This window comes from Colletotrichum tamarilloi (assembly GCF_030869305.1).
Source record: "Colletotrichum tamarilloi strain Tom-12 chromosome Unknown Scaffold_11.1, whole genome shotgun sequence".
Lineage (NCBI taxonomy): Eukaryota > Fungi > Ascomycota > Sordariomycetes > Glomerellales > Glomerellaceae > Colletotrichum > Colletotrichum tamarilloi.
Genome location: NW_026849394.1, coordinates 272848 through 532626, shown reverse-complemented (window position 1 = coordinate 532626; position 259779 = coordinate 272848). Strand labels below are relative to the sequence as shown.

The window sequence follows — 259779 nt, the reverse complement described above, 5'->3', positions numbered from 1 at the left end:
TTTTATTATTATAAATTAGTAAGGTATCTTATTATATAAAAGAGACAACTTTTTAATATTATATAGGATAAGAGATTCGTATTAAGTAACTTTATAAAAATAAATAAAAAAAGAGGTAATTTTTAAATATTATATAGAATTAAGTAATCGTAGCCCTTTATTATTTATAAAAAGTCGACGTTTATTATATTAAACTATATTAATTAATAAAACTACTTAAGTAACTAGTTTTTTATTATTATTTTAGGTAGCTTTTTTATTAAATAATTTTTCTATAACTAGCCCGTAATTAGAAATTAACTAGCTAAATTAGTAAAAAAAAATACTTACGTAATAGTTATTTACTTAATTAATTAGTATAATAAACGAGCTTAATAATATAATATAAAAAAGTACTACTCCCCCGATAGAGCAATCCGCCGGGGCCGTACTATATATTACGTATTAGGGAAAACTAGGTATATTACGCTCCATACCTAACTACTAATCAAAATAGCTCCCAACCTTCCGCTACGTAAAGTCCTCCTAAGTTCCAGCCGCCTATAGGGCAAGCTTTACCCACTCTAACGCGCATAGGACCTCCTAATACTAGCCCGCGTAAGTAACTAAGTCTAGTATAATCTATTCTTTTATATAAGTATTATCGTTACCCGGGGGGTCCCGTAAGAGCTATTTAAAGCGCTAGCTTATTACCCTAACCCTATATACCTCCGGCCCGTTTATTATAACTATTATAACTAAGCTAGTATTAATATACTAGATCCTAATATCCGTACTAGCCTAGCTATCTACGGCGCTTATAATATTACCTAGCTAAATTCCGCACCCCCAAAAAGTATTTTACCACTTCTTAAGCGTACTTACGTTAGCTATAATAGCTATAGCGTCGAGCTAGCCGAGGGCGCCTAGCCCGAAAAGGGCAGACTTATCGACGGGCATCTTTAAGTAGTAGTTTGTATATTAATAGGTTTGTTTAGTAGATTTATTTAGTAGATTTATTTAGTGAATTTATTTAATAGATTTATTTAGTAGATTTATTTAGTTTAAATAGAGAGCAGCTTTAGGCGATATTAGAAGTAATAAGGATAAAAAGAATCTTTACGAGCTCTAGTATAAATAATAGATATTAGCTTATTTAGCCCTTTTTTTAGAAACCTCTACGTTACTATTAAAGTTTAGAACCTCTATGGTTAAAAAAGGCCGCCTCTAACTATTGTAGCTAACTATTACGGCCGATTATTATAACTAACTATTACGGCCGACCTCTACTATTAACTTTTTTAGCCGGCGCTACCGCGTAACAAAGAGGGCAGCTTACCTATCCCGAATTAAATAGCGGTTTTCGTATCAAAATTACTATATTACGTTAAGCGCGTACTTAGGATATATTACGCGTATTATATAATTAAAAAGTATACTATATCGTATAATTTCTCTTAAAAGCGTAATCCCGTTAAGGTCGATCTTTTATACCTATAAAGCTAGAAAAAAAACTACTATATAAAAAAGTACTACGTAATTAAAAAAAGGGATTTCTAAACGTAAATATTCTTAATAAGTATAATAAGAACTTATATAGGAGTTATTAAATTAAGAGATTTATAATATACGAAAAGGCTTAATATTATAAGGATTTTATAAATATAACCTCGGAGCTTATAATTTAAATAATCTTTTTATAACCCCCTTAACTACTCTCTAAATATTATTTAAAAATATAATATAAAGGACGGTTTAATAAAAAAGGAGGAGATTTAGAAGTTTTAATAATATCGAGTTAAGAATATTACGGATTTTAGAAATTAATTTAAAAAAAAGGCGGCTATTTTAAAATAGTCTTACGACTTTTTATTAAAGTTATAATTAGTTTAAAAAAAGGCTAAAAAAATACGGCTCTAAGGGGAAAAAAAAAGAATTTTTTAAAGGGTTATTAAGGAGCTCTTTTTTTATACTAAGCTCTTAATATAAAATTATTAGTTTTAAAAAATTAACTAAGTAATAAAAAAGATTATTAATAAGTAATAATTACTTAATAATAATTAAACTACGAAAAAAATTACTTAAAAAATATAAAATAGGGTACTAAGAAGCTATAAAAAAAAAACCTCTAAGGTAATTAACCTTACTTAGTATAAGTAACGAAGTAATAAGTATTTTTAATAAGTTTTTTAAGTTTTTAATTTTATAAAAAAGAGAGCTTAATTTTATTAACTATACTTAATAACCTATTTAGTTCTTAATAGCTTATTTAGCTCTTTTATAAGACGCTTAGTATTTATTTTTAACTATTTTTTTTAAAATATTACTTTAAAAGAGGTAAGTTAAAAAAGGAAGTAATTTAGAAATTATAAAGAGTACGAGGCTTAGGAGGTTAGAAATATAAAGAATAATAGAAATTAGTAATTAATAAAAATCCCGAGACTAATTATTACGTTTTTTTATAATAATATAAACGTCTATTATTATTATTAAAAAAGGAGCTACTAAAACCTATTTTTTTATATTAAATAAAAAAAAGAATTTTAATAAGTATAATAACTAGTAATTTAAAAAGGTAATAATAATTACTAAAAATAATAAAAACGAGAGTAGTAATAAGATAGTAAAAAGAAATAGGAATTACTTAGACCTTAATAAATTCGTTAAATAATAAAAGTACGGATTTATTATAACTAGCGCGCGGATTAAATATATCCTTATTAAAATTAAATATATTAATAATTACTAATACGGGTATAAGTTAAAATACGACCCTTAGTAAGTTAAGGTAAGAAAAAAGAGGAAGAAACCCGATCCTAAATAAAATCTTAATCCCTTATAAATAAATAAATATTAACCTAAATTATTAAGGGACGTAAATATATAGGATTGCGGATTAGCTTAATAATAAGTAAATTAACGTAGTATTAATCTATTTAACTAAGGTTTATAAGAAAAAGGGGCTATAAAGGTAACTCTTATTTTATAAAATTATAAATAATCTTAGTTATTAATTAAATAAATAGTTCGTAAGTATAAGCTTAAGAATCGTAAAAGTACTTAATAAATTCTTTTATATAGTGGTTTTTTTTTCTAGCTTTATAAATATAAAAAATCGACTTTAACGGGATTACGCTTTTAAAAGAAATTATATAATATAGTATACTTTTTAACTATATAATATGCGTAATATATCCTAAGTACGTACTTAATATAATATAATAATTTTAATATAAAAACCGCTATTTAATTCGGGATAGGTAAGTTACCCTTTACGTAATAGCGCTAGCTAAAAAAGTCGATAGTAGAAGTTAGCTATAATAGTTAATTATAATAATTAGCTATAATAGTCGGCCGTAATAGTTAGAGGCGGCCCTTAACCGCAAAGGTTCTAAATTTTAATAGTAACGTAGAGGTTTTTAGAAAAAGGGCTAAATAGGCTAATATCTATTACTTATACTAGAGCTCGTAAAAATTCTTTTTATCCTTATCGCTTCTAATATTACCTAAAGCTACTCTCTATTTAAACTAAATAAATTTACTAAATAAATCTACTAAATAAATTTATTAAATAAATCTACTAAACAAATTTACTAAATAAACCTATTAATATATAAACTACTACCTCGATAAAAACCTACTCTACTCTTAGTATATAGTTAGTAATTAGTGGGCTAGAACTCTTTAAAAATGCCCGTTGATAAGTCTACCCCTTTTGGGCTAGGCGCCCTCGGCTAGCTCGACGCTATAGCTATCGTAGCTAATATAAGTACGCTTAAGAAGTAGCGAAGTACCTTCTGGGGGTGCGGAATTTAGCTAGGTAATATTATAAATACTATAAATAGCTAGGCTAGTACGGATACTAAGATCTAGTATATCGATATTAGCCTAGCTATAATAACTATAATAAACGGGCTAGAGGTATATAAAGTTAGGGTAATAAGCTAGCGCCTTAAATAGCTCTTATGGGACCCCCCGGGTAACGATAATACCTATATAAAAAAATAAATTATACTAAACCTAGCTACTTACGCGGGCTAGTACTAGGAGGTCTTATATACGTTAAAGTAAGTAAAGCTCGCCCTATAAGTAGCTAGAACTTAGGAGGACTATAGCGGAAGGTTAAGAGTTAATAAAAGGGAGATAATAGTCGAGTCGGTTAACTATTTTAATTAGTAATTAGGTATAGAGCGCAATATACCCAGTTTTCCCTAATACGTAATACACAGTACGGCCCTAGCGGATTACTCTATCGGGGGGATAAATTCTTTTATAAGTAAGGGGTATTATTAGCGTAATTATAATTATAAGAACTATATAAAATCTTAATAATAACAATTATAAAAGAGGAATTCGTATTATAAAACTAGGTATAGGTTAATAAAGTATATAATCGCTTTAACGAATTTAAAAAAAAATAAACGACCTAGATTTCCTTTTTATAATTATTAATAATAATCTATTATTATAAAAGGATATATAGAGGTAAAATATAATATTAAACGTATAATAATTAATAATTCTACCTATTTCGATTTATAATTCGTTACTATTATTAATATAAAATTTAGTACTAATTAATTAAAAAGAAAAGAAATAAACGACCCGAAGTTATTAATAATACGTAGTAATATAAGGATCGTATATAAATATTAAAAATATAATAATAAATACGAGGTAATTTATAAATTTTAAAAAGATCTTTTTAAAAAAAAAATTATATTCTAAGAGGAAGTACGAGGTTTTATAAATAACCTTAACGATATTTTATAATTACTATAAAAAAGTCAGGATTAAGAAATACTAATATTATTTAGTAATTAATATTATACTTATTAATAAGGCTTTTAATTATTATTATAAAATAATACATAACCTCGATTAAAACGACTTTTTTAATATTATTAACATAATCTAAAGCCGCTTCGAGACTTATAATAAGAATTTAAAGCTCCTATCTAAGCTATAAGTAATTTCTTTTATATTTATAACTAGAATAATAAAAAGAAAATTATAAATAAAAATTTTAAAAGAGCTTATCGATCGAATTAATAAGCTAGTAAAAACCTAGCTAAATAAGGGGACTAATAAGTAAAAAGTCGGATATTTTTATATTATAGTTTAGTACGTACTAAAAATAAAAATAACTTTATACTAAGTGCTTAAAAACTATAAAATACTCTATTTAAGGCTAAGATTTAGCTTTAATATTAAAATAAAAATACTATACTAAACCTATTTCTAAATATATAACGGCCCTTATTAATAGTATTAAATCGACTAGATATATAATAAAAAAAAAAAAAAAACTAAGTACGGTAATTAGTAATAAAAAGGCCTAGATTTATTAAATAAATAAAGATTTAACTCGTAAATAGGGTAATAAAAAAAATAATACTTTATTTATAAAAAAAATAGATATTAATTAAATAATTACTCTAAAAAAGAGTATATTAAATTATATAAATAATATAAAAAGTTAAGAGTAGTAAATAGTAAAACTAGCCCTTATTAGTTTAGTTAATTCCTTATTATATATAAGGGTAGATCTGGGGGTACGGAACTTAGTAATAGTAGTTAAAATAGTAGCCTAAAGTATTTGCCCCCCCTAGGAAATTTAAAAAATAAAGAAAATCTCGCCCCCTATACTAACGAATTAGATTATAATAAAATTAATAATATTAACTACTTATTTTTTATACTATTAGTTTTTAGAGAATATACGAGGCTAAATAAATAAAAAGTAATAAAAGCTCTTAATAAGTAAGCTTTTATTTATAAATAATAAGAGAAGGTCCCTTAAATAATAAATATAAAAGTAGATAAAAGGACGAATTTAATAACGTAAAATTCTATTTTCTTAATATTTAAAGAGAAAATAGTACCTTTATTAATATTAAAATAGAAAGATAGTACTAAGTAATTCTAAGAGTAGCTAAAAGGGTCCTTTTTATACTACTTAGATTATTTAAATACTAAGCTTATATAAGTATTTTATATAAGCAAAAGGTACGGCCTAAATAAGTTTTACAAGATTATCCTAAATACTAAGGTATTATAATAGTTAATAAAAAGAAAGGGGTAATTCTAAATACTATAAAAAATCGTATTAATAATACTTAATATATTAATAATAGGTATTATAAAAATTAGTTTTAGTTTAGGTAAGGAAATCGTCGCCCTGGGTATAGTAAAAGTAAAAACGTATTTTAGAATAATAACTTTCTATATTTTACTTATTAATACCCTATTTCTTTTATATTTAAAAAATATAAATTAAATAAGTATTATATTTAATAATACGAAGAATAAAATTTTTAGTAATAAGTACTTTAAAATAGTTAAATAACGATAAGGGTATACGTTTATAAAGCTTACTAACGATACGAAGTTGATTAATTACTTAATAAAAAATAAGCTTAAATAATTATATTAAAGATTCGGGTACCTATCGGTTACGAAGCTATATAATTTCTTAAAATAATTAAGTAATAAAAATATCGAAATAAGGGCACTAAAATAGTTAATAAAAGTATATTATTAATACTAAATAAATACGTAAAGCTTATATAAATTTAAATTTAAATTACGTAATAAGCTTAACTTTAATTAAGAAATCGTCGTCAATATTTTTTATTTAAATAGTTAACCGGTCCTATATATAATTAACGAGGCTATATTATTTTAAATAGGGTAATTTTTTTAGGATTTATAAATAAAAATAGTATAAGTAGCCCTACGAAAAAGCTAGATCGATATATATTAAGGACCGCTAAATAATATTAAAACCGACGCTAATACGAGTTTTAAATTAATAAAATTTAAAAAAAATATAATAATATATAGTATATAACTAAAAATCGTACTTATAAAAGCGTACTATAATATTAAAAAAAATAAAAAAAGTATATTAATAATTAAAAAGGGCGTTTAGGATTATTAAAAAAGAAAATCCCGATTTTACTAACGATAAATACCTCTAAATAGTACTTAAATACTATAACGATATTATAAGACCTAACGGTCTTATACTAATATTATTAATATTTAGAGTATACTTAAAGACGACTTTAGCCTCGTTATTATTACTAAATATAAGCTAACGAGCTTAAGTAATTAAAAAGTAATATAAGCATTATACAAAATAAGTATAAAAAAGTAAGTTAACGAAGTAATTATTATATATAATAGGCCTAATATAAGGGCTAATTTAAATATATTCCTAAATTTAAATATATAAGTTTAATATAAAATTACTTAGTAATAGGCTAGGCTATATAAATTAATTTTTATTAACGAGTACTCTTATATAGTTACGAGAGATCGTAACTAGTTATTTAAAATATTAATTATTATAATTAGACTATATTATATAAATCCTATTAAAGTAATTTTTAGTTTATAAAAAGAAAAAGAGCTAGGGGAAACTATATAACTAACTATAGAAGTATAGGAAATTATCCTTAATAAAATCGTTATAGTAATATTAATAAACGATAAGGAAAAAGAAATTATTAAAAAGGTATTAATATTACTAATAAGATATTATAAAAAACTATAATAGTAAGCCCTAACGTAGTAATTTATTATTAATAATGAGGTAATTAATACCTTTTATATAATAAAAAAGAAAGCCGATTTTAAGTTAGTAATTAAACTATATAAAGAAAGTATTATTATAATTACTAAAAAGCTATATAAAGGATTAGATCTTATTAAAATAAATACTTTACGTAATTAAGGGGTTTATTAATTTATCCTCTATAACCCTAAGAAATATAAAAGTCTTTATATATTTAAATTACGAATAGTACGTAAAATTAAAGAAAAAGGAATACCCTAACCGTATGAGAAATCTAGGTATATAATTTAGGGATACAGTAACGTTAAAAAAGTAATATTACTTACCTAATTATTTATAATATAGCGCTATAGCTAACGATTAATAATAATACTAATAATATTGCTATAAAAAAAAAGATACGAAATTTAGAGCCGTAATATTACTTAGGCCTATACTTAATTAGCTATAGGGCTTATAAAAAAAATCCTAGCTTACTTATTAAAAGAAATAGCTAGTAAGTACTTAGAAAGTATAATTATTAAAGTACTTAAACTACTATATAAGCTTATAAAATTAGGTACTTATTAATAAACTATATACTACGATTTTTATATTAATTAATTATTAATAATTATATTTACGTACGACCCGTACTTACTAATCTCTAAGTAAAAAGGTAAATAATTTAGAATTATTAAAATATAAACTAATAATATATTAGGCCTATTTAATATTAATTTTATAAAAAAAGAGGATAAGGAGCTTTAAAAAGCGGGCTTCGTAATAAAGCTAAAAAAGGTCCTTACGATAAATAACTTATTAGCGTTTAATAATAGAATTTTTATAATTAAAAGGGAAACCGTTATTTTTTAATAAAAGGGGTAAAATAAGAAAATTATTTTTATTAATCTAAATGTAATTAATATTAAAAAGTAATATAAAACTAAGCTTATATGAGGGGTATATATTACGAATATATATTAACTCGAGGTAATTTTTAATTATATTAAAATAGTATAAGTTATAAAACTAAACGAATAAAACGTCGAAGTATTTAATAAGCGGTTTAAGTAATAATAAACGAATTTTAATTAAGGCCTCGTTTATTACTTAATTAACCTCGCTATTAATAAACTCTACGTCTTCGTTAATAAGTTATTTATAAATAATAACGACCTTATTTTATAATTAGGGTATATTATTATCTTAGCTAACGAGAGTATAAATAAGAGCGAATTTATTATATATAATAATATAATTTACTACTTATTAATTAAAAATAAGTAAATAATAAGAAGTATCTTAGTATTAAAAGTTTATAGTATAGTTAATAACGTTAACTTTATTTACGTAATTTTAACGATATTAAGGAGGATTATTAATTAATTTAACTTTTTATTAATCCTAACGGTCGTTTATATTAATTCTTATTTACTATATAAATACTTTATTAAATTAAGAACGACGAAGGAAAAAAAGCTTATAATTAATATTATAACTTTTAAGTAATTATATAAAAGACGTAAGATCTTTAAAATATATTAGATTAATAGGGACAATAACTTTATTAACGCTTTTATAAAAGTAGTATTTAATAAGGGGTTAGAGTAATTCGTAAATAATAAAAAAGTTAACATACGAATAGAGGAATAAGTTATATAAAAAAAATAAAAAAAAGGGGGAAAAAGAGACGACTTAGTAAACGGGCTTAAGGTCGAATTATATTTCTAACTATAATAAATAAATTAATAAAAAAAAAAGAAAGTTAGTATTAAATTAGAAATCTAATTTAACTATAGTATATAACTAATTACGTAAGGGCTAATTAGGGGCCCTATTTATGATTATCGTAGCTAGCCTAACTTATAATTAGAACCTCTTTTTTATACTTATATAAAAATTTATATAGTTTAATTAATCTCTTCGTTAACCTACGGTTCGAACTAACTACCTTATAATAGGGATACTAATAATAGCTAATAAAGTACCCTTTTTAATAATAATCTCTAGCTTAGAATATATAGCTTTTAACTATTCTAATTTTTCTAGGCTATTTAGAGCCTATTTTAGTATATTAGGCTCTAGAAATAGGGTAATATTCTAAGTAAAATCTTTATATTTAGATTTTTTTTTCTCAAATAATTTAGGAATTAATACCTCTATTTTAGTAGGTATTTCCTAAATTTCTTCGATTTTATTAAAATTTTTAGAATATAAAGGAGGATTTACGCTTTCTACCCCCTCTATTTTATTATTTTGAATAAATCGAATATGCGAAGTTCGTAATAATCGAGATCGAAAAGGATTAAAAGGGCAATATATAATATATATATTATTACCTTCTTTTCCTAAATATATACTATTTTAATTATAAGTATATATTTTATTTAAAGTAATTCGCTTTTAAATAGGGTAATAAATAAGTACCCTAGAGCCGATTTTTCTTAAATTAGATAAATCTGGCTTATTATTTCTTTTTAAAAAGAAATAGTCGAGAAAAGCCTCTATAGGGGTCTTTTCTAGGCGTATATTAGCGGTAAAATTAACTAATTTAGTTAATTCTTTTAAAATTACGTCTTATAAATATAGGGGTAATTTTTCCGCTAATAAAATAGTTCTAGCTTTTTCGATAAGGGCCCTATTAATCCTTTTGGCTATATTATTTTGCTCGGGCGTATAGGGCGTCGAAGGCTCTAAAATAATACCTTTTTTGTTAATATAAGGTAATAATTCCCCTATATTAAATTCCGTACTATTATCTAAGCGTATATACTTAGGGTAGGAATTAAACTAGTTAAAATAAAATTCTAGTTTGTTTTTGAGAATATTAATTATATTCTCTTTGGTTTTTAAGAATTCGATATTTCGAAAACTAATAAAATTATTTATAAACGGAATAGCGTAATTATTTCTATTAATAGTAGTAGGGGTAATTTTAACTATATTAATACAGACCCTTTTTAGTGGAAATAATACCTAATTCTAGTTAATTTTAGGTTGTTACTTAGTTAACTTAGTTATAGTATAGCTCGGGCAATTTAGGTCTTTTTCTTTTAATTTATTTAAAAGAATTCCCTTAGTTATTTTTACAGTTTTTAATAAATAAGAGTAAGAAGGATAACTTAATTTTTCGTGCCATTCCTAGGTAATTGTATAGGCCTGATTATTTAAATTTTTAGATAAATAATTAGTATTTTTCTTTATATTACTATTATTAATAGTAATATTATAAAGAGAATTTTGAATGGATTCTAAAATATTTTTTAAATCTAAATACTGATTTTTAGGGTCTAAATTGTTTTGTTAGTACCCTATAGGTCTTTGATTTTTCCAAGTAATATTTAGGAAAAATCCATGCTTTTTAAAGTCTAAATAAGTAAATATATTACCCTCAGAATCCACTAAATAATTCTTTTTAATATATCTACTATTTTTATAGTACAATATACCTAAAAAGATATTAAGTGGGAATTCTAGAATATATAAAGTATTTTTTAACTTTATAAGTATAATTTTACTCCGTAAATAGATAGGTAAAATTAAGTCCCTAATACCTTGTGGGTATATTGGGCCAGCTCTAGTTCGAATAGGGGGTAAATTATCCCTATTATCGTAATTTTTAAATAAATCTATACTATTAGTAATATAGACTATAGAACCCGTATTATATAGCTACTTTTTAGTACTATTTATACCCATATTAGTCGAATTATTAGTATTTTCTTTCGAAAGGTCTAAATTGTCATTTAGAGTCGAGTTGGGTAATATATAAGGGAGAAAAGGTTGATAATTTCTATTAAGTAGGTCTATAGTATAGTAGTCGGAACTACTAACTATATAATTCCTTAATTATAAGGGCTAAGGGTTTAAATCTCTATGTAGGCGTTAGTTTTTTATAAAAAAGTTGGGCTGGTTTCGGGGCTGGTTTCGGGGTTGGTTTGGTTTAGGTTAATATAAGGGATTATTCGTAGGCTTATTTAGGTAATTTAAGGGCTTATTTAAGTAGTTTAGGTTGGTATTTAGGTTAGTATTTAGGTTGGTATTTTGTTTATAATAAGTCTTAGACTTATTATACTTATTTCGAGAGTATTTATTACTCTTAATAATATTATTAAACATAGGAATATCAATTTCTCTCCTATTTTCGTTTAATATATCTATAATAAGAGCTTCTAAAGTAGGGGGCTCTTTAAGTTTTAAATTAGACCTTTAACGATTAGCCCAAATCGGAAAGATATTAGTTAGGGCTAATATAAAGACCGTTTTTTAGTTAATATCCTTAATAATAGCTCCTACGCTTTTTAATTTAGAAATATAGCTTTTAAATAAGCTAATAAACTTATTTAAACTATTAAAATGCTCTAATTTAATAATATAGAATTCGAGGTATAATTATTAACGTAAAACTAGTCCTATACTCTTATAAGAAGCTTTAAGGGTATTTAGAGCCTCTTTTAGATTAATTTAATCAAAAATAAGTAAAAGAGGCTCAGGTTGAATATTTTACTTTATTAATAATAAGGATTGGGTTTTTTGCTCTTCAAAAATATTTTCATATTCATTTTCAACTTCGAAATAGGTATTTAATTTCAAAAGTCGAAGATAAATATAAAGAGTAGAAAACTAAGTAGTCTAATTTTGACTACTTTTTAGGCGTTAATTTTTAAGCATAAGGTAGCCTGTAATTACTTTAATAATATCCGCTATTATATATATTTTATAATATATATAATATAAATATATATTAGTATTATTCTTAGTATAAATAAGCTTATTTTAAGCTTAGAATTTAAGCTTATTTTTAAGCTTGAAAATAGACTTATTTTAAGTCTAAAAATATATATAAGAGAAAGTCTATTTTGATTTCTTTTTTTTATAAATAAATATTTAATAAAAGTAAGTATATAGTATAAAAAAGGCTTATACTTCGTCTGCCTTTTTATATATATAAATTCTTTATTAAATATAAAGGTCGATTTCGAATTTTTAAATTCGAAAAAGTGATTTTAGGCGGAGTAAAGAATCTCGATATATAAATATATATATATCGGATAAAAGCATATACCTAAATGATAATAGGTATAATATAGGTAAATAAAAATATAAGAGCTCGGATAAGTAAATAATATTTACTTAAGTAAATAAAACCTTAGTTATATAATAACTAGGCTCATAACCTCTAGTACGTATAGCTTTAACGAGGTAATACGGGATATTTTAATAAAAAAATATAAAAAGTAAATATTTATATAGAAATAAAAATATATGAATATAGGGGAAATAAGCGTATATAAAAGAGGTTTTTTAGTAAAGAGAGTAATATAGTTAAATTACTATATAAGAAGTTACTTACTTAACAAAAGGTCTAAGTAAGTAAATATATACCTATATATAAGTATAAAAGCCTCCTACTAGAATATTCTATTACTTATTAATTATAATATAATTAATAAGCGTATACGTAAGTAAATGCATAATCGTAATACGTAATTCCGTCTCGAGAGAATTCTAGCTTATTTAGTTACTTTCTAGCACTTTCCATTGCTCACGTAAGCTTATATAAGTAGTATTGCTTATATAATCAATACCTATAATAATCTATAGAAATCGTAGATTATTATAGTATATAGCTTGCTTACGTAATATTAATAATAAGGCGAATAATAAGGTAAATAAAGTTACCTTCGTAACACTTAATAACTTCTAGCTATATAATTACTTATTTTATAAATATTATTTATTATAAGTAATTTAGGATTCTTTTTTTATATTTTAATATACTATATATATAACTAAAATATATTATTAATCTTGCCCGTTACGGGGCTACAGTAAATTACTAAAAATACTATATTGTTATTTATATTAAGTTTTTATAAAAAGATCTATATAGAGGAAAGTAAGCCGTACTTTTTTTACTAGAGCTTTTTTTAGGTATTTATAACGTCCTATTATTTAACGAGGATATTTATATTATTACGTATTTAAGTAGTAATATAAGTAGAGGTAAGTTTTTTAATTACCAATAATAACTTTACTTTTATACTAACTACCTCTTTACTAGGGTCCTACTAGCTTAGCTTATAGAAAACCTAGCTCGATAAGTATAATTCTATTGTTAATAATTCGTAGTTATGCTTATTATATATTATACTTACCCTATACCTATCCTATAGGTTAGGGTATTAGTATATATAAGCCCTCTACGGGTAGCCCGTTTTTAATATTATCGTTTATTACTACTTAGTTATTAATAACTATAATTAATTACTATACTTATATATAAGATCTAAGCGTAATAAGGAGCCATTTTGCCGCTTTTTTAACTTTAGCTTATTTATTTTATACTTAAAGTCTCGTTAGTATAGTCGGACCCTTATAAAGAGGCTATTAATTAAATTATTTATTAGATTTATTAAAAAAAGCTTAAGGGAAATATAAAAGGGTAAGAATTAAGTAACTAAATCTATATAAAAGTATAAATATATAGTTAATAAAAAAGTAATATAATAATTATATAATTGCGTTACCTAGGTTAATATTAGGTCTACTTAATTAATAAAATTAGCTAGAGCTACTTGGTGTGGCGGCTACCTACTTCTTCTACTAATTCCTCGAACGAGCCTAGTATGGGTGCGGGATACCCAACGTGTAGGTGCGGAACATACATACTCCATCTCAAGGCTTGGCCAAAACCGGATGCAATGAAGGAAACTCTACGACTTGAAAGAATCATCTTACATCAATGATCAGGGCAAACCTGATATTGTGGTTGCCAGCCGTGCGTTGCAATATAGAATAATGGAACCAACCTCAGCAACCCGCCCGGCTCTCATTCGACATTATTCGGCTGCCTAGATAGCGGGGCCTCGGATGAGGACGTATCTCGGCTGCTGCGTCCAAACTTGGCTAGATTCAAGCCGGGCACATTGAGCAATTGTCCAATGGGGAGCAGCAGCGTGATGAGCACCCTTAAGCTTAATCCCCATTTCAAGATTCTCAATTATGCAACGACTTCACCGACGGAGCGTTCCTTTGGGAAAGCAAGTAGAGAGAGAAGGCGGGAGGGGAGGGGGGATGACGGAGCTGGTTTGTCTCTTCATCAGGGAAGAGCAGGTGTTATTGGGATTGAAGTTGTTGCGTCCTTCTGCTTTGCGCGTTTGCGTGTAAGTTTGGCCGGAAAACACTTCCTCAGATTACCGTCGAGGAAAGAAATGGGATCGAATTTACCTTACCTCAACATCAGACGACTGGAAAAAAAGTGAAATACGGGACGATGTCACCCTCGAACCCATGGGGCCATCTATATAGTCTTACACCCCCATCTGGGCCAATATTATAGCCACCGGTCAGCATTTATACCTATTTAGGGATCCTATATATTAGTACGGTACTTATGGAGACGGACTTTACTTAAATCAGAATAAATTCTATAAAATAAATATACTTTTAATTAGTAATAAATTACTTATTAGAATTAGTACCTAATACTTTTATTATTTTGCTTAATTACGAGCTATAGTTAATGAGGTATTAAATATACTAGTTACTTTAACTACTCTTTAAGTATTACTTTTTATACTACTTAAATAGTAGCTCGTAATTACTTAGGCTTAAGTAATTATAAATCGTAGTATAATTCTACTTAATTTTTTATTTAGAACTATATATTCTTTATTAAGTTAAGGTTGGGAATATATATTAATTAACGTAATATTAGTATTCTAAGTATTTTTAAAATAAAACGGGTCTATTTAGCCTTATAAACTAGGGTATTATTGTATTAAAATAGGCTTAAATAGTACTCTTAGAAAAAGGTAATAATTATTAATAATATTTAGAAAAAGTACTTCGTATATTAATTCCTCTCTATTCCTTTTTTTAAATAAAACCTGGGCCCTTAATTCTATTAGTAAAAACCCCTTAAAATATTTAGCTATATAATTTTGTTTATATAAGAGTAAAAGAGGCTAGGTCCTTTATATTATATATTATTACTTATTATTTCTATATAGGGTCCGTAATTACTTAAGTTTTATTTAAAAAAATTATATTTTTTTAATCCTCGGGCCGCGGTTATAATTAGAAGTATATCTAAGTAAAATTAATTTATTATTATTTATTAACCTTAGTCCGATAGATTTAGTATAGTTAAATAGCCTAGTAGTAGCTTAGGGACTATAGGGTAATTATAATAGTATATTATTTATAAACTAAGAGATTAAGAAATAGAAATAGTAATAAGTTTAGCTATAAGATCTTTCTATATAAATCGTTAAATAAGAGCTATTTTTATAAATAAGCTTTTTATAATATACGAATTACTAGTTTATAGTACTTATTTTTCTATAGTATAAGTAGCTAAGATTTTATATAAGCTATTTAAACTTAGTAATATATATATAATATAACTTTTATAATTTACTTATATATTTAATTAAAGTACTTATAAAAGGCGCGGATCTTAATTTTTTAATTTTTTATAAGCTCTTTTATATATAATTTTATAAGTATAGAGAGTAAAATAATATTACTTATAGCTAGCCTATGAGTAGTAATAGTTATTAAAAATATAATTAATAAAGTAAAAATAGGTAGCAAAAGTAATAGAATTAACGAAGTAGAAATAAGTATAATTAATAAAGTAAAAATAGGTATAATTAATAAAGTAAAAGTAGGTAAAAGTAATATAATTAGGCCCGTAATTAAGGCTATAATTAAGGCTATAATTATAAAATTTATAGTAATTTAATAAGCGGGAAGGTATAGGATATTAGTATTAAGTAGGGATATTAGCTTTTATTTTTAAAGTACTACTTCTGAGTTTAGTTATAGAAAACGGGTAAAGAAAATAGAATTAGTACCTTGTGTAGGTAGATGGGGTATGTGACCTAACTACCCTGTTAATTCACTGCGCTAACATATGGGATCCCTGAACAGGTGTAGATCAGGGCCAAGAAGTGTCTGTCTTCTTCGCCCTTTCAGTATGCGAGGAGCCCAGGATCGCGCCAATCGGCTTCCGCACTGATGCTTAATTGACGCAGAGCCCGTCGTCCTTTGCTGTATTTGGGTGATTCGTACCGACGTTTTCGCTCGTCGATGGCACGCTCCCTTGGCCCTGCATCCTTTCAACTAGCTGCCTGGAGGGAGGGGTGGGGGCCACTTTATATCGATATTGTTCCCGCTTCGTACTGGGATTCACACCCCCGGATCCTGATATAAGTCAGATTTGAAATGTATATAACAACCTCTGCACTTCCTTCCTTTGGAAGACAGAGAGAGTGTCTGCTACCCGTAGGAACGCGTCAAATCAAGAACTCCAAGTCCGACCCTCGAGTTCCTCCCATCGGGCAACACAAAAATGGTCTCGTCACGACAACTCGCACTCCTTGCCGGAGCCCCGGCCGGCATCCTCGCCCTCGCCGCGCCGCTGCTTCCCCGCGCCGTGGACTACAGCAAGTGGAAGCCCGGCATCAGCTTCCAGATCGTCCTCCACCACCCCATCTTGGCTGGGAGCACGGCAGACATCGTCTCCGCCAACGCCGACGTCTGGGACATTGACCTGCAGCACGCCGTCGACTACCCCAACATCATTCCCACTCTCAAGGTGAGACGGCGTGCCTACCTACCTACCTTAGACTCAGTACGAGTCACCACGCAGACATGCTAACCAACACACACCACAAAAAGTCGGCGGGAAAGATTGTCATGTGCTACTTCAACGGCGGCGCCCTCCAAGACTGGGACGAAGACCTCGACGCCTTCCCCTCCGCCGTCATCGGCTCGCCCCTGAACCCGCCCTACACAGACGAGCGCTACCTCAACATCAAAGACGCCCGCGTCGTGGCCCTCATGAAGGCCCGCCTCGAACGCGCCGCCTCCATCGGCTGCGACGCCGTCGACCCGGACAACATCGACGCCTGGGCCGAAGACGGCGACGACCCGACGGGTTTCAACCTCCAACCGTCCGATTATGCAACGTACATCTCCGCGCTGGCGGCCCACGCGCACACGCTCGACACCACGGCCGGCTCTGGAAGGAAGCTGCTGCTGGGGCAGAAGAATGCGCCGACGATTGCGCCGCAGCTTGCGTCCGTGGCGGATTTCGCGGTGCTCGAGACGTGTCTAGGGACGAGGACGTCGGACGAGGTTGAGCCGTTTTGCGCGGATTTCCAGCCGTACATCGCGGCGGGTAAGCCCGTTTTCCAGATCGAGTACCCGACGAGCGTGCGGGACGACGACTCCATCAGCCAGGTTGATTACAACTACTTTTGCGTCAACAAGAATGGCAACGAGGGGTTCAGCGAGGTGCTGAAGCACGCGAGCGAGCAGGTTGATGGGTGGGGCCAGTTCTGCGGGCTAGGGCTTACGGGGGGTAGGTTTGAGACGCCTACTGTTGATGAGGGGGATGATGAGGAGTAAAAGAGGGAGGTTTCGTGTGAGAGATGTTCATCGAGGGACACACCGAATCGTGATGACTATGGACATGACTTCAATTCTTGTACTTATAGCTTATATCCAGTAGAACATGTACATGCGGGTAACGATATTTCATACAGATCAAAGGACGAAAAGATTCCGCAACTCCATGCAGGCCATGAAACAGAAGCAAACAACCAACGCGAGAATGCCATGTCAGAAAGCCAAAGTAAATTCCAGGGAAAGCCTCTCTCTCTCTCTCTCTCTCTCTCTCGAACAGCCCTTAGTTGTGGAGTTGAACAGAAGCCTCGGCCTCCTGCTCCAGCATCTTACGCTTCAACCCTCTCGCTTTCAGCGCCACGTATCCGACCAGCGCAATACCGACGGCGAGGCCGGCCGAGAGCAGAATGACGTTGACGGGAACGGGATCACCGCCAAACGTCTGGTGGAACAGGACGTCCAGCCCGGACTGCAAAAAGTTGAAGAGGCCCGACAGGCAGATGATGGTGCCGTACACGGTGCCAAACGTCTCAAAGCCAAATACCTTCGCGCTGTAATCGGACACGGCGGTGTAGTAAAAGGGGCGGTAGAGCACAAAGAGGCAGACCTGGATGTAGGCGGCGCCCATGTTGTCGAGGACGCCCAGCACGCCAATGGTGGTGGCGATGGTGACGAGCGCGGTCAGGACGGTGACGGTGCTGGTGTGGTCAAGGAGGACGCCAATAAAGGGAATGGAGAGGATGCCGCCCACGGGCAGGGCGACGTCGAAGAAGTTGTTGATCTCGATGGCCTTGCCCACATCACCAAAGATGACTTCATACTGCGCCCGGATGGTGGCGACAAAGTAGTTGATGCGGAGCATCTGGATGACGGTGAAGAGGCAGATGAGGATGAACCACGGCGAAGCGATCTGACGCAGGGCCGAGCGGTTATGCATCACGCCCCAGACGCCCGAAATCTCGTTCTTGTTCTCCTGGCGAATCTGCTTGTCTACCTTCTGAGTACCCAGCAACTGCTCCACATCGGCCACGACAGACTCGCGGTGTCGGCGCTCCTCGCGCAGAAGAGCCGTGTTCTCGTCAATCTGGTCGTCGTACGGGTCCGGGTCGGATTCGTTCGCGGCCGCGGTCTCCTCTTGCAACTCGACCAGTTCTCCCACTGTCTTGTATGACTGCTTAGGCATCAACGCGAATTGAACGACAACAATGAAGACCGGAACGATCAAGTACACCTTGAAAAACTTCTCATGACCAAAGGTACCCTCGGATGCTTGGAAGATTAGGCGGTAGACCAGGAACAAGGCGCTAGAGGCGTCAAAAGCACCAGTCATGAGTGCGAGAATGAAGCCCGAGTGCTTTGGGAACGCATTGGACAGTTGGAAGGACGAGATGTAAGTGAATGGACCACCCAAAGCAAGGCAGAGGTATCCAATCAGAAAACCGTCAAAGGGAAGTGTCTTGGCATAAGCCATCAGAATTGAACCAATGATCAAGAACACACTTCCGACGAGTCCACAGACGCGCGGACCGGCGTGGTCAAGTAGGGCGCCAACAGGCAAAGCCGCGATATTGGTACCGACCGCTGCCACGGTAAACATGAGATTGAGATGAATCTCAACACACGTATCGTCGGGAGTTGATTTGGTCTCGTCGGTGGAACAGACGTCGCTGTAAGCACCCTCTCGTTTGAGCACCGGCTTCAATGCCGCAAAACCAAAGGCGATACCCGCTGCAAAGAGGCAGTAGATTACGGCGATGGTGACTTGAACTACGGCAAATGGTCAGTACATGTTTCCGTGTGACAGTACATGGTATCATGGCGCCGGGCACTTATTTGACGGCAGGTGACGGGCCTATTGGTAAGACGAGCGACGTACGAATTCTTTTCCATTGCGGAACTTCAAAAGCGCCAACGGCCAGCACGGTATCAGGCTTGCTCGCTGCAGGGTCCCATTCGTCGGGAAGAGGGTTGAACGTGAGACGTCCCGCCCTTATACTTGAAGCATCGCTGCCGCGTCTCGATCCCTGGGCTTGGGGCAGGAATTGGAACGTTTCCACCGAGGCCACACGGCTCAAAGACATGGTGGCTGATCAGTTGGTCGATGTTTCTTCTTGAGTGAGTTGCCAGCGAGTAATTTGAGAACGAGAGCCAGTGGCCAATAAAATATTCAACAAGCAACTGTTAAAGAAAACAGCCACCGAGAAATAGGTTCGAGGAGGAAGTCGAGCTGAGGTTAAGAGGTGGAGCCGAGCTTGAGATAGCTAGCCCAGCGAGCTCTGGTTCGCCAATGACAATCCGTCGATAGGCAGAGAGGTTGGCGAGACTCGATCGAATGGGGTAAGGCAAGGTAGGATAGAACAAGATACCACTGCAGGGCGGAATTTTTCAGATTTTTCAGTCGAGATAAGGCTCTTTATCTGTCGGATCGAGAACCAAGGCTTTGCTGCATGTCCTGCAGAAATTTCTGACGTAGTGTAGTGTAGGTAGTCAGTCTTTGGTGTTTCCCCCCCATTCAACCGGAATCGCGGGGCACACCGTACAATGATGGATTGACGACAACCCCAGAGCTATGGAAGGGACGGCAGCACTCTCGCAGTCGTTCACCGGAAATTGGAACTAGGACAGTATAGGAGAATATTGTAAAGACGAGACAATGAGTAAGAGAAATCGACAAGGTAAGGATATTTGGAAATTTAAATTATGCTCGAAGGAATTGTAGGAAGGGTGTCGAGGTTAATGTAGAGAAAATCTCCAACAGACAAGTGATCAGGTGGCGATGCGGGGAAGCGCCGATTGGGCGGTAGGAGGGGTTCGAGGTTGCCAATGGAAGAACACAGGCAGAGAACACGCGGATGAATGGGATGCAGTTGGGCTTGGTTCACAGGGAAAGAGCCAGTGTTTTTTGGAGCAAGGCATCATGGGCAAGCACGGCAAGGTAGGGGAGGCGGGGGCAGAGTGGACAATATGTAAAAGAATAACGTAGAAAAGGCCCTTTGCCTCCTCCTACCTGCCTCGGTCTGCAAGTCTTGCCCAGCCGTTGTTACGCTGTTTCCACCAAAGACGACCGCATGCATGGAGGAGAGAATGGAAATCGGATGAAGGAATTGAACCGTCATGTGGCCCTCCTTCTCCGGTGGGCACCACATACCGTCCCCGATCTGCCGCCGTGAGCCGAACGGTATGGGCCCGGCCGCTCGGGGAATGGGAGCGACGGAATGGGGTCAATGATTTAAGAAGCCACCCCACACGATGGATCATGTCAGATTTGATGGGCAATTTTGTATGCGAGCTGTCACCTGAAGCTTAAGCTGATTGCAACTGGTGTTTATGAGACCCGTTGAGAAACAATTTCGGCCAACGCATGCCGTTGCAAGAGAGGACAGAAAACGTTCACAAAATGGCGTAGATGGAATCGGAAGGAAATCCTCTTGGTCCTTGATGCATTATTCTGTGATTCTTGTTACTGACCTAGGTAGTAGTTGGAGATGACATTCGCCGAAACCCCCAGATCAGCGCCAATTTACATAATAAAACGACTTAGCCACCTCTGTCGACACCATCTCCGCATCACCCTCTAACCCAATCGAAGCCAGTCAGCAACGGTGCCAGAGTCAGCGGTAAGACCGGTTACAACATTAAATTAGAAATTATCGCCTTGCACCATTGTGCATCAATCGTACAAATATAAATCAATTGTTCTGCGATACCATCGTCGATGTGCTTCAAGTCAGGACCACAGTACACAACGTGGGCTTGATCAAGACTTCAAAACCCCCGTCTGATTGTCTGCTTCAACCACTGTGACGGCCCGGAGACGATATGCCCACGACTGCTATCCCACCGCATGCGGTCAGGGCACCCCCGATCTGACGGCCTCCGGCCCGAACGGCAGGGAAGAGGGCGGCGGCGGATGTGAGGCTGCACGTCTGCCGACGTCTGCCCCTGGACCCCCGAGGCCCAACTTCGCCGTGATCTATCCCGATGACTTTGTCTTTTACGGATGCTGGACCAACCTTGGTTGGCGAGCGCAAGGTAGAGTAGTCGTGAGCAGTAAAATTAAAAACTAACGTTGCGTCGGCAATACACGAAGCGGCTATAAGGGTACCCCCAACGCCCGCGGGCTACGCTCGTCATGAGACCACCCGCGAAAACAATACAGGCACGGTAGCAAGGCAAACAGCGATAGACAAAGAAAACGATGCGTCATGGTGACAATGTGCCGGCGAGGGCTGCCGTTCAAACTCTGCCCTTCTCCAAATCTTCCCGTCCATTCTTATGCAAACTACCCGAGTCGAGTATCCACCATCTCTAACCCCCTACTAACTATTTCCTGTTGTAGTCTGTTTTTGCGGCAAAACGTCGGCACCCAACCGCGAAAGAAAACACCTCATAAAGGTAATCGTAAGGCATCGTCGCAGATCGTGGCTCGAGTTGACATGGGCCGAATTCGCCGATAGAAAGGAGATGTCTGTCTCGGCTTGTCGTGATTCCTGGGTAGTTCCAGTTGCGCCCTCAGGCTGTTGAACTCGTCCTCTATCCATCGCTCCAACTTTTCCTCTCCAAACGTCTCCACAGCATGAAAATTATGCACACAAATTAGAAAAAGGCCATCAAAGATCGTAAGCGGACGTGTCGTGCCGATCCGTCGATACTCTAGAGGTATTCACGAGAAACAAAAGCAAAAACATCCACGCCAGGTAACTGCTGGTCATGGGCTCTTCACTTGTAGAATCTGATGATGGCCTTTGCGCTGCCGGAAATGGCCGTCTGGGAATTGCGTGTTAGTCAAGGGACGATGTCCATGCGCCAAAGTAGGTAAACTTACAGTACAGCCAGTGCCACCTCCGGTGTAGGAGCCGCCAACAAGCGCACACTTGCTGTTAGCACCCGTGATTTCAATGTTGAAATCAAGCTGGGCAGTCGATGTTGGTGCGTTGTTGAAGATGGAGATGTAGGTGTTGCCATCGGTGCTCTTGCCAACACCAATGTTAACGGGAGCCCAGTTACCAGCTCCAAGAGGGTCCTTGGAGCTCTTCCAGACGCAGGCATCCTCGACACCGTAGCCGAGCTTGTTGACGTAGTACTGGGCGGTGGTAGGGCTGTCGTTCCAGACGTAGTAGTCGGCGGAGGCGGGGTTGGTGAGAGCCAATTGCTGGCCAGGCTGGGGAACAGTGGCGATGACCATGGACTCGGTACCGGGGTAGTCGGTACGGCAGACGCAGGAGATGTCGTCGAGGTCGTTCTGGATGAAAACGCCGCCGGCTCCCTGTTCGCAGAGGGTCTTCTTGGTAGGGCGGGATAGCTCGAGGTAGCCATCGGCGTTGCAGTAAAGTCCACCAATAGACTGCTTGGTCGAGCCCTGAGCGGTGGGCCATTGGGTCTTCTGGTAGCCAACGGGGCAAGAGTAGGAACAGAAGGAGTTCTTGGAGCAGCCGCCGTCAGAGGCAACGGCAGTCTCGATGAATGAGATAGCGGCGTCACCGACGCTGTAGTTGGGGGTTCTCTGGATGCCAGTCCAGCCGTTGGTGCCGAGATAGCCGACGGCAACGGCGCCGTAGTCGGAGGGGAACTGGGAGCAAGGAATGGTGCCGCTGGGAAACTCGGCGGTCAGGCCCTTGCCTCCGGAGCTGCTGGAGCCTCCGCTCGAGGCCTTGGTGGAAGCGGGCGCCTGAGTAGAGGTGGAGGAAGGCGTCGGGGTCGGGGTGGGGGTAGGAGTCGGGGTCGGGGTAGGCGTCGGGGTGGACGAGGTGGAAGACTTCGCAACCTTGGCCTCGAAGAACTGGGCGTCCTTAGAAGTGGAAGCCACGGGGGCCTTGGAGGTCGAGGCCGACGGCAGAGGGGTCGAGGAGGGGGTGGTCTCGCCGACGACAACGAACAGGCCATCGGCGATGCCCTTCTTGGCCTCCTCTTCACTAATAGGCTTTCCTCCCAATTCGTAGGCGACCACAGTCGGGCCGGACTCGTACACGACGACAACGTCGCGCTGGTCGAGAGCGGTATCCCTCTTGACGTGGCGGTGACGGTGGTTGTGGGGTTGAGCAACAACACCGGCGGCGAGGGATGCCGCAATGGCGAGGTTAACGATGGACCTCATATTGTCGATTGATGTTGATATTCTAGAGTACGTGTTAGCGCAACTTGAACCTCAATTGCGTTGGAGGGTACACAAAAGGCGCTTCATAGGGGGGCGGTGAGACGCTGTATCAGCAGACAATGAATGAGCTTGAAAATGGCAAAAACAACAACTACAACATCAACGATGCAGTTGGTGCTTTGTTCATCGCTTTCAATGCCGCGCGCAAGGTGGTGGTATTTCCTCTTGCGATACTGTGTTGCGCGTTTTGCCCCGAATCGCTTTCGTGTAGACCCCTAATTGGGAGGCGTTTTCCCCCGTCACAACCACTCACTCACCCTTTTCTCGCGAGTAGTGCAGTCAGAATCGAGAATCGTTTCGATGTATGGCGTGCCTTGTCGGTGTTGATAGTGATCGAAACGGAGAAAATCGTACTAGGTGATTACAGGATAACGAGTGTTGGCTGATTCGGATTCAAAAGAGTGTAAGTGAGAGCGAACTCTCTAGTTGGGAATCAACGCGGTGAACGAGAATGAAGAGCTCGATGACCAGGAGAAACTGAGAAGAGGGAGAAAGAGAGGGTGAAGTGGAGGAAAACAGGGTAAAGAGGCCATGTCGTGGATCCCTTGGGAAATTAGGAAGACCAGGCGCGGCAGGTACGCCAGGTACAAAGCCGTACCCGGGCCTCCAAGACCATACCCAGGGCCCCCCCAAGCCTATCCAAGACCACCCCCCAGGCACTATTATCAGAAACAAGACCAGACGATCCCGCCCGCGGGCTGCAGGTACAGACACACGCTTACGAGGGCACCCGCCGTACCTCGCAGCAAAGCGGTGCATCTGCCCCAGAAGGGGAAGGAAAGGGGGTTATCTGCCTGGATTGGACTAGCGGCAAATTAGAATTAGTGGTTCGTTGGATCCATTTATTTTTACGTTGACATTCACAAGCACCCAGACCGGGCCCTGACCTGTACCTGTACCTGGACCTGGACCTGGACCTGGACCTGGGCCTTGACCTGCGCTCTCGCTTCGCGTTCAATTGCTGTTATTACTCCGTACACAGAAAGGCCAGGTACGGATACCGTACTTCCATTGGGTGCTTGGCTGATTGCTCCTTCCATCTTGAACTCGCTGCTTCTCACCTGCCCGCGGGATCCCATAGTTCCTTCCCAGCCACGAGCCCACGACCGACTTGAGTGGACTCTGGAGGAACACAGAGAGGGAGGACCACAAGGTGCTGCATGCGAAGCCTGGGGACACATGCACATGCGCATAGCGGACCCAGAAGGCGCAAATCCCCCTCTTTTTGGCATGTCTGCATTGTGTCGTACGAGGAAAGTGGAAGGCGCCTGCAGCCAACAGGCGTGGCCCCCTTCCTCCTTCTTGGGTTCCTTCCTGGCCAAAAGACCCAGAAAGCAGCTGGTAATGGTCGGAAATCCGGGTCCAAGGCATGGGAAGCATATTGCCTTCATTTGCCATTTTCATCATCCATGGGCCAACTTGTCCAAGAAGAACGGCACATCTTCATGGATGCACTTGTACTTTGTGCCTTCATCCTGGCGCAGCGCCCAAAAACACATACCAAAAATCAACCCAGCTGTGGCACTCTCCCACGAGGCACTTTCAGGGACGTCCCGGTCACACTGCTTGACGCTCCCGCCGCGGCATCGACTTTCGTCTTCCACACAGCTGTCGTCCCATCATTTCTTTATCTGTATCATTCTTTTTCTGCTCGCCTCAGGCAAAACCAGTTCGTCCCATCGGGCGTCCATCCTATGCTTCTGGGCAGAAAATAAAAAGCAACGTCAGAAACCAAATTGACGACGGTACCTGTAGGAAACAACCGCAGCGCACATATACGACCCGACGGGATCTAATGCGAGACAAACCAACTGGCGAAACAAGCCATCACCGCCAACCATAGCCGTTGCGTGTCAAGCCACCGCCTTGTCCGCATTTTCCTCTCCCCCCTTTTTCTTCCAGAGTCCGCCTCTGTATCCGTATTCTCGCTGCACAATTGGACGAATGGATCATATCATCCCCGGACAAAGATGTTGTAGCGCTGCGGAAATATTCGTCGTCACCCCAGCTCCAACTCGACAAGCCCGGTCAGCCGAATGACGATCACCGCTGCCATTGCATGCGACAGTTGAACGGATTATTCCTACGGAGTACAAAGACACTACGCATACAATCCCAGTCAGAACCCTGTCCCCTGATACAACACAGCCAGCCTGTCGCCGTGTCAATTGACGGCTCGATTTTCCCTCTTGGTCTTTGTCGACGACTCTGGCCCTCACCCAGTCGAATCAGATTGCCTTGGCACAATTAAAGAACCATGCATAGGTAAACCAATCCCTGCCCCCACTAACCATGGGCTGGCTTTTGGCAGCTTTGCTCAATTTCGACACTGCGAGGCAATTAACCGTCTGTCAAGCGCCTTTCCCGAAAGTGTCGACGACGTTATTTCCACTCGCCAGCCTGGTCAATTGGTCTCATTTGTTTTTATCGATTCGTCGCTATCGTTGTCGTCGCCCTTGGCTGTCGTCGTCGTCACCTCACATCTCAATTCGCTGAAGTGGGAATGGGATAACATCTGGCACCAGTAACTAGCCTTTTCCCATTGAACCATGGTCCTCCCCCCTATTGTTTGGGTCTTCTCCAGACCCCAAAAGCCAGTCTCCAACCATTCATTGTTGATTTCGGCTGTCCTTGGCACCGTGCTGCAGCCACCGTGCGCTACTACGATTGACATCAAGCGCTCATACGAGATTCGGCTGTAAGCGACGTTACACGGTTACTATTGACAATCGCCGTAGAGATGGATCACGGGTGGCGGGTGACGGAGGTTATTGCAACCCCAGTTACCCCTATTGTCTATTGGATTTCCGGTACAGATACGCACTCAAGGAGTAGGAAGAGCTTTGAAGTCTGGAGTCCAGCAAGCGCCACTGGCCAAGGGTCGAGAACAGATTCACGATGAACCCTTCTTGCGCACGTACGGAGTACATGTCCATGTCAACTGAAATCTGGAGAATCCTTGACCGGCTGATGCATAGCTATCCTGAGCGGGAAAAGCCAACCTTCAGTTCAAGATGGCTCATGAGGAATATGTCATCGGTCTACCAAAGGCTAATGTATACGAAGCTTCGCTACAGAATTCCGCCTGAAATGCGCGATACAGTAGCTCAGTTAGCCCCCGCCACCGGTGCTACGTGGGCTTCTTTGTGAGGATTTGGCAAATCTCTCTAGCAACCAAATCTTATTCACAACCACGACGGCCAAAGTGCCAGATGCCATTCATCTTACAGGCTTCCGCTAGAACAAACGAAAGGGGAATCGAGAAATTTCGGCTTCTCGTCGGGCTGTGGCTCATCTCCTCCCCAGGTTCCCAAGAAGACCGTACCTAACTACTTTCTCAACAACAAAACCATGGGCCGAAAGATCAACGACAAAGAGCTAACTGGTCGCGATCCACGCCAATGGCTTCAATAGCGTTGCACATCGTCCATTATCCACCGGTCGCCAATTAGTAACGACGAACGCTCGTACTTGGCCCGACACTACCTTCAAATATCCATCACTTGCAACTACTGCGGTTGCCAAGACGAAGGGACAACAAAAACATGGAGATCCAACCAAGCTTCGATCGTACCTACCTACCTAGGTACGGATACAGCGCGTGCTCGCTCAATCACGACCCTTCAAAGGCGTCATGCCTCTGGCCACTCACACCACCTACGAGGTATTCGTACTACGTACAGATATTCCTACAGGCCATGAACATTTACCTGCTGGGCCGTGCCATTTGCTTCGTCTCATTTCGGCCATGACGTCCACAAATCCACACCACAATTTCGGAAGTTACGATCGATCTGCGCTAGAGCGAAAAGCAATGGCTGCGCAGCCACCATCTTCCCACCTGAAACGTTGAAACATCGACAGCCTTCTGGGTCCAGGCCTGTACGATTTATCGGTCTTCACGAGAGGTGCAGGGAGAGGCCCTTCTCTCAAGGACCCAAACCCAAAGGCCTTTTACGAGGAGAGTCATGTCACGAGCCCTGCTGGCTGCTGCACGAAAGACCCTCCCCCTCATCGGCTCGAGAGTGCCGTGGGTTATACTTATTCGTACCTTACCTGGGGCTTGCGTAAGTGGTCGGCATCGACGATAATCTTGTTCGATTAATAGTCCCCCACTTCACGCCGGAATAGTACGATATACTCAAGTGAAAGTCACCCAATTGGTGGTCGAACTCGCGTCACTGGAAAATTACACCCACCAAACCTCGTACTGTGGAATTCGTGATTTTGAACATCACCGAGGCCCTCGTCCGCAACATCAAAGAAATCTGTCATGGCGCCTGCTTCCAGAACGAGAGATTCCTGGCGGGCGTACGTTCCATGCCAGCAGAACGACGCGACTTTGATCAAAACAACGCCAACTCACCCACGAGACTCATACGCCTGATTTACACATGTGTTACAAAAACACGCTATCTGACGATGCATTCCAGACTTGACGTTGGTTTGGTTATCAATCCCACGGTCAAGTGCTGCTCTTAGCTCTGGCCCACGCCTTCACGGCTTCTAGAGCCTCACGGGACGGGACCGCCGTTGTTTTGACCAGAGACATTGGTCAGAAACAGGGGGGACGATTGATAGTCAGGCACAGGAATGGCTAATGGCGGCACTTGAATTAATCAACTTATCTTTTCGTTGAAGTTATACCTCTTGATTGACGGGAGCTGTCGAGGCACGGCACCATCAATCGCATATCGCAGTCGTCTCGATTCTTCCTGATGCAAGCTTTTGCGCCCTTTCCGTCTGGCAAGCTCGACTGCGATCCAGGCGCAACACGACTCGTGTTGCATAGCAAACACGACGTGGGCATAGCGTAGATGGTCGGTCGGTCACCAAAGCGTCCCGAACAGGCTACCTAAATTGTCTCACTATTTGACCACCAGCTGGGCCATTGTTGACAAATTTTGTTACGGAGGGGCGAGCATTCCAGCGACTACCGGCAACACTTGGTCGGCGGCGGCAGCAAGCCGGCGTTGGATGTTGATTGTGCAGAAATGGCTACCGCCATGGCGCAACCGTTGAGCCCAGCGCAAGTGCGTACCGTGTCGACGGGATTGTTTGAACAAGAACCCATGCCTGGTCGTATGCAACCTCTTCCACTCTTAGGATGCTCAAGAAGAGGGGTTAGGCTCTACACTTCTTTTGATTATCACGATCCAGGGCGGGGGAGGGAAGCGGTTGTCTCTTTTCCCCTCTCCCTTTCCCACCCCTTCACAGCTGATGGATATCCCTTGGGTATCCGTTTGTATCTTCCTTTTTTTCTAATGGTGTCTCTGCGGTATGCTTGGCGAGAAAGGCTTTGCGCGCTGTTTTCAAGATGGTCAAAGAGCAACAAAACTCTGCATCCCTCCCTCTCTCGACTTGGAGCTTACAAGTTCACCTTCACTTACATTCGCAGCGAGGCACACGGCTCTTTCTGTGCCTTTCGCTTGGCTCGATTCGGCTTCTTGGCATGAATTATCATCACCTCTCATCTCATGAGTAACCTACATACCTGCATATATCTGAGCCAAAGAGGGAAGCGGCAATGTGTGTGTCCACCCAGGTTGTCTTCCGTGTCACGTTGAAACCCCATCGTGAGTCGAGTATCCCTTGCATGTAGGCCCTTGCAAGTTGCAACGACTTGTCGCATAGCAGGTGATGCTACAGTCTGAGGAGGGATCGAGATTGATTATTGTCGTTTGTCTGGGACAGAGCAAGTTGAGCACCGTGACCAGAAACGGCTCCCAAGGGTGAAATGAAATAGAATTCAAAGATTCGATGGCCCTGATGTCTAAAAGGCATTGAAATTCCGATATTCTGTCTCCTCAAGGAAGACCTAGAGCCTCGAGGCTAGACTTTCTGCAACGACCGCTATAATACATGAGAGGGAAAAGCCGATATCAGGATCCTCAGTGTGAAAAACTACCAGAATGAAGAAGGAAAAATCCGTCGCGGAAAATCCTGGGACATGGCCATAGACTGGTCCCATGGTCCAACGACGGACCAACTCAAAACTTTTTTTCATATCGAGGTCCACCGTGCACATCTACCAGTGCCCTGAATAAAACGCCTTCCCCCGGGACGAAACGGGTCGTCCTGCTAACTGATGGGTCAGAGAGGCAGAAACATGGGTGTGATAAACGAGAGATGAGAAATCAAGACGCCGACAATGAGTGAAAAACGCCAATTTGTCCTCCTGCTGCCGCTGCATGAGGTATCCTCTTGCCCGCTCCCCACCAGAAACATTTCGTCGTTGTTACATAGGTGATAGGTTGCGCCGACGGCTGAAGAACATGCCGTCGTTTGTACCTGCGTGTGCTGCATTATACTTTGACTTCCGTCGCTTCATCACCACGGGCCTCCAGCTGTTTCTTGAGACCCGTGACTTCGCTCGTGAGAAGTCCAATCTGCGCCTGCTTCGCGCTCTCTGCCTTTTCAAAAGCCGTGACCTTATCCGACAGCTGTTTTACCTTGTCTTCGAGGCTCTGGATGTACGCCCAGACACCCGGGTCCGTGGCGAACATGTTGCCGCCATTCTCAGCCCCACTTCCTGGCTGCGTTCCGCTGGAACCACGAGCATGGGCGGCTCCGGCAGGAGCCGCGCCGGCCTGTGATGCCGGAGCAACGAAGGCTGGAGAATAGTATCAGCGTGTGATCAAATTACAGGCGCAAATCTCAAAAGGCACAACTCACCTGGTGAAGTGTTCCTGTCAGAAGGCCTGCGGCCATATTGGTGCTGCTGGAACTGTTGCGTCAGACTTGGCGATCGTTGTCTCGCAATGTTGTTTGTATCATGCCCGGGGCTCAATGGCTTCGGGCTCTCCGTCATGCCACTTTGTGAGTAGACAGAAGCGCCACTTACGGGCACAGAAGACACGCTCGTATTCGGCGTGTGAGCACCAGCAATGCTGTTAGGCATGCTTGGGGACGTGGTCGAGGTTGCTGTACCACGGTCAACATTGGGCGGATAGAGCCCGCCGGTCCCGGGTCGTGGACCTGCTGGTGGGTATGTACGCGAATGAGCGCTATATCCATCGATGCTACCCGGTCCACCTGCGATATGCTGTGCCTTGATGCTTGGCAGGCTCAGGCGCCTCTCCTCTTCCGTTAAGTCTTCTTCGTTGGCATACACTATGCCGGCCATTGAATCATCGCCATCATGCATACTCGGCCCGTCCAAGTCATCGGTCTGGTCGAAACTGCCCATACTGGAGCGGCGGCCCGCACAACCACCCGCACCCTTGCTGTGCCGAGCGAGTGCGTCGCCCCGGGCAAACTTCCGATCGCACTTCGGACATATGTGGGGTTTCTCGCCCGTGTGCAATTTGCTATGACGCTTCAAATCGTGGAGGCGTCGGAAGCGCATGTTACACTCCTGACATATATACGGCTTTTCCTGGCTGTGAGTGAGCAGATGGCTCTTGAGGTTGTGGTGACGCGTAAACTCCGTCTCGCAAAACGGGCACTTGTGCTTCTTGCCGGATTGAGTCGGAGAATCGTGGCCGGGCGACGGCATAGGAAAGCTCATGCCGCGCGCCGGTGGAGCGGGCATCATGGCGGCGGCTTGGAGCGAACCCGGATATGAAAGTGATCCGGGCGTGTTCTTCTCATCGTGAACCGGGGCCGGGTGCGGCGGCTGAGGCTGATGCTGTGGCTGTTGAGATTGTTCGCTCAACTTGGGATCAACTTCCATTGGGCCTGGACTGGCCGTCACTAAAGCGCCTGCAATACTAGCTGCGCTCACTGCGCTTTGTGGGCTGATCTCGGCAGGTTCTGCGGGCGCATTGCTAACTTGGGGGATTGACACCGGTTCGGGCGCCTTGGTGGTGACCTCCATGGCAGCCGTTGGAGCTTGGGGTGCTTCATCGGGTCGACTCATGGCGGCAACACTACCGGCCAGTACGGAAAGCACCGAGTGGCCTGGGTTGTCGCTTGAGGCGGGTGGATTTAGGCGCTGTTCGCGTTTGCGTTCCTCTTCGAGAGCTTCGAGCGCCGCGGCGGCTGTCAATGGTGTCGGTGAGCGTCTTGACGATGCCAAGCCGAAACGAGCGGACTTCGTGGGGGAGGGATAGTCGATAGAGGGAGGGATAGGAGGAACGGCGCCTTCGACGATAGGGTCGACAACAGACGTGGGCGAAGTAGGAGTAGACTCGCGCGCCCTCTTGAGCGATTTGGTGCGAGCAGGATCTCCCCCAAACGCAAAAGTGTCTGATGCGACCGGCGTCGTCGCTGCCAGGAGGGGGGCTTCGGTCGCAATGGGACCGTTATCCGAGGCCATGAGCGGGCGAAAGCATCAAGCGATTAATTGGAGGGTTTGAATTGGAAAAGAAAGCTCCGATGCGACCGCGTCGTCGAGGTTGTTGATGGTCAACGACAAGTCATGGGAGCTTCGAATCGTTCAGCCACACGTGGCGGTTCTTGTTCGTGGACGACCCCGAATTTGACGGGACGAGCGGACGAGTCGCGGTGGAATGTGGCGGAACCGATTTGGGCGGGATTGAATAATGGCTAACGCAAGCCGGTCTCGATGGCGAGTATTTCGTTGGAAATTGAATTTGTTACGCGCGCAAACCAGTGGCGGGGTGGAAATCTGGCTGGCGGTAGCGATGTTGAAGAAGAGGGAAAAGAGAACTGAATTCCAAGTGTGGCAGAAGCTGGAGGAAAAGGGAAGGGTGGAGGGCGGGTGCAGCAAGATAGAGTAAGGCAAATGGTCAGAAAGTTGAGTGAGAGAGGTGTGACGGCGTCTGCGAATGAGGGCGAGTTGGGGCTTGCGGTTTCTGCCACAACAGACGGCGGGCGGCGGGTGCGGGAGGTACGGACACACACTGGGGCGGCCGCACACGCTACTTTCCTTCCTTACCACCTGAGGTGAGGAACGACAGAGGTATCCGTACTCCGTACCTGCCTGCCTGCCGAGCTTAGGTAAGCTTTCGTGAGACGAGGTAGGTAGGTACCTACCTACTTACATGCCTCTCTCCTCCTGCCTAAGGTGACCAACCAGGACATGGAAGGTCAGGCAGGCCGCTCGCTGCCCGCAGGCGCACGGAAAGGCGGTTCGTTCTCGGTTGCGGCAGCGCGGCAGTGTTGGAGGACAACTGACAGGACGACGGGAGGAGGGAACTGGAACTCTGAACATGATCCATCCCGACTGGTGTAGTTGTTGTCGCCAATGCTGCTGCTTGCATCTAACTACTTACCTGAGTTTGGGGAAGGCAGTCACGCCGTTATCCCAGAAGCCCAACAACCAAGTCCCTTCCCTTTTCCTAGGTATCTCGCGTGTGCCTCCCCCCGGATATCTTTACGTAGCATGGCGATGGGTACCTACCTCCCCGTACCACCGTCATGGTACCCGTCGGAGTTGACCAAAGTATGGAATACTTTGTAGCTGAATATCGAGGAACGGTGTACTCGATACATTGCCCACCCACCTCAACTTCTCTCAGGCGGCGGACATACATCTCAAGCCACACCCATGCGCGCGCGCACATACACACACTGTTTCTCACTCGTCCCCTCCCTAACTCCGTCTTGGCATTTTCTGAATTACGCCACGCCCTGTGAATGCATATTTGAACTATCTCGATACTTGCGGCTTGTTGAGCGCCACACTACGGAGTGATGGAATCAATATCGGGTCAAGGAAAATAAAAACATGCCTCACTCTTGCTCTCAGCTCTAGTCGTCATAACAAGTGTGACATGCCGAAGAGCGAGGTTCCACGCTGAATGGTCGTCGGTCCATAAGGTAGTGTACAGAGTAAGGTATTGGAATTGTGAATGCGACGGAGTCGGGTTCCGGGGACCAGGCTGGATGACGAGGGAGAGGGAGAGAAATGGAAGGGAAGGAAACCTGAGAGAATGGAGCCCGAAAGCAAGGGCCTTTCAGCCCCCGCGGTGGCTGTGCAAGAAAATCAAGAGCCCCATCCCATCCATGCCCCAGCCTCCCAGTGCCGTCAGGGACACACGCGAGTGGCTAAAAAGATAATCTCCGTCTCCACTCAGATCCACTCAGTGGCTTCTCATAGGTTCTCGGCCAGGGAACATCAGGTCCCGGTTCCAATTTTCACCTCGTAAACCGACGTGGCTTTGCAACCGCACTACCGACAGGCCAAGTCACCGATACTTGTTTCTCTCGTTCCACTATTGTCGCTCGCCCTGCTTACGGCTGCAGTCTCCAGGTGCCCTTCACTTGGTTCCTCCACGCGCATCGCCCCTCTCTCTTCTTTTCCCCCGCAGCAGGCATACTGGGAGACTGCTACGCGGTTCAGCGGACAGTAGGAGTGCCCGTGGCTGAATACCTGCCGAGGAACCTACCTGTGTCTACCTTACCTGACCGAGAGCTCTCCGATTACAAACGCCTCGCATCACGCTTGCTACTCTACACGCGCAAACTCCGCACACCTGGCCGGGAGTACCTTGATTGTACCTGAACATTCCCTCACCTCAGGGTTTGGGATCGACTCCCTCAAGCATGAAGCTAATGATAACGGGATCGATCGTTTCTGCCGATTTGCTCTTAGCATCACTCGTTTTTCAATTGTTGAGCCGCAATGTGGTCGGTCGCCCCTCAACGCGCTGCAGAGAACCAACGGAGAGGGCATGGCACCAGGCGGACCGCACGACGGGTGGACGGGAGAGTGCATGCACTTCAATCAACACATCGTTGCCAGGCACCCGCCATGATGCCTATCTTCTTCCAACCCACCGGAGCCTCGCCTGGCTGTGACCCAGTGCCTTGCTCTGCTTGCCTTGTCCAGTCCCGAGGCCGCCTGGACTGAGGCTGAGGCTTCTTTGGTGGACGACTAGCATCCACCGCACAGGTTTCGCTTACAAGTTCTAAGGGATACGGCGGAAAAGGCGGCGTTCTCCTTTGTACCATCGCCGGCTATTCCTTCGGCGGTACAGAGATCATGGAACGATCTCGATAATCACCTCTGCTCAGGAACCGGAATCCCGCGGCCTTGGTTGCCAACTTTCTGCCCAGGCAAAACAACAAACATACGGACAGGTAGGCAAGGAGCGAGTCAGTCATCGGCCAATGAAGGGATAGAGACGACTCCGTCGCAAACCACCAACGGCGACGCCTTGGGTATTACATACTTCAGCTTTGGTCAGCTATTAACCCGTGACGAATCACCTCGGAGCCAGGTCCGTCCCTATTCGGCCATCAATTCTCTAGCTCCCCATACTAGTGCCTATTTTGTAACCCCTGGAGCTCGCGAGGCACCTGAACTGGGAATCATTTGGGTGGCACTTCATACAGGCGATGCTACCCAAATGTGGCTGAACCATCCAAACAGACACAAAATCGACAAAGCAGACATGACCGACGATGCCGCGGAGCATTTCCTACGGCAACCAAAGTCGCATCCAACGTTCCGCACCTTCGATCCCGCGATCACTCACTGTCGAACCATGAGATCATTGGCCTAATCTATCCCTCACCTTCGCCGCCAAACCCTACATTACCACGCGGTAATGCCCCTTCTCGCTCTCTTGTTGGATCGTGTTCCTTATGACGACGACGTCCAGGCCCCGCGATGTGTTAGGCAAGCAGCAAATCCCACACCAGCACGTCGTGGGAAGAGAGAAGCCGCCGTAGTTTTACGCAAGCCTCTTGCGACTCTAATTCGTCATTTTCCGCTGCTACTCGCCCTTCTTCAATCTTCCTCAGCCTCTGGTATGATGACCGTGAGCTCTCCGCTGACTGATGGCCCCCGAGACGCTGTGTCAGCTGAGCCACGGCCTAGCCAGAGCTCATTTCGTCCCCTGCCTGTCAACACCCATTGGCCGCTGTCACTTTGCGCCGCTGATCCCTCGCTGCTCAGGACCTTGACGGGACAGCACCACTCACCTGAGCCCTTCCGAGTACAGGGCCTGGCTCTTTACCATGCTCATCGTCATCAATCGCCTGGCTCGATGGCGCGGGGCACCCTGTTGCGGGGACAACAGCATCCGTGATGATGCGCACCTCGATGCGCCAACCGCTGTGCCAGTTTCGATCAAGATGCCACGAGTTAGACTGCTAGGCAATCATCATCGCGAACGCCATTGCCTTGACTTGCCTGCCGTGCCAGCTTGCCACATCGTTGACACTCTCGTGTTGATCATGGTCGCAGCCCGCAATCTTCAGCTGAGGTACTCCAGCCTCGCCACATTTCATGCTTACATGGGGAAAGCAGCCTATTCAAAAGCTGACTACGTCATCTTTCACGGAGGTGTTCCTGTCACGAACAAGAGCCGCGCGACCTGGCCAACGACAGGATGACTGGATACCTTTGGCAATCCAATGACGGCAGTTGAATGCCCTGCTGAGCGAATCCAGTCGCCTGACTTCAAGATAGACTAGTCCCGATTCCGCACTTTCTGCGGTGAGGCTGGCTGAGGCCTTAGCGGTTCAGCAATGTGTCTCGGCAGGTCGCAAGTATGTGAAATGGCTTTGTGATTTTGAGAATTGTCTAATTCCTCTGCCTGCTGTTCATCGCTTCATTCTGTTGTAATTTCTGGCTGTGTCCCTGCCTCTGAGGATGCCCGTCATAGAGTCGCCGCACTTTGCTGAAGCGCAGAGTCTACTCTAAATCTTGGGTTGAGACAGCTAGGTAGGCTGAAAAGAACACCTGGTGTGCGGACTTGCATCCTGGTAAAGAAGGTGGAAATACCTCCAGGGTAGCAGTGGCGGATAAGAGAGCCGCTCAAGGTTAGTTACAACCTAAGTTCGTATTGTAGCCGACTCAATTGCCACCCACCTAGGTTGGTGAGACTTGACTTGCCTGGAAGTCAAGCTATTGCTCATGTCGAGTGAGTTCCTACCTTTGATTGTGAGTCTACGCATAAGGGAGAAGTGAGCATCGGCCTGCGCTCCCTTCTGGAGCTGCCTCGTTGGAAGAAGTGCTTAGGCTCTTACACTTCTGCTGGGAGTGCCCGTCCCATCACCTTTATTGCACGTTTCGCGAGAAGATGGCGAAGAAGGTGTGCAAAGTAGCCTCAACGGCACTGAAGCCTCTTCAATACATTCATGGAAGCCCTGTGTGCCTCTCAGGTTCCGGAAGGGATCGCAGCCTAGCATCAACATCTGTATGAATTCTGGACAAGAGCAGAACCCAGTCGCGGCGGACTTGGAACATGGCGAGATGTTATCTCTGGTAAACTAGGAAGGCTTTCTGGGTAAATGACGTGCGTGCGTGGCTTGCGTAGTCACAATGTCTGAGTTGGCCGCCGAAGTCATGTTCGACAAAAGTTACAATTTTAACTTGACGTGTGCTCAAGTAGTTGAACGGAAACATTTGTCAACGTAGATGCCCTTGGTTAAAGTAATGATTTTAAAAATCAATCCTGGTATTTGAGCCCTGAGCAAGTGTACTCAGTCCACGGGAATTACTTTACTATTTTAAATATACTACTCTGCAAATTCTACAAGGCTACCTCGACTTCAGGCTTTCGTTTCGAGTCGAATGTGGAAGCCCTATTGCCAGGCCAGGGTAACTTGACAGTATAGCGCTTGAGAAAGACTTGAGTATGATTTGCCAGTTGCTGAAAGTCCTTGATAGGCTGCCCCAAGTGGTGCATCTATCAGTTATTCCAGTCAGACATCTTGCCAAATGATGGGCTAACTTTGTCGATGGGGTCTTCGCTTTGTTGCGTTGTTGTGAAAACAAGAGGACTCTAGAAACTTTTCCTGGAAATAAGTACATTTTCCAAGGTCATAGTTCCACACAAGGTTCATAAGACCTGTTCCGCCGTGACGGTCATATGTGAGAAGTATTTTGTGCCCTCAACAGTGTCATCACGAGTAAGTACGAGAACTTCGATGTCTTACAATCCCTTACCATACTTGTTCACAGAATACTCTCTTTTGCTTGTGTACTCTGATGGTTGGCCATTAACATCTGCCTAAACAACGTTTGAGCTTTCAAGCAGTTGTGCAAAGCATTATCTTCCTACAACTTGGACCAGACTCACATCAATAAGTAAGGCATAGAGCGCTTGTCTGGACGCGCCACTGAGTGGAGTTATCAGTGAAACACAGACTGAGCAACTGCCGTAACTGCTGTCTACGGATTCGACGAAGAACAGGCGGAGGCAAATGGACACATAGCAGGCGAAGGACTTCAATCGGCATATGCCAGGCTCGTTGAGTTTTAAGGTGCCAACTTGCAGATTCTTTACAATCCACTTGTTGTGCTGGAGGATATTGCTGACTTGCTCTATTGCCATGCTATATCGGCCACGATACCGATGACGAGTCCACCTGTGCCTCCTTGACCAGACTGCTGGGAATGGGAGGGAGGGCTAACCGCAACTTCGTGTGGATGGGCCTCAACATCAAGTCATCTACACAGAGTCGACGTTTCTGTGATACTTCATTGCGAGCTGGCCTTTACCCTCACTCTCTCCCTGCCTCCCTCCCCCTCCAGCCCTCACATACACTGGGTTGTCAACTCCACTCCGCTCTATCAGCTAGATTCTCTCAGCCCAAACTCAAGTCTACTCGCCCTAATCGAGAGGTCATGCCATGAGAGTATAGAACAAAAAGCACCTCAGGTTTGGACTCAAGTGTACCGAGGTGGATGATACCAAAGTGGGCAAGAGACCTTGATATTCTCTCTACAAGCACGGAATCGCTCCCCGCCACAGGGAGGGGCACCAGAGGAAGACTGGGTACTAGATTTAGGTGACAACATATTCGTCTCACAGTAAGATAGACGGCAAGTGATAAGAATTATAACGATAAGTTTCAATTAATTTCCCAACCCAATGCGAGTGTACTGTTCTTTCCCCCGTATATCTCATGGAGCTATGCCATCCTTGACCGTTTACCACCCCCTATGGCGCTCTATCATGATGTTCCCATCTCGTTTCCCATGTTTTTGTTTCAATCGTCAAGTCATTAAAAGTCTTCTCATCGTACAAGTACACGTCGTTCAACGTTCAAACATTCATCAGACATCGCCCCTTCCTTTTGTTGAGTCCTCGCCACCTTCCCGTGAGGCGGTGTTCTTCGTGCTCTTCTTGTCTACCATTATTCATAATATCCATGCATTCAGTGGGCGTGCGCAACTATAGCCACGTAGGTGTCGTCTGGGATTCTTTCTATGATCCACAGCGTACGCTCAATTACCTTATCGGCTTGCAGCGAAGGGAATGAACGCAGCAGCTTATTAGGGCTGATAGATTGTTAGCATGTACAACTCAAGTCTAGAGGACGCGGAAAACATACCTCGGAGAGCTCATGAGCTGATCCCGCATGCCCATCAGCTGGGCTACAATACAGAGAATATTCAGATGGGGCCCGTAGGCGAAGAGAAAGTCCCACAATCTGAGGACTTCGGGAAGCGGAGGCGTACAGGCACATAGCGTCAGAACCGAGGGGAAAGCGTAGATCTCAGCCGTGAGACCTTTGGAGTGCAAGTAGCCGCTTAACTTCGAGTCGACCGTGGCAAGGACCTTGTCAACCAGCGCCAGACCCTTGTGTACGCCGTCCATAGCGCCGCGGATGTAGCCGGGGCATTCGCGCGTGAGGAGTGTGTAGAACGCGATGAAGGCCTCGGATTCGCTCCTTGCTGCGTATAGAAAAGGCGCGGCCAGCACGTTCATTCCTTGCACGTATGTTCCGGGCTCCGCAGCATGGCTGGATTCGGAGCCTTCTGTGGTCAAGGTGAGGGCCCTGGCACGGTTTCTGGCACCCGGCGAAAAAGCGGGATCTTGCGAGTACGCTGTGGCTGTCGACGTCGATGTCGAGCTGTCCTGCGATATGGAGCTTCTTCCAGTGCTGGGCCGCTCCCTGCGCTGCTCCTCCCGCACATCGTGTAGACGCCAGGCCACGGCGTTGAGGAGGCGAATCAGGCTGGCCTCGCTCACACGTCGCCTGAACAAAGGATCAGTCGTAAGGGTTCGAAAGGTATCGTTGCGAATCTTGGAGTAGGCTGGGGAGGCTCCGCGGTGAATTAGGCCCAAGTAGTCATCGGTCGGGAGAACGGGAGTATCTAGCAGGATAAGCCAGACGTATATACGTAAGGTTGACTGCGTGGCAATAAGTCAGCATTGGTGTATATGTTTGACGGGCATGAAGGGTAATGTTTACCATGCCGTCGCTATCACTCTTGATGCCCTCGCTCAAGATTTTGCGACGAGCCATACCTAAAGCCTCAATTGTCTCTCCTTCGGGGGGACCCTCTTTAATAAGTTGTTGGAGAGACATAGTCGCGTACTTGGGGCTGATGCCCATCATGCTGCGCTTGCCCGTAGCCAGCGCATTTATATGATGGATAACAGGCGCCGGCGCATCGCTATTGGATCGTCCTCGAGTGTGTCGCGCCACGTTGGAAGAAGAGCTCGGGTCGCGTCGCGTAGGAGAGATATTTCGTTGCGTGATTTGTGTCAAGCGTTGCTGCGAGATCAAAGAGGGTTGATGAAGGGGTTGAAGCTGAAGAGCAGCCTTGGAGCCAAGATTATGCGCGGATTGCAGTTTGCGAAGGCGATGGGTACGCGGAGACGGTGGTGGGAGCAATTCTGTGGTTTTGGCTTGCGACAAGTTGTGCGCCGGATGGGCGAGAGGATCTCTTGGGGGACTCGGCGGCATCTTTGCGACTGAAGAATTGGACAAGCTACATTCACTAATTGAGGGACAATGGGAATATATGACGGGTTATTGGAAGAGTATCCTTAAAAGATTGGCAGGGCACGGTATCAAGAACCGCTAGAAGAGAAAAAAGGGGCAAGACAACAAGCGTAGCGAGGTGACCAACACCTCGTGGGCTGCTATTTTTGGCCCGGAACGGGGAGGAGGTTGGTGATTGCAGACTCGGTGGTGTAGATGACAAGCATTGCAGGTGTTGGCGGCTTGGAGTTTGTTTTCTGACTAAGGCAAAGCGACTTGTTGCCCGGGGGGAGAGGGGCTGTTGAGGACTCGCGTCGGTCAATTGCCCCGTGTTTTTTCGCGTACCAAACTCGCTGGCGACCAGCAGCTCAACGATTCCAGCGTTGAATATGTTTCATGCTGCTCATTCTAAGAGTTCTAGTCCAGCCTCGCCGGCCGAAAGTGTGAGACCTCCGTATGGCATGCAATCCACTTTCCGAAATTGGGCAAATTCGTAGCAATGACTCCAATCTCTGAACGAAACAACCGTCAAGAAGGCGAGAGAACATTGATCATCGAGGCTGGTACCTGGAAAACCGGGGCAAGCAACTGAAAGACTACCTTATTGACTTGATCTTGAACTTCCTCTTTGAGCCACAGCGCGCAGGTCCGGGTCGACCCCCCACAGGCGGGGACCCTTCCGGAACCGTCGGCGCAGATGTCCCGAGTCGGTTGCGGAAAATCGTTAAACCCATTCGGAGTATCTCCCCGTCGATTATCCGAGCTGAACGTCCTTCCTTATGTCAGCCTTCTGTTGTCGCAAGCTTGGCGTCATGGGTGCGTCTTTAGCTGCTGGTCCAAGCTGGCCCATGACGTTGGCCATCCGTAACCACATCCGCTTTACGGATCTTCTTAGCAATAGGCAACTCCAGTCTCCAGTCTCTAGTATCCGGAAGGCCAGGCGACTACGGATTCTGCCCACACAATGCAGCAGATTATCCCGGAACCCCATTCCGTGAATCCATCTTGCCATCGTCTTTCGCCTGGGGCCGAGCATCCCCTGTCTCTCTCCAGACTCTTGAGCATCTCGCAGTTTGCCGCCATTGTCGACGGTCTGATTCGCACGTGCAGTGACCACGAGGAAGTGCATCACACGTCCCGACAATCATGGCCATCTGAGATTCTGGTCCGAATCTGTCAAGGACCAACCCAGCTTCTCATCTCGTTCAAAAGCTTCGCACCACACTTTGCGAGACAAGCAACCAGTCAAGGCAAAGAAGTCTCAGAAGGGTCCAACCAGGTTGAGCATCTCCGCAGCCATCTGCCCCACTCTCTCATCACCTCAAACAAGGGTACTATTGCACCATCGCCAAGTTGCAGAAGCTGAACCTCATTGGTCAGCACACTAGGTACCGTCCCAAATGCGGTAGTTCTTTGGATACTCGTCTCCTCCCCGTGGAAACGTGTGTTGCACAACTGGGAACACTTTGGCATTTGGGCATTGTCCCTCACCCGACACTCTGCTCTGATTTTTCATCGTCTCCAGTTTATCACGTCGGTCAACAAGGCAGCGCTTCGCCCGGCTCCATGACTGACGACACATGAGCATTGGCATTCTCCAATTTCTGCAGTCTGGCCACAGGAAACCCGAGCTTTCCCCTCGTGCACCTGTATCTCTAAGTACCTTGTTATCGAAGAAAGTTAATTTTTTTTTTTTTTTTTTTTCACCTGTATCTCTGACATGCCGCGTGGTCAACCAAGTTGAGACTTGAGAGAGCGAGTGAAACCACGCAATAGTTCCCTCCGAGACCGCATCTTTAGCATGGTCCGTTCCTCCACTTCATCACAGCTGAATACGCCGCATTGTGCATATGGAGTACTTCATCCAATGGCGCTTATTGAAAATCGTACGGACGAGCCCGTCTGATATTACCAATTCGATATCAAATAAGCAAGAGAGCGCAGGTCCCTTGTCTGGTGGGTATAAGATAATTGGGCTCGCAGCATGTACCGACCCCCATTGCCTGTCTCCACTAAGCTTTGAATGGCAAAGACTCGATGGCGACATCGCCCCGGTTTCGACATCGCGGGAGGAGTGCGGATACTACCACCACAAAGAGCTTCTGCTGACACCAACAATTGTTGCTATTAAATCCGCGCCATTGAGGGATTCATACACCCCCTGTCAGAGTTTTCCTTCTCTCTCGAGTCTCTCTTACCGTCGTCGTCTTCTCCTCGGCTCTTCTGCAACGCTCATTTCTTGGCTGCCGCCGTCATCCCGGTGCCACATCTCTTGGCCCATGAGATCCATCGTCTTGTCAAGCAAGAATGCCTTAAGAGCCTCCCTTGGCACTCCACTACCGAAGTTTCTGAAGTCAATTAAAAGCTTGTCTGCCTGCCTTCCTCAGCCTAACTTGAAGAGCTTGTGAGAGTCTCTGAAGAGCTTCGAAGAGCTTCCGAAAGATTTGAAGAGCTTCTGTTTCAGTCGCACAACCCGAACAGTTGCTCCAGACCACTCAGGCCACACGATACAGATATCTTGTCGCCACTATTGTGTGAAGGGTTGTTGTCTCTCATCCCTTCTTGTCAGCCACAAGCGCTTCTGTCGCCATTTTCGCACGCCGCCAAATTACGGCGTTTTTCCTGTGTCGGGAACTCTCTCGCTCATCGTTGAGTCGGCCATCGTTGTCTCGACCAATTAATGCCCCTTTGACCGATTGCGCAACTTTGCAAGGGCTGTCAAGTAGCGACAATTTCGCACCTCCTGCCCCAAATCGCCACCCCCGTCGAGCCTCCAGGACTGGAAGCGTTCTAGTCACGGTTTGCACCATTAGCTTCTGCCCACTACGCACCCCGGTTCCCATTCCTGCTGCCCTTTCTCGACCGCCAAATCCCACGGCGACCCCCGTGGACCCAGGAGTGTGGCACGGTGGCCACCCCCGGTGACTCCTATATAGCCTTGGGACATCTTCGCCAAAAAAAGGAGCGAGGTCCTGTGTGCTACTCGTCTCTGTAGTCAAGAGCTCGACAAGTATTTCCTCAGAGTCTCAGCCGGTTTCCGGTCCGATCAACCACCATGTCGAGCACAAGCACCAAGATTGGCCATGGCCTGGCCAAGGTCTTGGGCATCAAGCTCGAGAAGCCCGAAAACGAAGAGATGTTGCGCGGCGAGTCTGTCTTCTCTGTCCAGTCCTCGGACACATTCGTTGAGGAGGAGCCAACAACGGCTGAGTGGCTCCTCGAACTTCTTCCCGACGGCCACGAAGTCCTTGCATACATCCGCTCTCTCTTCCCCTTCCTCAACTGGATTGGTCACTATAACCTGCAGTGGTTCCTTGGTGACTTGGTCGCCGGTGTCACTGTTGGTGCTGTTGTGGTACCCCAGGGTATGGCTTACGCTTTGCTCGCAAAGCTTGATCCTCAGTTCGGTCTCTACTCATCCTTCATGGGTGTCATTATCTACTGGTTCTTCGCTACATCCAAGGATATCACCATCGGGGTATGTAAATCCTCTTCCAAACCACATTGATACTCTACTAACTGACTAATAGCCCGTAGCTGTTATGTCCACTGTCGTTGGTAACCTCATTACCGATGTCCAGGCGGACTTTCCCCAATACGAAGGTCATCAGATTGCGTCTGCTCTAGCTATCATTGCCGGCGCCATCATTCTCTTCATTGGCCTGATTCGAATGGGATGGATTGTCGACTTGATCTCTTTGACCTCTCTGTCAGCCTTCATGACTGGTTCTGCCATCAGCATCGCTGTTGGCCAATTGGTCACATTGTTGGGCATCAAGGGTGTCAACACAAGAGAGGCTACCTACCTGGTCTTCATCAACACCCTCAAGGCCCTCCCCAAGACAAAGATGGATGCTGCCATGGGCCTGACTGCCCTCACCATGCTCTACCTTTTGCGGTTCATCTTCACTAGTCTGGCCAAGAAGTATCCTCAGAAGTCGAAGCTTTTCTTCTTCCTCTCGACCTTACGAACTGTCTTCGTCATCCTTCTCTACACCATGATCAGTTGGCTGGTCAACATGAACAGACGGTCAAACCCGCTGTTCAAGATCTTGGGAGAAGTTCCAAGAGGTTAGTGCAATTTTCACTCGGCTAGTATACCGTGATCTAACCAAAGTTACAGGTTTCCAGAATGCTGGCGCCCCGAAGGTCGACACCGACCTCATCAGCGCTTTCTTGCCTTTCCTGCCTGCCAGCGTTATTGTGTTGGTCATTGAGCACGTTGCCATCTCGAAATCTTTCGGTCGTGTCAACAACTACACCATCAACCCGTCTCAAGAGTTCGTTGCTATTGGTGTTACCAACGTCATCGCACCTTTCCTTGGCGGGTATCCCTCTACGGGCTCGTTCAGTCGTACCGCTATCAAGTCCAAGGCTGGCGTCAGAACTCCCTTCGCTGGTGTCATCACTGGCCTTATTGTCTTGCTCGCCATCTACGCTCTCACGGCTGTGTTCTTCTACATCTCCAGCGCGTCACTGGCTGCAGTCATTATCCATGCCGTCGGCGATCTTATTACGCCGCCCAACACTGTTTACCAATTCTGGCGTGTCTCGCCCCTTGAAGTCGTCATCTTCTTCATCGGTGTCTTTGTCACCATTTTCTCTTCCATTGAGAACGGAATTTACGCCACAATCTGCATCTCTGCCGTGCTGCTCCTCTGGCGCATTCTCCGTAGCCAGGGACGCTTCCTCGGAAAGGTCAAGATTCACTCCGTCGTCGGCGACCACGTCATTGGCGAAGACCACCGACAAGTCATTGGTGAGTACGGCACCTTCAACGCCAGCGATAACGCCGCCCGCAACGTTTTCCTGCCCATCGACCACGGCGACGGATCCAACCCCGAGGTCTCCTTGGACGAGCCGTACCCCGGCATCTTCATCTACCGCTTCTCCGAGGGCTTCAATTACCCGAACGCCAGCCACTCCCTCGAGTACCTCACCGATTACATCTTTGCCCGGACGCGCCGCACAAACATGCAGTCGTACGGAAGACTGGGCGACCGCCCCTGGAACGACCCGGGCCCGTCCCGCAAGGCCAAGAAGGCGCAGGCCCAGATGCACGAGGAGGAGAACAGACCGACGCTCAAGGCCATCATCCTCGACTTCAGCTCCGTCAACCACGTCGACCTGACGTCCATCCAGCAGCTCATTGACGTCCGCAACCAACTCGACCGCTACGCATCCCCCGACAAGGTGAACTGGCACATTGCCTGCATCAACAACCGGTGGACCAAGCGTGCTCTCGTCGCCGCCGGCTTCGGCTACCCCGTCGACCGCAGCGACGGCACACAGCACCAGTGGAAGTCCATCTTCAGCGTCGCCGAGATTGGCGGCTCCGAGTCGGCGGCCGCGGTTGCGGAGAAGGAGGCCAACGAGAAGGAGCTCTCGACGCACGCGCGGGGCGCGAGGACTATTGACGAGGAGGCCTTGGGCAAGGACGGCGCATACGACCAAATCGACCCCGTCTCGTCGGGCTCGAGGAAGGGCGGCGCCGGCGCCGGCAACGTTGGTGGCGGCCCCAGGAGGAAGGGTGTCGTTGTCCACGGCCTCAACAGGCCGCTGTTCCACGTCGATCTAACGAGCGCGCTGCAGAGCGCCATCGCCAACAGCGAGGGCAGGGGTATTGTTGAAGAGGATGCAGAGGACCCCAAGAGTCCAAGCACCTCTAGTGATTGAGAGAAATGTGAACGTTTAGGGATGGAAACAGATGTATAGCGATTTTTTGATACCCTAGGTGGGAAATTTTATTGAAGAAAGAAAAAGTCGGTGCAAGATACGAAATTAGGCACACAGAAGATGTTGATGATGATATATCACCCTGTGGGGAGAGCAAGTTTGCGTCTTGCAGTTAATGTTATAAGAATTGAAAATACTACGATCCAGCCATCCGAGTCTCATTTAAGTGATTTATTGTTCATTTTGTTCTAGGCATGTTCTAGGCATGTTCTAGGCATGTAAGTACGTAGAAAGGCTCAGCCTTGAAGAATTTATCTGTACGTAATTACCCCCCAGCAAAGGATACTAGCATATACATCTCTCTTTGATTTGATTCTGTCTCAGGACCCGTTGAATTCGCAGGGTAATAAGATGTTTCCTTCGGATGCTTCCTGATTATGTATCTTGTTCCCCGGTGTCGGCAGATAAAACCCCTATATTGCCACTATCACGAAGTTACACACTTCAAGCTAAACCGGCGCCGCCCTTACGTCTCAAACCACAATCCTCATGAAAGAATACATTCTCCGTCACAATCTAATTAAACAATACGACCCCACAGCCTACAACAACTTTTTTCTCGTCCTCCCTCGTCCGACGTTGCCCCAATCCTCAAAACCAACATCACATCAACACCACGCATCCAGAACCCACCTACATCAACACATCCCCACCAAAACACCAAAAATAATCAAAAGACATACAACACCAGGTATTCGCTGGTCGTCACCGACCCAACTACTAATCCAGCCCTCATTGGCTTATCTATGGGAGAGCGGACGGGATCCCGAGTTTTCCAATGGGTATGGTCGTATGTGGTTGTTCGAAGAGGGTAGGGCATACATGATGGCAGAGACGACAGGATCGTCATTACGGCTGACGCGATGAACATTATTCCGTCTAGCACCACAATGTAGTTTTAAATCAGAAAGGCGCTTTGGTTTCTTGTCTTTCATTGAAAAGGTGCTCAGTTCTGCATACGAGGGTATGGGTGTGGATGTGGATTGAGACATAGACAGCTGTTTTGCTCGTCTTTACCCAGAGGACGAACGACATGAGCATCCGCGGATCTCATAGCCATGCGCAGTTCTGTAGTCGACCGTCAATGGGGCCATTTCAAAAACCGGATCTAAAGTGGTGCCGGTTAATATGCCTCCAAGTACCGGAGAGGGTAAAAGTTGCCGAGGGTTACAAGACTGATTTATCCCCCTCACATGTTACGACGACTCCGTCAACCCATGACCGTAATCTGCTCTGAAGAGACAGAGCCTTGGGTACAAACAACGATGTAATCTTGATAACCTGAAGATACCATTCGAGATATGTTCTCGGCACCAGGATACTGTGCGCGAGTCCATGGGGGCCTCTGCATTGATTTCCACCGCTGAAAATACTGAAATGCACGGAATTTGCAAAAGTCACCCAAAAAGATTATTCAAACACCGCCTACAGACCCTACAGTAAACAGGCGTAATTTCACCTTCGATCGAAAAGAGTATGAGATATGTACACAACCGTGAGCCAACAACACTATCGTCACAAGCACCTACCCTCTCACAAGGGTCTACCATCATACACGGTCCCGTACGGAACGGTCTCAATGTCTCCATGGCAAGCTCTATCATAGGCCGCCAGCTCAGGCATGCCCTGCTGCACTTTCAAAAACGTCTCGAGCTCGCACCAACCGTCTAATCTCGTGACATCGCAATCGGGGAAACTCCAGCCCAGCGGCACGGTCCTCTGGTTCAGGACAAAGTGAATGTACCTGGTCTCCCCGCCGTCCTTCTCGTACCCGGAACGGTCGGCCTTGAACGGCTTGGGCGTCTTAATGACCTCAATGTCGAGCCGGGCGCCAAAGGGCGTGATGTGGGAGACGGTGAAGTTGTGCGGGCCCGGGTACTGCGTTGGCTGGAGGAGTTGAGCGAATTGCTTCAGGCCAAACGCCGTTAGGATGGAGGCGATGTTTGTGTCGTGGGAGAAGTCAAAGTAGAGGCTTTGGTTGAGCGGGAACGTGACTGTGTTGTTGTCGAGTGTCACGTTGATCTGAGACCCAGAGTAGCCCAGAGTATGGTTCTGGAGGCGCGCAATGACCTCTTGTTGATAGCCGATACCAACAGCGCGCTGCAGCCTTGTCAATATCGGGTCATTCAGCGCAGTATGACATCTTTACATACACCTGTGGGGTTCTGGAATGCGTTATTGCCGGCAAACATGAGGTCGACGGAGTAGGAGAAGCCGACCCATTCCTCGTAGGTGAACAAGTCGCAGAAGACGCTAAAGCCGTATGCCACCTGGTTCAAGGTCAGTCAAAGGCAATACAGTCTCCTATCCGACAGAAGTTCTCACCGTCTCGTAAGGACACATGGTCTGAGCCGCATAGGTATCATCGATGGTCCAGTCATATCCCTCCGCCAGATCTTTCAGCCGGGCAGTAGCTGGAAAGAGTTGTCAGCGGCATGTACGACTACGTAGAATAGCAGCAGGCAGGCTCACCATTGGCGAGGTAGTTTGAGATCCAAACCTTGGCAGCATCGTCGCCTCCATTCTGCTTGCGAGCGTTGGGGCAGTTCAAGTAGCCGGCGAGCGAGTTGTTCGCTCTGTCTTGCTCAATGATGACCTCGATGGTGGCATTGTTTGTCCTGATTTCCAAGTCAGCTGTAAGCTTCACACGCGTCAAGTGGAGCACTATACCATTCGAGACCGAAGAAACCCGCCAGCCAATACTCGGCCGACTTCAGCATCCTGTCTTGCGTCTGCAAGCGTGTTAGTCACGAATCCTCAAAAGCTAGTAGTAAGTACTCCTGACGTACAGTTGTTCGCACAATGATCTTGCTGTTCGGATTATACAGCGACGAATACATGTACGAGTGCAAAATGCCTAATCGCTCATTAGTCTTGATGCTCCAAGCCTTTGCGTGAACTGTTTAGTATCAGGCCACCCACCAGAGTCGAACAGCTCTTGACGCCCTGCGGATAATAAGGTCAGCGATTTAGGACACAGACAAGATAGCAGTAAAACGAACCCTTTGGAACCAATATCTCGTGTCCCAGTTGATACTTCCAGTTATTCAAGAACTTCAAAGCACCCTTGGCGTTCAATTTCTTGCCAGCCTTTGCGATGCGCTGCCCAAAATCGGCTACATTGGATCCTGTGGTGGGATATCTAGATCCGTGGCGAGAGAGCATCTATCACAGGTTAGTCAAAATAAGCATTTTCCATCGCGACCTAAGAAGCAGCCACTGAAATCCAGCCTTAGCTAGCTCTGATGTGGCTTACCTGAACTTGAACGATATCGGCTCCTTCCGGCAGCGCGTATTCCTCAACACCAAAGCCAGGACTCGGTTGATACGGGGTAAGATACCTAAACGCCCGAGAGTTGAGCAATCACTTTTCCCCCTCTATCCGTGTACATGGCACGCTACTTACCCCATCATGTTGAAAATGCTCTCATTCTTGCTTCCCATTCCTTCGATAGGGATATCCGTCTGCAGCGGCGCATTCGGCACAAAGGTTCCCGTCGGAATTACTCTCGTCTGCGCCATAAAGGCAGGTTTGCCAGTCGCCGTCGGGCCCGCCCACAACTCCGGACTCGTCCTGAAGTACTGTGGCACGTCATCGTCCGGCCTACACGGGCAGTTCTCGAGGTTCTTCAAGCCGTCCAATGCGTTCGGGCCCCGTCTCACGCCGCCATTGTCCCAGGCGAAGCCCAGGACCACAAATGCGAGCATACATCCCACAAAGGCCAGGGCGAGCGCGATAGCAATGGTGGCGCGACGGCGGTTACTGGGCGAGTTGTGAGAGCCGTCACCGTGTAGATCAATGTCGACAAACGCGGCGCCGGACGTCGGCGTCGGCGGCGGGAGGGCCGGGAGAGGCTTCTCGCTGGGCAGAGCTTTTTGCCTCCGGCCGGAGGAGCCGGAACGGCTGCGACGAGGCTGCTTCCGGGAAAAGTCGTCTTCCTGTCCCGGAACGCGAAGATAGCCACCCTGGCGGGGTGCCATAGTTGCTGCAAGAAGTCCCGGTGGAGGACTGAAATTTGCGCAGTGCTCGATGAGAGAGGGAGAGTGTGGCGGGAGGGATCCGGCGCTTGAAAGGAGGTACAAGTCACCCCCTTCGGAGTTGACGGTCCGCTGAAGGCTTTTCTTGCAGGCGATGCACAACACTCCTTGGCTTGGGAATCTGCAGCTAGCGATGTCCAGTCACAAACTGCCGGAGGTTGCACCGAGACACCAACGGGACGCAGAGCTCGTATGCAGGCAAGGTAGCCTGGTAGGTAGGTAGGCAAAAGAGGGGGGCGTGGAATAGGCAAAGTAGAATAAAGTACGTCAAAGCAGGATTCGTTTCACACTCGGGGGTACAATCCCATGTATGGAGCGCTTGTTTCTTGAAGTGGATGGTGCCTAGAATGGACATGCAGCTCTCAAAGCGGCACTATCAGGCCATCAGGCGGGCAAACCGAGGTTGGCGTAGGCGAGACACGATGCAGAGTGAAACGTGTGCGCCTGAAGGCGGTTGGATGGACCGATTGTGAGGTGCGGCAGTAGGGTATAACGGGTGCCGATGCAGGAAAGAAGGGATCTTCTTGGACACACATGCGGCGGGCAGTCGATCCCCAGGCCTCGGGAGCAACGTCCGTGATTCCCCAATTGGCCACCTGGATGGTCAGTGCGATGGGAAGGAAAAGGCAACTCTGCAGAACGGGAAGGGCGGGAAGGACGGGCGAAAGCGAAGAAGCAAACAAAGGGCGGTCAGGTGTGTGTCGTGTGCGCAAGACCATCCAATGCCTCTTTGCTGTAAGGTCAGGTATCCGTAAGAGAAGGTTTGATAACGTCGCGATGGGGAGGTGTCGTCTGAGGCGGCCAGGAGGAGCTCAAGGTAGGGAGGCTCGCGGTTAGGGGGCATCTGTCGTTGGGAGCGGCGCCTTCTCATTCGACGATGCGTGGCCCCATCGGCAGCTTACCTTCGCGGCTTAGCTCAACCGGGAAGGCGGATCCGGTCCCGACGACGCACAGCCAACAGCCAATGACACGGCCTGGTCTGGCTGCTCCGGCAGATGGCTCCTTGGCCTGTGCTACAAAGTACATAGTTAGGTAAGGTAGGTGCCCTAAGACTCCCGTCTCTGAGTGATGGCTCTTGGGCCTTGAATGATGAATGTCAATCTGACATGATTCCTACTTACCTAAGCACGTGATAAGGTACACATCGACTTCACTTTCCATGGCACTCTCAGGTACCCTAGAATTCAGTCGTGAGAGTCCGCGGGTATTCCTACCTTCCCTTACCTTGACTTAGGCTGGACTGAAATGAACTGCTGCCGCCGAATGCGCGGAGGCATCCCCGGGCCAGCTCTGTAGCCCATCACTGTCAACGCATTCCCAGGTCACTTTCAGCCGTTGACGAACCGACGTCAATCGGGCTGCAATCTCCATCCATCCATCCACACAACTAATACTCCGTACAAGTATCACCAAGCAATCGCAACACCCGTCGCTCATGCTTGCTTTTTCCTTCTTCATGGCCATCGTCCGCTCCTTCCCCCACGCCCCAATCAACTCTTTCCCTCAAGGCCATGTTTCTCCCGGCTGAGTTCCAGCTCCAGCTCCCCGACCATCGCATCTTTTAGCTACACAGATTCTGACACCTAAGTCGCGAAGCGAGCATCGCGGGGAAGCCCTACTGCACCTTGTCCCAACCTTTCAACGTCAGTCACCGTGCGTCCACTTAACTTGGGCCTTCATGTCCGCGCTTGTAGCAACCTGCAGCTCTTTCAACGATAGTCTTCCCAAACAGGACTTATCCAAGTTGATTAGTGATTCCACGCAGGTGTCAGCCAGTCGATTCTAGGCCTAGGGTTTTGTGACAACCCCCCGCACTTACATACAACCCATTCGTCACTGATGGTCACTTCTTTCTTCTTCCACTCCTTCGTACTCGTCTTGGCGCGCTGTTGAGAAGAAGAAACTATTACTGGAGCTCTTGTGCTCCACAGTACGTGTCTTCAATGTCTCCGCCGCTTCTCCTAGGCGTTCCGAACCAGACTCCTCCTCCTCCCAAAGGTGGATCATCTTAGCGTCCCTCTTCTCGCAAAATGGGCCCCGTTTCTATCCCTCCGATCGATCGCCCACGCTAGGAGCCGATGACAACCTCCCCGTCGTGTACAGGCTATGCCGCCATGGTTTGATGGGGAAAAGAAAGAAAACATCGAGTCCTGGGATGGCAGAGAAGCAACAAAATCAAAATAAAATAAAAAAAAATGTACAAACGCAAGAAGCGGGGGCGCTGGCTGCACACATCCATCTCAAGACCTGCTAGCGAAGGACAAGCCGGTAATGCCGACCTCGGACCACCGCCGGATTTCTCACCATTTCCAATTAGGTAATCACGTCAAGCTTGCTATGGCTGCAAGGCTGTTGCAAACCAACCGGCAAAAATCAAATTTCCTTGACATGCACCCTTGAATTTCGTGCGGATACTCCTCATACTTCACCCTCGTCTCGTCTGCATGGAACACGTATCCTGCTCGTTGGTGACAAGCAACGTGTCTGCCCAGGATCACCAGGTGGTCAGCGTCATCGTAAAACCCCAGGTCCTCCAGGCGACTAGGACCGGACTGAAGACATTGGCAAAAGCAAGAAAACATCCCGGCGTAGGGGTCCTTGAGACGGAGCTGATGCATTTCTGGAAAACACTCCAAAAGTTCCCGCATGGCGGCGTCCTCTTTCACTGCCCACTTCTCATGCATACCTCGTTTTCTTTTCGCTCCTCCCTTCCCTTGTAGGGGTGCGAACGCAAACTCGCCGTAGGTTTGCTCCCGCTTCTGCCCTGGGCGCCAACCCGGGGCCATAGATTGTAGCCAGCGATCCGGCATTCCCATGCAGGCGATGAAATTGTACATGCCCATACACACTGATACCAGCGTATTGCAGGTGTCAAAAGCTGCTTGCCGTTCCGCCACGAGCTGCAGCCACGCGCTCGCTTGCTTGCCGATCCCTAAGAGAAGTGCAATAGAAATGCAGGAAAAACCAAAGGCACACTGTCAATAGAAGCGCTTAGTGGCTCTTTGCATGTCTCGACAAAGGCCTCGGCCCTCCTAGGCGGCTGTCGCCTCCCCTAGAGGTCAGGATGCTCGAGTGGTCTTTCTGGCCATGGCAAATCGCGAACTCCATGCCCGTCTAAGATATCGGTCAGCTGGTCTGCCGGTCAAGACGCCATACTTGCTTTGCAAAGCAGAGATCAATGGCCTCACCGTTGAGGATCCCAGACATTGATGTATGTTCGCATCATCGTTGCTTTTCCTCCTTGCAGCTGAGTTGTTGTCCATCAGAGACTGAGAGGGCTGTCGTTTGGGGCTGGGAATACGGGACCGTCATATGCACGTCTTTCTACATTAGAGGCGGCGAAGAAGCAATGTTGGATCCGCAGAGAGACCAAGCGGGCGTTCTTCCATGCATAACGGGGCAGTTTTCCTGATTCCGCAATCGTCAGTGTAATGAAGCAAGATATACCAACTTCACAGAAACCAAATGCGGCAATCTCACAATAAAGCACTGACCGGAGTCCATGCTGAAGTCTGATGCAGATAATTGTCTGCTTTGGCTCAGGTATGTTATCTCTCTGTGAACTGCCGCAGCTCGCGATGAGCAACTCCGTCAGATCCGCGAGGGAGGAACCCAGGCCTTTTGTGACCGAGAAGCTGAAAGTATGAAATGAGGTTCCGTTTTGGACGCGTTGACAGGCGTACACCGATGTCTCGGAATATGTTCAGCCATTGGTTGGCTGTTTGACCGGTACTGCATGGGCATAGATTTCCCAGCTCCGCGGTCGTGTGACCAATGGCTGCCGTTACTTATCCTCAGCCAAGTCACTGACAGCCGGACACGTGCCGGGATTTCAGTGCCACATGTCTTAGAACCAGGCTTGCCGAAGTCATTTCAAGCTTCGCATACCGGGCAGGTCTTGACGGTCAAGGTTTATTAGGTTATACAATAACAACGCCGGGTTCAACATCCCAACCATTGTATACATGCTTTTCCCAGCCGGGTTCTACTGTGTGAACTCCAATGGACTCCGTGCTTTTCTGACCGTAAACGACGAGGAAACGACAATAAACTTTTGTGGTGCAAGGGGGGTAAAGTGAGATGTTGCGAAAGGAAACTCGAACAAAAGAAGATACGGTGATTGACTCCACGCAAGAAGAAGCCCAGCCCAGTTTCTCGGGTTCGAAACATGCAAGTCCAAATAATGCAACCATGACGCCTCTTTCTCCCTTTGTTTGGTGATTCTTCATTAGGCGTCCTAGCAAGAAAATCAAAGACCAGAATGTGCAGAGTCAGTTGGGGTACTTTCTGAGGGGGAAGAACGCGTCAGGCATCGGCTCCAGGTGCCAGACGCGGTCGGCAGGCTTGTCGAAAGCATCATGCCACTCGCGCTTGAGGGCATCGGGAATAGACCAGCCGAGCTGCTCATTGCGCACGCGCATGCGTACAAGGTGACGCTTCTCGCTAGCACCTTGGCCGTTGACAAAGGCCTCGCGACGGTGGAGGATGGCCAAGTTGTTGATGAAGTGAATATCGCCAGCACGAGTCTGGATCTCCATCTGAGTAGCCTTCGCAATTGCTTCGACAGCATCAAGAGCCTCAATCTGGCGAGCTGACAAGGATGGAAAGTGTACCGGTCTGGGATGAGCTGAGTTGCCCATCAAAGGAGTGCGACCAAAGTTGATAATGATCTTTCCGTCATGATGGAAGAGAATCGGACGGCACTGGAACTTGGGACTGAGGTCTGGTCAGGCTACAGCTCGGAAACAACGGAGAACTGGTGGGCAGCTGGGACTGTTTACTTACAGGGCAAAGGGCCAGTCAGAACGGGACAAGGTGCGAATGATGTCAGGTCGAGTGGCTGCAAGAACATTGTAGACGGTGTGAGCAGAGGCAATGATGCACTTGCCACCGGCAGCAGCAGTGTTGCGGGTCAACCAGCTGATGATATCGCCGGACTCCTCATTGTGGAAGGTCTAGGGATGGCCTTGTCAGTAGTTTGCAAGGAAAGACAATGGTGGTAAAGCTTACAATGGCTGAAGTAGAATGGCGATGGTGATCCGCCTTAGCCTGGCTTGTGTTGTCGGCAACGATGTGGACTGTTGTTGTCGATTATGGTTAGCAAAGACTGTCCAAAAGACGAAGAACGGCACAATGTCAACGTACCAAGCATATTTCCCTTCTTGTCCTGGCGAGCACGTTGGTTGGCAACATATCCCTGAACGCCAAGGTACAGGATCGTAAGATCTTCGACAGAGTGCTGCTGGGGGTCAATGCCGCGGACTACAGCGAAGCCCTTGCCTTGATGAATGTCACGGGCAATGCCATCCAAAGTGGCACCGAGGGTCGGCAGAGGGAAGTTGTCCCGGCTGACGAGATCGCCGTCTAGGCCCAGAGCTAAATTGGCACCAAAAGTCAGCCTTCGGACAATAGTAGCATGAGGTGGGCAGGCTTTAGCATACTCTTGAAGTGCTTGAGCGCGGCAGCGAGCTCGTCAAGGTCCGCATTAGTGAGGCTGTAAGTGTACTGCGACTGTTTGGTAAATTGCGGGCCGGTCCAGGCTGATTCGTTAACCACTGTCTCGGGAAAGCCAGTGGGGATGACAGGAACGTCCGCGACTGGGGCGTTGCGGCCGAGGTGGTGAATGTGATGGCCAGCGGCTGCTGTGGTAGCACCCACGACCGGACCAACTGCACTAGACGCCATCTTGCTGATGTGAGAACTGAAATCAGACTTGTCAGAAGATGACCATGGGCGAAACATGAGTAAGCAGTGGCAGGGGGCATGTTCGGAACGAACCTGGAAACGTTTGTTTGATATTGACTGTCTGCCGTGCGGCGTGGGATGTAAGGCCAAGAAGCGTGGGCGTGAAGAAAGCGACTTTGAATCAGGTTGAGGCTCGGAACAAGCTTTAAGAAGAAGCGGACGTAGTGACGGCGGAGCCAATGACTACCAAGGTGTGCTTGAAGTTGAGAAGCGTCTGGAAGAGACTGAGTAGGCGTGGCAGAGACTGACTTGTATAAAGGATTGGGAAGAAGAGAAGACAAGACAAAGGCTGGTGCGGAAGACAATGGCGTTGATTGGAGAAGAAACGGTTGTGAGAGAGATGGCGAGGATCTGACATGATCTGGCAGAAGCCTAATATACTTGCTTCACGGGCAAGGCCAGTCGGTGAAGAGGATATTTCAGCGGCAAAGCAGGAGCAGAAGCAAGAAAGGGCAGGCTCAGGGAATTCGGTGGCAAGGAATAGGGAGGACAGAACGGGTAGGGACGACAGGCGAGATAGCGGGAAGCTGCTCGATGTATGGGTCCCATAAAGTGGTTACCCGAATTGCGCCTGTCTGTGTAGGGGTTTTTGCACACGGGAACGAAGGTGGGAAGGGAGTTGTTGAAGGGTAAGTAGATATGGTCGTGAAGCAGAGCACCGAAGCTGTACGAACGGATATAGACAGAGCTGGCTTTCCTCTAGGTGGTATCCGGGCCCGGTCGACGGCCACATGCGTAGAGTGGGCTACCTAGGTAGGTGGGCGTGGATATGTGGGCGTGGATGACGAGAAAGAAGAGATATGGGCGTGTGCATGCGCGCGCAAAGAAGCAGCGGTATGTTGCTTTACCTTAGTTCGCGGGAAAGCGGCAAGGGCAGGTAGCAGGTGAGCCAGGCCGTTGGGAGGGCCAGCCAGAGACAGGAAATGAGGTGATGGTGTGAGATTGTCATCAAGACATTTAAGCCATGGGGAGTTGGTTGTGAAAAGAAGAAGAAATTGCAGACGAGAGCGGAGGAACATAGGCAGCTGGTAAAGAACGGAAGGGAGGTGCTGATGGAGCCAACCCGACCTCACATCGGGCCAGAGAGGCATGCGAATGGCAATTGAGAGTGAATTGGCGAAAAAAATAAAATAAAGTAAAACAACCACAGGTAGTTTCTACCCTGGGAACTAACGCAGGCAAGGACCAAATCGAAAGGCAGGATGGGCCAAGACAAGGCCTGCGCGGCGAGGTAAATGAAAGGAACTAACGTATCTTACCTTACCTACCTTGAGACAACACTTGGGGAATACCTACTTTACCTCAAGGTGTACGAAGTAGACGGCAACACGAAAAGGTGAGTTCCGGCCTGAGGTAAGGTAGCACGGCAAGAACAGAACTTGAAGGGAGATGCAGATGCAGGGTGCCAAAGTGCACCACAGTCCACTGCCATGTAGCAAAGATGGACGGGAGGGTACATGCCGAGATTCCCTTACGTTGCCTTGCCTTGCGATAATTGATCATTCCTTCCCAAACATGAAATGGAAGATGGGTGCGTAAAGTAACCCAACGTCAAGTATCTGTAAGTTGAACAAGGAAGGTAAGGTAGGTAGGTAAGGTAAGGAAAGAAAAGCATCTGTAGGCAGGTTCGGATACCTCGTTGCACGGAATGTCATGGGGGGTGCAATTGGAAGGAAGGATGGGAGAATTGGAAAAGACGGAAAGATGGACGGACATTTGCACTTGCTTGACCTCGACTTCAAAGGTACCTCTCCTCCCTGCCTTACTACGTACATCACATGCGTAGTGCCTTCCACCACACGCCCACGCAATACCTTAATCAATACTTGCCATTCTCACTCTTTCTCTCTTTCCCTCTCTCATTTCCTCCGCCTTTTTTTTTTTTCTTTCTTCCTGGTGTTCTTTTTCTCATTGCTCTCCTAGGCGTGGAGGCTTTTGCGAGTGCAAGTATGAATAAGTGGCCAGCCCATCAGGTGGACTTGCGCAACGCCAGGGGGGTGGGAAAGTGCACCATGCTCTTGCAGGTACCCGGCGAGAAAGAAGCAATATGTGAGGAAAAGAAGATCTGGGCTGGTCCGGGCTGAGCTAGGCCGTTATTGCGATGGCCAACCCCAACCTGATGTGGAAGGGAATAAAACACAATCGAAGAAGTGAAGGGGAAGAGAGAGAAAAAAAAAAAAAAAACAGGATGCACTGCGCACCCCATCTCAGGCCGGTTGTGCCTCATCTCCCCTTGACCTGGCGACCCTCTGGCTTCCTGGGTATCCACGCCGGGCATATCTTCTGCTCAAGGCAAGAGACATGGACGATGGTGTCGAAAAAGAGGCAAAAGGACGAGAGCTGATAGAGCGATAGAAGATGCGTTCTGTACGACCAGTGGGGTTTGAATGGAACCGGAAGAACAATGTAGAAGAGAGGAGCCGATACTGTAGTGGTGGACCAGGGAAAGAAAAGATTGAGTACGTACGGGCTCCATAGAGTAAGGTAATGTCCTCAGGGACTGGGAGGGGGGTTGCAATGACTCTGATGGTCTCTCGAATGCGCTCCTTGGTGGGTAGCAAGTTGTGGCAAGCTGCGAGGGATGAGAACGACAAACGCAGCAACCCGTTGCAATGGAGGGAGGGACACGCACATTAGATTAGCACTTTGGATGCAATATGTAGCCGTCCAGAGAGCGCAAACTAGACAACGCGGAGCTAGAATGGGGAGGAAGCCAGCGGCTCTACAAGGGAGCTACTGATACGTGCTATGTGCCCATTGTAGGTGTTACGTACGTAACCGTGCATTGCTTGTGCTAAGAACCGTAAACTAGCAATTTGATCGCCCGCGATGCACACTGTGGGGAGGGGCGTTCAAAAAATACTGCGAAATAAACATCAGGTTGGGTTGTGGCGCGACAGACCAGCCAGCTTCTCGCAGCACGCATGGCGCGATTTGGGTCTGCTGAAGTTGCAAAGGTGACGGAGCTTTGACGGACTCGAAGACGCACCGTTTGCAATGTGTTGTCGAATGCATCGTTGTTAGCAACGATGCCACAGTCGTACGCTTCCATGCAGATTGTGAGTTACCATGATGGATAAGAGGAGGCAAGCTGCACAGCACGGGCACCAGATTGCAGCAGCAGGGTACGCGTGGTGAGGTCGACATTGGGCGAACATGGACCACCAAAGCTACCTCACTCGGCGTCGGGAAGGCACTTCAGCAATCCAATGCGGTGGGGAATGGGTGTGCGATCAGAGACATGATCGATCCCACCTCGATGCGCAGTGGGAAAAACACGTTTTGTGGCGAGCGCCTCCGCTGCTTGTTGAAACATCCGCAGACGAGGCAGGCGCAGAGTGAGAGAGCGGGCATCAAAATGCGACGGGGCTGGGTGCACGAACAATTGGAAGCTCTTACGGCCATCGTGTAACACGGCATATTCGAATCCTCGGGACGATGACGGTTGGGTGGGTGATCGGGAGCACTAAGCTACGGCACAGAGCCTTGCTTGGTGTTGTCGCCCGTCTTCGCGCCTTGAACCGGGCCGTCAAGTCGAGTTGTGCGCTCCGGGGACGATGGTAGGTGGTGTCCGATTCGATTCGTGTGCTCGTATTGCCCCGATGAGTGACCCGCGGCCCTTGACCAATCGATAGGATCAATGTTCAAAGGCCTGGTCACCCGACGCTCAGGTTTTCCTTTGCTCTGCGAGATTGATGAAGCGCCTCAACAAATCAATCGGCGCTGCTGCTAGCCGTTTTGCTCGTCCCACCTCGTTCGATCTCAAGGAATTGTAAGAACCGACGGCCATCTTGAGAGCAGACGGCGTATCGCAGGAGAGGTGCTAAGCTGCACGCCGGTAGGGTCTGAGTCGAGAATGCGAAAGGGGAATGAGGGAAAAAAAAAAAAAAAAAACTGGCCACAGAGGCAGTCCCGAAGATGAGTCTGGAAGAGAGGGAGAGGGAGTTGGTGTGCTCAAAAGCCACGCAAGACAGTCGCAGGACTCTGGTTGACTGACTGGCACATTGAGCTTTACCGATAGGTAGACCGTGAGAGCGAAATGGAGGATGTGTGTCTAAGCTATCCATGTTTCAACGTGGAGTCGGTGGCATGGGTACCGTAGCTGGTGTCCAGCAGCAAAAGCAACAAAGAATATGCTCGGAATTAGCATCCACTGTGCTGTACAAAGCCGGGCAGAGATGGAAGGCAGGTGCCCTGAGGTCCCGGGTAGGTAGGTTTAGGTACGTACCCATAACTGAAGTGCAGATGCGACGATGCGTCTGTGGGCACTAGGCGAGGCGTTTGTCCCACAGATGCACGCAACTGGAGACATGCAGACAACGAGCATGTAATGCGAAAAGAAAAGAAAAGAAATATTCTCAAACAAACACAGCCGAGAGGAAGCGAGCGGTGGAGGGCTCCAAGTGAAAAAGGCATGCCCGGAAAACTTGAAGTACGAGATTGGGGGGCGGGAGGAAAAGGAAAAGACACCAGGCATATCAATATGATACTCTGCGTGCTTAGGTGAGGTACTGAGGTTGTTATATATCTCAATGAGGAATCTGGAAGCCTTCGTGATGGCGAATCATTGATAAGGTAAGAGTAAGGTACTCGGTAAGAGTAAGGTACTCGGTAAGGCAGGAAGGAACAGGCCCAGCACGAGGGGAAAGAGATGGTCGTCTGCAATATTGGGACTTTGCTGGATGCGCTTGCATCTACACCCATGTAAAATAAGGTAAGCAGCTAGCCGGGCGGTAGGCGAACGGGACAGGAGACCCGCAACCCCTGACGCCGATGGCTGGGACCACTTACAGTTCGTTCCGGTCGCACCTCCCGTTTTTTTCGATGAGCGAGGGACCCCTGCGTTCCCACCCCAGTCACTTCCATGTCGGGAATATCGATGTGGAATTTATGGGTCTTTGACTGGTACGTGCACGGCGCCCCATCCATTTCAGTTGGAAGGAACCTCCAAGGAAAGCAAGGTTGACGGCGGCACGGCGGGGAGGAGGAGGGGAGGACCTTGCCTTAGGTAAGGCATTCCCAACTTCCCGTTGGTTCTCCACACTTTCCCGGTTGAACGTCACCTCACCTCCTGGCCCTGCCCTCCTTCACCATCGTGACTCCTCCGAAACTGCCGGCAAAGACAATAAGACCCGGCCGGGAAAGATGCGAGCAACCTCGTCATGCGACCTCAAGTGCTGCAAGCTCAGGGTCAATTTTGCGCAACTCGCCGAGTTTCTTCCCTTTACCGCCCAACCCAATGTTTGTTTCTTTCATCCTTGAGAATTCTGGCCGCAGTGCGGAAACGAAAATGCAGCGAACCTCGGGAAGAATCTGTTCTTTGTTTTCGCTTTTCGTACTGTAATTTCAGTTCGGCATGTCGTCTACTTAGAAAGAGAAGGTGAGAGGGGGGTCTTCAAGGATTTCCTTCCTTCTTCACGTCTTCCTCACGCCCCCTCCCCCATCTCCCTCCGTCAATCAAGGCTTGTTCGAGGCCTGCCTTACCGACAACCATCTCAGACCTGCACACCCTTAGGATCCGAAATACTCCCTCAAGCCAACAGGGAAATACATCAAGTCCAGACCGGATTGCATCCGAGTTGCTTGCCCGACATGTCTTAGTCGACAACACCACACCACATTCCCATCTCCCAGTTCCCATCCCGCCAGTCACTATCCTCCATCCCGCTGATCCATCATTCAACCTCCCGTCCTCCCCCAGATTGCCACCCGACTTTGAAACATTCCGATGTCCCATCGACCGCACGAACATGTCAGTTGGGCCTGGCGCGCGCGTATACACACAAAGATTCTCTGAATATGATGTGTATCTTTCTCATCTTGTCTTGGATTTTTTTAACTTTTTTTTTGACAGCACTGGACCGGCCCGCGAACCAGAGATGCATATGAAATCTGATGAAAAGTGGAGTCTGCATTGGGCCGGTGAAGGATTTCTACGAATAGAACCGCGCCAACTCCACACCATTCGACCGGACACACGTCTGTTAGAACACCTGCAGGACCCTGTCCAACGATGCACATGGCGGATCGGCACAGCTCGAGCCATTCTCGACCAAGACGATGTGTTCGAGCTTTTCATATCAGAACGCAGTGAAACATCATGTGCGCCCATCCTCTGGTTGAACCATTAGCGAGAGGTGGGGGTCGACCTGGAACTTCCTAGTCTCCAAAGGCAAAATCCTGAACTCGATAAGCTCCGGGTCTTTCACTCCTCAGCTTCAACCATATTTTGTCTCTGACGCCCATCGCGAACTCTTGGAGGTTCCGACCTATATGTCGCGGTGTAACACGGCACAAAATACGCCGACATTTGGCATTCGCCACAGTCAATCATGGGACATGCACAATGTTGGCACGGCGATGCGCTGAACGGAACCATTGGACGAGGACAAACACACAAAGTTACTATGGACAACAGAAACAACAAGCCTCGGCTGCTGATCATGTTTTGCCACCCATCGTCATCGTCGTCAACTTCGTTGAAACCTCCCCCTCTCTCTTTTCTTCCCCTGCCCACACGCAAACCTGCCATGATATCTCCCCTTGAGAGTAACAGTAGAGCAAGTGAGATGAAAGGAAAGAAAAAGGATGGGAAAGAGCCACCGGTATGCATTCTCCCTCCATTGCCGTCGCCATCGCTCCGTAGAATAAACAGACAGACCGAGGTGGACCTCTTCGATTCAAAGAGTCCCGGTCGAACGAGAAGAATAAGTAAGTATCAAACGGCCTGCTCGCGAATGACAAAAAAAAACAAATCTGAAGAAAATGAAAGCATGAGATGAACACCGCCTTCAATGCCAAACCTTTAAAAGCCAATGACTTGTCTTTTGGGTCCTCCCGCTTTGCGCCTCTGCACGTCGCTTTAGTGTGTGCACCCCTCCCCAGTCCCGGTAAAAACAACCTGGAAGATCCGAACGGAAAGTATCGCCCTCCCCCTCATCTCCTAGCCTCCATCCCTCTCTCCACCTGCCCACCTACCCACCTCGATTAATATGCCCAGGTTTGGGGCTGCCAGTCTCGCTGGAAGAGCTGGCTGACGAAGAAGTATGGCTGCTCGTACTGGTTGGCTCGTTGTACCTCTTCCCATTCGCGTTCTAGTTTCAATCGCGTCAGTCTTCACTCCCAGCTTGTTGGTTGGCCTGTCACACTGTCGATCCAAGGGATGCGCATCTCTCTAGCACAGAACAGTCACACAGACACACAGACACCACCCCCAAAATACTCCAATATCGGTCACAAGGAGGGGGGGGGGGGGCTTGGTTTAGGAAACATGGGCTGCCACTGACTGTTTTGCATTGCCATTGCGCGCGTGTAGTGGATAAACTGCACCGCGTCGTCGTCCAGCTGGGCCAGCGTCCGCAAGTCATGGTCTCTGCAATCCTCGGAGAATGGGTAGATTCCCTTGTTGCAGTAGTGGAAATACGCGAGGAGAATCGTTCCTCCTGCTCGTCAGGCTTTCGTCAGCATGTCTTACTCAACAAAAAGCCAAACAGATTGGGCCACCGCTGAACATAAAGCAAGCGCCTCAGCCAGCTATTATTCACTTACCCATATGGTATTCCTGGACATCTGTCTGCCTTGCGAATTTTGTCTGCCAGGGCAAAAATCATTTGTTAGCAACCTCATTGCCAAGCAACTCATGGCTGCTCCCCCATTGAGCTGAAGAGCCTGCTGGTCTCCCATCACAACTCACCTTCATACCATGCTTCCTGGCGTATGAAGCATCGTGATCCGTCACAAGAGCGATGTTGTGCAGCAACATAAACGTCACCAGGTAGGTGGTCAACCAAGTCTTCTGCTTATTCTGCAGCGTCATCTTTTGGAGCTTTTCCAGCATTTCTCGTCGAAGTCTCGTCTGTATATGCTGGATGAGGACCAAATCCAATTGAGCTCCCATCACCGGCGGAAGGGGGATGCGTCCGTGCTGCGGGCTGCTGCTGTCCAGAATATCGCGTGTCATTCCGAGCGTGTCGTCCCCAACAATTTCTATTGACTTCGTCGTCAAGCGGACCGCCATCCACAGTTCCAGCGTCTGAAGCAGAAGGTCCTTCTCATCTTGAGCCGTTGAAGGATCCTGCGAGAGTTTCCAAGCTTTGAGGTAGGTCTCGAAGAGCAGTCGATCCCTGACACCCATCACACTCTCCACGACCGAGTTGAAGCATTCAACGACGCCTCTCTTGATATAATCTTCATACGCCGTCTGCGCGTCGTCCAGGTTCGTGATGGCATACGTGGGAATCGCCACAGACTTCTTTTCACCTTCTTCGGTAACCCAAGTCCGTTCCAGCTTGTCGCCCGGTTGGGGGACGAATTCTCGAACAGAGAGCTGAACCCACATACTGCTGGGCGTGTAACCCTCCCACAAGCGCACAATCCTCACTTCATTCGACGCCCAGTTATTGATGTTGTCTACAATGCCGTTGTTGAAACGCTGGGTCCACTCGAAACCAGGTGCTTGACCCTTTTTGAAGAAATGGCATTCCGTGATTTTGTGGCGTACACAGGGCTGGCGGATAAGTTGTTTGTGATGATTGTTGTTCGATCTTGGCTTGCAGCCCAGACACGGCCCTTTCGGATCATCTGGATCAGTCTTACACTAATATCGTTTGTCAGCAGTCGAATCCACCATTCTAAACCTCTCTGTGATGCTTACTCTCACTCGCTGCATCTTGCATCGAATGCAGGAACCGTTCTTCCTTGTTGCTGCTGTCTCCTCCCGAGCCTTTTGGTCCTTGAAAGGACCACGCTTTGCGGCTGGTGGGCGCTGATTGGGGAAAACAACATCAAGACTAGCGTTGGCGTGAGTGTTGGCAATAGGCCCGTCCATGTCCTCAGTCTTGACACAGGACATGGGGTATGTTGAGTCCATAGCAAATCTGGCAGTCGTAACAGGCACAGATGTGGGAGTTTGTAACGCTGGAGATATGACCATATCCATCATGTTGCCGCCGTATGTAGGCGGCAGAGTCTCCCTCGAAGTCAGACGACGATCAAGGGTGTTTGCGTTCGAGTAACTGGGTTCACCACCAACATGACCACTGAGTGTTGTGGAATAGAAGGAAGGTGCCGATACCCCAGTCACGTAGACACCGGTGTCAGGTCCGGAGTGTTGGGCCACCAATGTCTGATTAGGGTCCTCATGTACAGGTTGATAGCTGGACACATAGGAGCCCAGCAAATTGCTGTCTCCGGCCGGAAATGGATTTTGGGTGTTAGAGACAACTGGAGGAGGGACGTAGACGTCTGGTTGAGAAACTTGCGCTGAAGGGGGTTTCTCAACCTCATAGGGTCTGTTACTGTTGGTTCCATAGTCATAAGTAGCAACCTCTGACCCAGGAAGGGGCTGATAACCTGGTTATTGGATCAGCAAGGGTTGAACGATTGTTCGATACGCCGCAATACATACCATCATTGGTAACAGCACAGGTGCTCCAACAGTTTTGGCAGAACGCCAATGCCAGCGTCTGCATCCCCTGTGTTAATCCATTGACGACAGGACCTGGAAACCCTGAAGAACGATCTAGTTCGACGTTGGCAAGGCCATGCTGCCCAATGTGTGGAGCCTTCTCTTCATAGTCCTCAGGAAGAGAGCCTCCTGCGTACTGAGAAGACATGGAGTAGCCTGATACAAGCCGTTGTCTCTTGTGAGCGTTTTCTATTTGCGAGGTGTTGGAAAGGATTTGGTGAAGCCGGAAACCAGGAATGTTGTATAGGTCCGCGACTTGGTTGATCAGGATTTGTGTCTCGGGGTGAAGGGTAGAGAAGTGTATATTGGCATATGGAGAAGGCGAAGAGCTGTGATGTCCCGGCACTATTGAAGAGTCGTCTTCGGGGCCGGGGACCCGGCGCTTTCTGAGATGATTGTGATTCTAAGATGAAATCAATCCACCGCACGTTCAAAGTGCAATAGGGCAGAGGAAGGGATAGAATTGCCAGAGCAAACGGGAACAGCCAGGGCTAACAAAGATATAAGGGAACGATGTGTGTGAAATGATGCGGGTGCTGGGACAGCGGCTGGGCTCAAATGACATTGGGGAAGATCGGTGATATATCCCATGCACGCTGCCGCCAGCCGGGAAGCAGGGACATCTCTTACCATGATTGATGCAACGAGAGAGGGTGTGTTGGACAGAGCCTAGTAGCGAGGCCAAGTACCACAATCTGTGACCTGTATAAGGTATACGGCAGAGACAAGCAGCAAGCAGTAGGAGTGAGCAGGCACAGCGAAGCACAAGGGGAGCGTAGAAAATTGCGCCTCACCGGGAGGGGGTGGGGGAGGGAGTTACGGTCTCACGAGAGCCATTGCCACATAATGGCACCCCTTGTGCGCGAGTGGAGTACAGGAAAGAGGGTATGGTAGGGGAAAGGAAAGGAGGGTTGATGACTCGGCCAGGAACAAAAGGCGGAGGAAGAACTACTCGGCGTGGAATACAGAGGAGTGGAAATGGAGGTAGGGAGTCAGGCTAGAATGCCGTTGTGAAGAGAGACAGACAGGCCTGCTTGACAGCATACACTCGGCCGAAACTGGGGGGGATGAACCAAAGGAAAAGACGGCAAGTCTTGCTGCTGCGTGCGTGTGCGTGCTTGTGCTTGGAGGTATGCGTATGCCGCTCTGCTCTTTTTTTTTTCTTTCCCTCACTCTCTTTTTTCTCTGAGGGGGGTACTCCTGTTGCCGCTGTCTCTCTCTGTCGGTTTCTGCAGCCGTTGCTCCTCGGCCTTGACGGATGTCGCAGATACTGCTGGCCGTGGCCTGAGCCTAGTCGCCTGGATGTTTCGCCCGTCCGGCGCAAATTCGAGACGCTGTCGTTCTCGTTGTTTGCTTTGTGCGATGTCTCCTTCGGTGGAGCACAGCGTTGCGCGCGCTGGCAGGCTAGAATCAGAGAGCGTGCCGATAGAGACTCTGGTACTGGCGATTGGCGTATCCTGTGCTGGTCGGTCGGTCGGTCAGTTCGAAGGAGTCGAGGCTGAAGTGAGAAGACTCGGTGAGAGGAAAGTTGAGGAAGTGGGCTGCACCCGTGCTGAATTGTATTTCACCGGTCTGAGGGGTACTCATGAGAGGACAGGGGTTCTTGAGACCACGCCACGCGAGAAGAGGAGCCGAGCATCTTCCCGCCCCTGCCGAGTGGATGGATTTCAGGCTGCCCGTCTGATGGGAATAAGGCGACAGGGGTGGTGGAAAGAACACCATGGAACCGACTGTTGTGAGCGCTGCTGATCCTGTTTCTGGCCTTCACTTCCGCCTCTTTTTGTGTAACCAACAGGTGCCGTTTGCTTCGTCTGCATGGAAGGGCCAAACGCTAGGCCAATCAAGTGTCGAGACACTTCTGATGCTGGATCTGCTGATGCTTCTGACTGTTGCTCACGGCGAAGGTTGTTACGATTGCTAGCCAACGATTGCAAAGACCGCTACAACTTCACACACTGTTGATCGGTTGGTCTCGGGAGGCGGATGGATGCCCAAGGCTGTCCTGTCTCCTGTCTGGCCAAGAGATGTGGATTCGGATGCGTGTGCTTACGTGAAGCGCCATGAAAGATCCCATGCGGGCGACGACGTGATCTAGGACTGGGAGTCATCACATTTCCATCGCCCGGCTAGCAATGTGCGCCATGTTACCAAAAGGCCGAGGCAACCAACCACCATGCGTGCGGCCGCAACCCCCCAGATTTGGCTCCCTAATCGTCTCTTTTTCCGATATAACCTCTGTGCTTCTCGACGTTCCATTGTAATGCGCCACGGTCCCGAGAGTCTGACACCCTTTGCCTACTTACCCTCGTTTAGTTAGATCGCTCGAGCAGCCTGCAAGTCTAGGGATGCGTGTGTATGCTTAGGTTGGCTAAGAACAGCCTCGTGGTTTTCCCCCCCTCTGACAATGCGTATTCAACCCGATCCACAGATTGTCACCGCTTTTCCGGGAGTGAGAGTGCTTCCAGAAAGCTGACGAACATATGCTAGGCACACCCGACTTGCTGTGCCGCCTCTGGATATGGACGGGACAAAAGATGAAGAAGAACCCGTCCCACGAAAGGGGCAAGGAAAACATTTCTTGTGAAGAGCTTCGTTTTCGTTCTGGGTCGTCAAGAGCCCAGTTGGTTCATCTAACAAAATGATTGGTCCGTTCAGAAACCTGTCAGTCGATCGATCAGTCGATTCAGTCTGTAGCTTGCACATGATTGAGTGAAATTAACATCTTCAGCTCTTGACGATGATGTAGCCGCTCTGCCCCAGTAACCGGGTGTACGTCCACCGCCGCCAACACCACCACCACGGTCTGGCCTGACTAGGCCTGGCCGTACTGTTGGGCCGCCCCTCGGAGCGCCGGTAAAGGAACCTGCCGGCTGTCAGAAAGTGAAGCATGCAGCAGAATACGCACTTTGGACAGCCCCATGTTTGCTCAAAAAGGCCTTGACCGCCTTTAACCACCCCGCAGCCCCTGGTCCTGACGTGTTGCCCGAGAGGCGGATTGTTGTTGGAAAGGCGAAATTCCCATAAAATCCGCTCACGAGCAGCCAATGTTGGAGACTAATTACCATTACGAAACTGCAAGCATACCCGCAGTCGCAGAAAGTCGACGGCCGCACGGCGTCTTGGCCGCGAAAAGACGATCCCCCCAACAGCCGTAGGTCAAAAGGGTGCATTGCGTGCGGGCCCTGCGAATTGGTGTCCCGGCTGAAAGCAAACTTTTGACATTCATCTCGAGCAAATATGTCGGTCAACAAATTCGGCCATTTCACAGGTAAAAGCGCCTGTCGAAAGCAAAGCCCTGCATGCGCGGGCGTCACCAATGATGGCAGCCTCTGTCGATGCAGCTGATGAGGTCAGGGAACCACCCGCTAACGGTCTCGTATCAAATCAGCGTCTGACGTTCCTCTGCAGGCCGCCGTAACAGTCGAGTGAGGCGAAGTGAAGTAAGAGCGTTGCGAGATGGCCACAAAGAGCGGATGTGTAAAAGTTGGATCCCTGAACCACGCCTCGGTGATTGTGAGATGCACAAAATCGGCCTGCCAACAGTGAACACGGTTGCAATTTGCTGCTTCAGAGCAGGCATTAACGACGAGGAACACCAAGTTCTGGTGGGACGCAGGAGACCGTGGAGAGTTTAAGCTCGAATGGGCAACCGGTGAGTCGGGAGCCTCGCTTGTGGATGGTCGCTCGACAGACCAGAGACTCGACCCGTGAAAGTGTGTGGATTCACCCCAGCAAGGCCAGGCGATAGCCAAGTGAGATTATGTGCCGTGGCATGCCCCCAAACCCACGAACCCCAGCGCTATTCCGTACCGCCCATTTCCGTCGGAGGTTGCCAGCCATTGGTGTGTCTAGCTCTGCCTCGTGCTATGTTTCGATGCTCAACATTGTATCCATACTTTGGTCGGGTACCACAGTATCGATTCCCCAAGCTGCAGCCAGAGCGGTGATGATTCGCGAACAGGGTGTGTTGGCCGCTTACAGACTACGGAGTATGCTGCACATAATTAGCCCGGTGACGATTTGCGGATTGACGAATGATTACGGAGTACTACCGGACTAAAGAAATTTTGGCTGGAATTTTTTTTGCCGAGATCTCATTAGACTGCCTCGCAGGCTAAATAGAGCACTGCAATGGCCATAAAGTTCCAACGGGTCGCAGAACTAATCGGGGCGACGCTAAACAATGCGTAAGACCGGAAGAAGAGCATAATGATCCATTTCTCTGCCGATTCTTGAGATCTGCTGAGCACTCGGCACTGAACAAGACAGGTTGCAATGCGCTAGCATGCGATCGTGTCCGAACGGGCGGGGAGAGTTTTCGGGTACCTAGGCGGACATGGGGCCTCCAGATTGTATTAGTGAATTCTGCGCGGACTTCTTTTTTGGTTGAGTCGGTTCAAACCTACCTTAGCTATCGGGTCCTTTTCAGCATCCCATAATAGTACATGAAGCGGCTGCGCATGCATGCTCCGGTGATTACGGAAGATGTCCCGTTGCTCTAGTCTCCGGCGGAACAAGGACAACCTTGCACATCGGTCAAGTCCAGGGGCCGAGCTGGTGGACGGGAGAGTCGGGTACCAGCATCGGCCCATGGAGTGGATGTATCCACCCGGTGAGGATGAACATCGTCAACTGCAACGTATGCCAACCGCAGATTTGTGCAGAGGAGCAGCAAAGCAGAGGCTGACTATGTTGGTCTTGGTCTAACGATTCGTGGCGTTCAGTGATTTGCTTGAGGACAGTTGGCAAGGAAATACCTTAGTGCAGTGTACTGCGGAACGACGAGCCTTGTCGGACCCCCAGCGAAGAGCGGCTTCTGGCCGAGATGCAGCTCGGCGGCCATAGCGCCGTTGAAAGTGCTCCAGACCTTCGTCCACTTGACCAGTCCTTAATGAATTGTTGAGGGGTCTACTCCGTACAATGGATGACGTTTGCGAGGTCGGTCGAGACAATTCGACCTTGTCCTCATCGGATTTTGGCTGAGGTTCCCGGGGTTGAACGTAGTGGTGGGCCGGAGGGTACTCCGGAGGTTATGACAAAGTCGCATCGAGCATCGGCGGCAATGCAACCCACTTCGCGGTCAAGGTGACCCCCAAGTATGTGGATGGGACTGCCGGCGCGGGCCAGGTGGTCCAGAAGCTACCCCTCGCAGAGATGCGAACCAACGACGGTGGGAGAAGCAGACGAGTGGCGTGGTGGAATGGCAGCATGCAGCGAGAAAAGAGCACCTAGGGACGCAAGAATCGACAGTTGGAAGTGTTGAGGTTTGCCGTGACTGGGTGATGTGAGAGCGGGAGGCAGCTACCGATACAAAGGCGAGGAATGGAAGGGAGCTTCATCTCCGCTCACAGGTACGGCACCGATTTCGTCACGTGGAGTGCAGACCGGGTCGGGTGGTCCGAATGCAAAGTCAAAGCTTCATGTGCCGGGCGACACGTCCATGGTTGAGGTTCTTCTTCCGACCGGCCGAGAAGTACGCAGTGTCGGTGTGTGCTCAGGCCTTTTCTAACGTCGAAGCCGGGAGGCCGGTGTTGAGTTAAGGCTACATGAATCAACGACTCATTTCAGGAAAGCTCACGAGAGAATACCTTACGTTACCTTAGGTTTTTTGAGGAAAATGGAAGAGGTGCTTGCGCTTACAGTGCCACTTGCACCTGGAGGGACGTTGAGATGCCAAGTCGCGACGCTTTCGGACAAAGGGGTTGTATCTGCCTGAGGTAGCCCAGTAGGTCAAGCGAATACCTAGGTAGGCACCTTGAAACCTCAAAATGCCTTGTCTAAGGTACCTTCCATGATGGTAGGTAAGAGGCGGTACCAACCTTCCAGGTTATGCTGCAGGAGGAAAGCAGGCAAGCAGGCGCTAGTGCGCCATCACCACTTTGAGCAAGTGGCAGGACAGCAAGAATAAGGTAATGTAGGTAACCACCTCAAGTCAGGTAAGGTAGGTAGGTAAGGTACTTCCTCCCTCATGTCACTTACATTGCACCCAAATGCAAGCACGTTTCTGAGTCGTGGAAGTAGCGGAGGCAAGGACCGTCCCGTCCCTTCCTACCTTAAGGTACCTTGCCTCACCTCACCTTACCTTACCTTACCTAACTTCACCTGTGGCCTAACCACCTTGGCTTCCTTACCTTCACTCGGGTGCCTTAGCTTCCATTCAATTAGGTTGTGTGCTTCCTCCGTATTGGCTAACCATACCTAACGAACAAAGACCTCCATAAGGCGACTGCATTGTCAACTTTATTTGGACTGAACAAGTCTCAAGCAGCCAGAGCAGTGACACCGCAAGCGTCCTGCATTTGCTGATATATGACCAAGTTGCATCCTTCCGTCTGCTCAAACGACTAACAGACTGAGAGGCACGAGAAGGTACTTCATCCTCGACGCACCTACCTTCGGATCTCTCGCCTGTTTTATCCGTACATTTACCTCATGTAAGTACGAAGCGAGATGCCTGCACTTTCCACTTTCGCTAGACGGGCAGATAGCACGTTGAACAATACTTGGGTATAATACTTATTTTTGAGATCTGCACCGAGGCAAGTTGCATTAATGATTACCTAGGCCCTACCCCCATTTGCTTATTTCCTGCATTCTGCAAGCTTCCCGTTCTGGCCATGTTTACACTGACTCTGGAGACTCTTGCGGCTGCCAGCTTCCAACCTTCAGCTCGCCATATAGCCGTTCCCATCACCTTGTTGCTCACTCTAAAGCTATTTGATTCGATCTGTTCTGTATGGATCGGATGCCCCTTCTCTGCCTGTTTGCTGTTTCTTACCATCTGTCCAGCTACGCAGTCAAGCTAATCCCGCATCCATATGTACCCCCGACGGGAGCAAAAGCCTTCCCCGCGAACGCGACCGAGACAACGCCGATCCAAGCTGCTGCACGCTGCCTTCATGTCTTACAAAAACGGCTGGCCGCGGCTTGACATCGATGCAAGTAGCGACTCAGGAAAAGAAACAATAGCGTTGAGAGAGGCTGCCGGGCCGAGGCCATGTAGAAGAGAAAAAGAAACCACGGAGCGGCCTTTTGCCCCCCGATTTCCGTTGCCTGCCTTGCCAGCGTGTCTGCCTGCCCAGCTGAGCACCTTGCCACATACCGAAGGAGATAAATCCGCGGCACCTTCCAAGCTCACACACGCACGCATGCCTTACCGTCTGCTTGTTCGCCTTACACTACCTAAACTGGCGCTTCTTGCCTCTATCAAAAGTTCACACCTACGCAAGGCAGACAAGGCAGGAAGCTGCAACGGCGTTGGCCAAGCAGATCGACGGGAGTCCAACTAGTGCGGCTCGCGGACATGGAAGCTGCCTAGGGTGGGAACTGTCACTTCTCAGTGGGCGAAAACCCAAGTTGCAGATTTGCGAGGTGACATCGCCATTCACATCCACCACCTTCTACCGCCAGCATCGTATGGTTGGCATCTTCCTCGCACTTGTGCTCGACTCGTTTCTTGCCAATTGGCCCCGAGTCAACCAACACAGCTCTTCTCCTCATCTTGACCGTTCATCCTTCCTTTCGACCAATCAGGCGCCCTGCTTAAGGACCTGGCACATCTCCCCTTCCAACTGCAGCTACGCATGCAGGGCAACACACAAACACACAAATCGGAACCCAACATTGTCATGCAAATTCCCCACGCCCATACCCAAGACCACGCTCACGATCACTTCCTGGGTCACTAGAACTCATCAGTCCATGCGTACCTTGTCACCGGTATCGCCAAATTTCATGATTCGGCCTATTGCCTGGTGCAACGTCGTGCCGCCCCGCCATCGGTCAACACCTTGTTTGTCAGTCACCGCAGTTGTGGTAACACAACTCTATAGTGTTTCTCGCTGCTGACTTTCTGCTTCTGCAGTGATATACGACTCAGGAAAGACCCAAATTTTGTCCATCTGTCATTTGACAGTTTCGTCCCCCCTCCAAAGCGCCACTTGTCGCCTTCTTCTGCGCTATCTTCCATCAACTTCCTTGATGCCGTGAAACACCTTCGCTATATGACGTTGAGCGCCATTGGCTAGTCTGATTTCAACATTGCCCAAGCCTGTCAACTACCGTCACAAGATGGATCTGGGATCGGACATTATACACGACATAATCCACCCCACAGCAGCCTTCACGGACGTCTCTCTGTCAGAAGTCGAGCACCATGATAGTAGCATCCCACATCGACTTCCGCCAGCCGATGACTGGGAGCACTCCCAGCTGAATCCCAAAAACCGCATTGACAGCCTCGACCCCCTGCCAAATCCTCTGTGGCGCATCGATGGCTGTACTGGACTCGGGACGCAATTCTACGTCCTTCCTACGTTTCTCTTTCCAACGCCGCCGCTGCGTCTCGATGCCTTTGTACCAGAGCAGTCAACTCAAACGCCCGAAATCCGGCAATTATTGGATTTGGATGTGGCGTTCCATACCAAAGATCGCGCCCGAGTTCAAAAGCTGAACATATCCAAGCACATCATTCGGGCTTTACAATTCTGGACAAAACGACTGCCTGACCCAGAAGGGCTCTTACGATCTGTGCCATTTGGCTCCCGCATCGTCTTCAAAGATATCTCTCTCGATGTCAGAGCCATAGAGATCAATATTGCACCCACGTACTACCTCGAACGTCAACTTCTCTCGGCATCCGCCCTCGCTGAGATGTGGGGACCCGAAGCCCAGATACCGCAATGTATCGACTTGTCCGAGGTTCATGTTGTCGAACAGATCCACGACAGTGTCTGCCTTGTTCAAATCAAAGGTCGCCTCTGGATTTTGAAGACACTAACAAGTTACACCAAGTACTTGTACCATGAGCTTAAGCTTCTGTTGTCAACAATACCACACCAGAACATCATGTCACGTCCCGCACACCTCGTCACAAAGCGTTGCACTTTTGGTAGCAAAGTTGCTGTCATCGGCTTTACTCTTGAGTATCATCACTATGGTACTTTAAGAGACATTGTGCCTCTTTCACGAATCCACAACACGATTTCTCAAACAGAACAACTCAAATGGTCAATCCAGATTACGTCGGGTGTACTGCACCACCGTAGAACCTCTGGTACATTCTACCCTGACCTCCGCCTCGACAACATCGTCCTATCAAAGGACAGAGATGCAGTCATGGTCGACTTTGAACAACGCGGGGTGTGGTGCGAATTTGCGTCCCCAGAGATCAATGCTGTCGAATACATCCGCATATTAGCTACCGATGACGATATACCCGAGGATACCAGAGATCACTATGCTGACATATTGAGGCGCTTGTGTCCTGATTTCGAGTCTCTACAAGCAAGAGAGGAGTATACAAATCCAATCAACGGCTACAATATCTGCTGGGCATGTCTCAGCCCAAGGGAGCAGGAGGCATCGGAGGTGTACATGCTCGGGAGAGTATTATGGTGCATCTTTGAGGGAGCTAGCGCACCTCAGCAAGCTGCTGTGTGGCAGTCCTATCGCTGGGAGACCGACGTCGACTTTCCTGCCTTTCTCAGAACGCCACCGATACTACGCTCGCTCATCGACCGTTGCACAAGTGGCCGTCGTGCCACCTTGGGTGACCAGATCGGTAGAGAGGGCAACAAAATTATTTTCAAAGGTCAGGAGAACAAGACTGAACCCAAGGACATCCGACAAGCTGCTGCGACGTGGTGGAAACGTGAGATAGCGTGGGCCGAGAGTTTCCTGGCCATGAGAGACCACTCAAAATCGAGCGGAGAATGGAGCGAGAACCACTTCGACAGACCTAGCTTACAGAGCGTATTAGATGAGCTAGAGAAGATTCGGGATGAGCTATAAACAGGGACAGACACCGGGCCAAAGACGGCTTTACAAGGGCTGAAACAGAACAGAACAGAACAGATGTATACACTTAGAAGTGAACGACTCGGGGATAGATAATGGTATTTATTGTATTGCAGAACAAGAGAGGAGAAACCTCAGAAATATGAGATGCCTGGACAAGCACCCAATTGACCAAAGTCACTGCCTAGAGACTTGGCGCGCTACATCCTCTAACAATCATGCAATCTAAATGAGAAACAAGATGTGTGGGAGTACAGGTAGTGTCAAGGGATAATACATGAACATGATAAGTATAGATAAAGGGCGTGAGTGTCACAGACACAAGAGTGAAGAGAAACATGGTAAGAGACTTGTCCTCCCCAAGGTCCAGAGAAACGCTCTGTGCTTCCCTATCTTTCCATCTTCAACAAACAAGGATGCAGTGTAGGAATATGGTCCCGTGTACGTGTGCGTGTACTCCCACGTCACCTCATCCTCTTGGATCCCCGATCATGGCTCTGACTCTGTCCGTGGCGTTTCGACCCCGCCCCAGGCGAACTTGTGATGGCTAAGCCGCTGCCTCCAGACCTCCTCAGCCGAGCAATGAGGGAGCGGAATTTTTCGACGTAGGTGGCCGGCGCACCGTTGACGCCCAGCTGGTCCAGGATGTCTTCGAGGCTGTGGAGGAATGGCGCCGCCGCGTCGGGAGGGAGGAGACTCAGTACCCCGAGGACGAAGTCTTCGTCGCGGTCCCCGACGAGGCGGAGGAAGAGGTTCTTGTCTCGACGGGCGATGGCGGCGGGCCTCGTCGTCGACGTCGGGGACACGAAGTCGCGGTTCCTCTCTACGACGGCGGCGAGGATGTGTACTAGGGTGCGGGCGGCGCTTGTTCGCTCCTGGGGTTCTAGGGGCCGATCGCGCTTAAATATTGAGGTGCGGACGAGGCCTATTACACCGCTGATGTGTCGTGCGGCCCAGGCTACGTCACGAGGGCCCTCTGCTGAGCCGCCTTCTGAGGAGGGGATGGTGGTGGAGGTGGTGGCGTAGGAGTCGAGTTCGCGCAGAACGCGGTCGACGCGCTGGGAGAGCTTGCGAAAGGGGTCGTTGACGGGGTCTGTAGAGCGCATCTGGGAGAGGAAGTAGTGGAAGAAGTCGTTGTTGGCGAGAAGCATGCGGAAGATTGTGCCCTCGAGGTCGCGGCGCTTGACTGGTTTCTTACCCGTGGAGGGCGGATTTGAGCAGAGGTCTGGGCGGTAGTCTTCAGGAGAGGACGAGGACATAACAGCTGAGAGCATCTCGCGTGCTTCATCGACGCGGTGAGGGTTCGGGTGCTGCCGTTGATTTTCGTCTTCTTCTGCCTCGTCCGAGTCGGTGTTTTCAGAGTCCTCTTCCGAGCCTGGGGTGACAACGTCACAGCGTAGGCCGTCAGCCAGGACGTCAAGGTGGAAGGCCGATATGTCTGAAAAGGGGTCGCCAATTTCCTCTGGGTAGCCGTCCGCGGTCATGGTCAGGGGGGATGCCGGGTCGTAATCGTAGAGCGTCTGCTTAACGAGCTGATCCAGTAGCCAGAGGAGGTGCTTGCAGGGCGGGCCAGCCGTTTGCTGCTGTTCCCGGCACGAGCACCGGGGCGTCGCGAAGGGGCTGTCGGGGGATCCTATACGGATGGAACGGGGCACGAGCTCCGTCATTTGAAAGGCGTAGACGTCGTCCCTGAGACGGCAGTACTGCAGCGAGAGGCGGGGGGGATCTTTGAAGGCCTCGCGTACGCGCAAGCGGGCGTCGTGGGAGAGCGTGTCGAGCTTGTAGACGAGCTTGGAGGGAGACCGGATGATGGAGTGGTTGTCGTCGTCGACGAGAGACGAGTCCGAATCGGACTCTGGCTCGGAGCTGCTGGAGCCGCCATCGTCGTCTATGCATCCGCCGCCGTCGTCCTCATCGTCGTAGTAATCTGAGGTGGTAATATCGCTGAGGGACTGCCGGTGCGCCTGGGCTCTGGTTGTGGGAGGCATTCTTCTTCCCAGAGAGAGCTCTCTGAATTTGGCTACGGGGGTGGGAGAGGATGATGAAGACATTTATGGTGTGCGAGGGAGCAGTAAAGTTCTATATGTTTCACAGAGCCTGCTGATGAAGAAGGGGTCTCCATGGTGAATCGGTTCACGGGTTACTTATAGGATCCAAAGGTCAGATGGCAGGGGGGGATGGGAAGGGGGAAGGGAGAAAAGGGGGGGCGGAGTGAGGCCAACTGTGACAAGACCCCCAGAGACCCAATGCTAGTGCTAGTTGGCGAAGCTGGCGATGCTGGATGAGATGTTGGAGCAGGGGGGGAGAAGCGGGAGGAGGCAGATGAAGACATGACCAAGACGAATCCTGGGAGTACTCGCACACGAGTGGTGGGCGAGCAGGTCCCATGGAGATGGACGATATGACGCATAGCAGGAGGAGGGGTGCGGTAGAAAGGAGTAAGAGCAGAACCGAGGACGACTACTGGCCGGTTCGGGATCCCTCCTTTCCCACCCCTGGTCTTGCGAGAAGTTGATCAGATCACCTTCTCGAAACAATTCCATTTTCTATACTTTTTTCCTTTCCTGCATCTTCACCCGGCCCCTGATCCTGGGATCGCTGTTGCTGCTGGGAAGAAAAATCAGGCGGAATGAGGTGGAGGGATGTGGGAGGTCGGCTCGCTCTGGCCGAGACCGAAGTCTGGAAGCGTGCCGTGAGCTCAGCAACCATGCCGGGAAAGGCTGGATGGGTTTGGAAAAGATCGGGCTAGGGCGCAAAACAGTTGTCGCTGCGCAAAAGAGTTGGGACAAGGTTTTGGGTCGTGAAACTCCACATCAGGTGGTCGTAGAAGCTTGGGTGGAAGGGAAAGCAATGCAGAGTAAGGTCAGGGCCCAAAGAGAAACATCGGACTGCGCAGATCGAAGGTCTTTGCGCCGTGTGCGGCGTACCGGCGGCGCGCGCGTGGCATGGGCAGGAGCATTGATCTCTTCTTTTCCCATGTCCAGGGTCTGGGGGGAAAAGCTACGACGCATGAACAACGGGATAACTGACCGAGAAGGTCTCGTCTGGCGCGATTCATAGGACGAAGTACGGCAAAGCGGGTGGAGGGAAGGCGGGACGACTCAACAAGGCACCGGGGGAAACGTAGAATGCGCTGTAACGATGAGATGTTGGAGCAGAGATACGTTGATTTCTGTGCTGTGCTTCGCCAGATTGCGATAAATCGTACTTTGACGATGACGATGGTAAGAAGAGAAGTCGAAGTTGAGAGAGGCAGTATCCTGGCTGCCGGGGTGCTGGGTAAGGTACCCTGGCCCGGTTGAAGAGGTTAAAAGTGGGGTCGCGTCTATCGCCCAAAGGCCGAACCGCACGGCCGACCGCCGAAGGGCCGTCGTCCACCGTCGCGGTGCCGTGGGCTCCTGGGCAGCCTTCCATTCCCACCCAGAAATTCCCTTCCCAGGCTTGGAGTACATCCAGCCACGGCTCAAGCCACGAATGCGCTGCTGCCATTGGTCCAGAAAGGAGACCAGAATCCGAGTGCCCAATAAGAACCCAGGCATTCTCTGAACTGTCCAGTCACCGCTGCCTCTTGGGGCCTGGGGGCCGCGCAAACGGGCCGGTAGTAACCCCGCCGTGGCTACGCCGAAAACGGGAATCACAGCCCCGAACGGGCCGGCCGCTTCTGCGACCGCGAATATGTTCGCGCCCCACTTTCTTCCCTTTTCTGACGTCCATCAGGCTCTGGGTTCCATGAGATATCCAACTTCACCAAATCACAGCCTTCCTCTGGCCGCATCACCGGCCGCATCCCTCCAACTGTCGCGGCCCTCTTCGACCCGGTCCATTTTGCTGTGCAGCGTGCTCCTACGACCGTCATAAACACCTCACAAGGCTTTCTTCGAAGCATAGGACCGCTGTTCCCTCTGTGGTTCCAAACTCCCGGAAATCGGTTGGAACGCCTTACAGGCCAGAAGGAAGGGGGTCCATGGCCGAGAGGCCTCACGATGGTCCTGGTCTACCCTACCCTAGGCAGTTGGGTATTCGGACTTGTTCGGTGCAACCTAGAGCCAACCAGACTGGATCAGCGACAGGATCATCACGGTATCTTATTCGTCTTCTTGTACGGCTCCCGATAAACAGCCAATCACTTTGATCGAGGATGGCGTGAATATATTGAGGCCTGTTGGACTTGACATCGGCCTCTGCGACACTTCCTCAGCCGCAGAAGCCTTTGACGGACTGACCGGCAGTGCTTGACCAAAGCCAAGCATCAAAGGCTTCCCCATGGGTCCTTAGGCAGACGACAGGGGCAAAAGGGGCTTCGCAGGATCACTGGTAGAGGCATCTAGCGTCGTGATCTATTCATAGTCCGTGTAAGTGCTGTCGTGTCACTATGGGAGTTAAGAGTCATCCTTCAGACAGGCGCGACAGCCGCCTACGTGAACTTGTCTCTCAGGACTCGGCAATCTTCCAAACTTCAGAGCAAAACAGGGCTTAGGATGTGACGTATCTCGACAAAGAGAGTGTACCAAGTCTAGACCGGGAATGCCTGGGCAAGAGCAGGGCGGTGTCCCTTTATGTCACATGACGCCAGGCTGACGATGGTGATCGATGGATAAGTATGAAACTCGTAGTCACACAGTGATGATTGAACCAGCCTGGGAGGTATACCTAGCGGAAGTGCAGAGAGATTGCAATATGGTTTGTATTGGGATCACAAAAAGCCGCGCAATCGTCTCTTGGGCGGAAAGTGGTGGGTTAAAGGTTACCGGCACAGGGAGGCCATCTGATATCTACTGCCGAGCGGAAGATGCCCTGAGCTTCGGCCACTTCGTAGCGCACACTTTGGCCTATCCCTTTCGGAACCACGTGCAGTTTCTGCTCATCAGTCAAGCAAAGCTTCCGCTTGCAGAACTCTGATTCATACCTGATTGATAACGACCTCACAATGACTCTGACATTTCAGAGTTTGATGCAACTGGCAACATTGATAGCAAATCATAGAGTCATGTTATCTAATGGCCAAATCAGTTCCTGCAGCGGATGTCGTTCCTGGTGAATGAGAGATTCTGAAATTATTGTCTACACTCTTCACAAAAGTACTGTGCCTCTTCTGAAACGAAAAGGTTTGCTCTCGATCAGGCGACCTCCTGTCTTCCCAACACCAATCCTTTACGAAAGGTGAGTCTTACGATGCGCAGCCTACTTGCGAGACTTGACCGACCATGTCTTCTCCTCAAATCGAACCACGCGACCTGAAGTGTGGCCGGACTCAAACACCTGCCTCCAAAGAACAACATCCATAATGACACCAATCTGAAGTAAAGCCAAACAACATGTAAGAATGCCACACAGCTGCGTGATAACGGGCTTATAGTCGGCGTGAACAGCATATACGGTAGGCATAGCCGCCAGAGACCAACCCGCAACGTAACAAAAGGGCAGTATCGGCAGCACAAAGACGCTCTTCCACCCGTTGAACCACTCGCGGTACCGGTACGTCATGGCGATGCCTAGGAACACGGCCGAGACGTTGCAGAATGCCCACCAGCAGGGGAACAAACTAAACAGCACGAGGGGTTGGTGGCCGTAGTAGAGGTATAGCCCGCCGTAGTTGAGCAGGCACTCCTCCAGTACGACGTCGAACAGACCCGCGAGGCCAAGAAACACCAGCAGCGTCTTATTGCTGACCCCGCGCATGAGCGCGCCAAAGATGGTGCATCCGAGCACGGCGCCAAAGGACCACCAGATGATGCCGACGTACAGATCGAACTCGCGGCCGAGAAAGGTGAACATGAGCTGGGACGGGTCGTGTGACTGCGACCAGTAGCAGTTTGCGAGGTAGTTGTCCACGGCCTCGGGCAGAACGCAGGTCGCGGCGCCGAGGGTCAGGGCCGTGGGCACGGTGGAGGACCAGCGCTTGCTCTCTGCGATGGAGATGAGGACGAAGATGAGGGAGAGGGCGAGGAGGATGGCTGATACGACGCGGACGTGTGATGCGTCTTGTGCGAAGGCGTCGTTTGGGGGGGCGACGGTTCGGAACGTCGAGTCGAATGAGACTTTGACTTGGGCATTCTGGGCGAATGTGAGTGGCAGCATCGAGAGGAGTGAAGCTGCGGTGAGGACCGGCCGGCTGAGAATCTGTTTCATGTTGGAGTTCTGTTGTTCGGGGAGTGAGGATGTAAGACGATGTACAGTGTGGGTGAGATTCGAAGAGTTAGGTAAGGTCGAATAGTCGAAGAGTGTCACACCTAGGATTTGGACTTCGGAAGCCTCGTTACAAGTGAAGATGTCTTTTATACATCTCCATACGGCTGCGCTGTTCCGAGTTCGTAAGCTCGGGATCGAACGAACCCGTCCAGCGTGAGGCTGTGGTCGGAGATTTCCCACATGCAGGTATCCGACCATATCCGCAGAGCCCATTGCCATGTTGCCACAGAAGTTGAAGAAAATTATTGAGATGACGTATCAATAGGCCATCTCAGAGAAGCGGGACCCAGAAAGTTGCCGCGAGGTCTTGCGACATGCTTCCACGATACCAAAAGTGGTAGTTCGGAGCCGAGCTTGCGATGTGAACGATGGATTAGTATTTGGCCCCGAATAGACTGCAATTCGCCTCTAAATACGAACCGCTGAGGATGCAGTTCATTGAACGAATCATTTCGAAAGCAAGTCCAGCATCTCGATCCCATGTCGTTCCTTCGTTATTCCTCAAAAAAAGCCTGTGGTCAAATTACCCGGCCTGAAGGCGTATAGCCTCTTTATATAACACATTCCTGCTGCGAGGTATGAGCACGCCCAAACTCCATATACCCCAATCTATAGCCGGACTCTACGACGAAAAAGAAAAACAACGACTGTAATGAAATGGGTATAACACATCGCCTACATCACCTTGCCCCGGCGATCCCCCGGCTCTCCTTGCGCCCCTTTTTCTTCCCTGTCGCCAGCAGAGCATTCCGCCGGCGGTAGAACTTGATCAATTGAGTGGTTCGAGTGCGACATGATATCAATCGTTGTACGGACATTGATGACCGGCCGGTCGCGCGCCTGCGTCTCCTGGACGTGGCTCCTCTGACCGAGATCAGAAGACGGCCTCGACGCGTCGTACTCCTCGTACTCGTCCCGCCCGTCGTCCCGAACCGTCTTGTTCAGCTCGATATCGGACCCGGTGCCGGACAAGGCCCGGTCAATGTCATTGAATGTCCGTACGGTGGAATTCGAGTTTTCGGATTTGCCTCCCCTGGCGACGGCGCCGGACGTTTCTTTCGTTCCTGGGTGGCCGCTCGTATTGACCCAGCCCGCGCTAGACGGACGAGATTGTTTGCTCTTGTTGCTCCATCCAAAACCCCAGTTCTGGAAGAGAGGCCGAAGACTGGTGACCGAAGCCGCGATGATGCCTAGCGCCGGCTCCAGGACACTCCAGATGGCGACGTCGCTGTGGAGGGGAAAAGGTTAGCCAGGTGCTCCTGTCAAGTCAGACATTTGGGGTCGTACATTGTTTCGTAGAGGAAGTCTGCCGAGATGGCGAGACGTCTCACATATGGTATACGTACTATAAGAGCAACGCCAGCACTAGATGTTTGTTAGCAACAGGATGCTCCGCCACGGTATTGAGGATATCTTGACTTACACCATGCCCATACTCAAAAGAACAGCAACAAGTGCCTTTGTACGCCGGTTCAAGTTGACGTTCCATAAGAGGGCAATCGGCAGCAAACCCATGCACCAATCTGATATCGCCGAGATGATGCTGTGTGCAATGGTCGCGTCCGGGACTATGTTGAAGTTAATACACGACCCCGGGTCTCCGTACAGCTGCCTCCAAAAGTAGGATGGAGGCATGCACTGGAAGGTCATGATGCAGAAGAAGGCGATGGAGATCATCCAGACGACGACGAGGTTGGCGTAGATGATCCAGCGGTGAACTTTGTTGAGAGCGAGACGGAGGAGGAGGAGACAGATCGAGGTTCGGATCGCCAGCGTTATCGGGGAGTATAAGACTTCGCAGATGTACCAGGCTCTGAGGGAGACGGCGGCTTGGTCGACCGTGAGTTCTGTGATGTGTTTTCCTGTGGCACCGTTGGTGATGCCGTGGAGGGCGATGCCACCGTATGCTGTGTAACCAAGCTGCGAGATGTTCATGTAAGTGGCAAGTAGGGAAAAATGAGAGGGTCGGAAACAGTACTAACCATGGCCCCGAATATAAGCCAGTCATCGACGGCTAAGCTCTTGACGATGCATACTTTAACGTAGGCTCTTGCCAAGACAAAGAAGCCGGCCGCGAGCATAAAGGACAGCTGGACAGCAAAGAGCTGCATGCCTCTGTATTGGATATCATCGTGCGGAACTCGTGTTTCTAGTGAGCCGTCCATGTTGTAAGTCGAGATGGCGAAGTATGGCTCAGGCAAAACACCAGAGACATCGGGGCTCCCACTGACACGGAAACGCGGATGGTGAGATCTTATAAGCCCTCCCACTCTCAGCCTGGCGTATGTGGCCCAACTTGCGCCATCCCATATGTGAGAAAAGAATACTCAGTGGGGGGTAGGGAGCTCAGAGAGGAAAAAGAAAACACCCATACATGTACCGGTTCCCCACGAGGGGACCAGGTCTTGAGAGTGTATCTCTCTCAACTACTTTAGATTGAAACACCCCAGGCCCAAATCGTGTTCTTCTCCATCTAAAGATTGCATGTTCCAGAAAACCTTCTTTTACAACGAAATTTCGCTTCAGAAATCTTCCTCTTAAGGCCAAGTTCTCCGTGCCGATAATCCGTGGTTAACACCGCCATTGCGATAAAAACGACAGCTATACGAGATGCAAAGATGGAAAAGCAATACCTTCAATCGGGTCACTTGCTGGCTTAGCAGTACATCCTGCGCCATGATGGAGAGACAGGACGCAACTTGCAGCTGCCGCGAGGAAGCAGGGTTCAGGACAGCCACGCCCACGTCCAGGGTTTGACTGGGATTGACAAGTTCAGGGTCGCCCACCAGGCCTGCATATACGCACAGAGAAATTGCTAGTCGCCAGGCGCACGACAATTTTCTCTCCGGTAGTTCCGCGACTCCGTGTGGTTCTTGTTCATCTGCAAGACAGATGCTTTGGGAGAAAGCGAATCCACACTTGGAGAAAAGAAAACCCCACAAAGTAGGTAATACGGGGTCGAGTGGGATGATGCCAGTCCTACACTAGGGTCGGTTTCTGACTGGACTATTTTGGATCCTCGGCATCGTTGGTCCGGAGAAGAGGAACCCTTTTCGTCTGAAAAGCATGGCTCTGTGGCCCAAGAATCTGACAGGTATGATACGCCGTAGCGAGTATGTGACAAGAATGGGTTGTGATAGAGGTTTGATCAGCTTTGTCACGCCAGAGGCTATTGGTTTCCTCAAGGACCACATCAAACCAGTAAGTGTCACCTCACAGACCCAGCCAGTCTGTGATCAGGATGAGATTCCCTGTATGACTGTTAAATTGATGATCTCGCGGTATCCGTACATGCCTCCCAGGCGGATGCTCGATATGAAAGCGGAGATGGGTTCCAAGGCCCCGGATCGTGACCAGGTCCATAAACCGCGGGCCAGGGGGGCAGCGTCATATCTTGGAGCTTCAAAAGTGCACAATGTGCAAGCAGCGAGAGTGTATTATTATGATCCTGCTAGATGACTGGTGGCGAGAGGCCATAGCTCTTGATCGACAGAGAAAATCGTCAGTCCGCATTGACTTATTTTATCTCCTAGAAAAAGAAATCATTAGTCGGAGCAGCAAGTTGGGGACCACAACAGTCGAGACTCGATGCTGGCTCTCTCAGTTATCGTTTATGACCAAGTATTTAGCCTGCTGGTAAACAGACAAGAACCCGATAACCACGCATTTGTTGTGCATCAGGATGATTCTTTGAGGCCTGCTTCGCAACGTGGTCCCTCGGTGCATGTCTTGCCTTGAGCATTTTGCCTTTGGGAATTGGGTGGTTGCGATTCGGCCGAAGCCGAAGGACCATCATTATCCGTACATGGGGTACGCTGATGGTACCCTTACTGGAAACTGCAATAATCTGGAAGAGTTTTCTCGGTCTCGAGGGCCGCCTGGCGTTCGGCAAGTTTGCCCATCGTACGATGCGAAAGAAGGCAGAGTAAGCTAGAGTGGACGACATGGATACCCGAGTGAAGTTAGATTGGATCGGTGGATGGGCAGCAACGGAGGACAATACTGTCTCAGTGTATCGGCCGTACGAAGAACCACTCGTTAGTTCAGCCCTTCCCGCGGCGGGACCAACGTTCGTTTAGCCAAAAGGCTGGCGAGTCATTGCCATCGGCCGACGAATGCGAAAATTGCCAGTACCTACATGTGTGGGCCACGTCGTGCGGAACCGCGAAGTTCAACGGGGAAGCTTATCCAGGCAGAGCCGGTGCAGGTTGACTGGTCGACTTACCTGTCAAATGGTGGCAGAGAGGGGCGGGCAGACAGTATCGGATTATGGCCGTGGCTGTATTTGAAAATGCCTCCAAGCAAATGCCGAGGCGGTCTGACGGTCTCGAGGAGGAAAGTCGAGGATGAAAGCAGAAAAGAAAGTTGAGGTTGGATGGAGATGGAGGAGGTCCAACGAGACCGAAGCAAACACCAGGGTAGCACAGGCCGGGGGAGCCTGCCGGAGCCAGGGGTATTGAATGGATTCGCCAATCGAGGAAGCTCCAGGGTTGGATAATTAGCAGGCGTTACTTTACGCCAGGCACGTTGAAGTGAACCTTGTTCACTCAGGTCCCAGGAGCAAGTCTGAAGTTTGAACTTGGCAATGCCGGACAGAAGCCGCGGTGGCATCCCACGCGGAACTTGTTTGCTTGTCAGTGTCAATCAAATTGCACTGACAGAGCGAGGTGCATTTAACAGCCGGCCAAAGTATCCACAGGTAACCAGGCAAATGCAACTTGGTGAGATATAATTGGGGTCAGTAGCTCATCGTATCAGGCCCACGGGGGAGAGTCGAGTTCGATCAGATCGTCCCCGACTGACAGCTCAAATAGTGAACAATGCGCTCGATCCTGTAATTTGCTTCATTGGCGCTTACGTGGGCCACCTCAAGAGTCGGAAGTAGGCTGGACCGAATTTCTGCTCGCTGACCAGATCATCGTAGAAATTCTACCAACTTAGCTTCCTGCCCATTCCTTTTGTTGAGTGCGAGCGTGCGAGAACTGATCGATGTGAAGGCAGGATCGAGAATGCCGTTGCGCTAAGTCGACGAGCATCAAATCCTTAGGCTAAATGATATGTCACTTCTCAACAACGGCTTTTGTGGCCCGTTGTCTCCAACAACGACAACAGCTGGGTCCGTGAATGTGAGAGAATTGGCGCTTTTGGCGACTGGGCTCCTTTCTCCTCTCTGCGGGCTTTGGCTGTCGAACGCCATTCTCTCGGGAGAGGCTTGCCTACTACGCGCGCCACTTGAAGCAGTTGGCGGGCTCTAAGCTTCACTGTCTCACTCGCTGAAGACAGCTGTCGATTCATGATTAACAGCCACTTGATGATCAATTCGATGGACCAGTGGACTATCCGACAACTCTTAATTTGCAAGTGGCAATGGGGATAACGTCTCAAATCTTAAAGGCGCCCGTCAGCATTCGAGGTCCGGCCTACAACACAGACGATCCGATGACCGGTTGACCGGGTCCCATGACAGCAAACATCAAAGACCTCAGGGCTCAGCCGTGGCGTGTTTGCTTGTCTTTCTGTGCCGCATGTCAATTACACACTCAAGATTAAAACCTCTGTGTCCCGAGGTTGGCCCGTCAGGAAAAAGAAAGTGAACGGTGAGTGGTCAGATTATGACGTGGTTTGCATGAGCGGGGGCTGGGCCCCTATATTCCGAAGAGGGAGGGGAAACACCGGCAAAGTCAACGATAAGGAGCTGTATTAAGGATCCATAACTACGGCTGGGAGAGCATGATCATGTCGGTGCACAGGGCCCTCCGTACGGGAGGTATTCTGCTCTCGGCTCACTCCGTGTCGGGCCCGGGTGCGGGGTACGTTGTGAGGACGGAATGGCAATGGGGTGGGGTCTCAAGCTTCGGGGACGCATAGGCCCTCCCGCCGACACGATGGCCGAATGTCTCCCATCATGAGATGACCACGTCATTGCTAAGGCTGATATCATGATCCAGTATGCTAGATGCGCCGTGGTGACTGCCTCAGTATCCAAATTGAGACAGATGGAGATCATGCCGGACGAATTGTCCCGCTCTTGAGTTACCTCAGCAAAGCTCAACCGAATGTGCAAGCGGACGGTTGTCTCCGGGCTCCCATGCAATGAATCGAATTGTTGAGTGCGATCAGAAAATACAGAGCCGCAAAGCTCCTACTCTCGGAAATTCAACCAATTATTTGCGCATTCATGTGAGGGAAGGAAATAGCGCCTGAGCCTAGACCGCACAATGTTTCTGTAATTGCAGTCACCATGACGTCGTTGATGAGGTATGTGGGTAACCGTTCTACCTATGCACCTACCTCCTTCTAGTTACTATACTTGTCTTGACGACACAATGGATAGTAGATTCCTGGCTGTCTTTGCTTCGGTCGTTATAATTCTTTCACTCAGAAGTCTCGTCCTTCCTTGACATCCCAAACATTGCTCATCCATCTACACCTCTGTGCATCCACAGGCTCAGTAATCGCCCACACCACAATGACAGACAAATCCCAGTTCGAGGAAGGTATGTTACTTATGTCATGATACTGCGCAACGGAGAGAAAGCTCACAACTCGTTACCAGGTTACAAGGTGCCGGTCACAGACCAGAGCTTCCCCGGCAAGGAGGGAAAGCTGCCCGTCACCCCTCTTTTCGACAGAGTCCCAACTGCAGATGGCGGCTCCAAGCTGTATCAAGCTGCAGGAAAGCTTGAAGGCCTGAAAGCCGTCATTACTGGTGGTGACTCTGGCATCGGCCGCGCCACAGCAATTCTCTTTGCCATGGAGGGCGCCGATTCGCTCATTGCGTATCTCCCTGACGAGGAGGAGGATGCTCAGGAAACCAAGAAGCGTGTCGAGTCCTACGGTCGCAAATGCCACCTCATCGCAACTGATATCACTGATGCCGCCAACTGCCAAAAGATTGTCGACGCTGCGCTGAAGAAGCTCGGCGGCATCGACATCCTCTTCAACAATGCCGCATACCAGATGATGGTCGAGAATATCAAGGACTTGAAGGAGTAAGTTGTATAAGCCGGCTCGCTGCTTTTTCCCGCGTACTAACAGACATTGCAGGGACCAGTGGATTCACACTTTCAACACCAATATCCACCCCATTTTCTACCTTTCTAAATACGCCTTACCTCATATGAAGAAGGGCGCAACCATTATCAACAACGCCAGCATCAACGCTTATATCGGCCGTCCTGATCTCTTGGATTACACCTCCACTAAGGGCGCCATCATCTCCTTCACTCGTGGGTTGAGCAATCAATACTGCGACAAGGGCATTCGCGTCAACGCGATTGCACCCGGCCCGGTCTGGACTCCATTGATCCCCGCGACCATGAATGAAAAGGCTCAAAAGGAGTTCACAAGTCCCATTGGACGCCCGTCGCAGCCTTCAGAGATTGCGACGTGTGTGGTTTTCCTGGCTTCCACCGACAGTGCAAGCATCACCGGACAGACGATCCACTGCAACGGCGGTGTCATTGTCAACGGCTAAAGAGGGAAGCGAGACATTTTGTGCTACATAGATACCGTACGCTCGGTACAGGTCCTGGTTTCTTAGACAGGGTGCTAAACATCAAGGTCTAGAGAACAAGTCAATAATTCTATGATCACAACTATTCACTGTGTGAGAATAGAAGAGAACCGTGGCCACCTCCATATTCTATTCTGATTCCAAGGGAAATCCAAAGAGCCTCAACTGCGGCGACCATTGAGCATGTGTTAGCAATTATCTTTTGCGGTAACCACATCCATCTGCTGAGAGACCGATTCGGCCGACGGCAAGGTCCCAGGCGGGAACGCTACCCACAAGAGATTGAATAGCGTGGATGAAACATGGGGACTGGGATGAAAAGAGACCAACCACAGGTCGCTAATCGTCCACCAATAGGAGGGGCGAGGGGCAGATGAGAAGCGCGTCGTGCTGCGTGCATGACCTGCATTTCTAGTGTGCTTCTGTTGCATGTCGGTCGATATTAGTACGTATTTGCGCTGGATTGACAAGTCTGTCCTCATTGGACGGAGGCAGACCGAATCCTGCCTAGATCATATAAACATTCAAACCCCTTTATCTCTGAGTACCTTGTTATCGAAGAAAGTTAATTCTTTCTAAGTCACAAGTACAAGAATATAGTTTTAATAAAATAGTATAGTACTTACTTAGTACTTAAATTAAGATACTTTTTTAAACTTATTATAAAAAAAAGATAACTATATTACTAACTACTTACTATTAAGGTCTATAAGTAGCGCTATAGTTTTAATTGCTATAGTTTTAACTGTAATAACTTTGCCCGTAATAAACGAAAAGTCTAGTTATAAGTCCCTTAAAAACCTCTTATTAAGAGCTATAAGAGCCTCTAAGTTAAGTTAAAATGCTTACTAAGATATTAATAACTAAACTAACCCTATAATAACAACTTTAATAAAAGACTTAAAAAAAAACGCTAAAATTCTTACTGTTATTAAGTACGATTTATAAAGTATAATAACGTAGCTATAAAGTATTATTAATATATCTTATATTAAAAAGGGTATTATTAATATTAATGAGATAAATAGGGCCGTATTAATATAGTACCTCGGCTTCCTCTTATAGCTCGAGGATAATTACTTTAAATAGTATTAGAAATTTATTAAAAAGCTTTTTTAAGTACTCCGGTATATTTACTACTATCTCTATAATAATAAAACTCCTAGCGCTTATATATAAGAGTAAGTTATTTACCTCTAGATAATAATACTAGCTTATTAATAAGCTATTAAAACTATAATTTTAATAATTCCTTAACGAGGGAGAGGGTAGAATAGAGGAAAAGATAGGAGACTTATAAAAAGGGTTAAGGTTAAATAGTACGGAATTCGAGGGCAGGGTAGCGTCTATATATACTGCGGTAATCCTTTAGTAATACAAAACGATGGAGTTAAACAGTGAAACCCCTTTATCTCGCTTTCATTATCAACAGGATGTTGATGTTTTGGAAAAGCTACTTTGGCGGGGAAACGTGAACCGACCGAGCCGATCATAGGCGATGGTTAGCTGTCCACGTGCGATTGGCGTACGGATACCTAGGGCTGGTCCAACGAGGTTCCCGCGCTATGTTTACCTTGGTCGCAAGACAGGCCGTTAACACGCGCATGCAGATCATTGGATTCTCCTGCGCATCAGTACCTACACGTATCGTGGTTGAGCCGCAGGCCGTGACTTGGTTTCTGTTCTGTTACATGACACGTCGAAGCTTGCTGGGTTCTATCTCTGAGGGCGAACTGCTCGGGCCTTGACGTCGTTCCCGCAGGCGGGCCAGAGTCATGTTGCGGTATCCTACCGTACTGCAAAATAGGCAGCGGGACGCAATGCAAACAAAGATCTCTGGGAAACTCTATTACTGCGTCGTGGTAATGGAGCGGGCCGCTGCTAAGGAAAGACAGAACGACGATGAGCATAACAAGGCAGATAATCTTGTACTCTGCTACGCCAGGAAGCAAGGTCCCCTTTGTCTAGGATCTCTTTCCTGGACAGGCGAACGGCCAATGGCACGCCAAGGCTGAGTCTGGGGGTGCTCGGCCCCCAAGAGCAGAGGTAATCTCTACCTTCTCTTGTCACGTCGCTACGCCCTCATTCCCAGGAAAGGCTGAGCTTTAGCAAGTACTGGGAACTTTGTCTCCAGATGTGACCAGAAGCGGCCCCTCCTCCAAAGAAGACGTGTCGCGCTTTCCCCTTCCCTCCTGCTTCCCTGTCGCAGGCCCATCCCTTCATTTTCCCTCTCCCCCTTCCAGAACAACTCATCTGGTCTGCTTGTTTTGGGCTGAGCCACCCACACATTCTCCGTCTGTTGTTTTCCTTCTTTTTCTCTCTTCTGCAACAAGAGCTTCGCCAGTCCTCTTCATGTCATTGTCTCTCTGGCCCTGCTGAGCTTTCTTCTTGCAACTGCTTGAACCCCTCGAGCCGTGCACAAACAACAGCTCCAACGAGCCCACTCCACCAATACCAAGTAAACAAACCGTCATTTTCGCATCGCATTCCCGTCGCATTCCTCACGTTCGAATACCCAAAGGCTACCATGGCCGCCGCAACGTACAAGCAGTTCTTGACTGCTCCCAACTCGTCGCTGCTCGCGCCCAACGCGATGCTCTACTACATTACCACCACTACCACTTACAATGGTCCTACCGATATCATTAAGCACCTCAACACTTTGCGCAACCAGGTGAAGAAGAAGAAGGAGGAGATCCTGGACATCGTCGAGGGCCGCGATGCTATCGCTGCAGAGGTTGACACTACCCTGGAGTTTGTCACTAGCGGCGGCGCATACCTGCCTGGTCTCGACGACAACTTCCTGTCTGACCGGACTGTCTACCTTCCGATTGTTTGTGCTGCCCCGCGTTCCTTACTTTGTAGCTTGAACTTGGCTAACCGCTCCGTTGTCAACAGATGCACGTCGTGAACTTCGATAGCGAGGGCAGGATCACCCAGATTCGCCAATCTTGGGACCAGGGCGCCCTTCTCAAGCAGTGCGATATCATTGGAAAGTCGGGCCGCAACTGGCCCATCCGGGATAGCACGGAGCAAATCAAGTTGATCACCAAGGGCTTGAAGGCCAACGGCAAGGTCGATGCCCCGGCTCCCGACTTCAACGAGTTGACCCACCGATCGCGAGGCAGCTCAACCAATGTGCTGCGAGACCCCCATGCTTCTCTGTCTCTGTTTGCGCCCAGGGAGGAGCAGGAAGAAGAGGCACCCCGAGCTGTTGTGTCACCTTATGCGGGTACTCGACCTCAGCAACGGTCCTTCAACGATATCCTTGGCCCCCAGCATGAGGAACCTAGCTCCCCCAGCGCCGGACGTGAGCGCGATGAGTCTCCAAGCAAGTTTGGCGCTCCCAAGGCTGGAGCCGGAAAGAACTTCCAGCCCAGTCGCTTGTTCGACGCCGATGAGCACGCAGATGTGCCCGACAGCCCCGAGCAGAAGTCTCCCGAGAAGTTCTACAGACCCAACCCCAAGAAGTTCCAGCACTTTGACTTCGCCGATGGCTCAGACCCGCAAGATACTCCCAAGCCTGCCGAGGGTCGTCCCAAGGCTAGCAAGCACGACAGCAGTTGGTCTTTCGACGATTTCACGACGCCGCAAAAGATTAAGCCCGGGAAGACACTGCGCACTCAAGACGTCCGCCACTGGGACACCGATGTGAACAACTCGGCGATTAAGGAGACCCCTGTCGCCCGGCAGCAACAGGTCAAGGGACGCCGCGACGCCGAGGCGCACTTTGATTTCGAGGATGATGGTCCGCAAAAGACACCGCGTCCCGCGGGCCGACCCAAGGGCACTGCGCACAACACTGGCCTTCACCTGTATGAGAACAACCTGTACAGCGAAGACGGCAAGCCCCTTCCTGGAACCGACTCTGACCGCGCATTGGGTAACATTACAAACCTCAACCATCGTCACAAGGACTTTGACCCCCATTTCGCCATGACAGATGATTCGCCGAGCCAGTCAGGCCAGCAGGGGCGACCCGCAGTCAGCGACTCCCGCAAGAAGGTGGTGAGCAACATGGACTCCCACTGGGATTCATATGACGAGTCTCCCGCCGCTCAGAAGGAGAACAAGCCCCAGGTGCCCTCAAAGGGCAAGGGCGGTATTCACATCGCTGGAGACGGCATGGGCTCGAAGAAGGTCAAAGAGGAGAAGGAGGGCGACTCGAAGGGCATTCACATCGCCGGAGACGGCATGGGTGGCAAGAAGGGCACCAACCGCAACTGGCTCTACGGAGATGACGACCTCGAGGACATTCCCAAGGCCGTTCCTCCCAAAGGTGGCTCTGGCTTGACCTCGGCCCAGAAGAGCTTTTGGGACTTCTAAGCGCGACGGACGGACACCCTGGCATTCCTCGAAGGATGAAGTCAGCGCCACTGGCCCGGTGTCTTGTCTGTTCTTGTTCCGATTAAATGTATTGTGCCACGCTGCCCATGATTCACGGGAGCGTTTTGTTGCTGCCAGTGTGCTGTTCCTTTCCCGGTTAGTCATCCTTCCACCATGCTGTCGCGTGATGGAGTGGTTCTCGGACTACGGGAAGTAGGATATCTGGCTAAGAATACCTGGATGTAAAATTGCTGTACCACCCATGAGAGAGAGGAGAGAAAGGCAGAGAGGTGAAGATAGAGGAGACGTTTTGAAGTAGGGACGAGCGGAGGGCGAGGAAGACGGTTCAAAATAGGTTCCTCTACCGCTTGTATTGTTGTACAGACATAGCCCATGATATCCAACAGACCGAACACATTTCTACCTACTCGGTTTCTTGGCAAACAACACTACTGGGAAGGATTGATACGATGCTGGTAGAACTGACGCGCTGACTGTAAAATCACGGCACCTGAACCTTGTGAAGAGTAGCCGACTACTGTCACTGTGAAGAACGGGTATTAAATGATGTTACAGTTGCCTTTTCTCACAATGGCTATACAGTGGATGTCACGATTTAGGCACTGCCCGTGAGGATCCATGATGCAGACAGGAACTGTGTGTTGTGTCATACCCATTCTAACAGAAGCCACTCTTTCTGGTGATGATCTTTGGTCATCCAAATAGGGCGGATATCTCCAATCACCTGGGCATAGAGTATACCACGGCATCAACATAAACGGTTAGAAAAAAAGTGTAAAGTACCAAGATCAGCCCCCCCGCAGGATGTCCATACGCCACGCTGTTTATACCCCTCGCTTCCATATCCAGAAAACATCAAAAAAGTAAAAAAAAAAAAAAAAAAGAGGTTCTTCAACCGCTTCTGTACGTCGATAATAGCAGCAGCCTCCCCCAAAACGCACGAGTTGCTGCTTCAACACAAAAACTTGTACACGCGCTTCCACCTAGGCCACGACCGCCTCTCCTCCTGCTCCTGGGCAACCAGGATACCGAGGTTAAAGTCTCTTCGGCCCGTAGTGACGTCCATGTCCTCGATACGGATAAAGACGGTCCGGAAGTAAAACTTGTGCGCGACGTACATGATGGCCACGATGGGGAACGCGGCGTACCGCAAAAAGAAATTCTTCGCGACGGACTCGGCGTCCCAAGTCTCCCAGCCGACGGGGAAAGCACCGACCCAGAACTGGGCGATGAGCACGAGGACGTTCATGATGAGGCCGCACCACGAGCCGACGATGCCGACCTGGGAGCGGAAAGCGAGCTCGTGCAGGCCGTGGCCTTTACGGGCCCAGGCGTGGCGGAAGCGGATGTGGCAGAGGCAGATGGAAGCCCAGGTGAAGATGGATGACAGGCCCGAGATGGCGAGGAGCCAGTCGAGGACCTGGTCCTGCTGCTTCAAGTCGGCGAGGTAGGCGAGGAGACCGACGGCAGACGCGACGCCGATGGCCGTCAGAGGGCGACCTTTACGGTCGACGTACGAGAGGAAACGCGGGGCCTGGTGCTGGTCCGCCAGCGCGGCGAGGGTTCGAGAGGAACCGAAGACGGCAGAGTTACCGACGGAAAGGACGGCGATGAGGATGACGGCGTTCATGACGGAGGGCAGAATATCAATCTGGGCGTTCTCGATGGCAATGACAAAGGGGGAAGCGGTCGCATCGGCGGAGGAGGAAGCACCGAGGAGACGGGCCTCGTCGTAGGGCACAAGAAGCCCAATTAGAGTAAGGGCCACGACGTAAAATAGGGTAATGCGCCAGAACACCTGCTTGATGGCGGTTGGGAGGGATTTGCGAGGGTTCGCCGCTTCGGCCGCTGCCAGACCGACCAGCTCAGTACCGGCGAAAGCAAAGGCAGCGGTGACAAAGACGCTACAGAGGCCTTTGAAGCCATTGTGGAATGCCCCCGGTGTTTGCCAGAAGCGACCGCCAATATAGCCCGAGTCTGGAGTCCCGCCGCAGTTGAGAACGATCCCTAGTAAGCTGCGTGGTGATCAGAATTAGACCCCTGTAGCAACGGAGAGAAGACGGAAACTTACATGAAGCCAATCACCGCAATGATCTTGATAATTGAGAATATGAACTCGGCTTCGCCATACCCTTTAATACCAAAGAGATTGATAGCGACGATACCAATAAGGAAGATGGTGACAAAGTAAGCCTTGGTTATGCCCTCTTGCCAGTACGTTATTGTGATTGCAGCCGCAATGATTTCGAGAGGTAGTACAATAAGCCATTGCAGTGCATAGCTGTAGTATTTCGTCAGCGGTCTCTTCTCTCCATGGCGCTCACGAATGATGCGCGCAGGTGCTGCGCATACTCACTTCCAACCCATGGCAAAACCCCACGATGGGTCCAGAAATCGCGTGGAGTATGCCGAGAACGAACCCGCAACGGGGAAAGCAACAGCCAACTCCCCCAAAGCCTGACAAGTGCAGTATAACATTGCGCCCACGAGCGAAAAGGCAATCAGTAATGACGCCGGCCCGCCCACCTCGAGCGCCTGTCCAGAAGCCACGAACAGTCCCGTGCCGATGGAACCACCAATGGCAATCATCTGCAAATGCCGGCCCTTGAGCTTTCGCGAGAGGAGGGAGTGCGAGGTCTGTAGGTTGGCGAGTCGGATATCGTAGTAGTGCACGCCGTTCAGCACCCTCTCGTGGCCGGGCTCGAGGTCCAGAGATGAGTTGCTCTTTGGCCTGTGGATGCTGCCATCGGACATTTGCGAGGGCGCGCGCCTGAAGCTCTCGAGCACGCGGCTCAAGACACCCGGCGCGGGGCTCGGGTCGTAGATGGGTTCCCGCCGCATGCTATAGCTGCTCCCGAGGGTGAGGGAGTCTTCCTTGATCTTGATCGCACTGAGTTCCACGTCCTCGTTGTACGGCGCCATCCCCGTTTCCGTAGCGTGTCGGTATGTAAATGGTAGATATCAAGACTAGTGGGGGTCGTTGTCGCCGTCTACACCGCTCGTCACAGGTGATACTGTTGAGTCTGGCTCTGTGTCTGGCCGTTTGTTCGAATTGTTATCGTGTATATCGGTCGATCGTGAGATATGGCGTTCGTATGTCGGGTCGCTCGTTCGGTGAGACTTGGCGCGCTTTAGGCATCGGTCACCTCCGTCGAGAATCGCATGCCTGTTGCCGAGGGTATCTGGATGCGTAGAAGCAGGGTCTGACGCCGATAAGATGCCTGCAGATCGTCTCGAAGTATTGGCGTAATCGTCGGTAGAGAGCGTGGAGAGTTCGCGGATTAAGGAAACCGGTCGGCCTCGAAGTCTATGCCGCACACCAGGAGAAGGACAACGTTTCCGTGTACAGTCGTTGCGACGAAAAGCGACGGACTACCGCCACCTAAAGGGGTTGGGTGACTGAGCGTGTGTGGTGAGGCTTATCATGCTGGGCCGACCAGCGCAGTTGCCGCATTGGCGTTGAAAGGTGACAGGATGGGATGGCTTGCTGGTCTAATCTGGTGACAAGGATACCCCCCCGACTGACAGACATGAGTTCCAAGTCGCCTTTTTCGGTCCTTCAGAACGTCGGCGACAGGATGAACTGGCTCGGCTTAAGGGTGCGACACTGGCGCCGACGAATGAGGGGAGAGGTGGTCATGGCTGGGCCAGGCTCGAATCCTTCACTTGTCCCTTGGCAATGGGCAGTTGCACTTGGAAATGGAATTGTCAGTGTGCCTGCCCCCCAACTTTGCCCCCCCCCCCCCCCCAAAGTCGCCCTAAACAGAGATGAATCCACTTCCGCTATCTCTCCCTCTTGCCCGTCCGTGCCTCTCACTCCGTCTCTCTCGCTTACCCAATGCCCACTGTTGCAACCGGTACGGGCCTGTGCTTGTCTGGGGTTCTTTAATGGAGACTAAATGGAGGCAGCATGACTGGGAGCCATAGATCGTCCAACTAGGAAGCTGGATGGCTCCACAGGGGAGACCGTTTCCCTGGTCGCATCGTGGGTTACCGTCTACTATGTAGGGATATTTGCTCAAGTCAATATTCGCCCACAGTCGTCCGTTCCCCTCTCCAAGACTCAAGAATAATGATGACACACCTGCTGAGCGCCGAAGCAAAACTCCCAATTGACTTTGTTCAATATGCAGGTGTCATGCCCTGCTTGCAGTCTGTTCGCAACTCTGTTTGCAGCTTCGCCTCAGACCTAATGTTTGACAGGCGCACAGATTGAGGCAGGTTGTCATCCCACGCCCCACATGCATCGAGGCACATACCTCCGATACCTAGGGTGCTTAGGTAGAATACAGAGTGCATTATCCCTTATCTCAGAACCGTATGTGCGGCGGCGTCAAGTCCTCACAAGTGAACAGGGAGTTGTGGAAGTATGTCTTTGTATTCAGCGATTACTGCCATGAATAGCTGTAAAGCATTGCAATTCTGGCAGTGCAGAAAGGACGTCAAAAAGCAGTGGTAGCAAGACCATTGAGAGATACATTAGCCCATGTTTGAGCAGTATTTTTACAACAGCTAAATCATCATCCCATACAACGCCAGACTGTGTCGTTTGAATACGATGCCTCCAACGACAAAGACATGCTACTTTATATAAACATGCTCTCCCTGACTTCCATCACAGGTGAGCCTACATCAATGATATCATGCTTGTTCCTTTTGCTCCTCCTTTTTCTCTACAATCAGCTTTCCGTTGGCGTCTCTTGGCTTGCGCTGCCAGCCTGTGCTGAAGAGCTTGCCCATATCGAACCGGGGGAGCGGGTGCGCTTCCGTGTTGAAGACGACCTTGTCCATGGGCAACAAATCATCCGGTGAGAACAGGAGGTAGAAATACTTGAGCGTCTCGGCCTAGTCACACCGTGTTAGTTACCATGGCTTAGCAGTCTATTAGAGTCCCACTTACCATCCAGAAACTTTCCAGGTTGTCACGCGTAACTGGGGGAATCGTGTTGGCGTCGCTCAAACTCGTAAAGCCTCCACCATCCTCGACCGAGGTGTAGTTGACAAACGACTTGAACATCTCCCAGCCCCATTCACGGTACTTGATGTCGCCAGTGATTCTCCACATGTAAAAGACACTCTCAATCGTCTCTGGTCGTTGGAGATTGTGGACATCCTGAGAGTGTACCTCAAAGTCCTGTCGCCACTTGGCATGCGGATCCGGATCAAAGTCCTTGGGTGGGTGATGCGAGGCCGAGGGAGATGCAGGTGGGTTGTCGATGTTGAAATAGGTGATCTCGGCGGCAAGCCCTGTCGCCATCCACTTGTACATGCCCCAACACGTCTGCATGAGCTCGCGGGCCAGCTTCATGTCCTCGTCCTTCTTCTTGTTCCATGTGGGTAATTTCCTGGCCTCTGCCTCGGGAATGCCTCCAGTCGCTCCCAAAGCAATGGTGCCGGGCATGAAGCAAACAAGGTGGTCCATCTTTGGAGACAGTTCGTGATTCAGACCAGAGGGGCGCTCTCCGAGAACAGTGAATCCAGAGGGTTTGCTGTAGGTTATCAGGTGCTTGCGGACTCCTGCTAGGGCTTCGTCCCACATCTCCAGGTAGACGGGCTCCTGCTTGTTCGTCTGCAGATACTGCTTGATCAGGTACTCATAGTACGAGTCTCCGCGGGAGCCCAGGCGAATGTTGTCTCCCCTGAACTCTCCCGTCGTGGCGTAGAGGTAGATGGGGACAAGTCCATCCTGAGCACCGTTATCGTCAACCACCTTCATGACCCGCTCGACCTTGTCCCAGAAGTCCTTTTCGCCGGTCAGCTTGGCTAGGTACTTAAACTCGAGCTGCAGTGTCGTCGTCTCTGCGGTCGAAGAGGCGCCGCCGTCAGCGTGGGATACGATGCCCTTGTAGGTGGCCAGGTTGACGCTGGCGTAGGGAACTCCTGACGGCGAGTCAAAGGCGCTCATCAGACGATCGGCCAGATCTTTTGCTTTTTCCAGGTATAAGTCCTCACCAGGCGCGCCTGGGTCGTCGTCTTTGATCGCGGCCAGCTCGGGGAACTCGGTGGACAGGTAATGCGCAGAGAGAAGGCCACCCATCATTCTGATGGTTGTCTCGAATGTGTTGACGTCTTGGTCTTGATCCCACGTCAAGTCGTTGGCAAGCCATTGCCTCGCATGGCTCAGGCGTGATGTCAAGTTCATCAACATCATGGTGTCGAGCGAATCGATGATAATCCAACCAAGACCCTTGGGTGCCATCTGTCGTCCGGTCTTCGCAATGGGGTGGTACTCGTCGTATCCTATGAACAAATTCGGCTATTAGTTTCCGAGCTCCATATGAACGAACACAATGTTACTAGCAAGTTCAAAGTCTTACCCCAGGCATAGCGTTCGTAGGCATCCCAGCTGAGCTCAAAGGCCTCAACTACTCTCTCCCGTCTCTTGAGCCAGTCCACCTTCTTGCCCGTGGGCTCTGTCGCACCAAGCCAGCCAGTCCATGTCGTTGCCGATTCGCGGGCCTTGGAGCCCTCTGAGAAGAAGCCAAAGAACCAGAGGCCTGTTACGAAGCAGAGGAGGGTGACGAGGATGGAGCGCTTCCGCCGCCAGAGAGGCCGAAACCTCCGGCTTGCGTGGTGGGCATAGGGCTTGTCCTTGTACATGGGAAGCTGGCCCTTGGTACCAAGAAGGTCTTCTACCCGCCCCTGCACACCGTGGAAGATACCAGAGTTGCCTCCACGGTAGGATCGGCTGCTGTTGGCAGAGGCACCCCAATATCTGTCCTCGAGTTGTCGCTGGGGATTGCTGAAGGAGGGAACGTTCTTTGGGACATTGAAAGACATGTCGTTCAGCGCAGTGGCTCCGGCTTCGACTGCTTTTTCTTTGATGTTATGGGCAGCTCGGGCGGCCGTGATTTTGAAAACGCTAAGGGCGGAGTTCTGATGTAGATTGAAAGGGTCGCGAACATTCATATTACGCCCTCAGCATTGTCGCAGTGTGGATCCGGCGGTTTCGAGCAAACGACGTGGGACGGGACGAACAGGTCGCAAACCTCGGGGGTCAACAACCTTGGAGGGAAAAGACTGTGAAGGAGGCTTGCAAAGACTGGTGCTCTGGCTCAAACCCCAGCAGCTTTGAGGAATGACAGTTGTACTGTGACGGCGTGGGATATAGGAAAAATAACAAGAGAGACAAGAGCAACCAGCAACTGAGACTACCTAAGGAATCTCGATGATGTGGACTTTCTGACCCAGCTGGAGCGGGCCAGTGAGTGACACCTCTCGGTCGCGCAAAGGTGTCCCGTCGGGTCTTAGAGGTAAGGTGCCGACCACTCTACCCGCTAACCCACTGTATTTCCTCACAGCGCACGCTCACTGGTGGACGGGACAGGAACCTACGGAAAGGCGGCACTTGTGCCCAGCGTACCATGCACCTTCGTCATGATGGATCGATGCGTTTGAATCTTTATTGTTCGGTACCTAGTTCTTATGGTCTTTTGACCACCGATCTCGCATACATGCAACTGTCTGTGATTGCGAGTCCTTTTTTCGGTCTACGCGATGCTTTCAGACTACTGCGCACTGCCTTCTGTATTCGTAAGGTAGCTAGCTCCATTGAGACCATTACTCCCATCTGCTTCAGCCTGATGGCATCGAGCATTATGTGTACAAATCACTCATTGGCAAAATGAACACTCCCAGAAATCCTAGTGTCGCATTCCGTCTTAGTTTAGTGTGTAGTAGTACAATGGCTCTTCCCAATCGTCGCAATGCTCAATCATGTGTATGTTGTGTTTCAACGCGTAAAAGCGCTGCTTCCCTTACAGAAGCATACGTCTGGGATCCTCAATGTACTCCTTGACCTTGACCAAGAACTGAACAGCTTCTCTTCCATCAAGAAGGCGGTGATCGTAGGTAAGCGCCAAGTACATCATGGGGCGGATCTCGATCTTGCCGTTGATGGCCACTGCGCGATCCTTGACTGCGTGGAGTCCGAGGACGGCAGTCTGGGGAAGGTTGATAACGGGGGTGCCCATCAGCGAGCCAAAGACACCGCCGTTGCTGATGGTGAAGGTACCGCCAGCCATGTCCTCGATCGTCAGCTTGTTGTCGCGGGCCTGTGATAGCTCCATGTTAGCGTTGAACCTCGATGACGTAGTAGGGTCATCGTCCATACCTTCTTGCCCATGTCGGCAATGGCCTTCTCGATGCCGAGCATGTCCAGCGACTCGGTGTTGCGCACGACAGGGGTGACGAGACCCTTTTCAGTGGCGACCGCAACGCTGATGTCGACATAGTCGCGGTATACAATCGTGTCGCCGCCGTTGGGGCCCTCGATGGAGGCGTTGACGGCCGGGATATCGCGCATGGCCAGGACGCAAGCGCGAGAGAAGGCGCTCATGAAACCAAGCTTGACACCAGTCTTCTTGAGGACGTCATCGCGGTAAAGCTTGCGGAACTCAATAAGGGAGGACATGTCAACCTCGTTGAAGGTGGTAAGCGAGGCCGCTGTGTTCTGCGACTGCTTGAGTCTTTCGGCGATTCGGAGGCGCATGCGGTTCATTTTCACCTGCGAAGACGCCCAGTCAGCTCTATTGCTCATGGAAAAGATTGCACGCGAAAATTGGGTGGTAGACCTACGCGACGTTCCTCACGGCTGCCAAACGCCGGAGTAGCGCTGGTTGCCGACTCCTTCTCGGGAGCAGGAGCAGGTTTTGACGTCTCCTTTGCCGGGGCAGCGGGCTTACTGGCGGGCGCATCATCCTTGGGCGCCTCCTTCTTAGGTTCCGGCTTCGATTCTGACTTGGACTCTGGCTTTGACTCGGGCTCCGAGTTCTTCTCTGGGGCAGGCTTGGATTCGCTTGAGCTGGACTTCTCGCCTCCAAGCTCCATCTTGACGATATCCTGGCCGACAGTGACGGTGTCCTCCTCGTTGACCAAAAATTCCTTGATCGTACCGGCCTCGGGAGCGTTAACAGCAACATCGATCTGTGCAACAAGAGAAAGAACTGCGGTCAGCAATAGGAACGTCATGTTTTCCCCAGAGACACCAGATGAACAAAGCTACCTTGTCAGTCTCGATGGTGGCAATCTCCTCATCCTGCTCTACAAAGTCGCCGACCTGCTTCGACCACTGCTTCAGGGTACCTTCGGAAATGGACTCAGCCATCTGCGGCACTTGGACGATTTTGTCGGCATAGCTGCGGACGTGCTGCATCATCTGGGGAAGCTGCAGCGGCAGCGAACGCGGCTGGTACCGGCGCAGCGGCACGGAGCGCGCAGTCGCGACAAGTCTTCTCGAGAGCATCGTGACGGGTGTTCGATGAGGTGTGTGGGGAAAAGGAGAGAAGAGATGAGTGTGGTTGTGTTTTCTGTTTTTTGGGTGCACTCTGGTAGGCTGGCAAGCTGGTCACAGGTCTGCAGGAGACCCACAGGTTGGCAATGGCAGCAGCATAGCTGTAGTGGAAGCGGTTCTCTCCGTGTGTACGCCCGTAGCGAGTAGCCTTCTGCCGTCAAATAGGTACCCTTACCTCGGATAGCACTCAGCCACGGCCGGCTTGGAGCCTGCCCTGTAGTTTTTTCTGGCCGGGACAAATACGGAGTACATGCCGATCCTTCCGACGCTGGGACAGATGGAATTCCCAAGAGGCAGTGTCACTGGCAAATTGGCACCGGAACTATCGTGTTGGCCATCTTTCACTGTCACCAGCAGGTAGGCAGGACAGAAGGGCTCAATCTAAGGTAGGAGCCTTTGATATACAGACTAGGTGACGAAGAAAGAGTTTCAGGCATGGACGGTCTCCCATTCAAGTTGCAAAGTGCTACTACTATTAGATACGTACCGGAACGAAGTAGCCGACTTAAAGATTGGGTATCCGTACCTTGAGGCCAGTGGGGCTCTCAAGGGCACAACCGACACCCAACTCGTCGTACAGTCGATGGCCTGCATCCGAGCATTTCAACTTCAAGAGGGATACGGCCCGGGAAAATAGACGTCTGCCGCATCGAGAACCCTGAAATCGACTCGGTCTATGTTCACATTATACGTGTGAGCCAATGGAGAGTCGCGTCTGCCCTCCAGTGCCACGACTGATCATTCCCCTACAGTCGACGTTGCATCCTCATCAGTCGAGTTCTCAGGGATATTTGGACCTATTTCACACGAACAAGGAAAACACAAATCCAACTCTGGAGGGCACACATTGTCTACGTTAAAAATGACGTTTAAGGACTTCCCATTTTTGACTCCTGAGGAGTTTTCCGAAATATGCCATCATTTCGATAGCCAGTATTGCCGTGCTACCTTGGGCCCGATGCGACGGCGTTGGAAAATGAGGGTATGCACGGCACTTGATACATCATTCGCCTCGGGCATTGAATACACTACTTATTTGCAAATCATCCGGCCACTCGAGGCTACTTTGGACTGCGGCGATCTCTCATCCGTTCTGGATCATTTTTCATTTGGCGATGGTGCTTCGGAAAAGGATGCTCTGGGACTGGGTGATGAGGCCATGATTGATGCTGAAGAATCCGACGAGGTAATGTTCCAGGCTCTTCTTATACGACACGCTGCTTATGTTCACTCACATACGGCAGGCTGCGCTCTCCAGGTCACACGTTCCTGATTCCGGTCACGTCGTCTACGAAGTGCACTGGCATCCCACATATCGGATGCCTTGCCTGTGGTTCACATTACACGGACTGCCAGCCGACGAGCCTGCATTCAACCTTGACACTGTCTTTCGAAGACTGGTGCCCGATCAGTTCAAGGATGCTCTCCGACGGTCTAGCGGAATTGGAGGGATCTCCGGCGACGTAAGTGTGCATCAGCTGCGGACCAGTCAATTAAATCTTCTGAAAGAGACCGTCTGTAGGTCTGTACTAACAATCGAGGTCGCAGCACCACCCTCTCACGGGATTACCGTCATTCTTCATCCATCCATGCCTCCTCGGTGACGCCATGTCGGGTTTCAACTGTTCCAAGGAGCAGTACATGATGCTATGGCTCGGCCTGGTTGGCGGATGCATCGGGCTCTGGGTGCCCAAAGAGATGGCCCTGGATCCAACCGGCTGAAGCTCACCGCCGCCGGGACCTTCCTGCCTTCTCTCACCCTGTTTGAACTGAAATGCAAGGCTGAAATCCTCAATCGTCGTCGCTGTCCTCTTCCATGGCAACATCGCTATCCTCGTCTTCTTCCTCGTCTCTGGTCCGCTTCTGGCCTCTTGCATCAGCCGTCTGCGCGTCAGCCATGTTTTGATCATCACCGGCTGCCGGCTTCGTCGTGGTGGCCCCCGTGGCCGCCGCTGATGCGGCACCAGGTGCGGGAGCGTTGAAGATGCTCTTCTGAAGATCCGTCACTTCGGTGCTGGAAGCTCCTGCTGTCGAGTTTGGCATCTTGTATGTGCCGTCTAATTTGGCGACGAAGTCGGACTTGGACTTTGCGTACTGGACGTTCTGTTCACGGTCTCGTCAGCGAAATCCCTTATGATTCTCTACTCTCAAGGTCGCATACCAGAGGCCGACCGAGGAACTCAAAGCCTTCAAGGGAGCGCATGGCCTGGGTCGCTGTCTGGATATCGCGGAAGGTGATATGGGCTTGCCCTCGCATCTTCATGGTCTTCATAGCGACGATGTCGAGAACGGGGCCGTATGTGGAGAACAGCAAGTAAAGTTCGGTTCGCAAGTCGGCTTTTTGTATCTTGTTCGACGGGAGGTTTGTGACATATAGCCTACAATCATTAGCGATTGCCTCTTGTTTCCTGGGTTTCTGACTTACGTCTGGTTCGGAGCAACAGTCGCAACTTTGGCGGGTAGTGATGCGTTTGGCGCGAGGCCACGGGGAGGGGCGACCGCTGCCATTGTGCAGTATGATGAACGGAAGTGTGAGATGATATGAGGCCTTTGCGGAAATCGTCAATTGCTCGACAGTGTGTGTTCGGTGTGGGTATGGTCTCGAGGTGGCGCGTAGCGATATTCGTCCTCGTTGAATCGTCGCGGTACCGATTTTTTGTGATGAACGTCCGGCCACCGTACTGTAGTTAGTCGAGTAGCCTTCAGAGCTTCACTGCTAGCGCCGCCAATCGATACCATGGACGCCAGGGTGTGGCCTTAGGTTCAGAGCTGTACACGAAGGAGAATGGTGCGAATGCCATGTTGCCCTGTCGGAAGACCTACCTAACCTACCTACGTAACGCCCCTCTCTGCCCCACCCATGTGCACCTCCCAGACGGTACGTTGTAGTGTATGCAATGCATGCACCTTACGTATGTAGAGCCTGGGGAGATACATTGCCTTGCTTGGACGGAGGCCAGCCAGCATCAACTAGCACTGCCTCAAGCAATCACTTCATCTGCCAACATCGCCAACTCTGTTCTTTCCACACTCCCTCAACAACCTTCGACTCATTCTAGATCGTGGTAGTAGAGAGCTATACTCCTATCACGAAGCAATCGTTCATCATGGCGGCCCCTCAGGTTCACCACCTCTTCCACGCGCCCATCGCGGACCATTCCTTCTCTGCCGACCGCCAGACGCTGGCTATCGCTCGCGATTCTACCATTGAGCTCTACGGACCTACTGGAAACTCTTTCAAGCTCAAGGATGAGCTCAAAGGACACGACAAGACCGTCACGAGTGTCGACATTGCTCCCAACAGCGGCCGCATTGTCTCCTGCTCTCAAGGTATGTCAATGCGCGCTAATTCTGTCCTGTCTCCGAGTCGAGAATAGCAACTGACCTCCCGCGATAGACAGAAATGCTCTTGTCTGGGAGCCCTCGCCGACCGGATACAAGCCCACACTTGTCCTCCTCCGAATCAGCCGCGCCGCGACCTTTGTGCGATGGTCCCCCTCCGAGACCAAGTTCGCCGTCGGATCGGGCGACCGCGTGATTGCCGTCTGCTACTTCGAGGAGGAGAATGACTGGTGGGTGTCGAAGCACCTGAAGAAGCCCATTCGCAGCACCATCACATCCGTCGCATGGCACCCAAACTCCGTTCTGCTTGCTGCCGGATCTACCGACGCCCACGCCAGAGTTCTGTCCAGTTTCATCAAGGGTGTCGACGCCCGCCCCGAGCCGACCGCTTGGGGTGAAAGATTACCGTTCAACACCGTCTGCGGAGAATACTTGAACAACTCTGCCGGCTGGGTTCACTCTGTCTCCTTTTCGCCGAGCGGAAATGCCCTGGCGTTTGCTGCTCACGATAGCAGTATTACTGTCGTATACCCCAGTGCCCCTGAGCAGCCTCCCCGCGCCGTTGTCACCATCACCACCCAGTTGCTTCCCTTCATGAGCCTTCTGTGGAGCTCAGAGGACGAGATCATTGCCGCAGGCTACGACTGTGAAGCCTTCCGCTTCAAGGGCGGCGAAGGCGGCTGGAGCCTTGCTGGTACTCTCGAGTCAAAGGGCCGACCCGGGCTTAGCGACGCCCGCGAAGAGTCTGCGCTCAACATGTTCAGGCAGATGGATCTCAAGGGCAAGGCTACGGACGATACCAAGCTCAAGACGGTACATCAGAACACTGTCACCACACTGCGTTCCTATGAAGAGTCTGGCGGTAACTTGACAAAGTTTACCTGTAAGTTTTCGAATCCCTTTGTTCACTGGTGTCGAATGCTAACTAGAGATGAAGCCAGCGGTGTCGACGGGAGAATCGTCATTTGGAGCACTTAGACAACCTTTCATAGCAAGCTTTCAATGGCAATACCACGATGTTTCAGATACTCACCTCCATATTGTGAGCTGACATGCTAGCACCTAGTGACACGTTCTCGACAGTTCTTTCCGAGAACATTGATCAAGAGGCCTCGGTCGCTCGACGTCCGGTTCTATACAAATACGGCTTGTAAGATCCTCTAACTCAGGTTGACCTTCCAAGTGGCGTTGATAATCAACATTCAACATGGAGCAGTACGGCAGAGAAGCCGAGCCTCAGCGCTCACCCAGCACATTCATCTACAATCTTGCGTTCAGACCAAAGGATCAGAATTCGGCGCCCTGTGTGAACTCAATGACTGTACAAGCTTCGCCTATGCCACCTCACTTTGATTCACAACTCCACGCCGGTTCTCTCCTTGAACGACGCGCTCTGGCTGGACGCACTATCCACGGCATGCCACTTGCGCCATTGACTGTGCAAATTCCGCACCGAAATGACATGGACATATCCATGGCGGATTTTGGCGCGTTAGATGACGGCTTCTTGCGGTTTCTTACACGACACCAATCTCATAAGGAGAGGTATGCTCTAGCAATGAGGATTCGCTCGGTTCAGGACATTTGTCTACGAGCTAGCCAGAAGTATCACGAACGACGACGCAGGCAAGCCAGAAACGATCGCAGAAGAGAACGCAGAGAAGAGCGCAGAGACAATTCAAGGGGGGGTTGCTTGAGAAGGTTTCGTGGAGGCAGTCGTCGCCCCGGTCCCTACGATCGACCCGTTGAACGAGATTCGCACCATTATTCTTCGTCTTCAGCGTCTTCCACCGCCAGCGACTCGGTCTCGAATGAATCGCTTCTGAAGAGCACCGGCCGGATTTGCAATCATCTCTGGGAACAAGCCAACGTAGACGCACTAAATGAATTCATGGGTTGGGGGAAGCAGCGGGAAGCAGCGACAACCATGGCGCAGCTGCTAGAATGGGCGGAAGCGGTCGTGGAGTGCAGTAATCGCAGCAAACGCAGCTACTCTCCCGACAGGTCGGACTTATTGCGATTACTCGAAGCTGCAAAGAATTTGTGCGGCTGGCTTGGTGACAGTGACGGGGAAGCAGAACTTGGAGAAGTTGAGGGCGCTGTGACATTCTATCTCATCTTTGGAGTGGCATAGACATTAGGGAAAGGTGGATCATGTTTTTTTTGGTGATGCTGGTGCGAGCTCAATAATAAAGGACAAGCGAAATGGTAGGAAATGCCTCTAGCTGTCTGATATCAATAGCGAAATCGTGTATTTGATCCTGAGTTGACGAATATTAACAGAAGTCAAAGTTTTCCTTCCCAAGACTCTTTCAACATCTATGAATGTCAGACTGAAACATGATACTTGGCTCTGGCCTCACACTTTCTGAATGCAATGCTTCTTTCTGTCCTTGCGAGGTATTCAATGGATCCAGATTCTTGGACGAAACAAATGGTGAGATTCATGTCTTTGAGATATTCTGGCGGGGTCAAAGCAATGGAATGGAAGCAAGCACATGCAGTTGGGCTATCTTCTCCGTGCCTGCCTGAGATACCTGACATGCTACCTAGCGTACTGAAACTCCCCCAAAGTACTTAGGCACAATGTCATAGTGAATAGTGACATGTGCTGCCAAACAGAGACCCGGTCACTGTGTTCGCCCAAACGGGAGATACCCATGCCCCTACCACCTCTTCACCTTCTCCAGCTCAAACGTAGTCTCCCGCTGATCTAACCCAACCCCACCAAACGCGCCAGCACCTCCCAGCTCCCGCCCGAGTGTACCTGTGCTTGTACTCTGCCGGGACTCGTAGTGTCAACCACCTTTTAACAACACATTCACTGCCGCCTTTTTCTTTTTCCTTTGAGAGAGAAACGTCACCGCTATTGCCTGTGAAGATCCCTCTTGGATTCCCTTCGCCAGTAAGCATCTCCTGCAGTCTCTTAAGTTTAGTTGCTTCTTGAATCCAAGAGGCCTTCCAGGCGCTTACCATTTTCCGTCCTCCAGCCCACCTCAGATTACTCACCGCGTACAAGCGACCCGCCACTATTTGCCAAAAAGACCCCGCCAGAGCTCTACCGATACGCAATATCGCACATCACCGGGCTCCAGAAACAACAACCACCCTCATACACGCCCTATTTGCACGAACAGCCCTTCTCCCTCCCGGGAATTCGACTCTTTCCTACAACGAAACCTGAGAAAGGGAGCCATGACCAATCACTTATAATGGAAACCCCAATGTCAACTCAAGAGCGCCAGCTCTGTGAGTTTCTCCGAGAGCTTCCCGCAAGATGGAACTACGAGTACGACGATCAAGCGCACCACGACCTGTTGGAAAGTCTATTCTGGTCTTTGGCAGGAGGCGAACGATACATGCCCCTCTTCTTTCCCTCTGGACGTCCTTCGCACAACCTCAAGCTCCACGATGCTCAGGGCGCAGAGGAAGGCGCTGAATACACCGAAGCCGCCCGCGGCAAGCGATGCGGCCACATCTTCAAGCCCGGAGAAGCCTCATACTCCTGTAGGACCTGCAGCACCGATGACACTTGCGTCCTTTGCAGCCGATGCTTCGACTCGACCGATCACGCCGGGCACATGGTTCGCATCAGCATTTCTGTCGGCAACAGTGGATGTTGTGACTGTGGCGATGATGAGGCATGGCGCCTCCCCATGTTCTGTACGATTCACTCCGAGACGAGTCCGGAGAAGGGCGAGGGAAAGGGAAAGGAACCGGCCGGTCTTCCCGAGGACCTGGTGCAGAACATGCAGATGACGATTGGCCGTGTCTTTGACTATATCTGCGACGTCATATCATGCTCACCAGAGCAGCTGCGGCAGGGCAAGACGGCCGACTCTATCCAAGCCGACGAGGAGCTTTCGCGCCTGTCTCCAAGCATCTACGGCGAAGGTCCTTCGGGGCACCCCGAGTACGCACTGGTCCTCTGGAACGACGAGAAGCACACGGTGGAGGATGTCCAGAATCAGATCGCGCGGGCCTGTAGAACAACGGAGGCTCAGGCTCTCGAACGCGCTACTGAGACGGACCTCGTCGGGCGCAGCATTCTGAAGCGGCTCGACGACCTTGACGCTCTTCTTGAGATGGCCACTAAGTTGGAGCATATCAAGGTTACCGTCACCATCAGGTCATCGCGCGACACATTCCGTGAGCAGATGTGTGGGGCCATGATCGAGTGGCTCAGCGACATCTCAGGATGTAGTGTCGGATCAGACCATACCATTCTGCGAAACACCGTCTGCCAGGAGATGATGAAGCCTTGGAGGAAGGGCAGTCCTGGAAGCCATGCTATTGTGGGGAAGGATGGCATCTACGACGAAGAGAGGTTCTTGAGAAATCTCGAACAGTCTCAGTCTTTCACACAGCACGTCTTACTGCAGATGCAGCGTATTGCTGCTCAACAGCAAACAAGAGCTCTTGGCGACAGTGATGATGATGACATCGACATGGGCAGGGGCAACGGCACTCCGGATAGTGACGCGGGCGACGATGACGACGATGATGATATGGACGATATTATGATGGTGGATATCCAGCCTGATGGACCTGGGGATATTGGCCTCGAGTGGCGTGGCAATGATCAAGCTCTGGAAGAAGATGAAGCTACCATGGCCGGTTATCCGCCTCCTCCGCCTCCACCCGCAGCTGCACGCCGGTCTGCCAGAGACCGCGATTTGACGCCTTCAGACTCCGACACTGCTGAGCCCCTGATTGCACCTGCAATATACGCCAAGGCTAACTTGGAAATTCCCAAAACTCCTGGCCAGGGAGAGAAGGCGCCCTCACCGAAGCCAGGTAGGTATTGGCTCGAGACTCCTCCTGGTTACATGAACCGTGAGAATGTTCCCCCGGCGGAGGATGTCTTCCAAAGGGTTCGTCTAGACTGGCTCATTCTATTCGATCTTCGCATGTGGAAGAAGGTACGCAACGACCTTCGATCTCTCTACATCTCAACTGTTGTTTCGATACCCGAATTCAAGCGCATCTTGGGACTGCGATTTGCAGGATTATACACAACGCTGGCTCAACTCTACTTGATTGGAGACAGAGAGCCGGATCACTCCATCATAAACTTGTCTCTACAGATGCTCACGACACCGTCGATCACTGCAGAGATTGTCGAGCGCGGCAATTTCATGACGAGCTTGCTCGCCATCTTCTATACCTTCCTCACCACTAGACAAGTAGGCTACCCATGGGATGTCTCGTCCAATGCTGTCCTCGCCTTCGACTCTGGTTCAGTGACGAATCGGCGTATGTACCACTTCTATCTAGACTTGAAGTATCTTTTCGGCTCGCCAAACGTCCAGGAGAAGCTACGCACCGAGGAGAGATACCTCTTGCAGTTCTTGGATCTCGTCAAGCTACACCAAGGCATTGGGCCGAATGTCCGCGCCATTGGGGAGCACGTCGAATACGAGACGGATAGCTGGATAACGGCTTCTCTAGTGACACGCGAAATCAACAGACTTGCTCGACAACTTGCCGACGCGTACAGGAATGTGCCGGATAACGAGGCACACTTCGTCGCCCAAGCCATCAGATTGACAGCAAAGGCTGTGATTCTTCACTCTATTGGTGCCGAACGCCATCGATTTAAGCAGGCCGAGATCAAGGAAGAGGTCAAGTTCAAGACTCTGGGTGATTTCGAGTTTGACAATGAGTCGGCACGATACGAAGTGGTCAAGTTCACCGTCGAGGAGGACCCCATCAGCTTCCACCACGCCCTCCACTATACGCTCTCGTGGTTGGTGGAGTGCGGAAAGTCTCTCCCTGCCTCAAGCATGCGAGCCCTGCTGAGCTTCACAACGCAAGACTTGAGGGTTCCTCCCCGCTCCATGGGCCGCAAGGTTATGCCAAGAAGGGATAACTCACCGGAAGATAACCTCATGGCTGCATTCGACTACCCCTTGCGGGTTTGCGCTTGGTTGGCGCAGATCAAAGCGAACATGTGGGTTCGCAATGGCATTAGTCTGCGTCACCAGGCGGCGACATATCGTGGAGTCAGCCAAAGAGATGTCTCTCACCACCGAGACATCTTCTTGCTTCAGACTGCCATGGTCACGGCTGATCCAAGCCGCGTCCTCGCATCCATCATTGATCGATTCGGCATGGAGAAATGGGTCAAGGGCTTTTTTGAGCAAAAGTCGGCAGCGCAAGACGATGCGCAGCATTTGGACGTGGTTGAAGACATGATTCACCTCCTGATTGTGTTGCTGAGTGATCGCACATCATTGATTGCCTCCGAGGATGAGCCCAACGCCAATGTCCTCGCCATCCGCCGCGACCTCACTCATATCCTATGCTTCAAGCCCCTTTCGTTCAACGAAATCAGCAACAAGCTGCCCGAGAAGTGGCAGGAGCAAGAGGATTTCCACCGTGTGCTTGATGAAATGGCTTCGTTCAAGCCTCCAGAGGGTGTCTCCGACGTAGGCACTTTTGAGCTACGACCCGAATTCGTTGAGCATATTGATCCTTACATTGCCCACTACAACAAAAACCAGCGTGAGGAGTCCGAGCTAGCTTATCGCAAGAAGATGGCCATCAAGACTGGGAAGCCGGTCGAAGAGATTGTGTACGAGCCCAAACTTCGATCTATTCCCTCAGGACTGTTCAAGGACCTGGCTACGTTCACTAGTACCGGCATGTTTGCCCAGGTCATCTACTACTCCTTGCTCTACCCGCTGGTCGCCGCCAGACTCACGCCAAGCGTGCCATCCACTCGCACTGAGACTTTCCTTCAGGTTGTTCTTCACCTGATTCTCATTGCGATTTCCGAGGACAAGGCGGACGAGAGCGACATGACGGAGGAGTCGCTCAACTCATTTGTCTTTATCTCCTTGACACGCACAGCTCGAAGCAACTTCATGCAAGAAGCGCCTAATGCAAAGACCATCGTCGCGTTGCTGGACATGATGTCTACCAAGGAAGAGTTCAAGGCGTGCCACCCCAAGATCGCTCTCATCCTGAAGAGGATGCGACAGAAGCGTCCACGCAATTTTGAGAACGCATATGTCCGATTGGGTGTATCGGTTGACCGCATTGATACTGCATCCCCTGCCAACAACTCTGCAGAGGAGGAACGCGAGCGCAAGAAGAAGGCCGCACTCAGTCGACAGGCAAAGGTTATGGCTCAGTTCCAACAGCAACAGAAGAGCTTCTTAGAGAACCAGGGCAACATTGACTGGGGCTCGGATCTCGAGGACGAGGAAGAGGCCGAGCAGAACACTGACCGGAAGAACAATTGGAAGTATCCCACTGGCACCTGCATTCTGTGTCAAGAAGACACGGACGACCGTCGTCTTTATGGAACGTTTGCTCTGTTCAACGAGAGTCATATTCTACAACAGACGGATTTACAAGATCCAGACTTCGTTAGGGAAGCCTTCCACACACCTTCCAGCCTGGATCGCTCTGCGGAAGACATCCGGCCATTCGGGGTTGCTCATGAGAATCGACAAGAAGTCACAAAGGTCAACGCTCAAGGCGAGAAGTTTGTTGCCGAACGCCAGACAATTGGCAAGGGCTTCCCCTCCAACCTCTCGCGCCCCGGACCAGTCTCAACTGGCTGCGGCCATATGATGCACTACAGCTGCTTTGAAATGTACTTTGATGCGACAAACCGGCGACACCATCATCAAATTGCCCGACACCATCCTGAGAACCTTCGAAGACAGGAGTTTGTCTGCCCCTTATGCAAGGCTTTAGGAAACGCATTCTTGCCCATCATTTGGAAGGGACAAGAAGAATGTTTCCCCGGGCCCCTTCAATCCCAGCGCATTTTTGCAGACTTCCTAGACGCTCAAATGCGATCCGGCTACTACCGCCTTGGTGCGAATCGCCCGCCCGACCAAGTTCAGGCAGGATTCGCCAGCTATACCGCAGGACAAGTCACGGGTTCGCTGGCAGAGAAGGCGCCTCAGCTATTGGAAGAGGCATGGTCGGCTGATGAGTCGGGCCTGGATTCCGTGGTCGTTAACACGCCGCTGACGTCCGTATTCCCGGCAGCCAGCACGCCAGTCTCCAATCGCCGATCTGTACAGAGTGATGGTTCCACTCTCATGACCGAGCTGGTCAAAGTTTACCGCCGCCTTCGCGATACTGTACGGTCTAATAACTTTGAGACTCGCCACGACAGGCTCAATATCGAACTGCGAGAAAAGAACGAGCTCTGCCACAGCGATGTCCTGGCTAAATTAGTCGGGTACTCCACATCGGCTGCGGAGATCCAGCAGCGTGGTACCGAAGCTCAGTATGGTATGACACTGCTGGAGAAGATCCCCGAGCAGAGTCTGACGCACCTCCGCATCTTGGCTGAGACGGCCACTGCGTACCGGGCTGTCGGTGGTCTCAAGGCTGGCGGAGACAACTGGATCGACGAAGAGTTCCGTCTGGATGGCGAACGGCAACACGTTCAACTATTCGTCTCCCAGTACTTTGGGCAGGAGACGGAACACGTTAGGCGTCCCATCGACATCTATCCGCCGTTACTTGGCCAGGACGCCTTCATCTTCCTCACCGAGTGTGTGTTTGGCGTCATTCCGGCGCAGAACTTTGATGTCACCCATATCCTGAGACTTTGTTATCTTGCGGAGATTGTCAAGATTGTCTACCATATGGGACGCAACATCCCGGTGTCTACTTGGGTGAACCATCTTCTCAACAGGGAGACGCAAGATCCGGCACTTAAGAACTTTGCTGAATTCTGTCTCGCAATCACCAAGACTGGCATGGAGATCAACGTATCCCACCATGAGATGCCGGCGGATCTTGGCGAGAACAAGGGCTTCGGACAACCGGAACTGGACAACCTCGAGGGCTACTACACGTTCGTCAAGAAGTACGCTCTGACTTTCCTGAGGAAGAGCGTCATTCTTCTCTACATCAAGTACGGCGTAGACTTCAACAGCCACGTTTCTCCTCAGCCAGACGCGGACGAGCTAGACCGCCTCACTGAAGTACTTCGGGTACCAACGTTTGACGAGATGTGTGCCGCCATCACCGACCACGGTCCCGATTGCGGTTGGCCTGCTTCGACGACGAGTCTAGTCAAGGGATGGATCAGACACCAAATTATGTGGCCAGGCGACGCCGATCGTAAGCTCCCCAAGTCCGCGCTCATCAGTCACCCTGGCATTTTCGAGCTGGTGGGTCTGCCGAAGAACTACGATGCTCTCATCGAGGAAGCTACTCGACGTAAGTGTCCGACGACAGGAAAGGACGTCTCGGATCCCATGATTTGCTTGCTCTGTGGAGAGGTCTTTTGCGGCCAAGCAGTCTGCTGTCTTAGGGAGGAGACGGCGTCTGGCGACCGTGAGCCGCAGAGAATTGGCGGATCGCAGCAACACATGCGAAAGTAAGTCTTCATGATAAGTGGGTGAAATCACGCCCGTGCTGACCTCCCCGTGCTCTAGGTGTCAGGGCAACATCGGCCTCTTCCTCAACATTCGCAAGTGCTGCATCTTTTACTTGTTCAGGTTATCAGGGTCCTTTAGCAGCGCGCCCTACATTGATAAGTACGGTGAGACGGACCTGGGTCTACGCCACGGCCGCCAGCTTTTCTTGAACCAGAAACGCTACGACTCGATGCTGCGTACCACGTTCCTCAGTCACGGAATTCCGAGCTATATTAGTCGTAAGCTCGAGGCGGAGATTAACAATGGTGGATGGGAGACGATTTGAGGTTTCGTCGAGTGGGCTGAACTCTCGGAGGAAATGAGTGCCACGCATAAAGAGAGACAGTGAATGTGGGGGAGGAAATTGGCGGGCAGGAACACATATTCTTTACGAATTGGGGGCGGGAAGCAAAGAATAGACATGACATGCATCTTGGACCCTTTTGTTATCTTCTCATCGCTAGAGACACATAGCAACTTTTGGGTGCTGGCGGCAGGGAGGCAAACGTCGGAGTTTCGACAGGTTGGCAAAGAGAGTTTGAATTTCAACATAAGCAGAAAAAACGACATTCTGCACAGAAAAGATTCGCTCGAGTTTTATGCTCGGCACCGATGTCTGCCTGTTGAGAAATTTAGGACGGTTATCCATGTGTCTTGGTATCATATTCAGGCCATCACCTATACTCGAGATGACTCTGTTTTCTCCTCCCCTCGATGTACATTCATATATCTGGCCCCCCTTCCGTGTAATATTCTATCACACGCCAGCCATATCGATATCTTCTTCCTGCTTTATCGGCGGTTCCGTGCCATTTACATTGGCGACTTCATCTCCTCCGACCTCCTCACCAATCGCGTGACCATTCGTCAGCGTCTTCTCCGCCCCATCGGTTTCCGTACCGGCAATAGCGGCGGCGGCAGCGGCCACGGCACCAATCTCCCCTTCACCCCACAACCTCTTAAAGATGCGTATCCGTCCATCCTGCCCCGCCGACACCATGACGTCCCCATAGACATCGACCCAGAAACACACGTTGCCACCCTTGCCGCCTCCCCGGTGCGAAGAAGAATCCTTCTTATGGGCGGGGATGCGCTGAACAACCTCTTTAGTTACGACGTCCCACAGCACGATCTCGCCGTCCTCGCTGGCCGAGGCGATGAAGGCGCCCTCGCCGGGGACGAGGCCGAAGCAGCCGCCGATGGCGAAGCGGTTGTTGGCGTGGCCTTGGTACGTCTTTTTCACGGAGCCGGCAACGTAGTCCCAGAGGCGGATGCTGTTGTCGAGGTTAAAGGCAAGGACGAAGCGGCCGTTGGGTGCGAAGCAGACGGACGTTACGGCGGGGTTGTCTTCGTGGACTAGGGTGCGGAGGCACTGGCCTGTGTAAGTGTCCCATATGCGACTGTTGTTCGGGGTTAGTAAAGGATCCCAACCAAGTAGAGACGGGGGTAGTCTTGGTCATACGTACATGAGACCGTCCGTCGAACAACTCACGACCAACGTGCCGTCGCATGAAAAGTCGATGCCGCTGACCGGGTCGCTGTGCGCCGGTAAACTACGCATCAAGCGGCCCGCCCTGACATCCCACAAAAAGACGGCCTCGTCGTACGATCCCGAGGCGAGTATGTTTCCCTTGGGCGAGAAGGCGAGACACATCACGTAGTTGTGGTGTCCCCGCAGCGGCAACATGGGATGCGCGGCGGGCGCCGCGTCGTCCTTGGCCATGTGACCCACGCCCTTTGCCGTGACCTTTGGCCGGCCCGTCACCCGGTCCCAGATGCGAATCGACTTGTCGTCGGAGCCCGTCGCCAGGCTCCCGCTGTTGGGGCTCCACGCCACGCAGTTCACGCCGGCCATGTGGCCCACCAGGGTGTCCATGTGCTCCCCCGTGGCCGCGTCCCACGTCTTGACGGTCCCGTCGGCCGAGGCGCTCGCGATCCACCGGCCGTCGGGCGATATCCGCACCTGCGAGACGGGCGCTCCCGCGTGTCCGCTCAGCACCCTTTCCTCCTCGTACCGCGGCCTCACGGGGCCCTTCTTCACGGGCCCGGGTGTCACGGGCGTCGTCACTGTCGCGCCGGTATCTGCGCCGCCGTTGGTCGAGGAGAGCCGTAGCCTGCGGTCGACGGCGCCTGAGAGACTGCCGCCCGATGTAGAAGCAGGCGACCTTGATCCCGCGCGTGACTCATCCTCGTCATCGTCGTCGTCGTCGCTACGTGAGCGGGAGGGTGAGGCGGTCGCTGACCTTGGTGTGCGCGATCGCGACCGCGACCTCGAGTGCGACCGTGATCGAGATTTGGAGTGCGATGAGCGTGAGTAGAATGCCGCCTCGTTGAGCTCATCCTCGCTAGGAGACCTGCTAGGTGTCATGCTAGGACGGCCACGGTTGGTTGACAGGCGGCGGGATGTGCTGGACCGCTGCTTCTTCGTTCTCGTTGTCGTCGCGGTGGTTTTCTTGGCGGCTGCGGCTGCCGTGGTGGTCGTAACTGTCGTGTCGTTGAGCTCATCTGGTGAACTTGATCGCGGTGTCGCGGATGTGCTGTGTGCGACGACTTTGCGACGTTTTGGAGGGGGTTCGGGAAGAGGCGTCGCTGCTGCTGAGGAGCCGACGTCTGACATTTTTTCGCGTTATGTTTGGGTATGGACGCACGAGTATATGAGACGGACTACCAGCTCCCTTTTGTGTTGGTCAAGGAGGCTGTTCATTCGATGGCGGGCGGGGTGGTGGGAAATAAGAACAATCGATGCCCAGGAAAGTCAAAGGCAAGGCTGAATGACAGGACGGCAATAATGATCAGCAACTTTTGGCGCGTTGAAAAGAAGCAGGGGTTGCTTGACTGACGTTTAGCGGTTGCTTTTCAGCCTCGTCCCCACCGCACAGGTCATTCTGGGGTCAAGCTCTCCCCCTGATGGTGTGTGGGACCACTAAGATAAGAATCCGCTGCTGCCCATTTTCGTACCGATTGGCCAATGGCAGAGTGTATGGAGCCTCGTCCGGCCAAGCATCTGTAAGAGTGGGTCGTTCTCCCGTTGACAACCCCCGGCCTGCCGGCAAACGCAAACGGGACGGCTCCAGGAAGTCGAGAAAGGGAAAAAAAGAAAACCGAACGCAACGTCACCAAAAGTCCAAGCGTCCGTTGTAGTGACCTTTTCATCCCATCTCGCAAGAGCCCCGCGATCCGACCTCACCTTTGACGGTAATGCGACTTCATTCTCACATTTTTTTGCAAATGCCAAAGCGCCAGCCCAGTTAACTACCTATTACTACAACCACTGTAGAGTTTGAATCCTGCTCTCACACTCCACTTCGGAAGCTTCGGCGTAATCACCTACAACTGCCGACCTATCTTGTTGCAGCTCGCTGTCGTCTTACACGCGTTCGACGCTTCTCTTGATCCAATATCTCTTCCCGATTCAAGCCATCTTATTCTTTGCCTTTTTCCGCATTCTCCTCAGTGGTCTTCCTACTTCTTCTCCCACATCTTCCCCCATCTCTATAAAACATAATCTCCAGATTCTTCACCTCGTCATCTCAAGACAGCCAACAACATAAACCAACACAATATGGACGACCCTCTCCCAAAGGACCTCCGCCTACTAACACTCAACTGCTGGGGCCTGAAATACATCTCCAAGCTCCGCCCGCAGCGCCTCGCAGAAATCGGCCGCCGCATCGCCGCCCTCCCGGACCCGCCCCACGTCGTCGCTCTCCAAGAGTGCTGGGTCACCTCCGACTACGACGCCATCCGCGCCGAGACCGCCGCCGTCCTGCCCCACGGCAAGTTCTACTACTCGGGCCCCTTTGGCGGCGGCCTCGCCGTCCTATCCCGCTGGCCCATCGACGAGAGCTCCATGCGCGCGTACCCCCTCAACGGCAGACCCACGGCCTTTTGGCGAGGCGACTGGTACGTCGGCAAGGGCATCGCCTGCGCCCGCATCCCCGTCCGCCTCGCCGGCGCAGACGGCGGCCCCGGCAGAGACCACGCCCTGAGCATCTTCAACACCCACACACACGCGCCCTACACCGAAAACCAACCGGGCGACACCTACCTCGCCCACCGCCTCGCCCAGTCCTGGGAAATGTCCAAACTCCTCCGCGCCGCAACCCAGCGCGGCGACCTCGCCCTCGCCATGGGCGACTTCAACATGCGACCCCTATCCCTCCCGCACCGCATCATCACAGCCCACGCACCCGTCCACGACGTCTGGCGCGTCCTCCACCCAGACTCGTCTCTCGGCGCCGCAGACGATCCCTTGGAAAAAGCCCGCGGTAGACCCGTTCCCTCGGCTGACTTCAATCTGCGTGAAAACGGCGCCACCTCGGACCACGTCTACAACACCTGGCGCTGGTCCAAGGAGCAGCAGAAGAAACTCGGCGAGGGGAAAGAACCCGTCGTCATACCGCCAGACACGCCCGACAGAAAAGGGAAACGCCTGGATTACATCTTCTTCGGTTCCGGTAGAGGAGGAGGAGGTGGTGGTGGCGGTGACGACGGCGGCAGCGACTGGGTCGTCCGCAGCGCCAAAGTCGGCATGGTCGAGCCGCATCCCACCCTCGGCTGCTCCCTAAGCGACCACTTCGCCGTCGAGGCAACACTGGCATACCAGACACCACACCATCGCCGCCAAGGCCTCGACGCAACGGAAAACGATAACGAGACGTCCTACCTCCAGGACGCCTCAGCCAGCTCCCACCGCGACTCCTTCACGTCCGAGAACCCCCCTATCTCCGAAGTGCCAGGCAAAGGTCTTCCGGTGCCAGTCTACGACGAGATTCTCTCTGTGACACGTCAGTACATCCACCGGGAAGAGAATCAACGGCGCTGGCGGGGGTTACACTTTTTGGCATGGTTTGCCGTCCTGATAGCGTGCCTTATAGCTGTGTGGTTCAGCCCACACAACTTTGTTGCCTTTGTTCTCATGCTCCTGAGCAGTCTCGGACTGGTTGCTGGTGTTGTTGACGGTCTCATGTCACTCCTCTTCTTCAACTCAGAACTCAGAGCCTTGAAGGAGTTTGAATGGGAAATCACAAACGCCAAAAGGCATGCGCGAGGTTCTATTTCAGAGGAGACAGTAAAGAGAGAAAAGTCTTTCTAAGAACCCGAATGACGATTGTCCTGCCTAGTATAATGATACCCCAGACTCTAGGCTTAGTTGACGGTGCCTCCACAGCATGTTACACGCACCAGAGGAGAGGCTGATATGTAATGAAGAATAATGTCTATTCATACTTGGCGTTGCTCTTTCCTTCTCATAATGGCGCAACACACCTTGTACGTGTAACCAGCCCATACTTACATCAGTAGCTGCTTCAATCTTGCCCCTCTGCCCAACGTCGCCTCGACTGACAACGCATTCCTCCCCTTGATCAAGAATTTGTAGGGTGGACTGTTCCAACAGGCCTGCGACTGGCCATGTCTTTGCGTCGCCACGAATAACCTAGAAAAGCTGTTCGCTTCCTCATCTGAAGAACTTCCTCCTTGACCCAACGGTCCCGCAGTAACTTGTCTCTTGGGCGCTTGCAATCTTTTCGTCCGACTCTTCTGACGTACCATTTGAGAAAGGCCTTTTCAACATCTTCCAGAAAGGCATGATCGTCAATATCGCGATCGAATCGTTTCAACTTGGATGAATCGTAGGGTTTGGAGATGAAGTCAGTGGCCAGACACCTCACATCGTCTTCAAAGTCGTACTGTAGAAACCTTAGACGGAGATCGTCCAGGTTCTCCGACCCCTCCGCTATCTCGGAATCCATTGAGTCAGACCAGTCGCTGATCGGCTCATCTTCTTCAAAGTAGTGAGAGTCGGCGTAGCTTTGAATATGTGGTATCCACTCTGGCCGACTGGAGCGTATTGCTTCCCAAGGAACGCCCCGAAACCACGGGTGGGCCTTGATCTCGGATGCGTCGTTATTGAAAACGTATTGACTCGGTATTTTCTTGTAGCCCTGAAGCTTCTCCCAACTTCGTCGAGCATCTTGGTTGCGATACTCGGGTGATGAGAGACGGCTGTCTTTGTCCTGAAGCAGATCGTTGATCAATTGCCGGCATACTCTCGAGACTGGAGGTCCGTCAATAGGAAACACCAAGCTTTTCCGATATTCCTGCTCTCAAAATCAGAGAAATCTACAATGGGAAGTTCTGTCCAAACTTACGAGGATGTTCTGCTTGGTATAGTGACGACCCTTTTCCGAGAGAAACGGCGTGTGCCCATATAGGCACTCGTAAAGGATGATTCCGATACTCCACTAGTCGCATCTACCATCATACTTCTCTCCCATGACCACCTCTGGAGCCATATACTGGCTTGTGCCAACAATGGAGCGGGCCGAGGATCGGCGTGTCTCTGCTGTTCGCCAACCAAGCAGCTGGTCGACTTTTACAATCTCGTCTGCGTTTGTTTCGACGACATTGAACGGACATTCAAGCCCATCAAACTTGGTTCGGAGCAATTCTGACGGGGGATAGTGCTTGGATGACCCTTCCCGAGATGATCGTCGCCTCGCCCGTCCACCATCGCGGGCGGCTTTTTGATCCTCGCCATCACCGTCTAGCGTAACACCTGTCAGGGCCAGAATTGACTTTCGCTGCCACTTGTAGTAGGAGGTGTCATGGGACCAATGGTCGTCAAAAGCCAGCCCGAAATCCGAGATTTTCAGGTGACCGTCGGCACCGATGAGGAAGTTGTCTGGTTTGACATCTCGGTGGATGCATCCAAGTCTATGGGCCTCTTCGACGCAAAGTATCATCTCGGCGATGTAGAATCGAGTTCTGGACTCGGTCAAGATGTTTTCGCGAATCAGAAGACCAAGAAAGTCTCCCCCCGGCATGTAGTCCATTAGGAGGTAAAGATTCACTGGATCCTGGAAACTGGATATCAGGGGCACCACCCTAGCCCCGGTTAGCATGGAAGAACAGCGTTGCCCAGCACATCGAGAGGACTTTGCTCACCATTCTGAATTCTCAGAAGCCGCCAAGAAATCTCTTTCCGCTCGCAAGTGCCCTTCTTGGCAGCTTCGAATCATGTCAGACTTCCGAATGACCTTCATAGCAAATACCTGTCGTCGGCATCGGTCCCATACAAGCTTGACAACCCCGAAGCTCCCTTTTCCGAGGATTTGCAGGGTCTCGAGGTTTTCCAAGTCCGATCCTCGCCTCATTTCAGCGCTAGACGTTGTTGACTATGCAACTCTGCAGCTGTGAGTTTTGGCGTTTCTTTGCTCGCGGAGGAAATTGGTCTCCATTGCAAAGAAGAGCCTCCAGTAATAGTCTCTCTCACTGGGGCCGAGGTGACCTCCATACTGATCCAGATTTCGTTGGTGCTCGGCGATACGCTGTTCACGTGGTGTGGGACGACTACTCAAAGCATCCTCGAAGTAAGTCTCCAGGTAGATTCTGGCTGCTGCTGCCTTTTCGACCGTGTGGACCCTTTGTTTATCAGAGAGTTGGTTCCAATCTAGTCGTCCCCAGGGTGTGTACTGGGGCGCCGAAGAAAGCTCAAGTTCCAAGTCAGGTGGCGGATTTGGGGCGGCTGGCTCAAGAGGGTGGTTTGTGACGGGCTGGGCAATTGGGTATCGCAGAGGGCGGGACTGTATTGCCTTGTGAGTGGGCTTCCCCCTTATGTCCATGAACCTGTGAATGAAGTTCCTGGTTCTGGTGGACCTAGCACTGCCCGAGGACTGTAGGTCTGCTTTGTGTGTTAGCTGGTGATGGTTGGCCTTTTAGTCAGCCTCTACCCACGTTGATGATGGCGGTATCTTCCCTTGAACAAATGGGTTAGTGGGGTCGCCTGAAGATGAGGACGGGGATTCCAAAGAGTGTGCTGTGCCTGGCCGTCGACTTCTGGACTGAGGTCTATTGGGAGTGTGTGGTTGGGGTCTATGGCTGTTGCCGTGAGGGTCGGATTTGAACGTGCGACGATGCTGCTGCGGAGAACTTGTTGATGCATGATGTTTACTAGTGATGGATAAATTAATTGAAGAGGTAATGAGACCTGCTGGCATAACGACTTGTGATAAATGCGGGGTCCAAAAGAGAGGCGGACGAGCAGTCCGGCTATGATGGTGTTTGGCCTGGTGGCATGTCGTCTGAGAAGATGTAGGCAGATTAGGAACGAGGATATGGATCGTTGTCCTCGGCCAACGGTTGCATTGAGGAGGGACTTGCCAAAAGCAGCTGGACCACCTTGGCCGTTTCAATTGATCGACAATGGGCAAGTGAGCTTCATTCAGGATAGTCACCGGCGAGGAGGCAGGTAAGTACGCTGTAAATTGAGCTTGCCTCAGCATCTCAGGACGTCATAACAAGTTTCTAGGCACGATCGGTTGCCGAGGAGGAAGGCTCGCCGGGACATTCAAGGTAAGAAGTAAGGAGACTTTGATTTTCATAAAAGGAAACCGGAGCTAAGTACAGACCGACCGGAAGAAAACCATCCATGTCCGGTGAGAGAAATTTCCTACATCAACAGAAAACTCTTTTTGTGATACGCCAACTAATGCAGTGTAAATCCTCGCCTCGTCATCCCATCAAACACATTCTGCTTCTCGCACCCCACGAGGGGACTGCGAATCTTCGCAGATAGCCACAGGTCGGAGACTATCCATTGCGGCAACAGCGCATATATCGCGACTCAGCGAATCCCATCGCCGTCACACATCATTACGAGGGAAGGTCGGCGTCTGGAACGCCGGGGCCCAGCAGGGGCTCGCCATCTTTCCATGGCGTGCTCGCCGGGCAAAATAGGGTAGAATACAGTGAGGAGCATCCTGAATCGGCGTCTCGCCGCCAAAAGGGGGTCTTGCTAGTGAGGAAGCGACCTGTTTACTTGATCTCAAGGAGCTTAACGTCGAAGGTCAGGGTGCTCTTGGCAGGAATGCCGGGCAGGCTCTTGTTGCCGTAGGCGAGGTTGGCGGGGATGGTAAGACGACGCTCACCACCGATGGCCATGCCGATGACACCAATGTCCCAGCCCTTGATGACCTGGCCCTTGCCAGCCTTGAAGGTGAAAGGCTTGCCCTTCTTGTTGGCTAGAAATATGAGTTAGCGACACATCTAGAAGAAAGAAACATTCGAACTCGGCGCTTACCATCGAAGACCTTGCCGTCGTCGAGCTTGCCAATGTAGCGGACGCTGACGCTGTCACCGTTCTTGACAGCGCGGCCAGTACCAGGCTTGCGGTCGTCAATGGTGACTCCCTGAACGACCTTGACGCCACCCGCGGGCTTGCCAGCCTGCTTGGCCTTCTCAGCGGAGCCGGTAGGGCCCTGCTCGAGGTTCTTGGCGAACTGAACCTTCTTGTCGGACTTGGGGGTAGTCTTCTCCTCGGCGGCGACGGCCTCACCCTTGTTGTTCTTGAGCTTCTTCTTGTCCTTCTTGGAGGTCTTGGTCTCGTCGTCGGCCTTGATCAGGTCGTCGAGGCTCTCGGCAGCGCGCTTCTTGCCCTTCTTGCCAGTCTCGACCAGCTTGGGGGCCTCCTCCTCGTCGGTATCGACTTCCATGACGCGCGGGTCCTCGGTGTCGTCGAGGTCGTCGCTGTCCTCATCGGGCATGCCGTACTCGAGCTCATCGGGGGACAGGTCGTACTCGTCGTCGTCCTCATCCTCGTCGGATCCCTCCTCCTCCTCATCGTCGATAACGTAGTTACCGGTGAGGTGGACGGTGTGGGTACCAGAAACGACGAAGAAAACCTTCTCACCCTCCTGGACGGTGATGTCAAGGGGCTGCTGGTAGTTCTGCGCGGTTATTAGCAATCAAGATTTTTCCCTCTAGACTCGCACGGTCTATTCGCAACTTACGCGCTCGGTGTCGAGAGTGCAGATGACAAAGTTCTCAAGGTCAAGGCCCTCCTCGTCGTCATCGCTCTCCTCGTCATCCTCCTCATCATCAGAGGCCTTGCCCTTGCCCTTCTTGCTAGACTTTCCGTTGGGCTTGGCATCGTCCATCTCCTCGTCAGACTCCTCCTCGTTGACGGCCTCGATCAGCTTCTTAAGGGCCTCAGCCTGCTTCTGCTTCTTGGACTTGGAGGGGTCGCTGGGACCTCCGTTGGGCTCATCATCGTCATCGGACGACTCGTCGTCATCGCCATTGGCGTCAATGAGAGACTGAAGGTAGTCCTCATCGATCTCGTCATCCTCGCCGGCCTCGAGGTCGTCACCGAAGCGCTGCTTGACGAGGCGAAGGGTAGAGCGGGGGACAGCAGGAATGTTGCCATCAGCATCGGCCTCGGGAGCCTCAGAGGGATCAATGGCGGCCATGGTGATGCGGAACTGGTCAATCCCAAGGTTAGTTAACCGTGAATAAGCAGGAGTGCGCCGGCGCCCAGCGCAAGTTGCGACCTGGCCGGAGCCTGCGCTCAAGTGCCTACAGGCAAAGAAACAGGGCAGAGAGATGCACATACAGTGGCAGGGAAGTCGGGGTTTGCGGGAATGAGGATCTCGCCGGCGGGGACCTCGAGCCCGTAGAGAGCGACAGGAAGCTGGGCCATTGTGCTGAATGTGAAGATGGTATGTGAATGAGACTAGTAAAAGTTGGTGCTCTTGCACTTGATGATTGCTCTTCAAGGAGGTCGAAAAACAAAGACCGTTCGTTCTTGAAGGGATTATTTGGGGGTATGGAAAGACTAGGGAGAGGAAGAAGATGGGGTGGGATTCGAGTGTGAGAGGGAGGTTGTACAGAAAAGTCGAGGTTCTCGAAGGACTTTTGCCTGAAATTTTTTTCCACTCGACGACCAGACCAGACGGAACTTTTTTTTTCTTTTCTTTTTTTTTCTTGGTCTTGACCCCACCGCTGGCGGCGCTAGTGCTGCCTTATCCTGTCTTATCGGCCTTATCACACCATGGCAACCAAGGCGCAACGGCAGGGAAGGTGCGTCTGGGGAAGGAGCTGCATTGGACCCTTGCCCAAAAATGCCCCAAAAATGCCCAAAACGACGTCTTCACCGGCGCTTTTGTGGACGGTGAGGACCCTCCACTCGTACACCGCTTTCTGCCTGGGCTCGCTCGGTGATGATGCTGTTGACGAAGTCTGTGCTGCCTTTGAGATCCTTCGAGGTGCCTTTGTTGCGCCATCAAGGATCACCCGTTCTTACTGCATACCATATTCTGATGAGATATCAATAGCAAGTTGGTCAAAGGGTTCTCGATCATTCCGTTGGGCAAATCCGAGATCTCGTCAGTATACGGACATAGATGATTAGTATCTCTCCTGCATGTCCTGTAGACAGAACAGGTACACAATTTCTACCTTGGAAACTGCAAGTTCCTCGTCCGTCTCCCAAATCTCCGTCTTTTTCTGATATTCATCATTCGTCATCTTCGACTACCTACCTCGACTTCACAAACCAAGCCTTGACAAGCTGCCACACAAACCCCAAAGCAAACCTCGTCTGCCCCTGCTCATACATCTGGCCCCTCTCACCAACCTCCGCCATCTTACACGCAATCTCGACAATCGGCCCCGGAAAGAGGCGCCTCTCGCTGCTCCGAGCGTACGCCGCCACCAGATCGTTCCCGTTCGTGATGCCACCTGTGAAAATGCAACCATGATTTAGTAAACCAGACAGAAAGAGCAGAAAGAGAAGACAAGAAAAACATACCACAGCTCCAAAGATTACCATCCCGACACCATCGAAACTCATCCCCCACAAACCTCGCATCCGGAAACCTCTTCTTCAAAACATCCTGCAGACCCCTCGGTCCGCATACCTTCCTCCCCTCTAAAATCCCCGCGGCACCACACAAGAACGCGCCCGTACAGACACTCAGCACGTCCGTCCTCTTTCCCTTTCCTCCCTCCCCCTCCTCCTCATCAGCATGTCCCCTCAAAAACGCCAAGGTCTCCTCATCCCAGCTCGCCGCCGGATCCGGCCCGGGGACGAGCAGGATATCCAGCATGCCCGGCTGGACCTCCGGGCTGGAGACGTCGTGCGTCGGCCGGATCTTGACGCCCGCCGTCAAGGGGAGCTGAGGAGGAACAAGGTGTTCTGCTGCCTCCGGGGCCGAGTTCGAGCTACAGCTACAGCTAGAGCTGGGGCTGGTCTTTGCAGAAATGTAGTAGATTTCCACGCTTGGCGCCAAGTTCGGGATGTGTTTGGGTATCATGGGCAGACCGCCCAGGTACTCTCTCGACATCATAAACAAGACGTCTACGCAGGCCATGTCGAGGAGCTGACACTCGGACGGCATAAAGACCCCAATCTTGACCATTTCGGTACTGGTGTTTGCCATTTTGTGTGTTTTCTTCTTCTTCTTTGAGTTTTGTCGTGAAATTCTACAAGGTGGATTGAAGCAATCCCTGGATGGGGCACTGGATTCCAACAATATGTTCAATACGTCCTGGCATGGCTGTCTTGGTATCATCGTCAAGGTATCAAACCCCATCCAGCTTTATACTGAAGCCAAACAGCCTATCGACCGTCCGTCCTCCGAATGCTGCCGTCCTTTACATCGCGGTCCGAAAGCCTATCGGTATAGCCAACAACCAAGCAGAAAGACACTGGGCATCCGGTGGCTGACATTCATGGAAGCTGATTGGGTGTCGTCTCTTAACTTCCGAGAGGCTTCGGGGTTCTAGCGGCTCGTCCTCAGCGGTGCTGGTCCGTCCAAAGGATGACCGACCATTGTAAGCTGATTGGAACGGCTTCCCGTCCTTCCAGGTTGGCTACGTTCGTTCAGAATTCTCTCCTCCATGATGATCAATCCTCTTGCATCTATTAACGAGGGAGCTTTGTCCGGGTGGTTTCCTCTAAAGATGCGTGAGGGTGCTTCATGTTCATGTCTACCATACTCGCCATGATCAACTCATAACCACAAGGAACCCATGATAAGTCACCGAGAATGGGTCGCAAGCAATGTATAATTCACGTCAATTTTATCGTGGCAACGTTCTTCCTGTTAACCACGCCGTCCAACCCACGTCTTAGCGTCAATTGCCATGATCATGAATCGTTCTATGTACACACAAGATTAAATATTATAGGACTCGTCCAAATTAATGGGCTCCGGGATTCTGTTGTGTCGGCCTCCCGTCTTGCTCTTTTGGAGCCCATTGTCAGCTGTTCCTGCTGGGCTTGTCCCGTCCCCAGCGGATGCAGTCATCTTTCGTCACCATCCCGGCATCTTCCTGCCGCTGGTGGGTGAGCCTCGTCATGCTGGCCTGGATATGTCCGACCCCATCGTTTCCACTTCGTCTTCCGTATAAGCGAATGCACTTGGACGGCTCTCTCGCTCGTCAAGTTCCTGCGTATTGCTCCGAGAACTCCGGTTTGAGGCCCCATAAATCCCCGAAATCTCTAGAATGCCGATACCATGCCATGCCATGCATATCAAGAATGCCCTCATCTATTTACACGTGAGGCTCTTGGGAGCCCCAACTTCTTCAAACACGTAATCGAGTTAAAAACCGCCGCTTGGTGGGTCTTCCTGGAATTGGGCTGTGCGTCGAATTGAAGAAAAAAAATAATGTGAGCCATCGACGCCTCCACGGGGAGGGCGAGGTCCTGTTGAAGAGTAGATAAAAGTTGACACAGATGAAAATAATTGTCGTTACGCGATTTCGGCTGCCGTGAGGGATTTTGCTCTTTGCCGGGTAACCTTTTTGCTGACGGAGTAGACCAAGTCTAGCGTCCAGAAATGGCACAACTGTGCCTGGGCGCAAGGAATGGCACCGTAGAGAGGGGCGACGAGCGGAACCATTGCGTAGTCAATGAAGTTCTTCTTGACGTTGCGGTAAGAGAAGTTCATGCCCTCAGACAGACCAGCCTCGGTCATCTCACGTTGACGGGACTTGACGCAGATGCGGTGGAAGCTCTCATACAAGAAGAGGTAGAGCGCAATTTCCATGAAACCGAAAGTGCGCAGAATGTTGCAAACGTCGAAGATCCAGCTGAGGTGAGCAACTTCCTTGTTGCCCTCCGTGACCCACACGTACAGAGTAGAGGAAATTACGAAAATGGTCATCTGAAGGGGAAGGAAGTGCGCCTCGAAGAGACGGTGGAACAGGTAGACGATGCGTTCCCAGTTAGGAGACTGCAGTGTATCGTGGGTGACGTCGGAGAAAACACCGCTCTCTCTGGGCTGTTCGGGATCCTGTTGGTCCAGCTGCGTCTCGGGGACGTAGACGTCAGAGGCGTCGCCCATGGAGTTGTGAAGCGGACGGAAAGCGCGAGAGGTGTGCTTCCTTTCTTGCCAGAGTTCGACAACCTTTCGGAGCGCATATCCGGAATCGAGAGCACCCCACATATGTCTCATTGCCTGCTTGTAACGAGCCTGCATGTCCGAGTAGATACCGCGGAGACCCTTGGAGCCATCGCCACAGACGTTGCTCTGACTGACGGGGCTGACGACAGTCCTGACGGTCAAGTTGCCGTTCAGCGCGAAGAAGCACTTGAGGTACATGTGCAAATCTTCTCCAATAGCCTCGTTATCGCAGTCCCAGCCGCCGACGCGGTCAACAAGTTCCAAGGGCACGGAGTAGACGGAGGTGGGAGGCGCGATTGTAGATCCGGAGTACAGTCCCGACATACCACCAGCACCCCAAAGGATGTCGGCGACACGGACAATGGCGGGAACACTGTGGGCGTTGCGGTCGAAGATGATTGGAGCCGCGTACATGGTGGTCTTTGCTGTTTCGGGATAGGCCAGGTGCATGGTAGTCAGTAAAGCGAAGAAGTTGGATGAGAGGTGGCTGTCGGCTGTACACCCCACGTTTCTGTCAGCGAATCATCCTACATGCGCAAAAATTGGAAACATTGACTGCGGCAGATTCTCAGAATCTGGCATGCGCACGTACCGTCAAGACCCGTAATGATCACATCCTTGCGGGTGGTCATTGAATATTTTTGGCTCAATTTGCGGGCAGCCCATGCCACGTTGCTTCCCTTGCCAGCGGATTCACCTGGGATGTCGGACGGATGAATGGTGTAGTCGATGCTGCGGAACTTCTTGACGAACTCCTGAATGAGGGTCATGGCCTTGAGCTCGACATTGGGCTCGCGTTGTTCCATTCCCAAGTAGACCTAGCATGCAAGTGTCAGTTTTTGTACGCGTCTCAATCAAGAACGACAGCATTCGCCAGATCGGTGGTCATTGACTACCAGGGCAACTGTGTGGCAAGGGGGGGGGGGGGGTTCCAAATGTACTCACATCGTAGCAGCTGCGAGCTTGGGGGTGCGAAGCCAGCACCTCGAGAGTCTCCTTCAGGGTATCCATCTCCTCCTTGTAGTTGGGAACGATAATAGCGTGGATGACGCGGTCGGGTTCAGCATCACCATCGGTGTATAGTTCGGGCTCCATGTCGCCAGCTTCACTGCTAGACGCAGAACCACCGTGGGAGGACGTGAGGGTCTCCGAGCTGGATAAGGAGGTCGAGGAACCACGGCGGCGGTGGGAGAGTCTATAGTCTCTGAGGGTCCTGTTGCGAGCGATCTTCTTCAGCTGGCGGGTCATGTCAAAGACAGCCCAGCAGCATCGGAGAGGGAAAGCGAAGACGAGGATGTGAATAAACAAGCAGTAGTAGGCGTAGATTTCGGTCCAAATGCCAGCGCCTTTGGTAGTCGAAGTCGAAGAGCTAAGGCTATCCTCGTGCAAATAGTTGTGTGCAGAAGCAGCTGATTCCTTTGAGATAACCCAGTAACTCAGACCCAACAAGCCCAGCATGGCCAAGCCGCCGACGCGGCGCGAGGCCCAGGCCAAAATCGATGACATGGTGACGACCGAGGATGTTGCTTCGGTGAGGCACGTTGCCAGCGATGGAAAGATCGACGATAAGCCGACAGCTCAGGAAGGTCGACGACGGAAGGCGAGGTTGTCTGTCTGTCGAGGCAAGCAGCCGATAAGAGGCTTGGAGAAATGTGCGAAGCCTGACTGGGGGGTGGAAGTTTGCTCGAGGGAGAGCGAGACCAGCGACTGTAGACAGCAAGTGGGAGAGGGAGAGAGGAATGGAGAGGGAAGTAGGGCGGAGGAGGAGAATCAGGAAACCTCTGGGCCGAAATTGCGAAGGGCACGCGTAGAATTGGAGCCCTACCGGTCGAGGTTGATGGTGGTCTCTCGCGCTCTCTCACTCTGTCTCTTGGAGAGGGTTGAGTGTGGGTGAGGAGGAAAGCAGGTGACAGTCAGGAGGAAGGGGGGGAGGGGGGAGAGAAGAAGTGAAAAAGGGAGAGACTGGGAAGAATTAGAGTGCGTCTTGTCGGATGATATTCACGAGGAGAATAGCGACTAATGGATACGGGGACAGACTGAGGAAGAGAGAAGGAGGGAAGAAGTGCAAGGTAGTGAGAGTGGATGATTTCTTGGATAGGGACCTGGGCATGAAGGAAGAGCAGGAGCCAGGAGGTAGTAGGTAGGTGGACACGGGTACAGTAAGGTCGGGTCGGGTCTGCTAAGCTAAGGTAAGGTGCGGTACCTTAAGGTCCAGTCCAGTCCACCTCAGTGTTCCGCGGGTGATACACTACAGACAGGTAATATTGTAAGGCAGGCCTGGTACGCAGTGAGGTAGACCATACTGCGTAGACGGTAGACGAAGGGGGGGAGACGGCAGAGAAAGGGGGCGCGCTGATTTCTCTGAGGTGAGGTGCGGCGCGCCTTGCTCTGGACTCTCACCTCTCTAGTTATCCGTACGGAGTATTCGTACCAGCCCTCTTTCCCTTTCACACGCGCACCTTGGAGCTTGTTTGCGTTGGACCAGACCAGACTGGTTCCAGATGGGACGTGGGGAGGGAAAAGGGTCATTTGTACAGAGTACTTGTGTCGGCCCAGCGCCACAGCCTGACTTGGGTGTGGAGGACCCGCTCCCAGATGTACGGATACCAATATTCTCTCTGCCGCCAAACTTTGTCTGTTTTATTTTCATTCTCACCAAAACAACCAACAGGACCCGCGTATGAAGACGGCTCCGATACAACGCTGGAGTTCTACCGTCACGGACAACTATTTGCACCATCTGCTGAGGCATACTATGGAAGGGAGGTATAAAGGAGGTGCTCGCCGCCTGCAAGATGAGGAGGGAAGACGTGCAGCTTGCAAAATCGTTGAACTGGAGCATTGGACTGGACAATGGGGGTAGTGGAAGCCTCTGGATTGGCGAGACGACGAGCTGGGGGTCTCCTAGCACCGGTGATGGCAGCCGTAACAGACCGGGGGGTTACTAAGGCACCTTGATCCGGAGAACTGCAGCAGATTGAGGTGGTGAAGAGGCGAGGCAGGCCGCAGGTCACAGAGAGCAATGAAAGAAAAACGAGAAAGAAGCAAGAAACAGAGCGAGGGTCGAGATGGTTCCAGTGTGCCAGAAGCCAGACTAGACCAATTCAGGACTACTTTATGGATCGTGATTGGCTCAAGAGAAAGAAGGATCGTCTCTGATTGGCCCAAACGGCAGGGGCCTTGGGGTATGCCGTGCTGAGGCTAGCGCATCTCGCCCGCTCGCATCGCATCTAGTGGGCTGCCTCTGCGCCTGCCTCACTCCCATCCTCTGCCTCGATAATTGCTTTAGCGCGAAAAGGGACGTGGGCCCATGAGAGCTCACAGGGGTGGCACGGATACACGAACAAGGTCTGGTTGCCTTGGGAATTTTCTGCGCTTGTACTGAATCGCCCCGCGGGAAATGAGAAGGAAGAAATTACCGAGTAAGCGGTCAATCGCGAGCACTGTGTACGGCCGGGATGTATAGGTGAGTCTGTCTTTTTTGCTCTCTTTTTTCTTTCCTTTCGTCGTGTTGATGATGACCAATCGACATCGAACTACGGAGTTAGCCAGCGGAGTACAGTAGTGTTCGTTGGTTTCGCTTTCCATTGTGACAGCCTCTCGTGTCGATAGCGATAACGATTGAAAGGAAAGCACTGCCATGCCATGCCATTTGCTTGTCACGTTATAGTAACTTGAGCCAAGGAAGTCTCATACTCTGCGAGGCTTGGCCAATATTCCAAGCATGAGCGGAGCCAATATTCGTCAACAACTCATTCTAGAGTCTAGTGTAGGCAGTCGAATTGCAGAGCGTGGGAACCCCTTCAGATAGATTGACTGAGCCGGGCAGCTTGTTGTGATGATGAAAGTGTAATCATGTGCGACGCTGCGTCATGATCGAGTGCGAGCCGGTAATGCTAGACAGGAGCTTGTCGGGCACTGCACAGCCGCACTTGGCGAGTGGCTTCACTCAAGCTCGATTCGAACCTTCTTTATCCTGTGTCATCTCTTGCTTATACATTTGATGCTTCAGCCTTGGTTGATGTTATATTCCTCTTGACTCCAGCCTCAATGCCGAGAGTTCCAATCTCTCAGACCACGGTCTTTGGTACAGATAAAGTGATAAGTACCTCCCTGAGAGTTTTTACTCTCTAGACCATTCTGAGCATCATCACATAGCTTCCTGAGAGAGAAAAATTAGCAAGAGCCAACAGTCGCACCTTTTACGATGACTGGGACGTAATTTCACAGGATCCCCGCACAGTATGCGCTCTTCATGCAGCGATGCCAAGTTCATAGGCCAAAGACTGCCTGCTGCCTGTGCCTTTTTCCACGCTAAGGACGCTAGAGACGCTAAGGTGCCGTGGGGTCGCTCCTCCCGCTCTGACGGGCTGGCTCGCCCAAACGGGATATTTGGAAAGTACCTCCCCACTAACAATTTTCAAGTGCTCGATCCGGGGGCGTCACAGTGCAGTGAAAGGTCCACCTTGTGCTGCTTTCTTACCGCCAGCTCTCCACCTCACCGAGCAAGCGTGCGGCAGGCAGGGGACCCGTGAGCCTGTGACAGGTACGTACTGCGTACATACATACAGCCAACAATACTGCGGATGGGTACTCCGTACGGATACAAAGTGCAAGGCAACTCGACATCCGATGCTGGATCCCGCGGACATAGTACGGCGCTCCCGCGATGACAGAGCTGGAAGGCACCACGGCACGCAGGCGGCAGGAGTAATAACTCATCAACAATGGAGACTGGAGCCGGACCCGGACCTCCTGAATCCCCATTCCATTCAAGCCCTGCAAAAACATGCAAACAAAGGAGGTCCAGAGCTCAACAGCCCATAATTGTTTCTGCATTCTCATTCAGGCCAGTCTCGGTGGGTGGTGGCTCTGGTGGATGCTCAGGATGGAAAAGGCGTAGAATCCGGCCGGGAATAATCGACAATGCAATCGACAAGCAAGTACTCCGTGTTGTGTACGAATACTTAGGCTTCTGTGGACTCGTGGAGGAGGATTCCTTTTGTGCCAGGTTGTGAAGCTTAGCCATCCTTAGTGGAAAGTCGCTCAGGGGGCGGTGTACGGAGTACGGATTCAGATTACTGTGTAGTAAGCAGTCGAAGCTTAACCTCACCACCGAACGTGGGGCTTTCTTTACCTTATTGTTCAAGCTGGTAGTTTTGAAAAGTAGGTAAGTTCTCACACCTTCTTCCTTCCTTGCAGTCGTAAGGCGCCTGCTTAGTCGATAAGGTGTCATAGGGTAGAGGCTAAGGCGCCTTACCTTACCTCAAGCAGGCCCGGTCTGAATGATAATACCTGAGGCAGATAATAAGTGAGGCAGCTTCCGCTGGCTGCTTTTCTCTTTGATGATTGCACCTCGGCTGCTTCGACTCTATCGATTTCTAATGACGTGCCTTGATATTTGTCCTAGCTTGCCCACTTTGTCAATCCAACAGGTCAACTTCGTCCGAGGATTGTTCCCGTCAATTTGCGGCCACCAGCCAGGTAGTCCGACATGCATCATACATGTGCGACACGACGGCTGTATCTGTACCCACGGCATCAAGTTCTTATCAGCTGCCAGCTGTGAAAAGCACACAATGACGACCAAGCCACGACTATGCTCTCGAGCACTTGGGTTCACATCACAAGCTCAAGACCAATACGACCCAAGCTACCCGGGAGCTCAAGATAGTCGATAATATCATCAAACACCCAAAGCTCGACACCACTAGTCCTTTCTCGATTTAACCAACAACAACGCCTATCGTTCCTACGATTCGACCGTGCGTTGACCATCCGGCTAAGGAAACATGTCGAGTATTCTTGGGAGCAGTCAACACTGCCACTATCCGCGTTTGCCAGGCCAGCGAGGATGAGCAGCCATGCGCCATTGATGCCGCCTCTTGTGCCACAGTTCCACGGGACAAAGACGGTATCCAGGGCCGCCGCCGCCGCCGCTGGATCTATACTATGCTTGCGTGCGAGGACGAATCGAAACACACGGCGGGCAGATGCTGCTGGCGGTACCACGCTATCGCAGTCTCACAGACGATGCTTCAGGTCTGGGAGATTTACCTACCACTGCGGCGCTGCAGGACGCTTCTAGCTGCCGGGACCACATGCAGAGTGGTACGTAGGCACGCCAAGCGGAGCAAATCGTGGCTCAGTCTGAGAGCGCGCACACCTTTTTACACGTCGCGACACCGTCTAATGAGCTGCAGTCTCGCAGTCTCGTAGTGGCCATTGGTTCGTTCGGGGGTGCTTCCCCAACCCCAGCTCTTACAAGCGGCGCTGCAGCTTGAGCTGTCGACAGGCGGCGGGTCGAAGGAGGGGGTCCCTTCCAGCGTGGCAGCTGTGGCTGCCGTCGTCATCCATCACGGCTTTGCTGCGGCATCGTCGTCATAGGGCGAGAAGATGCGACCCTAGAGAAACGAGGTCATGGGTAGCTAGACGACGAACGATAACGATGACCAGCGAAACGCAAGTACACAGGCGAAATTGGCCACGGCATTGGCAACGGGACGGCAAGGCAGCATGCCTGCCAAATGTCATCTCATGGCATGCATTTTTCGACCAGACCTGTCGCACGCTTTTCGCCTTCCAGGGTTCGCATCGATGATTACACTCTGGTAGACTAGCCTGCGGTCGAGGCCCCGCGAACGATATTCTTAGTCGTCCCACCATCGCCAAACTTACACTTGGTGTCATCCTGCGCTGAATCTGACGCTGTCCAGTCAGTCCAATCCAGTCACAGTGCGGCCTTCCTGCTCACTCACCGTCGGACTGGAGAGCCGATGTGGGATCTCGTGGCGTGCTGGGATACCGTTGCTGCGAAATGATGGGATGCTGAGACATGGCCGTTCCCCAATTTTCTTCTTCACTTAGCCTCTACGGCTCCTCTTGCTCTCTGCCTGACCCCTTTGCAGAGTCGCAATGGCCAAGGAGATCAAAAATTTTGAAGTCCAAATCAGCAGATGAAAATCAGGCCTAGGTGCTCTGGCCAGGTCTCTACCAGGGCCCCAGGGTTGCAAGACCGCAAACGTGCCTGTCAAGATTCAGCAGTGACGGGTCACGGCAGCCGGGGCGGTAAATTTCGACCTGCATCCCGTTGACTTGGATGCCCTGGTCACACTGTCCGATATCGACATGTGCCCGACAAGTGCATATCACCAACAATCCATCTCGCCAGTCCAGTCTCAACCACGCTCAGACACCGGGCGGTTGGTCTTGGTCAATGCAGGTTCGGCGTGGCCTCGCGAGCCGCATCAACATCATCAAATCAACGCCGTTAGCTTCTAGCGCATTTCATCAGCCCCGTGCTCACCGCATCCAAGCCATCTTGATATGCTCGTGCTATCAATGGCATCTATTCATGGCCTGGCTGGTCTCGTGCATTCTACAGACGCCTGAGACGGAATGGCAATGAAATAGCAAAGAGACTTGAGATTAAACCCGCAACATGCATATAGCAGGTAGGGCAGGTCACAGACAAGTCTTCTCATACTTTGTTCGTACAGAACACGAGAATACCAACTTTGGCAGAGGGTTCACCTTTGGAGGCGGGTGGCGTCGAATGGGCTGCCATCCTTGTACGGGTAGCTGACGGTGCTTATTCCTCCCGGACAAATACAGGCCGCGATATGTCTGAAAGAAAGGATACCGCGGGCTCTTCGTCCGCTTCAGGCTAATTCTTGTATTGTTCGCTGGTAGAGTAGCCCCAGCCGCACTCCGCAATTACACAATCACAAGCGAGAACTTGCTTCTTCCGTAATGAATAAGGCGAGCATGCTGATCCGAGGATTATCGGATATGAGCTTTTGGTCACAATACGATGAGGGAGACCATGTCCATCGGTTGCTTCGTAATTCACGCACATGTCGGGCGCAAGTGCTCCCTCAGCTTAACTCCGATCTTGGCAGAATCGGTCCATTCGCGACATCTAGAGACTCGACCACCTATTCAGCAGCCGACGCAAGCACCGGGAGGGTATACCGATTCCGCGAACCTCCACCATGGGAGTCAGCAATGAGCATTGGAGATCCATACGTATGATGAAGAAGGTCAGCAGCAAGAGACGACCGAGGAGGCGTATTGCGTGTGCCAGGAGCACCTATAGGGGGGTTGCCGGATGGTGGGGTGGGCGAATACTTGGCGGGCCGGCGTTTGAGATTGAACGTTTCTGATGCTCCGAATCTGACTGGCCGACTGGACCAGTACCTTGCAAGGCAAGACATGGAATTCCAGGTCTCCTAGCCAGCCGACCGTGTTAAGAGGTAAATGGCCCGGCTACGGCCACCAATATGGTTCTAAGCCCAGTCTTCGGGCTTTCCTGGGGGAATCGGAGCGCCTCCTCCAACACCATCTCACCTCGATACTCGCCGTTGAACCCCATCAACGCCGGTCGCAACCTAGCTTATTGCCATTGCGGAACCTGCATCGACCCGCACTCGCGGATCGCCATAACAGTGGCATGCCGCATAATCAGCAGATGCAGATATCAACGGCGAGATTATCGGAAAAGAGGAGGTATTGGAGAAACGGGGACAACCAAGGGAACGTAGTTACGAACCACACTTTGCATCCACCAATCGACGATTTGACTCTGTCGCCGCCCAACGGTCACTTGGCAGGCCTTGGCTTAGTCCGACACCCATCAGGATTAACGACTATGTGTGATTTGCGAGGTCACTGAGCCTTGAATCCACAAGCAGAAAGGAGTCGAAATTCAAGTTGAGAACATCCATCGTGGCACAAGAGCCCCCGTCTCCCAGCTTGAGTCGAGACATCGATGCGTGTCCGGTGCGGCTGAAGCATCCGATGTCTTGATGATGAGCTAGAACTCAGCGTGTGATGGCTCCCGCAAGCCTCACACCGAATTGGTGCAATTATTGCTCCTCTCGGAAACCTACGTCTGCAAAGTACCCAACCCACGCATAGCGGACGGTTTGCCCTTGAGACACCAAATCCATGGACCAATGTGGCACTCAGACTCGTCCGGTCACAAGTGGCATGTCTCAACATGTTGCGATTCAGAAGTTCGCCCCATCATATCCGTCTGCGTATGCATCTGCCCGTTCACCACCGGGGCCGTCTTGTCGGCCGACGGGGTCCTGTTCTGCTCCAATGCGGGAAACAACTTTGAAACAAGCCCTGCGAGACAGTCGAGATGGGCATACTTTCTCTTGCACAGCACAGGATGAAGCTTGCAGGACAGCGTGCGTGGCCTCAAGAAAGCAAGAACGGTTGATGGGGTGTTAGGGGACCATTATGCCAGACTTGATTCCTGCAGCGACTCGCCGTTCATGTTCCTCGAGGCTTCTCGAAGCATACGGTCGCGAATGACAGAGATGAGGCAATATGCGATCCGCGCTGTCAGGGCAATTTTCGACGACCAAGACTTCACGGCATACTTGCAACCTCCCTTTGCCAACACGACCTGTTTCTGGCCAATCATTCCAGTCACCCATGAAACGACTTGCCTCAGATGTTGAAAGCCAAAGAACAAAAAAAAAACTCACCGCCCAGAGTCTTCCATCCCCGATGACCCCGACAGCCGGACGGATCAACCAACCAGTCACCTTGCGGGACTGACATGTCGCATCATCGGATCCGGGGTGAGACCTTCGGCTGCCCTGTGCATTGCTTCCCCAGCCAACGCGTCACTTGTGCTTCGGCCGGGCGGGCTTCGCTGGCCGTCCGGGCTTATGCCGAATCGGATTTTCCTTGGCAGCCGGCGCGGGTGACGACAGCATCCCGTTCAACAGCCGTCCCCTTGACTTTTCCCGGGGCGACCCACCCCCAGAGCATTTCACACATACCGACGTCAAACACGGCTCACTTGTCTTTGAACGAATTATGTTTTGACCTGTAGAGTATTGATTATTGAGCTGACGGCGCCAATCGTCTGCGATGACGTCGTGGTTCTCGGTGGGCTGTTAAGGTGTGAGGCAACCCTTTTCTCGGCCTTGTGGTCGTTTATCGACTCCGTCTGTGATGTTCACCCCTCTTTGCAATCCCATCGGCAGCCCTTTGGAGGCGCAGCGCGCTATTACGCTGCGCTGTCAGCAACAGAGCCACCCAGGCCCAACTTTGACATATTCAACGGTGCCCGCGGGTGCGTGTCCACCGCAATATACCTTTGAGCTTAGATGCCGTCCTTCCGTAGCCCCACCCTCGTAGGCATGCTCGCGACTTTCGAGAAAAATCCTCATCCGTAGACTCCGAATGCAGCCTTGAGAAGGATACTAGGGCATGTCAACACCCAGTAGAATGATTCCCCCGCAGATGCTCGTATTCAGAATTCTCGCTGGGCCATCTTGTTTCTGCGGCATCCCCAGCTGAAGTGCCGAGCCAAGAGGCTGGGTCAGAGGCTCTCGCAGAGCAGTGAGGCACACGATCTATTGATACCGAAGCATCTTCTGCGAGACATTTCGTGCAGCAGCCGAAAGATCGAGCTCGTCCAACGGGTAAGTACGTTCTAATCTACCGCTTTCATACAACCTTTTCGAAGAGTTCCTGGATGGGTTTCGCAGCCTACACCGACGGACGTTAGAAAATCGATACGCATGACAAGTTTCGTCAAACGGAAGCAAGGCATTGTAGAACTCACATCGATGAACTTCTCCAAGTCTTTGTCGAGGTTGGCCAAATCGTCCTTGCGCTTCTTGTTCTCGGCAATGAGCTTCTGCTTCCTGCCCACCAGCTCGAGCCTCTGCTGCTCGAGAGCTTCGCGTCCCACTCGCTCGTGGCCGATGCGCGCAATCATCAAGGCGTCCTCGTCGGCGTCGGCGTGCTCTGGTTGCTCGGCGAGGAATTCTTCGACGGGGATGAGAGGTAGCTTCTGGTAGGTGTGGCTGGAAAGTCACAAGATGTTAACTATGGATGAAACTTCCATCGACCGCGCCATATAGGAGAAAAAGACAGAAGAGTATAAAAAAAAGCCTCTCCCACTTACTCGTAAGATTCGCAGGCCTCAATCTCGCCCTCGAGATGGCGCTGCTCGTAGTAGAGGTTCTGCAGCTGGAGGTGCAGGCGGTCGACCTCGTGGCGCGCCTCGGCGGTCTGGGCTTTTGTGTCCCTGGCGTCAAAGTTGGCGGACCGGTGCAAGCCGCGGAGGTGCGAGATGTTTGTGAGGAGGAGTTTTTGTTCTTTTGACAGGGCGGCTTGGAGCTCTGGCGAAGTTGAGCCTGACTCTTCGGCGGTGCGGGTGATTTCGGTGAGGAGGTGGAGGAGCTTGGAGGCTTGGTCTTGGGCGTAGCCTGAGGTCTGGAGGACCGCGCCGAGTTTCTTGTCTGATACGAGCTCGTTGACTACCATTGTTGCGGTTTCTTGTGCTTTATCCGTGGAGTTGTGAAGAAGTTGACGATGAGGGGTGGCAGGGTATGGTGACAGCTATGTCGGTCTCGATTTGAATTTCGTTGATGTGTTCGCCAGAGCTGATCTGCTTGATCGCCGTTTTCCGAAGAAAGGATTGTTCGTGAAAGCTTCGGGGTGAAGTTGGGATCGCGTAGTCTCTCTTGTCGCGTGCGCGCGCAAGGCTGAAGGGAAGGCGAGGTAAGGTCGTCCGGCGCGATCTGACGAATGGGATGGATTGGGCGGTTTTGCACTTTTTGCGCAAACAGACGGGTACGCTGACAGGGGCTAACGTGCGAAACTTCAGCCTTGTGGTTTGCTTTTGAAAGGTATTCGGTAAGGTAATTGAGGTTGCGCCTCAAAAGTCGAAAGCGTGGGCCGTGGCGTGGTGGTTGGATCTAGTCTGCTTCCGATGCTTTTTGCCAATATTCCCATAGCTCACCACTACTGTACCGTGGCGGACGTTGGAAAATCAGTGCAGCCGCACCGCAGGGACCGTGCTTTCGGTAGCATTTCCCAGCTCCCGTGGTCCCGTCCCACCACCTCTAAGATGCTGAGAACCTGGACGGGAACACAATGTACACTACAATCTACAAACCGCCATGAGCGGCGTTCTGCTTGATCCTCAAGGCTGTGGACCGACTCATGCTCGGGCGGATCTCATGGTTAGGAGGAAACGGACTGGCCGTAGGTGAGATAAGGTAGGGAACGCATCGCACTGGTGAAGCCGCAGCAAGTGATACCACAATACAGAGCTTACAGGGTAGAATATTACCGTACATACATCTTTAGGCACGCCATGGGGAAACTAGATGGAAGCCTTATCGGATAGTGCCTTTGGAGCTAAGCAGCTAAGGTACCTTGAGGATAGTCATGGACAACAATGAGAGTCTAAGACATTGGATGTGGTCTTGGGGTTGTCCATCACAAGGCACGCTAGGGCAGGAATTTCTCCAATGTCGAGCGTCATCTCCCAAGCCTTTGGTTTGCCCTGCTGTCCGCAGACTAAGGTACGCATCATAAGCGGGGAGATCCGAATGGGAGTGGTAAGAGAGACGGTGGTTCCAGCGATTTTGAAGCTATTACCTGAGATGAAACTTTGGGGCTCCGTCATTATTGATTCCTGCCAGGTTGGAAACACATGACACCTGACGGATTTCCTCGAACCTCAACCCTGCTCCTTCGAAGAAGAGTCTCGGAGCTCTTTCATGCACATGCTAGTGTAAGGTAAATAGCGTACGGAGTACGGACCATGCCTTGGCCCCTCCGTCTCACAAGGCATTGACAGCCGTTGGGTCGTCATCCCAAGGCTTGGTTTTCTTACACATGTACGGAGAACGCATGGTAACGGCACGGCAAGGCAAAGTCGGCAACGGGCTGCATGTTGGCATTCACGCATTTCTGAAGATCTTACACCAGTCCGTCACTCTGCACCAACTTTTGTGTTTCGTTGCTGCAGGTGCAACAGGTGAGCAGTAAGCACTCTCACTGGTGGACGTAAGAGAGAAAGAGAGAGAGAAAGGAAAAAAAAAGAAGAAAAAAAAAAGACAGTGGTCCCTTGTGGGAACGGGTGCGAAGAAGGGATGACGACGATTGGTGGCGCGCTTCAAAGGCCCGCCACGCCACGGCACGCGCGCCTTGGGCTGGGGCCGAAGTTTACCGGGCCATGCAGGCGCTGGACCCGCTCGGGGCCAGCAAAGCGAACCGAACAACAGCCTTGAGATTCACAGTTCATGCGGAATTCCCTCTCAACACATTGAGCTACTTCCCTTGATTGTGTTTTTGGCAATGACTTTACTCTTCTGTCCTGCTCTGTCCTGAAGTAGTTCCAGTTGGTCTCTGGTTGATTGGACTCGGGTGCTTTACCGAGTGCCACTCTGTTCAGTCGCTTTTGTGTGTTGTTCCGATGGCGGATGTCATGGCCCTTTAGAGCTGCAGAAAAACCCACATTGCCCCGAGATGAGAAGAGCCAACAACCCCGGCCTCTGCAAGGTACCTTACGAATACTATCCGTAAACCACTTTGCGCGGCTTGGCTTGGGCGCTTCCGCAACTCATTCGCAATTCCCCATCGTAATAGTTTCCCTCTTTCCTTTGTTACTTTTGCTCGTTCTCTGTTTCTCTTCCCCTTTATCTCTCGGATCGCTCTCGGTAATTGAGTACAAAATACTTTGCGTCTTGCTGACACAAAGCGCCAGTTCAGGTCTTGGGAATCCGCCTCCCGCTCTGTTCTGTCTTGTCTCTCAGGCTCTTTCTCAACTGCCAAAGCTCCCGTCTCGTATCTCTTGGCTCCATTATTTGCATCTGCTCACTGTTCGTCATTTTTTTCTTGAAAAAAAACAAACAGAAAGCAAAACGCACGTGCAAAAAGGATCCGATCCGAGGAGCTCTCGTGTTTGTTTCCTCGCAAGACAAGCACCCAAAAGTGTATCCGTACTACATTTCGCCATCCGATACCATCCTCCCAAAGGTCCCCCTTGACCTTCCCCCCAAGAAAGGCACCAGGGTCCAGCTGTTCTGTCGATCTGCGGCCTGCTCCTCCCCGTACTTACGCCCCGGCCAATCCGATTCCCGCATTGTTGAGATCCGCCCGCCGCTCAACTACCTCAACAGACTTAGAACGCTTTTTCATTTCCTGGAGAAAGCAGCTGCTTCTTTCGGTCCCTTCTTTTTCGGTCTCTATCCTGTCTGAGTCTCACTGGCCTACATTCCTGTTCCCGTTCCCCTCCTCCTGCTCATCCCTCCCACGCTCCCTCCACCCTTCCACCGCCCGCCCTTTACGCCAAGGCCCCTCCCCTCCCGCTGGGTGTATAAGCCAATAATTGCCATCGCCTCCCGCTCGTGGGCTTATCCGTAAACATCGACTCGTCCCGCAAATCTACAAACCACAACACAACACAACTCCCTATCACCAAAACACCGCATATCTTCAGTGTAACACAACCAAAACCACAACTGCGGGACCACACTTGCACGTGTAAATCCAAACGAAGGCGAGACCGACATAGTTCAACATTCCGGAATCCCACCAACCTTTCACCTGGCTGCGGTCTATACCGCCGAGCCCCCGACTCCAAACCTTGTTTTCGCTTGAAGCATACCCGAGGTGCTTCTGTTAATACCTACATATTTCCGACTTCCTGTTGGTTGAGTTATGGAACCCATTGCCAACATGGCTTCCCTCAAGTCACCTTGCAGCGGCGCCGCCATCCAGGACGACGACGACTTTACCACTGCCACCGCCTCGGGAGCTCAGACTGAAGGCTCCGAAGTTGCTCGGAAAAGACGACACTCCCATTTCATTCCTAGACGCAAGTCCATCGTCAACCAAATCATGGACGGCGAGGAGCACTTGCTACTAAAGGTATGCTCACTCGCCACCACAGACCTCGGCTGTTGTTCGGGGTTGCGTTTCTCTTTTTACAGAGACATTGTGAAAAGAACATATCCGGGAATGATGGGAGAAACATGCTGACAGTACTCCTCCACAGGTCGACCTCTTCCTGACCGAATTGGAACGCCGCCTCGAATTCCTCGAAAACTACGGCGAGCTCACTTTCGACTCGAGCATATCCCGCGCCTTCTCCACCCTCCAGACCGTCCGCGCTCGCTGCTCTTCCGCCTCGGAGGAGTACCTCGGCGCCGGACGCAGGCGCCTGCACATCATGGTGGAGACACTCGAGGCCCGGTACCAGGGCGCTCTGGCCTCGGCCGAATCCCTGAACGAGAAGGCCCGCGTCGGTATCGAGCTCCTGGACGACATGCTCACCGAGTTTGAGAACAAGGCGCACAAGTTGCGGGAGCAAGGCCTTGCCAATGCCGCCGATACGGCAAGCGCTTTCATGAACGAGGGCCGAAGGGTTGTGGACGAGAGCATCGGGCTCGCGCGGGAGGTCGTCGACGAGGGTATCGAGAGAGCCATGCGCGCCGCTGAGAGTTTGGAGGAAAAGATTGCCCACGCCGTCGCGCGGGCCAGGGAGACGAAACTCATCACCTACGACGACCTCCCCATGCCGTGGCGCATCAACCCTCACATCCGCGATGGATATCGCTTTACCGAGTCCAAGCTCGAGTGCATCTGGTCGGTCTTCCGCCCCTCGAACGAGCTGGTCAACATTTGGTCCCACGCCATTGGCCTCTTCATTGTTCTCGCCGTCGCCCTCTACTTTTACCCCCGCAACATCAACTTCCAATTCAGCACCAAGACGGATATCTTCGTTGCCGCCGTCTTCTTCTTCACGGCGTGTCTGACGCTGGTATGCTCGACGATCTGGCATACCATGAACGCCGTGGCCGACGTAGACGCAATCAGCATCTTTGCGTGCGTCGACTACACGGGCATCTCGCTGCTTATTGCAGCGTCCATCGTCACGACCGAGTACACGGCCTTCTACTGCGATCCCGTCAGCCGCTGGCTGTACATGGGTACGACGGCAGTCCTCGGCATCGGTGGCGTCATCCTCCCATGGCACCCGACCTTTAACGGAGCCGAGATGGCATGGGCCCGCGTCGCCTTCTTCTGCGGCCTTGGCGCAACGGGGTTCCTGCCGATCCTGCAGCTCTACTTCTCCCACGGACCCGACTTCGTCTGGGAATTCTACACGCCGATTGCCAAGAGTATCTTTGTATACCTACTCGGCGCTTTTGTATACGCCAGCAAGATTCCCGAGCGTTGGTGCCCGGGCATGTTTGACTACATTGGCGGAAGCCACAACTTGTGGCATTTGGCGGTTCTCGGCGGCATCTTGTTTCACTACACGGCGATGCAGTCCTTCTTTGCGAATGCTTTCCGTCAGGCGCAGGGAGAGTGTTCCGTCTTTTGAGGCTGAGGCGTGAATGTACGCCGCGTTTCGGCTCGGGCTTGCTTCGAATTGTCAGTCGTATTCTGCTGTGATGCGATTACGGAGAAACTTGCTTTGCCCGCGGTCATACTTCATCCTACTTCCCGGGGATTCCTCTCACCGGAGTCTATTGCCTTTGTCTGCCATTCAAAAGGGCTGTATGTCCTAGCCTTGCCCTGGACAGCAGTAGGCGCCATCTGGTGTCAGTCAACCCGACGCCTCCTCGGCTCCTGGTCCGTTACGTCAGGTTATGGTAGCCCGAGCATCAATGTCAATACTGGCAATCCTACATCGGCTTAAGCAGCTTGGGACATCATCCCAGGGCCGTCTTTCCTTGAGGGTGAAGAGGACAAGCTGCCAGGATCTTGACGTATGTCAGCCATAGAAACCTTCAACGTCTCGCAGGGCTAGGCAGGAACAGTGCCCGGCACTGGACTGGCCACGTCGACGAGGCAGATAAGCTGCCCCCGCTATCAAGATGTTGAAAATGGTACTTGGCTCGGCGCCGGGCCAGCGGTCGGAGTAATACTTATTGCATTGACATGATTTTGTCTGTCCACAACCTATGTCGGCATATAGAATAGAGTGCAATATCTAATAGGCAAAAAAAGCTAGAAATCAGGGTCTGAGTTGAGGTTCTCACTCCCCCTGCGCTCGTTAATAGAATAGATACCCATCTGTCTAAAAGTTGGACCTTGACCTTTTTGATAACACATACCGTCACTTCTTGTTGACTCTGCCGTTGCTTTTCTCTAAGGCAGACCATATGATGAGAGCCTTCTTTATTAAGATTTCCTAATGATCAAAGTGGCCCGAATCCTCCTTGATAGGTTGTAGAGGTTCAGGGTCTGAACGGGCGTAGTGTACGGTCCCCGTCACCTGCCTCTCCCAACTTTCCTCCCTCTGCACGCCTCGCTTTCCTGTCCTTACGCCTCTGCTCCCTTTTCCGCATCCCGACTTCCACTTCCTCTTCAATGCCTCAAAGTTGGGTGTCCATTTGCCGCGAGGGGTATGCTCCAAAGCCATAATATCGCTGAGACTCTCCTCTGGATCTTTGCTGCGATCCGACTAGGTGCTTAAAGAAGAAGAAGAAGAGCCACTACTATCCTGATCTCCCCTCGTTAAAGTCCATACTCTCAGCTGTCGTCTTCGTCAGTTGTCATCAGAGCCCTGTTCACGTGCTGAGAGGGCAGTGCGCTTTTCTGGTCAGTCAGTTGGTCGTCAACGTTCGCTGGCTCTTTGGCCGTGTAGGACTGGGTTCGGGTCTACTCGAATCGAGAGATGGCAGACGATTGCCGTCATTTGTTGTGTCGTCGCTTCCGGCGACTGATGACGGCACTTTCGTGTGCTCGCTGCTATCGTCCTGTTCGTCTTCATCGTCGTCTTAATCATTGTCTTCATCTTCGTCAGATGTGCGCGGTCTGGCCCTGTTCCTGGCCATCGAAGCCTCATCTATCTCAGCCTTGTGCCTCGTCCAGGCCCGGCCAACCTAGACATGTATGAATTCGAAATTTTCTTATTGTTAATTAAAAACTCGGATTGACTTACCTCGTTCTCAGTACACAATTCCTTCACTGCTTTCGCCGCCTTCTTGACTTCTAGTCGTAGTTCTCAGCTGATGGGCGTCTCCTTGAAGAATTTCGTGTCTTACTGACGAGCACAGCACTCGAGTCGGTCCAATATATAAGAGAAAGATGTTTCCACTAGATTTTCAATAAGTCCACGGCTACAGGTAACGGCGGGGTGGTCGAGATTTCTTTTCTGATGGAATGGAGAAGAAGAGAAAGTATGGAGGCCAGAGATTTCTCGGTTGGGTAAGGGGAGGTAGGTACGGTTGTTAATATCGTCAGTGGAAACGAGCCTCAGGCCGGGCAGGAAGGAAGGCACGATCGAGATTTCACATTATCACTCGCAACTCCAGATCACTACTTCAACCAACATTTCTATACAAGTTGTCAGGGGAAACTTTCTAAACTCTTCAATTTCCATCGTCTTTTTTTTCAACCCCTCTTTACCTCCAGAAGGAAACCGTTTGTGTAATTCAATCGCCACATTTTGCGCTCACTTTGCATTCACAAAGTCTATTGTACATGGGTGGCGACGTAATACTCTGCAAATTGCCTGTGACGTTTGATGAATCTGCATACAAGGAGATGAACTTGGGCGTCAAGCTTGACACAAGGAGATAGCAGAATGAAAAAACTGGGTCGTACCCGAGGTTACTGTCGTCGGTCCATAGGCAATTGTTATGACAGGTCAACGCACAGGGCCTACTAAGATTCACTCTGAACTTGCCTTTCCGTCCTATGTCTTGCAAGGTACGGAGCAGCTAAGGTACTTGTAGAGGACGAGAGTTGGATATCAACTGACGAATGATTTACGAATGATCTTCTTATAGCGCATAGTACTACTGACGGAAGCAGCGCCTGATATGCGTTTGCTCTAATCTTAGCAGTCGAATTCACTTACCGATGCATTGTCTACTGGATTCGCATGAAACTGGAAAACAAGGTGTTCAAGTACTAATCGTCGATGGTTATATCGGCCTTCGATGTGTTCGTCATAGCATCTCGAAACGCCTCATCGTCAGAAAGCGTAGCCGCATCGAAGGAATAACGTTCCTCTCAGCGTTGACCGCCATCTCTCTTTCCCATTATTATCCTCCTTGATCCCCTCGGCTGGGAGTGGTCCCGAGTGCTGAGCAGCTGCCATCAAAGTCAAAGGTTGGGAACATGGCTGCGGTCGTCGTGGTCCAGTGGTGGGAAAGCCCGCACCGCGTACCGTTCATCCATGAGGCGTTTTCCCAGAGAATTAATTCTTTGATATTCAGCTCCATCACTGACAGTAGTACAGCTAGCAGTCTTTTTTCCTCCCTGGGCAATCGCTCTGGTGGCTGTGTGGACGCGACAGACCCGATCACGGCTACTCACCAATGGCCTGACAGTTTCGAATGCGAAAAAGCATATTTGTGAGAGTTATGCAGTCTCTGTGATGGTCAAACAGCAAGCAGGAAATCAGTCTCTTGACATTCATCGCTGATATCCGCCTTCGACAGTCGACCAAACCCTCAGCGACTGGAGCAACAAGCTCATCAACTGATCCAAAATAGCCTGTCAACCTCTAAGGCGGTATTGTCTACCTCGACTGAGAAGACACCGCATTGTGGTGTTTCGGAGAGAGGAGTCATTCCGCATGCTGCACCCTCAACCTGCGGACCTGCTGTGTCGCTCCAACATCCGTCTCACATCACCACCTACCTCGCCCAAGCTCGCCACAAACTTCAAAAGAGCCCCAAGCAACACCCTTTTGTCTCGGCAGCTTATTGTTGGGTGCAAAACATATACAAAAGGCGATAGACACTCCTCGACGGGAGACTTTGTATGGCAAAGCAAGTATTTAGTAAAGATCTTACAAAGTAGATGGGTTTAAGGTAAGATTTTGAGTGTAGGCAATTTGAATATTGGGACATCATAGCCTCGGTCTGTCTGCACAAGATGTGAGAGGAAAGCAGTTGAGTTTGGATCGGCCGGGCAGAAAGGTGGCATTAAGTTGACATCGAGACAGGGCTTGCGACATGGATTCCTCCCAATATGAGATATCAAGGGGAGGGCGTGATAGCCACGCGGGCCAACATTCTTCTCTGTCGCCCGGGTGGTGTTCCCCAACGAAAACTCCACAAGAACGAAGCAATGATGAGATCTTGAGGCCCTAAATCATGGGATCACATTCATCACCTCTCGGCCCATGTCTAGTTTACAGTGGAAGGCAAGGCAAAAGTCATAGGTGGAATCATAGAAAAGCCATTTAGGGAGTTTTTATAGAATTCTCTGTTAGAAACCCCAAAATAAACCGACTTCTACCTGTAAAAGCTCAGATCAGCTCAAATTAGGCTCGATTCCATGTGCTGAAATCATAACCCGAACAGATGAAACGGACACTTGGTGATGAACGAGGGGGAAGGCTCTTAAGGTAGCTAATCACTTTCCAGGACAGAGGAATTGCAATACCGTTGATGATATTGAATACTCCAATCAAAGATTCTGACAATGGTAACAGGAACAACTATAGAAATCTGATGTCTCATCACCCACTTAGGGAGCCGATGATCACCCCCGCGAATGAGCTGCTTTGCTCAAGTGTTACACGAATAACACCAAGGCCCTTTGAGAATGACACATTGTATTAACCAGTCCCTTGAACTGGAAGTGGCGACTGAAGTGAGAGAAGGGGGGGGGGGGGGGGAGATATGCCATGAAGAGTAGCATACAGCTCGTTCACCAACACGAGGCTATAAAGTTGATATCAGGATATGTGTGATATAGTTCTGGCTCTACAGCTGAAGCAAGCGTAGATTGACGTGTAAACCGGAGCAAAGCTAGTCAATACAGCCACCCTTGACCCAGCTCGTGAACTGATACCTGTACTTTAACGCCATACGCACTCACCTGATTTACACCAAGATGCTCCTAGATACTGCCAATATCCTCCCCGGAATTGAGGAATCGCTTGCTCAATACGTCTGTCTACGACCTCTAAGCATCGGACTTTCCCGCCAATGACCCATTTCCGAGCCGACCAGTCCCTCGCATCCTCTCACAAACATGGCAGCGTGTCCCATTAAACCCTCATCCCCGATCTGGGGAACCATCAGAGACGACATCAAAGCTGTTCACGAGGCCCTTCTCCAAAGACTCACACGCCAGACGTGGGGTTCTCTCTACCCTCATGCATGCATGTAACCCGACTACACAGTAGACATTGCCACCGAGCATCGGCCGGCGGGCCAAGTTACCAATAACGCGAACACCACCGCAACTTCTTCAGCGGCGGAGGGAGCCATCAAATTATGAAGATCCTCATCCACGTCATCCACGTCCAGACCAAAAGAGATTCGAGGCAATAGACTCTCTCCGAACAATTTCCCACCCGAAAAAGGGCTGAACTAGGACGGAAAGTCGACGAAGAAAGGACCGAATGCTCGGTCCGCCATATCCCCATTCTCTCCTTCGAAAAGAAAAGCACAGCTCCTCGAGAAAGAAGCCCCCAGCTCGATAGTCTGTAAGCCGGCTCTTCTCTAGCCCACTCCATCTTCCGTTGGCGCTGCTGCAAATCAGAGAAAAATCATAAGATGAAGAGCCCAAGAACATCATCATCACCAACCGAGGCAGCAACACTTGCGAATGCCAATCATTGGAGGGAGAAAAAAGCCACGAGGCCACCCGCGTGAACCCCGCACATCGACAAGCCCATGATCAACACTTGGAGATCTTTCCCCCCAACGCACCGCACCGTCTGCCTCGGTTTCAACCGAGACTGAACATCGGACCCCCTTCTCCTACCTGGGCAATCAACAGAGGGAGCGAAAGACTCGGTTCGCAAACTACACCTCATTCATCCCATGAGAATGCGACATCTGTGGACGCTGTAAGCTTGGCTGGCAACTCCAACCCTCACCGTACGGCCGAGGGTTCTAATGCGACAGTGTCCTCGGAACCTCGTGAACACTGATTCACAAGACCAAAATCCGCCTCAGGCGCGCACCCTCCTCCAGAGATCTCCAAACCTCGGCGATGCACAACTGAGACAATGAGACTGAGACATTCGACCGACGCACCACCGTTGCGGGTGCCAATACCGAAAGGACACCGCGGACTCGCAGCCAGACCGACTCGAATGAGTAGAATCGATACAACGGCCGGTCAACAAGTCAGGCAAATTTCTGGTCCCCCCTCCGAGATGTCTGAGAGGGTGTATAGCAAATATCGAAGCCCGCTACACACCCCCTTAGTCAAGATCAGAAATTAGACAGAACTCTCACCCCGCCTTTGCCCCGCGAGAAGCGCTAGAAGAAAAAGATAGTGAGACATGCCATCGAAGAAAAAAAGCCTTACGTGGACAGACAACAGAGTAATGCCGACGTGGTATCGGAATCGCTCGGAAAGTGTAAAGACCTTCTCCCTCCACTTGTTGGTTCGATAGACCAGACAGAACCAGAAAAAAACAAAATCAAGCCTCGAATGACCAAACCGAAAAAGGGCCATCAAACTGTTGATCATTGCCCTACGAGCACGAAATACCGCCGGGTGGAAGCTCTCTGACAGAAGGCGCGATGCGACGCTACCTTGACGCCAGCCAGCAGCTCTAGGCCAAAGTTAGCAATGTCTCAGTTCTAGTCAAACAGCTAGACCTCTTCGACGGTCCTTCTAGAGGTTTCATCCAGTGTGGATATTCCGTCGTTGGAACCGGTGCGTCGTTTTTGTCGTTAGGAACAGATACGGATTTGGGAGTTCCAACAAAAAAACGACGACCGAAAAAGAAAGAAATGCCCGTAGTACGAGTACACTAGAAACGGGGAAGAACGCGTGAACCCCATCGTCGGATCATCGGACCCCAAGTCTGTTGTTTGTTCTTATCCCTCTCCCTTCCGCCCACCACGGCGGAGCAGTTATGTCGATCACAAAGACGGATAATCCCACTGAACGGTACCCCAACGTCGTATGCAGACCTCCTCTGGGACAAAATCCTCGTCGCTGAGGCCCCCGGGGCTTCGCTTTTCCCAAATTGCTGGTAGATTTGCAGCGAGGGTCATGTCAATAGTCGCGACGCTAGCCCGCTCATCATTAGCCTCATCTGTGCCGTCCCAGACGCACAGTCCACAAGCGGGTTGATTTCGCGAAATGAATTGTCAGACGGCGTGTGAGTGGGATAAACTCTCCCAACATCGACAGTTGGAGGAATCCGGGGTGGCATATTACCGTAGGGCAAACAGCTCATGGGGCGTCTGTGGTCGTCCGTTACCTTTCACTTTGCTGCCCTCCCTTTCTTCCTCTAGGCTTCTTAGCGAACGCCATCCGCGGCCTGGGCCTCCTGTATAGATTTCTTGGCCTGCATGTTGTTGATTCCAACCGCATGTACATGAAAAAGCAGGTGCGTCGCGTTGATGAGCTGTGCCGCGCACCAAGACCAGAGACCGGTCAGCTCTCCTCTTCGAGACCCCTCTGCAGAATCGGGGAAATCATTCGTGAAATGAGCTCCCGCGGGTTCCCGCAAGCCTCATCGCTCCTCTCCGCATCGCGGCCCTTGATGGTTCGTCTCCCATAGTCATACCATGTCCTCTTGTAGAAAGTCGACCGGCGCTTCCCCAGGCCGCAAGGCTCCCGGTGTGAGAATTGAGAAGAGACCCGTTGCGCCTTTCCTTACCAGGACTCGGCCCACTGGAGGATTCAATCGGACCGGCCAATTCCCATGTCCGTCAGTCTTCTTGAGGTGTGAGCACCGCCCTGGCGGGCCATGGACCATGCGAAAGAAGGCTGGGCGATTTACAAAGAGGGGACCTTCTTGTCTGATCCTCCGAAAGAGATTCCACTCCCAAGGCACAACTCCGGGGGCCAGGCTTCGTGAAACAATAGAGAGCAACCATGACGGCATGCGGAGACCGATAGATCGTTGCGTAGCAAGTGCAAAAAAAAGGGCCCCCAATCCGGCCTCGTGGAAGGGGGGATGGATAGTGATGCGATTCTCACGACTCCTCAGTCAGCATCTGCGAGTGCATGGCGTGTACCCGCGATGCCAAGATGCATCTTACACACCCTTCAAGTTACTCTGACCAACCACACCTACGGCCCGCGGCCTCAATGCGACTTGTGCCTGCATCTGAGGTGCATACACATCCTGGAAGTTTGGAGGATTCCATGAAGTTCGCAGTCGTGGGTGCGAGGTTTTCTAGGAGGACCAAATGAAGGCTAAGTGGCAGAATCGTGTGGTGGGCCGTGGCATCCAATCCGTAAGAAGACTCTTCTGAAGGGGGTCGGTCAAGATCAGCTGCACGAAGGGCTTTGGGTTTCTTTGTCCCAGGTAGAAGCTGCTTCGACATCCCGAACCAGAAGCGTGGAGGTGGCAGCCCATATCTGTCGATTCAGCGTTTCATGTGAGCTCCTGAATAGACGTCGAATTTTGCAGTGAAGTTTGGCTCTTATCGTCGTCATCGTACCACTAACGCTGCCTCTTTGACCAGAGGTTCATATATTTGAGGGAGGATAGCCATGTGCTCGGCTCTAATCCACAAGGTTTATTCTGCCTATTCGCCTGCTCTGTGGATTCAAGTCGAGCCCGCCATGGGCTGAGAACCAAAAAGAGCATCGCGTCAAGCAAAGCCCTGCTCAATGAAGTCGTTTCGCGGGGGCAAGCTTCCTGGCTTCCTTTTCAACCTGGTATTTTGACAGGCAAACAGCTCAACAATTAGGGCGATCCATTGGCTAGAATTACCATATCATGGGTACGAGCTCGGCCCTGGCCAGTCTGACACATTGTAGCTTTGTTTCTTTTGAAAGGCAGTGGAACCGTTAGTCCGTTGGTTTTCGAGATTTTGAGGAGGGGGGCAAAGACCCAAAAGTTCTTTGGGGCGCCAGGGGTAAGAACAAAAATCTAGTGGAGAAGTGGATGAGATGAACGTGGTGGAAAAGCACCTAGTCCTGGTCTTTGTAAAGTCTGCCCAGGATGCGATCATGTTCCCGGGGCGCGACGTGGATAAGGTGCCTTGGAAAAGTGGATGAGCCTTTTTTCTTTTGTCCGAATCAATCGTAAATGCCTCCGCTCTCAATACTTTGACAGTTGATAAGGTTTACACTGCTCCGAGCCCCCGAGCGGCATTTGCTTCAAGGGCACGTTGATATATTGCGGCCCAAAGAGGGGCCGTCTGTTGTTGCTTTCTTGTGCGCCAGTGTAGACTGGTACGGATACAGACACTTCCATCCGCATGTTGTGACTTACCCCCATCGGATGTGAGCAATGGGCTGCATGCTGAGGAAAACTCGGTCGAGGTCGAATCACGTTCTCGAGGGTGCCCGAATAGCACCCTGCCGTTGTTGCAAAATGGACGTTCTCCCGGCGCGGCGAAGCCTTTCCGCTCCCACACATGCCCTGCGCCTGGGCCGACAAGAATTGCCTCTTGAAGTCTCGCAAGGCGACCAGTCGTTTTCTCTTCTTCGATGCCATCTTGCGGCTGACGAGATAGGATGGCATGACGGGTTCCAGTCTTGATGGAACGTCTCGCTTCCTATGCCACGCTGCACTGTACACTACGTGCTCACAGGCACGCCATGTGGGTGGCATCCGGACCCGGGTAGCGGAAGCCATTCCCCTTGTGTGCTTCGTTGCCTTTTCTGAGAACTCAAGATCGGAGAGGACAGGCTCTACGGCTTGCTGGGTGGACGGTGGACCTATGCGAGTGAGCCGGTGGGCCTGCCGTGACGAACGCGTGCTTACGAGCGTCGCTCTTGATATCAGGATGTGTCGTCACGCATTGATGAGGGGAACAGAGATCTCGGCTTGGGTTCATTGGCGGGGCGCCCTCCTGAGAAAGGTGTGAGCCCATCCATAGCCTCTACTCTGTCCTCTGTACCACACTATGGTAAGCACCTCGTACTGTTAGTACCACGTTAGTGTAGACAAACGACTACCCGCGACTGACAGCCGTTGACGGAATTCTTCAAGGTGCGCCCTAGAAGCTTGAAGAGAGGCCGACGCGTCCTTGGCCGGCTACCACTCGGCCACCAGGCTTGCGGAGTGCGGCGTAGCTTCGACGCTTCGCTGCCCCTGGATTACCATTTCGGGAGGCTGGCCAAATGGGGCTAGTTTCCCGTTCCGCCCGCCTTTAGCGACCTCCCGAAAACTGCTGGTCGCCCGGTGCCGGACCCGCTCGGTCGGCGCTGTCTACGCCTCCCACGGATCTGAGTGGTTTTTCCCTCCAAGACTCCTTCAGGCTTCGATAGGCGCCTCTTGTTCTGTGTATTTTACCCGGGGGACTCCATGGTCTATTCGTGCGTGTCTTCTCACTGTCACCCGAGTCTCATTGCAAGGGGAACGACCTAAAACCCCGACGGGCCTTGGCGGTTCGGGATGGACCACGGCGACGTATACCATCAACGGTAGGTATTACGGCCGGCTCTAGTGTCATCATCGCGTTCATTCAGGGTCCGCAGTGTCTGACGATAGATGCCTGCAGCCAATGGATCTGACTCGATCAATGTTTCTATCGCAACAGGAGACATGCTTCTCATTTTTGGATCGATCATGGTGGACGCCGTCTGCCAGCCAGCCCGCCCCCGAGCTACCTTGGCGATCTGGTCCGGCTCCGGGCCCTCTCACCGAGGATCTTGTGAGAGCCTACCCGGCCATGCTGTGACTAGAGCCGGGCGTTGGGCGTTGGGTGTCGTGGCGTAATCCACCATTGATTCGGTAGACCATGCCTAGTAGGTCCAAGGGAAGTTGTTGGTCATCCGTTGCCGTTCCATTATCTGGTACCGACGTCACAGGTGAGCCGTGTATGTCTTCCTCTACTGCGATGACAGGATAGGAATCCTCATGCTGAAGTCGGTGCAGCCAGCGAAACAATGCTGGTCATTGGCTTGCTCGCTTCAGAAAGTTCTTCTTGTTGTCGGCAAGGGCTAGGCTCGTAGACCACGGTAGCTGTTACATTGAGCATGCATACAGCGGGGCTCTCGCGATGACAATGATTCGGCTTCAGGACCCGACGATGTGGTCAAGCCTCTTCCACGAGTGGTCCGGATCCTCAACCTTTCCGGAAAGAGTCGATTCCCTGATTGAGATGGTGGTCCCTCTGGTATGCCGTACTCAAGAAGTTGTCGAAATTTCCTAAGGGGCTCTTTGTCTGAGACCGAAATAGAGCTGGTCGCTGGCGGGAGCAGAATCGAGTATTGTTGCTCAGCGCACCAATCCGATCCGGGCAACGGGTTTATCGATGGGCAAGATATTCCAAACAACCTAGAGGTTGGCTGACGCCATGTCGTTTGCCATAATGAAATGACGGAAATGACGAAAATTCGGCTTTGTCATTTGAATGCAAGCTAAGGTTGCGTTCGTTGTCTGGACCCAAAATCGCGGCCGAGCGACATATTTGCGGCACTTCGCATTTCCGCATGTTCGAGAAGCTCTTCCGAAGGCTGTCACAACAAAACAGTGCCAACGCCAACGCCAAGCTAGGACCCCTACCTGTGGCTTCTGGTATTGGAAGGTCTTGAATTCAGCAGATGTGACAGGACAGCCTGCGCGCTATCGACTCTGAGGCACACTGTTGGGATTCTGAACGGTCAATCAAGAAGGTGACTGCAATTCCTTGTCTAAGTGGTTTTCGACCCTGCAGCTATAACGACTCAGATCGCGCCTCAACCTGGTTGCGAAGTTGACAATCCAGACGATTTGACAGCCCATAATTTCAACTCGAGCCAATAGGATGGATACCTTGAATCTCAGATATCTGACGGGTACAGTCGATCAAACCGCCTTCCACTTTGTGCAGATATTCCGGCGATGCGGCTTGCCGTACCGAACTACTGTGTACAATGCTGTTTCGAGACTACCAACTTTCATCCTCAGTCTGACACCCGGGTCATGGATGTAGGGCAGATAGAAATGACATGAGCCGTATACGCCGAACCAGTGACCGATGGGATTGATTTCGAAACCCTTCCTCTCCTTATCCGAACATCGATGTCATCGCTGGACTTGCGGAAATCCCTATTCGATAGTGCATTGAGGTTCATACTGAGTTAAACTTTGTCGGATGTCACCAGTCCGCGGCTACAGAGCCACTATAGTGCGCTGGTTCATCTAGTGCGCCGTCTGGTAGAGACTAATATCCGTAGATGAAGACACCTTTGTGACGCCCAGACACGCCAGGCTAGCTGAGCAGGAGTCCGCGATGGTGGTGGTGATTGTGATTTGTGGTGGTGGAGGCGTGTTGCGGGGTGGTGTGCCAGGGGTAAAAGGTGTGGGTGGGACTGCTGCTGGGTGGTCGTCTTTGGCTGACCGAAATGGACATGTCTGTGCAAGAACAGGGGACCACCAACTCGAGGGGGTGGCATCAAGGGTCGCGGAGCTGCGGGAAGTCTCTCCTACCGCGCTGCGCAGTGTCGGCTGCACCCCTATGTCAGGCACATCATTCCGCGCTGCGAAAGACGTACGTCTGCGTAGCTCATGCAGAAGTCAGGATGGTTCAGAACCTGCAGTGACGGGCATTGAGGGCGCGCCGAGACACGAGTTGAAATTTGCTTTTTGCTCAACGGGTCCTAGGCTCGGAGGAAGCACTTAGGGCTTCTCAACCCGTCAATGAAGCACACAATCCAGCGACTTCAAGGCCATCCTTTCGCATCGGTTGATTGGAATGATTTCCAGGTTGTTGGGCCTCGTGGTTGGCCGAGCCAAGCGAAGAGAAGCACAACCCCACCAGCTTTGCTCCAGCGCTGTGCTCCACGGTGACTGCCAATCGATCTGCAAAGCAGGGGCTCGTATGGGCAACGCAATGAGACACATTGGCCATTCACATCTTTCCGATCGTTTCGTGGGCGCTGAGAGGCTCAGGGACGGCACGCCCATATGAAGACTCGGCGGCGTATGCGCGCTGACGATTGATTCGGGTCACAAAATCGTTGACGACCATAACGATCATGGCCACCTTAACCTGGAGCTGTAGCGCTTCGTGATCCAGGTGGAGTGGGAGCTGAATGCCAAGCCTTGCCTTCCAGGCTGCTAGCAAGCAAACTTCGTCTTTGTGCGCGCACTTGGTCAATCTGCTCCGTAGATGGCCATCCATTCACGCTTCCAAAGTGATGGAACGCCGGGATCTTGCCCCAGAGATCTCTTTTTGGCTGACAGGGCTCCGAACGCCATGGCAATTGACATGCCTTAGCATGGTTTCTTGAGATTGAAGGCGCCTGGCAAAATGAACGGTGGAGCCCCCTTTTCTGAGTGTGCTTGTTGGTCTAGGCCCTTTAAACATCGCAACCAACAACAAGGTCTTCGAAAGACTCGTTGCAGGCAATGGGCATGGCTGCTACCATTTCTTCCCCGCGCGGAATCGCAAGACCGTCATTACACTCTCCGGATAGTTGGAGCTGGTTGGAAAGCAAGACGGGTGTCCATAGAGGTACGTTGCTAGCGATCGTTGTCTTTCTTTTATGGAGGTCATTCGTCCCATGCTGCGTGCTAGCTGCTGAGTACAGAAGCCACCACGTTAGTCGCAGTTGGCACAATTGCGGCTTCGCTCTTGGGCATGCTTGAAGGTTGGAACGAGACTTCTGCGAGACAGTACGTGAAACCCTCCTTGCTTGTCTCCTCTGTGTCTCTCTCGATTTGGCACCTCTGCTTCTCTCACCGTTGAGAGAAGATCAAGACATGAGGTTCCTGCGGACAAGCAAGGGGAGCCGATGGTTTGCCTCCCTTTCAGCTGGACAAGCGACGCAACAGGCAAGGCATTGCTCAGCCCTAAAATCGGCTGGCTGCTTTTGCCCTCCCTCTGCTATGTAAGTACGTACGAGCCGTGGGTATCCGTACTCCGTACAGAGAATTCATAGAAGCGTCACAGCTTTGTAAGTTCAGGGGTGCCATGTCTGGCCTTTGACGTGGCCAAGGACTATATTGACAGACATTAAGAGGCGTTTTCTGCGAAGTGGCAGTAAAGTGCAACGTCCGGATTTGAATGTGGGCCAACGTGGCAAAGAGTCGTCAACACGTTGCGTTTATTCTTGGTCGCGGAATAGACCGATTCGACGAGGTACACAGACAGAAGAAGCGCACCAGGCGTCACTTCTGGTTCCTTTTGCTTTGGTAACTTGTCTGTGCACAGCGAGAGGCACGCACGTTCTCGGCACTTTGCCAGCAGCACCAGAAGGCTGGGATTTCAAAAAGCCGCTATTCAGCTGACTCGCGGGCACTAGCCACGCAGCTTTTAGCTATGGCTCAGCCGCCTTCGAAACGCTCGCTCGAGTACCAAACAATGGGAAATGGCTAAAGTGGTTTGTTCGGCTTGCTTCGATCCATCTCGTTGCTGGAGTATCGCAAAAGAGAATCGTAAAGTCAGGAAGCAAAGCTAAAGCGGTGAGAGATGCCGGGCAAAGCTGAAGCCGAGCCATGATTGTCACCGGGCTCTTCGTGATGGCAAGGGCTACGGTGAGACATGCAGGCGCATTGCAACGAGGGAAACGTCAGTGAGAGACATTCGACTGGCAATGTCTCGCTCGCTGCCGTGCCGAGGGAGCGGACGGTGATGGAGGTGAGGGATCTGAGTCAACTGACGGTCGGTGGTGCATCCGATACGCGCCACACCATGTGTACAGCGTAGACAGCGTCGATAGCTGGGCGTGTTATAAGCCCCAAGGCATGAACGGTTGGTAGAGGCTGAGGTGAGGTGGCATCGGCAGAGCACGGCACTGTTGGAATTTGCTAGTGAAAGCCCTCGATTGGGTTGGCGGGAGGCCTTGAAAAGCCATGCGCGGCATGCTTTGTTTGAGTTTTCTGGGGATCGATTTGCCGAATGTTGTTCGACCAGACCAGACCAGACCAGACCAGACCAGAAATAAGATCTCCGTAAAGACGAAAGACTGCGGTATCCGTAGAACGAGAGGGTTGAATCGAGGTCAACTTTCAGATCGGGGTCGTTAGGTGGTCCAAGATTGGGTCACGCGGTTGGGGTTGAGTAGAGGCGGCGGCCGGCGCGCAGCGGCCACGGCGGCAAGAGAGCACATCACAGGGACCTAGCTGGATAGCTCGAATGATAGGCTCGACGCGTGAAGAGCATGAAAAACGGAAGCAGGGGAGTGCGAGGGGCTCGCAGTGATCTTTCCCAATTCAGCCGTCGAACTTTACCTTATGTCATGTCTGACACGGGACATGGGTGACGGGCAACTGCAGAGAAGATGTGACTCCTTCCATGCCTTCCTCACCAGCTTACCTTGGTTGCGTTATTATCAACACGGAAAGTCTTCGTACTCAACCTGGAAGGTACGGAGTATCCATCCTCAACCTGCCTTGGGCAACGCCACCGCCCACTATATGCCAACTTGGCAGGAACAGGATGGACAATTGTGGAAGGAGAGCTGAGCAGTCCAAGAAACGAAGAGCCATGGAAAGAGAGAGAGACAGAGAGAAAAGCCACCATGACAAGATGTTGGAAGGCAAATTGGACGGCATGGTGCCCATCAAACCAGGGGCAATTCGTGCTGTGCCCCCTTCGCGTGATGAAAGGCATTGATGAATGAGGGACTGCAGAAGCACATTTTAAGCCAACCGAGATATTGCATCTGGGTGATACTCCGTAAAGGTGCCCAGGAATGTTCTCAGCACACTTGTCGACACGGGTTGTGCGCATTGTGAGTGGTGAAATATTTAGCGGGACGCCGTGGACTGTGGACAGGTGCTGAACAACACCGGGAGAAAGATCCACTGAATACCCTCGTTGAGGCCTGTCTGCGGCCTTGACTGGTCTCTCTGCTGGTGGGGTTACTCGATGGGCATCCAGGATTTGGTCCGCCACGGAAGATGCAGCACCTTAACTGGAGCGAGGTGAGCAGCCACGCAGTACGGAGTACCTGAGCAGTCTGGAGGTGGAATTCCCGGCCACACGACAGCAGCCCGGCCAGGTCGAGAGTCCCCCGGCCGCCGATGTGGGTCTGTTAACAATGCCCCATCTTTTCTTACAAAGTTCACGCCCCCCTTTCACAACAGTGGTTACGAAGTACACCCCTCCCCCCTCTTTCAGGCTTTCCTCCTCCTCCTCTTCCTCCATCTCCTGCGTCCGTCCCTCTGCTTATTCCACTAAGCGCTCCTCCTCTTCCAATTCCCCTCTCCTTTTGGTGCATCTTTTTTTTTTTTTTTTTTTTTTTTTTTTTTTTTCCCCCCCCCCCTTTTCCCCCCCCCTCCTCCCCCCCCCCTCCCCCCCCCCCCCCTTTCTCTTTTTTTTTTTTTTTTTTTTTTTTTTTTTTTTTTCCCCCCCTTCCCCATCCCTGGTCGGCGGCCATCAAATCCACACCCTACCCCACCAGACTTCACCCTCCCTCCTAGCGTCCCTCGAATCCAACAACACAATGGAAGGCCATGAAAACCCTCCTCTCCTCTTGCTGTGCCTGTGCCTCTCTTCCATCCTGGGCCTGGTCCATCAATCCCTCAATTCCATTCTCACGCTAACCTCCACACCCCTGCCATGAAGACTGTCGCCTCCCCAATAGGGCATGCAGACGACGATGCATCGCCTCACGCGAAGCTCGCTGAGTTCCGTCCCACCGTCGCCGCCAGAGAGGGTCGTCGGGATTTTTCCTACAAGGACGCCCATCATCGTCACCTAGTCTATGTCCCTAATTGGCCCCTGTCCACGCCCAACTATACTGTACGAAGTAGCCTGCCCATGTCAGTCCCAGAGTTGGCCGACCCATCACACGCAAAATACCCGTTCCCGAGTCCTGCCTGGTCCGTGGAGTCGTGGTACCCCAGCATCTCTGGCCTGGACCCCGGGACCAGCGCCGCGACTGGTTGAACCTGATGGTACGGAGTACACTACGAAGTACACACCAGAGCGGCCGAGTGAAGGAGAGAGACAGACAGCCAGACACCACACACCCGCACGCCTCTGCAGAAAGTTGAGCGGACACTACCCAGTAGCCCACGCATCGATGTACATAATGATGTCCCACCCTCCTTCTTTTCACTCGAGGGTCCTCTTGATCGGTTCTGGGCTCCTTCGTCGTTGCTTCTGCTCACGTCTCTCCTTGATACCCCGAGTTGCTGTTGCTACGCTACCATCAACCGGCATCGCCCTGACCTGTCCTCCAATTACGGACCATGACGGTAGCGATATAGCCAGAGACGTCTCTGTCCCATGCTGCAAAATCTCGCCGACAACTTAGACGCCGCTCGCCCTACCTAGTTCGCCGGAACATATACGAATATCTGGGAATACGGTTCAAGTAAAGACAAGACTTGAACTTCAGCGGGACTGAGGACGTTACTTGGGGAAATTGTTCAAACTACACGCCATTTAGAGGGCATCCGACACCGAAAACAGCCGTCAGGACTACGATCATCACTGCTACGATATATCACTACGCTTGAGCACCATTGCTATACTGCGATACTCGTCCACGCATTGTCCAAAGTAGTATTGGCTACTGGAACAGGATCATCATCAAGCGGCTGCCCGACTCGACAACGAACGGAACTTTGAACGGCCGTACATATTTCAGTCGCCCGTCAGCTATAATTCGACCATGGCCAACGAATCTCTCGCAAGGGGAGGCTGTCCCATCCCATTCTACTCTGCGAGCTTGTTTCCAATCGACGAAGGGTGTAAGTTTGATGAGCTACAGCATGACCGGTCAAGTTGTTGACCTTTCACAGTTATCGAAGGCCGGCTATGCCAAAACTTGACCGCGACCTTACAGTGTTGCTTGCCCTGCCCGCTTACGGACTGGGTCTACCCGGATTACTTCAACACTCTGACAACGGCAGCCAACTGGGTCTGCGTCGCTAGCGCAGCATGCTGTCTCTTCCTCCTGATATCATGGGCTTTTCTGCCTGTTGATAAAACCTACAGACACTACCTCAGCATTTGCTTGACAATAGCTGTGTTCATCATGAACGTAAGTAGCCCGCCCTTCGAATAGGGACGAGGGAGACTGACCTCCCCTTCAGCTTGGCTTCGTCGTTCCACTTGCCGATCAACCGGAGCAATGCTACAACGACATCACACCGCACAGCATGAAGTCGAGCAAAGTCTGTGGTGCCTCTGGGGCCTTTCTCTTGCTCGGAGGCTGGGCCGGTGTCATGTGGATCTTCTTGCGATCATTGTCCCTGCATCTCCAGATTTGTTGGCAAGTTGTCGTGGGCCGCAACTTTATGATTTTTGCCCAAGCTACGGGCTGGGGCATCCCGCTTGTTGGCATCGTCGTTGCCCTCGTCTTCAGTGGCGTGTCGTTCCGATTCGGCGCTACTTGTCACATCAACCACAAGAACAGTCTTGCCGATTTCTGGATACCTCTGCTGGTATTCGCCGGTCTCACGGTCATCATCCAATTCGCCACTTTCGGATATTGTATCAAGGTCTATCTTGCTTCCCTAGCCGATAACAGTGCGTCGACAGAAGGGTCGAGCTTGCCCACATACAGCAATAGCATCCAGACCATGAGCCCCCGTCAAGCATACCGCCGAGTGCGACGTGTCATTTCTCTCCAATGGCGAGGTATTGCTATTGTTCTCATCATCATTGCCGACGTCATCTTCTTCTCTGTCGTCTTCGTGTTCCAGGACAACACGGTCCAGGCAGTACATGACGACGAGAGCATAGCCCAGGCTTGGATTCTCTGTCTTGTCAGCACCAAAGGTGACAGGACGAAGTGTTTGGACAAGGCTAAGAACATGGTTGTCAACGAGGCAACTATTACGGCGGTCCTCATCCTTCTGGCGGTAAGTGACGCTCCCCTATGCCCTGTACACTTTCTCAGGTGACTGACTTGATCCAGATGAATGGTATCTGGCTGCTCTTCCTACTGGGTCGCTGGGCCATGGTCCTTGGCTGGGTGGACCTTTTCACCTCCTGCCTAGGCAGAAACAAAAAGGAGTTCGTATCGGTGGATGCCAGATACGATGTCAAGAAAGACACACGTGCGTACGAGATGCTGTCCAGAGACTCGAGCGCTGTTGTAACACCAATCTCTCCAGTCAAATCCCCCATCGTAAGTCCCAACAGCGAACGACGAAGAACGCCGGATTACTTTGGGCAGACCGCTCGCTATCAGCCGCCGATGCGGTCGTTCTCGAGTCCTCGACCGCCGCAAACACCTCCCACCTGGGACGCGCGAGCGACTTACGCTCGGCCCGAATCACGATCCCGAGGGGACGGCTTCGATGACATGAACCCACTTGGGATGAACCGTATATAATGAGACGAAGCGGCTGGTCATGACGGAACGAGAAGAAGAGAACCAAAAAAAAATAAAAACGGAGAGAACAATGCGTCTGAAATCGGACGAAACCATATTTAAAGCGCCTGCTTTTAAGCGCGCGCGCAACAATACCCGACGACATAAAAGGAGCGGCACGATTCGGCCGAAGTTGGATCTTTGCCCGCGCTGATCCGCGCTGACGATGAACACTGATCAGTGTCGCAAGAAGATTTGAGAAAGATGATGTAATGTGGAGGAACCACCGGCCTCATCGGCCATGTCAATATGTCAGAAAAAATCAATGTAATATCAGCGTCGGCGTCTCGGTCTCGTTTATGCCGCGAAGGAATGCGAAGAGTACGTTGCCCCCACAATTTAAAGACCCGAAGGAAAGGATTGTGGGAAGGTCGGCGGCGGGAGCCTCTCTCTTATTGATGGATGGGGGCCATGGGCCTCGGCGCTTCAGTATCGGGGCGGGAGAGGGAACGGGATCGGCGGAACGAATCACGATTGACGGACATGTAGGAGTAGTTGAGAGTCCGAAAAATAGAAGAGTCACGCGACAATTTAATGCGAGATGGCCTTATCAAGTACCGGATTGTGCATGTACTGAGTTTCCTAACGGCCCAATGGGTGGAAACATGAGGAAACTACCGAACAAGGATGGTGGTGGTGGTGGTGTTGCTGTGGGTGGGATTATGGAATAAGCCCGCCCGGAAGATGCGGAATGGTCGGGGTTTTCACGAGTGATGCGAGGAGCAGCAGCGGAGGGGGGCCAAACAAATCTCAGCAATCGCATTGGAGCGAGCCATTGATCAAGTGCCATGTCATCCAATTCCATTGCATCCCAATGCCTTCCGCTCCGGCTTCTTCGGAGGGACCCAGGTCTTGACTTCTGCTAGGCTTATGTGATGTAAGCGGGAAGTGCAGATTGACTGTTCAGGCAGTGTACGGACTTTTTCACTCATCTGCCCATTCTTTTGATTATAAGTAGGTTGGGCTTCCAAAAGGAAGAAATTTTCACGTACGAGTATAGTCCCTTTTTTCTTACACTTGTAACCAAAAAAAAAAAGTTTCGTCATTTATACTGAGAGACTCTGACCGAAACGTGTGCATGACTTCTGACGACGAGGCGTCAACGACGACGAACTGTTGATCCTAGCTTACACGACAAGGACACTCATCCACCAAGTTATCGTTTCAGATACTGAACCGACTGGGTTTCTGAATTCACTTGACCCAAGCCACCACGAACTACGAAACAGAAGAAAAACGTTTCAGTCAGCTTCAGAACTGTCGACCATCAACGACTGAGGACGGTACTGAGATTTTGGCCTGGAAGTTGGGTGGAATCGAATAACATACCGAAAGCGAAAACAACGGACGGCAGCGGAACCTGGCCGAGAAGGGGGGGGGGGGGGGGAAGGGGGAGGGGGGGGGGGGGGAGGGAAGAGGGGGGAAGAAAAAAAAAAGAAAAAGAAAGAAAGAAAGAAAGGCCGGAACTACAAAGGGGGGGGGGGGGGGGGGGGGGGGGGGGGGGGGGGGAAAGGAAGGGAAGGGAAATCAGACAGAGAGTAAGAAACCTATCAATACCGCCAAGACGGAAACGGCCTGACGTCTACAAGGGCTGTGCGCGTATTCGGTGTGAGCGTTTCACCGGACGACATCAAAACGAGACGAAAAGGGAACATCTCGAAGGAACGAACAGCGCAGTCCGAACATTGAAGCGTTGCGTTCCCGAGCACGTAGTCGAAACGTTCTTATACCCTGCTCAGGCTAAAGTCTCTCAAGGAGATCAAAAAGTAAGGAACACCTCATTACAGGGAGAAAGCAAAAGCAAAAGCAGAACACAGACAGGTTCAAGGTGTGTGAGGTCATCTTGCCCGTTTGTTAGGTTATCGGCATCGTCGGGACAAGCTCTGCAGTCTGCAAACCCCGTCCGTCGTCCGTCGGATTTGAGGCTTTGTCCTTGCAGCAGGGCTGGCGCTGGAAAGGGACTAGTTTGCCCCGGCTTGACACCACCACCTCCCGCACAAGCCCACCGCTTCCCGATCCCGCCAAGGGGAGCCTCTCAGCGGACTCACCTCAGCTCTCAAGGTGGTGACACCGGACTCCACTGATTGGATTACAAGTCCCACAACCCAACCTTATCGCTTATCTTATCGGAACATTAGTGATGCCGTTTTCCGAGATCTTCAAGCTGAACCCCGGCACGCCAGCCAGGGTTTGGCGCTGGAGCGCGGGACGTCCCCAACCTGGGACGCCAATTGATGACATCGAGCAACCGAGCACTCCGCCAGCTAGAGGTGGTGTCTACCTCCCGAGCATAGACAATTCTGCGACAACAGAAGATCATGGAGCCTCCACCGGCCTCTTCTTCCGCAAGATCTCAACCTCACCTCAGCCTTCTGCACCAACAGCAACAACACATTCGAGACTAAGAAAGAGAACCTGCCACCTTGGCTTCGTCAGATTCTCGTCCTTTAGAATGTTTCTCATACTGTCCCTCGTCTTCCTCGGCGGCTACGTCCACTACTTGTGGAAAGCAGAGGCCGCTCTCGGTGTCCCCTGGGTGCCTGACCCAGAGGCCCAGCTATTCCAGCAGCGGCCCCTACTACCTCCGGCCCAGGAGACCAGCATCGACACGTACTCGCTGCCGCTGCACACAAAGGGCCGGGACATTGTTGACGAGGAGGGACGTCGCTTCAAGCTCCTGTCCGTCAATTGGTACGGCGCCAGCGACGAGCTCAACATCCTCGGCGGTCTCGACGTCCAGCACCGCGATGTCATTGCGCAGACCATTCGCGGCCTGGGCTTCAACAGCGTCCGCCTGCCCTACAGCGACGAGATGGTCATCACCGACCCCCCGATCCCGGCCGAGCTGGTCGCCGCCAACCCGGACCTGATTGGTCTCAAGGCCCTCGACATATTCGAGGCTTGCGTGACAGCGCTGACGGACGCGGGCATCGCCGTCATCGTCAACAACCACATCACGCACTCGACCTGGTGCTGCGGCGCCGACCCCTGCGACGCCCACTGGGCCAACGACCACCTCGGCCCGCTGTGCCGCATCAAGCAGACCGAAGAAGACTGGATCCAGCACTGGGAGAAGATTATGCTCCGCCTTGTCGACAACCCGGGCGTCATCGGCGTCGACCTGCGGAACGAGGTGCGCGGCGTGTGGGGCACAATGACCTGGGACAAGTGGGCCACGGCGGCCGAGAAGGCCGGCAACAGGCTGCTGGAGATGAACAAGGACTGGCTCGTCATCGTCGGCGGCACCGAGTCCGGCAACGACCTCACCGGCGTCGCGAAGCGGCCCGTTGTGCTCGACGTGCCCGACCGCGTCGTCTACTCGGCCCACGTGTACGCCTGGTCCGGCTGGGGCAGCCTCGAGGGCCGGTACTCGAAGCGGGCGTACGCCTCCTTTGTGAAGGCCATGCGGCACAACTGGGCCTACCTCGTCGAGGGCGACGTCGCGCCCGTGTGGGTGGGTGAGTTTGGCGCGCCGCACCAGCCCAGCATCGGCGACGCCAATTACTGGAACAACCTGCTGCGTTACCTCAAGGTCATTGACGCCGATTTCGGGTACTGGGCCGTCAACCCGCGCAAGCCAAAGGATAACGTCAAGGAGACATATGCACTCGTCGAGGACGACTGGGTCACGCCCGTGCTGGATTACCGGATGAAGGACATGGTTGAGATTATGAGGGCGTAGTGCGCTCCGCAGTTTTGGCTGGATGGTGAACAGGTGTGCCTTCTAGAGTCGCGAATTGAGGAGCTCTTGGCGACGATGTGTATTTGATGACACGAGAGATGGAAAATGTTTTCCCCCCTTTTTTACCACTCCCCCTTAATGGCGTTTTATGGAATGGTTCTTACTATAGGCACTTTGGTTTTTTTTACTCTGGGAGTGCCAGCTTCGGATACCCGGCTTTGGTCAGGCACGAGCTAGACGGTCACTGACGATTATGTCATAAAAATTGGCGAACATAGCCATACGTTGGGATTAGGATGACAGTTTTGATATAAGCAATTGGATTCATGAATGGCTACGTAGTCAACGAATAAGAAGTCCCTTGGATGAACTCTCAGTCCCTTCCTCGTCCCGTGTGAGGCATCCGCCATAGGTGACGCGAAGCATTGTTACTAAGGTACGAACTGATTCATCTGCGCTGATTATGCTAGTCCACGTGGTAGGACACGATGAAGAGGTCAGCGGATGGTCTCCAGTGGCTGTGGTGATGGAAAATTGGTCGGATGGCATGTCCGTGGCCTTGATGCTTAATCCGTCTTTTTGCCTGAAGGTACGACCACTACTCGTAACTAGAGACTTCTTTCAATACCGCCCTGTAAGTCCTGATGATAAATGCTCACGGATGAGGTAGGTACTGCTGCCCTCGTATAAGGTATACACTGGAATGTTTCCTCCCCGCAAAACGTGCTCGCTGAAACAATCGACCCCTCCTCTCCAGACAAGCAACCCGGCAAGGTGATCCCAACATCCTCTGTGGAAGCTCCCGTTATCGATAAAGCAATGGAATGGAAAACGCAGGTGCCACCCGCCCGACTTCCCATCAGGTCCCGTCATCAGGCCATCACCTTATCGATAACCGCAAATTAAAGTGGAGCAACACCCCTCAGTGGGTGTGCCGCCGCGCGCGTGAGTTGGAGGTGGGAGGTCCCGGAGGGTGGTGGTGTGTGTGGGTTGACGACAAACGGCGGCCAGAGGGAAGCTGCGGATGAGCTGCGGCGGGGGGGAATGAGGAGCGGCCATTCTCCAGACCTCACCTTCCACCAACCCAACTTTCTTCGCGCAGCCATACACACACTTTCAAACCGTCGCAAAAGGCAGTGTGTTTCTTTTTCCGTCGGAAACAGGCAAAGCCTCGAGATTCTATACTTTGCCAAATCCACAACAAAGGGGACGGCGGCTCGTATGTTGCGCGCGAGGCGAAAGGGAGAGAAAGACTCCAAGGTGCGGTAGATGGCGGGCCAACAGGGTCAGTATCACGATCGCGGCTTCCGCGAGGCTGTGTTGGGGAAGTGTCAGGTCCAGACCTGTGTCGATCGGGTACGTACGACGCAACTTTGCTTCCTCTGCAACTCTGCTTTTGTTTTCTTTGGGGCAACGCGAGAAGCCTCTGCAGCTATTCCTAGTATCGACTTGCATGCTGACTCTACTTTCTTAGTTTGGCGACGGAGCTACCGAAGTAATCCGGCAACGCGAGCGCGACCACGTCAACGGCATCGAGAATGACACCCTTGTGCAGGGCGTCCCGTCTGACCAGATTGTAACGGGTGTCGAGGATGAGGATGCGGGCAGCTCACAATCAATGTCCTTGGAGAGGAAGATACCGAAGACGCCGTACTTTAGGAACAACCTGACAGCTCTGTCGCAGAGATACAATGTTGGATCTCCCCTTCCCGCTTCGTCGGATGCCGTGAGGGACGACCACTTGGCTAACGGGACTCCTCTCCTAGCTCTACTTCGCTGCGTACGAAAACCGAATCTTCGTCTATCGCCCCAAGGGCGTCCCGAAACAGGCACTCCCTCGGGAGCCGAACCTCATTCTGGCCACGAAGCCTGACAAGATCGCGCGACATATTGGAGGCACGCTGAATTTGCGCTTCTCCCATCAGATCAACCACGTCGCCGTCGGGTTTCTCGGGAGAGAGGAAATCCTCGTTTCGGTCTACGACGATGGGTCGGTTTTCGCGTACTACGTCCGGAAGATTGCAAAGTATATCGAGCGTATAGCGTCCGCTTGTCGAGAACCCAATCCGGTGCCGACGTACTTCTTGCGCGAGAACGTGGGTATTTCGGCATGGGGCATCGCGATTCATCAAAAGTCGCGACTCATCGCCATTAGCTCCAACAAGCGGGAAGTCACCGTCTTCGCCTTTGGGCTCTCCCGCTTGCCCGAGGATATGGATTGTCATGCGAGACACTTGGATCACTGCGAAAGATCGGTTCTCAAGAGGAAACGAAATTGGAGGATTTGCATACCCCTGGGTGAAGGGGGTCACAACATCCCCAATCTCTCTCTCTGGGACGACCATCATGGGTACGCTGAGAAAGTTGTTGCGAACGATATCTACGGGACGACCTGGATCTTGGACATATGGAAGGCCGGAACGGCGCCGTTCAAGATATCGCACAGAGCTAACGTCCAAGGGCAATGGGCGTTCCGTAATCCAATGTAGGCCATTGTCGGACACTTGAATGTCACCTCTGCTAATCCAATTTCAGGGGCTGGGGCGTCATTGTCCTTCCGTACGAGAGTTTCCTGCCCGCACGATCTGTGACAGACCTCCTGGGCATGGAAGAGTCAGACATCATGAACGCTAAAAACTCCCACGCTGGGCGATGGATTGAGACCCAACGGGGCCTCTCTCGCATTCGCGATCACCCTGCGGAGCCGATTGCTCAACGCATGCCGGAACCTGAAGCGTTCGGCCACCACCACGGAGCGGCATGGTTTCAGCATCAACAGCCAGCTTTCCTAGCTGCTATACTAAATAACCAGCAGTTTCTCGGACTTCCGGCGCCTCCACCGCCGCCGCCTCCTCCCCCTCCTCCGGCACCAGTCGACAATGATAATAATGTAGACGGCGGTGCTGTACCTCTCGCGAATGCTATTGTCCCTCCTGGAGCCCCAGCGACACAAAATGCGGTCCTGTTCACCCCGGATCACGAAGACGATGACGACGACGGGTGGAGCGAAGAGGGAGAAGAAATTCCGGTCGCAGCATGGGACGATATGTCTTCTTCTGCTTTTGATAGCGAAGATGATGACGTGGGTGGGCCCAACGGAGAGGATGCGAATGAGATCGTCTTCATCGAGGAGGCGCTTTCTGCAACGGAAGAGAATGTTGGGTCTGGCGAAGGCATGACGCAGATTGCGCCGCCTGAGATGCTTTCTAGCTTCTTCAAAAACACGCCGAACTACGACATGAGCGAATTCCAATCTTCCTGGCTAGACATGGTCTATACGCCTCACGATGGCAAAACGTACGTTGCCCCAACGACAGTCATTGGACGCCTCCAGTATCTTCGTCGACCCCTGGTAAAGAATCGAAACACAAAGGAGCAGGACAGGAGCGCCCTCGAAGAATTGGGCAACCGGTGCTGCATCTTGCGAACCTACGAAGAGGACATTGAGATGCGCAGTATCAACCCAGACGACGGTGCGGCGGTCTTCTGCAAGGACCCGATCAGCTGGATGTACCCCCCTCACCCCTTACTGCAGCATTCCGAGCGGCTCAATATGATTCTTCACATCCCGGAGCTGTCGCTCGTGGTGATCGGATCCGCCATGGGTCGTGCTATATTGCTGACCCCGACACGCTCGCGTTACCACATCCCGGGGAACGGGTATAAGCTGAAGCAAGGGTTCCGGATTGACCGTGTTCTGCCGACGCTCTCGGACGAAAAGGCAGGACGTCGGCCGCCTCGGGGACTCTATGGCATCGCTGCTGGTCCGATTCAGGAGGGCGGCGCGACGGGGTGTCTATTGCGTGCTGATGACGCAGCTATGCCGTCGCCTGCGTCGAGACGGTACAGGCTTATGCTCCATTATCGGGATCATAGTATTTTGAGTTACGAGATCAGTCGCGATGACAAGAATGAGCACGTTCTCATCTTTTGAGAGGCAGATTTCTTTGCAGAAGGGCAATGGTGAGGAGCCAAATCGAGGTATGAAGAGAGAGGAGAGGTCGAGGGCAATGATTCATCAAATACGCTGGAGGCTATGGGGGAAGGGAGTTATGCATTTTCTTCATGGACATGATGATGGCGTTTTCTTGAGGCATTTCAAAGGTTTTTTTTTTCCTGATACCCGGCCTAGTGAACTCCCCCTCTCTCTTCGTGGTTGCTTGGTCGCGGAAGAGGGAGAGGTCTTAGCAAAAAGATAGCTTGGCCTTTTGAAGAATACGATAGCCATTAACCTTGAAACGTGTGTAACGTGTGTAATATTTTCATACTCACTGAAGACCGATCTTCTTGAAAGTGGCTGCTATGGAGAGGGGACGAAAGGGGCCCTGGGGTGATGACCACACTGCTTGAATTTCGAAGGGGTATGGAGGTTATCTTGCAAGGTCTCTCTCTCTCGCGGATTCTCTTGTCAAATCCGATGTGGCGTCTTGCTTTAGTTATGGATTACTTGATATCTGGTCTTGATGGCAAGTGTTCCACCATGCAGCCTGGCACTGATGCTTGAGGTTAAGTTCCTCCGTGGATGACCCCACCCGTTTTGAAGAGAACTTGTTAGCCTTTTCTGTTGGCAGAGTGGATCCTATATCAATGGTTCAGCGTGAGGTTTCTCCTCCTGTTGACCATGTTTGTATGTGAAAATCAACCGGGTTGTGTGTATCATGTCCTGTCTGGGAGTTTTCGTCCCCCTTGTTTGTGGTATTTTGACCCTTTTTCTGGCTTGAAGTAGGTCATGGGAGAACGGTACCGGAAGCTGAAGTGTAAGGTGATGGTGGCTGGTGTACTGATCAATGGCACGATGGAGTCGCATCATTTTGCGAAGCTCATGGAATGTGGATGAATATACAAATCTGCTTTGCCATCTCTATTTTGCCACGAAAGGGCGGCTCTTGTGGTTTAGATTCGAGGGGGAATCTGATGTGCTTCTCTCCGGCGTGGAGACCTTCGTTGGGAACTATGAGTAGTACGTTGTGTGTGATACACATTACGCGGTGATTAACGTGCGATGGAACGAGGAGGTACGGGCTCGAAGATCTGCGCCTTGGTGAGCTCGTCTAATTCAAGAAGCAATCTCGCGGAATCCAGGAAGTCACAGCCATCGAGACCCGGGCCATATGTTACTCGCCGTGAGTGTCTTCGAGTCAGCACAAAGACAATGAGCCCAACCCCTCAATCAATGTATAAAGCATATTCTTCCCGGGGATGAGTAGAAGCAACATCATCCTTGATGTCGTTCATCATCATCGAGGCGAACCGACGATATTCTGAGCAGCCCGTTTCGCGTACAAGTGGACCAAGCTGTAGCCACGATAAAGCACAGATGTGCGGTCAGGGAACAATCAACCGAGTACACATCATGTATCATGGCTAGGAAGGAGATTCGCTCCGTAGTCTGACATCGCTGCTGACATGGATTGTATTCAAGTCCGTATATGCGACGGTTGCAAGGTAGTCAAGCCTGAATTTGACCCATTGGCTAACATACTATCTTGTAGATAGCAGCAGCATATTCCGGATGAGACCAAGATGCTCGCTACAATTACTTTGGATAGATAAGCCGAGCAAGTCCACCCGATCCTGCTGTCTGCCTGGGTCGGCTCGCCCCTGCAGTTCACTAACGAACTTATATCAGCCTGACTGAAGACTCTGGTCATTGCCGAATACCTTACCGAGGCGAAAAACATTATAGGTCAAATGAGGGAGGCGCTTTACACAGACACTGTTTCTTCTCACTCTGAGAATGATATGACACGTCTTTCCGACTCTCGTACCGACATCAACTTGCTCCAACCTGTAGAAACGCACTCATTCGGCCGACATAGAGCGTAGCTGTACACATACACGGACCAATTCTTATTGTCAGGCTTTCCAAACAGAGGGAAAATTATATAGAAGATACCGGAAACTTTCGTATACGGTGAAGTCACAGAAGCTTCGAGCGATGGTCAGAGATGCCACAAAGTTGAGAACTGTCAAGCAATACCCGGCAGGCTTTCCATATAGATCTTGTTCATCCTCGATGATAATACATACAGCAAATGCAGAACAGTCTCTGGCTCTGTATTCTTAGAGTAGTTGCGCATTCATCTAGACGTCTCGAAATCCTGGAACGTCCTCCACTCCCTTATTTCAAAAAAGAAAAGAAAAAAAAGAAGTAGGAAAAGGCATACTGAGGCAGTCCGGAATGAAACCGAGTCACTCTTACACATCGATCCGGAACTTTGACGTGTACAATGTCCCAAGACAGTCATCGATGACTTTGATACGACTCGCTTCCCTTGCCATTCTCGGGGGTCAGTGACTAAAGTTTCCCGAGAGATATAGAGGACTCTGGCTTAAAACTAGTCCATTTGATACCAAAGCTCCCACACAGATAGCTGACTCCTGGCTAGTTTTCAGCATGGAAGGCTTTGATCAAGATGTGAGTTGCTCAAAACATGCCATGATACAGGTGTACCGCAGGAAAGGACCATCATTCGGTCCAGTCCCTTGAAAAAAACCTCCCTCTCTCATCATCAGACTTTCCAAAGACCTCGTTGCGAATCACGACTTGCAGCCTTTGTATGTAATCCTGAAAGTAATGAGCCTTGCTAGCCATCAGACGTGGTGTCACCTGGATCAACGTCTGTTATGACAAGCCCGAATCCGTAGAGAGATGAGCTTGGCCAACGCTTAAACGTAGCCGTTACCCCCGTTAAATAGCCCGCAGCATACAGTATGAATGATCGCGGATAACCCTTGAGTGGACGCTCTGATAAAAGTAGCATCAAGTGACTCGCTGCGTCGCCCGTTATGCTCTTATCCATCGGCATCATGTTCCGTAGGCTTGAACAAGACGTCTAGAGCATCGATAACGACGAGGTCAAACTCGGTTGACACGTAGTATCACAAAAGCAGGATCATTGGAACGGGAAAACTTGAGAGTATCTGCACTCCCCGCCAGAAATTTCAAAGGGTGCAGACTGCTGATGAGATATGAGCCATGTGTGAAGCCAAATTGAGCAGATAGCTGCCCCAAATATAGATAGGCTACCGCGGATGTTTCATTTTTGCCAAATCCGCCAGGGTTGTTTGGCAACGAGACATAGAACACAGCCCGTTGACCTAGACGAATCTTATGGCCGTAAAATGTTTGTTCGTCAAACCCCCCATGTTGTGAAGCAGGTCTGATGTAGCACTCACGCACTGCGTCTGAAGCGATCAAAATGCAGGACGATGTCGACTCAATCGTGACAAGGGAACGGAGCCAACTCCTTGCACCCCGGATACATGTGTAATTTCGTTAGCTGTATAGTTTGAAGCTTCTCCCGATAGCACCAAAGGAAGCCTCTCTTCTAAGTCTTGATACTCCCATGATACGGTGGAAGCCTCATCACATTCCAGATCGATTCAACTCCATACGATACCACATACGATCGTCCAAAGCCACGTAGTCACTTGCTCTCTTCAAAAGCAAGCCATCAATCTGCAACGCCGACTCGACTTGCCTGAACCTCATATCCGTAGAATCCTTCTAGAAGGAGAAGAACAAATAGGGGATGACCGAGAAGGAATGGAAAGCCCACGGCCTTCGGCCGGCCCGAGCGGACCCACTTTGACTGCCGGTAAGGAGCGAACGCCCCCGAAGTGGATCCCTCTTCCGCTAGCGGAGAAGGAAAATGACATTTTGCTCTGACAAAACGACCGGGGTTCCGATTGGCTCATCTGGGCGCTGATAAGGCTAAGGTTTAGCGCAGGGCGACTGGCGCCGGGAACAGGGAATCTCTTCTCTTGGACGACCGGCGTCGCTAGGATGGGAGGAGGGAGAGGCGCACCACACACATTGGACGTCATCTTTTTTATTATCGGTTGCCCCCCAACTTCTGGGCCGTGATGCCCACATGTTGGGTGGTTTCAAGTAGGCGGACGTCGTCCCGGACTGGGCAATAGTTGGGTTCTTCTCGAACACGATCATCGCTGCGCACTTAGTATAGAGGCCCCCATCTCAGGAGCTCGAAGCCGGCAGTAAGTAGCAGAAGATTTTGGGGGACCAAAGCTGGGGTGCAGCAGTATCGGAGGGGATAGCGCGCGATAGGGCATGATGCTCCAGAGCGATGACATATGCTCATGCAGCGATTTGATGCAGATAATCGCGAAGCGTTCGACTGGTCGCGCAGGAGCTTATCAGGTTCGATGCGTGAGGCGGACGTCACCGAGATGCGAAATCTCCAGTCTACCTAGCTCATCGTTCGGTTTAATGCGCAACGTGTCTAGAGAATGTCATTGTTTGAGGCGCTTATCCGGTGCAATGAGCGTCTTTCTGATGGTCATGTCAGTAGCTTGATTTGGAGGCACGCCTCCTTGCTGATCTTGAGCACCGCCCAGGTTTTCCCACCTCTAACAAATACAGGCGTGGCGACCGAGGATGGTTAGTGGGTCATGGTCATCGTTTCGGTAAGTCTTCGAATCGATCTCAGCCCATGATGCTACTCGTCTCAAACGTGAGAAATAGAACGGCAGTTCAAAACCGGTGGTTATAGCGTGAGAGCCGGAAGATAATGACATCCCGCGCCTGAACTTCCAACACTCGATAGTCGTCGTCCAAATATTCAAGACTTAAAGGGCGTTGATAATGTTAGGGATTGGTTGAATATAATCAAAAGCAACCGTATTTGTGCCTGTTAGAGATGCAGCCAAACAGATAGCGTTGATTGGATCTCCCGGAGCGCCCCAACCTGGGATCGACCACGGTGGAGGAAGCCAAGTTTGAAGGCCCCTCTACGTTCTCCGATTCCCTTGAGTGCTGGAGCCTGGATGCGATGCCCCTCGTGAATTTTGCTCTCAAGTGTTAGCAAACGGCTGCCAGGCTGAAGACTAATGGATATCAACCCCCACAACGAGAGGCGCGTCTCCGAATGAGCGATGGGTCCAGCAAGCCGATTTCTTCCTTGACATGTGCCGAAAACGGAGCTGCAAGAGCCAGAACCCTCTACGAGCAAGGTTAAAGAGCGGAATCGAATTTTTCGAGAAAAGAAATTTGGTCAGTCTTTCGAGTCGTCAAGCGGCCGGCCTGCTCCAGAAGTCATCTTGGTGTTGCAACGCAACCTGACCGAGAGCATTCAAATCATGCCACAACAATGTTGGAGCTAGTAGAAAAGTCGCGGTAGCCTCGCTCCGTTGAAATGACGGTACGCGCCACACCAAAGGTTATCTCTGGCTCTGGCAGATTAGGCTGTCAGTTGGTGTCAACATGGATGAAGAGTCTTGTCAGGAACGCATGGCCGATCTCGCCGGCCGTCCGCCTCTCAGCGTCTTGACTGAAGCTGATGCGCAGATGGGCATGAGGGATCATGTCCTCATGGTGGGTGGGTGGGTTGGCTTTGGTCATTGGCCGTGAGGTCGGCAGCAGGCATCGCGTGCGCTATGTGAGACAAATCGAAGTGTATTAGTCGAGAGTACCGCGATAGGACTGTGCTGGAGCAAGGGCAGTGACCGAATTCCTGGGAGCAAACCCCGTCAGCAAATGCCAACGCTGAAAAGCAAAGTCAAGCCTTACGATAAGGTCGAGACATCCTCTGACCTGATCAATAGCTGAAATTTGGGGGTTTGGGGGTGGAGGACGCGACGGGAATTGTCGTGAAGAGGATTACCCCATTGGGGCAATTCCACTGAAGAAGAAAGGGAGCGAGGGATTTGGGGGTATCCCAGGCCGACACCCCCGAGTCCCACCATCGTGAGGTCTTGTCCCGCCTGCATCGGTGGAGGGTGTCCGGGTGGGTCGAGTGATTGCCGGACTGCTGGGCCGTGAAGATGCAGGGGGGGGGGGGGATGACAAGCGTGGATTCTGGAAAAGAGAGTGAATGAGTGAGAGTATTTGCAAACTTGTGATGGGATTGGCTGACTAAACAGCCACAGTGAGCTCTGAGTGGACCAAAGGCATTTCTTTGATTCAGCCCAATTACTGTCCACCACTGACAGGTCCCGCTTGGGCTGCGCCTATCGCATGCCTTATCTGTGGTTCTGTCAAGCGTATCTGGGAGACTGGTCGTCCGTTCGGGTCGATGTTTCTTTTGGTTCATGATTGATTCAATGATGACAGCCAAGGACCGAGGATGATTGGAATTTGGGGGGAGACATGGAGGCAGCCAAGCGTGACTGTTGAAGCTGTCTCGATAGTTTCGATGGCTTGGCTTGGCAAGTTGTATTTTGGTTGCTGTATGTTCGGCAGGAGTGGCAGTGTCGCAGCCGGTGAGGTATTTGTCCTGCCGGGACAGATATCGGCCGAGTGGAGGGTTGACCTGATCACTGTTCATTGAGCCTGAACTTAGACCATTGATCTTGGTAGACAGAGATGCCGTGGGTGCATAGGGTTAAAGATCAGGCCAGCGCTGATATGGCATTTCAGCATCAAAAATTGGTTGATGCGAATGGGAGGAGACGAGGATCACGGACAAGCTTGTGCCCCAAAGTCTCACACAAACACGCGTACTGGCACAGGTACTACTCCGTAAACCTCCACATAGACGGCGAGAGTGAACTGGAGCAATAGCTTAATCACCCCAGGCCTATTGCCTTTGATCCCACTACTATGGGCTGTCGTCTAAGAAGAGTTGAAGCCTGCCTATCCGTACACCTGCATCATCATCGTCGTCTCTAGGTGGTCAAGGTAGACAGGTGTGCCTGCTTCAGCTCCTTCGATTCAGAGTTTGGTGTGTACTGCGTAGAGACAGTGCAGAGTACCAGAGTACGTACTTTATCAGGACTAATGCGAATGACAATGACAGTGACATGGTGGCCGGCCGAGGAAGGCGTGGGGCGCGATAGGTGCAGGGACATTCCGCGGTACGTACCGATGCAGGTTCTACTTGTGGCAGGGGAGGGGCGTCTCTAGGCCAGGATTTCCCCCGAACGGCCGGGTCTGGCTTGCACTTGCCATGCTTTGCCTTCTTTGCTTTGGGGCCCACACGGGCATTGAGTTCGGGATAGAACGCTCAGTCAGGTTCAGTCTTTTCCCGCCTTCTTCCTTCTCTGTCTCTACTATCCGTAGTCCCTAGACTCTAGCAGAGGAGAAGCACCCACTTTATTCCCTCTAACGTACTGCGTCCGCCGCACCATGCTTGTCCACTCACATGTTCATCATTTGCCCAACATGGCCCGTGTCGTGTCTCTTATCTGCCCGCACCAAAACTCACTTACACTTTCCTGTCTGTCAAATCACCCACTGATTAACCCGTTGCCCAATGTCAAATGTCTACCTACGGAGCAATGCCCTCCAGTGCCTCCCCATCCGCTCCCACAACGCCTCCTCCGTATGCGGATTGCCCACACTAGCTCCGCTGGCCCAGGCAATTACACCCCCAGACACGGCCAGGCATCACCGCAGTATTCCATGCTCCCTCTGCCGCAACCACGTCCTTCTTGAAGCCACCCCTTCTCTCTTCTGTCCTATCTGTCTGGTATTTTTATATATGATCCTACCTGTCCCTCCCATCTCATTCCTGTCCGCCTGTTCGTTCCTCTTCACCCAGGCAATTCGTCTCATCTTGAATCCGACCTACCCTGGCCGTCGACAATCTCGTCCCAGCTCTGTCCACATTCGAGACAGCTTGCTCTTGAGAAAAAAATAATAATACTCTCTCATCCCCTCTCCTGACTCTTCTACGCCATCCAATCCTCTGGTGAACACCTCGCCCCAACCTCGATATCGCACACCAATCGCCCATCATGTCTTACACACATACTGGAGCTCCTACGGAGTTCAATGGCACCAACGCCGATTACGGTGGTGATTCCAGTACGTCGACAACTTCCCACAACATTTGGGGCTCGCCTCGACCGACTTTGATGCTAATCCGTGAATAGCCACCACGAACCTGAACCAATGGTACCAATCCGGTGACCAGTCTTACATTCTCGTCTCGGCCGCCATGGTTCTGCTCATGATTCCCGGCATCGCCTTTCTCTACTCCGGTCTCGCCCGCAGAAAGTCGGCCCTCTCCCAATTGTGGGTGGTTATGATGAGCTTTTCAGTCATTGTCTTCCAGTGGTACTTCTGGGGTTACTCTCTGGCCTTCAGCGAAACTGCTACCAACGGCTTCATTGGTGATCTTCGACACTTTGGCCTCATGAAGGTTCTCGCTACTCCCTCCCAAGGCTCGCCTCTCGTTCCCGCCCTTCTCTACTCCTTCTACCAGATGATGTTCTGCGCCGTTACTGCCGCCCTCACTGCTGGTGCCACCGCCGAGCGCGGCCGAGTCATTCCCTGCATGGTCTTCATCTTCTTCTGGGCCACCCTCGTCTACGCCCCCGTCGCCTGCTGGGCTTGGAACGCCAACGGCTGGGCCTTCAAGTACGGTGTTCTCGACTACGCCGGAGGCGGCCCCGTCGAGATTGGTTCCGGCATGTCGGCTCTCGCCTACTCCTGGGTTCTCGGCCGTCGCAACGAGAGAATGATGCTCAACTTCCGTCCCCACAACATCTCCCTCATCACTCTCGGCACCATTCTTCTCTGGTTCGGATGGTTGGGTTTCAACGGTGGTTCCGCTTTCGGTGCCAACCTCCGTGCCGCCATGGCTTGCTGGAACTCCTGCTTGACCGCCATGTTCGCCGCCATGACCTGGTGCCTTCTCGATTTCCGTCTGGCCAAGAAGTGGTCTCTTGTTGGCTGGTGCTCCGGCACCATTTCCGGCCTCGTTGCCGCTACCCCTGCCTCCGGAGTCATCACTCCGTGGGCTTCCATCATCCTCGGTGTTGTCGCTGGTGTTGCTTGCAACTTCGGCACCAAGAGTAAGCTATCCCTCCTCGTGCCCGAATGGGATCACTTCTAACACAATTGTCCCTTAGTCAAATTCCTCCTCAAAATTGACGACTCTCTCGATGTCTTCGCCGAGCACGGTATCGGCGGTATTGTCGGTCTCATTTTCAACGCCTTCTTCGCCTCCAGCTCGATTATCGGTCTCGACGGTGTCAACATGGGAGTCTCCGGCGGCTGGGTTGACGGCAACTACAAGCTCATGTACATCCAAATCGCCTACATTGTCGCCTGCTGCGCCTACACTTTCGTCATGTCTGCCATCCTGGCCAAGGCCATCGACATGATTCCTGGCCTGAAGCTCCGCGCTTCCGAGGAGGCCGAGCTCCTGGGTATGGACGACGACCAGCACGGTGAATTCTCTTATGACTACGTCGAGGTTCGCCGTGACTTCCTTGCCTGGACCCCTCACCAGGCCGAGCCCGCCGGAGAGGGAAAGTTCATTCCCCAGCACGGAATTGAGGAGCATCAGCACATGGCCAACAACGGAGCAAGCAGCGGATCAGACGAGCCCAAGCCTGCGACGCCCCAAGGCGAGATCAGGAGCGAGAAGGCTCCTTCTCTGTAAATTGGGGCCCGTGCCACGAGGAAGAGTTGGTCACTTTGGTTTGAATTTTTGGGTGCCGTATGGGCTCCAAAAGCGAGGCGTTATTTACAGGATGGGATTGATCTAAAGCTGTTTTCCCCGTTGGAAGGATATCCCGCGAAATGCGAAGCGAGCAGATACTTTTTTTTTTATTGTTGTATAATACCCCATGGTATATCCGTAATGAGAAGCCAAATAAAAGCGACTCTGATCTATTCTGAACGCTCAAGCGCATTTCCCTTCGGGTGAAGAACTTTGACAGTGTAATGGGACGAAAGCATCGAGAGAGCTCATAAGGAGGGGGGTATTACAACGAGGATGCATGCGGTGTTACTGAATGTCTCATCCTCCTGTATGACCGGAAATGACAACCAAGAAGATAGAGGCAGAGAGAGTGAACGCAAAAACAGCGCACCACTTCTGTATGTGTACATGCTTGGCAGAGCTGGACAATTGCGGTCAAGTGTCACAAGTTTGTGGAATGTCAGGAAGGTTGTGCAAATGGGGGTGGAGGGTGAGGGGGAAAGGATCGAAACACGGCCATCAGCCTTGGCGCAAGCTCTATTTCTGCTTCTGGCATGTTTGATTCGTTGGCAAATCCGACTACTGTAGTAGACATCAGGTTGTGGCCCGGGTTTTCCTGCTCACTCACACCCAGTCTCACTGGGTACTCATACTCTTACTCTTGTCGAGTCGGCAGTGCGTCTCCCCTCTCGCCCCGACTCTTGTCTCGATGATTGAGTTTTGGGTTTGACTTTCTACACGCGACTCGAGGCACTGAGTTTTCCAGGCGGATAATTGGGCTGCAGTTCCCCGGACGAGCTACGTTATTTGTTGCTTGGGTTGCTTTGGTGCTCATCTATTCGTTCCGTTTTGGCTACCACGTCCGGTCGACCACGTTGTGGTTAAGATTGGTTCGGCCAGTTTGGCTCGGAGACCGCGGATCCAATTGGTCCTCCATCTCTCTGCCCAAATTGGAACGTTCATCTCGCGCATCTTATGTCCCCTCTGCCGGCCGTCCCAAACAGCATGCATACGTATTCGTACGCGACTTGGGTCCTTGGGATGAGACGCCGAGTGGGATGATGTTCTGCATACAATGCGCCCCGGGACACCGAACAGTATGTCTGTGTCCTCTGCTTGGGGACATCTTTCAGCTTCGGATAATGACTCTCGTTTCTGCTTTCTAAAATTGACAGACTAAGCGCCGCGGCACAGTACCGGTAAGCCGACGTCGGCGCCAGCTCTGATGCTAATGTTCTGGAGAAGGGTGCGACTATTTCCGAGCGGATGTAGACAACACCGTTACCGTTGGTAATCGAGGCGATTAATCATAAAGACATGTCGAAGAAGAGGGAATGAGTACGTACTGTAGCCTAGTGTAAACGATCGGGAATTGACGCTCCACGCTGGTCTTCTTTTCGAGGGGGGTGGGATCGTTGGATGGGGCGGCATCGTCAACTTGTCAAGGATCCTCTCATCAACATCGAAGCCCCCTGTCGACGCACCCTTTTTTTCGCCCACGCTACCGACGTCGGGGGGGCTTGTCGCCTTAGTGAACCCCACCCACGGCCGAATGTCCAAGAGATAAGGAATTGAACGCTGAGTGGGCGGACCGGCGTCGCGACCCCCAAAGATGGTCTGCCCATCTCAGAAATATGTCCACTTTTTGGGAACGTTCACGCCGTCGGGGCGAGCTAGTGTGATATACCTTAGTCGAGCATGCATCATGGGGGTTTGGCGGCTTGCATTGGACGTCGGTTGATGAAAGGGCGCGCGGGTGAAGGGGAAATTCGGAAGTGAGAAGACTAGGGGGGGGGGGGTCGATATGGATACGAAGGCTGATTGATGCCGCCAGTTCCTTTGGTTCCTTATCATTGCAATTGAATAGGAGAAGTGGGAGTGAAGAGAGATGGTGGTCATGCGAGCTGAAAGATTGGAAAAGAGGGAAACGTGGGAGGATTATCGGGCAAAGGTAGACGAGACCGAGAGAGACTGAGAGAGAAGGAGAGGCCGCAGAGGAGAAAATGGACGAGGAAGGAGGGCGCCAAGTGGGAAATTGTTAGGCAAGAAAGTGCGGTGCCACGGGGGGGGGGGGAAGGGGGGGGGGGAGGAGGGGGGAGGGGGGGGAGGGGGAGGGAGGGGGGGGGGGGGGGGGGGGGGGGGGGGGGGAGGGGGGGGGGGGGGGGGGGGGGGGGGGGGGGGGGGGGGGGGGGGGGGTCAACTTTCAATGTCTTGGCAGGACCCAACGAGCCATACGCACCTGCTACCAGACAAATGAGCAGCATAGTGTATGGGGCAAGAGCAAGAGAGGGAGTCGCGATGTCGAAATATGAAGTCATATTCAAGATGCGGCTCTTCCAGCTGGCTTCAAGCTTTCGCTGCACCCCAAGATCCAGCGGGCGCTCGACGGGACTTTTTTCTCCCTTTCCCCAGATCTCGGGACGCGGGTCGTCCCTCTAGGGACCTAGGTACATGTCTAAAATAAAAATCCCCTAGATAAAGAAAAGAGTTGATCCTTCCCGTTGCGCGATGGCGATGCGGCAAAGGCAGAGGGAAACGCATCAAGGGCCCGGGAGTTTGGATCTTGCGCCCGCAAGAGGTGGGTTTTCGTGGTGGTTTGGCGGGTGTTGCGGGCGCAACGACATGTTGGCGTGCCTTCTGGGTGTGTGGTGTGGTGTGGCAGGTGCAACGGTCTGATTTGCGATAAGATAGGAGCACCTGCAGTTTGCAGATGTGGAAACCTGAATGGCTTACTTAAGGTAGGTAAGGTAAGGCACCTACCTCTCAGGAAGGTGCCTTGTGAGTGCCTTCCTCACGAAATCTTCCAATGTCGACGTTGAGTTAAACAACTGCACACCTCCTCGCTCTACCCAGAGGCTCTGTCGCAGCCGTTGACGTCTTCCCACCCTGGGGAGAGACAACATGTCGTCAAAGCAAGCCCCAAAGAGCCTCAACTCGACTTTTGTGGAACGGGGGTTCGTTTCGGTTCGTCTTTTTGGGCTTCCCGCACCCGCGGGAACGGGAAACGAGATGAAAAGGCAGTGTCATGCTGGACATGCTGGCGCTGGGCACGCGGCTCTTTGAGAAAAGGGAAAACGGTTACGCGATATTTACATGATGAAAACTCCCCAGTGGTGAGGGGAGATGAGGGGGGCCGCCGCTACCGTACCCCGAACGAACGTGCCAAAGTCTTGGCCCGTTTCTTTGGAGGCAGATCTTGTAGGGCGACGAATCGGCGAAGCTCCTTTTTATTGCGACACGACTGGACGAGATTTCGAATTCCGTCTCGTGGTCTAGAATCATTTCAACCTGTTCGGTTTGTCCCTTGTCGGCGAGTGTTGACAACAATTGACGCGGTGCATCCAGGATTTGGGGTACCCGGCCGCAGCTGTACCCTCCCAATGACTACCCGCGGTATGCACATCGTGACCTCGGTTCGAAACACCCTTGCCTGTTGGAGATAGTCAAATCGGAATCGAGGAACCGAACTTACGGGCGCGTCGCAACAGGGCAAAGTTGTGCTGCTGCACGTCAGATGCTTCTTTTTGGAGTCATGAGAAAGCTCACCCGAGTCTGATATGACGGAGAAAGAACGCCCTTGCTTGCGAGTGCATGCAGGTGGCTGGCTAATGAATTAGCCCAATGTCGAATCATCGACCAGGGCGCTATATTACCACGAGGATTTCAGCCACGGATATGAGAGACAGACATGTTATGTTCTCACGAGCGCACTAGACGAACGACGCGGCAGCAGAGGAACGAGCAGAACGAAACGCCGACGTGCACTTGGCATCTAAGGTTCATCAAAGGCGGTGGTGGTATCACGTGCAATCATTGATCGACAGAAAATCATAACAAACACTTTGACGCCCAGTTCCTCATCCTCCGAGACGCGTCCCCGATCGTTTCGTACTCGGATTCGATCAAAATTCCATCGTGGACCTCGGTGGACGCTACCTCCAGCTGGACGTCCAACCCGGGATTCCGTCTCCTGACTGCTTCCGCAAAGACCCGCGAGTCATCGCAGAACACCTCCTGCGCGCCGGCCGTCACGTATACTGACTTGACGATGGTATGAATCTCCCCGAACCACTCCATGTCGCCATCTAGTGCCAGCGGTTCGTGCGGGTTCGTGGCTTGCTTCGCTACATGGTCGTCGGCAAAGAGGTAGTCGCCAGCCTTGGCGACGATGGCAGCTGAGAGCATATCGACACGGTGATTTGTTCGATAGGAGACGGCATCGGTGCGAAGCGTGAGGAGAGGGGAGACCAAGAACGTGCCGGCAAGGGGGCCACCTAGCCGAACAGGCTGGACGTCGGGGTGGGGACGGAGGAGATGGCAGAGCACCTGGGTTGTGAGATTCCCGCCAGCCGAGTCGCCGCCGATGATGAGATTCTCTGGCGTGACGCCGGATCGCAGGAGGTGATTGAGGGCCGCCACGGCCTGCTGCAGCTGCGTCGGGTACGTAGCACCCGGGCAGAGGGTGTATTGCAGGACCGCGACGGCGACCTCATCTCCGTTGCTATCGCCGGGCTTGCCGTTGACGTAGCATTCCCAGCACCAGGTGAGGTGACCCGGGGCCAGCGGGGCGACGTACCCCCCGCCGTGGAAGAAGAGTACGAATTTGGAGGCTTTCTTGCGGTTGCCGAGCCACATGATGCTTCCACTGCCGCCGCCGGCTGCGACATGGTTGATATCGTCCCCGGTGCCGAGGAGCTCGACGTCTTGATGCAGTCGGTCGAGGGCGGCGTTGTTGGCGTTCTTGGACTCTTTGGCTTTTTGCTTTGCCAGCCAGGCCGAGTAGACTTGCAGGGTCGGAGTGGCGAGGAATTGGATCTCATGTGGCTGGAAGACGCCCAGGACGATGCGGTAGGTTGCGGCCAAGAACCAGAATCTCAGCGGGATGCCGCGGCGGATGGCGCGTGGTAGCCCGAGAGCTACGATTGAAAAGAAGGTAGGGAAAGCTGTTTTCTTCGGTGAGTTCTATGTCATGTAGCTTGTCGATTATGGTACTTGCCCCATAGTATATGAAAGACGAGGCCGATCTTCTGGTGAGGTCGGAGACCAGATTGTGCTTGGGCCATGGTTGCTGATCTGATCCGAAATGCCGGAGCCGAGTTTCTTGCTGACGTGAAAAGAGGAGCCTACAGCTAAGTCTTTCGAAAGAGTTTAGGTATTCTGGGGAACAGCTGAAATAAGGCAGCTTGCAGCTTCAAAACGTTGGTGCAAATGCGTGCCGAGGTAGTCAAGTTTACTGAGCCAAGGTATAAAGCGGGGAGCTGCTGCACTGACGGACTCCGCGGCGGGCCGACATGGAGAACACAGAACCCGTCCCGAAATATGGGGAAGTCAAGATCTATTTTCCCCGCCTCCGGCTGTTCTTTCTTGCAGGATTTTGTGGAGGACGGACATTGGAGTCGTACGGAACCGCTCCAGAAAGCTGAACTGGGGATTGCCTTCGGAACCAACCCGATGTGGGGTCCGGGATGGACCCATCGGCGAACGGTCTGGGAAGAGGATGGGATCACGGAGGCGGGACGAAGTAGAGACGGTTGTTGTTTAGATGTTTGTCTTCATCCCACTCTATATGGGGGGTCAGATCGCTCAATTTCGATGACCAGAATTATTGTAAAGTGTATCATTTGTCCAATTCACTCTCTCCCCCGAGTCCCACTCACCCACCACCAGAGATCATCATGACTTTCACAATCGACACTGTCGCCGTCTTCCTGCGCGGGACCATCCTCAATCCGGTCCTCGTGGCCGCGGTAGCAGGAGCAGCAACGCTGTCGATAGACCAAGCCGTCCTCGCCGCGTACAAGATCCCCTTCACCCTTGCCCAACTCCAACTCGCCTCCTGCGTGCTCGCGGCCGCCGGCGTTGGCCTCCGGCTCCACGAGTACCTCACCCGCGGGACAGCCAACAACTGGACGACGGACTCGATGTGGGACTGGTCCAAGGAGATCGTCGTCATCACGGGCGCCAGCGGCGCCATCGGCATCGGCGCGGGCGTGGTGCGGGACCTCCTCGCCAGGAACCCGCAGACGACGATCGTCGTGGTGGACTACGTTCCCATGGCGTGGCAGCCCGCGCCCGGGACGGGGACAAATCTGCACTACTACCAGTGCGACTTGAGCGACAAGAAAAACATCCGCTCGCTCTGCCAACGCATCCGCGCCGAGGTCGGGGACCCGACGGTGCTTGTGAATAATGCCGGGCTGGGGCGCGGTGCCACCGTTATGGAGGGGACGTATGCCGACGTAGAGCTGACGATTAACACGAATCTGCTGGCGCCGTTTTTGCTGATCAAGGAGTTTCTTCCGCACATGGTGAGGAGGAATCACGGGCACATTGTGAATGTGAGCTCGATGAGTTCTGTGATGCCGCCTGCGCAGATTGCGGATTATGCGGCGACAAAGGCCGGGTTGGCGGCTCTTCACGAGGTATGTTTCTTCTGTCATGGATGCGTAACATATGGGACGAGCTGGACTGCGCGAGATGAAGCTCCTCCAGAGAAAATATCTGACTGATATCTGGGGAAACAACAGAGTCTTCAGCTGGAACTGAAGTACATCCACAACGCGCCCAAGGTCCGGCTGACGCTGGGTATACTGAGCTTCATCAAGACGGCCATGTTCAGCGGCGAGACGGGACAGTCGGCCTTTGTGTTCCCGCTACTTGAGCCGGATGCCGTTGCGGGGGCGTTTACGGAGGCGTTATATAGCGGGTACGGGCGGGTTATCTACCTGCCGGGTATCATGCGGTACATTGCCATGTTGGTGAGTGCTTTTTCCTCCTCTCTCTTATCCTAATCCTTTCTCCAAGAAGAATATTCAGTTTGCTAATGTTGAAATAGAGGAGTTCTCCCGAGTGGTTTTGGAGGATTGCGAGGGAGAGTACTGCGGGGCTCAAGGTGAACTTCAAGGGGTATCAAAAGGTTGATGGAAAGACTGGAAAGTTGGAGGTTTCAGGTGGGAAAGGAGGTGTGAAGTCGGCGTGATGACGGAGTCGGTTCTTAAGAAGGAGGAATATGCGTGCTTACGCGCTCGGAAAGATGCGGTGCTGTTCCTTATCTTTGCTTTTACGCATTTCAAAGAGCGTTTAGAAGATGTAAATAGTCGGTATCAAGGGTTCCGAATATAATCCAATGTTCACATATCGCACCGAATTGGCTAAGTACTTTTCATATCGAACAGAATCACAAGACCTTGCAGTCTTGTGTTACTCCCAGAAGGGATACTTTCTCAAGTTACAAATGTTCGTTGTTTGATCTAACTTGATGGGCCCATCATCGCGATATCGGTTTAAATAACGCTGTGTAAGTCGCGTGGTTGGCGTGAGAATGCGCTCTTGAAGGTTGGCACCCATCCCAAGCCATTGCTGTGAAGACTGTGTTCAAGCCGAGGGACGCACGTAACAAATTCATCAATTCCATCAGCTCCAGACTTGCTGCCAAGACCGAATCATAAGCTCCGGAAGTGCGAAGATCGAAGACGACGACGAGGGGGTCGCAGCTTCGAAGTGACCGTCGCATCTCCTTGGGTCCTGACTTTGCCTTTAGTCGGAATCGTCCCGACCAATAGGAACGCGCCCGCAGCCCCCCAGATGTCCATTTACGGAAACCATCCGGAGACTGATCACATCACATCAACGGTAACGATGGACGACGGCTGATGGAAGGATGAGGTGTAAGGTGTGTCTAGAATAAAACAATGAGATGGTCATGCCTCCACAGCTGGTTTGCATGTCCTCTCGACAATCCTACTTGTAACTGAATTCTTGCCTCTTACCAGCGTCCGATACCAACTTCATTCTCTCGACCTTGACGGTCTTCAACATGGCGAAAACTATCGACGTCAGCGAGACTGAGAATGTCTCTTACAGTCAATTCGCGTGCATCGGCTCCGGCTTTGCAGCTATTGGCCTCGGAGCAACGCTAAAGCGATGGTACGGAATCGAAGACGTAAAGTTCTTTGAACGGCATAGCCAGCTGGGTGGAACTTGGTTCATCAATCGATACCCGGGTAAGTCTAGGACATCCCATTCTTGACTATCTACCCCCGATACAGTCCTTCAGAGCAACGAGCTAACAGCCTCTGGTGTCTCGGTAGGATGCGCCTGCGATGTCCCCAGCGCCCTGTACAGCTTCTCCTTCGAGCCCAACCCGCACTGGACGCGAGTCCTGCCGACGTACTCTGAGATCTGGGAGTACCTCAACAACGTGGCCCACAAGTACAACCTCGTCCGCAACATGTCGTTCGACGTGCTCGTCGAGCGCTGCGAGTGGATCGAGGAGCGCGCCCGCTGGCGCCTCTCAATCCGCCACCTCAAGTCGGGCGCCACCTTCTTCCACGAGTGCCAGTTCCTCTTCGCCGGCACGGGCGCGCTCGTCACACCCAACGACATTGACGTTCCCGGCGCGGACACCTTCAAGGGCGTGATTGAGCACACGGGCCGGTGGCGTCCGGACATCGAGCTCGAGGGGAAGAGGGTCGTGCTCTTTGGTAACGGGTGTACGGCCGCGCAGGTCGTCCCGAGCGTCGTCCACAAGACAAAGTCGCTGACGCAGATTGTGCGGTCGAAGCACTGGATCTTCCCGCCCATTGATAGAAAGGTGCCCGACGTGATTCGGTCCGGGCTCAAGACCGTGCCGGGCTTGGCGCGGCTGCTGCGCTTCATCGTCTTTGCCGCGGCGGAGAGCTCGTTGCAGGGGTTCCCGCTGACGGAAGCTGCGAGCAAGTATCGAGCTGGACAGAAGAAGGTTGCGGAGGAGTATATGCGGTCTACGGCGCCGGCCAAGTACCACGACCTACTGATCCCGGAGTTCGAGATTGGGTGTAAGCGGCGCATCTTCGATTCCGGATACCTGAAGAGCCTGCACGCCGAGAATCTGACGTTGACGAACGAGAAGGCGCTGGAGATTGTGCCGGAGGGCGTCAGGACGGCAAAGGGGCTGATTGAGGCCGACGTGATTATCCTGGCCAACGGATACCACACCAACGAGTTCGTTGCCGGGGTCAATGTGATTGGGCGCGATGGCGAGACGATACCGAGCCATTGGAAGTCCTTTGGGGGGCCCGAGGGGTATAATTGTTCGATGATGAACAACTTTCCCAACTTTGTCATGATTATGGGTATGTTCGTGTTCCCTTGAGGAGTTCTCCCCTGACTGCTAACACCATAAAGGCCCCAACGCTGCGACGGGACACACGTCGTCCATCATGGCCCTGGAAAACTCCATCAACTACGCCCTGCGCGTCTTCAAGCCCGCGCTGAAAGGCAGAGCGAGCACTGCGGTGATCAAGCGTGAGGCCGAGGAGGCGTACACCGACACCATCCAAGACGCCTTGCAGCACAGGGTATGGAACTCGGGGTGCAGCAGTTGGTACTTTCAAAAGTCGGCGGACGGCACCAAGACGTGGAACGCCATGAGCTACCCCTATACCCAAGGCTACTTTTGGTATCGCTGTCTGTTTCCGGTGTGGTCCGACTGGGAGTATAGCGTGAGTAGAGACGACGAACTTTCTCGGTGAATGGTGAAGCTAACTTGACTCTTTGCGTTACAGGGACAAACGAGTTCGGTCTCGTCGATCAAGAAGAGGCAGCCGCGCGCATTGCTTTTCGTCCTGACTACATTGCTTGGTCTCGCGGCTTGGGGGACATTTGACAAGACAGGCTTTGTTGCGGCTGTAGCCCAGGCTCGGATTTCTTTTGATGCGCTTGTTTCCTCTATTCCCAAGTAAATCATTCTTGCCGTCATGTATTTCCTCAATTTGTTAGCGGCCAAATCGTTCCCAGGGTTTTCAGTGTTTCTTTAATTAATGCATCAAAGATTTCCACGTAGAATAGTCGATCCATTTGCACCCATATCCTTCGATAAGGCGTCCTACCTTACTTGCATCGAAATAAACACATAAGCTCACCAAGATCTGACCACCAAATCTGGGGCATGCCAGGTATTTCGTCAATACAAGTAAGTAAGGTAGTTGACGGGTCCGGCAGTTGCACCCATGTCGAGGCAAACGGCGAAAATACGCACCAATCATTGTGGTGGTGATAGTCATAGCGTAACTGCTAAGTCCCCGGTGGGCTTTCAACTCGTCCCGGTGGCCCGCTTCCGCCGGGGAACTTCACGGTCCGATCTGCACGTCAAGAGGATAGCCGTTCAACCCCGCAAAACTCACTTGAGCCTGTACACTCCATGGTACCCCGTGATGAACATCTCCATCCGACATCTCCGTAGGGTTGTTGATATTCTTGGTATGGGTACTTTGTCAGTGCTTATATTGATCTGTTCTCAAGTTTCCGACAATCACAATTTCACCCAGCCATGAGATTATTTCGGTATTAACAACTTGGTAACGTAGGAGCGCATACTTCTCACTAAACGTTGAATATCTTCAAAGCTAGCACACACGACCGTCACGGCAGGACACAGCACCTCGCGATGCCTCCTGGGCGACAGGAACGGCAGCGTCGTCGCAAAATTACCCTGGCATGTGAGCCATGCCGAGAGCGCAAGGCACGCTGCGATGGAGGCAAGCCCATATGCTCGACGTGTCAACGACGATCACTGGCCCTCGAGCATTGCGTCTACACGGTGAACAATGCAAGAACGGCATGTAGCGATGAGTGAGTTTCTCGCGATGTGATGATTTGCTGTTTTCTTCCTTCATTCCGCTTACCTACGAAAAAGCTATACAAAGACGCTTCATGAGCGCATCCGCAAGCTAGAACAGGCTTGCACATCCCATGGCATCGACATCAACACTCTCGAAGTCACTGCGCAAGACGCTCACGGCTCCGCCGCTGACAATATCTCATCCACCGCTGCGAGAACCCAGGACTTTACCGCACTAGACGCCGCCTGCGCCATGGACACATCCGACGACCAAGCAGCGGTAGCGGCAGCCCAGCTGCCATCGCCGTACTCGTCCGTTGGCGTCGACGGCTCCAGCGAGGCGAGACGGGTGACGGCCATGGGCACCATTCTCGCCGAGGATGATCTGGAGGACTCGCCTAACAATTTGGCGGAGCCCGACTTCTACGGCAGCTCCTCGGCCGTTGCGTTCTTAAAGGAGGCCTACAGCGCGATGAACTCGGCCCCTGCAAGAGTGCAGCCATCCAATCCATTTCGGAGCCAGCAGGCACTACCGTCCCTCTCGACGCCGTCCTCTCTATACGCCGACTTTGACAAGTTCCTCTTACCGCCTCGCCCGTTTGCCGATTATCTTCTTCAACTGTACTTTCAAAAAGTACACTACCTCTACCCCGTCTTCCACAGACCGGCCTTTGAAAGAGCCTACGAATCCCTCTGGCAACCGACGACCTCGACAACCGCAGCAGCAGTAGCTGCCTCCGAAGCAGGAGAAACGGACTTCCGCGGCGTAGGTCTGGGATGTTCCCCCGGCGCAGACGCCACCACGATCGTCTTCCACAGCGCCCTCAACTCCATCTTTGCGCTCGCCTGCAACTTTGCGGACCTCACCTGCGCGGAAAAGGCAAAGAGCATCGAGGTCTTTCTGCTGCGGAGCCGCAAGTGCCTCAGCGTCGACCTACTCGAGAAGAACAACCTCGGCGTCGTGCAGACGCTGTTGCTGTGCGGCTTGGTCTTTCAGGGGACGCCGTTTCCCGATCGGTGCTGGAATGCCGTTGGGATCGCGTGTCGGATTGCGCAGGGGCTTGGGCTTCATATGGATGTTGTGGCGGCGCGGGATATGAGGGCCGGCCTTGGGGCGGAGGAGGAGGGAGGGTTCACTTTGGAGATGGACGTTAGGCAGCGGACGTGGCAGGGTTGTGTTATTCTCGATACGTGAGTTGCCCCCCTATCATCGTTTATCTACGTTGCCAGGGTCATTTGGGACCATGAGAAAAAAGGTAGTAACGGCTAACATGTTGTCAGCCTCGTGAGCATGACATTCGGTCGACCTACCGTCACGTCCAATCTATCAGCAAACGAACTACTCTCCAGATCCCATTCCGGCGCAGACCAGAGTCTCGAGCAGCCCAAGCTGGAGTTCATCACCCAAAGCTTCAAGCTGAGCTTGATACTCGAGAACATCCTCTCACAAGTCTACCAGGCGTGGCGAAACCGTTATCCCGCCCAGAGAGCAAGTTGCGGCACGCGGGGAGGAGGAGGAGGAGGAGGCATAGGAGGACTCAGCTTCGACGCCATTGTCGAGCTCGACTCCAAATTAACCGACTTTGAGGACTTGGTACCGCCGCTCCTCTCGTGGGGAGGCGAGTCTGAAGCTTCCGTGCTGGACGGGGTCTCGTCTCCAGATGACCTCCGTATCCTCGCGACGCAAAAGCACGTTCTACACGCAAGGTACGCGCCGCCATTCTTGTGTACTCGATATCAGACGGGAGCCGGGGACTAAACATGGGGGATACTTCTTTGGATATAGGTTCTTGTATCTCCGCCTCATGCTCCACAGGCCGATTCTCACCGATCTCTCTGCGGAGTACGCCCGACCTCATCGGGACACCGCCGGTGGCCGCCCATCATCGGAAGCAGCGTCCAGGTCGCGGGACAAGGGCCTCAGGGCTCCGTTCCTGACGGAGTGTGCTAGGGCGTGTGTAGACGCGGCCATGCAGCTCATTGATCTGGTGCAGGGCTCGTATCAGACGGACACTACGGGGGCGTGGTGGTGGAATAGCTTGTGTGAGACACTTCCACCTTCATTTCTTCTCTTTGATTCCCCAAGGCGATTGGTCCTCATTTGAGTATAGTAAGCAGAAAAGATGGCTAACGCGAGATCATATAAATATCACAGATGCCTGTGCCGCCGGCTTAGTCCTGATCGTCTGCCGCCTCTGTCCACGCCTCTGGACAGGGCTGGACCACACAGCAACGTCTGCGTCGTGGGAGCAATGCCAGGGCATTCTGCAGGGCATCGCGGCGTTCAGCGTTTCGGCTCGCAAGTCGCTGGATCTGCTGCGCAAGATTGACGGGGCCGTCACACAATTACAAGCAGGTGAGCCTTTTTGTTTTTCTCGCTCAAATGGGTATGCCGTCATTACAGCAAAGCTGACACGGTACGTTTTGTTTACTATAGCTAGGGAACCATCGGGACAACAGATGGACCCTGAGATGAATTGCGCGTCGGGGTTGGAGGAGAGCTGGTCGCTCCCGGCGGATATCGATGTCTCGCTGCTTCTTGAGCCTGATCCTATGTCTTTCTTTCGCGGGTGGGAGGTGATGGGTTACGAGACTTTGAACTCATGATAGAAAGTGGAGCGAATTTTTAAGAGGGAGAGACAGAGGGACAGAGAGAAAGAGAGGCAACATCAAAGTGGTAACAAAAGAAGCAGAGCTTTCTTTACTTTGTATGTGATAGTGTAGAATTCATTCCAATTTCTACCTTTGCTGGCTGCTCGGGCGATTCTCGATATCTTTTACACGGTATTATTACACAGCATCAGTGAATACTCCCACTGTCTCGATAGACTTTGATAATGTAGACTATAAGTCCGAATCTACCTTGCACCGCGCAGAAGAGGCAGGCACGAGATTCAAATGCCAAAATCAAAAGCGTTTCTATAGAAAAGGGGGAGGGCGAGCATTCAATTCAGTCCCGCATCAGTTTAGCGTCCTCCAAAACACCAGCAACCTGAGCCTCTCGCAGGATGAGAGACTCGTAATGCTTGTTCCTCATGTCGACCTTGACAGGGAAGGGCTCGCCCGTGGCCTCCAGGTTCAGGATGTTTCTGTTGTACGGTCCGTTCTAGAAGGAGGTCTCTAGTTAGTGCTGTTACAAAATCCGAATCCGAGGGACAAAGAGGGAAAACCACTCACAGGCTTGTAGTCGACGCACTGAACCAGCCTAGCGATATTCAAAAACATGCTACGCTGAGCCAGGCGGTATCCCACACATATCCTCCGGCCGCCGCCAAAAGCCCACAACCCATGCGCGATATCCGCCTCGTGACCGTCCAGCCACCTCTCGGGCTTGAACTCGTCCGGATCCTCGCACTCGTTGGCGACGGCGGGCCCGTTGATGGCGAACCCGGTGCCCGCGGGGAAATAGTACCCCTCAAACTCCATGTCCGCGGACGTCGTGTGATCCGGCGTGAGCGGGAAGATGACGTGCCAGCGCAGGATCTCCTTGGCCATGGCGCAAATGTACTTCAGGTCGTCCATGTCGGCGAGGGTGGGCAGACGGGCCTGCTCGTCGACGCCGCAGAGGGCGTCGACCTCTGCGCGCGCCGCCTTGAACACGGCCGGGTACTCGAGCGCCGCCATGGTCATGATGTTGAGAGCCTCGCGGGTGGTGTCGCTGCCGGCCTCGATGAGCTGCATGGCAACGTACATGCCGTCGACGTGGTCGCCCTTGTACTTGGTGTCCGGGTGGAGCAGCGTGTCGCGGACAAAGGACGGGGGCGCGGTGCCGTTTTCGACCTTGGCGGCGATGGGGCTGTACCAGCGGTCGTAGAGGTCGTAGTTCCACTGGCCGAGGGCCTCCCAGTGCGGGCGCCAGAGCTGGAGGAAGCGCGGGAGCTTTGCGAGGTCGGGGAACCAGTCGATGATGGAGCTGCCGATGGAGCCGACGAAGAAGGTGACTGCGTTTTGCATGTCGACGAGCTCCTCCTCGCTCTTGACGAGGCGCTCGCCGAGGGCGATGCGGTGGATGACCGAGTTGGCGTAGCGGTAGTGGTGGCGGTACCACATGCCCGGCTTGAAGACGTACTCGGCCATCATCTGGGTGCTCTCGAGCTCCTGGAACTCGCCGTACTGGCGGAGGGCGGTGCCGCTGAGGAGGGAGTGCATGACGCGCCGGGGCTCGGCCCAGTCCTTTTGGGACATGATGAGGGACTTGCGGTTGCGGCCGACGATGTCGTTGGAGATGGGCATGGGGGTTCGGGTGCTCGTCTGGCTGCTTCGCTTGGCGATGATTTCGCTGACGACGCGGCTGCTGTTGAGGAGGACTAGGGTCTTTGAGCCTAGGTGGAGGGTGGTCATTTCTCCGTATTTTGCCATGGAGAGGAGCTGGTATATTTTGGATCAGACGTTAGATTAATGTTCACGCACAGCTCCACACATGAAGAGATGGATACGTACGCCTCTGTTGTAGGGGTCTCCTTTACTGGCACTGACTTGAAGCAGGTTCCCGAACAGGGGAACGCCTTCGGGGCCTGGTGGTAGAACGGGACGTCTTCCATCTTTTCCTCTGCGTTTTCCGACTGGCTTGAAGTACTGAAGCAAAATTGTGGTCAGAAGTGCGGCGGTAGCTGCAGCAGCGAAGACTATGGAGGCGACGAAATGTTCTTGTCTTAGGCGTTCAAGAACGTTGTGGATTTGCGTCACGACCATTTTAAAGATAGAGGATTATCTGAATAATGTAAATGTGTTGATACAAAGGTGAATAAAGATAGCATAACTGCAGTTTCAGAAAAAGATCAAACGCTTTTATCATGGCGTTGAAGGTTGAGCTGATAGCCATAGGGATTTGGATAGGGTCCATGTTCGGGATCGTTCCGACACCTTTTGGTTTGGCCAGGCGATTAACCCATGGTTTCGGAACCAAGCCGTTTCTAGTTTTAATTCCCCGACAGGCCTAGAACATTTTCGCAGTCGGCTAGAACACAAGATGCGATTGCAATCCTTTCATAGCACTTTTGGAAAGCGGTCCACATGATTTCCATGGTCGCCGCCATGGTTGCCGAGAGGGCCGTAAAATCAGGATTCCGGGCCGGCGGGCTCGGGGAGTCGGCGAGAGTGGGGCCGACGGACAACACGGCAAATGTGGATCTCCGGCGGAAAGAAGCTACCTTAGGCTGGGAGCTTTAAGTACGACTTGCCTCCGCGAGAGGTTGTGAAGACTTGGGAAAAGCTGTGGCACCCATTCGATTTCGAGTGACACCAGCCAGCGCCCTGCTTCAGGCCGCCATGCAGGCGCAGACGGGAAATTCGCCCCTCTTCAGGATCAAAAACTTTTTTTTTTTGGCGCCATCGCGATACCCGATCTGCCGATGTCTGCGACTGTGGCTCACGCGGTGGCCTACGGTCAGCGGCCCAATCACAACTGGGTTAGGAATCTCTCATAGTCTGTGACTTTGTAGCGCTCTGCGGTACCTTTGGAGAGGTCGCCAATGAATAATCTCCCAGCACAGCAGAGGGTGACAGTGAGAGTGGTTACACGTGTTGCCGCAGGTGACCTGGTTAGACAGGCTGCAGTAGGCTGCAGGACGACGATGCAGATCCCTGTTCGCCGCTGTGGTTTACTCTGTCTTGAGGTGTTGGAGAAGAGATGAAAAACGCGAGGGGGGTGGATCAGACCATAAGAATTAGAGGAGCCATTGGTGAGTCAATAATGGATCAACAGATGAAGCGTATCGCATCTTTGTGTGACGGCTTCGACACGTCTCGTCGATTCGAAAAAGAAAGGCTCATGAAAGAGGCGGTAAGGATGTGTTGGCGAGGGAGCGCTGGAGCGGGGAGGCCAGCCGGGCTGATCTCCACATGGGACGTTGCGGATGGGGGCATTGGGCGCACTCACTGACCTCGAGACTCAAGGCTCCAGACTCAAAAGTGACTTGCAGAAGCGAGAAAAGAGCTGAACCATGGCCGAGAAAATGCATGGCATAAGGTAGGTAGTATGGATACCTACTATGTAAGAGTGGATGATGGATGGGAAGAAAGTGCAGTGTGCAAGGTGAGTATGAAATGTTAGGTAAGCATACAATAAGGCATCCATACGTAAGCGCGGGCAATTTCGACAGGGTGCCGCGGTGGCCGGTCGGACACTTGGACCATGGGAGCTGAGGTGGAAACAACGGACCAGGGAAGCTACAGGGATGGCCGTAGCTGCTGCCCGTCGAGTTCCTTTTCGTCCCAATTGCAGCAATTGCCAATTTCACAGGCAGCTCGCCTCACCCTGTTCACCTCGTCTTAGTGGACCGCGACCGCTGGGCGACCCCGCCGCCATCTGAGGTGAGCCCAGCTTCCCCCATGTACTCCCTCCCTACGCAGCATCCGTAAGGTGTGCTGCGCTGCCAGCTGCCTCTCTGAACCAGGAAGGGCCTAGCTCCCAGTCCCCTTTCCCAGCGCCCATCGTCGTCCCAGATTGTGCGTGAGTGTTCCCAAATCCCCAGCCACCCTTTCCCTCCTTGCCTCCCATGGAAGGAAGTCTCTCCCCCCCTTCCACACTTTGAAGGCTTCCCACCACCCCCCCCCGCTCAGTCAGTTTTTTGGGGGAACACCCCCGGGATATAGCTTCACGGCCTGTCCCGCTTCGTCCAGTCGCTTATTCCTCAAAAAACAAAACAATAACATCGCCAGATTATTGTCTGCGCACTTCAAAGCACAAAGCCTCATCTTTAATTCACTACACCACCACACAATTCGACACCCCACGCCGTCGAACATTTCCATCATCAAATCGCGCCCGAACCACGAAAGAGCGACAGATGCGCACGACAGCTTTCGATACGCCTTCGCGACCATGATGCGAGATCCGCGTCGCCGGAGCCCAGAGAGCTCTCGGCGGCGAAGAAGAGACCGCCGTGATTCTCGCGAGCAACTCGCCAGCGCTGCCGACGAGAGCGTCGTATCGAGTATTCCTGGTCCATCATCTCGGGCCCCAACACAGCAGCAGCCTTTGCCGTCCGTCTATTCGCCGTCGCAATCGCAATACCCCCAATCCTATACCGAATCTCAGAGATACCCCGAAACCGAGAGATATGCCGCCCCTTCTGAGAGATATCCCGATTCTCAGAGATATGGCGAGCCCCAACGATACCCCCAACCCGACCAGTACCAACATCACCAACACCACCAGCCGCAACAACAGTATCCCCCTTCCGAGGCCTTCGTTCAGCCTCTAGGCTATGGCGAACCCGAACGACATGCCCAACCCCAGCCATACCAAGGAAACCATCAGTCCGAGAGGATGCGCCCGCGAGGCGGCTCCAGTTCTTCCTCGTCCTCCTCCACCTCCTCCTCCATGCTCAACATCTCAGCAAAGAGCCCTAAGTTTGGCGGCATCTTTAACACTTTCTTCAGAGCCCCCTCGGAGCAGCGCAAACGTCGCAGGAGGAAGAAGCAGAAGGCCCGCATTCTCTCCTTTGGCAATTCCTCCTCTTCGTCCGTCAATTCTGACATGGCTTACGGTCGCGGCTACATTGACCGCGACAAGAGTCAGCTTACGAGCCCCAGGCCACAGGGATACGCGAGTCCCTCGTTGTACCGCGCTGAACCGACTGACGCCCACCAACAACAACCGCGGCCCCCGATGCCTCGTGATAAGACCGACGAAGAAATTCTCGAGATTGGACGCCAACTGCAAGACATTGCGCGCAGGCAGAATGAGCATGACCTCAAGTCTGCTTCCAAGTCACGGGCGTCCCAGCTGGCCGGTACCGCGGCTGGTGCCGCAGCCGCAGCCGCCGCCTTCAGCCATTTCCGTAGTAAGAGTAAGAGCGACACCAAGACCAGAGGATCTGGCACTTCTAAACCTAATGAAAACGCTTCCTCCTCGGACGATGACTGGGAATCGGCGTCTGAAGATGAGTCTACTACTACGGATGATTCCGACAACGGCCTGGCGTATGGCTCCTCCATCAAGCCGTCCAAGTCGGCAAGAATTTCAAACGAGCCTCCGGAGCAGATCAAGCCACCCTCGCGGAGGAGTACCATTGTGGACCCACGCCTCTTCGGTCCCGTAAACTCTCTTCGCGGCGCCGTAAAAAGCCCATGCGGCTTTGGCGAAGAAGACCCCCGGTCCGCTGGCTCTTCCCGGCGCCACCACGAAGAGACGGTAGCGCAGGTCGAATCGCCCAAGACTGGGAAACAACCGATGCAGCGTATATACCCCGTGCCGACCTCAGACCCGGACAAGTTTGACTACGACCGTAGCTCTGTAACCTCATCCCGCCAGGATGTCCCTCAGCGTGCCCGGCCCGACCCAGTCCCCATCCAGCAGCCTATTCCCATTGTCCCTCTCCCGTCCAAGGTGTACGATGCAGAAAGATTCGAGGAGGAGGAGCGCCGGAACTCTAAGCAACCCCGCCAGCCGCCCAAGGGAAGAAGCGCTGCTGAGAATGCCATCGCTGGCGTAAGCATTGCCGCTGCGGCTATGGGTGTGACCATGGCTGCTAAACGTAGGGACTCGGGCGAGTACATGGAACGACGAGATGACCGTCGAAGTGAGGTACGGGACCATCATCGGAATGACTTCCGAGATTCTTGGCAAAGCCGTCGTATAGAGGAAGAGCCCGAACGCCCAGTACCAATTGAGCTGGAAGACCGCGATCCTCGTGATCAGAACGACCCCCGCCGGCCCCATAGACGCAACAACGTTGAGATCATCGACGACCGAGACAAGCGTCGGGCTGGCCGTTCTGATCCCGCCTATGAGGCCTTGAAGAAGCCCGACGTCGAGACTGACCCTCGCCCGGAGGTGTACAAGCTGCCCCAGGGTGACGAGATTCGAGTTGAGTACGACCCAAAAGATGACCACCGGCCACGTGAGGAACCAAAGGAACCTCGCAGGGATGACCGTAAGCCGGTGGTGGTCGTGGATGAACGCCGGGATGTGAAGCGGGTAGAGAAGCCGACTGAGGCGCCCCGAGAGAAACATGGGGTGGAGCATCCCGAGGCCCCCAATGCACAAGCCCCTATTGACCCTTTCCAGTTCCAGGTCGCTGATGATGCGTTCCAAACGCCAAAGTACGCCACTCCGAAGAGGCCACTGACTCCCCAGGTCGTGACCGTCGACCGCGAACCCAACTTTGACGATTCTCCGCCGAGGAAGCCCGACTACTCCGAATCCCGAATGAGCCGCAAAGACTCCTTTGAACTCGAGAAGCGTCTGGAGCAGTATCAGCAAGGAGCACGAGACCGTTCCCGGACCCCTGAGCCGCGCCGCCGGAGAGATTCTCTTCAGGAGGAACAGCATGCTGCAAAGTCCATCTACGATGAGGCCAAGCACGCTACCGTGCCTATAGCCGCGGCCGCCATTGCTTCTGCCATCGCCGTCGAAGAGGAGAGATCACGCAAGCATCGCAACGATCATGTGACCGAGGATGGCTCTCGCGACAGATCCCGAACTACCAAGGACGCCATACAGGAAGAGGCCGATCGGTACTACCGTGAGACTGTCATCGCCCGCAAGATCGCCAAGGACGAGATCCGCTCGCGCAGTGCGTCTCCTCATGATGAGTCTGTCGTCGGCAAGTGGCAGGACCACGATGAGGGCCCTGACATCGTTACCATCGTAACACCGCCCGAGATGGATCATCCTCACGACAAGAGCCCGTACGACGCCCCCAACGCCGATGTTCGCATAGATCATGTCATCATCCCCGACGAGCTTTCTCGCTTCCGTCTGCCTCACCGTCAACTCGATCCTGGCGCACAGCCAATCTTCCAGTCTCGCGATCCTTCTGCTGAGCGTGAGCGACCTCTGCTGAACCTCGTCTTACCCACACCCGTTGTTACCCCGCGCCACACGCCCGCCCCTGAAAAGCAAGCGCAGGAACAACCCTCCAGTAGAAGTAAAGAGCCTGTTCAACCACGATCCGTTACTTCAGCTGAGCCACCTTCTTCTGCGACCGCGCCTGCCACAGAAATCGTTTTTGGACCCAGAGGCGAGGTTGTGGAAAGGCCGACAACGCCCACAGCCAAGTCAGTCACTTGGGGCGAGAATGAGACCAAGAGCTTCCAGATCGAGAGCCCAGAGCCTCCAATCAAGGAGCTGTCCAGCACCTCTAGTAAGTCTAAGAAGAAGAAAAAGAAACTGGGCAAGAGTTCACCGTGGGGCATCATTGCTGCGGGCGTTGCCGGTGGAGCTGCAGCGGCTGCAGTCTCTGAAGCCTCTGAAGCCCCCAAGATGCGCGATCCTTTCGAGAGCAAGCCCGAAGAGGAAAGGGAGCGACACAGTCCCCCAGAGTCACCAAAGTCCCGCAGCGTTGAGCCTATGTCACCCATCATCGAAGCTGCCCCATCTAAGCTCACCACGTCGTTCGAAGATGACGCAGACTTGCCTCCCGCCCCAGGCCCCAAGCCTTCCAGCCCTCAGACGTCTAGGATGCCTGGCGCCTTTGCAGATGATCTAGAATTTGCCTCTGTGTTGGCGGCTGGTCTTCAAGACACTGGGTTTGATCCCAACATTGTCATCGACAACCCCACCTACATGCGTCGCGACAGCCCACCAGGACAAAGTGAGCCGGCCGTTTACCAGCAGCCGTTTGCCGAGACTGTCACCGACCTGGGCATCTATGGTCCCGATCATACCCATGATGGGCCCACTGCAGGCGACCGCGGCTTTGTCATTGGCGAGGTGCCAGAAACACCAGTCACAGAGAAGGAAATGCACAACGGCCACGCGACCGACTCTCCTCGTGAAAAAGAACGTCGTGACAAGGGCAAGGCTAAGGAGGTGCCATTCATCGAGCAGGAGCCGCCAGTTGAAGAGACTGAACCGTCGAGGAAGCTGAGCAAGAAGGAGAAGCGCAAGCAAAAGGCATCAAAAAGGCAAAGTCTCGACAACGTGCTACCTGAAGAGACGTATGGTGCCCCCGAACCAAGATCACAGCCCGAACCTGCTCCTTCGTCTGCACCGGCCCCTGTCTACGAAAGACCACACGGCTATGATGACGTTCCCGAAGCCACATCACGACCTGAGCCTAATCCATTTGCTCCGATGGATCATGCATACGCCAGACCTCACAGTTACCACGATGTCGCCGAAGCTGCACCACACCCTGCACACGCTCCATACTCGCAAGCAATGCCCGCCTACGCTAGACCTCACAGTTACTATGGCGAGCCTACAATGGCTTACCGAGACCAACCTGCTCCCTACGCAGAGACAGGCCCTTCTTATGAGAGGCCAAGCAGCTATTACGATACCCCTCAAAGTCCGGAAACCGTTGTGGCGCTTGGCCCGAAGACTCGTGGATTTCAAGACGCACCCACCTGGGATTTGCCCACTTCTTCTCTGACAACACACCCTCATGACGAGACTTCCGTCTCCAGAACGGTGGAGTCCGAAGCTGCCCCAACAGACCCTGAAGCCTCCACATCGGCGAAAACAAGAAAGAAGGACAAAAAGAAGAAGAGTCGTGGCTCGAGATCTGAAATCATTGTCACATATGACGATGATGAGCCAGAAACTCAAGAGCCATCTTCTTACAACGACCCGAGCACGTCCCGCGAGAAATTGCCTGAGAGGGATTCATACCGCTCTACCGAACCCCAAGAGGCCGGCGACGACGCATGGGATGAGCATGCGAAGAAGAAGAAGTCCAAGAAATCCAAGCAGAGCTCAGACGAATGGACAGACGTCGACAAACAGAGCGATTACACCGCGACCCCAACCGTCGAACGAAGCAGCACTCGCGACGATCTTGAAGACTGGGACGACCTCCCGGCCAAGTCTCAGCGGGACCGTTCCAAGTTCGAAGAGCGAGATGTGAGCTCTGTAGTATCTGACCCATCGAGCAGGCGAGACAAGTCCGAGCGCCGTTCCAAGAGTAGCCGGATTGACGACCGCGACGTGAGCTCAGTTGTCTCTGATCCTGCGAGCCGCCGCGACAAGTCAGATCGTCGATCCCGGAGCAGCCGATACGAGGACGCAGACACCAGTTCGGTGGTCTCTGACCCCTCAAGCCGGCGTGAAAAATCCGATCGCCGGTCCCGCAGCAGTCGCTTCGATGATAGGGATGCTAGTTCAGTTGTGTCCGATCCCGCCACACGGAGCGAAAAGTCAGAACGTCGTTCCAAGAGTCGCCGTGAGGACGATCGAGACGCAGCTTCCGTAACCTCTGACCGTTCGTCTCGTCGTGAGAAGTCTGACCGACACTCGAATGGAACTCGCTACGACGACGATGCCAGGTCGGTGGTGTCGGAAAGCTCCGAACGTAAGAGACGCAGCCGAGACGACAAGAAGAGTCCCAAGGAAGATGAGAAACGCAGTAGCGGCTTCTTTAACAACCTGTTTGGAAACAGAAGCAGCAAGGATGTTTCCAGCAAGGACGAGAAGTCGTCTTTTTTAGATAATGCCGGCACCCTTGGCGCGGGTGCCGGCTTGGCGAGCGCCGTGGCAGCTTTGGGCTCCATGATGTCCCGCTCCAACGCCACCGAACCGCAGTTGGAAGAGTCGTCAGATGCTCTTCAAGATCGCGAGAGATCCGCCAGTCCCCCGCGAGACCTAGACATCGTCGACCCTGAGATCGTGCCGCGGACTATTAGACCTGCCATCGACCCTCAGTACGGAGATTTCCTCCCCCTGCCACCCAGCCCAATGCCGCCCAGCACTCCTGGCTCTCCCACCCAGACAGACTTGGATGAACTTCCTGCCCTGCCCGACAGCCGGCCGGAGACGCCACCGGAGGAGCGGAGGCGTCAGCACGAGACCAAGACGCCAAAGACACACGCCCGCAAGCGTAGCAACATGGAGACACCGACCAGAAGCCCAAGTCAGACAGCCGTACCCTTCAAGCTGCGACTGGGGCAGAGGTCGACACCTTCGTCTCCAGGTACCTTCGGAGTCTCGCCTGTCACCTCGCCAGCGGTGCCGACGTTCCCCGAGACCACACACATCACCCCTCCTCATCCCGCTTCCCTGTCCAGGCGCCCCTCGAGGCCCATCTCGTGGGAGAACAGTCGCGAGATCAAGCCCCTCTACCTGCTTGAACAGGCTCGTCAGGAATCCGCAGCTCACTCAATGGAGCCACCCATTGATTTCCCAGAGCTGCCTCCAAGCGAGCCGTCATCGCGGGAATCTCCTGCACCAGAATTCACCCTGCGTGATGAGGATGTGAATTACTTCCATCAGCTTCAGGCATCGCCCTTTGAGCCTGACCTTCGTCTTGACACGGATATGTCGCGCTATCCTGAACAAACAACGCGCCGTTTCAGCTCGCAGGAAACCACTCCGAAGGCAGAGCACGCAGTCCAGCATGCCGGTGCCATGTTTGATGCGGCATCACCTGGCCTTCCCCCGTCTGCAGATACCGCCAGGGGGTTGGACTTGTCAGAGCATGAGCTAGAGAAGCTGCCCGCACTTCCTGCTAGCCCTATGACATCCCCGGCAACGGCCATTGCCAGTCCTACTCACCGTTCGAACATTCCGGAGTTCAAGTCAGGGCAGTTACCTGCTCTACCCGACAGCCCCGTGACACACGCAACTGAGATGCCCGAACCGGAACAAGTCGAGACGACGTCCAAAGAAAGAAGTTCGTATCTCCTACACATGACGCCCCCATCAATCATCAAAAATCTAATGGATCGTGACACACCAGACACACCATCAAGCCCTACACTGAACCGATCGCGCGATGTTGCCGCCAATTTGACCGAGATTGACCATGACGGCCACTCCCGCGATGATGCTATTGGCGCTCTACTGGGAGGTGCCGCGGCTGGTCTGGGAGCTGCGTATCTCGTAGACCGTCTCAAGTCTCACGACAAGTCAACAGAGATTGGTCGAGACGGAAAGACTTTGGATGCTCCCGAACCAGCGGAATTACCCGTAATCGAAGGCAGGATGTCCAAGAAAGACAAGAAAAAGAAGAAGAAGGGCAAGGGCGCGTCAGTCGATGGCATTGCCCTCCCTTCTGATGGGCCTACTTCTTCTGCTCTTACGCCAGATGTCGAAGAAGCGTTGGTGTCAGCGGAGCACCTCGCAATTGACTCCACCGACAAGGACTTCTTGCCATCAATCGATCAGACTCGCGCCATGCCAACCGAGGAGCCAGTTCACGCCTCAACTAGCAACACTATTGACGTTGCGCCAGTCGACAGATTTGTGGGGCCCTTGGCCGAGATTCCCTCAGTCGCTGTCTCCTCGAACGATGAGATTAATTTGGATGTTTTGCCACCGCTTCCTGCTGCGTCTGCCGACGAGCATGCGCTTCTCTCAGCCGATTTTGGTCCCTCAATTGATCGCGCCGATGACCCGCTGCTTTCAACTCAAGATACTCCGCCTGTGGAGCCCACTGTTCAGGCACCCCATGCAGTCGAGGACCTTCCAGCTGTGCTTGATGGCAGGCATCACGCCGGCAAATCCGTCGCGGAGGACGTACCTGTGGATCGCAGTGCTCTGGTCGAAGATGTCGCTCCCAAAACCGTTACATCTGAGCCTTTGCTCGAGGACGATGCGTCTGACAAGAAGCTCTCCAAGAAGGAGAGAAAAAAGCAACTCAAGATCAAGAAGGCTTGGGAGCAGGCTCAAGCCGAGATGCAGGAGCTTGAACGATCTGCCGAGCCGACTAAGCAGAACAGCAAAGCTGCCTCCGAAGCAGACACAACGCCGCAGCCCGCCCTCGCGCCTTTGTTTGAACAGACCGCGGAGACAACTGAAGCCGAGCGAGCCGCGGGTATCCCGCTACCCGAGGTCTCGGATGAGGTGTTCGAAGCTCCCCTGGAGTCCCTAGCTGACGTTCAGCCCACGCCCAAGCCGGAGATTGCTATCGAAACAAAGGCACCGTCCACTTTCCTACCCGCTATTGAACAAGCGGCGGCTATCCCTCTCCCTGATGCCTCAGACGAAGCCTTTGATACTCCTCTTGACTCCTTGGCCTCTATCGAGCACCAGCCTGACACCGCTCTCGACGCGAAGGCCCTGCCGACTTCTTTGCCAATCCTTGAACATGCTGCGGAGATCCGCGAGATCGAGCAAGCTTCAGCTGAACCGCTCTCTGAGAAGGTTGAAGACATGTCTCAGTCGAATATCAAGGAGGTGCCTGAAGAACCGGCCAAGGTCGAGGAGCAAGTCAATATCGAGGAGGTGCCCAAAAGTGAAGAGGATCTCTTTGCTGGCTTGAGCAAGAAGCAGAAAAAAAAGAAGATGGCAGCAATGGCAGCTGCTACTGCCGCGGCCGCGGCTGCCGCTAGTGTAACCAACGAAGCTCACTCTTCTGAAGCCAAGGAACCCCTCGTCTCCTCAAGTCCCCTTCCGGAAGCCGTCTCGGAGCCGCCAATTGATGCTGAGAAGGCAACGAAGATCACCACGGAAGCGGAAACAGCTGCAAGTGTTCCTCTTCCTGAGATCTCGAAACCTGTCCCAGAGACCTCTCCCGAGACTAGAGAATCTCTTGGACCAGACAATGCCCCCAAGGAGAAGGAGTCTTCCGATGTCGAGCTTGCCATTGCTGTTCCACTACCTGAGAATGTCGCTGAGTCGCTCGAACCGGAGGTTGAGCAGGCTCAGCCCGAACAGCAGACTGAGGCCGACGTGGACCCGTTTGCCGGCCTGAGTAACAAGCAGAAGAAGAAAAAGAAGGCTGAGATGAAGGCTGCAGCCGAAGCCGCTGAGGCTGCAGCCGTCGCCGCCGCCGCCGCCGTTCCGCCTCTTGAGCATGCCAACGAGTCGCTCGAACCGGATACGTCTCTCAAGCCAGTCGATGCCCCAAAGGAGAAGGAGTCTCCTGATGCCGAGCTCGCTGCTGCCATTCCACTACCTGAGCATGTCGACGACTTGCTTGAACCAGAGGTTGAAGAGGCCAAGCCCGAAGAAAAGCAAGAGCATGTCAAGGAGCTGCTTGACCCCGAAGTCGGACAAGCCAAACCTGAAGAGCAGCCCGAGGTTGAGGTGGACCCCTTTGCTGGCTTGAGCAACAAGCAGAAGAAGAAAAAGAAAGCCGAGATGAAGGCGGCCGCCGAGGCTGCTGAGGCTGCCGCCGCTATTGCCGCCACCGAAGCAGCCGAGGCTACTGCTGTTGACGCCGCCACTGTTCCACTTCCTGAGCATGTGGACGAATCACTAGGATTGGAGGCTGAACATCCGAAGACCGAAGAGCGACCAAATGTCGAGTACAAACCAGTGGTCGAGGAGAAGCCAGTGACCATGGAGAAGTCAGCGATCGAGGAGAAGCCGATGGAGGAGGTGGATCCCTTTGCTGGCCTCAGCAACAAACAGAAGAAAAAGAAGATGGCCGAGATGAAGGCGGCCGCAGAGGCCGCAGAGGCTGTTGCCACTAATGCCACCTCCGAAGTTGCCGCCGCCGCCGTTCCAATTCCTGACGAGCATGTCAACGAATCACTTGAATTGGAGGCTGGACGGCCCAAACCTGAGGAGCAGCTCGAGGTCGAGGAGAAAGCCGTGGTCGAGGAGAAGCCAATGGATGATGTGGACCCCTTCGCCGGCCTCAGCAATAAACAGAAGAAACAGAAGAAGGCCGAGATGAAGGCGGCCGCTGATGCTGCTGAACCCGCTGAGGTCAGCAGAGAAGTGGAAGTCGAACAGCCTACCGCCGCATCACCGGCGCAACCCATCGAAGAGAGCAATCTAGTCACCGAAGCAACTGCTACTCCTGAAACCAGCATCTCTCAAGCTAAGGAGGCCATTGAGCTTGACCAGCCTGCAACCACTTCTCTCGCAGACATCGAGGAGAAGAAGCCTGAAACAGAGCCGGAGCAGCTCAAGGCAGAGGAGGATCCGCTTGCAGGTTTGAGCAAGAAGCAGAGGAAGAAGAAACTGGCTGAGATGGCTGCTGCTGCTGAGGCTGCCGCTCAAGCTAGCGCTGGTCAAGCCAGCGAGACTCTGAAGGCGTCGGAAGTCCTTCCCGAGCCTTCTCTGGCACCCTCTGTCAATGTTCAGGAGGCCAAGGACACGGATGAAGCTGAACAGCTACCGGCACTTCCCGTCACGGAGGAGCCGGTTCCCGCCCCCGCCCTAGATGCGGTCCAAGAACCATTGCCTGATGTCAACAATTCCAAGGAGGAAGTCGAGACTGACTTGCCTGCTTCACCTCTGGTTCCTGACACTAAGAAGGGTAAAAAGAAGAAGAAGAGCAAGAAATCTTTGGATGCGACAAACGAAACTCTTCTATCTACTTCAGCCCTCGAGCCCTCAACTGTTTCTTCTCAACAAGACACTCCTACATTGGACATCGAAGCAAGGTCGCTTGGCACCACTAATGATGTTACATCCTTGCAACAAGAGTCCGCCCCTGAGGCGCCAGAAGCCAAGTCCGCTGAAATCCAGCAAAGCCTCCCTGACCAGCGACTCGATATCCGCGGCCCCCAAGAAAAGCTCGAAACACCATCGGAATCACTGCCGCCCCTCTCCGAATCTAACGACAAGTCACTCGGCCCATCTGACAGCTTGGCTGAGCAGCAGGTTGCAACTGTTGACCAAGACGTCAAGCCTGCCGACACCGACGTGGCGGCTGTTGACGAGACTCAGCCTGTACCTCTAGCACCAGAAGACAGCCCGGCCACGCTTGAAGACGACCCCTGGCAGCTAGACGAGGACCCATGGCAACAGCAACCTTCAGTCTTTGGCCAAGAAGACACTTCTGCTTCAAAGAGCGACGAGGTTTCGCAGCCACCGGCCGCTGATCAAATCATCGATGACACCCCGGTTGAACCGCTTGAGGCAGAGGTCCCAGCTGAAGCCGAGTCTACTTCCTTGTCCAAGAAGCAGAAGAAGAAGCTGAAGAAGTCCAAGAAGGACCAGACCGCCGAAGCTTTGAACGAACCTGAAGCAAAGCCTTCTTCCACCCAAACAGATGCAAGCATACAACCTTCTGCTGCGGAAGTGGACTTGGTACCGACCGATAACGACACTTCTCTAGCTGTCTCCGCAGAACCTGCTGTCGAGAACGCAATAGTCGAAGCGCCCGTCGCAAAAGCATTGGAGGAGACGTCCGTCTTACCCGATACTGAACCAGATGCTACCACCATTCCTCTACCTGAGGATGATACCGAGTTCGTTGAGCAGATCCCCCGACAAACTGTTGCCGAAGTGGATGTTGCAGGAGTGCCTCTTCCCGAATACGCTGCCGAGAAGACCGATGTATCTGAACCAGCTCCGACTGAGAAGGATGCAGCTGCAATCCCCCTTCCGGAGGATATTACCGAGAAAGCCTCCGTTCTTGCCCCTGAAACTTCTGACAATGTGCCAGCCATTGTTGACAACGCGATGGCAACTTCTGAGCCTAGTCTCACGGAGCCGCCACCGGCTGAGCCCATTCAGCCTGAGGCATCTGGCAAGAAAAAGAAAAAGAAGAAGAAGGGCAAGGGTGCTTCGCTGTCGCAGCTGGATGACGTGATGTCGTCTGAGTCGACTCCCCTCCATTCCCCAGGCGTTCAGACTCCTACCACTGAAGCTCCTACCAACAAGGCTCCCTTCAATGAGCCTGCTGCTACCGATGCCCTTATTGGCGAAGGTCCCGTCATCGACACCCCGGCGTTCGATGCTTGGGGAATCGAGAGCCCTGCTCCCGAGTACTTTGCTAAAGCTTCTGCCATTGATACTCCCTCTGTCGAGACTCCTTCCGTCGAGACTCCTGCCGTTGAGACCCCTGCCGTTGAGACTCCTGCCGTTGAGACTTCTATCGAGACTCCGGCTGCTGAGACTCCGGTCGTTGAGACTCCGGTTGTTGAGACCCCGGAGGTTGAGACTTCGACAGCGGCGGCAGAAGCGCCCGTATCGAATGTCTCAACTACAGACGCACTGGCTGAAGACCCGTCCAGCCAGAAAACCGTCACCGATACCGACGCTTCTGAAGCCATTCCTGTGGACGCACATCACCCAGAAGACACCAACTTTCAGACGGCCCCAGTCACGGCGGACACTCTCGAGGCCCCTACACCTTCTTCGCCTTCTACTGAGCAACAGCAAGATTCTGCTCCGACCGAGGAGACTTCTAAGTCACATAAAAAGTCGAAGAAACAGAAGAAGAAGGACAAGAAAGCACCCGAAGATAATGTCCAGGTGCCAAGCATCAACGAAGAGCTCCCTGCCGAACCCGCAAAGGGTACTTCATCCAATGCAACGATCGATGAGAAGTCCTCTGCGACTGACGCGCAGAAAGCCGACCAATCGCAGGAAATTGATATCAAGCCGACAGATTTCGCTGTAGAGGAGGCAACTCAAGTGGAACCTCAAACGCCAACAATGACCGAAAGCCAGGATGAGGCTTTCCTCACACCTCCGCAAGGGCCTGCGACTCCCATTAGCCCAGACGAGGTTTTCGAGAATGCTTCCCAGGAGCCGACACTTGTTGACAGCCAAGTTGACTCGCTTGAGTCCAAACCGCAAGAAACCTTCGCCGAGGACCAGCAGGATCGTGGTCCGGAGTCTCCAATTGAACCCGAAGCAGCATCATCCAAGAAGAGCAAGAAGAAGGCCAAGAAGGCTGCTGCAGCCGCCGCAGCAGCTGTCGCTGCCGCCATAACATTGGAGCCGGCCGTCGAGGACGCTACCAAGGATTCGGACAAGAAGGATACTAAGGACGAGACGGTTACGGACGAGTCAATCACAGACAAGACGGTCACAGACGTTGAAAACTCGAACACGACCATTTCAGACAAGATTGGGGAGATGGAGCAATCATCGCAAGAACCCACCGCGAGCGGAGAATTCGCTACGGACAGCAAGATTTCAGAGGAGGCAGACCCAGGACCAACTGTTACCAAAAAGGGAAAGAAGAAGAAGAAGGGCAAGAAGTCTTCCACCCTGGACCCGGAGAGTACCCTCGAAAACTCGGCAGATGTAGCGAATACAAGAGAACAGTCCGCTTATTTGACCTCTCCATCGGGAGAGCCTAGCAGTGACGAAATCCCCTTCCCGCAAGCAGACATGCCGACAGAGGCTGAGTGGCCGACTGCTACAACTGCGGGCAAGAAGAAGAGGAAATCCGTGACCTGGGCACCTGAACTGGAGTCTTTCTCGACCTTTGTTGAACCTAAGCCTGAAATGCCTCATGAAGGCGACGGTGGCTTGGAGACGACAAGCAACATCGAACGCGACTCCATATCTGAGGTATCTTCCACTGTCGAGCCAAGCTCGGCTCAGGATGCGTCAAGGGCAGGGGAGTTGCCCGAAGCAGGCAGTCCAGGCGATGTTCCGACCTCGCAAGGTTTAGAAGAGGATGTCGACCAACAAACAGCCACAGTTGTGGCGGAGAAGGATCTCGACTCTGATGGCCAAGCACAGATGCACCCTGCAGGCGAGCCCAGTGAGGAGGCCCTGCCCACACTGCAAGACACAACCGCGACCCCCAGCGATGATGTTCCGTCATCTCCTGGGCTGAACACAAGCACGCGGGGAGTTGCAGGCGAGCCAATGGATTCTCTGACCCGGGAGCCTTCAACGCCTGCCTTTTCCAGTGAAGGCGGCACTGAAGTGGCCAACGAGAAGGGCGGTGAGACATTAGAGCGGGAGCACGAGGTAGACGCGGAGCAGGTGGCTAGGGCCCAGGCTGGTGCAACATCGGACCCCGAAGCTGCGGGCCGCCCTGACACCATTGACGAACCATCAGCGGGATCCAACGCTCAAACGGGAGAGGTCGGCAGCCAGGACCCCGGCCTGCATGCGGGTGTGGAGCCGATTGACGACAAATCACTGGAGAACACGCAAAACAGGCGGATAGCGGATGACCAAGCCGTGGGACCGGCCCTCACCGACTCGGCCCTGGAGCTTCTGGAGGCTGGAGACCCACTTCAACCCCCGGTCACAGCCTTGGCGAACCAAGACACAAACACGGCGATCCCCCAACCTCTAGGACAGGGCACACAGGAGGGACGGGTACCCAGTCAGACATCATTGGAGGTTGGCAAAAAATCTGACGCGGGGATTACTGACTCTACTGCCGAGACCGAGACCCTTCTGCAAGACGTTCAACAACTAGACAAAATTTCAGACGTCGAAAAGAAGGAAGAAGAAAAGAAGGACCTGAGAGACGAATTCGATTCTCTCGCCGCCAATGTTGGATTCCCGGGTCAGTCAGATCTATCGGAATCTTTGGGTCAACCGATCTTGCCGGAGCCGCAAATAGAGCCGCTTTCGGAGACTCTTCCCGGCCTTGAACCAACAGGGGACCCGAGTACCACTCACGACCCCGAACAGACCGAAACACAAGTCGGTCAGGAAGACGACGTTGGTTCTGAGCCCTCAAGCTCGAGCAAGATGTCCAAGAAGGAAAAGAAGAGCAGCAAGAAGAAGACCAAGGCTGCAACATCTGAACCAATTCCTCAGGATGATGTCCAAAATCTCAAGTCACCGATTGTGGAAGATGGAGCCCCGGCTGTCAGGGCCGTTGACGAATCAGTCCAAGCACCGGAGCAGGCGGGGCCGAATGTCACGGACGCCCCGGAAGCAACCGCCGTAAGAGAAGCAATCGAGGCTGGCGAGGATGAATGGGCAATTCAACCAGCTGGCAAGAAGAGTAAAAAAGACAAAAAGAAAAAGGCTGCAGCTCAGGCATCTGCTGCAGTGGAAGAGCAGAGCACTGAGCCTTCGCCTGCGCCTGAAACGCGCGAGATTCCCGCCGAGCCTGAAGCGCCTTTACAGTCTTCAGTAGACCAAGCCTCCAAGGGTAATGATGCTGGCGACCACAAGTCAACAGAGGAGTCTGAGGACACCCCGGAGAGCGCAGAGCCCAAGCAAAGTGAAGAGGTTCGGGCCCCGGCGGAAAGCACATCAGACGAAGTTCAAAGTTCACCACAGCCAACGACAAATGATGAGCTGCCGGCCGAACCAGCAGAAGCCGACATCAATGACTTTGAGCCGACGAAGAAGAGCAAGAAGGACAAGAAAAAGAAGAAGAAGCAGCAAAGTCTTTCATTGGACGATAGCCAGGAACTCCCTCAGCTGGAGACTCCGCTAGAGGAATCTTCCTCTGCTTCACCTGACAACGCCCCTTTGCTTGGAGACGCAGCACAAATGCCATCTGAAGATGTGCAAGCTTCATCAGAGCCAGAGTCCAAAGGCCCGCTAAAGGCCGATGCTCAGGGCCTCTCGACTTCGAAGTCTGAGGAAGAACCACCGGCCCAGGACTCACCATCAACTTTGCAGCCTACCAACCTGGAAGCAGGAGCCTCCTCTGCCCCTATGGCTGAAGTATCCGAAGTCAAGCAGGAACTGCCATCAGAGCCTTCTGGCCTGACTGATCCTTCTCCAGCAACGCTCGAGACACCTGCAGATAACACCACTCCACTTGCAGAGGAAGAGTTCCCAGCTGTCACCAAGAAGTCCAAGAAGGATAAGAAGAAGAAGAAGAGTCTTGCTTCCGACACCCAAGATGAGCCGCCAGCCACGCCGGAAGCGCAGCTCGTGGCAAAGGAGATTGACCTATTAGAAGCACCGCAGACTTCTGAGCCACTAACAATGCCTGCCGTCACGCCGGCCGCAGAGGAGCCAAACCCCCAAGCCGTGGAGGAGGTGGCTACTCCACCAGAGGCAGCGGCGTACACCGAGTCACCAGCCGTTGTATCCGAAGATCCCATCTCTGAGGACCAAACGCCGACTACTGTGGAGGAGGAGCTTACCACCTCGAAGAAATCGAAGAAGGACAAGAAGAAGAGCAAGAAGGACACCGCGCAAGATATTCTGGAGGACTCTCCTGCTCCAGAGGCAGAAAGCAAGCCGGAATCGATACCCGCATCGCAGGTGGAGGAAGCTCGCGAAGAAGCCGTCGTTCCTGGTGGCGAAGCGATCGCCCAACCGAAGGAACCCGCGGAAGAGCCCATCGTCACGACTGAGCTTCCCGAGCAGCAAAAGGAAGAACCTGTCAAAGCAGAGCCTGAGCAAGAGAAGGGTATCGAAGAGACGGCGCCTCTGGAATCGGAGCAGCCTAAGGTCGAGGAGGATCCCTTCAAAGGCATGAGCAACAAACAGAAGAAGAAGAAGAAAGCAGAGATGGCCGCTGCCGCTGCCGCCCTGGCCGTTGCTCAGGAACCCACGCCTGCCGCCGAGGAACAAACCGCCGACTCCACGCCTGCTACTCTTGAGACCCCACCAGAGGCGCGGCCTACTGAGGAAACCGCTGCCGAGGAAACTTCTGCGCCAGAACCGCAAACTGCAGATGAAGTCAAGAGCGTGCCAGAGGTTACGCCGGAGTTGATGAAGTCTGAAGAGGATCCATTCAAGGGTATGAATAAGAAGCAAAAGAAGAAGAAGATGGCCGAGATGAAGGCGGCCGCTGAAGCCGCCGAGGCTGCTGCCACTGTCGAAGCTGTCGAGGTCGAGAAGCCCACGGAAGACGAAGCTGCCGCTGAGAAGCTTGTCGAGTCGCACCCCACAGAGGACTTGGTCGCTGAGAAAACCTCCACCGAGGAGGAGCTTACTGGGAAGGAGCCTGCCGTTGAGAAGCCTTCCGATGAGAAGTCTGCCGATGAGATCCCCATCGAGACACATTCCACAGACGACGCGTCCGGACTGGAAACTTCCACCGAGGACAAGACGCCTGTCGAAGAGATGACTTCTGACAAGACTACGATCGAGACGCCGACCAAGGAGCAGTCCGCCGTGGAGCCCGAACGCGCGGCGGAACCAGAACTTGTGTCAGAGGCAGTATCAGAGCCAGCCAAGGCAGACGAAGACCCTTTCAAGGGTATGAACAAGAAACAAAAGAAGAAGAAGATGGCCGAGATAGCTGCCGCCGCCAAGGCTGCCGAAGCTGCTGCCGCTGGTGAGGCTGTTTCTGAGGCCCAACAAGTACCTTCTGAGCCTGCTCCAGCCAAGCTCGTCGACGAGGAGCCTTTTGTTGAGGAGTCTGCTGCCAAGGAGACTGCAGCTGAGTCGAAGTTCGTGCCCGAACCGGAGCTCGAGCAGCCTCAAGTCGAAGAGGACCCTTTCGCTGGCCTGAGCCAAAAGGAAAAGGAGAAGAAATTGGCTGCAATGGCTGCTGCTGAGGCCGAAGAGAAGGCAGTTGAGCAGATGATTGGTGAGGACAAGGTTGCCGATAAGATACCTGCAGATGTCGCTCTTGAAGAGACTCCTGCTGAAGCCCCGACTGCCGAGGAGTCGACTCTTGCCGACAAACCTACCGACGAGAAGGCTGTTGAAGATGCCCCCGTTCCAGAGGTGCCCCAGGTCGAGGCTCAGGTCGAGGAGGACCCCTTCAAGGGCATGAACAAGAAGCAGAAAAAGAAGAAGATGGCTGAGATGGCCGCTGCTGCAGAGTTGGCTGCAGCCACTGCAGTTTCAGAGCTTGCCACTACAAAAGCTCCACAAGTCCCTGTAGAGAAGCCCGAGAAGGTGGCAGCTGAGAGCAAGATCGTCGAAGAGACTCCTGCAGAGGCAGCTGCCGAAGAGAAGCCCATCGACAAGTCCGAGCCGGCATCACCCATCGTCGAGGAGGACCCTTTCAAGGGCATGAACAAGAAACAGAAGAAGAAGAAGATGGCCGAAATGGCAGCAGCTGCTACTGCTGCAGCCGCCGCCGGGGTTATCGCAGCTGAAGTCAAGGATATCCAACACGACAAGGCTGCAGACGACGAGGCAGACATCTCATCCGAGCAGCCACCCGCACCTGAAGTAGAGACTGCCGCGACGTCTGAGGATGCTCCTAGGGATGCTAGTCCTGAGCTTCTTGAGGTGAAGGAGGCGTCAGAAAAGCCTGAGAGCCAGATCGATACTTCCGCAATTCCGGATGGCAATGTCGATGACGACTTCCCGATGATCGAGAAGAAGACGAAGAAAGACAAGAAGAAGAAGGGCAAGGCCTTGGAAATCCTTGAGCCTGGATCTGGCCCTTCGCCTGGTATTGCCGCCCAATCAAACGAACCTGTCGCAGAGCCTTCTATCGAGGCTATTGCTGAAAGCGTCCCGGAGCCTCCGCTGAGCGATCCTACTCTATCCACCGAGGACACACTTGCCGCAGTAGAGGAGCCTTCTTCGTCAATGCCAAGTGCCACAATCGACCAGTCTGCCGATCAGTCGATGCATCTCGAGAGCCCCAAAGCACCTATCGAGGAGCCTGCCAAAGAGGCCATCGAAACGATGGCAACAGACAAGCCTCACCTAGATGCCGATGTTGCTGCTGCCGCCGAGGAGTCTTCTCAAACTGTGGAGGATGATTTCTCCCCGAAGCTGTCTAAGAAGGATAAGAAAAAGAAGAAGAAGGGCAAGCTTCAGGACGACTCGGATCCCCCCTCTGGAACGGCAACACCCACCGTCTTGGAGCCTTCAGACCACCTTGATGTATCTACTCCTGATGTTCAAGAAGCACCGGCTGCCGCTAGCACCGATGTTCCTGCACCTGACTCAACCGAATCGACCAAAGAAACTTCGGTGGACATCTCGGAACCCCAGGTAGATGCCGTCACTGTAGACGTCAGAGAGACGGCGAAGGTGGAAAGCGAGCCCCCTTCTGTTACCAATGAGGCCGAGGAGGTGCACGTGGCCAATGCCGAGTTGCCGACCATTGATACAGATGCTACTTCAGCCCTAGTTGGAGACTATTCCGCTGAGATTCCCGCTGTGGCCCCCGTCGAGACCCCTGTTGAGACTTCTGCCGAGATTCCAAACATCGACGACGAATTTCCAGCCTTCCAGAAGAAGTCAAAGAAGGACAAGAAAAAGAAGAAGGGCAAGACTCAAGACGACATTGAGATCACATCGGGAGCTGCCACTCCAGCTGATGCACTCGAAGCTGAGAGGCATCAAATACAGTCGCCCGATATCTCTGTCGAGCCAGTCAAGACTCCTACAGATGCCAACTTCCCCGAGGCTGAGCCAATTTCCACCCCAATTCAAGAGGTGGAGGACCGTTCCGTGGCGGAAATCCTCGCGCTAGCGCCCTCGGCTGAAGCGAAGACTGTAATCGATCAAGATTCCATCGCTAAGGACTCCCAACTTCCAATCGACGCACCAGTTGAGGAAGAATGGCCCGAGAACGCGCCCGTCAAGAAATCTAAGAAGGACAAGAAGAAACAGAAGAAGTCCATGGCCGAGCAGGATTTCGATCTTGCATCTGGAACCGAGACACCGATGGAGACCACCGTTGAAGACAACGAAAAGGAAGTAGCACATATTGATGATGCTATGACTAGCGACACGCCCCTGACCTCCGATAGCAAGATGGCCTCAGATGTCCCGCTTGATAAGGCCTCAGTGGAAGCGTCACTTGAGGCTGACTCGACACAAGTATCAGCTCCAGAGGTAGTACAGCCTTCGTCATCGCAGGATGTCTCACAAGAACAGCTGGCGGCAGACATACAACAACCTTCTCCTGCACTCTTGGCCGAGAACCAACCTGAGCCATCAGCTTCTGTGAAATCAATCGAGCTTAAGCCCGAGGAGACTGCCGAAGAGACAGCGGCTGCCGAGGAGCCTTCAGAGTTCACAGTCAACAAGTCTAAGAAAGACAAGAAGAAGAAGAAGAAGTCTACTACATTGACGGAGCTTGAAACCCCTACTCCAATTGCCGAGGAGCAAGTGGCCACCTTGGAAAACACTACCACCGATCCCATCGAAAAGCCAAACACCGCAGGATCCATCTGGGAGAGCTCGGCCGTCGAGCCTGTGGAGGGAACGGCCTTGCCTGCTGAGGGGTCAGCCTCAGTGATTCCGGAGACTGAGCCCGCAACTGTCCACTCCCAGGATGCTCAGCCAAGACAGTTTGCAGAGTCCGACATGCCAACGACCACTCTGGACCTTGAATCCAAGCCAAAAGGACTGGACAGCCAGTCTGATGCTGCCCCTTCGACTGAGCAAGAATCCATCGCTCCCATCGCAGTTGAGAATTTGCCCGAGGGTGCTTCTGATCAAGTCCGTTCAGTCGAAAGTTCCAACGTCGTGGCCGCGCCAGAGGCCGCAGCTCCTGCTGATCTTGACGATTTCATGCCTGCGAAGAAGAGCAAAAAGGACAAGAAAAAGAAGAAGCGACAGAGCCTGGCATTCGACGACGTCGAACCCGAGTCGCCCCTGGCTTCTGGCACGGCAACACCTAAGCTTGAGTCGACGGAGCAGCAAGAAACCGAGCGAGCTTTCGATCAACAGCCTCTTCCAGCGGAAGATATCTCGACACACGAGGACCATGCTTCGAGCGACAAGCCGGCCTTCACGAGGGATGATCTCGCAACAGACAGATCCCTCGAATCCACTTCAGTGCCTCAACCCCTCCCCACTCTTGATGCCTCAGCTGGCCCCCAAATAATGGACGCCATGACACCTGAACGCCGAGAAGATCTCAACCAAGTTCAGACAATCTCTGAAGACACGCTGGCTACTGAATCTACGCCGCAGCAGGTTGTCGGTGACGAGACGATCTCAGTTGACCAGGTGGATGAAGTCTTGCCTAGCGCTCCAATGGATGTGTCTGAACAGGACGATAAGCGCCCCGTAGAGGCAACGAGCGCACCAGATGTTCGTGAAATTGCCCTCACGGAGGAACCTGAAGAGACCTTTGTCGTCAAGAAGTCTAAGAAAGACAAGAAAAAGCGCGCCAGCCAGGTGCAGTTTGAGGAGCCGGCCTCGCCCATCCTCGAGACCACCGAAGCTTCTGAGCAAGCCACCTTCGCCGAGCCAGGGCCTGAGGACATCTCTCGGGGGATCGTTCAGGAGCCCGAAGTCATCGACCTTGCACCGCAAGAACCCATTGCGGAGGAGTTCGTCTCCAAGAAGTCTAAGAAGGACAAGAAGAAGGCCAAGAGACTTTCCTTTGCGGATGAGCCAGAAACAATCGTTGAGGAGCAGGCCAGCGCCCCAGTCTTACCTCAAGGCGGCTCCGCCGCACTGGAGACGTCAAAGAACCTCCCGGTCACCGCTGCTGAGACGGATGTTGCGAAGGGCTCTATTTCATTGAAAGACCCAGGTCATCAGACAGCGGCTATGCTCGAACCAGAATTAATGACTGAACCTGTCGCTGCTGGTGATGATGAATGGGACATTCCCGCCACCAAGAAGTCGAAGAAGAACAAAAAGAGCAAGAAGCAGTCAATTTCACTGGATCGCTCTCCCATCAGCGCCAACTTACAGCCGGAACAAGAAACGACTGTGCCTGGACCTGGCCGAACTGAAGATACGAAAGACACGGTTGAGTATTTCGATAGTGCACCTCGCGAAATCACTCGAAGCCCTTCAGCGCCACCGCCTCCAGAAACCGCATCAGCCCTCGAATCACCTGCAGGCATAGTCCCCGAGCCTGTTGGTGTCAATACCACGTCTCCTACTTCGATTAAGTCAGTAGACATCGATCTCACTCCCGCACAGGAGACCAGCAACGTCGTTCATGAACTGCCCTTCGATCAGTCAAACAAACGCAAGAAGATGAAGACGAGAGAGTTGTCCGACACTCTCCTCCCCGAGCCGATTGTCAGCTCTAGAGATGTTGCTGCTGCGTACTCTGATGACCGCGAGACACCAGCAGCGGGCATCAGCAAGATTGAGGATGAGCTCCCTACCCCGGAAGCTGATACACCCCTTGGAAAAAATATTCCTGGGCACAGCGCGGGCAAAGATGAGCCTCTTCGGGAACCAGAGCCGGCTGCATCCCTTGACATCGCCGCTTCGTACATGGAGCACAAGTATGACCACAAGCCGGATGAATCTGTCCAGCCAACCACACCAGAGAAGAAGGCATCCGAGTCATCAGGCATCGGCGCCGCAGTCGGGGCAGCAGCAATGGCTGCCGGTGCGGCAGTCCTTGCTAGCAAACCGAGCAGCAGTAAGAAGAAGAAGGGAAAGAAGTCGAAGTACGAGGACAAGCGCGCAGCACAAGAGGAAGACATGTTTGATGATCCTTCTCTCTGGGAAGGTGCCGATAGGAAACATGTCAGCGAGATTGCAAGCAAAGAGGTGGAAGACTTTTGGGGCGGCGGCGAGAATACGGCCGATGACCAGCTACCTGAGCAGTCAACAAGAACAAGCATGATGGCGGACGACGTTTTCGGTCCCTCGCTTCAGCAACAGGAGGGCGTCCCCATTGAAGCACAGGAGACTATTGTCTATGAACAAGAGCCCAACGCGTCTCCAGTATCTCAAGGCTTGGTAGAGGACGTATCAAAAGGAAGGTCACAGGAGGAGGAACAGGCTAAGGATGTTCTGAGTCTCACAGCACCGCTCAAGGAGAAGGCTCAAGACGACAACATTGAGAGCCCGATTCTTGGCAAAGAAATCGGAACGGAGCAAGCGAGCGAGCCTGCCAACATCACGACACAACAACGCTCACTGAACCGGGGTACCAGGTCTCCCATGACAAACACCATGGTTAGCGATATGGATGAAGCAGTCGATCGTGGGTTCGAGGCTGAGGCCCGTCGCGATCTATTCGTTGGACGTTCACCAAACAGCCCTGAGCGGACCTTTGAGATGGGCGGTTTCCGGAGTCCGGTGCCGAGCATCTTGCCGCCCGTTCAGGAGGAGGGTCACGATGGAAGCGATATCGAACCTCGATTGCTGTACAGGCCTGCGTCTCGCACAACCACAGGCTCACCTGACCCAACACGAGACAGCGGCTTTGTACCCAGCTCGCCTCACCCTCTCAGAAGGGGAGGTTTTGATAATGAGGAGCAACGAGACAGCGGAGTTCATCTTCGGGATTGGCAGGAACAAAGATCACCGGGCCGCGATGGACAACGGACTCCAGAGTTGAGGTTTCACAAAAGTGAAAGACGACGATCTAGAGATCTGGAGAGAGTCAAGTCGCCGGAGAAGACCTCACTGATCGAAGGAGAGGCTCGCGATCACCCACTTTCCAGAACACCCGTATTGCGAGAGCCTGCAGGAAGGGAGTTGACTCCAGAGCCGCAGAAGCACAAACGGGGCATCAGCCCAGAGCTTGAGATGCGAAGAAACAAGTACCAGGACCTGGCGTCGGCTGCCTTGGCTGGTGCAGCAATCAGCAGCACAGTCTCGTCACCACGCAGCACTCCGCCACCAGGTAATCGCAGCGTTTCCGACAGGGTCGCACGGCTGCAGTCTCCAGCACCTACAGAGCCTATAGCGCGCAGGTCCATGTCCAACAGCAGCCTGTCACGGCACCGGCGGGCCACTGGGGCGCTAACGCCAGAACCACTCAAGTTCCGGCCTGAGAGCCCAGGCATCCAACGGTCAGGCACCGCCACCCCGCCTCTTCGCCGGGTCGACAGGCGTGTAAGCGGAGACTTGCGATCCATCAGCCAACGAAGTCAGCTTGACCTCAACAAGGACCCCAAGGACCCGACCAGCTCCTCAAACACCCCCGTCGCCAACGAAGGTCGTGTCCGTACCAAGGACATGGCCGACGTCTTCGTAAGTCACGCACATTTTTTATTCAATTATTACTCTCTATCTGCTTTATTGCCTCACCGCCTGCGATTCCCAGGTGGTGTTTGTTTCTAGCTGGAAGCGCTTGTGACAGCATCGCTAGCCACCGTCACGACGAACTTTGACTGACCTTCAATCGTAGGATGGATTCGGTGAAGGCCGCATCGGCTCTCCCCGATCGCCTACCCGTCCACACAGCATGCGACGTCGCCAGAGCATGCAAGTCCTCGAGCTCGAGTCCCGCGTCGAACAATTGATGGCGGAGAACCGCATGCTCACAGACGCCCGATCTCAGACCGATACCCACAACAGCAACAGAGCCTCTGGCATTCTGGCAGAGCGCGATGCCGAAATCGACGTTCTCAAGCAATCACTTGAGTTTCTACAAAAGGAGGTTGCCCGATTGACAGAGGTCAACGAGGGCTTGAACAGCGCCAATACCCAGCTTGCTGCCCAACACAATGAGCGTTACCGGTCATTGGAGACCCAGCACTCTGATGCCTCCAGGCAATTAGAGCAAGCGCGCACCGAGCATAACCACTTCCAGGAGTCACTGCTCCAAAAGGATGCCGAGATTGGCCGCCTACGCTCTGAGCTCGATGCGGCCAAGGACAAGATCCGACAGATGCAGCGCCAGATCCTGGCATCCAAGGGCGCTGACAGCGACTTCCTCAATGTCAAGGATGTCGACCACTTTGACCACAGATGTCAGCAGCTCTGCTCTCACGTACAGCAGTGGGTTCTGCGCTTCTCGAAGTTCTCTGACATGCGCGCCTGCCGCAAGACAAACGAGATCAATGACGAAAAGGTCATTGACCGTCTCGACAACGCCATCCTCGATGGCACCGATGTGGACACTTACCTCGGCGACCGTGTCAGGCGCCGAGATGTGTTCATGTCCATGACGATGAACATGATTTGGGAGTTTGTGTTCACTCGCTACCTCTTTGGCATGGACCGCGAGCAGCGACAAAAGCTCAAGTCGCTGGAAAAGCTGCTTACCGAGGTCGGCCCTCCTCCGGCCGTCCGACAATGGCGTGCCGTCACCCTGACGCTGCTCTCTAAGCGCCCCAGCTTCAAGCACCAGCGCGACCTCGACACCGAGGCCGTCGTCCAAGCCATCTTCCAAACGCTGTCCAGGGTCCTCCCTCCCCCTTCCAACCTGGAGGACCAGATTCAATCACAGCTGCGCCGTGTGATGCGGGAGGCCGTCGACCTCTCCATCGAGATGCGCACCCAGCGCGCCGAGTACATGATGCTCCCGCCGCTGCAACCAGAGTACGACGCCGACGGCGAGCTCGCCGAGACTGTCACGTTCAACGCGGCGCTCATGAACGAGCGCAGCGCCGACAAGTCTGCTACCAACGAGGCTCTCGAGGCCCAGAGCGCCGTTGTGCGTATCGTCTTGTTCCCACTCGTCGTCAAGAAGGGCGACGACGGCGGTAACAATGATGACGAGATTGTTGTGTGTCCTGCCCAGGTGCTGGTGGCTCGGCCCAAGGGCAAGTCCGTTAGGCTGTTTACGCCCGGGAGCGACGCTGGCGGTGCGTCGCTCGGCGGGCAGACGGCGGCCACGCACAGCGATCTCAGCATGGGAACTTTCTTGCCCGATCAAGCCTCCAACTTGCGGTAAAGGAGCTTGCCCTGGCGATGGATACCATGCCTGTGTGTGAAAGAGAAGAGAGAAAGAGTAATATACGAAGGGAAAAGATGGGTGTGATATAGATGTAATGGAACGGATGGAGGTCCCGGAGAACGGGTTGTGGGACAGTACATTATATGGGACGATTAAGTACATTGGTTTCAAGGGAAACGGGGATACCAAACCAACAAGAACAAACCCAAGATTACGACGTTTACGAAATATTCTCATTTTGTTCTGGCACATCGGGAGAGGGGACAGAACGGGACGGACGGGCAGGGAAGGGAAGGCTAAAAGAATGGCTTGTGTTGTTTTTTTCATTTTGGCAGAGTGCACGACGATACCTCTTGGGTTACTATTATTTCATACTTCGTATTATTTGATTTCATTCAATCGAAAAAAGATCCCGTTGCAGTTTGTGCTGTATCAGTCGTTCCCTTTTTGCCCCAACGAGTAGATGCACATTATCGAGTTCCGATGTCAAGTAAACTGTCCTGGTTCAAAGAAATTCTGGCTCGTGTAAGAGATTACTTCTATTACGCAAAACCCCATGCAGACACGTCACCTACATCATCCCCCAACTAAACTCCCTCCAGGCATTTCAGTCGTTCATGATGAACCATTAGTACATCCCCCATTGCTAGTCCTCCTCTATTAACACTCGTGACCAAGGGATGTCTTCCCATTCGTGAAACTTTTCTCCCTCTGTGGAAGACTTCGCCCCCATCAAACTCCGCATTACGCATAAATCAAAACCAAACAGACGTAAAACAAAATAGCCGTGGTATCGTGGGATCTTTTGAGCTTCAGCAGCCAGCAAGCAGTAGCTTTCCAACCCATTGCACATGGTCGCGCAAATGGTCGAATACATTGATGCAGCAAAATAAGCATAAACAGCAAGAAATATGCCCTCTTATATCCACGCTCATCGTTGAGCCCAGTGGAACCCGTTCACCAACCCGAGCGTTGGATCGTTGAAGCCGGAAATGTTCAGTTCGCCAGTATTAGGATCATGAGGGAAAAGACCGTTGATAACATCCTAGAAAGAAAAAGAAAAAAGTCAGTAAATTGCGAATTACTTGTGTTGCTATACGAGATGAACTTACCCAGTCTACGCCCTCGAGAGGGTTCATCATATTCATCGGTTGCGAGGGCCTGTGACCGCCCATACTGGCCCCGTCGCTGACACTTTCTGGACTGTCCGCGTTTACGGGTGGCATGCTCCAGATGGCCTCGCCGTTTGACACACCCGCAAAGACGATTCCTGGAGGCGGACCTTGCATCTGGGCGTTGGGCGGAGACGCCATCCCCGGAGACCCCATGCCGCTCATCGGTGAAGATTGTTGCATACCAGGACCACCCATGCCAGGCTCTGCTTTGAAGCCCATCGGCATGCCCTGTCCGGGATGTGGATGCTGGGCATTTTGTCCCCCCTGATTCTCGTTTCTCACGTTGACGGCCGTCTTGTTTAGCGGTGCTCGGGAGGTTCCTGTCGGCGCACGCATCTTGCGCATACTCTGGTATGTTGCCATTTTGCTCATAATCTCCCCCAAAATCTGCAAGCCCTTCATCTCAGGCGGTAGAGTCCGGTCTGTTCCGAAGACGTAATCCAGGCAAGCCCAGATACGGTCGGCCTCCCTGTTCTGCGGTCTGTAGTAGATTTCAGTGGCCAAGAGCAGAGCAATCTGGAATTGTTGGTAGGCGCCTAGATACCAGGCCCAGTCTCGGAATTGCGGGTCGTTTTCAAGCTGTATCGAGATCTCAATGATCATGATGCCAGAAGTGACGAGTAGGTTGTTGAGGCGGTGGGTCATGGGACTGTTGGCGTTGGCGTGGTAGGGGTGAAGGATCATGACGTGGAGGCGGTAGAGGAGCAGATTCATAACCAACTTCGCGTAGCGTTGAATAGGGATTTCGCCATCGAGTAAATGTTCGTACTTCTCCACCATTCGCCGCCTAAAGTTTTCAATCTTCTGGAGAACAGCAGTGAGTGTCGTTTTGCGTGTTTCGAGCCTGCGGCGGTCCAGCCAGATTACGCGCATCATCTCGTTGCACTCGGTCCGAATCGCTGATAGTAAAGAAGAGGTCCACACGTCTGCGGGCTCAGGGGGTGGTCCGGCAGCGTAAAAGTCTTCTTCTTCACAGTTAAGCGGGAGCTTGGTGTCGTAATCTTCCCTCCTGATAGCCGGCCTGGGGCCTTGCGCTTCGCAGGTACGGATATCGAGGAAGCAGAGTTGATGCCAGATGAGTCTACGAACGTGAGTGTCCAGAGGATTCAGTCCGTATGTCTCTCCGTCTCTGTGCAAGCCCATACACTCGGCCATCCTGACAGCGGCGCCGACCAGAACAGAGTGAGCTCGAGATACCTCGGCTCTGCAGAGCGGGAGCTGTGATTGATGTCAGTCACGAGCTTGCTGAAACACAAACAGGCGCAACGTACCATATACATGATGAAAGCCTGCATGGTCTCCACTCTAGTTGTGCGTAGGAAATTGGCCTTTCCGAGAGCTCTCTCTGTCTCGGTCTTCATTCGGTCGATCAAGTTGGCTTTGGTGACGCCAAACAACGTCCTTACTGTCGGATCGTCCATACTCACGGCGGCACTGAACCAAGCCGCAAACATGACGGCTTGAGTGGAGGCCCTGGGTTCAATGTTGCTGTAGACTTCATCCCAGAAGTTTACATACTCAGCCTCAAAGGACGGTCTGTGAACACATCGTGCAATGGGGTGAACTGCTGCAAAGTATTGTTGCGTGAGTCGATCAGCAGCCTCCTTTTGAGGTAATCTCCTATCAAGAGAGAGGGCCTCGGGGGTGTGGCCAAAGAAGAAGCCGCTCGAGGGGGGAATGTAGGATTCACCAGGCCTCAAAAAGTCGGGGATCGAGTCACCAGAGCTTCCGCTCACGACAGACATGGCATCCATGCCGGGTGGTGGACCACCAAAGCCGGGATACCCAGGAGGCGGTCCACCACGGGGCGGCCCGCCTCGTCCGGCCCCGCCCATGCCCCTACCGCCCATCATGGCCATCATTCCTCCCATACCACCCATCGGGCCACCCATCGGACCGCCCGGAGGTGGACCCCCAGGAGGACCGCCCGGGCCAGATATACCGGCCGAGATCTGACTGTTGCGTCAGAAAATCGCTAGCTCGAGACAAGTGATCAAGATTTGGGATTTAACTGGTGAAAAGTAAAAGTAGGATTGGACACACCTCTTCAGCTATTCTGGGTCTGGATAGGCCACCGATGCGCTCTGTGATACGCATGCGACCAACTTGTACACCCAGGTCAATGAGATCGTCGGTTCCGTCTGCGTCTTCTTCGTACGTGACATCGAGAGCCGTCATGTCTGTGGGCTCTAGATCGCGCTCCTCGGCAAAGTCGTCCTCGACATCGTCGGCGAGGATAGCTTGCTGCTGGGCGGCTCGGGACGTTTTGGCGACATCGCGCTCCAACTGGCGCTCCAATGATCCAACCTTCTCCTTGATCTCTGTCAGACGGAGCTGACTGGCCTCATCAAGCTTAGGGCTAAGGTAGACGCAGTCGCGCGAAAACTTCATGCAGTTGACACATGGCTGAGACTTGTTGCACTTGAGCTTCCTGCGCCGGCACTCGAGGCAGGACGTAATCATGCGCATGCGCCTCCGGATAGGCTTGGAGGCGGGACTAGGCGCTCCCGACACAGAGGCGGCCGGGGACGAAGGGCGGTTGGGTGGTAGACCGGTCATGCCGTGCGGCGCGGAAGATGTTGCTGAGCCCGGTGAGTGAGCGCCAGGCATGAGATCAGGGTTTGGTAGGACGCGGGGGCTCGTCATGGAAGGGCCTTGTGCGGTTGGGCTCACGGGATTGATCGAGTAGTACTGTGGCTGGCCATGGGGTGATTGCGCGGGTGTTTGTAAGTGAGAGTGGCCATGATGGTAGGCGTGTGCTTGTGCTTGAGCGTGCGAGTGCGCGTGTGCGTGGTCCATGGGCTGAGCCGAGTAGACGGCACCACCACCGGCGGCGGCGGCGGCAGCGGCAGCGGCAGCAGCATGACGTGCAGCGGAATAGTGCCCAGAATCCATTTGATGGTTGGTTGGCGGTTCGGGCGCCGGTCTGATCAGATCTCGGATTCTTGTCAATGGCCGAGCGTTTGGAAAAGGAGGGTGTTATGAGAGGCTGTCGGGATGAAAATCGAAGCAAACAAGACGGTCATTCGTTGAAGAGAGTCGAGGATGCGGTCCAAAGAGGATAGAAACTGGGAACGGTCGAGGGTTACCTGGGTGTTCCGGGGGGAGTTACGGACGTAAAAAGGGACGTGGGAAGCTACAGCGTACGGGTGCGAGCCGGGTAGCCAGTGGTGAACGGAGATATGTGAGAGGAGCGGGCGGGACATGCAGGAGAGTTGATTTTTAGTCTGGTCCCTGGTCCTGGTCCTGGTCCTTGTCGTGGTTGTGTGTGATGGTGCTTGCGGGTGGTGGACGACTAATCCCAGTCCGAAGGATTGAGATGGTGGTGATGGTGGTGGTTGGGTGGGCGAGTAGGCGAGCGAGGAGCCAAGTATGTGAGAGGAGGACAAGTTGGGGGTGGGCGCGCGCAAGCCTATGTAAGTGCCCATCCACGTAGGAATACAGCTCTCTCTCACCCTCTCACACAGACGCCGGTAGATGCGGAGGCCGGCGAAGAAGAGGGTATCCTCGATTGGGACTGGGTTTGAACTTGATTTGTGTCACTTCCTGTCCAACAACGGACAATAAGAGGACGAAAAGGAGGGGTGGAGGGGCGTGGCCGAAAAGGAAGCTACCTCGAGGTAAGAGACAGAGAGGGGGGGAGAAAGAGAAAGGAAGAGACACAAACGTGGGAGTGAGTGACATGGAAAAGAAGAAGAGAACAAGAGGTAGAACCAGCAGAGCAAGACACGAAACGAACGAAGCGTGTAACTGTTGCGGGAAGATGGGAGGATGGAGGATGGTGGGAGAGGTGTGTGGAGCAGAGTACGTGGTAGAGAAGAGCAGAGCAGGATGAAATGGCCCAGAACGACCTTCCCGCAAGGCAAGGTATGCGGTACCCGGTACTTCGAGCGGCCTAGACAAAGAGGGGATGGGGAGCACCGCACCTTCTCGCCGAGTCTCCGCATCTTTCGTACTGGCTTCTCAGTAGTGGCCGCAGCAGCACCCTCCTCGGGGAATCAGCGGGCAACGTTAGGTATCTAATAGTGGGCGCACAGCATATACTTACGCAGCAGAGTACCTGAGGTAAGGCAGCGGGACGGAGCAAGCGAGACCTGCTGGGCCGGTTCGCGTGTGCGACTGGGCGAGGAGATCCGCCGCAGGTACCGGGTACTTCCGCATGCGGGGGTTCGGCACCCCTGAGCTCTTTCTCTCTGCCCAAGACACACCTCCCGGGAAGGAATAGTTCATCGCAACATCACGCAACATGTTCAGGGCGTCGTGTCTTCGCTAATCTGCGCACAACACTGGTCTATAAAGATACTACGTATTTGCACCGTGTATCCGCGTTTTGATAAGTATCTTTCCAGAGACAGCTTGCCCTCCTCACCTACCTTAAGGTACTAAACATCTGGACTGGACGAAGTTACGAACCCTACGATAATCCCCCATGGAGGGACAAAAGCAGATAAGCTCCTTCTCTCGCCATGTCTCTCAATCTTCCCGAGAATGGAAGTACATGTCTCTCTCCGTCTTTCTCTCTCTCGCACTCTCTGGGCTGCCGTTCCCTCGACTCTGCTTAGCTGCCGACGGGAGAAGCTGGCGTCGGCGTTCCAAACCGTCCGGGACGTTCCCATCTTTCACTTCTTTCCTTTCTCTCTTCCTATCTTTTGCGGCGGTACTACCCGTACGGCGTGTGCGGATAACCATATGTCGTAGCTACCTGCGCCATGCTATGCCACCTATGAGGATGCCGCCATCCCGTGGCCATGCCGCAGCCTGTCCCGTGTCTGCCCTGTCTTGCGGCGTGCCTATCACTCAACTGTTATTACAGACGTGTCTTTGGATGAAGAGAAGCGAATGGGACAACGCTGCTCAACGTGCAGGGTTCTTTTGCTCTCGTTTATCATGGCACATACGGGATATCCGTCGCGTACGGAGCTACAAGTGTCCATACACTATGCCCGTACTGACCAACTCTAATCTTGCATCAACGTTTGCCTCTGAACCCTGAGTCTGTGAGTCTGTGAGTCTGAGTCCCTGACTTGAGTCTAATGAATGATAGACGGCGGGCCGGCCCCCCCATGCTACCATGTCCCCTCCAACCATGCGAGCCACGTTCGTCTGAGCAAAGGTCATATTAAGGTCAGAGGAGGCTAATGTCGCCTCAACGGGCCTACGGCAAATGTCAGTCGAGTTCTATGTCATCAGTCGCGAACCGACGCCGTCCACGCCCTCTCACTGGACACAGCCCACCCATCTCGTTTTCCTTTGCTTTCTTTTTGCGTGCTCATCTTTGCTGCACGTAATCAAGAGGGACGTGTTGGGGGAGATGGAAGGGGCACGCCAATTATGCCACGGCCGAAACGAACCCTTCTTTCTCTGCCTTTACCCTTTTCTGCCGCCTTTCCTGGGCTTCCTCTACCCGTACGGAGTTATGTACTCTCCAGGGCAGGTTGTATTAGCTCCAAGAAGTTGCAGCATCCTCCCCCTGCCCATCACATATCCTCAATCTCTGCCCGCCTCCGCCGCCCGTCAACCCCCCACCTCGATGAGCAAAAATTTGTCCAACAATGTCACGATTTGGGCATGAGCTGCCCCGATTCCATCCATTGAGGAAGAATCAAATGCCATGCAGATACGTCGCCCCTCCCCTCATTCCCCATCCGCGGACCGCAGCACCGCAGGTATCGCACGTCAGTTCCTCGAGGAGGAGTGGTAGGTACTCGTGGTACTATGTATGTATGTACGGAGTACCTACAGGCAATAGGGAGCTTGGGTACGAACTACGACGTAGGTACCGTAGCTCCAGTGCTCCACACGATGGCGCTGCTTCCATCCATCTTCCATACATTCCAGACCTCGTCTTAGGTTGTTCGTTTTTTCTTCTCAACCTCACACTGACAGACAATGCGTGGTCCACTCCCCCAACCTGACGAAGTGAGAGCCTCAAATGGTTAACCCAGAGTCTCATCCACCCAAATGCAGCGACGGTAGCATCACCTCTCCCACACACAATCTCTCTTTTGCTGCTCATCGCCTCACCTCACTCGCCTCTCTCTCTTATCGGCCCACCCCCTCCCACCCGAATATTCCGGCTTCCCGTCCACTAACAAACTTTGCCCGTTTTCTCTGCACTAGAGCCTACCTCAGTCTTTGACCGATATCGAAACACCTTTCTGCTAATGTCCAACCTATGTGCCTGGGCTGAGAGGGAAAAGGGCCCTAATGTAAGGTACGGGATGATTACATGATACACCCTTTGCAAATCTTTCGCCCCTTGATCATCGCCCCCTGGGTGACTACTAAGGTACTAGGTGTTGCTCTGAGTCTATTCAACTCACCTAGAACCAGTCATCCGGCCGCCTCCCCCGTTTCATAGGCCGCAAATGACTATGATTATCCCCCCTCTACCCCTCCGCCTCCCGTCCGTCCCGGGGGTGAGGTGTCAATCGACCGGGCGGCGCCGAACGAGGCTCTTAGCCCACCACATTCCCAACCTACTGTCCCATATTCCGCCCGCTGCCCGCAAAGGAAACAAACACATTCACGGGCGACGAGAGACAAAACCAAGACCCAGAACGTGAAAGAGCCCCAAAAATGATTGAAACCAAACGAATTCTTCAATTTAACCATTCTCCAACTTGGGACAATGGGAAACCAGAATCAAGGTTTTCCCTGTCTCATACCATTTAAACAAAGGAAAGAAGAAAAAAATGCACGAGACTTTTCGCGACCTCGCGACTTCCTCGGTTTCGAGCACCGGAAGGGATGTGTGTGTGTGTGTGTGTGTGTGTGTGTACCCACCCGCCCACCAACATGATCTCTCATTGTACGCATGCGGCCAGAAAAGTCGAACAAGCTCATACACACACACACTCTCTCTCTCTCTCTCTCCATCAACCAACCTTGCGACCCGGCCGAGAGCCCGTACGCCGTCAAAGGGAACCCAGTGGAATGCCGTCCGGCGCCGTCCTCCTCCTCCTGCTTGTTTCGCCCGCCTACTTTACCCTTTCATACATTCCAGCGTTCTTCGTTGCTGCGGCTCGCTGCAGAAGCTGCTATTTTTTCCCTCGTGGCAAAAGCTTTGAACGAACCGAATCAGCTTTCCCGCGCGATCACGAAACAAGGGGCCCTGTCACTCCCCTCTCCCATCCCATTGCAGAATTCCAATCGTGCTGGGCCGTGCCGCTCCTTTGCTGGTTGTAGATGCGAAAGGTACCTCACCTACCTTTTTACCTTCTTGTCCCACCACTCTTTCTGCCCACCATGATCGCCCTCGAGTACCACGGGCACACGCTACTCATCGTCTTCCCCCCCCTTTCACGTCTTTATTGCTGGGTCCGAATGACTTCATCTTGTATGTGTTTGATGTAGTATTTGAATATGTGTGAATGTGGGTGTGTTTGTATTATTCTCTAAAATACACCCAACCATCTACCATTTGCTCCTTTTCGGAGCCCCAATCGCCTCTCTGATCCGCTGGGCGTCCGGCATCCCTTCAGCCTCACGGCACCTCTTCCTCTCTAGTTCGGAATTGGCCTGCCTCCACCGTTGCAGCACCCGGGCGACGAGAGCCCTCTGCTCGGGTCCCCTAGACTGTCCTATTACATCAAGCAACCAGAGCAGGCGTTGCGTCCGCCCGAACTCGCCCTTCTTGAGCTCGCGCGTGGCCACCTTGGCGATGGCCGCCATCGAGCGGTTGCTGAGCGGCACCTTGTTGTTCCGGAGCCAGCTGATGCACCTGGACATATCTCGAAACGTGCTCCTCTCCGACCGATTCGTCGCGCTCGCGAACCACACCGTCATGTTTTCCATGAGAGCTTTCCTCCTGATCGAGAGCTCGTGCCGTTTCGCTTCGTACCGCTTCATCTTGCCGTCTCCGCAGTGTACTGCCCACCAAATGTCCCGGGATGTTACCGATTCGTCTCTGATCATGGACTTGATGTAGGGCACCCAAGCCGTCCAATGCCACTGTGACTCGATTCGGCTCTCCAGCTTCTTCTCGTGTGAGAGCAGGATCGACCTTAGCCTGAGGGCCGTCTTGTGATCATGACTGGCTGACGCGACTCGCATGAACGGCATGACAGGTATCGAATCCCTGGTTTCCGCAAAACGTTGCATCGAGACGATGAGCTGGTCCTGGCGGCCGAAGCGACTCAGCAGCTTCATGAGATTTTTGATTAGCCAGATATGTTCCCTCCTCAAATGCTTTGGTTTATCGTGCTCAATTTCGCAAATGCCGGCTACTAGGGCAGCGAGGCTCGAAGTCGCATGTCTGGACGATTCGCGGTCCCAGAATGCTGCGACAGCCTCGTGATCGCCTAGGTACCCACGGCTAGTCCACTGCTGGAGGACAAGCTCGCTGAGATCTCGGTCGTCGTGCCAGGGTAGCTCGCGGTCAAAGTATTTGGACCTGACGCAAGCGTCAAAGAGATAGACGGAGTCGACCCGCGGCATGTGTGCCAAGACCTGCAGCCAAAGGAAATTAAGCTTTTGGCGGGCTTCCTCCTCAAAGACCACTGAACCTTGATAGACTGCGATTTCGATCCCCTCGAGAAGCGCACCGTGGTTGTCGGGTGACAATTCGCGGAGCGCAACGCCAATGTCCGCGGCCCGTCTGCGCCCCGTCGACTGAGACACGGCTAGTGTTTGCACTGCCGCAATGATGCCCTCGTGGACATCGTTCAGGTATGGGCGAGGGACCGCATCGAGCGTAGCCTGGAATAAGAGAATCGTCGCGTCATTGGCCCGCAGCTGAGACGTCCGATTCAGCACAAGATTCCAAAAGCTCGCGTCAAACTCTGACGGGCCCAAAACTTTGGAAGATGCGATTCCGTTGACAACGGCCGAAAGAAACAGCTCAATGGCTGTGCTGACCGTCTCGCCGTCAGCGCTTGTCCCGGTCAAAGACTCGGGGAATTTCGAAACAGCCAAGTCCACGGCTCTGGGATCGAGGGCACCCAATTTCAGTTCCTTTTGAAGACCCTCGATAAAGTCGTAATAGCCCGAGTCGATCGCGTTCCGTGTCGATGCCGCAACGGCGGCTCGGGCTTCAGACAGCCGATCGTCAAATGTGGAGGCTGGCGCATTCTCAATGCCGTTCCGGTCAACTTCCTCCTCTTTCATCTGTTGTTCTGACATTGACCATCTGTAAACACGAGATAGCAGAGATTGACTTTGCTGGCTCTGTAGATCATCCCTCTGGTCCTTTGATGTACGGAGTGTCGGCGGTTGCCACTTCCATTGACTCAGATCGACCGGGAACTCAATGGCCCAGGGAGGTAGGGTCGAGTGTCCGTCCATGTGCATCTCTGCCATCCTTCTCTTGCCCAGTCTTCGTCGATTCTCCAGCGGGCCGGGCACAGAGCTCGATTTCCGTCTCGTGAGGCGTGATACGTGGCAGTAGCGCTCAAAGGCGCTCGCCAACAGACCATCCGTGATCCATACATTGTCGGGCGAAGCTTGAAGCTGTTGCTGGACGGCGCGGCAGCATCGGACGGTTGGTCGTGACGGCGGCATTGCAGCCCGGTCGCGAAGGGATCGAATGGCGACGGGCGCGTGGGTATTCAATTGATCTTGCTCGGACTATATCATTGTCGTTCAGGTCGTGAAGCTGCTTTTGCGAGTTCAGTCGCGGGCGGAGATTGCCAATTGGCTCGATTTGATTCGATGGAGACTATTCAGAGCTGTTTGAAGAGAAGCGACAAATGGAAATTGCCAGGGAGGTCGAAAGAGCTTTGGATTGCGGGCCCACTCAATAGCGGAGTCAAGCCACAACGTGGCTGGTGCACCTGCCGGACCGGCTGCCTCGGCGACGTGCGCAGGGCGGCAGGGGCGCACAGGAGGCGGTGGACGGGGGTCCTGAAGCTTTGGCGGGGTTTTGCAGCGACCGAACCGCGGGGCACTTTTTGGATGATCCGTGGAACGGCATCTCCAACACCCGCCATCAGCACCTTCAATTCCCACAGCAGGCCGACAAGATGGAGTTGACATTTGAGCCATTGAAGAACGACCTGCTCTTGCGCGCAGCAAGAGGTGAGTATCTACCCCTAGTCCACTCGTCTAGTCAAATGCTGACCTACTCGATTTCCAGGCGAGACGGTTGAGCGCCCGCCATGCTGGATCATGCGTCAAGGTAACCCGCCCTTTCCCGTCCTAAGAAGTAGGACATGAACAAATGAACAGCCGATTCCTGACAACCTGCGAAAAAGCCGGCCGCTATCTCCCCGAGTACCATGAAGCCAAGGGCACCCGCGACTTCTTCGCCTGCTGCCGTGACCCCGAGGTCGCCAGCACCCTGACCCTGCAGCCGATTGAGCGCTTCGCCGGCCTCCTCGACGCCGCCATCATCTTCTCCGACATCCTCGTCGTGCCCCAGGCCCTCGGCATGACGGTCGAGATGGTCGACAAGAAGGGCCCCCACTTCCCCGAGCCGCTCAAGACCCCGACTGACGGGCAATACGAAAAGGTGTTGTCCAAGAACGTCGACGTCGCCTCCGAGCTCGACTACGTCTACAAGGCAATCACCCTCACCCGCAAGAAGCTCGCCGGCCGTGTGCCCCTCATCGGCTTCTGCGGCGCCCCCTGGACGCTCTTCTGCTATATGGTCGAGGGCGGCGGCACCAAGCTCTTCATGCAGAGCAAGACGTGGATCTACCGCTACGCCGAGGAGTCCAAGGCGCTCCTGCAAAAGATTGCCGAGGTCTGCGTTGAGTACCTCGCGCTGCAGGTCAAGGCCGGCGCCCAGATGATCATGGTCTTTGACTCGTGGGCCGGCGAGCTCGGCCCCGAGGCCTTCAAGGAGTTCAGCCAGCCGTACCTGTCCTACATCTCCGAGAACCTCCCCAAGAAGCTTGCCGAGATGAACCTGGAGCGCGTTCCCATGACCGTCTTCCCCAAGGGCGCCTGGCACGCTCTCGACTCCGTCATTGACATTGGCTACGACGTCATCGGCCTCGACTGGCTTCAGGACCCCGCCGAGGCTGTCAAGATTCGCGGCGACAGGCGTGTTACTTTCCAGGGCAACGCAGACCCTGGCGTGTTGTACGGTACCCATGAGCGCATGACGGCGGCTGTCGAGACCATGGTCAAGGGCTTCTACGGTAACGGAAAGAAGGGATGGATTGCAAACCTCGGTCACGGTAAGTCGATGCGTTCAATTTTATTTGCTGCATTTTGTACGGGGAAAGGAAGAAGGCTGATAATCTCATGTTAGGCATCACCCCGGGCGTCAACCCCGAGGATCTCCGATTCTACCTGTCAGAAATTCATCGTTTGACGAAGAACTAAGCAGGCAACGAGTCGGTGGGTTGTGGACAAAAATCAAGAAGCGGCAAGTGATGATTGGAAAAGTGGATATTCAAGTATCAAGTCACAATACCCACAAGGCGTATTGAAAAAGGAGCGAAATAAAGTGATATAGCATCAATCTTTTAAAGGCATCTTCCTAGAGACGGTAGTGCCTTAGGACAATCTTGATCGAATCAAATGAACCCTCTGATAAAGCCTCATGAGTAGAAGGAAACATAACGGCAACCATGATAACTTTAAGCGTCGCAGCTTCAAAATGTGCTCCTGTAATAGTACCATAACAGTTCCTAAATTTCATAGTCAAGGAAGATATCATGGTTCAGAGCACAGGCAAATTGTATGAATAAAATCAAAAATACCATTATGCTTTTCCTTCCCGTATCGTAATTATCCTTGAAAATCATGTCAACCGTGGTATCAAGAACTTTTTTTGTGTCGTTCCAACATCTTCAAACAAAGTCGCTGGCCATTAGCGACGCTTATTGTTTGCCTCCAGCAGAAAAAAAAAATCCCCGATCCGTGAAAACTCCGTGGCAAAAGCGCTGTACAATGATGGCCTGATAAGAAACAGTCCTCTTGGACATTCCAGTCGCCGAAACGATGAAGAAGGCTTCAACACCCTGTGGCGTCCAAGCGTGGTCACCAACTCAACAATACGCCATCGCTAATGACTCCTCATACCGAGAAGAGACACAATGCAGACGTAAATCCCGCCCATTGGAGGCGCAAGAGAGAAAGAACAGAAGAGAAGGAACGAAGCAGGTGACGGCTTTATGCCTTCTTGGTCAGGTTGTTGAACCACTGCTTGCCCTTGGCGGCGAGACCGTTGGCGTTCTCCTCGGAGCTGCGGCGCGGTGACGGGCTCTTGCTCTTGCGGAGGGTGGTAGCAGACTCGTCGTCGTCGACGGCGCTCGCGCCCTCGGCCTTGGCCTTCTTGGCCGCGGCCTCCTCCTCGGGTGATCCCTTGAAGACATTGGCGGAACCGCCGCGGCCAAAGTGGGATGCGCCGGCACTCTCGCGTCGTGGGACACTAGATCGAGAAACTCATGTTAGCTTTAGGTCTTTTACTTGCTTCTTCCGAGTCTAATGGGGATAGCACTTACGCCTCAACGTCCTGGCGCAAACGAGTCTCGTAGGGGTCGGCGTTCTTGGCCATGTTTCCGCTTCCGCCGCGGCCCGTGGTGACGACAGATGTCTTCAGAGTCGGGGTCTCGAGGTCCTTGGGGGTGATCTTGGGCGACTTTGAGGTGTCGGCCATGTTGCCGGCACCGCCGCGTCCGTGTGAGGCAAGCATTTCTGGAGTTTGTGATGTGGGATTTGGTGTGGGAAAAGTGTGTGATATAAACGTCTTTATAAGACTCGGGAGATGTTCGTGCTATTCCGTCTTAGATGGTCTAATGCGCAATCGCTCTTCGGATGGAATTGTCGGGTTGAATTGGTACGTCAATGGTGCAGTCAGGTAGGCAAAAGTATGACTCTATGATTTCTCAGGGAAACGGATTCTCCGGTTTGTATGTGTGTATGATGGGAATGGGTGAGCTAGAGGGGTGGTGCCTGACGGGACAAAGGAGCTTTATAGGAACTGGAGAAGGATCACACAGCAAGCACATAATATCTGGTCTTTGTTTTACCTCCTAGGTATCCGTCCATGTGAGGTGCTTCCCTCGCACAGGGAAGGAGGAAGAGCAAGGATGGGATTTTCGGCTGCAAGCAGCAGCTATTGCGCGACCTTTCCCAACTACGGCGCAAGTCATCCTTGGCCTTGCCTGACGTAGGGTGCGCCAGCCAAAAAAGTTGATCACAAGGTCAATCATTCTTTTCTTGCAACAGGCTCCTTGGCTGGCTGGTTTCTCCACATACGCGCCATCCCCGGTGGTGTGCACGCCTGCGTTCGCTGCTCACGCACGGCCTCGGCGATGAACGACCTTGCTTGAGCTTCCAAGCTTGTTGGCCTCTCGGTCCACCGATCTGTCCAGGTGCTCTTCCATAAATTTCCTCTCTCTCTCTCTCTTGCTGTCCACAAGAGCGGTGGAGAATGTACCTACGTCTCAGACCGCGCTGGCGGGAGAATAGGTGGGCCAGACCTGAAAAAATTCTGTAGCTGGGGGAAGAGAAAAATTGAAACGAGGCCTCGATTCTCACAGGCGTTGGCGGAGAGTCATGGGAGAGGGGAGGGGTGTACCGTGTGTGGAGGGGCAAACGTTGACAAACTAAAACGTAATGAAAATAACGACATCCAGTCGAAAACACCACGCACCCGCTGAATAAGACCAGGCACGAACAGCGTTTCTTCCCACCCCCGGCTACTGGACCCCAACAGGTAAAGTCCCGAGGGGGTGCCATTGTCGTTTTACGGTTTACCTGGGAATTCGAGTCACTTGATGGCAATTCTTTAGCCGCTCGCTTCGTGCCTCATGGCAAACACGCGAGAGGGGAAGGTGCTGCTGCGTGTAAGTGTAAGTGTGAAACGCACATTCGGTGTGACGGGAACCAAGACGGAGAAGTGTACATCAGGTATTCGTAACTTAAGGAAGGACATTCACAAAGCAGGGCTGATTCGCTGGTTTATGCAATAAGGAAAGAGAAAGGGTCGAACGGAAAGGCATCGCGATATTGCGCTTCGGTGTGCAATCCAGGCGCCAGCGGTAGAGAATTGAGAGGGGGTCTGCAGTGCTGCACTATGCAGTCCTACCCCGGATTTTTTTTTGCATGCTCTTTGGCCATGGGTTTACTTCGCACTACGGATACTTGAGGTTGCAGGAACCACCTACCTACCCCGGCGTCGTTTGATCATTTTGTGAACACTTGACTTGAAAAACCCCCCCTCTTGGCCTGTCTTTCCTGGCAGTGCCTCGGGATTGCGCAATTCCATTCGTAGCCCGTCCGCATCGCCTGGTCCGGAGCGGTCGTGAAAATATGGTAGTTCTAGGCTGGGGGCGGCAGTGTTGGCGGTTGCTTGGCAATTGCGCGAATTTCGTCCCAGCCGAAGAGCGAAGGCGAAGAACCTAGGTAGGCCTGGGCGAGCTGTAGGTATGAGAAAAGCTGGGGCAAAGGAAATTTTCAAGCAATTTGCGCTCCCCGTCATTGTGCATTCCCTGGGCTGTTCTTCCTCTTTAAGGCCCGGTGGCTTGTCTGTGAGACATGGTCTCGCTACTAGGTGAGGAAGAGAGGAAAGTAGCAAAGTGCCGCGACTCATTTCTTTCAACGATTCCCTGCCTCATTCGTCTCCTCGTCTAGCAGTCAAATCTATCAGGGTACTCGGTAAGTAGACTTTCTTATGCATTACGGAGTACTGGATATTGATACCCGCGTGATATCTACACTAGCAGATGTTACCCCGGATTTCCCAGACATATGGGCGACGGGGACAGTGGTGATGATCCTACGTAATGATAACTCTGCCGAACAACCAACCAGTCAGAAGCTCAATTTCTAACATCCATTCAGGAACAAGGTAGCCGCACGCGCGCGGGGAATGCGACTGAATTGGAGTTTTTCGCTATAATATTTGATATGCCGCTCTGCAGACTTCTGACTTGCTTTGCATCTTCGCCCCCTCGGCCCTTCGCCTCGAGCTGGCGGGCTTCGGTAAGTTCTACACCCAAGCTTTCCATTTTTTTTGTTGCTCCGGAGTCCGAACAAGGTCCAAATTGGCTTTCCGAGCTAGCGGGAGCGGCGACACCGAAAACTCGGTGTTAGTCCCTGAGATCCTTGGGGGGAAACAGAGAGAACTACGTCAAAGTAGCCACATGATGGAGCTCTCCAACTCGTCATGATTGGCTCTTCCCACCTGGGATCATCACCAAACCATCATTCAGTATTCTGTACGGGATACAGAGGTACGAAAACTCCGTACACAGTTCGGCCCAGAAGTAAAAGTGTGCCCAAGTCTTCTGCCCGGCCCGTTTGGTCGGTCTGCGGCCTGCCCCGGCCATGCTGCCCCAGGCCCCGGCACCCGGCGATCTGCATTCCTGGAAAATTTTCCGAAGGCATGGTCGTCGTTGGGCGAGGTGGTCGTGAAGAGCGGGTGCGAGGGAGTTCGGCTTGGACACCCTTAGTATTCAACACCTGACCATGTCACTTTCAAGTGCTTGGGCATGGCTTCTGAGCAGGTCCTTTGGTTTACATGACGCAATACTCCCACCACCACACTATGGCTAGCGATTATGAGCACTAGGCTTGACGGGCAGCTTGGGACAGAAATGAACGGGAGATTGGATTATGTCAGCCAAGGCACCTCATCGTCCCTCGTGCTTACCTAAGGCTCGCAGTCGAGTAACATAATCACCTCTTCACGTGAGATATCAGAGGATCAGCTCTTAGCCGCTCCGAAGTCCAGCATTCAGAAATCTGGGCACATTCATGAACCGTGAATTCCTTGGACAATGCCATGCAAAACGGGGATGGAGAAATTTCGATTCCTATTCCCCGGTGGAAACAGAACGGCATAGGATATTGAAGCTTTGCAATATAAAGTCTCATGAGGCTAACTCCCTACCCCGTCTCAGCTATAACATAGATAAGTCGCTTGCCATTTATTGCAGGCCCATCAGAAGCTGCTTTTGAGCACCTGAGCTAGCGAAATACCTGCAGCATTAAAACAACTTGGAAAACCACAATTCTCTAGCCACATCGCTTATGTTTCACGATCTTGAAAGGAGGGCTATGCCACTGTCGACAAATCATTTACTCTCCGAAGCATAGGATCATTCCCTACATCTCTCGTTGGCCATGAATACCTTCACCTCCACGCCCGTCTTACGCGGATTGGACGCCATTTGGCCGGCTAGGTGATTCAGTGATATGGTGACACAAGCCTGCCCCCATCTTATGGGGGATTAGGGTATCATGAATTCATGTGGATGGCTTCTCAGCCGCAACTTCAGTCACAGCCCTGCTTCGGGCTTGGATGATCCAGCTCGTCTCTTGAAAGAAGTTTCCTCTGTAATGAGACCTCGTAACTTCAGAGTACAACCAAGCTGGTTCGACTAGATATGTTGAGTACTTCGCGTTGCCAAGGTTTTGACCAGCTGCCTTGCGGACCTCATCTTGGCCAGCGACTGCTATTAGATATACAATCGTCTCACCATATGTCGCCATCGTCTTCATCAGGAAGCCTGGCTTGCACTCATTCACCTATTGGTCAGCGGAACTTCCCACACCTCATCTGATGACCTGCCCAGATCATCTCGTGGCTGAAGTCAGCCCTTCTTCCCCTTGTGCGACTTGGACTTTGTGTTCCCAAGCCCGTCAGCGACGATGATCCAGCCATGCCGGATGTCGGCCTACCAGTATCGCCGTGTAGGACGCTCAAGCATGCTTCGAATCGAGGGCTACCACGGGAAGAAGACGGACTCGGGCCATGCTCGTCTGGCCGAAGCCACCATTGACGCCGCCCGAGCTTCCCGAAAGACCTCTTGAATAACGCGATCAATTCTCGAATCTGAGATACAGCGTCATCTCCGTGTCTACAAATCTCGCTTCGTCTAGGGTATCACAGTCGGTTATATAGCAATATCAGCCGAGTCCACTCTCCCTTCCCGCCGTCTCAATGGTTGCAATAACCGACTTAAACGAAGACCCGAGTCAATATGCAAACTGAGCCGTTGGCGAACCTGATTCTCGGGTTCTGCAGGTAAACGTGGCTGAGCGGTGGCGTTCTCGCAACGTGAGCCACCCTACCTATTACATCGGACGGCTGCTGTGATGTGATCAGCTGGCGAGACACTCGCGTACTCAAATCCCTGGCCAGACCTAGGTCGGGACAACGAGAAACATAGCACGGGCTTGACATGATGGCAATTCTGCGCCCGCCAGACACGACCAGTCCGTCACGGTTACCAAGTGCCGGACAGACGAGACTAGCAATGCGGGAGACACTAATGCGACGCGGCATGGGCGGGTTCGTGGACGGGCGGGCAAACCCTTTTCGACGATAACATGAAAGTGATCAACCATACATGAGCCCAAGTCGGACCTCTCTCCGTCCCTTAGATTCGGAGGTCAACAAGTTCGGCTCTCCCCTCACTTGTCTCGGCGAACGCTTGGATAGCTTGAAAATAGAAATGACCTTTCACGGACGGTGATCGCCTCCTGGGCATCGTCGCCGTTGCGGGTCCGTAGGAGAATGGGGACAGAATCAGTACTGTCTGAGTCGTGTCGTTCCCCCCTTAGAATGTCTTTGAAGTCGCCATTGAGGGGCATGAGGGGGAACGGGAAATGGGGGAAGCTTCCGACCCCGTTGATGTTTGGTGCTTTGTAGTGCTGGCGCTAAAACTCACCAGCGATAGCTGACGATCCCCCATCCGAATGCAGCCAGATACTACATGAATCAGGCCCTTTACCAGCCATCCGTGTGTTTCTCTTCATCGACTGTTAACGCATTACCTAGTGTCAACGTCGAGTATTTGGAGGCGAACCCCCCGTCATTGGAGAACCGCTCACCTCGAGCTTGCGATTGTGGCTTTTGAGTTCGTTGTTGGCTCAAAGCCATCTTTGTGTCGAACGGGTCAAGGCAGGCTCGCAATTGTGGGTTTGTTCTGGGCATCTATACCATGCTTCCCCCCTTCGAAAGCCGCATGCGGTTCAGTGGCTCTCGGGACTGGAATGCCTCGTCGTTCCGACAGACCACCGCGCCGGCGATATAGTCGTGAGTGAACCCCTCCCTGTGGAACCTTGCCAGTGCCCTTGATTTTGATGGAGGGTCGGAAACTGATTCATCAAAAGAAAGAAAGAGAAAAGAAGATTCTGGGGTTGGAAAAGTATCGCCATCATCCGGTCATCAGCGAGCCTTACGTTCTTGACACCAGCTTGGCGGGCATTCCGCCGGAGGCACCGCCGCGATGGCTATGCCACTCAGCACGAGAGCAGAGTGCTGGGTTTGGTACGGCCTGGCGATTGGTGCGGTCGTAATGAGATAGTGAGTGAATCATATTCGATATTTCCCAAATCCAGTCTCATACTGATATTCCGATTCAGTCAGTCTCAGTACCTCGTCCGCAAGCGCAGGTTCTTCGACAAAATGACTATAGACGACATATTGATGGCTATAATAGTCGTAAGTCTTTGCATCAATCCTGCCGCAGATATCCATGATGTCCACAATTGATCTAAGTTGTTGCGGCTGAAGCTAACTTGCTATCTCTCAGCTAATATACACTACCTCGATCTCCGCACTATACATCTACTTTGACATCGTTGCGACGACCGACTTTGACGCCCTCACTCCGGATGAGTATGCCGCAGTTGGTCGCAAGATGGGAATACTGAACATTCTATCCGAAACATCGATGCAAACAACACTTTGGGGTAATAAGTGTTGTTTACTGCTATTATACAATCGCCTGACGTACGTGTCAATCCCATTTGCCATCGCTTTTATAGCACAAAGTGCTCACTGTTAGCAGTCTCTTTGGCCATTATCGAAAGACTTGGGTCAGCGTTGCAGCTTACACCGGGCTTGCATACGTTGCAGTCATCGTTTCACTATACGGAGGGTGGTGCAGGCCATTTTCCGAGTACATGGAGCTTCAGCCAGAAAACGGTGAGTCTCTTCCTAGACTGGAAGCCGATGGCATGAGATCAGCTGTTTCACGAACATCTTATTGGAAGGAAGCTGACTCTTGCTTCTTCAGCGGAATGCTTGACATGGAAGAACTACAACATATTGCAAATCACGATGAACCTATCGACGGATCTGGTGCTTCTTCTAATTCCGGTCACATTGATCAGCCGGTTAAAGATGAAAATCGGAAAGTACGTACGCCCTTTTCGTGTTGTGTAGACGACAGGATCTTAATCCAGGATAGAATTTGAATGCTAAATGCGATATCGCTACAGAAAACTCCTTCTCATCTGTCTCTTTAGCATGGGCGTATTCGTTGTAAGTTCTATCCTGAAGAGGCCCCGTCTCCTCCCGTCATACAAGTCTCGCTTTGCTAACTAACGTCTCTCAAACAGATGCTTTGCGCAATCCTTACCAAGGTCGCCGTCTTCACCTACTCAACCGACTTCGTCTGGTTTATGTGGTGCGTGCGCGAGACGAGTACCGCGATGCTAGTCGGCAACCTCGTCCTCGGAATGCCCACCCTGCGTGCCGCGTGGCGGTGCGTCTTCCCGCAGAGCAGTATCACGCCTTTGCGAGATGGAGAATCCTCTGCGGGTACGGGGGAGACGTACGCGACGTATAACACGGCGAAGAAAGTCTCCCGCGTCGGTTCGGACGCCTGGTCGGCCGCGGAGCAACAGCACCACCACGGAGGCGGTCCGTCTCAGTGGAACTCGCCTCCCGCCGCCAGAGTCGCGATCAGTAGCGTCTACACGGATTTTGATCTTTACGGGAAGGCTGGAGCTAAGGGGGAGAGTAGGAGGTTGTCGATGGGGTCGGAGCATGTATGATATGACAGGGTTGGCAGGGTACACTCGACTGGATGCGAGGACTGCGGCTTTATAATATTTAATGTTTGTACGCAGTACCGGATATAAACGGATTCATCCCATTCCACAGGACGAGACGAACCATCTTCGGAACAGCCGCCTCGTGTTCACTAATTAACCGGCTAAGGTTCCTCTAAACTTAATATGCCGCGATGAATGTAGATCATCGCGGTCTGGCCACATTGGCCAGAAAACTGTTGATCTATACGGCACCTTCGTACTGGTTCAGTTCGACACATGATACCCGAATATGGACACCATATGTGAGACTTTTTGTCTCTGTTGCCATGTCTCCGTCGGGTGTGAAATCAGCTTCTTCCCCAAGTGCAAAGCAGCGAGGTTACCAGTATCAACAACCACGATAGGCCAGATTTTCTGAGTCAAACATCATTTTCCTGAATTTAAGTCTTTTGAAGCAAAAGTCTCGTGTATGTTTCTAGGGCCTTTGGCTGGCCTTGGTGACAATTCACGTATTATCTTATACAGGTTTTGGTAGATTCTGTGCCGAGCTTCGAAGCTTGTTGTCGCTTCTACTCACTATACGCGCGATCTTTCTAAGTCGCAGCCATGGCGGTTGACGGAAGGATCAGTGGCGAGCTCAGTGGTGGTCTCACACCTTAGTTCTTGTAATCTGGTGCGGGTTTGGCTGTTCGTGGGTACCTATGGGTTATCACGATTTGGGTTCCCATAGGTAAACGGGACTTAATGGGTTTTGGGTGACTGTGAAATTGGGGATCCAAAGTCCTCAAGTGTCGAACTGGAGACACTCGTGGGTTTCCGGGTAATCACCAATTGGGTCCCCACGGATTTGGATCCCATGGGTAGAACTTCAGCAATTCAGGTTCTCATTGTTTGTTCGCTACTCATGGGTCCCGCGACTTTGGGTCCTTATGGGTTGAGGATACCCATGGGTCATCGTTTCCATCTAGAAGCATCACTTATGTACTTGTTCATAGCCTACTGTGCAACCGGCAAAGAGCGCGGTCACGTTATGGTATAAGTTGCCATCCTCGTAAGGGGAAGGAGGTCTACTGAGACGGTCCCTGTAAAGTCCATTTGGACACCAGAAAACTCTCAAATAGAGCAAAGCAAGGCAGAGACTACAGGACATACCCTTGCTTGTCCCTCTCACTTCGCTGGAGTATCTTGGTCGTCACCGACCTTAGCAAAAAGACCAAACTAGCAAATATTCGTTATCCACTCACTCCATCAACATCCAAAAAGCAAAAGAACATACAACACCAGGTATTCGCTGGTCGTCACCGACCCAACTACTAATCCGGCCCTCATTGGCTTATCTATGGGAGAGCGGACGGGATCCCGAGTTTTCCAATGGGTATGGTCGTATGTGTTCGAATGAAGGCATCGTGACATCCATGGAGGCCACACAGCACTACAGAGCAAGGAAATACCAACTTTCGCACAAATATCAGTCACTGCGATAGCTATACGGAGAGCTTTGAAAATAGATTGAACTCTTTTTCTTGAATTTTGCTGTTTCGCCGTTTCGCCTCTCAAGAGTAAGAGTAAGGGGGAGGTTGTGGAGGTAGGTTGCTCAGTCGATTCTTTACTTCTACCTCGTCTACTCCCTCAACAGCTAGAACCACGACTCACATATTTCTCTAACCCTTGAAGTGAAGGTTATTATTGTAGACTCCAGCACGTTTGTAACATACTAGTTGATATATGAAACTGGAAGATGCGATCGCCGAAGTTAGCCTCGGTGTAGTTACGCAAGCTCAAAGTACCTGCCTCGAACTGTCTTTGTATCTCGCAGAAACAGTAGCAGTTCAGTAAATCAATGACTTCATGTGAAATACACTGCTAACTACGCTTGCAGAATGTTGCAAATCAGCCAAATTACCACGCGTTTAGTCGCAGACAAATGCCTCCTTAATCCACCGCACTTTTTGGAGCATACGCACACATTACTCCTCAATACGGAGTTGGCAATCAAAATCACCGTTCTTCAGAATTGATGGCATAAATAGTAGGTTCCAATCCGGGTCAGTAGATTAGAGCCGGCAGACCATTCGGACATACCTGGATCGCCACGCCAGCCCGGTTCAATAAACACACTTCAGAGGGACTTAGCAATTGGAAACGTGCTAGCTGAAGTGATTTCTCAATCATTAAGCGTAGTTTGCATCACGTCTAGTGTAAGGTACCAAATCCTCGATGTAGCTAGGAATATGATGGGTAGACTCTAGCCGAAGCATCAGACATAGCAGGCTATGCACAGTGTAGGATAGAAGAACTATCACACCATGGTAAGTAATAGCCGTAATGATGTGGTGAGAATTGATATTCTGACTTGCAGGCTCATTTCCACGTCTCCGTCGTCGAGATGTGTTTCTCGCCCAGGCCCGCAAGCCACCTCACTATGAGAGTGTATCTGGCCAAGTCAGAACTTCAACACGAGCGCAGAAAGTTGTTCAAAAGATTTCACTTCGCGCCTTTGATAACAAGAGCTTACGCTTGCTCATTATATACGAAACTCCGCGCGGGCCTCTAAAAAGAATATCTTTCGTACATCGAAACCCATGCTCCCTCCTGCTCTTTCATAGCGGCATGCTAATAACTACAAGCTCAAGTCCTGGAACAACGCTCTCAACAGAGCTGGCCCTCCTCCTCTCATCCGGCTGAGGAACCCGCCGCAGGCAGAGGCGGGTGCCTGAGCTGTGCCATACAAAAATTCAACAACGTGATGCCAAACGCCAGGAAAACCATAATGTGTTTTTGATGCCATGCTCTGCACATTCCAATAACCCCCTTCTCCATATCATTACAATGCGATCGCGCCTCGTCTATTCTCCCGGACGTGGAGAAGGCCCTGGAAGCCGCAGAAAACGAAGAAACCCTAGTGTTGGCGGTTAGTAACTTGGTTCCTCACAAGCGCGGGCATTTGTTGCCGATATGTGTAGGAGGAGGGTGCGTGACGTACGATGTAGATCATCACAGACACGAAGATGGTGCCCGCAACAGCGCCGCCGTCCTTGGGGTCTTCCTCGCTACCGACGAGCTCGGGGTGGTTTTGCTTGAATAGAATGCCGAGAACACCGAGGATAACGATCGCGAAAACGGAGATGACAGTGCTATCGAATGAAGGCTAATTAGTATTGGGAAGCTTGGCTCAAGGGGGATGCTGCATCGGGGGAGGGCGTACCATTGCCATGCTTGCATGGCACTGACGACAGGCTTCATGTTTACGGTTTGTGGCGGAGGCCTGATTTATTGGCTGTATGTCTGATGAAGCACGAATGCGAAGTCGTTGGGTTGTGATGCGTGTGGCGGCGTCGTTGGCAGTGATCGCGAAGGTCGAGGCTGTTGCTGCTACCTATCTCGCCGAGCTCCACAACAGTTCGGTGACGTCCAATAAGCTTGCCTGACTTACCAGGCTTGAAGTTACAGCCACTGTCCACCTCAGTCCAGCCACACATCAGTCAGCCGCTCACTAGCCACACACGGACGGAAGAAAGACCCGCCGAATTTACCGCCCGGCCACGCCTCGGCGCGGGTGGGGCCGCTCGCAAGTCTGTGCCCGGACCTCTGTTCTGCAACTCAATCATCCTATTCCATTCGGCGGATACATGCTCATTTTCACACTAAAGCAGCTTAAGATTCAAGATCGATATGTACCATCAGTCAATCTGCAATGGCTCTTTAGGGAAATCTGCGTGTCCCGCCGAATTTGGACGGATGTGGTCCTTCCCGGATCTCGAGGTGCATCGGATCGTCCCCGTGAGATCGCAGCAGACCCATCCCCGATCAACCATGGTTTTGGAAAATACGAAGCTCTGCCGGCGACTACAGCCGTTAGTCGCCTCAGGTTCCTGGTCGCAAGGATCCGACATGGCCGTCCTTGCCGTCCCACATAGACTTTCACGATAGGCAAAGTCGGCCCCCAATGGTTTCGTCTGCTCAGAACCCTGAAGCCTGAAACGCGTTCCCTCTACCCCGACCTTGGGCAGTACGATACTGGAGAAAAATAACGACGGAATTTGCAAGCGCATGTTGGTCAAGGGGGAAAATCCATGAAGAGAAGCTGCACAAGGTGACGCCAAATCTAGCGTGCAAAGAATCAGGCCCGAGGCCAGTCTGAGCTAGACGTGCTAAACCGTCACCTGACACCTTGGAAACGGTGTTCTGTGCTATCTATTGCTAAGTGGAGGCTCTGCTCAGATTCCAAACGGTTCTAGCCCATCTAGCAGTGGAGAAACGGTGCATCGATATGGAAGAAGCTTAAACCACGAAAGATCGAATGCCAAGAGACGGCCGTTTGTCACCGGTGTTGACAGGACCAGTGGGCAGCAGTTCGCCTGATAAGAAGTTGACCGGGCGGTATCTGTTGCTGGCAGTCTGGGATCAAGCTAGCAAAGCAGCCAAACGGCAGGGCCGCCAATGTGTTCATCGCTTGGGCAGTGACATGACAAGCTGAAACAGCAACTTTGGACCCAGACGGATGGTCCACCTCCGAACAGAACTATACGATATCGCCAAACTTTTGGGTATCACCAGATTTCGTTTCTCTTGAAACACTCGCAGTACACTCAAGCTTTTAGGATAGGTGAACAGACCTTTGGCATGTCCTTTGTGCATCCCCGAAGACGACCCAAAGGAGAGCATGTCCTTCATCCTGTACCTTGGATACAGACCTCCACACCAAGCGTTGATCTTTCGTCATGTCGGCAGAGCGAATGTTCTGACGACAGTGGCACAGAGGTGCCGATTGCGCAAACGGGACGATAGCCGTCACCGCTGCATGACGAGAAGAGGTTGACAGGATAGGATGAGAAGACGAGCTCAGGTCATCGAGAGAGTCATTCGACCCTATGAGTGATGTTCGACTCAAGTTTGGCTACGAATAAGGAACCCTTTCCATACGGCGAGAACGCTCTGCAGCTTACAACTGCACCCTTTCGAAACACCACCAAAGGTTGGCGCATCTCTGGTGGTTCTCTACGACCGGGTATCGGAACAATCCCACTCCACACTGTCCTGGATTTTCGTACCGGACTCTCTCGCTTTGGATGCTAGCGCTCATAAGCCTTTGGAAGAGGTGGTCCAGGGCCTGGGGGCCAATAAGACCTTGTCTTGCAACGTAGGTGACTGGTGACTGCATCGGGAAGCCTTGCCAGGGTTGGAATGCCAATCAATCGAGACTAGCAGAGTCGCAAGCGATCTGCAAGGCACTGGCGCCGAAAACTCCCCACCCACCACGCATCTTCCCAGCCGGTCAGCGCTAGTAACGCTGCTCTTCGGCTCGGAATGGAACTTGAAACTTGTCAACCAACCAGTACGGGTGGGCAGGGCAACATGGTGAGTCCATCGATAATTAGCATGCTACAAGCACTTTATTGGAACAATTTGGAGGGGCTAGGCAAGCCAAGGCAAGGTGGCACAGCACGCACATTGAGAGGGCACATAGAGGATGGATGCAAGTTCGGGGAAGCATCTTCCTGTGTCACACTCGCACGACTTGCGCCCTGCTGACTTCTTCTCCTTGGTGGTTTGAGGTACGTCTGCGCTTCGCCAATGGATACTAGCCCGAGGTGAGTCTCTTGAGTCCTGAGCCCTGCCCAGAGGGCTTTAACAACATGTTTGCGAGCCAATTTCACAGAGCGATATTGAATGGGGTCTATCAAAACAGTCCAACTTCATGGCCTTGGAAAGGTGGCGGCACTGCTGGTCATGGAAATATCGTTACCGACATTCGCCTTACCTGAAAGAAACATTGCGAGCTGGTCTTTGGTAGATGTGTTGGTCCAAATGGGCTGAACAAACTGCAAGGGCCCGGGGTGGGCTTGCTGAAACATATTAGAAGGGGAGAGAGAGGCACAGAAGAAAAGAAAGCCAGCTCTGAGCAAAGCAAACCAGCGTTGGGAGCGGAGAGCAAATGTTTGGGTGATGTTCATCGTCAGGGTTCCGGTGTCTGCAGTCTGCAACTACCCCCAAATTTCCAGTCACCAACCCAACCATCTGCCCATTTTTCTATTTCCCGCCTGGCACCAAAGTGCGTCTGAGTCTGCGGGGGCCGTTCATCAGCCCCTGTCATGCTGGCAGCAGTTTTGATCAAGGTCCTAGGGCAAGGGACGGACAGTCGAATACGGGACCTCGTAGAAGCCGTTGTCTTTCAAAACGCGCCTAATGGATTCCATGTGGTAAGAGTGAGTGAGTGGGTAAAGTGACGGACTCATCTGAGCGAAGGAGACAGCGCGCTTGGATGCAGAAGACGACTGGTAGAGCATCCGAGCTCACAGATGTCACTCACAACTCGCATCAGGAGCCCCTCAGCTGGACGTTGGTTGGGTCGGGGATGCAAGCCAGGATGTCTATGACGGGACAAGGTGCTTGTTCAACGGGCACGCTGAGAAAGGCCGACTGTTCACTGGCCCACAGCTTATGGCGGCCTGAAGCGAGGCCCCCATGGAATTCCGCCTCCACCACCTTAATGTTCAGCCCGCCAACATCAATGTCATCATGACCATCATCGTTACCATGGGCATCATATCCACTCAACACCAACATAGTCCGTCACACGCTCATGCGCCCGCAAGTACCAAAAGACAATTTCTTTGGTGTCTGGGATAAATCAAGGTCTACCTCTTCCCAGGCTCGTGGTAGAGCAGGCTCATTTCCATCATTGAAACCAACAACAAGGCAGACGGACAGCTGTACGTCAAGAGGAGGCTGGATAGCCGCCGTTTCTGCCTCAGCCTCTGTTTCTACCAATGCTCTTGGTCATTTGTTTGGCAGAATTCTGACATGTAGTGGCACTGCTTCTCTGTCTAACTTTGAGCTTCCCTCTTTCCACGACCACCGAATCGTCAGCCTTGCCCTGCTCTTTGAGCGGCTATCTGCATGTTCAGCAACATAAGTATCTGTACGCATCTGCGAGCTGCGTGCCCCTAAAAGCCCCCGAACTTGTTTGTGTTCGCCGTTGGCACGTTTCTTTGGAGCGCGCAATCTATTTCTGATTGGCAGGGGCGAGATGGGTTTCCAAGGTGGCGCAGTGCATAGGAAAACAAAAGTCAGACATCACCAACCGCCTATTTGTTTTTGTTCCATGCAATGTATGTAGTAGCCCAGAGTTCAGAGTTGCTACCCCAGTCTCGTCTGCCCAGTGGCAGCTAATGGATTTGCCTTCCCTTGCGCCCATCCCTCCCGTCGCTCCTGGCGCGAGCTCATCCGCCTGTCTTACCCTCCGCTGTTCCCGCACCAAATCCCAGCAAGCGAGATGCCAAATCGGGCAAGATGCCTACCAGGATTCTGGCCCTTCTCTGCGTGTTTCCTTTCCTCGCCTTGCAGCCCCTGCCGGCCCTTACAGCTACGGATACACTATCAAAAGTCCCGAGGTTGGTGCTTGCTTGGCTCGACCATGTCATGGAGATCTCTAGGCGTGGGACAGGGACTTCATTCGTAGCTATTGACCATCTATTCATCCTGACTGCGAATACTCAGAGTGAAGGAGGTTGTGTTCGCTTCCGCTTCCCGTACCGAAGTATCCGTACTCTAATCAATACTAGTAAGGTAAACCCCGTCGGCTATTGAGGCAATGGCCAGTCTCCTTGTCATTGAGTTGAACTTTCCTTTGCCCGTCACGACTCACGAAAGAGCAAGACGGCCCCTTCTACCTACCGCCTGCGAACTCACCTGCCTGCCTTGTCTCTTTGACGTTCCCCCCAACTCCTGGCCCTCCTCCTCCTATGACTCTCCCTCCTGCAGCTTGCAGATTGCAGCTTGCCCTTCCATCATCTCTTCTCTCGTAGCACAGGGCGCACAAGGTCCACCCCGGCAGCGCAAAGCTTCGATACGTACCTTGCGAGAGAAACATTCTTCTCATTCGCCTAGATGCGCCGACGGCTAGCTGCCGTTTCTACACTACATCCCCTTCCACTCCTCTTCCCCCCCTGGTCGTACGAAATACATGATGGCTCAAAGCATCCGATGTTGTGGCCTCCTCTTGACTCTCGTTCCTTTCTTTGATTAATCTGGAGCTAGCGCAGCCGGGGTGCGGTCATTCACCCTGCCGTTGGCATTCCGCATACATACCGGCCTGTAGGGTGCCAAGCTACCGTGGCATTGGGGGCTGTCGTTGGTCCCATCCTCATCACATCTCTCTCGAGTCTCTCTCTCGTGTGAGTGAGCGTGTGTGTGGGCCATAAAGAGTCTCAACCCAATACCTTCTTGCCGTTTGCAGATCTCCATTAGCTTTCCAATTCCAACCTACGCTCACTACCTCCCCAGTTGGATCATCACTTGGTCTGGGCATCCCCACGGTCTCTTATTCTTTTAAGAAGCTCTCCCAACCCCTCTTACCCTTCACTTAACCCCCAACTTCACAAGCTCGCCCTTGATCATCGCTTGCCGCATTCCAACCAGTTTTATCCCGCCCCTCAGCAACCTAGGATATTGCAACAAGATTATCACCGCCAAAATGAAGTCCTTCTCCGTCGTCTCCATCATCGCCGCCGCGGCTGTTAGCCGTGTCGCTTCCCAGTCCACTGGCGTATGTCACCACGTCTTCAATTCACATGCTAGGATTCAAGCGTACTAACATGACTCTCAGGAACTTGGCGATGCCACCATCGTCTCCAACCCGGCCGGTGTTGTTTACGAGGCTGTCCTTCCCGAGAAGCCCTTCTACAAGGCCGGCTCGCTTGAGGGCAACGTCCAGGGCTCCATCGTCGCCGTGACTGCCCCCGATGGCAAGGGTGTCGAATTCAAGGTCCGATTCTCGAACCTTCCCAAGGAGGGCGGTCCTTTCAGTATGCTCATTCCCTCAATTTTCATTTCTTATTTTCGTTGCGACTAACACCCTCCAGCCTACCACCTCCACGTTGACCCCGTCCCCGAGGATGGCAACTGCACCAAGACGCTCGCCCATCTCGATCCCTTCATCCGCGGCGAGGCCACCAAATGCGATAGCTCCAAGCCCGAGACGTGCCAGGTCGGTGACCTGAGCGGCAAGCACGGCGCCGTCGCCGTCGACTACGAAAAGACCTACGTCGACCCTTACCTCTCCATCGTCGAGGGCCCCGGCTCCTTCTTCGGTAACCGCAGCTTCGTCTTCCACTTCGCCAACAAGACTCGCATCAGCTGCGCCAACTTCAAGCTCATCACCAAGCCCGACACGCACGACAATTGCTCCACCACTACTGCGGCGACCATGAGCGGAACCGGCGCCGCCCCTACCGCCACCTCTTCGCCGACAAGCTCCATCGTGCCTTTCCCCGGTGCCGCCTCTACAAGCGGCGCTTCCATCTCGCTCATGATGGCCGGTTTCGCCGCTGTCTTGTTCGCGCTATGAGCGGGAGCAGGCTTGGCGTGACTTGACGTCTGAACACCGTTTGCGGAAATTCAACGAGTCATCATCATCACCTACAATCAACCTTAAATCACAAAGCGGCGTTTTTTTGAGTTTCACTACAATCGAGAGAGCACGTCGAGACCGTTCCTGCAGGCCCATAGAAGAGGGGAGGAAAATTGGTATTTCACGCACTAATCGACAGAGGGCCGGCGTCCAGTCAACCGGACAAAGGTCCATACTGTTTCTTCAACAACACTTGTACATACTTCTATTTGAGTGGGGCGGGCATTAGATGATACCAGGGAGGACCTACCAGACGCGGGTGGTTTTCCCAGAAATTAAAAAGTTTCTTGACTCTCATCATGATTTTTCTTATCTTTGGCGTTTGTTTTATGACACATGCACCTAGGGCCTGACCGTAATGAGCTTAAACTTGTAGTGGTAACGTATGCGCGCATGCAGGCTTGGCTGACATGACACCCATCCATTTGCGCAAATGAACGTGGACAAAGTCGGTGGGAGCACAGACGGGAGGGTAGTGGGAAAGGGATCATGGCTGACGATTCATTATTCGATCGAGGCAAACGTCAAGCTAATGATGTCCAGGAATCTTCTACCACGATCGGCGATGTCATGCTTCAGCAAGTTCGAGGTCAAATTCTGAAATGCGACAAATTACCATTGGGTATCTTTCTCCTTTGCAGTCTTGATTACTGATTATGGTGGGTGTGAGAATGTTCCCCTAGCAGCGATATCGTTGCCTGTGTCTTTTTGGAAAGCCTCTGCCGGTGCGCCGGTTGCTTGGGTCGCCCGTGGGACTCTGAGAGATAGCAGGTCAAGCATTTCAAGCAGGGAGTAGGCCTGTTTGGCTTTTTTGGGTTGTGACTTTGGCGATGACAGGGCGGCTTATTTGACGAAACCGAGGCTGAAGAGCTATTTGGTGGAGGGGGGGAAGGTAACGGAAGAGAGACGGCACTGGATCAGAGGAACTGAGTTTGGCTGGTAGGTAGTTTACTGACGTCGATGCGGGGAGGGGCTCCGAGAGGAAGAGGTGTTGGCCATCCTTCGTCCCTCCTTCAGTCTTCCGTGGCTGCAAAAGCTTGATGGGATGGGAGTTACGGTTGCGAGAAGTTTCTTTACGGTTTGTGAGGGACACCTCGAAGTAGACTGACTGCCCTTAGATAAGGAGCCACGGTTCTTCACCTGATCTTTCTGAGCAGAGACAGAGCCAGAACGTGACTCTCGCTCGGAAATCGGTAGGGCAAATGGCAGAGGAAACCTTTTGGATAAATTGTAAACGTGTGGAACGGATACGCCCGGTTGCCGTGTGCCATTTCTTCGGTGCTTTGGCCGCTGCTGGCTGGTTTCATGTGCTACCATTCGATGGTCTTCCGTCCCCCAAGCGCCAGTGCCGGGACGTCGGCGCGGGGTGGTGGGGCCGTAGTTGGCATCGCTGTTCCGGGTTATATGGGGCTAATCGATCGGTGCCGGTCTGCCGCAACTGAGTATGCGAATCGGATTTTTCTACATTGAATGAGGTCCTATGGTTTTCGCTTGGGTAAACAGCACCATGGAGAATCGTGTCGACTCGACGTCATAACGCTGTAGAAATTGATGGTCGCCGTTAAAACCTCAGAGTTCGTCCTCTTTGACTTACAAGCGACCGGTCCGGGTCGGAGATCACCAGTTGCTCCGTGTGTCCATGCTTACGTTACGGAGAACGGTCCCCGTTCGGACGCCCGCAAGCCCACATGCCTTGTTGAGTAGGTAGGACGATCCCACCTCATACTTTCTTTTCGCCGAGTGTGGCCGGCGAACTGATGCGCTCGAGGAGAAGTTCTGCGCGTGATTTCCGGTTCGACTCCACATTGGACAGCAGCCCCTCGCAGTGACTCGCACGTTGATACACGGATAAAATGATTGCTATCGGGCTTCGACAACGCATTACTGTGACCTAGATAAGGACCTGTCCTGCGAGGTTGTGAAGTTTCCGAGAAGCATTGCAATTTTCGTCGTTACGACGCCCAACGTTGATGTTGCCCGTGGGTGTCATAGTTTGACTTTGTAGGGCGTCTTGAGGAGGCTACTAGATGAACTCACGATTGGAAGCCGTAGAGCGCGGCCTTTGACAGTCTGGTACGGAGAATCCTGGGCCGTGTTGGTTTTATGGAGATACTCGGCGGAGTGGCCTTCTTCTCTTGACAAGGCAGTTTGGAGCGTCCAACTTGGGACGGCTGCTTGATTGAAATTGAGGCTTGCAGCTGTGTTTCTTGTCTCTTCTCGAGGGGCCTGGTCAAGCCTTGCCCATCAACCTTTCGGCGACTTTCCGAAAAGGCTCGTTCTTCCAGGATAGAGGGGAACGAGTTGCGACGGAAAGGGACACAGAGCCCTGCAAGGGGAGCATAGTATTCATAATGGCATACGTTGGTATTGGTCGAACGCTAGTTGAGAATAATAGGCTTCCGTGAGCCCCAGAGGAAATCATCAAAAAGGGACACTCACCTCGAGATCTGTATCTATCGTTCCATCGGGTTATTACTGGAGAGCTGTACGGTATGATACAGTAGCAGAAACTGTTGTTTGGTACGCCGGTGAGGGTTAATATTCACCAGACTCTAGAATCGGTCCCAATGTTGTGCTTGATTCGGCGACGCCAACTTCTATGATAGCCTGAAGGTTTCAAAGCAGTAAGAATATGTTGGGGCTGAATGTGACATGCGATTTCTGAAATTTGAAGGAACCTGACAGTTTATGCCTTCCTGTCTTGTGTGTGGCCGGTCTCTCTGCTGGCGCCTGCCCTTGGAGGGTTCAGAACCGTGTAAACCTTCACTTCCCGTCTTTCGGGGAGACTATCCGAAGGAGGAGGAGCAGGAGGCCTCTAGCGAACCCGAGCCGCCGTTACTTCCATTTGATGTGCCTTCCGTTTGATCCCAAGTTCCCAACACGTTGGCGTGGGCAGATATCCTACACATGTGGCGATATCTTGCCTTCCGTTACGATCCTTCCAGGAGAAGAAGAAGAAGAGAAGAAAACGGTCCTGCTTTTGGCCGACGGTGGCTCCTCCTGAGTCTAGTACTCTTGTTGTCTTATCCAAGCTTGTCACAGATTCCGCGCTGCTTCGCTACTTACTTGAGGTTCATCTTCTGCTCAAACTTAGAGCTCGCCATCTTCTACCACTGCCATAGCCCCCCCGCCCCCCCTCCTAATCATCATCTAAAATCGCCTCCATCAACTACACCGCCTATAGGAGTTGAACGAACTACACTACGAGAGCGAAGTGAGTGTGGAACACCTTGAAGAGCATACTCGGCTGCATTTAGGGTGCGTCTAACCAGATCGTCGACCGCTCATCAACACGGACGTCAAATTCCTGACCGGTTTGGCCTCATCATACATTCAGGCTGTACCTATATGTTCCTATCCCCACCGCGCCTCGAGTTCTAGATACTACGTGCGGAAAGGTTGCTCCGACCTCGGAACCGGCATTGACGAGTCTCAAGCAAGCGTCCCAAGGTCCTCGCATAGCCTGGTGTTGGTGGCGACCTCACATCTGAAGCAGTATACAAGTGCTCAGCTCTGGATGCGCCATGACTGATGCAAGGCGCCGACCCTCCGAATATCTCACCTATGGACTTCTGAAGCATAGCATCCGGATTTGACTTTGATATCCAGTCGGATAAAGCTGCGATCCGACAGTCAACAAACCATGACTCAACCAGCAGGACAATTGGGAGCCCGGCTGACCTTTCTCGCTTTTACAGCCTCATTACCACAAGCGGATCACAGTCTAATTTCCAGTCGTGATCGACCGTCTCTTGACTGCCACTAACATGTCCGGAGTGATCAACAACGGACATAAGAAGGGCAAGGATGAGAGAAGATCAAACTCTTGAGTGACGTCGACTCACGCCATGCAGGCCTGCCTAGGTCTTGTAGCAGAACCTCCGGAACACTGCGAGTATTTGTGCCGAGCCAGGGTTTGCGGAAGTCAGAGTATGTTGGCGGGTTCCCTGCATCAAGGAAAGAGGTTATCCGGAGGACTAGAGATTGGCAAGTGGGCGGAGCGAAACCCACAGGTCCACTGCCGAATATCGCGAGGAGCCTCGGGATCTACAACAGGAAACTCGGAGTTGAAGGTGTCTGACACGGCAGGGATCCATCCATACGGTTGTCTCGCAGAATTCCCTAGATCTGGACGAGCAAAAGATGGTGTCGCTATCCTAGTCGCGTTGTCCAGCGCCGGTCCCTGTCGCGAGATCGACGGCAGTGTCGCTAGTCTGGCTTCAACTGAAGTGCGCCAGATTGCGGCGATCCCTTTGTGGCATGTACGACGCCCCGGATAGCTGGAGGGTCGATCATTTTTGGCGCAAATCTGGAGTTGAGGAGCGAGGTGTGGGCGGAACATACACCACCACAATACGGTCCTTTTCCCCATCTACACTAGGATCCCGTTAGCTAGCGGCTCAGCTCGTCTACGCTAGGACCGAAAGAGAAGCCTCTCTTCGAGCTCAGGAATGCCTTGTGCGGAAAAGGCACGACCATATGTCCTGGGCCGGGTTGCCTAAGCCCTGTCGGTTGGCTGGGCCGGCGATCTCTACAAGACAATGATACCTCAAACTGTGACCTAGGTTCTCAGCCTGGCACGTGCCTGGCAAGCTGGCAATGCTCATGTCGTGTGGTACAATGAGACCGAACGCCAGACAGACTGGTAGAGGCGACCAAGAGTGTTACATTCCACGAGGTCCTTAAGCAAGCGAGGCAACCAGTCGTGGCTTCGAGGGCAGCAGAAGGAGTATTGTTGGACGCGGGGGAAACCGTGACACCTATGGGTCAACTCTAGTCTCTACAGCGCAATACTCGTGGCCTCGGGAGCAGGCCGAGGCAGAAGACGCATGACAACCATGAACTGTGACACGCATGATCACTCCCTATTGATCCATCCCAGAATTGGATAGATCAGAGACCTTCCTTAACAGAGGGGTGGAGCTTGTTGGGGAAGAAGAAAATCACAACACAACGGGCCGAGCTTTTTTCTGTCCCTTTGCTGTTCGGGGTGCCAGGGGACTCGGTTGTCTGATGTCTGTCAGTTCCGAAGACGTTGGGATGATTCAGATCAGGTTTGATCGGCAAGGTTTTCAAGGGACGATGCTCCGAGACTTGCGGCGACAGGGCCAACAACGACAACTAAGGAAATGCGGGGTGCAGCGGAACACCACAGCATAATTCGGGAAGACCATCGTCAAGTGCGGCTGCTTC

The 259779-nt window shown here is 52.0% G+C and overlaps 69 protein-coding genes across 69 annotated transcripts; 32 read left to right on the top strand and 37 right to left on the bottom strand.

Annotated features, from left to right (window-relative positions):
* Positions 1 to 16904: 16904 nt before the first annotated feature.
* On the top strand, positions 16905 to 17965 carry CTAM01_04660 (endo alpha-1,4 polygalactosaminidase precursor; the record flags this gene model as incomplete). The annotated part of the gene is made up of 2 exons (XM_060520690.1): positions 16905 to 17150; positions 17234 to 17965. The coding sequence occupies 2 exons, from the start codon at positions 16905 to 16907 to the stop codon at positions 17963 to 17965; spliced, it is 978 nt and encodes a 325-aa protein (XP_060384644.1).
* A 280-nt stretch (positions 17966 to 18245) lies between these two features.
* CTAM01_04659 (major facilitator superfamily transporter) lies at positions 18246 to 20043 on the bottom strand (the record flags this gene model as incomplete). Its single annotated transcript, XM_060520689.1, has 2 exons — positions 18246 to 19729; positions 19839 to 20043. 2 exons carry the CDS (start codon positions 20041 to 20043, stop codon positions 18246 to 18248), a joined length of 1689 nt encoding a protein of 562 aa, XP_060384643.1.
* Positions 20044 to 22681: 2638 nt separating this feature from the next.
* CTAM01_04658 (beta-glucosidase) lies at positions 22682 to 24056 on the bottom strand (the record flags this gene model as incomplete). Its single annotated transcript, XM_060520688.1, has 2 exons — positions 22682 to 22729; positions 22788 to 24056. The coding sequence occupies 2 exons, from the start codon at positions 24054 to 24056 to the stop codon at positions 22682 to 22684; spliced, it is 1317 nt and encodes a 438-aa protein (XP_060384642.1).
* Positions 24057 to 24976: 920 nt separating this feature from the next.
* On the bottom strand, positions 24977 to 25507 carry CTAM01_04657 (uncharacterized protein; the record flags this gene model as incomplete). Its single annotated transcript, XM_060520687.1, has 1 exon — positions 24977 to 25507. The coding sequence occupies one exon, from the start codon at positions 25505 to 25507 to the stop codon at positions 24977 to 24979; it is 531 nt and encodes a 176-aa protein (XP_060384641.1).
* A 4914-nt stretch (positions 25508 to 30421) lies between these two features.
* CTAM01_04656 (uncharacterized protein) lies at positions 30422 to 32376 on the bottom strand (the record flags this gene model as incomplete). Its single annotated transcript, XM_060520686.1, has 2 exons — positions 30422 to 30729; positions 30792 to 32376. 2 exons carry the CDS (start codon positions 32374 to 32376, stop codon positions 30422 to 30424), a joined length of 1893 nt encoding a protein of 630 aa, XP_060384640.1.
* Positions 32377 to 35642: 3266 nt separating this feature from the next.
* CTAM01_04655 (uncharacterized protein) lies at positions 35643 to 36260 on the bottom strand (the record flags this gene model as incomplete). The annotated part of the gene is made up of 3 exons (XM_060520685.1): positions 35643 to 35804; positions 35952 to 36084; positions 36145 to 36260. The coding sequence occupies 3 exons, from the start codon at positions 36258 to 36260 to the stop codon at positions 35643 to 35645; spliced, it is 411 nt and encodes a 136-aa protein (XP_060384639.1).
* A 2877-nt stretch (positions 36261 to 39137) lies between these two features.
* On the bottom strand, positions 39138 to 40676 carry CTAM01_04654 (TBC domain-containing protein; the record flags this gene model as incomplete). Its single annotated transcript, XM_060520684.1, has 3 exons — positions 39138 to 39261; positions 39315 to 40117; positions 40179 to 40676. The coding sequence occupies 3 exons, from the start codon at positions 40674 to 40676 to the stop codon at positions 39138 to 39140; spliced, it is 1425 nt and encodes a 474-aa protein (XP_060384638.1).
* Positions 40677 to 41658: 982 nt separating this feature from the next.
* Positions 41659 to 42060, top strand: CTAM01_04653 (uncharacterized protein; the record flags this gene model as incomplete). The annotated part of the gene is made up of 1 exon (XM_060520683.1): positions 41659 to 42060. The coding sequence occupies one exon, from the start codon at positions 41659 to 41661 to the stop codon at positions 42058 to 42060; it is 402 nt and encodes a 133-aa protein (XP_060384637.1).
* Positions 42061 to 43749: 1689 nt separating this feature from the next.
* CTAM01_04652 (sulfate permease) lies at positions 43750 to 46370 on the top strand (the record flags this gene model as incomplete). The annotated part of the gene is made up of 3 exons (XM_060520682.1): positions 43750 to 44172; positions 44225 to 44765; positions 44818 to 46370. The coding sequence occupies 3 exons, from the start codon at positions 43750 to 43752 to the stop codon at positions 46368 to 46370; spliced, it is 2517 nt and encodes an 838-aa protein (XP_060384636.1).
* A 1593-nt stretch (positions 46371 to 47963) lies between these two features.
* CTAM01_04651 (histidine acid phosphatase) lies at positions 47964 to 51494 on the bottom strand (the record flags this gene model as incomplete). The annotated part of the gene is made up of 12 exons (XM_060520681.1): positions 47964 to 48530; positions 48584 to 48700; positions 48756 to 48844; positions 48903 to 49048; positions 49101 to 49162; positions 49220 to 49287; positions 49353 to 49376; positions 49433 to 49595; positions 49687 to 49771; positions 49837 to 50589; positions 51003 to 51201; positions 51371 to 51494. 12 exons carry the CDS (start codon positions 51492 to 51494, stop codon positions 47964 to 47966), a joined length of 2397 nt encoding a protein of 798 aa, XP_060384635.1.
* A 409-nt stretch (positions 51495 to 51903) lies between these two features.
* Positions 51904 to 51996, top strand: CTAM01_04650 (uncharacterized protein; the record flags this gene model as incomplete). The annotated part of the gene is made up of 1 exon (XM_060520680.1): positions 51904 to 51996. The coding sequence occupies one exon, from the start codon at positions 51904 to 51906 to the stop codon at positions 51994 to 51996; it is 93 nt and encodes a 30-aa protein (XP_060384634.1).
* Positions 51997 to 54739: 2743 nt separating this feature from the next.
* CTAM01_04649 (TfdA family Taurine catabolism dioxygenase TauD) lies at positions 54740 to 56153 on the bottom strand (the record flags this gene model as incomplete). Its single annotated transcript, XM_060520679.1, has 5 exons — positions 54740 to 55184; positions 55254 to 55423; positions 55479 to 55546; positions 55614 to 55844; positions 55910 to 56153. 5 exons carry the CDS (start codon positions 56151 to 56153, stop codon positions 54740 to 54742), a joined length of 1158 nt encoding a protein of 385 aa, XP_060384633.1.
* Positions 56154 to 58436: 2283 nt separating this feature from the next.
* On the bottom strand, positions 58437 to 58685 carry CTAM01_04648 (uncharacterized protein; the record flags this gene model as incomplete). The annotated part of the gene is made up of 1 exon (XM_060520678.1): positions 58437 to 58685. A coding segment is annotated over one exon (249 nt), but the record flags the coding sequence as incomplete, so codon positions are not given.
* A 684-nt stretch (positions 58686 to 59369) lies between these two features.
* CTAM01_04647 (uncharacterized protein) lies at positions 59370 to 59946 on the top strand (the record flags this gene model as incomplete). Its single annotated transcript, XM_060520677.1, has 2 exons — positions 59370 to 59472; positions 59849 to 59946. The coding sequence occupies 2 exons, from the start codon at positions 59370 to 59372 to the stop codon at positions 59944 to 59946; spliced, it is 201 nt and encodes a 66-aa protein (XP_060384631.1).
* Positions 59947 to 61720: 1774 nt separating this feature from the next.
* Positions 61721 to 62102, top strand: CTAM01_04646 (uncharacterized protein; the record flags this gene model as incomplete). The annotated part of the gene is made up of 2 exons (XM_060520676.1): positions 61721 to 62012; positions 62068 to 62102. Coding segments are annotated over 2 exons (327 nt in total), but the record flags the coding sequence as incomplete, so codon positions are not given.
* Positions 62103 to 63200: 1098 nt separating this feature from the next.
* CTAM01_04645 (uncharacterized protein) lies at positions 63201 to 66064 on the bottom strand (the record flags this gene model as incomplete). Its single annotated transcript, XM_060520675.1, has 6 exons — positions 63201 to 63307; positions 63500 to 63655; positions 63762 to 63804; positions 63907 to 64809; positions 64867 to 65564; positions 65620 to 66064. Coding segments are annotated over 6 exons (2352 nt in total), but the record flags the coding sequence as incomplete, so codon positions are not given.
* A 767-nt stretch (positions 66065 to 66831) lies between these two features.
* Positions 66832 to 67428, top strand: CTAM01_04644 (uncharacterized protein; the record flags this gene model as incomplete). Its single annotated transcript, XM_060520674.1, has 1 exon — positions 66832 to 67428. A coding segment is annotated over one exon (597 nt), but the record flags the coding sequence as incomplete, so codon positions are not given.
* A 3281-nt stretch (positions 67429 to 70709) lies between these two features.
* CTAM01_04643 (uncharacterized protein) lies at positions 70710 to 70889 on the bottom strand (the record flags this gene model as incomplete). Its single annotated transcript, XM_060520673.1, has 1 exon — positions 70710 to 70889. One exon carries the CDS (start codon positions 70887 to 70889, stop codon positions 70710 to 70712), a length of 180 nt encoding a protein of 59 aa, XP_060384627.1.
* A 2860-nt stretch (positions 70890 to 73749) lies between these two features.
* CTAM01_04642 (uncharacterized protein) lies at positions 73750 to 75471 on the top strand (the record flags this gene model as incomplete). Its single annotated transcript, XM_060520672.1, has 1 exon — positions 73750 to 75471. The coding sequence occupies one exon, from the start codon at positions 73750 to 73752 to the stop codon at positions 75469 to 75471; it is 1722 nt and encodes a 573-aa protein (XP_060384626.1).
* Positions 75472 to 75941: 470 nt separating this feature from the next.
* On the bottom strand, positions 75942 to 77528 carry CTAM01_04641 (SWIM zinc finger protein; the record flags this gene model as incomplete). Its single annotated transcript, XM_060520671.1, has 1 exon — positions 75942 to 77528. One exon carries the CDS (start codon positions 77526 to 77528, stop codon positions 75942 to 75944), a length of 1587 nt encoding a protein of 528 aa, XP_060384625.1.
* An 812-nt stretch (positions 77529 to 78340) lies between these two features.
* CTAM01_04640 (uncharacterized protein) lies at positions 78341 to 79301 on the bottom strand (the record flags this gene model as incomplete). Its single annotated transcript, XM_060520670.1, has 3 exons — positions 78341 to 78477; positions 78686 to 79180; positions 79256 to 79301. The coding sequence occupies 3 exons, from the start codon at positions 79299 to 79301 to the stop codon at positions 78341 to 78343; spliced, it is 678 nt and encodes a 225-aa protein (XP_060384624.1).
* A 1357-nt stretch (positions 79302 to 80658) lies between these two features.
* CTAM01_04639 (uncharacterized protein) lies at positions 80659 to 81606 on the bottom strand (the record flags this gene model as incomplete). The annotated part of the gene is made up of 1 exon (XM_060520669.1): positions 80659 to 81606. The coding sequence occupies one exon, from the start codon at positions 81604 to 81606 to the stop codon at positions 80659 to 80661; it is 948 nt and encodes a 315-aa protein (XP_060384623.1).
* A 735-nt stretch (positions 81607 to 82341) lies between these two features.
* Positions 82342 to 83831, bottom strand: CTAM01_04638 (uncharacterized protein; the record flags this gene model as incomplete). Its single annotated transcript, XM_060520668.1, has 4 exons — positions 82342 to 82894; positions 82954 to 83031; positions 83090 to 83586; positions 83649 to 83831. 4 exons carry the CDS (start codon positions 83829 to 83831, stop codon positions 82342 to 82344), a joined length of 1311 nt encoding a protein of 436 aa, XP_060384622.1.
* A 4304-nt stretch (positions 83832 to 88135) lies between these two features.
* Positions 88136 to 89143, top strand: CTAM01_04637 (short-chain dehydrogenase; the record flags this gene model as incomplete). Its single annotated transcript, XM_060520667.1, has 3 exons — positions 88136 to 88163; positions 88223 to 88658; positions 88714 to 89143. The coding sequence occupies 3 exons, from the start codon at positions 88136 to 88138 to the stop codon at positions 89141 to 89143; spliced, it is 894 nt and encodes a 297-aa protein (XP_060384621.1).
* A 2566-nt stretch (positions 89144 to 91709) lies between these two features.
* Positions 91710 to 93508, top strand: CTAM01_04636 (uncharacterized protein; the record flags this gene model as incomplete). The annotated part of the gene is made up of 2 exons (XM_060520666.1): positions 91710 to 92015; positions 92081 to 93508. The coding sequence occupies 2 exons, from the start codon at positions 91710 to 91712 to the stop codon at positions 93506 to 93508; spliced, it is 1734 nt and encodes a 577-aa protein (XP_060384620.1).
* Positions 93509 to 94481: 973 nt separating this feature from the next.
* CTAM01_04635 (amino acid permease) lies at positions 94482 to 96451 on the bottom strand (the record flags this gene model as incomplete). The annotated part of the gene is made up of 3 exons (XM_060520665.1): positions 94482 to 95544; positions 95601 to 95810; positions 95886 to 96451. The coding sequence occupies 3 exons, from the start codon at positions 96449 to 96451 to the stop codon at positions 94482 to 94484; spliced, it is 1839 nt and encodes a 612-aa protein (XP_060384619.1).
* Positions 96452 to 98170: 1719 nt separating this feature from the next.
* On the bottom strand, positions 98171 to 100438 carry CTAM01_04634 (glycosyl hydrolase family 47; the record flags this gene model as incomplete). Its single annotated transcript, XM_060520664.1, has 3 exons — positions 98171 to 98374; positions 98430 to 99769; positions 99847 to 100438. The coding sequence occupies 3 exons, from the start codon at positions 100436 to 100438 to the stop codon at positions 98171 to 98173; spliced, it is 2136 nt and encodes a 711-aa protein (XP_060384618.1).
* Positions 100439 to 101286: 848 nt separating this feature from the next.
* On the bottom strand, positions 101287 to 102773 carry CTAM01_04633 (2-oxoacid dehydrogenase acyltransferase; the record flags this gene model as incomplete). Its single annotated transcript, XM_060520663.1, has 4 exons — positions 101287 to 101583; positions 101643 to 102035; positions 102107 to 102454; positions 102534 to 102773. The coding sequence occupies 4 exons, from the start codon at positions 102771 to 102773 to the stop codon at positions 101287 to 101289; spliced, it is 1278 nt and encodes a 425-aa protein (XP_060384617.1).
* A 910-nt stretch (positions 102774 to 103683) lies between these two features.
* On the top strand, positions 103684 to 104543 carry CTAM01_04632 (uncharacterized protein; the record flags this gene model as incomplete). The annotated part of the gene is made up of 3 exons (XM_060520662.1): positions 103684 to 104007; positions 104066 to 104284; positions 104370 to 104543. 3 exons carry the CDS (start codon positions 103684 to 103686, stop codon positions 104541 to 104543), a joined length of 717 nt encoding a protein of 238 aa, XP_060384616.1.
* Positions 104544 to 104612: 69 nt separating this feature from the next.
* On the bottom strand, positions 104613 to 105329 carry CTAM01_04631 (RNA recognition domain-containing protein; the record flags this gene model as incomplete). Its single annotated transcript, XM_060520661.1, has 3 exons — positions 104613 to 104924; positions 104983 to 105199; positions 105247 to 105329. 3 exons carry the CDS (start codon positions 105327 to 105329, stop codon positions 104613 to 104615), a joined length of 612 nt encoding a protein of 203 aa, XP_060384615.1.
* Positions 105330 to 105928: 599 nt separating this feature from the next.
* CTAM01_04630 (WD repeat domain-containing protein) lies at positions 105929 to 107141 on the top strand (the record flags this gene model as incomplete). Its single annotated transcript, XM_060520660.1, has 3 exons — positions 105929 to 106151; positions 106219 to 107046; positions 107101 to 107141. 3 exons carry the CDS (start codon positions 105929 to 105931, stop codon positions 107139 to 107141), a joined length of 1092 nt encoding a protein of 363 aa, XP_060384614.1.
* A 229-nt stretch (positions 107142 to 107370) lies between these two features.
* CTAM01_04629 (uncharacterized protein) lies at positions 107371 to 108297 on the top strand (the record flags this gene model as incomplete). Its single annotated transcript, XM_060520659.1, has 1 exon — positions 107371 to 108297. The coding sequence occupies one exon, from the start codon at positions 107371 to 107373 to the stop codon at positions 108295 to 108297; it is 927 nt and encodes a 308-aa protein (XP_060384613.1).
* Positions 108298 to 109375: 1078 nt separating this feature from the next.
* Positions 109376 to 115847, top strand: CTAM01_04628 (uncharacterized protein; the record flags this gene model as incomplete). Its single annotated transcript, XM_060520658.1, has 2 exons — positions 109376 to 115521; positions 115580 to 115847. 2 exons carry the CDS (start codon positions 109376 to 109378, stop codon positions 115845 to 115847), a joined length of 6414 nt encoding a protein of 2137 aa, XP_060384612.1.
* Positions 115848 to 116318: 471 nt separating this feature from the next.
* CTAM01_04627 (WD domain-containing protein) lies at positions 116319 to 118178 on the bottom strand (the record flags this gene model as incomplete). The annotated part of the gene is made up of 2 exons (XM_060520657.1): positions 116319 to 116961; positions 117028 to 118178. 2 exons carry the CDS (start codon positions 118176 to 118178, stop codon positions 116319 to 116321), a joined length of 1794 nt encoding a protein of 597 aa, XP_060384611.1.
* Positions 118179 to 119123: 945 nt separating this feature from the next.
* On the top strand, positions 119124 to 120656 carry CTAM01_04626 (endonuclease/Exonuclease/phosphatase; the record flags this gene model as incomplete). The annotated part of the gene is made up of 1 exon (XM_060520656.1): positions 119124 to 120656. The coding sequence occupies one exon, from the start codon at positions 119124 to 119126 to the stop codon at positions 120654 to 120656; it is 1533 nt and encodes a 510-aa protein (XP_060384610.1).
* A 197-nt stretch (positions 120657 to 120853) lies between these two features.
* On the bottom strand, positions 120854 to 123506 carry CTAM01_04625 (uncharacterized protein; the record flags this gene model as incomplete). The annotated part of the gene is made up of 6 exons (XM_060520655.1): positions 120854 to 120947; positions 121112 to 121578; positions 121714 to 121779; positions 121843 to 122449; positions 122861 to 123245; positions 123362 to 123506. The coding sequence occupies 6 exons, from the start codon at positions 123504 to 123506 to the stop codon at positions 120854 to 120856; spliced, it is 1764 nt and encodes a 587-aa protein (XP_060384609.1).
* An 872-nt stretch (positions 123507 to 124378) lies between these two features.
* Positions 124379 to 126041, bottom strand: CTAM01_04624 (FKBP-type peptidyl-prolyl cis-trans isomerase; the record flags this gene model as incomplete). The annotated part of the gene is made up of 4 exons (XM_060520654.1): positions 124379 to 124584; positions 124644 to 125289; positions 125353 to 125823; positions 125955 to 126041. The coding sequence occupies 4 exons, from the start codon at positions 126039 to 126041 to the stop codon at positions 124379 to 124381; spliced, it is 1410 nt and encodes a 469-aa protein (XP_060384608.1).
* An 837-nt stretch (positions 126042 to 126878) lies between these two features.
* CTAM01_04623 (ThiJ/PfpI family protein) lies at positions 126879 to 127782 on the bottom strand (the record flags this gene model as incomplete). The annotated part of the gene is made up of 2 exons (XM_060520653.1): positions 126879 to 127081; positions 127152 to 127782. The coding sequence occupies 2 exons, from the start codon at positions 127780 to 127782 to the stop codon at positions 126879 to 126881; spliced, it is 834 nt and encodes a 277-aa protein (XP_060384607.1).
* A 1317-nt stretch (positions 127783 to 129099) lies between these two features.
* CTAM01_04622 (uncharacterized protein) lies at positions 129100 to 131259 on the bottom strand (the record flags this gene model as incomplete). Its single annotated transcript, XM_060520652.1, has 3 exons — positions 129100 to 130247; positions 130346 to 130571; positions 130699 to 131259. The coding sequence occupies 3 exons, from the start codon at positions 131257 to 131259 to the stop codon at positions 129100 to 129102; spliced, it is 1935 nt and encodes a 644-aa protein (XP_060384606.1).
* A 5110-nt stretch (positions 131260 to 136369) lies between these two features.
* On the bottom strand, positions 136370 to 136590 carry CTAM01_04621 (uncharacterized protein; the record flags this gene model as incomplete). Its single annotated transcript, XM_060520651.1, has 2 exons — positions 136370 to 136455; positions 136512 to 136590. The coding sequence occupies 2 exons, from the start codon at positions 136588 to 136590 to the stop codon at positions 136370 to 136372; spliced, it is 165 nt and encodes a 54-aa protein (XP_060384605.1).
* Positions 136591 to 140226: 3636 nt separating this feature from the next.
* Positions 140227 to 141051, bottom strand: CTAM01_04620 (uncharacterized protein; the record flags this gene model as incomplete). Its single annotated transcript, XM_060520650.1, has 3 exons — positions 140227 to 140268; positions 140345 to 140588; positions 140690 to 141051. 3 exons carry the CDS (start codon positions 141049 to 141051, stop codon positions 140227 to 140229), a joined length of 648 nt encoding a protein of 215 aa, XP_060384604.1.
* Positions 141052 to 144258: 3207 nt separating this feature from the next.
* On the top strand, positions 144259 to 145909 carry CTAM01_04619 (uncharacterized protein; the record flags this gene model as incomplete). The annotated part of the gene is made up of 2 exons (XM_060520649.1): positions 144259 to 144450; positions 144578 to 145909. 2 exons carry the CDS (start codon positions 144259 to 144261, stop codon positions 145907 to 145909), a joined length of 1524 nt encoding a protein of 507 aa, XP_060384603.1.
* Positions 145910 to 152381: 6472 nt separating this feature from the next.
* On the bottom strand, positions 152382 to 154725 carry CTAM01_04618 (uncharacterized protein; the record flags this gene model as incomplete). The annotated part of the gene is made up of 2 exons (XM_060520648.1): positions 152382 to 152532; positions 154697 to 154725. 2 exons carry the CDS (start codon positions 154723 to 154725, stop codon positions 152382 to 152384), a joined length of 180 nt encoding a protein of 59 aa, XP_060384602.1.
* A 2830-nt stretch (positions 154726 to 157555) lies between these two features.
* On the bottom strand, positions 157556 to 158537 carry CTAM01_04617 (uncharacterized protein; the record flags this gene model as incomplete). Its single annotated transcript, XM_060520647.1, has 2 exons — positions 157556 to 157910; positions 158269 to 158537. 2 exons carry the CDS (start codon positions 158535 to 158537, stop codon positions 157556 to 157558), a joined length of 624 nt encoding a protein of 207 aa, XP_060384601.1.
* A 3384-nt stretch (positions 158538 to 161921) lies between these two features.
* Positions 161922 to 162251, top strand: CTAM01_04616 (uncharacterized protein; the record flags this gene model as incomplete). The annotated part of the gene is made up of 1 exon (XM_060520646.1): positions 161922 to 162251. The coding sequence occupies one exon, from the start codon at positions 161922 to 161924 to the stop codon at positions 162249 to 162251; it is 330 nt and encodes a 109-aa protein (XP_060384600.1).
* Positions 162252 to 162981: 730 nt separating this feature from the next.
* On the top strand, positions 162982 to 164652 carry CTAM01_04615 (uncharacterized protein; the record flags this gene model as incomplete). Its single annotated transcript, XM_060520645.1, has 4 exons — positions 162982 to 163060; positions 163112 to 163353; positions 163406 to 164176; positions 164233 to 164652. 4 exons carry the CDS (start codon positions 162982 to 162984, stop codon positions 164650 to 164652), a joined length of 1512 nt encoding a protein of 503 aa, XP_060384599.1.
* A 2179-nt stretch (positions 164653 to 166831) lies between these two features.
* CTAM01_04614 (cellulase) lies at positions 166832 to 168373 on the top strand (the record flags this gene model as incomplete). Its single annotated transcript, XM_060520644.1, has 1 exon — positions 166832 to 168373. One exon carries the CDS (start codon positions 166832 to 166834, stop codon positions 168371 to 168373), a length of 1542 nt encoding a protein of 513 aa, XP_060384598.1.
* A 1269-nt stretch (positions 168374 to 169642) lies between these two features.
* Positions 169643 to 172307, top strand: CTAM01_04613 (uncharacterized protein; the record flags this gene model as incomplete). Its single annotated transcript, XM_060520643.1, has 4 exons — positions 169643 to 169729; positions 169848 to 170066; positions 170140 to 170858; positions 170909 to 172307. The coding sequence occupies 4 exons, from the start codon at positions 169643 to 169645 to the stop codon at positions 172305 to 172307; spliced, it is 2424 nt and encodes an 807-aa protein (XP_060384597.1).
* A 7766-nt stretch (positions 172308 to 180073) lies between these two features.
* Positions 180074 to 181728, top strand: CTAM01_04612 (ammonium transporter; the record flags this gene model as incomplete). The annotated part of the gene is made up of 3 exons (XM_060520642.1): positions 180074 to 180143; positions 180212 to 181135; positions 181193 to 181728. 3 exons carry the CDS (start codon positions 180074 to 180076, stop codon positions 181726 to 181728), a joined length of 1530 nt encoding a protein of 509 aa, XP_060384596.1.
* A 3870-nt stretch (positions 181729 to 185598) lies between these two features.
* CTAM01_04611 (alpha/beta hydrolase fold protein) lies at positions 185599 to 186833 on the bottom strand (the record flags this gene model as incomplete). The annotated part of the gene is made up of 2 exons (XM_060520641.1): positions 185599 to 186732; positions 186786 to 186833. 2 exons carry the CDS (start codon positions 186831 to 186833, stop codon positions 185599 to 185601), a joined length of 1182 nt encoding a protein of 393 aa, XP_060384595.1.
* A 612-nt stretch (positions 186834 to 187445) lies between these two features.
* Positions 187446 to 188749, top strand: CTAM01_04610 (short-chain dehydrogenase; the record flags this gene model as incomplete). The annotated part of the gene is made up of 3 exons (XM_060520640.1): positions 187446 to 188192; positions 188298 to 188528; positions 188606 to 188749. The coding sequence occupies 3 exons, from the start codon at positions 187446 to 187448 to the stop codon at positions 188747 to 188749; spliced, it is 1122 nt and encodes a 373-aa protein (XP_060384594.1).
* Positions 188750 to 189586: 837 nt separating this feature from the next.
* CTAM01_04609 (monooxygenase) lies at positions 189587 to 191492 on the top strand (the record flags this gene model as incomplete). The annotated part of the gene is made up of 4 exons (XM_060520639.1): positions 189587 to 189773; positions 189861 to 190883; positions 190936 to 191252; positions 191316 to 191492. The coding sequence occupies 4 exons, from the start codon at positions 189587 to 189589 to the stop codon at positions 191490 to 191492; spliced, it is 1704 nt and encodes a 567-aa protein (XP_060384593.1).
* A 704-nt stretch (positions 191493 to 192196) lies between these two features.
* Positions 192197 to 194977, top strand: CTAM01_04608 (fungal specific transcription factor domain-containing protein; the record flags this gene model as incomplete). The annotated part of the gene is made up of 6 exons (XM_060520638.1): positions 192197 to 192381; positions 192446 to 193561; positions 193652 to 194077; positions 194157 to 194413; positions 194526 to 194726; positions 194808 to 194977. 6 exons carry the CDS (start codon positions 192197 to 192199, stop codon positions 194975 to 194977), a joined length of 2355 nt encoding a protein of 784 aa, XP_060384592.1.
* A 343-nt stretch (positions 194978 to 195320) lies between these two features.
* Positions 195321 to 197062, bottom strand: CTAM01_04607 (cytochrome P450; the record flags this gene model as incomplete). Its single annotated transcript, XM_060520637.1, has 3 exons — positions 195321 to 195476; positions 195548 to 196738; positions 196811 to 197062. The coding sequence occupies 3 exons, from the start codon at positions 197060 to 197062 to the stop codon at positions 195321 to 195323; spliced, it is 1599 nt and encodes a 532-aa protein (XP_060384591.1).
* Positions 197063 to 197768: 706 nt separating this feature from the next.
* Positions 197769 to 198049, bottom strand: CTAM01_04606 (uncharacterized protein; the record flags this gene model as incomplete). Its single annotated transcript, XM_060520636.1, has 2 exons — positions 197769 to 197975; positions 198029 to 198049. The coding sequence occupies 2 exons, from the start codon at positions 198047 to 198049 to the stop codon at positions 197769 to 197771; spliced, it is 228 nt and encodes a 75-aa protein (XP_060384590.1).
* Positions 198050 to 198601: 552 nt separating this feature from the next.
* On the top strand, positions 198602 to 224307 carry CTAM01_04605 (uncharacterized protein; the record flags this gene model as incomplete). The annotated part of the gene is made up of 4 exons (XM_060520635.1): positions 198602 to 198726; positions 199031 to 210925; positions 211175 to 222659; positions 222817 to 224307. Coding segments are annotated over 4 exons (24996 nt in total), but the record flags the coding sequence as incomplete, so codon positions are not given.
* A 934-nt stretch (positions 224308 to 225241) lies between these two features.
* Positions 225242 to 228380, bottom strand: CTAM01_04604 (fungal specific transcription factor domain-containing protein; the record flags this gene model as incomplete). Its single annotated transcript, XM_060520634.1, has 4 exons — positions 225242 to 225355; positions 225423 to 226703; positions 226757 to 227437; positions 227529 to 228380. 4 exons carry the CDS (start codon positions 228378 to 228380, stop codon positions 225242 to 225244), a joined length of 2928 nt encoding a protein of 975 aa, XP_060384588.1.
* A 53-nt stretch (positions 228381 to 228433) lies between these two features.
* Positions 228434 to 228913, bottom strand: CTAM01_04603 (uncharacterized protein; the record flags this gene model as incomplete). Its single annotated transcript, XM_060520633.1, has 1 exon — positions 228434 to 228913. One exon carries the CDS (start codon positions 228911 to 228913, stop codon positions 228434 to 228436), a length of 480 nt encoding a protein of 159 aa, XP_060384587.1.
* Positions 228914 to 230649: 1736 nt separating this feature from the next.
* CTAM01_04602 (uncharacterized protein) lies at positions 230650 to 231057 on the top strand (the record flags this gene model as incomplete). Its single annotated transcript, XM_060520632.1, has 1 exon — positions 230650 to 231057. One exon carries the CDS (start codon positions 230650 to 230652, stop codon positions 231055 to 231057), a length of 408 nt encoding a protein of 135 aa, XP_060384586.1.
* A 1844-nt stretch (positions 231058 to 232901) lies between these two features.
* Positions 232902 to 234986, bottom strand: CTAM01_04601 (uncharacterized protein; the record flags this gene model as incomplete). The annotated part of the gene is made up of 1 exon (XM_060520631.1): positions 232902 to 234986. The coding sequence occupies one exon, from the start codon at positions 234984 to 234986 to the stop codon at positions 232902 to 232904; it is 2085 nt and encodes a 694-aa protein (XP_060384585.1).
* A 242-nt stretch (positions 234987 to 235228) lies between these two features.
* CTAM01_04600 (uroporphyrinogen decarboxylase) lies at positions 235229 to 236756 on the top strand (the record flags this gene model as incomplete). The annotated part of the gene is made up of 4 exons (XM_060520630.1): positions 235229 to 235502; positions 235561 to 235602; positions 235679 to 236608; positions 236683 to 236756. Coding segments are annotated over 4 exons (1320 nt in total), but the record flags the coding sequence as incomplete, so codon positions are not given.
* A 792-nt stretch (positions 236757 to 237548) lies between these two features.
* On the bottom strand, positions 237549 to 238071 carry CTAM01_04599 (uncharacterized protein; the record flags this gene model as incomplete). The annotated part of the gene is made up of 2 exons (XM_060520629.1): positions 237549 to 237807; positions 237881 to 238071. 2 exons carry the CDS (start codon positions 238069 to 238071, stop codon positions 237549 to 237551), a joined length of 450 nt encoding a protein of 149 aa, XP_060384583.1.
* Positions 238072 to 243167: 5096 nt separating this feature from the next.
* CTAM01_04598 (uncharacterized protein) lies at positions 243168 to 243580 on the top strand (the record flags this gene model as incomplete). Its single annotated transcript, XM_060520628.1, has 2 exons — positions 243168 to 243426; positions 243504 to 243580. Coding segments are annotated over 2 exons (336 nt in total), but the record flags the coding sequence as incomplete, so codon positions are not given.
* Positions 243581 to 243619: 39 nt separating this feature from the next.
* CTAM01_04597 (uncharacterized protein) lies at positions 243620 to 245174 on the top strand (the record flags this gene model as incomplete). Its single annotated transcript, XM_060520627.1, has 7 exons — positions 243620 to 243696; positions 243756 to 243834; positions 243926 to 244125; positions 244184 to 244320; positions 244412 to 244532; positions 244617 to 244659; positions 244737 to 245174. The coding sequence occupies 7 exons, from the start codon at positions 243620 to 243622 to the stop codon at positions 245172 to 245174; spliced, it is 1095 nt and encodes a 364-aa protein (XP_060384581.1).
* A 2386-nt stretch (positions 245175 to 247560) lies between these two features.
* On the top strand, positions 247561 to 247891 carry CTAM01_04596 (uncharacterized protein; the record flags this gene model as incomplete). Its single annotated transcript, XM_060520626.1, has 2 exons — positions 247561 to 247655; positions 247801 to 247891. The coding sequence occupies 2 exons, from the start codon at positions 247561 to 247563 to the stop codon at positions 247889 to 247891; spliced, it is 186 nt and encodes a 61-aa protein (XP_060384580.1).
* Positions 247892 to 247998: 107 nt separating this feature from the next.
* Positions 247999 to 248417, bottom strand: CTAM01_04595 (uncharacterized protein; the record flags this gene model as incomplete). The annotated part of the gene is made up of 3 exons (XM_060520625.1): positions 247999 to 248073; positions 248158 to 248308; positions 248380 to 248417. 3 exons carry the CDS (start codon positions 248415 to 248417, stop codon positions 247999 to 248001), a joined length of 264 nt encoding a protein of 87 aa, XP_060384579.1.
* A 5233-nt stretch (positions 248418 to 253650) lies between these two features.
* Positions 253651 to 254523, top strand: CTAM01_04594 (superoxide dismutase; the record flags this gene model as incomplete). Its single annotated transcript, XM_060520624.1, has 3 exons — positions 253651 to 253722; positions 253783 to 253981; positions 254039 to 254523. The coding sequence occupies 3 exons, from the start codon at positions 253651 to 253653 to the stop codon at positions 254521 to 254523; spliced, it is 756 nt and encodes a 251-aa protein (XP_060384578.1).
* A 2293-nt stretch (positions 254524 to 256816) lies between these two features.
* CTAM01_04593 (uncharacterized protein) lies at positions 256817 to 257008 on the bottom strand (the record flags this gene model as incomplete). Its single annotated transcript, XM_060520623.1, has 1 exon — positions 256817 to 257008. One exon carries the CDS (start codon positions 257006 to 257008, stop codon positions 256817 to 256819), a length of 192 nt encoding a protein of 63 aa, XP_060384577.1.
* A 1426-nt stretch (positions 257009 to 258434) lies between these two features.
* CTAM01_04592 (uncharacterized protein) lies at positions 258435 to 259478 on the top strand (the record flags this gene model as incomplete). Its single annotated transcript, XM_060520622.1, has 3 exons — positions 258435 to 258848; positions 259152 to 259231; positions 259364 to 259478. 3 exons carry the CDS (start codon positions 258435 to 258437, stop codon positions 259476 to 259478), a joined length of 609 nt encoding a protein of 202 aa, XP_060384576.1.
* Between the last annotated feature and the right edge of the window lie 301 nt (positions 259479 to 259779).